At 41.0% G+C, this 243,232-nt stretch overlaps 8 protein-coding genes across 9 annotated transcripts in view; 4 read left to right on the forward strand and 4 right to left on the reverse strand.

Annotated features, from left to right (window-relative positions):
- kiaa0825 (KIAA0825 ortholog) overlaps window positions 1-17,367 on the reverse strand; it is a gene marked incomplete at both ends in the record, with an annotated part of 100,591 nt that extends 83,224 nt beyond the window's left edge. The window contains 6 exons of the mRNA XM_079222720.1: window positions 111-278; window positions 8,479-8,803; window positions 9,009-9,185; window positions 9,586-9,753; window positions 10,072-10,234; window positions 17,237-17,367. Of these exons, the coding sequence (XP_079078846.1) occupies window positions 111-278; window positions 8,479-8,803; window positions 9,009-9,185; window positions 9,586-9,753; window positions 10,072-10,234; window positions 17,237-17,367 (1,132 nt within the window). The remainder of the gene's footprint in view (window positions 1-110; window positions 279-8,478; window positions 8,804-9,008; window positions 9,186-9,585; window positions 9,754-10,071; window positions 10,235-17,236) is intronic.
- Window positions 17,368-22,448: 5,081 nt separating this feature from the next.
- Window positions 22,449-50,433, forward strand: slf1 (SMC5-SMC6 complex localization factor 1; the record flags this gene model as incomplete). Its single annotated transcript, XM_079222721.1, has 17 exons — window positions 22,449-22,559; window positions 23,358-23,436; window positions 23,574-23,799; window positions 23,892-24,045; window positions 24,280-24,408; window positions 25,584-25,649; window positions 26,156-26,302; window positions 26,501-26,670; window positions 26,870-27,004; window positions 27,480-27,633; window positions 27,781-27,949; window positions 28,245-28,390; window positions 29,089-29,198; window positions 32,542-32,621; window positions 36,753-36,845; window positions 37,969-38,151; window positions 49,443-50,433. The coding sequence occupies 17 exons, from the start codon at window positions 22,449-22,451 to the stop codon at window positions 49,940-49,942; spliced, it is 2,652 nt and encodes an 883-aa protein (XP_079078847.1). The 3' UTR covers window positions 49,943-50,433.
- A 3,480-nt stretch (window positions 50,434-53,913) lies between these two features.
- mctp1a (multiple C2 domains, transmembrane 1a) lies at window positions 53,914-173,171 on the reverse strand (the record flags this gene model as incomplete). The annotated part of the gene is made up of 21 exons (XM_079221681.1): window positions 53,914-54,049; window positions 61,600-61,697; window positions 62,007-62,116; window positions 62,731-62,840; window positions 76,936-76,992; window positions 87,061-87,177; window positions 95,205-95,324; window positions 97,693-97,767; window positions 98,298-98,399; window positions 98,993-99,095; window positions 99,820-99,922; window positions 104,438-104,531; window positions 110,729-110,906; window positions 111,683-111,813; window positions 112,080-112,244; window positions 115,094-115,132; window positions 116,338-116,449; window positions 118,116-118,195; window positions 118,409-118,551; window positions 133,796-133,916; window positions 172,647-173,171. The coding sequence occupies 21 exons, from the start codon at window positions 173,169-173,171 to the stop codon at window positions 53,978-53,980; spliced, it is 2,655 nt and encodes an 884-aa protein (XP_079077807.1). The 3' UTR covers window positions 53,914-53,977.
- A 3,426-nt stretch (window positions 173,172-176,597) lies between these two features.
- fam81b (family with sequence similarity 81 member B) lies at window positions 176,598-188,519 on the forward strand (the record flags this gene model as incomplete). Its single annotated transcript, XM_079222881.1, has 8 exons — window positions 176,598-176,602; window positions 176,854-177,064; window positions 178,328-178,446; window positions 180,599-180,728; window positions 182,369-182,475; window positions 185,729-185,861; window positions 187,281-187,482; window positions 188,398-188,519. The coding sequence occupies 8 exons, from the start codon at window positions 176,598-176,600 to the stop codon at window positions 188,517-188,519; spliced, it is 1,029 nt and encodes a 342-aa protein (XP_079079007.1).
- A 2,596-nt stretch (window positions 188,520-191,115) lies between these two features.
- LOC306740653 (uncharacterized protein) lies at window positions 191,116-194,681 on the forward strand (the record flags this gene model as incomplete). The annotated part of the gene is made up of 2 exons (XM_079222882.1): window positions 191,116-191,784; window positions 193,936-194,681. 2 exons carry the CDS (start codon window positions 191,116-191,118, stop codon window positions 194,620-194,622), a joined length of 1,356 nt encoding a protein of 451 aa, XP_079079008.1. The 3' UTR covers window positions 194,623-194,681.
- Window positions 194,682-195,123: 442 nt separating this feature from the next.
- On the reverse strand, window positions 195,124-210,274 carry skic3 (SKI3 subunit of superkiller complex). The gene is made up of 41 exons (XM_079222163.1): window positions 210,257-210,274; window positions 209,844-209,944; window positions 209,560-209,703; window positions 209,374-209,465; window positions 209,132-209,207; window positions 208,900-209,046; window positions 208,630-208,728; window positions 208,390-208,498; window positions 208,091-208,231; window positions 207,844-207,942; window positions 207,517-207,641; window positions 206,801-206,887; window positions 206,517-206,620; window positions 205,895-206,021; window positions 205,479-205,658; window positions 205,179-205,303; window positions 204,815-205,065; window positions 204,603-204,705; window positions 204,304-204,486; window positions 203,986-204,133; window positions 203,825-203,903; window positions 203,510-203,571; window positions 203,364-203,420; window positions 203,209-203,277; window positions 202,404-202,478; window positions 202,026-202,167; window positions 201,810-201,903; window positions 201,608-201,685; window positions 201,379-201,503; window positions 201,164-201,287; window positions 200,841-201,065; window positions 200,319-200,391; window positions 200,104-200,157; window positions 199,071-199,182; window positions 198,557-198,685; window positions 198,344-198,468; window positions 198,001-198,165; window positions 196,944-197,096; window positions 196,375-196,505; window positions 195,455-195,578; window positions 195,124-195,265 (listed from the first exon to the last, which is right to left on the reverse strand). The coding sequence occupies exons 2-41, from the start codon at window positions 209,931-209,933 to the stop codon at window positions 195,188-195,190; spliced, it is 4,704 nt and encodes a 1,567-aa protein (XP_079078289.1). The 5' UTR covers window positions 209,934-209,944; window positions 210,257-210,274; the 3' UTR covers window positions 195,124-195,187.
- A 197-nt stretch (window positions 210,275-210,471) lies between these two features.
- On the reverse strand, window positions 210,472-214,199 carry arsk (arylsulfatase family, member K). The gene is made up of 8 exons (XM_079222071.1): window positions 214,065-214,199; window positions 213,722-213,851; window positions 213,487-213,646; window positions 212,933-213,215; window positions 212,645-212,816; window positions 211,594-211,818; window positions 211,161-211,376; window positions 210,472-211,040 (listed from the first exon to the last, which is right to left on the reverse strand). Exons 1-8 carry the CDS (start codon window positions 214,170-214,172, stop codon window positions 210,766-210,768), a joined length of 1,569 nt encoding a protein of 522 aa, XP_079078197.1. The 5' UTR covers window positions 214,173-214,199; the 3' UTR covers window positions 210,472-210,765.
- A 1,602-nt stretch (window positions 214,200-215,801) lies between these two features.
- On the forward strand, window positions 215,802-223,544 carry LOC306739903 (arrestin domain-containing protein 3). Of its 2 annotated transcripts, none has more exons than XM_079221981.1 (8): window positions 215,802-216,295; window positions 218,292-218,373; window positions 218,505-218,652; window positions 218,885-218,987; window positions 219,182-219,438; window positions 220,050-220,206; window positions 220,310-220,452; window positions 220,545-223,544. In XM_079221981.1, exons 1-8 carry the CDS (start codon window positions 216,016-216,018, stop codon window positions 220,611-220,613), a joined length of 1,239 nt encoding a protein of 412 aa, XP_079078107.1. In that variant the 5' UTR covers window positions 215,802-216,015; the 3' UTR covers window positions 220,614-223,544. The 2 variants fall into 2 exon arrangements, with proteins under 2 accessions (XP_079078107.1, XP_079078108.1); XM_079221982.1 differs by having other exon boundaries at window positions 216,155-216,295; window positions 218,221-218,373.
- The last annotated feature ends 19,688 nt before the right edge of the window (window positions 223,545-243,232 follow it).

The following is a 243,232-nucleotide window of genomic DNA, read 5'->3' on the forward strand; positions in this document are numbered from 1 at the left end:
TTACTAAGACTACTCAATTCCCCAGGAAAAGTAAAGAGATCATGATACCGGAGGTAGCCACAGCCCTGGTTACATGTCTATTATGTATACACACATGCATGGAGTCGTACCTTTTACAGAGGGAGTCTCTCCTGTACAATCAATGATGGTCATATTAGTGACCAGCTCCTTCACAATCCTCTCAAACCCCAGCAGGGTGCAGGCTAGCTGGGTTAACGCCCTCAGCTGGTGTACAGTTAAACGGAAGCTTCTGTTTTTCATGGGGAGCTCCATTGGCGCTGTGAGGGGGGGGGGGAGAAAAATAATGTAAAATAGGAAAAAATAAACATCGCCTATGCTTGTGAATACATGATTGACGAAGATATAGAGTGAGAATTGCGCGACAGTTTACATTTCAGAAAAGAAATAAACAATTTCATGAAAATAGGTTTTCAACCCAACCTACATGCACTCATAAGAACCCCCCTCAAGTCTTGCCTGGCACGGCACCTCTTATAAAAATCGACCCATTCATGTTTTCCCAAAACACGGCATAAACAAAGAGACAGTGAAAAAATATGCAAAACTTTGCTCCCTGAGAAGTCACACATGCACATCCTTTTCTCTCGGCACAAACTTTTCTCCCCTAACCCGCCGATGACCCCCTCGGCAAATATGGATTTCCCATTTTGGAGGCTGCCAAAGCCATCACCCGGGGGATGTTCCGCATTAAGCTGGAGAATGGGCGGCTGGGAGATGCGTTGCCATACTCGCAGACACATGCACAAATACTTTTGTGTGTCCGCTTAAATGAGCTCCTCTACTGCAAAGGCATTTGGGAATGGATGAGCTCAGTATTAGCCTTGACTCTGAAAGCACAGAGATGATTGAGTGTTGGGAAGGAAAGAAAGAAGAGGGGGGCTCTTTTCCAATAATTGTAACATTATCGCCTCTGGATCCTAATGTAATTTTGCTATATTGTTAAACAAAATCTAACAATATGACAACACACTGTCCCCAAGGACGCCTGGTTTAATCATGCATGAGGCCTTGACTCTCTCTGTGTGTATGCATGTGTGTTTGTTTACATGAGAGTTTATGAGTGAGAGTCGATGACTGCTTGTGTCTGCCGGGTGTGCACATGTGTGTTTATGTGCATGTAATGCAGGTCTTTATGAATAACTTGATTTTGTAGAAGACACTTTCACACACATTTGCACATGTCAGTCTTGCAGGATAATTGCTACACTGCTACCAGACTCTGTGGAATATATTCTGACCTCAAGTTTGTTTGTGTTTGCAAATCGTAGTGTATACATGTATTTATGTGAAAGTGTGTGTGCATGCATCTCTGAAATCACATGTGAATACCTGTGTAATTATTTGGTGTGTGTTAGTGTGTGATTAAGCTGCATTGGTCCGCAGCTCGGCAGCTCCTCTGTAATGGGGTCCAGTGGGAGCCTGTGCTAGAGAGACTACCTCGTTGTGCATGTGTACATGCATGACCTGGCTGACACGCACGTGCCAGCCTCATTCTCCGGCTTGCACATTCACGCACGCACCAACAATCATGTCTATTTCTGAAGTCACCAGCAAATCAACATAGCCTTCCGTGACTCAATGTGGGGGCAACAACTCAAGAGTAAACAATCTAAATCTGATTATACGGGGACACATTAGAGAGAGCTAGTGGATTCTCTAAAAAGCTATCACTACGACCCGCAAACCCATCCACCTTCTGTTGGGCATTCATTTGAGCATAGCACCCATTAACCACCACTTCATCTGGAGAATCACCTTTTCCAGAGCATCATCTCCTTCTCTCCCCTTTGTGACCATTCATTCCTTCAACCTGTGACCCTGTGACTGTTTCACGTGCTCACTAACTCACACTTTAAGTCGTCACACATGACCTTGATGTTTAGCAATGTTCTACCACAGCCTCTTATTGAGCCCTGCCGCCCAGGCTATATAGGTATTTATAGTCGTCTCCCTAGCCAAATAGCCTTATAGCCATAGCAGTCTAGTACACAGCCATCTAAACCTCATTATACCTTTGTCACAACAGTGAGGCCAAATGGAGGCTCTCATAGCCGGTTGATGGAGAGGGTGTGCTTAAAAGCACCCAGGTGTGTCATATAGCGTAGTGCATGGCATGTCTCATAGAGTAGAATGAGGAAGGGCACTAGTAGGCAGAATGGTTCAACCAAAGGTCAATGTACTGAGAATCAATAAGGGAGGACAGGTGCTGGAAGCTGGTGCTGAAAGCAGGGACAAATTATATTGTTAAATATAAGCTCCCCCCTATGACATTAAAGTGTGAGGGTGTTCTTATGAACAAAAAGAAAATCAATTGTTACTGTGATAACCATAAAAGCAATATGCATCTCATCAGAAGCCCTCAAAGTAAGTCAGCATATGGCAAGCAATATGTCATTCAACAAAATGTGTGGAACAGACAAAAAGTGTCTGTGGAAAGTGGGCTTTATGTTTCATATGGAGGAGGAAGATTGCAAAAAATGTCTGAAAACACCAAACTCTGCAGGTCTACAGTGGCCAGTCTCAGTTTGTAGCTTTTAACAATGACAACAATGTAACACAAAAGGAGAAAACAAACAGAGCAGGTATTTTTGGCGAGCCATCAGTCTTCTCCTTGTCTGTCTCTCCTGTGGGATCCACCATCAGCTACACAGCACTCTCTCTCTCTCTCTCTCTCTCTCTCTCTCTCTCTCTCTCTCTCTCTCTCTCTCTCTCTCTCATATACACACACACACACTGCTTTTGACTGGCAGTGAACAGAGAGAAAGGGGAGAAAGGAGGAGAACTAGGGGAAGGAAAAGGGGTGGTGGTTAGGGATGAAAACATGTGGAAGAGAGGGAGGGGAAGAGAGGGAGGGGCGGGATAAGGGAATTCCCTTAGCAGTTGTTATTGATTCCGGTGTTTACGGGCGAATAGTTTAGTGCCGTTTACAAAACAGAACAGATGCAGCCAGTGAGCAAAAAGGTAAACAATTGCTGTGTGGCGGGCTGCCAAATCCCCAGTCTGATGTATTAAACTCGCGGTGAAGAGCATTTCCCCTTTGGCTGCACTTATTGCCACTTCATTTCCTCTTCGCTCACATACACACACTCTCCTTCTTGTGTCTCTCTTTCTCTCTTGTTCCCTCATTTATCTGAGAGAGAAAAAAAAAAAGGAGAAGGGCGCAAGGCTCTTTTTGCCGTCTGGTTATTTTCTGTCCTTCTCTGACCCAGGAGGCCCAGTTCTTCCAAACAGAGCCATTAGTAGGGGGAATTGCATGTGTCTGACATGGCCGAAAACCAATTATTAGACACTTTCTACCAAATGATGCCCAAGTCTTTGGGGAATGGGCAATCATGCAATAATTCAGCCACTGATTTAATTTCTCTCCAGCACAGTATCTCTCTCTCGCTCATCCCTTGTCCCTCATTTTCCTCTCTTTTGCTCATTCTGTCTGTCTAAATCAGACCATGAGCGGGCTGGTCTGCATCTCTTACCACACTACCAGACTGGCCTGCAGTCTCTTATCATGCGATCACAATATGTTAAGACCAGCTATCTGTGTTTGTGCTGATGTGTGTGTTGTACAACACCCCCTACAGGTGATGTCAGCATTTGGTTTCATTAAATATCGAGATAAAAACTGGGAATGTCAGAAGGCAATGCCAGCTTAGCACGACTTGAACAATGGGAATTAAACCTGCCTTACATATTTCATACAAACCATAAAACAGAATTATAAAGATTAAAAAAGTTTAGAAAGCGCTAGGATTTGTTTTTTAACCAAATCCTAGTGCTTACATTCGCACAATGACAAGAAATAGCCTAACCTTAAATGTAGGTTTTAGCCACAGAAGACAGTTGGTTCATTTGTAATCAACAAGGCAACACAAAGCGTTAAGGGTTTGTGCGCCTCTTCCTTCTCATTATGGGGCTTTGCTCTTGGGGTGTAACGCTATGGCTGTAGAGCACTTCTGTGTGTTTCTTTTTGTGCATGCTTTCTCTGTGTATCCTTGCCATCTTGTGTGTACATCTCGTGTCAAGCAGGGTCTTGTGGGTGCCTTGGGGTACGTCTGTGTGTGTATGTGTGTATGTGGGAAGGCTATGAGCCGCTGTGGACCGCCCGCTAGGCCCTGTGACAGCTGGGGTCTTCTTCGTCAGTTGCGGCCCACTGCTCACTCAGACAGCATTATTATGGGAAGCCTCCTGCTGCGATTCCCCAATACACACTATGACACATGCACGCACATACATGAACACACAAAACCACACAAGCCCTGGTCTCTTGTGGCCCTTTCCCTGGGTGCTGTCCAACCAGGCCACAGCAGGGGCCACCTGCCCTTCACAGAAGGGGAAAGTTGCAATATTTGATATCTCAATTAAGTTGCCTTAGAAAGAAGGAGGTGGAGTGGTGAAAGTGGTGTGTTTGTGGAGACAGAGAAGAAGGGCTTACTTTCTTCTATATTACATATATACTATATGTATGTTTATCTGTCCTCTTCTGTGGGTGTCTGTGTATCTGGTTCTCTTTGCAGTGGCAGTGAGATAGGGGTTAATATTTGTGTGGCTTCCTCAACGTACTTGTACCGGGCTGCCGGGATGAAGAGCAAGGAGAAATGTATTGTCTTGAAGGGAGCACTTCATTAAAACCAACTTGTTTGTACCCTTGTTTGCATTAATGTTTTCATGCCCTCGGCTAAACATACTGACTCTTCATCACAAAGTGCTGGCTGTTCTCAATAAGCAAGCCATTTTTGTATGTGCTTTCTCAATAGAAGGTGCCAGGAAAATGTTCATATCCTTGAGCTTTTCAAGAGTGATACACAAAAGCCATTGTGACCACTCGGAGGAAATGGGGAAAAAATAAATGGCATGCGTAATACACATTCTCAAGGGCCATGAAACATATTTTTCTGTGTGATTTCATTGGAGCCATGATTTAGAGAAAATTAACACTGACACACACTCACACATTACACGACCAGAGAGTAAAGACCCCGCTCTTCTCATTAAGATTAGTAAACAACAACTTGCTCTGTGTGGTAACTTTCTTAGACAAGGCCTTGTCATTGTCTGCAAGGACAATAAAAAGACAGCAGCATACAGTAAAAACTAATCATCCATAAATTGGAAGCATCACATATACACACATGCCTACTTGTACGCAGACACACACACAAAACCACCTACCAAGGCCATAATTACATGGCAGCATGCGAGTGCATGTCCCTGGCTGACAGTGTGTATAAACTCAGGCAGAGATATGATCTAGTGAGGAGCTGCTCTTAATAAATATTAACAAACGCCATTCCCAAGCAGCCTCAATCCCCACAAGCACCTCCAATGCCAGTCAGAGCCTCAGCCTCGCTATCTCGCGTCACTACAGAACCTCTCTCCCCACTGAATAGGCTGCTCTGCATTCTCTAAGAAAGAGTTCAAAGAGCCAGAAAGGGCGAGGAGGGTGGGGTGCGGTGGCAGTGAATGTGCTTCCTATGTATGTTCAAACTCAATCCTTTTTTTATCTATTGGGAGCTGCCGACGTCGTCATATGGGGAAATTAGTGAAAGTGGAATTCAAATCAGCGCTATCAGAATGGGGTTGCACAGTGTTTGAACAACCTCGACTTCACCCCTGTGGTCGACTGTTAGGGAATACATTGTATGTGTGTATGCAGACAAGCTGGAATGAAAGCTTTTGATGTCCTACAAAAACATGGATGTCCTATTCATATGTATGGAAATTACTGAAGCCATATGGTAATTTAATGATGTATTTTTAAAAGGGAGGTAATAAATGACTCTTGATCACACGTTTTCCTCAGTAAGGCTGCAATTAGTGCACACACACACACACACACACACACACACACACACACACACACACACACTAGCATCAACTCAAAAACAGATGGGCAGACAGTCATGTTCACATGACATATGCTAAAAGGTGATTGAAAACACAAATTAACACATGTATCTAACTTCATAGCCACACAAATACACATTCACACATCAGGGCAAAAATAAAAAGGAATAAGGAATAATTATAACTTTATCTAAAGGTTTCGCTAATTCTGGTCACGAATATTTGTATAAACATGAGCAATACCTAAGTGAAAAGTGTGTAATTGTCTTAGGACAAATATTATCTGTCTGCAACTTTTACTGTGGAAAATCATGACGGTAGAGACTTTACAGGATTGCTTAAAAGTATGAAAAAACTGTAACTGACGCACGCGCACACAAATATAGTGACATGCACATGTAGACTTGGCTCTCTTCCTCCCCTGCAGACTCAGTGAGGTGTGTTAGTAAGGTTTAAAGCCTGTATTGTTCCTGACCAGCCAACCTGTCTAGCACAAAGTCTCACTGCTCACCCGATTACACTGGGAAAACTGCAGGAAAATGGGAAAAGACAAGAGAAGAAAAAAGGACGGCTATTGGACACTGGAGAGATGGACTAAAGGAAAAGGGAAGAGAAAAGAAGAAAAGGGAGATCTGTCTGGGTACAATGTCAGAGCCTACCTTTGAGTCAGTGGGGTTAAAAGAGGAGGCAGATCTCGCCGTGAACGCTGTTAAATGGTTCAGTGGTTTGACAGTGGCTGATGCTACAGACAGCGCTGCTCCCCCGGGAGCCTACAGAGTCTCCCAGGCATGGCTCTTATCAAAATATACCTACCGCCTGCCTCTACTGCGGAAATAAACAATAACACAGCGGGGAAGGAGGAGGAGATCTAAGGAGTCACAGGATGCTTATGAAAATAGAATCACTTTTTTCCACCACTGTCATAATTGTCTTGACAATTATGGGCGTAGCATACAGTATAGACAGTAAAGTGTGAAAGCAGATTATGCATTAATGTTTAAGCTTTGGCTCTGAAGGAGCCACGGGCGTTAGGGTGGTGGATATGTGGGTTCTTGAGCTTTTTTTGGGAGGGCGGAGGGGGGGGGACTAAAACATGAACAACACAAAAATGTAATCCCAGTTGTAGCCCTTAAAGCGGTGTTGCAGCTGATAGTCAAACTCTCTCTCACACACACACACACACACACACACACACACACACACACACACACACACACACACACACACACACACACACACACACGTAAAACCAGCACAGGCAAAACTGCTCCATTTTACCATCATTACACAGCACGGGTCCCCCGCTCCCTTTGGAGCCGTGTTCTGCCTCCGGTGCTACATTTGACGGTTTGTTGAGCGGCACGTAGGTGTGTAGCCTCCGCCGCGTTACGTGATCAAACAGCCCAACTGACGCATGGCCAATTATCCTGGCTGCCTCCTCTCATCTCACATTTAAGGAGAGGGAAAGTAAAAACCAGAGAGGGAGATGGAAAGAGAGAGATGGAGGGAGGGAGAGAGGGAGAAAAAGACGCAAGGCTGCTGGTGTGTTTATCGAAGAATGGCAGATGTAAAAGCACTCTCCTCCTCGTTCCGCAGGGAAGTTGACATGTGCACCATATTTGAAAAAGTAAACAATGGCTCACACACTTTACTTTTTTTATTGTGAATCTTTACCCTCAGCAAGCCGTAAATAGGCCAATATAAAACAAACAGAGAGAATATGCAGGGAATTAAGTATCAAAAGTGACACAGCGCGTGAAGGTCTTTACTCTTCTCTTCGTCTCATAACATCACTGCCTGTTCCATGACGGTGACACATTCTGCCTTAGTGACAAATATCAAAACTACTTCACCATATTTTTTTCTCTCAAGTAAGAGGAAGGTTGAGATGAATCAATTCCCCTTCTTCACTGGGAGGTCATGAGATTGAATAAATGTGCTGCTGCTACTTTGCCCTTGTTATGTTTTAATTAACTTGAATTAGATTAATTTTTTTATGGCATTATTGTAAAGAGGACATCAGAGCTATGTTTTTAACGCAATTCAAACCTTCCTCTAAGATGAAACAGTGCATATTGCATGAGGCTCAAGGTGAAGGAGGGAATTAACTGCGCCTTAAAGATACTGTCGACAGACCTTGGATATAGCTCGGACCTCTCTTGGGATCAGGGCTCATCACAGTCATAGACAAACCGTGTGGTAAATAGTGTTGAGAAGTAGTTTCAAAAGAAGCCTTGGCCCTGGAAATGCTACTCTTCTCTTTTTGTTGGTTAAGAGGAAAGTGAGGCAGACGGGAGAGGGGGCAGTAAAAAGAAAGCAATTACAAGGGGAACAGCAGTTACTGACAATCACTTAAAGAGGCCTTGGATGTGGCTCAGATCACTACACAATACAGTTGGAAAGTAACAGAAAAGTAAAAATGGAGAGAGAAAATCGTTAGCCTTTATTGGGTAACAATAAGAAGCAGGAGGAGTGGAAAGAAGGCAGAAATGGAAGGACAAACTGCTGTAAGCTACATCTAACCACTTACCAAGGACTAGAAGAGAGAGGAAGGAATGAGCAGAAAGAGTCAAATAGCTATCAGATTAAAACAAATATTCACAAAGAGCCACTTACCAACAGTTGCCCGTGATCTGGCTGAATATTTCTTGATCTTGCTGCCAAGCGTGGTGTTGTCCCTCAGGGCCGTCTCACATTCTCTCTCCATCAGGGAGGCCAGTTCTCGGGCCACATTGTTGAGGTAGGCCATATTAAGGAAACCCAGGATGGTGTGTGGTTCTGCTAGTCTTGAAAGAACATGGAGCTCCTCTGTAAGGGCTTGGGTCAGAGCCGGGACCACGTGGTGGAAGCCTTTAGCCAGTCTGTCAAAGCCGGTCTCACCGCCTGGGCTTGAGCTCAGGGCAGAGAGCAGAAGAACCACCACGGATTGGCTTCTCAGACACTGGATCATTAAAATCAAAATAATACATCACTGTACAATCATTGGTATATACTTTATCATACTGGTACAGCAAGTTCACAATGTGGCTCTGGAAGAGACTAATACACACCCTATCGTATGTTTAAACACAAAATGGAAACAAATAGAAAATTATGGAATTTTCCCCATGATTTTTTATTACTGCATTTTCACAAATGTATCATACCTGGTAATGTGTGAGGGCCTCCGACTCAGGATAAAGAAAGAACAGCTGTTGCAGACAGTGGACCCGCTCAGGAACGGAAATATGTCTGGGTCCAGGATGATCTGGGCATCGGGAAGACAGCCGGTCCAGCAGGTGGCGGCGAAGCTGGAGACGCACGTCATCCCAGGCCTCTTGGATCTTAAGGAAATAATTAAATGAAGGGTAAGTGTAAAAAATAACTGATAATAAACAGCAACACATTGAGCGATTATACAAGTACAGCCTAAGCCGGTAAGTACGTCTTCATAAGCAGTCACTTATGCTGATTCACTTTAAACACTCACATGCTCAATTTTACTAACTCAGACTGCTATAAGCATCTGCTCAACTTCTGGATGCATTTTTATACAGAACAAGGGCTTTGTTTCACAGCAGAAACAATTAAAATGACCAATAACGCTTTAAATGTATATTAATATGGGGGTACTTTTTTAAGACGGACATTAAAAAGTCTAAATTAATTCTTTAAGAATTCCATGAACTAATTAAATATTGTATGATATAATCCCACTGAATTTCAAATTATACAGTATATTACCTCGAATGAAGCATCATCTCTGACTTGATGAACCAAGAGGATGGAGGAAGCAGTCAGAGAGGAGGGGGTGGACGAGGGAAAGCAGATACCACACTGGGCAGACACATTTAGCAGTAGTTGAAGTGTCACCTCCTCTCTCCCCGCCTCTTCAGATCTCAGGTACTGTTTCTGAGTGGAGCAGAGGGGGGGATGCAGATGTAAATAGCATTAAACTGATTAAGTCAGAACATTAATGTCCTCATACAAAAGTAATGAAAATATCCAGGCTTGTTTTCTTACAAAGGTCGTATTAATAAGAGAGAGGCGGATCAACGGATAGCTAAATGTTAACAACAGAATATGCAATTAATTGGGAAACTGGGGGATTCTCAGCAATATCAGCTTAGATTGATGAAATCCGTATGAGCAACCCAACCATTTGAATTATTATCTGTGAAATATTTTAAATAAATGTTATGATCAACACCACCAGTCAGTCTCTATTACCAGCGCTCTGAAGAAGTCCATGAGCTCTTGATGTCCTGTGGTAACCGGTCGTAAACTGTTATTCGCTTTGATGTTGAACCACTGCAGGCACTCTGAAGGGCTCAGCGGACGCTCCCGAGAGTCTCCCATTTCGGCCTGGAGCTCTTTTAGCTGCCGTTCAATGCTGCGGGAAAGAACATACACTGTATAAGTCTCAGAGCAAAGGACAGATCAGTATACATTATCGTACTCTGAGAAGAAAAGTGAGGAACTAATTCTGACAACAACAGAAAGGTGACATTTTAAACCAAATTTAGCCTAAACTTCAATCGCTTTCACTGGTTTGGATTAGAAGTGGTCCATCTGATGTTCTTCCCAACCAACACACAGCAAACATGTTTCATGTTAATTTAAACTCTTCCTTCACCCAGTTGTGATTGAACAAAGTGTTTGACTGTCAAGACCAGTACTTTATTTTGAAAGTAGAATTTCAAGAGATTAAGTGTACACCCCAGTCATACAAGCATAAAAGCTTCTGCACCACAGACACGCTGGAACAATACACTCACAAACTGCCACATTACAGTCATACAAACACACAATCACCATATCATCATGTTTGGCTCTCCCTCACTCTCATTCAGTGTCCGTGAGAAGACAGATACAGAAGCATCAACAGTAATGAACTCAGACATCGATATATCAGTGTGTGAGTGTGTGCTAAGCATCTGGTGTGAAGTGGTGTTACAGGCATCTGAGACAGACGCTTCTTGCCGCCTCACGTCTTACTCTTCGCCTTGACACACACGCACACACGCACACACACACACACACACACACACACACACACACACACACACACACACACACACCTCTCTTTTGATTTTACCAGGCTGCATCAGCTATTCCGTTTCCCCTTTAATATGACAGATTAGAAATGACATGTTTGGGCTCGACAAGTTTAGTCATTTCCATGCAAATCAATGCATATATTTTGGGGCATGTAAGAATGTGAATATGAGTATGTGGTATGTGTGTGTGCGTGTGTGTGTGTGTGTGTGTGTGTGTGTGTGTGTGTGTGTGTGTGTGTGTGTGATTGCGTCTACATAGTTGCAAAATTAAACATGTTGTTGTTGTGAAGGCTGCTATTGTGTGTATGTGTGACTGTGTTTGTTTGGCTGAATGTGTGTGTGCTTTCACTAAACTTAGGACTGAATTTATAAATCAGACAATTGTGACTAATCAAGAAAAACTGATTAAGAAAGAAAGACTACACATCTGATAATCAAATAATGGTAAATGGTTGGTTCTGTGAACTTGAAAAATGCACTTGTTCTTACATTGAATATGCTACATGATTAATGGAATGCTAAATAATAAATATATAATGATCATATTAATTAGCTGCAGAACTACATATATATTGTCCTCCACATTGTGTGTGTGTGTGTGTGTGTGTGTGTGTGTGTGTGTGTGTGTGTGTGTGTGTGTGTGTGTGTGTGTGTGTGTGTGTGTGTGTGTAAGCATACATGATTCTGAGCCAAAGTGCCATTTCAGATAGCTCATCCCCCACCGCAGGTCTATAAACTGCCTCCTGCCTGCTTCTGGGCCATGAACGCATCCAGATGTCTTACAATGGCAACACATTAAATAACCGTTCAATCTGACACACTTTCGTTTCAGAGGGGATAAACGCAAGGGGAATAAAATGTTATAGACTGTTACAAACCGCTATCCTCTAGGTTGAACACTGCCTAATGCTATCATTCTCTCTCTCACTTTCTCTTCTTCTTAAGGCAGGCCAGATGATGCATCTCACTTTACACTCTTGCCACCAACTTGCTGACTAACAGACACCTTGCCTACAAGGTGGGTGTGTTTTAGAGTGAACTTTCAAACCTCTCCTTAAAATAGGGCTTTTATCATGTGTTTTTTAAGTGTGTATGTGTGTGTTACTGTTCATGTTCCTGCTTCTTGCTCCTGTTTGCTTATGAACATTGTCCAGGAAAGATATTGCCTAAACTTGTGAAAGACTGTGATAGTGCAGAGACTGTTAGCTATGCTTGCCCAAAGCACACTAGGTGTAAAACACGGCTTCAACAAGGTCAAATCATAACCAGCATGGCTCAGGATTGCTGATGGCACTGTTTGTAAAATTCATAGACACCACTTTAAACAACACAAAAGACTGTTTAGATACCGGTTTGTTTGTGTGACCTCTGACTTTTCTTTAGGAGAATATAGCATTGCCTTTCATAGAAAATATACTTCTGGATACAGTTTACACAAAACAACAATTTCCATTTTTTTTCTATCACTCAGGGCAGGCCAAATACAAAGAGAAGAATATATACATTTAAGGAAAAAATGCAATAGTAAGAAATGTTCCAAATTAAATGTTTTGCATAGATTTCTGTCACATGCCATGTCTTGCAATGCAACCCTGCTGTAGATTAAATGACAGAACAAAGCATTGTATGTGTGTTTATAGTACGTCATAAACAAGGATGTTCGTTCTGGGCTCCACCCCAGGACTTCCCATAGACAGCAGGTTTCAAATAGGCTTCCATCTGTACAGCTCAGTTTTCACCTACTCTCTGAAGTTCATTAAAGCTAGGGTGGGTGATGTAATTTAGCAGCATTTTTGTGTCATGTTTGTTATAATTCAATCTATAAATCAAGTGCTCTGACAAAAAACAATCCAGTATATGTGGTTGTCGTAAGACTGAAATAAGACCATCCAATCATATCACACACACCTGCCTTCCTGCATGGCACACACTCTTCCAGTGCACATATGGCATGTCATCGTAGTCTTCCAAAAGGTGCTAGATTAGTTATGATTTCTGCAAGGTTACCTACCCATGCTTTAAAAGCAGAAAATGTAATTAGACTACACTATATGAACTGGGTGGATTTTATCTTTTTATTCAGCTTGATAACATAATTGAAGTTTTTTATTTAAAAATAAACTTCCTAGAGCATCCACCTTTATAGGGAGTGGGACTCCATGAGGCATTTAGATCAGTCTCTGACACTCAATTTGGCCAATTGTGGAGCTGAAAGATTGTTGACTTGAAAGCCATAGAAAGCCGTAGACTAAGACAGAAAGGAGGGAAGAATGAATGGCTTCTGGCTTCATTCTCTAGTTCCACTCACCATCATATCACTCTTGCCTTAAATCAAAAAAAACAATGTACTCTAATGGCTACAGCAACAACACTTGCCTCTGCAGAACCATTCTCAGGCCTTCCCTCCACAGTTTTTCTCTCTCTATTTCCCCTCTTTCTCTTCTCTTTCCCCAACACTCTTACTTTCCTAATTTCCTTTTCCTTACTCTCGCCTTTCAATTACCCCTCCTTAGGGCCTTGTGCTGTAAGTTATAAAGTCAATGTGGATGGTCTGTGTCAAGAAGTCCATCCAGCTCTCGACAATGTTGTGACCTTTTGCCCGCTGGTGTAAAAGCTACCTGCAGCCTAATCAACTTGGCAGGATTAGCTCCGAACCTGATGACTTCCACTGCCAGCAGCTCAGACACCAAGGAAAAAGACAGAAAGCGAATGAGAGAAGAGGCAGGTAAAATGGGTAAAAAACAGAGGAGTCACAGAAAATAAAACCATTCAACTATCTGAGTTAAGACGACAATGGACGAACCTGTAATGGCAAAAATGCCGCAACAGAACTCAACAAAGGACACGGAGAATGAGAAAAGTAGCAGAAGAAACTGGGAGGAAAGGATTCTTTAGGCCTCTTGACAAACATGTCAATCATTTCACCCTAACTGCAAACACACACACACACACACACACACACACACACACACACACACACACACACACACACACACACACACACACACACACACACACAGGCACTTTCACTACTGAATTGAAATCTAATTGTTTTTCAGACCGGTCTAGCTAGACAGTTGACACCACACCCGTGCTCCCTCCCAACCTTCACCACCGCTGAGCGAAAAAGGGAACAACCGGAGGTCTTTTATTAGATATGATGGCACATTTCACAGCTCCCTGACTTACAGAAACCCAATCCTGCGATTAGTCAGCGCTTTGACGTTATCTTAAGTTCCTTGTCAGAATTAATTTAGTGTGGGTGGGCTGCTGTGGGCCTGTCTGTCTGTCGTGCTCCACTCGCCTACAGAAGGTGGGGGGTTGGAGGCAACGGGGGCAGGGAGATCCCTTTCAAATAAACCCCAGCTGCAGTCAGTGCCAAACCAGCCGCTTGAGAACTAAATATCTCCTCCATCAAAGAGCCCCATTCTGCGTTGAGAAAAGCAGTGAATGGGCATGAATGAACAGGCTGTAAACAGATCCCGTCCTGGCCCAGCCTGTCGCCCACTTAGTGCCCTCAGCCCTCAACCTCCCAGCCACCCAGCACAGCCAATGTTACCGGAGAACCGATACAGCTGATATACTAACTTAACACACGTGTCACGCACAGCTAAACACTAAATCAGCTACATACTGCAAGGACTACAGATCAGTATTTGTGTTCATTGAGAAGGAACCTTGAAAGATATTTTACTGTCACAGGCTTTCAACTTCACCTGTTTGCGCACATACGCTAAATCCTGATTCTCAGAAGCGCACACACACACACACACACAATCAAATTTGAAAGTATTGATATTGTACCTTCATCAAGATTGGCAGGAGACTAGTGAGAGCTATTTGCCTTGCCAGTGTGAAACTAAAGGCCTGTCTGCAGTCTCTATGCCTGTACAGACACTTCATTAGAGGTCTACTCCTGGTAGCCCACGGCTCCCCGTCCCCACTCCCCACCCGACCCTGAACCGCGCCACTGTCGCATCTGATGAAAACTAATGGATTACAGCATTTCAATTTAGGGGAGTCAGCTCCGTTGTCAGCCTATCTTAATCTCCTTCAATTAGGGTGCAGCTCTTAGGCAAATCTCTGACATCTGAGAACTGGGAACAGGCCAGTCACTCCGACCCACAAACAGGTTGCAGTCCTTCCCGGGTGTGGGAAACTCTGTCTCCTACATCTTTCCTATCCTCCACTTCTGTAATTTGTTCCATACACTGATAAGTCAATTAGGCAGCAGGTGAGTGAGCTGTGAATGTGTCTGTGGCTCTATATATGGCTGCAGCCCACCCTGGATGAGGCAAAAAGAGGCCTTGCATGATTGTGTTTGACTGGATGTGTCCAGGCAGTAAAAGGGCTGTCTTGGAGTAGTCTGGTAAGAAGTTAGCTGCAGCCTGACAGACACTGACCAGTGGTCCCCCGCGGCGAGAAGAGGATTGCCTTATTTTTAGCCCCATTCTCCATTATCTGGATGCTTTGTTCTCATAATGGTTATCCCACTCCCATCTGCAGGAACACAAAATAACCCTTTAATGCTTAGAAAGCAGAAAAATGGCCCGGCCTTCTGTAATAAGCCTTGAATTACCTACCCAAGGGTTTTCGTTTCAAGATGTGGAATCTTCAATTATTATGTTCCCATTTAGAGGGAGGGAGAAAAGAAAGAGAGAGAGAGAAAGAGAGAGAGAGAGAGAGAGAGAGAGAGAGAGAGAGGGAGAGGGGGGGGGGAGGGGGTAGGGATGAGACCCAGACACTAATGGTACCAGAGTAAGGCTTTGTTCACTTGCCACATTTAGCCTGTCCTTCATCATCTGCCCTCAGCATCCCAACATCACAAACGATAAAAGACCTGAAATATAGATCTCCCACCCTCCCCATGTCTCTCTCTTTATCAGTCTATTTGTACTCTCCAACTATTCCCATCTGTTGCCATTGAGATTTGTCTATATTTCAGTTTTCAGTGATAGTGCACTGAGACACATGACTTGACACATGAAAAGTTTGTTCCATTTTAATTAATGAGATTGAAGTACCAAGAAAGATTTTTCAGTTTGTATTATTAAATACTTGGCCTTATTGTTTTTAGGAACATTGTAAGAGATTCTTAAAGTTTAATCATGGCCTCTTTTTAAATCATAATGCCTCAAATCAGCTCAACCCTTACAAACTACATTTACAGACACCGTTACATACCAGGTTATTATGAAAGATCAGGTTAGGGCTACAGTGCAATTAAGTGGTTAGTCTAAAATCACGTTACCTGTAACTAGCCATATTTCTCTGTATGTGCTACCATGTGTTAACACCGAGTGCTTGAATTATATACAGTATATCAAACATTCCTTTTTTTTATTCTGCAAACAATAGAAACAATTCAAACTGTGTTAGGAAATCAGATTTAGTTTTCTGCCATATTTCTAAAAGGTTGTGTTGGGCAGGTTTCCCTTTATCCTTTGACTCCAACTAAGGAAACCATCTGAAATTGGGGATTTATTTCAGTTGAAAACAAATCTCTTTATTTTCAATGAAAAGTGTTAATGTTATTTTAAGTAAATTCATTCAACATTCACTCCTGAGTCTGAAATATGTATTTTAAAAAAACATGATAAAGGCACATAATGTGGGATTGTTAATTGAACTTCTTCATTCACAAGATTGACATGATTGGACTTTGTGGATTGAAAAGGAAAAGGAAAACAGAATACGGATGAAGCTTTTCAGCTTTTAATCCTGATTTAATATTTCTACCTCTGCAACACTTTATCATATTGCTGCCAGTGAAACAATATTATTGGTGTTTTTTCTAAGTTTGTCATGGAGGTTTCTCCTGTCTTTATTATTATTTGGATTCCTTCAAGTATCTGCACACAGTCAGCAAAAGGAAATCTGAGTCCTTAATATCTGTCCAACAACAAAAAACAACAATTTTCCTGAGAATAATATAATCCATCAAAGTGAACATGAAGCTTTAATTATGTTTTGGCGGAGTAACTGTTGAACATTTATGCCATTTTGTGTATAAATTGCACATAAGTTAAATTGCTTCACTTCCTGTCATTTACCAGAGATTCACAGAAAGAAATGGAAGGCCCCATTCGGAAAGAAATCCTCAAAAATTCTCAAAAACTGCTTTGATAACGTTACTGTCTTGTACATGTTATTTTATTTGAGGTGTATTTGAGAGATGGGACTGTAGTTAATTTTAACTTGGCTTCGACATAATATAGTTTAAATTCTTAAATTTATTTAAAAGTCAAAGTCAAATAAAAGTAATACAACTCTGGGACAGAGCTATTCTAATTCAGGGTTCAAGATGGCATATTAATGCTTTTGCTACTACTGACCTGCTGGCATTGAGATTGAGTTTCTCCTCTGTGTCTTTTAGGAGTTGCTCAAAGTCCAGCTCACTGGAAACCCCTGGAACCGGCAGCTCCACAAAGGCATGGTCTTCAGGAAAATCCCCTGGCCACTCCATACTGCTCTGCAGGGAAAAGATGCAAAAGAGAGAGATGACCCTACTGTAAAACTTCACAAACACTCCACATGACATGTAACAGTTCATAAAGCAAAGATAATGAGAAAGACAGCACCGGTGTCATTAAATCAACAATTTAGGCTGACACCCAATAACAGAGATCTGGAGTATATTATCTCAGCTGTCTGTCAAGAAACTGAACATGCAAGCTTATTCTGCGCACACACACAGACACACACACACACACACACACACACACACACACACACACACACACACACACACACACACACACACACACAAGAATAATTTGAAATTTCCTCAAACAGGAGTCTTATTATGAGACACAAATCAATTGCACCTGAAACACCTGAAACAAAAAGGAAGCTTATCATCAACAACAATTGTTTGCTCCAGTTCCCCCACTCTTTCCTCAAACAATCATTTGCAGCAGGAGGACCCTTGATCAAAATGCATTGCCTCAGCCTCTAACCAGTTCCACCTACTGACACTACAGTGAGTTAACAAAGAAAAGAAAAAAATAGACTTAATAAATAAACAATGAGGTGAGATGCTATTCAGTTGAGCCTTTAAATAAACAACTCATCTCCTTACGTCTCTGCCACAACCCAAGGGCCACCCCCCTACCCTGTGGTGCTTAACGCTCATGCTAACAGCCAATCCCATGCCAGTGCCGTGTTGCCGGGTCTCATATCAACATTGTCATCAACGCGAGTCAAGTGGAAGGTAATGGAGAGTGTCTGTGTCAATTTGGCTTTCTCACACTCCGCCTCTCGCCCCTTCCTCGTCATCTGCTCTGATTTTAATAATCCCTGTCAAATTCCAAACAGCTCCCCATACTCCGCTCCGCTTCTTCGCTGCGGCATACAGTCTATGCCACTCTCCCTGACAGGGCAGACAGGAAGCTCAACATTCATTTAGCCTGCACAAAGGGAGGCCTGTCCAGCTGGACAAATATTATTTTCCTCCGCTGACAGCCTCACCAGTTAAGCTTGTCCTTTATTATTTCTCCCTCTCTTCTTCTCTCTTACTATTTCCCCTCATCATCATGCTCCCTCTGCGCCACTGTCTGAGCAGGGGTCCATATGCAACCATTGCTAAAAGGGAATAACATTTTAAATCCATGGATTAGGAACTCAACATTGTAATTATTTGGACTGAGCCAGACACAGTGTGTGTGTGTGTGTGTGTGTGTGTGTGTGTGTGTGTGTGTGTGTGTGTGTGTGTGTGTGTGTGTGTGTGTGTGATTTTTGAATACTGTCTGTTTGTGCATGTGCTGTCTACAAGACCATACTCCTCTTCAAATATATGAATGACAGACAGATGGACAGGAGGTCTGAATGTGGACACTGTGCTGTTTGTCTGCTGGGTGTCTACCTCCTGGTCTACTAACAAATCATCTGTTACCTTGAGCACAAGTGTGTACATGCAAGTGAGTGTGTGTCAGGATTCTCCAAGCAGCACACAGGGCCTCATTAGTACTATACTTTAAATCATCCAGTCTCCATTGTCTTGTCATTAGCGCTTTACAAAGCAGATGTTGGAGGAGCCCCTGTGTGTTTCACAGTGTTGCAACAGGGACAACTGGGCCAGGCGCTGAGACGCTGCCTTCCTGAGACATCCACTCCACAGCTATTAGAACAGGGGAAGAAACAGCCGCTTACACACACACACACACACACACACACACACACACACACACACACACACACACACACACACACACACACACACACACACACACACACACCACTGTCTTATCTCTCTTGCTGCTACCTGTCTACCCCAGCTAGGCTAACACACATGCCCATTTACAGTAATGAGTTTGTCCTGAAATATTTAGCAGTACGTCCCCCAGGCCGTCGCTTTAAAGCCACTTAGAGCATGTCAAGTTAAAGTCAACATTATTTTAAAGGGGGGCACCTAACAGTCTGCTGTAAAGGAAACATAATAAATTAAATAGGTGCATATTCTAAGATCACAATACTGCTGAGAACTACTCACTTCTCATGCATGCCCAGAGGGGAGCATGGCTTCACTGTTACAGTGCAACCTTGTGGTCCTGCTACACTGTACTGCCAATGAATGATGTTCTTTTTTACAATACGTCCTGTCTTCTTAGTGATGGGCTTTAATCTCATCATATTTAATACAGTGATAGTTCTGCTCAATTTAGGAGGCACAAATCTGGTTAAAATATATTGGACACTTTTTTTTCATTACTATAGGGTAATATGTGTCTATAATATCTTCTTAAAATATGTTGTGTAATAAGACATTGCGGTGCAACAGCTTTGCATCATCACAAATGCGCCTGTGATTAGCCTACACTAAGGGAATGAATAATACATGACTAAATCCTGATATGACTTGGCATTGCTGTGTTTGTGGAGTAATCATCATCATTCAACAGTATTAAAGTACCCTAAACAATGAGTCCATTACATTAACATTAATATTGAAATACAAGACAATGTTGTCATACTGGAGCAGCTTATATTGTGTAGTTTATAGCAACCCAACTATCATGATTTCAGAAAACTTAAATACTCCTGTCCTAAACATGCATTTATTCTAAAAGAATTGATATAAACCTAAGGTTTTATTGGTTGTATAACTGCACGGGTGACACAGAATCTGTAGAAAGTAAATCTACTCATGCATCACAAACTGCAAAACATAACAAGTATTCGTAATATCTTTACATTTCATAAGTGATCAATCATTTAGTTCGTAAAATGTCAGATTATACAAATCCAATTTACCAAACCCAATCGTCACACTTCTTGTCTTGTACTTAATACTTCATTGTATAACTTTTATGATTAATCAATGAATAAGTCATTGATTATCAAAATGGTTGTTGATTAAGTTTGTAAACTTGCTGACAAATGATTATTTCAATCATTTCATTTTTCAGGGCATTATATTATCATGTGATAATTTTATTTTGGTATTATAACTTTGGGGTCTTAACAATGTACAGTAAGTTGATAGGTGTAAGCAGCACGTCACAGAGTAGAGCTCTTGACTTACTTGCTTTTCATGGTGGTGTTTGATCATGTGACCAAACCTACTGAGAAACATCCAACCTTTTGGATCCTATTGTTGATTCACTGATTAATCAATTTATCCACAGAGCATCAAAAAACAGAAAAATAATAAACAGAAAAATAATTAAAAAAATAATGCCCATCATAATTTCTGTAACCACCAGTTAAAATGTAAATGTTCATGTTTTGTTCAAACAATAAAATACAAGTGAAATGTATTAAATTGACAATATTACTCAGAGAAAAGTGGCAGATCATCATATGAGAAAAGCTGGGCCCAGCAAATGTTTTGTGTTTTTGTTTCACTTGTGTTATAAATGTTTCATCAATTCATAAATATTAAAATAGAGTTGGACTAATAATCAAAAACATATGAACATTGCTCATAGTTTTATCCAATATATTATGGTGCTAAAAATAAACTGCTGTTGGTAGATGTAATTCAAATATCAGAGAGAGATACTTTTGAATGAGACGTGCAATGCATATCTGTTGACTTTGCATAGCTTGTTGTGGTATTTGGCCATGTGTGGCCAGATATGGGTCTCTGCATTACAAATGTGTGTCACTGTACTTGCTGGTTTAGCAGGTTATCTGTATATTTTATTAAATGTGGTAGATTCACATGGCACCTGTGTAACATAAACATCTGCATTGATTCAATACGTGTAGCTTACCTTTACACGCTCCTTTATATTCGCTCTCTTTTAAATGTCAATCCATTACATGCAACGTTAGGGGGAAACATTACTAGCTTAATTTACGGTCACTTATTATTGGTATTTGTCGAACCGTTACGCAATATGTCGCTCCAACAAAACGGTATACCAAGAAAACTGAACGGCAAACATGCCACAACGTAGGTTCACGTTGATATAATTGAATTACTGTGATGGGAAGCTTATCTTTCACTGTCACGGAACGTACCGTTTTTGCAAACAGCTATGCGGCTTCATAAGCAGCCTCTCTGTCAGAATCAAGTTATTGTTATCGATCGATCAAACATCCACGTTATTCAGCCAGTACTGTAGTATACATAGTTAGTTATGTTATCCCGTCATTGTCGTTATTTCCGGGGACAGAAAGCGTCCGTGACAACAACCTGGAAGTAGCTCCATGAAAACTTCCGCAAGATGGAATATTCCAACTGACAACCAAAATGGGGGTCGGAGTTTACTGTTTAGTGGCGGAAATATACGTACATTTTATACACAGTAGATATGATTTACTCATCACATAATACCTATATCATTATATTTCCTTTTATTCTAATATATAGTCGTTTTAACGTTGATAATTATTACAAACTATATTATATATGAGAAATCTCCCCTCTCCAAAATAGTTAGCTATACTCCCAGGCTGTCAACACATGACGGTTGAGCTGTGAGTTTGCCTCAGGATCTAGTATATGTATATATATTGCACTTTTATGAACACTACTGAGCAAAGTCGGAGTGAAGTTGGTCATATTTTTGGAAGAAGCAGCCAATCGCTGATACAAAACTCTGCTCACGACATTGGATGTCGGTATCAGAGTTTTGGCGCGCCTGTACATACTGGGAGTGATCATCAGTGGAATGAGGAAAGGTACCAACTGGTTTAGACAACTGCAATATGTATACTGGTGAATAAAGAAGAAACAACGCATATATTTGGTAATTTAGTTGACCCTGACACTGTGAAGGTACAAGACTATCAACAACAGTTCATATAGGAGAAATATTTAGATGACTCCTACTGTTTTGTTTGTGTGCAAGTAACTTTGTCTCGAGCCAGTAATTAACTGGCAAGGGAAATGCCAGACATATCACACCATGTGCCATTAATACATTCAATTCCCTTTCCTGTTTTTCCCAAAGGGTTAACTTGCAGGCAAATCCAAGTCAAACAAGAATTGCAGCATTATGTTCTCCAGCGAATGTGATGAGGTTACCTAATTTGTAATTTGCATATTATATCTAGACTTTAGCCTCATCTTGTCTCGTCTTCATTTTTGTCTTCAGCATGGCGAGCTGCACGCACGTTTTCCAGATTTCTGGGGTCAAGATCCGGGATAAGAAGAGAGTTTTGGTCAGGATAATCCAGCAGCTGGGTGGAAAATACATTGGCGGCTCAGTGAGTTCTGTGGAACTTTAACCAAGGCTATACAATAGTTTGGCAAAAGGCCTTCAATTTATGATTCATTTTCAGTTTTATTATTTATCTTAACTGAATCAAAATAATTTTCTGTCAATCCATTGACATAATTACTTGTCTCACCACACTCGGGCATTATGTCTTTCAGGTATTAGTCCGAGGTTGGTTGTCTCACCACAATATGTCTAATATTCTGTGTATTCGGATGGCAGTAGTTAATTGTATTACAGTAGCTAGAAGTAGGCAAGGCAAGTTGATTTGTATAGCACATATGTTATAAGAACATATTTTGTTCTTGGTAAGCATGCAGGAAAAAATGCCTCTGGCTCTTTCCTGTCAATGTTTGCAGCTCCTGTCAGTATGTGTGTGTTTAAATACAACTGATAAACTACTGTAGTTTTTTTTTTTTTTACAACATTTATGATAATTATGTGGGATTCAAATACCTACTGATGAATTACAGAGTATTAATCCATATATATTTATTTGTATTGTATACAGTTTTTTTTAATAATATATATATATATATATATATATATATATATATATATATATATATATATATATATATATATGTATGTATAAATTGCCCCTTCTCTGTTGTTTAATTCCTGAAATTGCTGTGTTATTCTCACAGGTGGAATTGGGAGACAGTTTGGTATTATTATTAATCCATTTATGTCATGATCATCACACTACATATTTTTAATCTTTTGCATATGAAAACATAGGTCTGATTGACTGCCATTTATTGTTGTCTGTTACATCATCTTCTAGGTCTATCAGCATGCCTCCACCCATCTCATAATCCCTCAGGTTTTGTCCAGCGAGAAGTTTTTGGCAGCCTGTGCTGCAGGTCAGTAACTATGATTGTTATTAATGCTGAAAAATAATTAATGTCTAAGTTAACTACTTCCAATGCTCTACTACAGCTCTCCCTTTTTGAAGTCTCAAGACTGACACAGCACCACTGTTCTCTTATTCCTCTACCAGGAAAGTGGGTTGTGACTCCAGAATATGTGCTGGACAGTTTTGAGAATGGTTCCTGGCTCACGGAGGGACCCTATGAAATTGCCATTTCCACAGGTGTCGAATCTTCCGTCTACCCTGTCAGGCAATGGAGGGAGAAGGTCGCTAGTGGGAGGCTAACCGGGGCCTTCCAAGGCTGGAGGGTTCTCCTGATGGTCCAAGAACCCGCCCGCAGGGCCATGTTTAAACGGTAGGGTGTTACACAAAAATACAATCTATCCATGTATGAATAAAAAGTTGCAGAGTATGATGCTCAACAAGTCCTACTTTAATATTTCCCAGGCTCCTAAAAGCAGGCCGGGCCAAAGTATACCACTGCCCTCCTCCCACTCATGCCTCTGTCACTCATGTCATGGCTAAACCTGTCACCGAGGACTCAAAATCTCACAATGCTCCATGCTACCCTGTAAGCCACATTGTCCAGCACCTCTTTGGGGTAAGTCAGACTAATTTATGTAAAATATAAGTTCTTCATTTATTCCATTTCATTTTACAATTCAATGTTTATATTAACGGTGGTCCTTGGTTATATTTGCAGTGAGTTTTTCTTTTTCTTTCTTTGGATTGGTTGCTCAGACCTGTTCCTTAAACAATTTTAAAATAAATATTTATTTAAATGAAAGAATATTGGCCTGATGATGTCTAAAACTGTTGTTTTTTTCTTTGGCAGAGCCATTATGTGGATATGAAGTTCAACATAATGAACGATGATCCAGAAGAGACAACAAACAACAGTTTTGTTAATGTGGACTTCTCCGAGCTGGAGAAAGAGCTCCGGGACTATATCATCAAACAGGAGGTGTGTATGTGTTTGTTTTGTGTTTGAAAGCATATTGGAGATACGTTTTTTGTTGGTCTACATCAGGGGTGTCCAAACTACGGCCCGCAGTTGGCCCATTTTTTATTGGCCCGCAGCAAGTTCTAAAAATATAATGGAGAGAAAGTCAATTAAATGGCAGCTAGCCTGCGAGCTCAACAATCGTATTTTTGCCGTCCAAACAAAACACGAGAAAATGCCACTCTAGCAGCTACGAGGTCGCTCAGCTCACAGTGCGACATGGGAAACCTTCTCAGACGGTGACTTCATAACACAGAGCCTCACTAAAGTCGCAGGAATATTGTGCCCGGAAAAGATGCCGGAATTCAAAAACGTGAGCAAGTCCAGAAACACGAAGACTTGTCAGCTAACTTAAGCATCAGGTGTCACATACAGCTTGTGCTTCTGATTTTTTTTTTTTACTCCATTGCGTGTGATGAGAGCTCAGACCACACAGACACCGCTCAGCTGTTCATTTTTTTGCGGGGAGTTGATGATAACTTTTGCATTACAGATTTCACTCTGAGGTGCGCTGGCTCAGTTGCGGCTCCGCGCTGCAGCAGATTTATTCCTTGAGGTCAGAAATTGACTAGTTTTTGAGCTGAGTGACCCTCTATGGTTGGCAGACCTGGCATTTCTAGTTGATCTTACTCATCATCACAACATACTGAACAAGAGCATGCTGTGCGAAGCTCCGTCTCTTTGAGACACAACTACAATGCTGCGCTCTTCCCCACGCTGTCTGAAATCAAAGTAGCTTTTCCAGAGGTCAACCTTTTTGCTAAAATGGGGAAATATGTGTGACAGAATTCATTCAGTCAGTGCTTCCAAGATTTTTCTGCCATTGAGAAAAAAATGAAGCTGTTTTCGACTCCATTCATGTGGATGCAGAAGAAGTGGAAGAGAGTCTGCAACTAGAACTATAATATATATATATATATATATATATATATATATATATATATATATATATATATATTTATTTTTTTAAGAAAATATACCTCACCTCTAGTGAGTGGCCCAGACTTTCGTATATTGTTCTGTTTGTGGCCCTGAAAAAAGTTTGGACACCTCTGGTCTACATTCTGCCCACCTGAATTACCTTTTGTCCCAAGTGTTGTCTGTCTTCTACATTGTTAATGGGTCTTTTCCTATAGGGCCGGCCGAGACTGTGCCTCCTGGAATTTCTGGGTTACCATGACCCGTACCGGCCACTCTTCCAGGTAGACAAGTGCACATACCCACCCGTCTCCCCCACCCTTGATCACTGCCATTCTTCTCTAGAATATATATGTGTTTCATCAAGAAGATCAGGTCATTCAATTTCCTTTATGTCATACATTTCAATGGAAAGTGACATTTAGAGCAAGGGCGCATCATACTCAGGTCACCAATTTAACCACCACTGTCAGCTGATCTGAGAGTTTTGATGGGCAGGCCTATTAACAATACTCGCCACTGTCCTGTCCATACATTACCCAAGTGGATCTCCGTCAGATTGCTATTATAAGTGCGTATGCGTTTCCATTCTGTACTTTCTGAATCCATATGCTATTTGCCAGTAACAGACAGTCAGAAATTACCTCCAGGAACTTTTGATGCCAATTACCCTTCTATTTCCATTACCCTTCTGCCCTCCTCTCTCTGCTGTCCGTCTCTTTGAGTGCAATGTTTTCTCCTCCTTTTCATATACCTCTTACGTTTAATCATTGTTCATTTATTCCTCCAGGCTACGGAAACAGACTTCAGCAATGTTGGTAGTATGATAGAGTGCGGCCTCTTCACTGAAGCCTTGGACTCGATCAGAAGTGCTATGTTCCCGGGCTTGCTGCCACCAGCGCCATACCTGGTCTCCCTTTTAGAATACGCACAGCAGGTAAGACCAGAATGGTCAGGAATTTCTCGCTGCTGCTGCATGAGCCTCAGGGGCTGCTGTTTCATTACATGTTTAGAAACTTGGTAGCAGCCTTTTGGGCTTTTGTATTACTGTCACTGAACTAAAGTGTAATTTGACGTTTTTATTGAATATCCAAAACACTCAATCTTCAATTGTTGTCTGTTCATTATGTCACAGGGTCACGCCACAACTGTCTTCCTGAGAAATTTCCAGCAGGTCATGTATAACCTGCTTGTCACCAACCCTCCCTGGCTGGCCCCAAGTACAGTGAAAAAATATTTTTCCAAGGTGTTGCAGTGTCCTCAATGTAAAACGGGCCCGTGGCCTTTTCTGGAGACAGCCATCAGGTAAAGCTCATTTCAGATGAGATTTCCTGTCAAATTATTATGTTTGTATTTTAAATGTTAGGAAACAGATACTCCAATCCTCTTTTCCAATAATATAACTCACATTAAGTAATAAATAAGTATTTGGGAGATTTTTTGAAAATGTAATCCAAATATTTTCTCATATTTTCATTTTCTCTATATTTGTGTATTCCTTCAGTTACTGTCTGTCTAGTGAGGTCACTTGTCACCCGCTCCCTGGACCTGCCCTGCCAACACTGTTGCATTTCCACAGTGACCTCCTGGCATTTTTCCTCAAGCTCTTCCAGGGGGAACTCCACTCTGTCACCACCGGGTAACTTGGATATATACAGTGTGGGAGATGGGGCAGGGCTTGTTCTCATGTCTGTTCACCAACAAAGCTTTTAATCATTCTTGCATGGACAGAGTCGTGAAGGGGTTTCCTCACAAATAGCATGTTAACATTAAGGTGGAAATTGACCTGGTAAATATACAGATACATCCTCAACTAATCATAGCTGATGTGTGCTGCATCACAGAGGAGATGGAACTCATTTTTAAGATTTAAGAACAGGACTTGAATGAGACCAGTTGTGTAATATTTTTCAGTTTGCACTTGCTTGCATTTATTTTGAAAAGTTTCAAATCCACAACTATTTGATGTCACTTACTAAACAAACTGCATGTTACATTGACCACACGTGGAGTAAAATGTTACTGCCACTGTTTTTATCTCAACAAATGATTGTTACATTTGACAGTCTATTCTTTCTTCATTCACCCGTGCCTTTCTCTGCCTTTCTGCTCAGGGATTGTTTGCTGCCTGAGGGAGCAGGAGTCTCCCAGGCTTCAGCATCCGGATCTTTGCTGTATGGAACCTTCTGGACTGTGTGGGAGCGCTCCACGCTGTTGTCCCGAGCTGTGAAACAACTAACCCAGCTCTTGGTACAGGCTGTCGTTGAGGTAAATATTGTGGAACTCATCCATCTCATTGGATGGTGTGTTACATCACCCAAGTGAATTGCCAGTTGGGTCAGATTTGTGATCGGACCAGAAAAGAAAAAAAACTCCTTCTCTTTAAGCTTGCTAACTTGTTGATCTTCTCTGAAGGACTACGCTGAGAGGGATGAGAGGCAGAAGCTGCATTTAGCTGACACTCTGCTGGACCTCCTGTCTGTGTTGGTGGAGTTCTGGTGTCAGCAGCACTTCCAGCTGAACCAGAACCTGGTGGAAAAGGGCCTTAAAGACCTAGCAGAGCACTTTGCTGTCATCAGCCAGGGTATGGAATAACAATAGAAAAAGCCTTACGTACATGTTCCTTTGTTTAATTTTCTTAATTGTCTGTATGTGACTAATTATGTAGTACAAATGTTCAAAATATTGCACCAGGAAAAAACATGTGCAATGAAATACAGTTTACAAGTAATTCAAACACAATATTTAACAGATCAATTACTATTACATCTTTTGGTTTAAAACAAAAAATACTGTACCAGTGCGACCCCCTTTTTCTTTCAATCAGTTCAGTAATCACTCAGTGTGGTATCTGATGTTCTTTCTATTTTGTCCTGTAGATGTGTCTCCGGAGGTTCTGGCAGAGCTGGTTGTCAGGATTCGCTCTACCAGACTTAAGTTGATGATAGCAGATGCCATATTTAGGAGTCTTTGCTGCAGAAGTGGATTCACAGTTGGAGATGAACCCCTCTCTTTTAAGAAAATGGTGTGTGTGTGTGTGTGTGTGTGTGTGTGTGTGTGTGTGTGTGTGTGTGTGTGTGTGTGTGTGTGTGTGTGTGTGTGTGTGTGTGTGTTTCACACTCAATTTCCCATTAACTACTCATTGGAAACCTTATTAGTCCTGTATTCATTTTGTCATTGACTGGATTTTTCATAATTTTAGGCATGCACCTCTTACTTGTGTCAATCATAACAGTCATGTGCTGCTTAGTTTAGTAAGTTAAAAAGACATTGAGTGTCGTTTTCGAAAATGATTTTTTGAAATGATTTTTTTAGAAACACATACCAATGTTTGTGCAACACAGAAAATACTAAAGTAACACCATTACTGATTAAAAAAAAAATAATTACATAAATATGCTGCTTTTAATTATTTAGATTTATTTTTCCACTTTGCTCTCGTGCTACCATAAAAAGGAACAAAACACAGATGTTCTGCATTAGTTAACTTGGCAGTGTGAACATTGATATATATGTTCTTATAACAGTTCTCTGTCACAGACAAAAAGATGGCTGATGTAGTCTACCCTTCGTATTACCTTGCAGTAGAACATCTGGCTTTTTCACTCATGGTTGATGTCTGTGTGCCTCCTCAGTCCCATAAAGACACACAAACATCCACTTGCAAAGTGGCACGGTCTAACCTTGTGTGTGTGTGTGTGTGTGTATGTGTGTCTCTGACAGGTGCTGTCCTACATACCTGCTCTGGAAAATTTAGCTCAGAGTCCCACCGGCGCTCGCCTCAGGACTGGACCCACATCCCACAGCTGCACCAGCCAGGGGACCGGCTGCAGGTCAGATACACACAGCTGTCCGTCTATATACCACTGTTCATCTCTCAGGGCACATTTTCATAAGAGCCTAAGGCAGAACATTGTGAAGACATACATGCAGAGGAGGGGGCTGCACACAGAATGTTTAGTCTAGATTGGACTTTAAAACAACTTAACTTATCTTTGACCCTGCAGGTGCTTTCTCATTTCGACTACATTTCAAACTACCGAACCCTAGATAAATTGACTTATGTTTACAGATCAGCCTGGGGATTTGAAATGGTAGTGTGTGCAGATCATTACAAGTCTATTGCTTTTCTCTCTTAGGCTAACTGCCTAAGATATAGTTAAGCAGTAAACACAGTGTGTGTTTGCACCTTACCGATTCCGTAACCTTTTGATACTGTGTCAAATGAAATACTTTCTCTATCATTGTGATTCGTTGCTTTCCCAAAAGTCTCTTAAAGGCATACTGCACATTAAGTGGATTTAAATTAGCTGCATCTGTCTTTCATTGTATCTTGTTTTTTAGCTTGTGTGTGTCTAAAATAGCAGAACTAGTCAACCAGCAGTCTATTGTGCCTTACATTTAGAGGCAAAACGGGTGAAAATGTACGGACCCGATGAGACATGTGAGTGAAAAGGAACAAAGGAACACCTGGAGTGTGTGTGTGTGTGTGTGTGTGTGTGTGTGTGTGTGTGTGTGTGTGTGTGTGTGTGTGTGTGTGTTGAGGGTGAGAATGCATGAATGGAGGGACTGAGGGAAAGCTGGAGAGAGGCAAATGGAGGTCAGACGGAGCGTGAGGAGTTGGCATGTGATGGGTCATGCCCAGGTCTGATCCTATCAGTGTGTGCTGGCTGAAAGGAGGGGTGCATAGGGAGGTTATACTCTCTCATCTCACACACACACACACACACACACACACACACACACACACACACACACACACACACACAGTCTGATTTGGACAGGAATCCGACAGATAGACAGACTAGGATATCCCATCAGGCCTTTGTGTCTTCCCTTACGACACCCAGCGCTCAGCCTTCACCCCCCTTCCTCACCTCTCTTGATCTACTTTCACATACTAAGTCCCTCTCTGAATGCAAACACACACACTCTCCATACTTGGTATCAGACATCTGCTGCTCCACCAGCAGGTAGTTGGCCTGGAGAAGGGGAGGAGCCACCAGGGAGCAAGTTCATGCGAAGGCTACTGGTTCATGTGTTGACCCGATCCCCTCTTCCCTCCATCACTGCTTTCTACTCTTTGTACTTTCCCCACAGTTTCAAGGGTTTATTTTGTTTTGACATATACATGAGAGGAACTGAATAAAGCAAGGAATACAATCTGTGCGGATGAGATAAAGAAATGCCAAAGGGCATGTAAAATCATTTGACCCTGAAAGAAAGAATGAAATCAAAATGACAAAGCCTGTGATGAATTGAGAACAGAAACCAAAAGGAAATCCTGTTTCCTCATTTTTCATGCTTGAATGTATGATATTATACATATTTCCAGTGATGTTGACACTCTTAATCAATTAACACATCTTCTGTTGAATCATTTATGAGCCTGGCACACTCCTCAATTTCTAAGCATTTACAACAATTGTCTATTTTGTTGGACCGGTTATGACTCAATAAAATAATTTAAATATGCTATATAAACACCTTAACTATATGTGTTGTTAGAACACTTGTCAGTAATGCATAGCCCTTTCCAGGATAAGACTTAAAAAACACATTTTAAAAAAACGAGGCTGATTTTAAATAATATGAATGTGACTGCGGTGTTTAAATATCAGTTGTATCTTTCTTTCCAAACTGCCGGTAGAACACAAGACAAAATCCTGGCAAGATGCTTGGTATTGGATTCATGAAAAGAGCTGGAGCAGGTCATAAAGGTTGAGAGCAGCCGCATGACCCCTTTATCTTTCATTTCTGTCTGTTAGAACGCATTAGGCTGTTTTACTGTGACTGGAGGCCACTGTAGTGTGTGAGATGGGAAGTGTGCTTCTTCTGCACCAGCAGGCTGGCATCAGAGCATACGTCCAAGCCAAACCAAGCGGACAGACCGACTTTTTAGAAGGCCGCAGTGAGTGCCTTTAGCAGAAGGGAAGTTGTAATTAAACTACATTTATCTCCTGCTGGCTTAATCAAGCTCTGCGTACTGCTGTTATCTTTTCAAAGCATTTAACTATGTCATTACTTTGCCTTTTTCTCTTCTGACCAGACCTGAATATAGTCAATATCAGCTAGATTCAAGAAAAGCCTGTAACTACATCGGCTCCACGGATACAAGGGACGTTTTTGTTTTCGCAATGACCTTTTGGGAGAATTATAGTGGAAAAGTGGAAAATGTAATGCATAGATTTCTCTGGCATTCGACATGCACTTCCCCATTACTTCCAGTATTCCTCACAAGTTTCTTGAGACTCTGCCTCCAAGGGCATGTGCTGCCCCAGGCCCAGAATTGATAGCTGGGCCACTGACAGCATGCTGGCCTCTTAAAGTAGACCATGAGGGAAGGAAAGATTGAGGCGTGTACTGTCAACCTCCACTGCTGCCAGCCTATATGGACAAGGGACACTTGGGTGAAGTGGTTTGAGATAAGAAGTGGTACCCCCTTACACCAGATACTCTTATGGACACACACACACACACACACACACACACACACACACACACACACATAGCTCGTCTCATCTCTTCTCAGCCTTGTCCCTGCTAATAACAAGCAACGTGACAGGACGTGTGTTTCCTCCTCACTGCTGGGAGCTCCTTCCTGGCTACTGAACAAGCCAATTACCAAGGAACAAGCCTCTTCCCTGTAATATGGATGGGACTCCGCTTCAATGCAACACACGCGCACGTGCACAGACGTATACACTCCAGACACCTGTCAGACTTCATGCAGGCAGATCTTCCATACCCACTCACAGGACTAGTGACAGCCCACAGCTATTAGCACGCCACTACTTTGAAGAGGCTTCACTTTCTTTTACTAGTTATTCCTCCTAATGTGCTTGCTCACATCGAATTCTCTGTCTCTGCGTTTGAGGCGTTAAGTGGGAGGAAAAGTGCTTTGGAGACGGGAATGGAGGATTGGGTGTGTGAAGTTTGTGTGGCCAACACAGAAGGGGTTTGACAGATATTGTCAGATTTCATATAAAATGATACAACGCCAAGAGCGATTCATTTGCTAATGGCACTTTTTACAGTACAGTAATTCCCGTTCCACTTTCTTTATCACTAGGTCTCCGCGCTGTCATGCTGTTCGGTCATTGAAACTTTGGACTTGTTTATGTAAATGTGTATTTTCTCATAACCCTTTTGACCATGTCCTTTGTCTCCACACAGTGCTCACAGCTCTTTGGTGAATGAAACAATCACGGAGAAAGAGAACATCCCCAGAGGTTTGAACAGAGTCAACGCAGCAGGTACGGCACATACATGCATACACACACACAACGCTGCTTGACAATATCGCTGCAGATTTGCAAGGAGCGGACTTTTAATGGACTGATGCACTGCACTAGGTCATCAGTAAAGAGGCACATGATAGCTCTGTCATCACTTTCAGTTTAATGAAGAGCACATAATGTATGGAGAGAGTGATTGATTTGCATCGGACCACGCTTCCATCTAGTCAGCTGTAAAGGAAACTCGGCTGCATAATTTGTGTGTATGTTCAGGGCAGAGTTTGGTCCGTAATACTCCTCCTCCTCCACTTGTTCTATTCGCATTGAAATTCATCGCTGCGCTTTTTGTTTTGCTTTTTTCCTCATGTCTTATTCATCTTTTAAAAAAAAAAGTAATAGATAAATAAATAAATGGCGCGGACAGAAATAATGGCTTCCTCATACAATAACACATATTAGTACGCACAATGCGCCTCAGATCTCAATTTTAGAGATATTAAATGCAGCAATTAGGGTAAAGCTACAGATATACAGTGGCTGCACTGGTGGAACTTCCTGCAATTAGAGACATAGCACTCTATGTGAACTCTTGAAGGTGTCAGAGCTCATATCTCCCCCCTCCACCTGATCAGAAAGGCCCTGTGCCGGTGCAAAGGAGGGGGAGTGTGTGTGTGTGTGTGTGTGTGTGTGTGTGTGTGTGTGTGTGTGTGTGTGTGTGTGTGTGTGTGTGTGTGTGTGTGTGTGTGTGGTGGGGGGGGGGGGGGGGGGGGGGGGGCTGCTGAGGCAGGAGACTCAAGGCTGTTGGCATGTGTTGTTTTTCCACTACGTGATCCCTATACCGATGCGGTCGGCATTAATTTTTGATGAACCATCGGCACAGCATCCTCCCCTCTCGCCCTCTCATCCCATTCTCTCTCTCTCCCCACCTCTCTTTCTCTCTCAGGCTTTTTCTCCCACATATGTAAGCTTGCTTTCTTATATGCTGCACTTCTTTGCTTTGGAGCATCTGTCTCGCCTCCTGGAACCTCAGTATCTTTGTCAAAGTAGCTGAAAGGGGTTGAGGGATTTGGGATGAACTTCTCTTTTTTTTTCGGTTCCTTATCTCCTTCTGGAGGCTCTGCCGAGATTTCATTCTAAATCAGTATGAATATACTGTATGTAGATCGTCAAACAAGAACTGCTGTGTGTTCTTTGCTCGCTTGAAATCTGTTTGCTTTTAGCTTCATGTCATCCTGAAACAAGCTATTATTAAACTAGTCAACATTCACGCAGCATAGTTCAAAAGTTAGGTTCTTTGTTCTTGGGAATGTGAAGGTACTCCAGGTTACCAGCAATCAGAAATGACTTTGTAAAAAGTTTCTGCTTTACAAAATGATCAAAGTGTAATTATTTTTCCATGCTCACAGTCAGGGTCTTCTGTTACTTTTGAAAAAGGTGCCAGCTGTCCCATACCTAACAGGTGCAACAACATTTTTCATGGAGTTTGGTGACTTTATGTCAGTCTCACCAAACACCTGAGAGGAGGTCTAATCATCCCAAGCATATTGTAACAAAACTACGTAACTCTCATTTTGGAGTCTGACGGTCCAGATTGGGCAGTAAAAGCTCATTGATGTAATTTAATTGCACAGTCTATTTTATGATCTGTTAATTCAGTTTTTCTAGCCAGTGATTTTGTAGTGAATATTGATTCCGATCTGTACATCGTCAGACGCAACATTCCTACTGCGTGTGTGTCTTTTTACTTCCTGTCGGCACAGAGGGGCTCTGTTGCTGGTTTTGATTTATTAAATGGAGGTATCCTATATTAAAATCTTCACCACTGGAATGGGAAATTATAGTCACTTACGTCAATGCAGGTAAAACATTTTGAGGCACTGCTGTAATCTCAATTTGGGGGAATTAGATCCAGCGACAGGAGTCTCCAAATAGTTTTAAATATATCCAATAACTAGCACTGAGTACCTTTTTTATAACACATTCCTCACAAATAGCATTGTTACTGGCTTCCAGCAGCTTTTTCGGTCCAGGGATCAGTGGGCCAAGTGACACCTTAGAGTGTAGCAAGCAGACTGAGGGATATAAAGAGCAACACATACATTTCACTTTTCTATTAAAGTGTGAATTGGGGGATTTATAGAAAAGAACAGGCGGATTTATCCTTTCCGTGCTTGTAAATGCTGAGCATGCAATTACCCCTATAATAGAGCCGTTGTGTCCAAATTGGAGCCATTAAAGTGATTTAACAGTGCGTGGATTGGCCCTGGCATTTGTGAGGATGTGTACACATGGGGTGTAGTGGAATGGATGTTTTATCACAGCGTTTTAGAGCGCGGTAATAGCAGAGCAGCCCATGTAGAACACTGATGTGCCACACTGTACAGCGTACTCATTAGGGACTGTAGTTTGGACTAGGCTCCACTCTCTGTATGGGGGTTTTTGGAAATATCAGTTTGCTTCATTCTTAGACCTATTTGTTGTTTCTGGTGCTGACACTGTACACAAGTGTCTACTTTCTGATGTTACACTTGCAAGCAACTGCACTTTTACATGAAAGTTAAAATTACTTTTACAGTGACATACTTGCAGAATGAAAATCAGAATACTACTAAGAATACTAAGTTATTTTCGCACGGGAAAATTACCCATATGTTCTTTTTGCTGAGTCCCTTATTTTAGTGACTTCAGTCATTTGTATTTTCTGGCGTTGCATTATCAAAATTAAATAGACACGATCGGACAAAGTGCTTTAAATAAGTTGCAGTCTCCTTCATCAGCCTGTTTGTGTTTCTGAACACCCTAAGTGTTCTTTACAGAAATGAAGTTACTTATTTTGTATCGATGTCTTTTCGAGGCTCTTCAGTTGACGTTGGCTTCAGCATTACTTTTAAACCTTGACCAGCCAATTCAATTAAATATTTTGAAATATTATATCATATAAAGCTGTTGCATCATGTTACTTGGGAGAACATAAATGTCACTTTTTTTGATAATCAGTCTGGCCATTTTCCATTTGTTTTCCCCCTCTCCACTCTTTAACCACTTTACTACCAGTGGATGACATTTAATGCGTCTTCTGCCTCCTCAAAGACACCTCCTGGAAGAAAGGAATTCCTCCGAATGAATAGGATCCAGGATTTCCAATATTTCCCCCATATGCTTTGAAATGCTGAAAACCCTTTTACTCTCTTCTTCACTGCTTCTTCTTTCTTGCCCCACTGTTTCCTCCCTCCCTCTCCTTTCTTCCCCAGTCTGTGCGCGCTGGAGTGGAGCCCCTGTACAGGCGAGGCGTCCTGGGGAGAGCTAGTAAAGCATTTATTATGGGCTTTTCAGTCCTGTATTATACTGGCAAGCACAGAGTCACTCATGCTTGGCCTTTAACTTCCCTCTGAAGTTCAGCCATACATGAAAAGAGGCGGCTATGGCCCGCTAATATATTCCTGGTTTAATATTGTATCGGGAAAAAGTGAGGGATGGGTAAAGATGAGAACGAGGAAAAAAAGGAAGATGGGAAAAGAAAATTGTGCTTAAAAAATGTAAATGGAATTCTTGATTTTATTTTCCACGCCTGTTCACTGGTAGTTTGCTGATTAAATATCACGTGGTGACACTCGCAATGCCCAGCGGAGCTTTTGAACCCTGGATCTGTGAAGAATCCTTTTCGAGGCTTTGTGCGTGGGCTGTCTACCATAACTTCCTCTCAAGTAACAATGTAGGGACGAGCGGACAGGAAGCAAGACTACATTCTCGCCACTACATTCATTTACTCGCCGACTGCCCCGATATTAACTTTGTTGGGCTCGGGGTGTTAGTGGATCTCTGTGTCTATGAAATAGAAAAAGAGCGGGGCAAATTAGTCTCTCCATCTTTAATTTCTTTTCCTCCCTTTTTTTTCCCTTGAAAGATCTCCCCCCCTTTTCTCATCACTCTTCTTAAATCGCATTCTCATTGGCGGGTCGTACTTTTTTAGGTCAGGTTTTTCCTTTGGTATTTGGGGACATTTCTGTGGCATTTTATTGGTTTGTTCACCATATGGAGAGGGACAATGGGCAGGACATCGGGGCACACCCTAATTTTGGATTGCTCTCATCTCTTCCGCCTCTTCTCTTTTTTGGGTGTGTTTGTCCGTTGCGTGTGTCCTGGTCGAAGGAGAGACCCTCCTCCACAGAGCTTGCAAGAGGAACCAAGTGGAAACACTGCTTCAGATCCTGTCGCTTCCTGGCACGGACGTCAACGTTAAAGGTAAGACTTTCACGCTTTCCCTTTTTCTCTGAAGTCTCACCGTCATCTGACTCCACTCCCACTGTTTGCTATAAGGTTTCGAAGAGCGATTAACATTGGGGGGTAAAAAGATGTGAGAAGAAATAGGAGTGCGTATGCGTCATCAGTGAGGGCAACCTTTAGCTAAAATGTAAAGGGTGTGTCTAGAAAGATCTGGAAAGGTTTGACGGCTCAGATTTATAGCTTTACGCGACTTTGCTAAGTGAATTGAATGCCTTTTGATATTTCAGAATGACTTTCTTTTGTCCTTTTTTAGGTCAAATAAAATGACTTCCCTTCCTTTTATTGAAATGTTGTGCTGTTTCAAAGGTTTCTCGGGTTTTGTAATAGCCCTTTAATAGCAGCCTAAATTGACTTGCATCTTATGCAGTAGGTGATGTCTAAAATGTGATCAGGCAGAACTATGTGCAAAATGGTAAAATTACCATTAGTAGACATATCTATCCGTGACTGTTTTTAAGTTTGGAACACACAGTGTAAATCAGGATGGACTCAAGTGTTTTAATATTTACTAAAAATACTGATATTCCTCGGCGAGATGTACATAAGTGGCGATTTGTATTTGTAACCTAAAGTCTAAAGTCACATTCAAAATGGTGATTCAATCTTTAGCAGCCTTTGTTGAGTAGTGTCAATGTCTTTTGTCTTAAAAAAAGACATATAAGTCATTAATGAAACTTTCCAAATCACTTCCAGTATTAGTTTTAATCACTTTCAAGGGTGTCTTGTCAATTCCTCCCAATTTTAGCACAGAGTTCTCCAGTTAGCCACGCTAGCTTATTTGCTGCTCGAGTTGTTAGCTCTGAGAGCTAACCAATAACTTAGCCACAAGAGTTGGGCCACTCATGCCACAAGTCTCTTTACTTTTTCATAATGACACTTCAGTCAGACTCCAAATTGTCTAATACTGAGAGATGTACATATCTGCTTGATCTACAAACTTCTTTACCAAACATCAATATCTTCCATGAAAATCCTGGACAGAAAGCAACGATTTGATCATGTATCTTTTACCTTTTTTAATCACAAAAGCTTTAAACAATAATAATGGGTTATGTGCTTGCTTGTGTTTCAAACCATGCAGATCATGCAGGCTGGACTCCTATGCATGAAGCGTGCAACCATGGCAGCACTGCGTGTGTGGAGGCTTTGCTACGTCACCGCCCCGCCCCTGTACTAAATAACCAGGTGGGTGGAGTCAGCCCACTTCACGATGCTGTACTAAATGGACACATGGACATCGCCAAAATGCTACTGGAACATGCAGGTGAGTGAACTTCACCAGTACACCCAGAGACTCAGTGATTTGGAGACGTAAAGAATGACAAAAATAATCAGTTTCATACGATGGAGCTAAAACTATTCAAAATAAATTACCCACATTTGATGTTTTTTATACCTAAATATTAGTGAAATGTTATATTACCAAGTAATATTGATCTTAAAAAATGGTTGCTAAGCGGCACATCAGTTAATTTACACCTTTGTGTATCCAGGTGTATATTGACTAGATTAGGCTGATGCGTTTAATGGGACTCGCCCAATCAGAATAGGAGAAAATGTATCTATAATTTCAGGTTAGTTAAAACTGTGACACTGATATTGGTCTTGGTGCTTTATTTTGTCTATATCATTACTCAGGCAGGTTAATTAAAAATTGCCACTCCAAATGTATGTTCCATGTATATATTTCCTAATGGGATGGGATACACTCAACTGTTTTTATAAGTCTTCATATAATAAATCTTCCTTGAAACGATTCATTAAACCAAATGGTCCCTGTCACATTGATGGAATCATATAATGTTAAAATAAAACACCTTCAACGTGTAAAGCCAGTTGGCTGCCAAGAAAGCTAATCTGTAGAATTAGCCATTTAGCTAATGATTTACTGCAGTGGTGGGCTGAATGTCACTGCTGCTGTATCCAAGACAAGCTTTCAATTTAATATAGCCAACAAATGCAGCGCCGCTTACTGACAGATTGAATGCTGCTTTCGACCTTATTAGCAAGGCCAGTTTTATCTTGACCGGCCTTGAGGGACCTGTTGTCGGTGGGGCTTTTACAGGGACTCTCGATTTTGCACATCAAGTTCAGTTCATTCATCACAAAGATGACTATTCAGCCTCTGATAGCAGTTGTATAATGATTTATGTGGTTCTAGAGGTGGCTTTCCCAAGTCCAATCCCCCCAAAAAACATGATTAAGTTATGAGGGTTAATTTGGTTTGGGCAAGGAGACAGCAATTTTTTCTTTGCAGAAAGTCTGTGTTAGAGTTAGAAGGACATCATTCAATTCAATTCCATTTATTTTATATAGCCCAACATCATAAATACAAATTTGCCTCGGAGGGCTTTACAATCTGTACACATAACATCCCTGTCCCGGGACCTCACAAAAACTCCCCCAAATAAAGATAGTAAAAAACCATTTCACAGGGAAAAAAGGGAAGAAACCTGAGGGAGAGCAACAGAGGAGGATCCCTCTCCCCAGATGGACAGAAGCAAAAGGATGTCATGTGACCAGAATGAATAACGTCATCCTTTGGATGATCAAACCAAAGATGGTATTCATTTTGCATTATGGGAAATGTAGGCTCGTTACTTTATTGGGCTTGATCCATACTTAGGATCGCTGGAATATCCCTTTTTAAAGCTACAATATGTGTCTGTTATCTGATGGTATATTATGGTTTCCTAAAAACAAAAAGCATTATGTGCTGCAGACGAGACAAAGCAAATTGGCTCTACACCCCAGAGGCCATAGCGGTTGTCTGCTTCTTCGCTGTATGATTTGTAGATCATCTATACCATCTATCCCTCTGCCCCCACTGCTTGTCTTCATAATCCTCATGCAATCCTGCACTGCAGTGTCTGTCCAAACAGATTACAGCATCACTTCATGAGATGTCTGTTAATGTCATTTTGACGAGATTAGAGGAGTCAGGATCCGCCGCTTGCAAAATTCACGCGCAGGTTTTTGTGGAAATGTGTCACAACACAACTAGTTTGTGTGTCGCATGTTTGCATGCCACATGCAGTCTGAGCTCAGGAGGGTTGAAGCGAGTGTGACGGGTGTCGGAGCTCAGGAGAGGGTGGCGTCGCTGGTTGTGTGCACCAGGTGTTTGTGTTTTTGGGGAGGGCGGGGAGGGGTGCCATTTGCCAGCATTGAACAAGTCTCTCATGTAACATACTGTACTTCTGCCTCTGCTCACCTCTGTTTGACTAATTATAGTTAATTTGATTCAACTTTCCCATTAACACATGTACATATCCTGTCCTCAAAAAATAAATTAGACTGGGATTGTTTAGTCCCGGAGAGGAAACAAGAGAGCGCTCCATTTGTTTTTCTTCCATCCTCAGTAGCAAGAGGGAGAGACAATTAAAAGAGGTCAGATGAAGAAGCAGCTATCTGTAAAATTAGAAGATAAAGCGAGAGCGCGTGTGTGTCTGCAGCAGACGTCTGGCCTGCTGTCTAGGCCAGGTCTCTTCACAGGGACCGAGCAGAACAACAGGAATGAGAATACTCCCAATTTGAAACACCTACAGGCTTGTGCATTATACTTCCTTTTCTCACTCGCTCTCTCCTGACTATTTGCTATTTCCTCACACCTTGATGGCGGGTTGTCTAAAGGCTACAGCAGGGAGCTGGTTAGGAGGTGGTCCTCTTGACTCCAGGCTACACTGTCTCTCTTGGTCTCTTGTCCATGATCTCCATCTGGTTGCCATGGACACCATCGATAGGCCTCGCATTTTTCTTTTCTCTTCTTTTTTCTTCTTCTTCAAGTCCTGGTTGTTGAATCTGGGAAGTTTTGGCTTTGGGGCTTTATTAGGGTTAGTTACCTTAAGCATCTTTATGTTGTTGTTCATTCCAGTTTTTACTCTAAACTCAAGCAGGACTTTTGTGCTTATGGCAGCATTTCTAACATCTATACATCAGAGTACTTTTCAAAATTTGGCCAGGGAGATGCGCAGCAACGTCCCATGGTAGGAAATCAGGCTAGTGGGCCAGATGCATTTCCATTCCTCTCTGTCTTTATTTCTTATATTCCTGTGTTGTATACTTCTTAGTGCCTGCTACACCTCCTGAAACTATATTTCCCATTGAGGCATTCACCCTGCTGTTTCCAACAGAAAGGCTGAACCTAGCTGCCAAGGTTCTGGTAGGCCAGAGAGGGCAACACTGACACTGGCACACCAACAAAGCCTTTATTTGGGAGTGATCTCACCCCTTTGTAAGCCTGTCTGCTGGGAGGCCCGGCCTCTCTGCGTGCTTACGTGCGTGCGTGCGTGTGCGTGCGTGCGTGTGTGTGTGTGTGTGTGTGTGTGCGCATTTTCAGGGGGGAATTGTAGGGGAGAAGAATGGATGGATCCCACCCCTACCCCCTCTACCTCAGTCCCTCCAGGCTCATGGAGCTGGCAAGGAAAGGATGCCATGGCTGAGGGCAAGGCTGACTCTGCTCTCCTCCCCTCCTCCTCCCATTGCCCAAGGCCGCCCCACATGACCCTGTGTGTGTGTGTGTTTGGCTCGTTTTTACACTGTATGGAAGTGTTCTTGGCTATATATTTTGGTGTATGTGCATGAGTGCACAAATATTTTCTTGAATCTCAAATGCTGTAATGAGCGTATGCTGGCTTGTAATTAAGTATTTTTAAGTATGTGTGTGTGTTCGCTGACACTTCCCTGTGCCCCTTCCTCAGCTGGTAGGAGTGTTTAAATTTTGCAGGGTGGCCAGGGCAGCCGGTACCCCTGATTGGAATGGAAAATAACCCGCAGCCTTTAGCTGTGCAGTTCAGACCTGGCACACATGCACACGCACACACACACGCATGCACACACGCACACACACACACACACACACACACACACACACACACACACACACACACACACACACACACAAAGTGGGGGCGTGTCAGTGAGCAAAGGGGGTGGAGTAATAAAGAAAAGAGCCTTTAAGCTGTCACCACTCGGCCCTGTGACCGTAATCGCTGATGGCATCCTCTCAATACAGCCCACCGTGTTAGTAAGCAAAGCAAGTCCACCTCGACTGGTAAACACATACACACACAGACTTATTTAGATGCTTGGAGGGAAAAGAATGTTTCAGGTATATGTAAAAGTGTTTTTTGTTTGTTTCTTGTTTGTCTAATTGTTTGGCTTGAGTTAAGCAAGTTCAGAGAGGGCAAGAGAGTTGCGACTTGACTGCCATTACATTTTCTCTTTGGATATTTGTGCATCTCTTGTACCCACACACAAAAACACACACACGGTCGGTTTATGCACAGCATCCCGCGGTCCCTGCAGATCTTAATGTGAACGAGTGTTTGTGGAGCAGAAAGATGTCATTTGCTCAGTGGCACGGGAAACGCACAGTCCCCAAGGACCGCTACCGACAGTCATGGTTTGTCTCTGTCAGTTTGTCTATCTCTGTCATAGATACACACACACACAGGTAGAGCTTTAGACACACTTGGGCTTCCTTGCTGTCAACACGCTAAAGAAAGTTCATTCTGCTCACTATTTATTTCCCTGTGGGTCCTGAACTGGCAACTGCGAGGAGCTGAGCACTCGTACCATTAGAGGTGAGGCTGTGTTTGGAGCCCTCGGCTTCACTCAGGTGTGTTGATGTTTCAACTGCTGGTTTCTCCAGGCTATATTTCAAGGACTTTCCTCGCTGGGAATTTGTGAATAGATTCTGTTTCTTTCTCCTCTCTTCCTGCCTCTCTCTCTCGGCGTCCACCCCCCAACCTTTCTTTCTGTGTTTTGGGGTGGTTGCCAGGATTAAGTCTCGAGCTCAATCCAACAGTCTCTTGGGTCGTTCTTCAACATGCTCCAAAAGGAGTGAGAGACTCCTTTTCAGATGAGGCCTGTGCTTTATACAGATGAGGACCATTGAGGATTAAAGGAAGGCTATGATTTTGCAATTCTTTTAACAATGCTTTTTTGCTGGCTTTTTATTCAGTTTTATAGTGTACATGTCTTGCCCTTTTTCTTCTTTTGAAACCGCTGCAGCATTTGTTGATCATGAAGGCCTCAGGGAGCTAGCTTCAGTGAGAAGGAAAGGGTAGAAGCCAAGGAACATTATTTTCATGTATTTTGCTGTCCGTTTTTGTCTACAAGGTTATTTATTTGGACCACATAACAATTGAGAGTGGTGAATTTGGTGTCAATAAGTTTAAAAAAAGAAATGTCATTCCATGCTCCTCCATTTGCAAAGCCAATTTCAAGGCTACATTCACTTCTTTTGTACAGGCCTTGGAAATCAAACAACAACATGGTCCCAAGACAGAGATGATTTTGTGTTGTTGGCCATGAAGATCTGTCTTTCTGTGTCTGCACTTTAGTTTTCAACTTAGCTCAGCATACACTCCAATGGTAGAACTCCCCTAGCAGAACTGTTTGCTTAAGTCATATTTTCAATGAGAAGCTAAACCCTGAAGCGTTTGTAGCCTGTTGTACTTTTAGTGTGGAGCAGCAGTAAGAATGGTGCGTATACTGTGGAAGCAGTTAGTTGTTCAACATGAATGTTAAGTGAGTCTGAAGTTCCAAAGTTGAACTTTGCCATCACAATGTCAAATGTATAGGCTTTATAAGAAATTGTCTCTATATAATATTTGACAATATTGTTACTGTGAGTAAAGCAAAAGCTTGTTCAGGACATTAATATAATTGAATCAGCGGACTATTATTCATGGTCAACCTGTTTAGAAAACTGATTAGTTTATGGGCCCATATTAGCAAATTCCTTTTTACATTTCGTTGTAATGTATTTGAGATCATTATTGCACATTTGTAGCAGTTTTTCGTTTCAATAAAAAGGAAAGCCCTTGAAGTCTAATTTAATAGCAAAATGTAGAGCAAAATTGGAAATTAATGGCTGCAAGTTTTTAAAAGAATTGACAGCTTAGGTTGTCATCCACTGGCTTCACTGGATCCCCAGAAGGTTATCTGTTGTCAGACCAGTAGCCGATGGGTTCCGATAATGCTTACTGACTGACTGACTCTCGTAAAGAGTTGTAAAAAAATCTTCTCTCCCTTTTCCTCTGTGTGTGTCTAAGCGCGGATATGTGTGTAAGAGAGAGATTGAAACAGTTGTCCTACAGTGAGCCGGCCTGTACATTTTGGTGATGCAATTTCTGTAAGATATAGCAACTATTTGCTGTGTAAAGGTTTGGCTATACGGTGGTGGTTAGCGCTGATAACCCCCTCCTGACCCACACAGCATTGTCCTCCACCCTCTGGTTCCCCCAGGTTAAACACTGTAAGCTCAGTCAGCACTTTTGCTGTTGTTTGCATCGTTCAGGTCGACAGGCTCAGCTGGCTGTGTGGAGGAAATCACTCAATCGTAGATATGCTCTGAATTTAGAATGTACTGCTAAGGTGGCTGTAAACTCTTAGTTTCGCTACTTAACGAACACCTCAGCTTGTCCTCTATCGTCTCACAAAACCCACGTCTTTGCGTCTTGCCTTTGCATAATGCCTGTTGCACAAAAAAGAGCTCTTTAAGTACAGGCAATGTCATCGCCTTTCCTAAACTAGTCATTGCCACAAAAATAAAACCCAGTGGATTACATGTGGATGAAGTTATGGTGCCCATAAAAGCCATGCAGTTGCTGAATTCCCAGTCATCATGTATTTGTTTATTCTGTCTTTCTCTAGCTCTAATTCTGTGTTGAAAAAGATGTTCAGACTACTTCTATCAATATAACTTCCAAATGGTTTGAATTCTTAAATTGGGTTGTGCGCATGATAATTGCATCATGGGAAACTGTTTACTTGCTTGCACATGATGATTCAGTGCATGACATATTATTAGAGCTAACAGCTGATGGCAGTGATTAGCCTTTTCTGATTGAGAAGAGCGGTTAAGAGTTCATTTAGGGCTGCACTCTGATTATTTAAGATGCTTATCACTCACTGGTGATCAGCATCCAGAAAATCTAAGTATAACTGATAGCCCTTCTCACTACAAGTGATGGAGTGGCAGGGGATTACACAAAGCTAGCAGTTGGTGCCCATGCTGTTACATCCTACATCCTATCCTTATCTACTCCACCTCTTTCGAAAGTCTATGATCCAACTGTGCCTTACCGGGCGTAAATCAGACACAACCTGTTAAGATGGCGCTCACCTGTGACTGAAAAGTCAGAGCCTGTCACTGGCTTTAATGCCATTAGTAGAATTAAAGCTCAATCTGAAAGGAGTTATAGCAGAGGCCACATGACCTATTATCATTATACAGAGAGATTGACACGACTGCTTCATCTGATGTAACCTCCACAGGCTTTTTCATCCCTGCTTTTTATACTCTGAATATCAAGGTAGAAAGGAAGAGAAATTTATCACTGAGCGTTCAGACACTGTTGCTAAAGCAGAGAGGATTTGTAGCATATTCACATGTCTGGCTGTTCTTTCTTTTTTCCTGCATCTGATGCCTCTCCGCTGGCTGCTTTGGTGCTTCACTTGGTTGGCCTTGTTGTTTTTGCTGTGGTTTCTAGTCGCTAGCTAGCAGCTCCCTGTGGATATGTGATGCCGTGCCCCTGGCTGCAGTTCACACACTCAGCCTGCCTCTCTTTTTCAGGCAGCGAGGGGAGAAAGAAAGAAAGAGAGAGAGAAAGAGAGAGAGGATGTTTACCATGCTGTGGAGCTGCTTGCTCCCCAGCTTGTCTTCCTCAGCCACAGCATCAGACCAGAGAGAGAGAGAGAGGGGAGGGAGGGATAGGGGGAGCACTGCATCTTTCTTTCCTTCCTCCCCTCCCACCTCTATTTGCGCCAATTTTCCCCTCCTCCACTCTCACTTTTATATTTCTTGTCTTCGCCTGCCCTCTAAAGGCCAAAGGGCTTTGCTTTGCACTGTGTGTGTGTGTGTGTGTGTGTGTGTGTGTGTGTGTGTGTGTGTGTGTGTGTGTGTGTGTGTGTGTGTGTGTGTGTGTGAGAGAGAGACTGCATCTGGCTGGTGCATCAGGCAGTCGCTTATGCTCGGCATGTGAATTTCCTCCCTCTGCTGTAGCTTCAGAGCTGAAGTCTTAGCAGGGCATTTTCACATCCGTGTACACACACACACACACACACACACACACACACACACACACACACACATAAAGGATGGTGTAATTACCCTGTGCTCCCATGTAATCCCCCAGGTGCTGTATTTATCTCTACTGCAGCATATCTGACACCAAGCGCCAATACCTGGATTCACTTCAGTCGCTGTCCCTGCACCAAAACCGTTCCCCAGCCACTCGTCTCATAACAGCATTATATTATAAACAGCACGCAATGCTATTCGTATGTCTTCTGTTCTGAAAATGTGTAATTTAGCACTGGCTATGATCGTTGATGTCTGTATTAAGTACAGTTGAGCTGTGTGGTGGAGCATTAAGCCGTCCCAGGATTGATAACGAGTGATTCTCCTGTTCAGAGGCTGAACCTTATAAGCAGAAATCCTGGAAAAGAAAAAGCACACAAGCTGAAACTTAATAGAAATAAAGGGAAAGTCAAGCAGGTAAATATACAAATGTGACAAACACACCGACACGCACTGTTCAGGCAGATCTACAATCAAACATGCAGCCGTACAGGCTTTCAGGCAAGCCGAGCCCAGGGCCGCGCTGCAGGGGCCCCCACACCAGTGTCATCCTTCTGGTAGGAGCCTGTCTGTCAGCCGGGTTTGACACTATGCCGTAGGGGAATGCTGGAAAACTGCACTTCTCGATCTTGCATTTCTTTCTCTTGTGCTGATGATGTGCATCTTGCGTGTGAGTGAACAGAGCTGTGGCTGAGACACAACAGAGGGACAGTGGTGTGTGGGATTGGACATAAAGGTACTGAAGCACATTGCTGATGCTTTATTTCTGGTGGAGTTTTTGTTGCGGACAGTTTTGAAGTAATTTCGAATATTCACAAGAGCAGAGTTTGTGGCTTAAAAAAAAAACTACCGAAAAATAGATGTCTACTACTGACGGTACAGGTGTAATCGGGGATGTGACTTGTAGTGTTGCTTTGTCTGGAGCTTTATGCTTATATGTACCCTATTTCTGTTAAACTTGCAAATCCTTTCTGCTGCAACAAGCTATTTTCTCATTGAAGAAGAACATATTCAGTTTCATCTTACTTAACAGAGAGACTGAGGGAAAGGAAATTTATAAATTGGGTTCACGCACATACAGTTGGAGAGTCAACCATGTTTTCCCCTTTTTCCCTTTTCTCCACATTTGGTTAAAGACTGCACAGGGTGCTTGGATTCGTATCCCAGGCTTAAAGGCCCCTTGCAGAGCTAAGTCTGAGGCCGGTCCTTTCAAATGAAGGCACAGAACATGATAAATTGTAAGGAAAAAGCCTCAGTCTTCAAAAGCCTTTTTTTTTTTTTTTTTTTTTAGCTCATCCGGAAAGGGACAAAGATGGATCCATTTTCCAGCAGACTTCATGTTGCATGTTCAAGTGTGTCTGCATGGGGTACTGTGGTAGTTTTAAAAATCCACATTCTGGTGGACCTGAAGCTTGCTGCTGTGTGTCACGCCATGGCTGGCTTCACATATTACAGTCTTTCCTACTGCATGAGTGTAATAGCAAAGACCGCGTGTTATAGAAACCTGGCGATTAGGACTTGCCATGAACAACCTCACTCTCTCACACGCCACGTCGCTCCGTCTCCCTCCCCTCTGCCTTTCTCTCGTGGCCACTTTGATCAAATCTGTGCTCCTACGTCCTTGACTGCTGCCCCCGATGCCTGACCCCTGCATTTGAAATTTCCCCGCTTATGTAAAAGTTTATGTAGATTAATGCCACAATTTATGCAGATTGAGTTTTTGCCACTCAGGCTTGAAGCACTAAAAGGTAGATGAGCGCTGACCTTCCCCGCTAACAGCTACGTGAGCTCTCACCGATTATCTCATAACTGCTACACACAGTGTTAGTTCAGTGGCAGACAGAGAGATGGAGAGCGATTTCAGAATTCATATTGTTCCATTTTTTACTTTTTGTTTTAACGATGTCATTTAAAACAAGGCTGTCTTTTTGTCTAAATGGCAATTGGAAAGTTAAGTTAAGGTTTATGTCACAATGGAACACATGCACACACACGGACACACACAATTGCCCCTTCTTTAAACGTAATGCTGCAGCCCCACAACGTCTGTCAAAAAGAAACAAGTGGCAGCAGTGGTATCAAGCAGCCCTCTGCGTGACATGCCGGGCCTCCACAGAGCCGTAAACTCATATGTGGCAGCAGCACTGCCAGGGTTGAACAGTCAAGTGCCATCAAGAGCAGCTTGCTATAGAAATGGATCTATCCGGAAGCAAACAAAGGGCTCACACTTGACTCGACCCGCTCCATGTAGGCTAAGTGCACAGGGGCCTGTCTGACAATGGAAAATGGCTTTCAGTCTAAACAGACAACGCTGAAGAGTAGACGGTAAATGTCACTGTTATAACTTTCCTGGCTTTGTAAGGGGGGAAGGGTAACATTTTACTGTCACTGGTATGTTCAGTTTGAATGTAGTTCAGCGCTGAAAGGGTACAAATTGAAGGGGTTTTGAATGGTATTTGTATTGTATGACTTTTAATATTGATTTGCCTTAACTGCCCTTTTCATTAAATCAATATTAAAAAACTTAATATGAAGTCAACATAGCATTTGTAATTCTCAATAAATAACTTTTAACCATTTTCTAATGTCACAGTTGAGGTCCGTTGTGAGTTTGTCACCCCGAGCAGCTCTCTGTGTTCGTGTTGCTGATGATAGCCATGAGCATTACAGCATTACATAAAAAGGCCAACAGGAGAGCGAAGCCACCATCAGGTCACCAATCGTCTGCGCTTTTAACACATAGTGACCCTCACTCACACAATTTGATCAGGATGCTGCAGCCTCCAGTAGCTTGGTTTCATGTCAGTGTGTCATGATGCAATTGCTGACGCCTCAACCGGCTGCACATTACACTCATTAACCTCATAGTCTCAGTCCACTTTAAAATACAATATTTAAAATAAAATCCTACTTCATCACATCTTCTCAAAACTACTGCTGGGTTCCCATTTTTAAGTCACATTGAAAGTCCATTAGCAGTACTTTATTTCCTAACTACTAAGTACTTTCAGGTGATGCCGCTCAAAACAAAGGGTCAAACAGTATTGAGTAGTGTTTGCATTTAGATCTTTTTTGTTTTGTCTTGGTATCTGTGAAGGTCACATGCATGCACCACTACAAGTGATGACAAGTTGCGTTCTTGTCCTTGCACTCTTATGTGCAGAGATGTCTTACTTGAATAGAGGCATTGACGGATCTTCTTAATGGCACTCTGTCATTGTACAATGTTGATGAAGTGTTCAGTGCTATCAGGACAAACTTTGAGTTTTGTTCTATAGCACAAAAAAATACTTCACCGTTAAAAATATTCAGTCACGCTTGTCAAAGGTGGTTTGATCCATCTTTTCAAGTGCAGTAACTGTCATAGTGGGAGCAACTTGTCTAGCCTTGAGTCGTGATAGAAATGACTGCAGTCAAAGTCTGTAAGGGTTGTGTGATCTGATCATGTATACCTCTGCCCTCTCCAGGCTCAGTTATCCTGCAGCAGAATGATGGCAACGGGCGGACTGCACTGGATCTGGTCTCTGCAACAAGTCAGAGGGAGGAGCTCCTCCACAGCGCGCATGTGGGAGACTCAGCCATGCGAAACAACTTGACTGAGCCTCGATTAAACCTACCCCTCATGGAGGCCGGATCCTCTCTGCTGGCCCACCTCATTTTCTCCTACCAGCAAGAGAGGGGCCTACCCGGCCATGCGCAGCCTGGCGACAAGTCCCAGAGCTTGGGCCACACGCTGCTCAGGGCCCTGGAGACGCACTCCCACCAAACAGTGACTCTGGGCTGGACAAACCAGCGGGCGGTGAAGCTGGTAGAGGATACAGAGACACTGCTGGAGATTGGCAGAGGGAGTTACCTGGGGCAGGTGTCTCTCGCAGTGAAAGAGTGCAAAGGAGAGAACACACAGTTCCTGATGGAGATACTGGAGGATCTTAAGTCTCGGGGGGGAGCACTAGTGGCTGATCTGTGACGCAGGATCAATGGACAACTCAGTGACAGTAGATTGAATGTGCAACCTTTGATTGAATGCTAAGAAATGGGCATCTGTGTGAGTTATATAAAATTGTTATTATATCATCATACAATTCATCAAGGCATTAAAATGTCTTCACAGGCAACACGCATCTGTGAATGTAGGCCTCCAAAATAATGTGGCCTTTGCCCATCATGCGATCCGTATTTGAGTTTAGCTGTATGTTCATTTCTACAGAGAAACCTTTATTGTGACATCATAGTTTGGATATATTTCGCTACCTTCTTTTATATTTCACAAATGGAAAAATGTATTTATTTTGAATTGCATGTTTGAGTTGCATGTTTTCATAGCAACACAGTAATTTTATTTAGACTGTTACTACCTCAAGTTATTGTTTTCTACAGCTACTTGTTGAATGTTTAAAGATAATGTTGTTGTTTCTTTTACATTAACTATTTATGATAAAATAAATAAAAATAACTACACTAGTACACTCCATGCCAAGTTGTTTATATATTCTGATGGCAATACATCTAAGAAAGAGTGGTAAAGAACGTTCCACCAATAAATCAGGGGGAAATGGCTACTGCAGTGTAAGGCTGAAAGGTTCTTTAACAAATAGAGTGGCTTCCTGTGGGGGCCAGAGTGGAAGAGAGTAAAACCAGTTCTTGCAGAAGTCATCCTGGTCTGAGATACTTGAGGCGCTGATGAGCACTCAGGGTCTCAGCCACACAGACAACAGTGAGGAATGAGCGGTATAAGCCTGCTTGTTGGGGTGGGTCGAGCGTGTGATGGAGCAACAGAGGTGAGGCGAGAAGGGGGGGCGGCGACCTAACATGTGAAAGTAGTCAGTACTGAGATGAATGGCCATTTATTTCCTTTGCTACTACCAGTAGGCTCGGGAATGAGATTGCTGAAGCTAAAAACACATTTTGCAATAATCCAGACACTCCAAAGATGCAAAAAAAATATTTAATCTTTTGTTTGTTTTCTTCTTTTTTCTTTCAAAATAAGCAACATACATCAGATGCATTTAATTTCTCAAACAGAAAATATACATCGGATTTTCTTTTACCCCTCCTAACCAATTTATGTCTCAGCTCCTTTCCCGTCCTGAAATGTCATTGGCCAGAACTGGCACATGAAGATGTGGCAGGCAATGTCGCAGGCAGAAAAAGACAGATTTTAGAAAATGAGGCAGGCATACACCTACTTTACAACATTATCACCAGACCATCAACAGGCATACTGTATAAAATACAAACATAAATTAAATAGCTATGTACAGTATTATTTAAAAAATAAATAGTCTCATTTCAACTTGGTGCAAATAAAAGTGTTTTTTTTTCCCTTTACAGCTGACAGTCTGATACATTCCTTTTATATAATTTATTTTCTCTATATCATACAAAATAAAAACACTTTGGTTTGCTTGCAAACAAAGCCGAAATCCAATAATATATGACAAAAAAGAAAACGGTATTTGAATGCAATACCACACAATAGTCAACACAATTTACTGAAAAATAACTACATACAGTAGTAGACACATACAGTACATATCAGATATTCAAACAGTCCCTTTAGGCATTATAAAAAGCCATCCTTCACGAACCACAGAGTGTGTTTGTTGAGGAGGCTATAATCAGTCTGCAACGCTGCTCTTAGGGGACAGTCTGTTATTGTCTTTCAAGTGGATTCCTCAAAACAACAAAACAAAATCAATGGCTCTCTGGAGTGACAGATCCAAGCCTGTTGATATTTAAGCATGGAGATGGATAGGTAAATAGGGGGGAGGGAAAGAGGTAAGGAGGGAGAGGGTACAGGCGAAGGCAAGGAGACAGTCGGGAAAAGAGGATGATGAAATGGCAGGAGAGAGCTCTCGCTGTGGTGGGGAGGGGGCTAGAGCGATAAAGACAGAGAGACAGACGACCAGACAGACAAAGGGGGGAGAGGGAACAAAAAGATGCAGAAGGGGGGGGGGAGATGGAGGCAGGGCTCGGTAGGATGAGAGGAGACCTCCTCAAATGTAGCCTGGGCTGTGATCTTTCAACAGATGCTCAGCAAGAAGCCCATGAGACCGTCCCTTCAGACAGGGTCGCAACCCCGCTCACTGACGAATGAGGGAACCGCAGAGAGCGCAAAGGGAGAGAAGCATGATGGGAAAGGGGATCTGAAATAGCATAAAACACACAAATCCCTGACATCTCAGGCCTAGGTCCCCTCAGAGCCTTGTCTTGTCACACAGCGACTTGCTGCTCATCTAGCTGACGGCCGCCTACACCAGCAAACTCCACACCAAATACCAGCTGGCACTTGTGCTGCGCCACACACGCCTTTACAGGCTGATCCACACACACACGACTGAATCTACGCATCCGTCTACAGCTGGAGGGGAGCTACAATTGTAACACACACCGACGCTGAGAAAAGCAACGCGTCTTTGATTCCATAAACGTGTATACGCAAACACTCTTACATATACAGTTCACATACACAAGCCTCTGTCTCTGGAAAGACGGATCAAAGTTGTGCTGTGGGCACAGGAGGTGGGGCAGATGGAGAGGGCGGCCAGCCTGGGGCACAACAGCACAGAGAGCATGTTTGTGTTTGTGTGTGCGTGTGTGTGCCTGAGAGGGAGAGAATGTGCCTGCTCAAATGGGATGTTATGCTTTCATCTGCGAGCAAGTAGGTAGTGTAGTGTGTACGCGAGATCTCTGAAAGAAGCAGCGTATTCACGTTAGAGGATATTTTAGTTTTGTTGTGTTTGCACGCATGCTTGTGCACGCGCGTGCGCGCGTGAATGCTTTCTTGTGTGGGCGCTGAGGCAAACACACAGGGAGATGAGAGGAAAGGAGACCAGCCTTTCAAACAAGATTAGGGCTGTGGCTGCCTAAAGGCCTGCATGCCTGGCGACACTCTGCATAGACTGGGTGACATCTATATTAACACTACGACAGCAGAGCGCTTGGTCTGCCGCGTCATTTGACAGGCAGAGACGGTGTCGCAGGGACTGACGGTGACTGACAGGGGGCTTTGACATGTTTTTAAGGGGTTAAACGACGCTACTATTAAATTATAAAAAACAATGCCAAATGTCTTATACTCAACAGTGTCTTTTTTTCCCTCCTAATATTATTTAATTATGATTATGTAATCACAATCTATTTAAGCACAGACTCACTGTTCTTTAAACTAATAGCCCTGTCTGCTGTGGATTCATTCTTTTGTTTAGGATTCATATCTTTTTTTGGGGCCATTGTATCAAAGCAGATACGACCACAAGCCTTCAGCCTGTTGGTCCAGGTTTGTGTTTGTGTAGAAGGACATATCTGGGGGCTACTACCATAATTGCTAATCAACTTGGGTGGCTGAGTTAAGTGGAAACAACAGAAATTACTGCCAGTGAACATGACATCATTACCACATCCAAGAGAGAAATAACACAAAAGATACTTCAGTACAAAAACAATTAGAAAATATGAACATATTACCAAAACCATTTGATAACTACTATATGCTCTAAAAAAGACTTAAAAGTTGACTGCAGAGTGACATTGCAAAATGTTGGTATAAGGCTTGTAATCTTGATAAACATGGATTGCAGTGAAAATGTCTTTTTTGGGACGGTGAGTATAAAAGTTAAAACTCATTTTACTCATTGTGTGACACTTGTCACTTGTGGCAAGCAGATGGACAAAGTCCTCCAAACTGTCAGAGTGATGGAGAGAAGAAAGGTGAGTGGCGCACACGGCTGAGAAAAAGGTCATTCCAGCCATCCTTCCTACTCGCCTTAAAAATCAATCAAAAGCTCTTTTTTTTAATACAAAAATTACACTTCAGGAAACTGTACTGTACGTCATGAGCAATTTAAGACAGAAAAAAAAGCATTTAGAAAAGAAAATTGGAAAAAAAAAGGAAGGATAGCTGAGCTGGTCCGGAGCCGTCTTCCTCTGCTCCTCTGAGTCCAGTAATAGACCACAAGAAGGAAAGTGAAGAAGAGAAGAGTTGGTGGGCGGACACAGTCATCTACCCGGGGTTGTTTTTCTTCCTTTTATTTGGACTGAAATTGGGATCCAGTTTCAGCTCTCGGTACTGCACCTGTTAAAACACACAGAAACACACACGCAGGCATGCACGCACACGTGCGTGCGCACACACACACACACACACACACACACACACACACACACACACACACACACACACACACACATACACACACCACCCGGTCAGGTGGAAAGAGCAAAGGATGCTTGAATAGCACAGAAACCCTCCAGAGGCTCTCTGAGTCCAGCTGTGTGGAACAGTGGCCTCAGGGAAGGGATTACACACTGATTACAACACACACACACACACACACACACACACACACACACACACACACACACACACACACACACACACACACACACAGACACAATCCATGTACACTGTTCAAACCTCCAAATACATTCATGCTTTCACTCGCACGCACACAAATATACACGTACACACATACTTGCACAGATGTGGGACAGTGGCCTAAGGGGAGGGATCACACAAACAAACAGAGAACAGGGAAAGGACTCATGGGAAAGCTTGGAGAGATAATAGAGTCATGACAGTATTGCAAGATGGTTAGGAGAAAAGGGGCAGAGAGATGGGAAGGAGACAGAAGTCAGAAAGACAATGTAACCCTTACAAAACCAAAGCTTAGCTGGGAGTTTTAGTTACTACAGTATTAACACATTGCTGATCACATGTAGCTTGATGGACACTGCGGTAGATCTCAGAAGCTTTATTTGGCTAAACCTGTAATTAGGGAAAAAAGTGTTAACTCTAAGTTCATGTACTGTTGAAGAAAAAACCTGTCTTCTCTTACAAAAACACAAATGTTCATTAGAAAATGTAGACTATCTATTGGCAAGAGAGATAAACAAACAAGCACCTTTTTGTTGTTTTTACATCATTCATTGTACAACTAGAATTAACGCCTCGCCCCGCCAACCAGTCATGTTGCAGTTTATATCATGTCTATCCAAAATGTCATATTTTTAGCCTATTAGACATTTTTGTAATTTTGACCACCAATTTCTAAATCAGAGTAGATTATTTGAAGACATTTTGGTTGTTGTTGGCGTTTCTAGTTTTCCCCAAAAACACTATACATATGATATTTCCCTAAAGACATGAGATGGGAACACCTCAACATTAACATGGTTTGGTCAGAATGTTTGATGGACACTTTAGTTCAAGGCATTATACAGCACTGTAGTGTCTATATACGTTTAACACCCCTCATAACCAGGAAGCCCCCCACAAAGATTTTAATGCCATGCTGTACCCGTTCAGCTATACAGTTTAGCTTTTAAAAGCAGCATTGTACTCCTTTAAAGCCTCATGTTAGGTTTGTTGTTCTCTTCACCAGTTATGTAAGTATAAGACTAAAACTCATGAATGTGCTGGATGTCTTCATCCAATGTGGCCCTACTTTAGCCTCAACTTAAATGAACTATTTAACATTTTGGGAAATACACTTATTTGCTTTCTGCCAAAGAGTTGGGTGAAAAAAGTGATACGTAAACTTTATTTAACAACCAAGACATTGAACAACCAATTACTTCTTTTGTATTAGTATACAATTACTATTGTAGTACTATTATACTACTATATAGTATTTACTATACTTAAATAAATTTAAGAGGCGCATCACAATCACTTCAGAAGAGGCTCTGCTATCACTGAGGGAGTGTCACCTACGTCTCCCAAAGAGAAGTGACTCTCACTTCATGTGATGCTTTGCAAAGATGGTGAGCAGAGCTTAGAAAGAAGCTGCTCTTAAGTGATGGACACTCAGACGTAACAGCATCACAGTGGCTGAGCCTCAGCAACCAGAGACTGTCACTCTGGCAGGCTCATTTTCAGATGTGTGTGCGTGCAGACACAAATACAGTCGCTAGCCTAGACAGATTCAAGACACTGACAAGCACTAGCCACTGAATCAGAATACTAATAGAGAAGAAAAAAAAAACAAGACTTAACAGTCACAGCACCAAAGAGCCAGTATCATCTGTGGGATCTTTCCTTGGCTGATGTACTGTAGGCTACTCTGCCTGTCTGACTGACTGACACCCTCTCTGATTCTCCAGGCAGACAACAAACTGACGTCAATATGGTTTCTCTGTTCTGTCTCATGGTGGGTCTGTCTGCTATGGACGAGAACAGCAGCGTCTCTCAGCACTGGCTGGGAACAAGCCTTTATCATCCATCTTCTACTGGTTCCCACTGTCGCTTCAATATCGCCTTCCAGTATCCTATCCCTGCATTGTACAAATCTGAAAGGCAAACAGGCGTGTGTGTGCTTACCAATGAAGACACATGCATACCAGCAATAAGAATGTATATACACCTCACACATCTCACACACACACACACAACACCCTGCCACTGTATCATTAAAATCCCATCCACACACTGTACACCCACATACGGTACAGTGGGGAATTTCAGTTCCTTCTGCATCACAGCGATAGACCCCCATGTCCAATGTTAGGGGGATACCAGATTGGTTAGGCCAGCATGTGTTGCTCTCTACGTCTCACTAGGCTGCCAGACTTCACTGATATAGATCTGGACACTCCTCACTGTCCAAGGCAAACTAACATCCTACTAAACAGCTGTACAAATAGAGCCAGTTAGTTAGATCAGTGAGAAAGAAGAGAGACTATGAGGTAAGTCTAGAAGACAACAAGGAAATAGGCCAGGTGGAGAAAACAAGGGAAGAAAGTAATGATGGGAAATGAGATAAAGAGGAGTCTGAAATAGAAAGAAAGGCGAGGGGCAGAGAGCGGGACAAACCAACAAAGGAAACAGGAGAGAAAACAATGAAGAAGAAGAAGAAACTGAGTGAGACAGAGGGAGATTTTTGGACAGTTGGGTGATGACAGATACTGTTCTCATGTGGGTGTGGATCCTTTTATAGCCCTGCCAACTAAAGCAGACAACGGAGCAAAAACCCAGGGGACAGAGAGGGTTTATATGGCCCCATCTGTGTGTGTGTGTGTGTGTGTGTGTGTGTGTGTGTGTGTGTGTGTGTGTGTGTGTGTGTGTGTGTGTGCGTGTGTGTGTGCAGTGGTAGTTTGGTAAGGGGACCATGACAGTCCTGGCACAGTGCCCACATTAACTGTGATCAATGGCAGTGGTGACAATGGATGGAAAAGTGAGTGAATGGTGGAATGATGTAATTCACTTATGATTGAAAGAGTAACAGCACATCCGCGTGTAGTGAAGTTGCGAGGACATGCCTTTTAATATAAAATAATGATAAGCAAATGCACAAAATAATCTGTTCCTACATGCAACTCCTTCTCACTCATCGTTGGCTGCAAGCGTGAAGGCATCTACCATGGATCCAAAAGTAGGACAGGTATTGTGCGGGATCACTGGCTGTTAGTGGTCCCATTACACGGCCACACGCCTACAGCAGCAAGAAGGAACACAGCGATTTAATTCTGCGCGTTGACATTTCTGTCCAAACAAAACTATTTGTGAGCGGCGCGCAGAAAAAACAAAGAAAAGTTTGCATGTCAGTAGAAAGTAGGATTTTGTTTCTCATGAAGAGTAGCGAAGGGGATCGACAAAAACAAAGGGTGCAGGAGAAAACAATATCTCAATCAAACAAGAGTTTTCCCTGTGAAGAGCTGCCAGCCAAGAGAAATAGAGCTCATGCGTCACAGGTTCAATTGCACCTTACAGGTGACAGGCCTGCCTGATGCTATACCCTTGGCTCCCCCGCTCACCTCACCTAATAACACACGCACACAGAAGCACACATACCCATGCAGACAACAAGAGCTAGTTAAAAAGAGAAGAAAAGGCAGAGTAGGCGAAGAGAAAGTGGGACGTTAGCAAAATAAAAGAAACCGGAATTGGGTGAAAGTAAAAAAGTGTGGTAATGCGGAGAGCACATAAGCAATTTGGTAGCGCGAGTGGGGAGCTTAAAGGGAACATCAACAGGAAAGGCAGTGGGTAAAGACCCAGCGCTGCTCAAAAGCTGCTCCACCCTCGCTCCTCTCCTCTCCTCTCCCAAATGTTGACAGTACAAGTGCAAAACAGGCTTTGAAGTGTGCTCTGCTGAAGGGGCGCCGTGTACCGTGCTTCGTTTAACGGTGTTACCCACAAAGCATCCTGGGACCTGCTCCTCTCTCCCTCTCTCACTGTCTCTCATTCCCTCTCACATTGAACCTTCGACTATGTTTTGATGATGCCAGTGTGGGCAGACAGACGAGGCAAAACCAAGGTGGGTGACAGTGAGCAAAAAGGCGAGTAAATAACTCAAGTCAAGAAAGGCAAGGGAGCAACATTTTAATGATACTATGTTATTCTGTTTTCCAGTCCTTTCCACAGAGCACAAAACTCAGCGGGTTTCATCTCATGTGACGCCTAATGGAGCATAAGGGTTATTAAATGTTTCCAGGGAAATACTATTGTGTATAGTTCACACATTTGCACATTGGAGGATTCAGCACTTGTGTCTATTGCTGGGAAAGAAAAGGCATGTCAAGGTGACATAAATCAGTGAGCAAGAAAAAAAAACTAAGTAAAGAAAGTTTTGCCTATTAGCTGCTGTGGCACGGCGCATACTGAATAGTGACTAAGAGGCCACTTGCAGTGAAATGTTTAAATTTGTCACAAAAGTGGGAAAGGACAAAGCGGCGGAGAGAGAGACCTCTGGTAGATTTAAGTGATGGCATCTGGCAACGCTTCAACCTCTAACTATCCTGCCTTTGACCCTCACGTCCAATGAGGTTTCATCCCCAACATAAATGTTTTCTAAAAATATTAACCTGACTCCCCACTGCTCATTAGGCGCTAAATTGGAGTGCATGCTTATTTTTGTACTGGGTGTTTGATCCAGCTCCTTTACACCATAAAGGGCCACTTGGCATGCTAATTGCCTTGGCCTTACTTACGCACTCCCTAGCTCACATTGCTAATGGTGTCGTAAAACATACTAGTGCACTGACACCTCCCAAACGCCAGGTAGGGAATACTCAGCACTATAAAGGTGCTCAGTTTTGCCTCGTTTAAGAGGACATGAAGGATTCCCTGATAATGACCGTAACGATAGCTAACGCTGGTAAAAGAGCCAAACCAGCTACAAGAAACTGTAACCCAGGGAGGGACAGACATCTCACGCAGACATGCGCTACATACCATGCCAGCCTTTAACATCGCTGCTCACAGAGACATAATGATTTAAGCAAACTGTTCAGGTGGTAAAAAGGTAACACTGCCTGTTGCAGCTCCCATGCACCACTGAGAGTTTAGTTTTTAAAGGGTGTTTGACAGTGCTGTTAGGGGCCCAGTGTCATTGATTTAAAGAGCTTGGTTTGCAAGACCTTCCGTTAACTGTACAACCAATGAGAAGTCGGTATTGTTGCAGCTAAATGCAAAGTTTATTTTTTTTTTTACACTATAATGAGAAATGAAAGATGAGAAAACTATGAGAGTCCTAAAGCTGTTCTGCAGTTACTGTGCTGCTGTTCAGCGACATACGTTATGATGGACTGTGGCCCAGTGTGGATGCCCTTTATATATAAAGTCATTAGGACCTCATCAGTTCTGGTTGCACTGAAGCACCTCCAAATGATGTGGAACACTGCACTGAAACACCCCCTACCCGCCTCACATGCACTTCTACTTGGAGAGCGTGTGTGTGTGTTTGTGTGTGTGTGTGTGTGTGTGTGTGTGTGTGTGTGTGATTATGTATGTGTGTTAGGTCACACTGGGTCCCTGAAATAGCACTTCATTAGTCATCCAGACTATCAGGCATAGTGGGCCCCAGCACCAATGCCAGTGGGTGCTATGGACACGTGCCCGTGAGGGGACGCTCCATTTGGACCCCAGCAACTCTCTGCATCATCCAACAGCCGAAAGGGCTTGATCCCCACAGGCGGCTTTGACCCAGTAAGGCGGGGGCAGGCAATGAGGTGAACCAACAACCGCAGGCAGCTGCGGGACGCATCACAGAGCAGAACGTTCTGGTCTGTTTTTAGCCAACGACTGCTGTGCGGGGTGTCGTCGCAGAAAATGTAACTTTGGATTCAGTGAGAAAGTGATCTGTGCAGGTCTCAGTTCTTCATCAGCTCACTGAGCAGTGAATCTAAATTGTATTGACCTTATGTTATTGATACAAAAAAAGCTACCCTGCTATAAATAATCAAACTAGTCATCTCCAATATTCAATCAACTCTACTTGTACTTTCTGTCCTAATTCCTCCCCCCGTTTCTCCATTTCCATCCTCATCTTTTCTCCCTGAAATCTATTCTTACCCCCTTCCCTCGGTCTTTCACCCTCATTACCTGGTAAGCCTCCGAACTGTCAGTTAAACCTGGCAACTATTACCATTCCGACAGCTGCAGCAATAACTCTAACAGTAGCACTTACAGTATAACTTATACAGTAGGCACAACTCCAGCAGCACGGGCACCAGACCAGGGCAGCATGTCTACCCCCACCTTCCCCAGCCAGCAGGCCCTCATTAGGGGCCTTGTAAAGACCTCATACCTGCCGGGCCTGGGCCCCTTCACTGCCCCGCTCCTCCTGTCTCCAGGTGTGTAAGGTGGCTGCACTTCACCAGAGGGGACAGCTTAGGCTCATTTAAGCCTGTGGCTACCTGCCTTGTGCCTACTGCTGCAGCAGGCCTCAGTAAACTATGAAACTGTAAAACTGCACGGGGGCCGAGCGGGGGAGAACACGGGGGGTTAGCGGGGGTGTGTAGGGGAGCAAGGATTATGACCCTGTAAAGATGAAAGAAGTTGCGGCAATAAGCGATCAAAAAGGAAGTGTGTCAGCACTGATGTGGCAGGGGATTGGTCGTATCAGAGGCCCCGGGTCAGCTTCGGCCTGCATGTGCGTTTATGTGTGCGTTCATGTGCGTGTGTATTGAACTCAGCACAGCAGGGCTTAACAGCCACAGCGGACACCATCGGTGCTGGATAACACAACGACTTTCACAAGCTGCCGCTTAATTGCAGTTTAAACTGCACTTTGTCCTGAGCAGCACAGCACGTTACTGTTAACACACACACAAACTACACACACCTACACACCTATATTTTCCCTAACGAAGCATCTGTAGTCTTCAGCCACAAAGTTAATCTGATCTCACGGTTAATGTAGAAGCAAAACCGCATGGGGCTGGTTAACTGTTGGTTTACACTCTGTTTCAATTACTAGCATAGCTGGGAAACAACAGCTAACTGTAATTGTGTGTGAGTGTATGTGTATGGAGTCAATCAACCTAGTTATATGCTGGGCACTAAACTCACTTAACCTCGTTATCTTGTTACACAGCTCCAGCTATGTATGTGGAAATTGAATTAGACTAGAAAGCTATTAATAGGAAAACACAGGAACGACTTTGAAACAATTAGATTAGATGTCTGCATGGCTTAAACAATGGATAGTCAGTTCACCCTGCATGAAAAGTACAACAGTGAGGCGCCAACGGCTGAGTAGAGGAAAAATAAAGAAAGGACACAGAGTTAGAGATAGAGGAGATAATAAAAGGAGCCCTAACCCTTGCCTGTGTCTGGGACTGACAGATGTGTTGTCACAAAGATATACAAGATGAGACAGAGATGAAGATGGAAAGTTCACCCACCACTTGTACATCTGAGGGCACTCTGGACAGAAAGTCTAGCAGCTCGTTGTTATCAATAGTGTACGGGTCTCGCAGCTTCTTGGTGAATTTATTCACACCTGTAGAGAGAGAAAAACGGTGGGGGCAAGTAGGGAAGAGATGGAAAAGAGAGGTTGACATCAGCACATACTGCATGATAAACCAGTTAATAAAGCCTTTGTGATTGTTGTACTGTTGAAAATGTGCATTACATTCACTGATTGTTCTTTTCCCCCCCAAAACAAAACATAAAAAGCAGTATGAAACATATAAATTGCATTGCTCTGCCACAGGTTTACTTGGATACAGTAATTACATTTAACTTTACATTCACACTTCCAGTACATACAAATACACTTTTTAAATCACATGTTTTTACATAGGCTCACCCCAGGCTAACACAATGTATCGTAGAGGGATGAAGTAGATGATGGTGGTGGCTGCTCCGAAAGCCACAATGGCCAACCAGCTTAAGAAAGGCACAGTCCAGTTAAATGTGCTGAAAGGAGAGGAAAAAAAAAAACTCTAAAAATGTTGAGACATGGCAAAGCTCAGTCTAGCCGAACAGGCCGAGAAAGAGTAGAGAGACTAGTCAGAGAGCACATTTTATTTCTTTTCAACTCAAACAAGGTGATCTGGATTCCCCTGCACAGAAAATTCATCACATTCACTGGAACTGTGCAGAGGGAAATAACTTCACCCCTACAGGTCAGCATTGCAGGGTGAAAATGGGCTATAACTCAATACATCTAATCAGATAAATGCTTTCAACTTTACAAAAACACAGGTCACAAATGTGTTGATTTGAAACGCTTTTATAAATAACCAAAGAAGGAACCTATAGCCTGACTCTTTTATTATTACGGATTTTAATCAAAACTAAAATCCCTTTGATTTGTCTGTAAAGTGAGATGTGATAAACACAAAGATAGACAGCCTGTGTATTTGCCTCTCAGGGGTGAGTGTCACGCTGGCAGTGTTTCCTGAGATCAGAACTGAGTTATACTCAGTTAGGCTGGCAAGGGGAAGCGGGGCAACCTGGCATTGCAGAAAAAACCCTGGGACATGCGGAGCGATGCGGGCCCGATGCCGAGGAGCGGGCTTACGACTCACTTCTTTATCCTCTCGCCATAGGAGGCCACTTCATCCAGCGCATTCTGCACACTGATGCACACGTCCTGAATGGCATAAAGCTTGTTCATGAAGCCCTTTCTCTCCGAGTCCTGTAAGAGGACAGATAGAGATGTAGGCGAGGGAGAAAAAAAGCAAGGGTGAGGGAGGAAGAGATGGAGAGAAACAGTGAAGAGAGGGGAGTAGAGAGAAAGAGGAGAGACACAACAGAGGCTGGGCACAGGCATCTTTGTGAGAACAATGCATTTTAAATAGCGTCAAAGATTTGGGGTGGGGAGCCAAATCACCGGATATCCTGCCCGAACTGACGGAGTGCTTTCATTCAAGGCAGTAATAGAGATATAAAGTCGGCAGAACAAATCAAAAATGCTCACACAGGAAAATTTGAATATGTGAATAGAGAGGCAGAATTAAACTGAAAGCCAATCTTTGGGCTCTCCCTCTCTCTCTCTTTCTCTGTTGCTGCTTCTGCCAAGACAGCCAGGAAGACCGGGCAGAGCCCTCTTTTTGTTCTGCTGGCTGGCACACTGTGATGATGTCACCAGCCGTAACATCATTAATGTCCTTATTAAATGTTGTCACCCACCATGAAGAGCTCTTCCTTTTCAACTTTTGATGGTCGTGAACTTGAGGATACGCGAGAAACCACAAACTAGGCAGACAATCTCAAATCTACAATTCCCCACCTCATACTGAAACAAAGTGAGGAATTGAAGAAGTCATGCAACAGTCAACGAGCCGCCTGCTGACTGAGTGACAGCAAAGGGACAGGACGGATCTGGACAGAATGAGGTGACACAGAGTGCTTAGGAGCCGTTGGCTGAGTGAGGACATCAACACGCAGACTTGTTGTAGCTGGATGTGATTGGCGGGCATGCTTGCTTGGGAGACAAAAGGGGCACATAACAAGAAGACGAAGACTATCTGTTGTCAGAAGAACGTCCAGTGGTACTAGTACCGGTGGGCAGTTTATAATATGCCGATGGTAGACTTATATTATTAGATTATCCAGTTCCAGTATGTTACCACTTACGCAAGTGGATAACTCTAAAAACTAAACTCAAATGTTTTACTGATATAGTGACAATACGTTCTGTTTTATTAGGGGGCGGGTGGAAGTTGTTGGTATTCAACTATTGTTGAGAGTACAAATGAAGACTTGCAAATCCTTAAAAGAAAAATCCTTCATAGTTCAGATAAGAAATACTTTGGATTTCATAAAGCTGGAAAAATAAGGATATTACACAGCTGTTTGAAGAACCGACAAATAAAAAGAAAGAAAAGTTAAAGAGAAACCAATACACGGCCAACAAATGTTTCTCTATGTGAGAGAAACAGCAATGGCTGTGTAATGAAGAAGATGGATGGACATTGTTAGATTAGAGAGGTAAAACCCTGAGTAATCCTCATCATTATACCCAAAGAAGACCGTAAAGTAGTCAAAGACATGAAACCTCCAGGACCCCAGAGGCCTTTACCACATTTCGCTCCTTGAGGTTCAGGCCCCCCACCTCACCACAACCATCCCATTGAGACCCAAAAAACCCTCCATTGTCCCGAAACCCTACCTCTTCTTTTTACTCTCCATCCAGGATCAGATAATGTGAAAAATGAACCATGGAGCAGTCAGGGAGACCACATGGCCTCCCCAGCAAAACCACACAAGACAAATAGATATAATTAGACAGCGTCCCTGGGTTATTTTTCTTCACAAATATTTTACAAGACTCCCTTTCTTTCATCCTTTCTCTCCTTCTCAGTCCTTTCCTGAGAGTCCATCTGTTTTTCATTGCTCGCTCAAACAAATCTCAGAATGCAGGGTCTATTGTGCTGGGCTGGGTTAGGCTGAGCCGAGCCAGGCTGGGCCCGGTCAGGTCGTTTTATTTTCGGGACAGTGTTTGAGGGCCAGGGGAGTGGTGTGAGAGAGCGGGCGGGGGTGGAGAGGAAAGGTCAGAGGTCAGAGGAGTATAAACCATTGCCACATGCACCTCGGACCGCGGTCTGACTCGTATTTCCTGTCTTCAAACACGGCTCAGGGAGGCGGGAGGTAGCAATAACACAGAGGGCCACGGAGAACCTTGTTTTCCCAGCTTCCCTGCACACTGCGCACATATGGAGCCAGGCAACCTGTTCTTATAATGGAACCTAATATGCACACGCACACACACGTACAGACACATACACACACATACACACACACACACACACACACACACACACACACACACACACACACACACACACACACCCTACAGCTATTAGATAAGGTTGATCTGCACACCTGGTCTTGCTGTGTAACTCTACAACCGATATTAAATCCTGACACAGATTATAGGATGAGGGCCCTTGACTTCTAAAAACAGTTTCTTTCTCTACTGAACAAGTTTGTTTTAGACTGCAATGTCATCACTGATTGAAAGGGAAGTGATACCGAAAGATAAGGAGAGAGACATTGCATTCACACATCAGTCAAGGTCAAAGAAGCTTTCTGTTGATTTAGATGTTTGACAAAAAACTGTGAACTATTTGAATCAGGGAGGTGAGCTCTCAGAGTCTTGTCATGCTTTCTGTGGCTTGTGAGGAATGTTTGCACATGGGTGTCAACCACCAGCTCACATTGTTTTTCAGTTCTGACTAGTTCCTAGTCTCGCCCAGGAAGATGAGCAGGGTCTGTGCAGGAGACTCAGGGCCTGTATTCCCATCGTCTCTTCCAGTGTCTGTCAGGAAGACTGAGTGGGTTTGTTTGGAGACCTGAAGGCATGGCTAATAAAATTAAATCTGCAAGGCCTCTCGCTTTGACTTGGCTACAGTTGCAAGTCATGTTAATGCTCAAAGTATGCTACAAATCCCAGCACCCCTGACAACAGTGTTCTGAAGGATGCTCCTGCATGGCTTGAATAATTCAGATAGATAGTGTAATAAGCTTGCCTAATGAGTTTATCATCATGCATTTTAATAGACTGCAATTTTAGGTTAATCTGTAATGTGCTACACTGATATGTTAGAGTAACTGCCTTGTCTACTACAAACGGTCATTGTAGTTCATTCTTGACAAGTTCTCATGAAAGATGGGTCTGCATTTATGTAGACATGTATACTTTTCTGTCAGGTGCACATATGTTTGTCTGTACAAGTATAGTACAGTACATTTACAATTAAGTGCAATGTGATTAACTGCACTTAGTAATAATAAAGCATATCTGGTTCTAATAATAATCTTTCTGCCAAAACTACAATGAACAAAAACCATATGCGTTATACAAATAATACAAATTGATTGCATATATAGTAGAGAGCCGTACGATTAAATGAAAACAACATATATATGCAAGAATATCGCAACACAGATTAGATTTTAGCATCCCCAGGTTTGGGTTGACAAAATAAAATAAGAGAATATACAGTACATACTGCTTTAAAATAATGTTCTGAATGTCCATGACTATCAGTAGTCTACTGATTTGCTCATTTAAAGCATCAGTAATTTGGTTCTCCAGAATGCATACTAGAGTACCTTTATATTATCGGAAAGACATTTTCAGGCCTTTACACACTTTTGTCATTAATATTAATTAACTTTGTCTTTACCTGTGTGATGGTTTCTCTCTCCTTCTGAAAAGCATTTGTTTTATAATATATTGTTTATATAAGGGCCAGGGCCACACAGATGTGAGTTCAGGGTAAAATCAGAACTCCATTGTGTGGAGTTAAATAAAAAACTCCATTGATTTATTTATTCCTTGAGTAAATTGTTTCTGTGTGCAGAAACTAATCTTGACATCAATTAACTCTCCTCAGGCTGCTAGAAGAAATATTCATTGAGTCGGTGTCCTTTGTTGGCATATAAATGTATCTTTAGTGGTTATGTCCAAAGTTTGCATCATTGTTTGGATGTGTGGATTGTGACATGAAATCTCAGCCAAGCACCTAGTTCAGCATTGAGCCACCCTGTTTACAAGTGTGTGGAGCAGGCTGCATCATGGGAGTGCTCCTATCAGTAAACACAGAGACGGGAAGGCTCGTTAAAGTGATGCGGGCTGTTTGCATGAGTTAAGGAGAAACAACCCTTAGTGACACCAGAGAGAGCCCAGGACACACACTCTCTCTCAAACACACACACACACACACACACACACACACACACACACACACACACACACACACACACACACACACAAACAGCCCAGTCAGGCTAACCACATTGCACTTGCTGGTAAATTGTGGTAAACAAATGTGGTAAACTCTTTGAAACACTTGATTAAATATTTAACAAAGGGAAGATGCTCACTGCCTCTGTGTATTCGACTGCTCCATTTCTCTTTCAGGGAGATAGCACATAGAGTATATCTATATGCAAAAGTGCAAAGTGAGCAGTTGTAAACTTTTACAAAGACAGTGTGTTCTTCACTGACCCAAGGCCTAGAGCTAAACAAGAGAGAGGTCACTGAGGACTTAGCCTATTACGATGGACTCAAATATCTGTCCTATATCTATTGGGTGGAAATAGAGAGAGCCATTTGAGACTGTTTTAACCTCCGATCACAATGTTCTCCCTGCTGGGTTACAACATAAAAATGATAAACCTAACCGTTATAATACAGCACCATACATCCCATCACACCACGAAATGAGTCTGAACCAGTGGCTGCTGCTCATTGCCGCTGTGCTAAAATTGCACCTGTTTTTCTTTGTTTTTCTTTTTGCCTCTCTCACTCAGCAGCACAGTAAAAATTGAAATGTCATATAAAACGTGACAGGATGCTAATATGTGGCTCCCAGAGGGCATCTGAAAGCGTTCTTGTTGATTTTGTAACTGCAGAGGGAGGCGGCATCCCTCCCATTTCCACCCCAGGAAAAAAGAAAAAAACATTGAAAAGTTGAGCAAGTTGAGGAATGCTTTAGGGGCGACACAAATTCAATTTCCAAAGCCTGTGCAAGAATTAGGAATGACAGAATAATAAATAGCGCATACAATTAGCATCTACTGTGTACTTAAAACTTGATATGTTGCAATCGCTCTGAAAAATCAAATATGGATACAAGAAAATCCTGATTCTATACCCATAAACAAGGTATTTGGCTGCTCTTGTCGACTTGTAGCAAATAAATAAATATAACAATAATTTAGTGATTGATGAAAGTGCAACACTGTTCACTGGTAGGAGGCTTTCATTTGCTGATTAATATTCACTGGTTGTATTCAGTTCAGTCTGGTCATATTTAGTTTGTTCTCTATAGAGGAGTAAATATTCTGAGTCACAGTGAAATGGGCAGATGTCCTTTCTCTTAAATGAAGCAAGCAAGAATATAATCTATATAGTTAGTACATTGCAAAAAGCTACAGAAAGTCAATTAGTCAATTAATCATGATCAAAAATAATCTGATAATCTGTTAATCACCAAAATGAGACACATTTGCTTTGCATATTTTCATGAAAATGTGAGCAACTGTTCTGTAAAGTTTCTGGCAGCAAGTCAAATGCAGTCAAGGAATACTTTCTGTCTCTCATGTTGACCACTTAAATTAAATAGTTCAGCTCCTAAACCAGTTATGTAAGCCAAAAATGTTACTAAAACTACTGTGTTTCATCTGCGTCTATTCCAAGTATTACCAGCTCCACTGGAGAGCGATGAGTCACAGATTTGACCCCCTGGGAGTTAAGAAAGTCCCTAAAGGGAAAAATAAATAAACTTGGCAACCCAGTGGCCTAGAAGAACAGATCCCCTCTGTCAGGAAATGACAACAAGACGAGACAAAAGGCCCTGCGACCGGCCTCAGATGCCACCATGCAACCTGGCACCTCGCCAGCGCCACATGAAAGAGGCAGATGTTCCCCCCGTTTTTTTAAGCAGCGGCTTTAATAAATAATGTATCTCTCATACAACAACTAATCCATGGGCGAATGTGGGGAATACATCTTTATTTCCCTCCCTCTCTTTTTATCATAAACACATAAATATCTGTTTAACTCGGGTGTTGAGATGTGCTGCACGTCCTCCCGGCCCTCATCAAGCGGCTCACACACACAAAGGCCACGTTAAAATCTGAAGGGGCATCACACTTCCATAGGCCCAATGTAAATTTGAGGAGTGTATGTCTGTGTGTATAGGATGAACACAGAGTTTTCTTTGAGAATATCTGTGTGTTCAGAGGGTTGCTCCCACAAAGCCAAAGTCAAACTCCAGTTTAGACTGTCAGCTGAAGGTGCACCAGCCAGACACAATGCTCTCTAGTACTAATTAGTCTCTTCACCCAGCCTAGTCCCATAGCGAGGATAAATATACGCATATGTAAAAGAGGGGGATGGAGGGACAGAAGGAATAAAAGAAAGGTGGTGGTGACTTATTTTCAGTTTGACCTCTTCTTCCTATCCTAAAGAGAAATGTTTCTGGTGTTATGTGTGTTTGTGACTCTGATGAGTCGGGTGGCAGGAGGCTGTTTGCCACTGATCATCTTTACCCATCTCCCCCTGGGGCCTCTCATCACCTCCACCACACCAACCACTCCATCAGACTCAAGGTCAGCGCACACACACACATAAATGACTACCATCCCACAACTTTTGTGCTTCCCCTCCTCGCCTCCTGCTGAACGCCACCCGACCCCCGCCCAACCTGCACCCCAAGCCCGCCCAATTCTCCCCCACTTTGCCTCACCTCTGCTCCCCCGCTCCGGCACTCTCCTTCTCCTGTCCTTCCCAGGATCCCGCCTGGCAGTGTGTGATGAATGGGACAACATTACTCTTGTCCTCTGTTGGCCTGGTTTAGCTGCTCCAGCCCATCTCCCCCATCTGTCTGTCTGTCAGTATGTCTATCGGTTTGTCTGTCTCAGTCTTTCTGTCTTGGTTGGCTTAAAACATATACTACTGCGCAATCTAAACTCTGGATTCATTTGTTTTTTACCAAGGCACAAATGGGATTTTACAGTCTTAAAATAAGGTACAGAAATGTGGTAATTAAATTAACAATTATATTTATTGTTAAGACACATTTAGGCTTTTTTGATTCTGTTAAGTGGATGTCTATTCTATATTCAACTAATTAAGATTTTAAACTACATTATAACATATTTTATCAAGTAAATCATGTTTTACTCTTGTTCTGGTAAAATCCGATCTGATTCATCGCCTCGGTGTGTAAATTTCTTGCGAACTTTTGTGTACCTTTAATTATATATTCATGTTTAGAGACATACAAAAGAAACAGCTGTAACATCCACTGTTTTAAACTTTGTTTTGGAAGGAGGAGAAAAAAACCGACAGAGCGAGAGTGCATCGCTATGAAGTGTAGAGATCACGTCTTCAAAAAAGTAAATAAAATATGCATCCTCTCTGTGCTCATTACAGATTTATGATTCTTTTTAAAAGAAAAGGTGGCGGCTGCCTTCTTACATGTCTGACTTTCAAATTCAGACGACAATACTGTCAAGTGTTGTGCTCCACATTCTGTCCAATGAGAGACTGGGAGGGCTGAGTATGTGCCATCTTCAACATCCTATTTGGTGAGAGTCGCAAAGAGACTAACTTTGAGTGGATTAGAGCACACAAGAACTCCTCACCTACAGTGCAACGAGTACTCGCCGGAATCCTTTGATGCATAGTTCATCAGTCGAAAAGTTCAGTTGTTTCAGCCGCTTGTGTGTATGTGATTCAGAACAATAACAGTTGGGGGAGTAGACATTGCTGCATTAGGCATAATGAGCATTGGGATTTGCTCCAGCAATATGAAATAGTTTTGCTTTTTCTGTAGCAACTTTTTTTTCTTTACTCACAAGCGCATTAAAATCACCCTACAACCGCACACACATGCACACACGTATACACACCAGGGTTCTAAAAATCATGAGAAATGGTTCGGGCTTATTATCAGTTAGGGGTCATAAGGTGTGAAAACAATAATTATTTGTGAGATGTAAAAAAAATAATCCAAAAGGTTTGTTAAATTTTTTTGGGAGAGTGAAAAAAAAATATATCACACAATGAGGGGAATTGTATTCCCTTATGGCCCCTCTCACTGCACAGAATATACCCCAAATAGGTAAGAATTAACATTAGTACCCCAGAACAAAAAAAACTTGCAGTGCTACAGGGAAGTCACACAAAAAGACGAGAGCAGCCTTCCATGCTGGAGCCCCATTAGTTCCCCCTCACCTAAAAGAGCAGGCAAATGCCTTGAGGTCGGGTTGCGGGCCAAACGTGCAGTGTGTGGGTGTTGATTGAGACGTGGACAGGGGACAAGTACTGTACATAAACCCTGACAGGACAGCAGACAGAGGCCGTCGGACAGACGATGAGCTCAATAGGAAACCGGAAGACAGCGACACACACCATCGGGAGTCAGTGCCAGAGCCACACACATGCCCACTTACCACCATTGCTCGTATCCACTCAAAGTGCCAGGAAGCCAACATATCCTCGAGGATATGGTTTTTATCACGGCTGTCCTCCCAGGGGCCTGGTTTAGGGTCCTTGTGGATAGATTACAATGAGATTTTCTCTTTACAACCCGGAGAAATGAGGGTGAAAGGGTTAAAGAAAAAAATGTGGATGTTTTACAACTTGGTCTTAAAGTTGATGTTTTCGCCAATATAACAAGGACGGAGACTAAAGTTAAGAATAACATTGTTCTCACCAAATGAGTCACGATATATTTTTTTTTTTTCTTCTAGTACTCACCTTTATACAGACCTAGAACAATGTGATAGTTGGGCCAAATAAAATGAGGCTTTTAATTCCTTAAAGATATACTGTCCATAAGTACAAAAAAAGACCCACAGTGCAAAAACTACACCATTTAATTTAAATAACAAAGGCCAACGTTAAAGTAAAAGTGTTAAGAAGATGGCAGAGTCAGAGATTGAAGGAGAAACGAGTGAAAGCAAAAGACAAAGCATAAGATATGTATCTGGGGGGAATAGAGATAGAGAGAGATGATCCACCTGATGTTTGTTTGTGACAAAGAGGAAAAACCAACAATGCAGTGCATTTTGCAAAGAGAGACAATACCCCTCCATGCCTCTTTCACCCTCCTTTTTGTTTTCATTCCTCCCTCTATTAGCAAAACATGATTAAAATGCAATTCTTACCAGCGTCTCTGCTCAACAATGAGAGAAAAAAACCTGAGATGGAAAGAAAAATGAAGCGGAAAAGTCAAAAGCATCTTTTATGGCGTGACGCTTTTCATCCTTCACAGGCGGCGAGAAGAAAAGAACACATACATTCAAACTTTTTTCTCTTCCTCCCTTTCCCATTCTCCTCAGCAGTTGAAAACCCCCATGATACCCGAGGACAACCCGCTGCATTACAAGCTCAATAGCCTCCCCAGAACAACATTTCAGTCACACTTTTTTTTTGTCAAAGAATTGATATAATTCCCTGTGCTCTCTTTAGTCCAATTACATTATGCCATGTCGCTATCTCAGCAATCTGCACAGTGCCGTGACTGGGACTGAGAGAGGAGTGCTGGGGCCTTGGAAGGTGCCTCAGAGCTCTTTATGCTATCTGGAGATAAGTCAAAAAACTTGCACTGTTTTAAACTATATTCACACCGGGACAATGTGTGTGCCAGTTTTAACATTATATTGGAGCAGAGAGACTTAATGCTATACAGAAGAAGAGACACTATCTGAAACAGCGATGGGGAGAGAAAGAGACAGGTACATACAAACAGAGGGGTTGAGAGATATTGCATGAAATGGATGTGAGGCCTGCAGGATGAGAGCTGGATATGTGTGCTGATACAAGTCGTTCGCCAGGAGTTACATATACATACAACCAATGTTGTGTGTGCCTACAGGGATTATGAGTAGACGGCTGAATGGTGGTAAAAGCACACTAGATGACCAGGATAAAGAGCTAATGTGGTGTAGGAAGATGGCTGTTTGGCAAGAGAGATGAAGAAACAGAGGATCGGGTATGCTCAGCATTAAATACAAATTGGACTCATCAAGAACTCCAAAAATAAATAAACTAAATAGCACTCATAAAGCTGATGACACCAGACATGCATTCCAACTTGCTCTAACCTTTTTGGTTATGTGGAAAATACCATATCAAGTCTATTCATTGTGTGTTATTCAAGTTTTGCACGAGTCAACAGTCCTATATAATTCAAAACTGTATTTTCATCCATTTAAGGTACAATTATAATCAGCTGGTTCCTTAATAGCTCAACAATGAAAAGCCATTTCATTGCTGGTTATAAGTACGGTATAGAATACCTTGGGGAATTGGTCCATAGAAATGCTCAAGAAATTACTTTTCATTTCAGTTCATATTTTAAAGATCAAGGTGCTGAAGCTAATGAATGGTCAACTCTATATTTACCATCAACTTTGCACATGTGGGAGGGAAAGAGAAACGGGGGAAAGTTCATGAGGTATATGTGTGTGTGTGTGTGTGTGTGTGTGTGTGTGTGTGTGTGTGTGTGTGTGTGTGTGTGTGTGTGTGTGTGTGTGTGTGTGTGTGTGTGTGTGCTATAGATAGACATGGAGAGAGAAAGGGAGAAGGAGTGCACAGAGCAGTAAGCCCGTGAGCAGGACATGATTGCAGCGTGTATCTTATCTGTGTCAGGTCCTCCTGAGGCTAGTGGAGCCTAGCTGAGCGGAGCACGAGCGCTTCAGTGACCAGTCAACCGTGTAAAGGTAATCCTCTCTCTCTCTCTCTCTCTCTCTCTCTCTCTCTCTCTCCAGTAAGCCAGCCGGCCGCCCAGCTGAGCTACACTAAGCGAGATGCTCAGAAACAAACCCATTTATGCACACAAACACTCACAGCGATGCAAAGCCTTTAGGTGATTGCCTCATGACAGCTCTGGACAGTGAGCCCACAGGTGAGAGGAGACATCCCAGGCTACATTGTGCACTGAAGCCCCTGCAGTCAGTAGCTTGTAAATATAAGGATTCTATCGCACACTGTCTACATCTTGTAATGTAACTTCAAGCTGTATTGGGAGATAGTGAAAATGTCCATAGCAAGGTACTAGCAAGGTATTTTTTTATATCAGTAAGATATAATTATTTATAGTCTTTGGGCGAGTAGAGATGGTTTAGGTGACAAGAAGTTGCAGATACTTAGATGTGAGTACATGTCTATGTTATTTAAAATATGGCAGATGTTTTGACATTATAGCAGAAAATCACAGGTGTAACTAATAACATTGATAATTGCTGCTCTAGGGTCCCGGTGTTATGCATTCTGCTCAGCCGCGTGGCTTCCTTTGGAACTTTGAATGGAGCCATTGTTAATCTTCCAGTAAAATGAAAGTGCTACCAGGAAGGTGACAAGAGCCTAATGGGTGGCTAAGTAGCTTATGTGTCAGAAAATATGATAATTTCAAGCATAATATATATATAATACAGGTAATGTTTAAGTATACAATTTCTAAAGCTTTGTGTCTTACATCCATGTATTGGATCACTAATGTACTTTGAAGGAGAAAAAATGCATTTGCAAGTTGCCACTATGTTTAAAATGAGTTTAGTTTAAAATAAAGGTTAAAAGCTGGGGCAGTACACTGCTAACATATTTTATGTGGATGTGCAGGCAATAAGAATCAAGCAACATTCCATGTTGAAGGTCAACGCTCACACACACAAACACACAGTGAAGAGGAGGAGAAGGAGGAGGAGGAGGAGGAGGAGGAGGAGGAGGAGGAGGAGGAGGAGGAAGAAGAGGAAGAAAAAAAACGAGTTTGTGTCTAACATTCTTTCACCCTTCATGTGCTGTCCTGCTTAGCGTTAACAACTGAGCCGCCCCCATCAATTAATCTAGATGCTGGACTTTCATTGGGATTAAGTGACTAATATCAGTGCTTGCTCACAAGAAAGACACTTTTCACGTCTGCCCAACAATCTGTTAAGTCAAAACACATGCGGTGATCCAAGGCAAAAAAAGCCTGCAAGGGGTCCTCCATGCAATGAAAAACAGGTGCTCTACTTTTTGGCCATGTAATACCCCATTTAGCCTCTGGAGCAAAGGTTATCCAGCTAATAGCTGCCTTGTGGTGCACTGGGAAGAGCCGTGCACATGGCCAGAGTAAACATCTGGGACGGATTGTACATACTTGCAACATATGCTTCAAGTTCAATTAAAATGAGGCTGTGGCATATTTATTAATCTTTTTTTCCCCTCTCCTCTCGCTCTCTTTTCTTCGATATCTCCCTTATAGGTCTGTGCCATAAAAGAGGCCTCCTTCGACATGTCCTTCATAATTACTTATACAATTTAAAGCTGTACCCCATATCCAATGTAAAATAACTCATATCAATGTAAAAAAAAAACAAATGTGTTAAGCCTTGAAAGTACATTTGTTCTGCACTTAAACAGGTTGGGGGTAGGGAGAGAGAGAGAGATAGAGGGAGAAAGAGAGAGAGATAATTAAATAAAAAAGGCAGGGAAGAGGATGATTAAGGGACGGGTAGAAGGAGAGTGGGAGGGCAAAGACATGTAGGCGAAGAAAAAAGGAAAACGCTCCCCTTTCAACTTCCCTTCAGCTCAAATGAAATGCTAACAGTTGAGGGGAGCAATAGATCAAAATGTATGAAGCCAGAGTTGGTAAATTGTAGCCTTTGTGGCGGCTGCGCTATCCAGCATCCCAGCCCTGTGTGAGCACAGAGAGCAAGGCCCTCTTATGTGGAATAATCAGTTTAGAACCAAATCTGACAGAGGCCGCAAAAGCTGCTGCTGCTGCACCTCATTTCAATATGAAAGTCCAAAAATGTATTTCATATAATCTTCCGCTTTTCAAATGCCTGTATTTTTTTCCCTGAGAGTAGGTGGGAAATGCAATGATGGAGGACAAACGTAAAGAAGGGGTAAAAAAGGAAGGTTCAAGGTTGCTTGGTGCATATCTTCAGTCAGTGCCCCCCTGTACATTTCAGCCTTGGAACTTCACAGCTATCAAACTTTGGTTCTGCATCACTGTGGGAGAGGATGTAATGCTCACGTATCTTTGTGTGCTCATCGCCCAACTGGCCGCCCGGCTGATTGCCTGACTCACTAGTGGGATGACTATTTGACCATCTGCACCATAAATTTGTTTTTCTAACCCTTTTGTTGCGGGCTTGCACTTGCAGCCCTTTAAAGCAGGAAAAAATTGTAGCAAGGTTGCATTTGTATAAGTAAATTCTGCATACAGAGTCCTCAGGCAAAAATATTTTTCACATATCCAATTGCCATGTCAAAGGCTTTTACAATTACCATTGCAAACATTGTTTTCCTCCACAAAGATCACCAAACCAGACCATGCAATTTACCACATCTTAGCCTACTAACCTTTATATTACACAAGTGTGGCTGTAAGGCATCAAGTATCAGCTCAAGTAATTTCAGATTCCAGACTGTTCAGTAAAGCTATTTCACTCTTTTCACAGTAAAAGATTTGTAATTCCCTTAAAAGTTTGAGTTATAATTTTGACACTGCCTGAGTATCAAACAGCACATTGTTTTATGTGCCACACCAAACTAAACCAAACAGTGGTTGGATAAAGAGCTGTACCCTTTCAATTACCATTCCCAAGTGGAACATTGACAAGGGGCCTTATCCTATCCAGTGGCATTTGTTTCAGTAGCTGTTCCTACAGTGTAAACGAGCGGAGGCAGTAAAGCAGCCACCTGTTGTTACCTGATAGTGTCTGGACAAGCCCAGATGCTGTTTTACTGGGACATAAAGGAGCAGTGAGTGGACCTAAATAGCTAACTAAGCACTTTATGTGGGCGCATGTTCTCAGGAAGCAGGGCTGAAGCACAAGCATAACTGAAATTCAACAGTGTTATGTGAAGCAAAACATAAGGATATAGTGTACCAAACTGCAGTAGCAGACCAATGCAAACCACAAAGAGGAAAGGTGAGAAATGTGTTGTGTATATATCTACAGAGAAAACTTTTCAAAAGGTTAAAAGGCTGTACAATCTTTGTACATGTGTTTGTGCCTCAGGCAGTGAGAATACCTCAACAGGGAAGGAGATGGAGGGAAAGATGGAGTCATTTCTTTCTTCTGTTTGTGTTTCCGGTGTATAGAGCAGTGTCAACCTCTCCTGAGGCAGTGTGAGTATACGCACATGTGTGTGTGTGTGTGTGTGTGTGTGTGTGTGTGTGTGTGTGTGTGTGTGTGTGTGTGTGTGTGTGTGTGTGTGTGTGTGTGCGTGTGTGTGTGTGTGCGTATCCATCCCAGATACAAGACATAATTACCTTGTCATCTTTGTCAAAATCCTCATCCTCATCCTCCAGCAGGTCCTCCACTGCTTGCTGACAGTTGCAACAGAGGAAAGAGAAAAAGAAGAAAGATAAATAGGAACGTTTATGCAACAGCTATAGAACAAATAAACATCAGATAGCACAGGGTTAACATCATTAGAAAAGCCAAAGAGGCATACTAAAGCTGATTGGTTATGCTTATGTCTGGCAGGAGATTGTTAATGAGAGTGGAAAGCATGCAGACAGAACAACTACTGGATTGGTGTGTGCTATTATGTATCAAGCTTCAGAAATGTTTAGAATTTAATTTTAGAAACATTCTGTTGTTCAAATGTGTTGACACTTCTGTAAATGTAAGCAAATGCTCTGGCTTTGAATTTTAACAGGCTGAGGATTAAAGTCTATTCATCCACTCAAATTGCATTGCACAAAAGCATTCGGATTTCATTCCATTCAGTGGGACCAGACCAAGAACTCTTCTTCTTATTTTGCTTCTGCTTGGTCTCATCCGACCTCTTTAACCTTTGACTCGTCTCTCCCCTCTACCGCCAGCCTTCCTACCACTATACATTCATCTACCTATCGTTTCACATCCTCTCATAGAATGATGCTCCATGAGAGAAGAAAGAAGAAAGCCTGCAGCACACAGAGCAAGTCACAAAGAACAGCAACTACGTGCTTCAGTGGTCCACAACCGATGAAACTGGAGCTGGTGTAGCTCTGAAGCCCCCAAATACCATGATACACACTGTACAACACAGCACATATGAGATACATTGACTATATGATACAACAATGGTACATGCAAGTTGTACTTTTTTCTAATCAATAATGTGATTTGTCCATAAACATTAAGATACATTGAAATGTAGTGGGGAATTGGCTATACTGAAAATGCAGCCCTTTACATGCAGTTAAGGCCTCTGTCTGTATGTGAAAAGCGAGCCAGTAAACAAATGGCTTGGCAGATATGGAAAGCCCTGAACCAACAAGAGCAGCTTGGGCCACTTTGTTTAGTGATACTGTGACTGATTATTTAATGTTACAGTACTTTAATTGTTTGGGTGTCTTTGTGATCATACACAAGTTCCCGTGCCTAGACTGATGCCAATGAAGCAAAAACCACAGATCCCTGCTGTATCTCTTATCTACCCTCTTTCTGTCAATCACATATCAAAGCTACAAGGTCATATTGTTGCTCCAAAATGAAATAAACAAACACCCATATCATAAGCCCTACAGCTGTCAACCTCAGTATTCATCCCTTCTCATTGTTGTGCTGCGTTACCGACCCCAACCCCCCAAAAGGAACGTCACCACAACCCCCTAACCACCTCCAGAACAGCACAAACTGGTTTGGAGAAATCCAAAAATCATTACTTAACAAGACAATAGCTTTTGTCCTTTTTGTTTTTCATCGAAAATAAGAGGGGAAACTATGTGGCGGCTGACATAAGCCTCTTATGTAAATGCAGCTTCCCACACAAACAAAGAGGAGTTCAGAACAGCAGAGTTGAGAGGGTAGAGTCAATAGTGAGTGTGTGCGTTTGTGTGTTCTATCAATAGCTCAGAGTCTCTCGTGCAAAGTGTCGTGCATCAATGTGTGCAGGACACCTCGAATTTTAAATGTCTAACTGTACAGCAACTGGTCATTCACGGTTCACTGAGACTCCATCAGTGTCAAGACTAATAAGCTACTACTACAGTATACAAAAGCCAGAGAGGGGATTCTTTCACTTCGTGCGGCAAAAGATGTAGACGTGATGCTGTAAAATGAAAGCCTTCTGGCGACGCCAAACAAATGAGCTATAACTGTTTATAAAGTAATCATGGTTCATCCCAAATCCTTTCACCCGTGCCAAAACACAAACATAATGGATTCCACCACACAGAGGCTTTACCAGGGCATGCCTGGCACACGCTCTAAACTTTAAACAAAGGGAATGAGCATGAGCTAGCTGGAGAAGCATGACCTAGAGAGACAGAGAGAATGATAGAGTCGTTTGTCTCCCTCTGCTCTCTCTCCTCTATCGCCTCTGGTTACAGAGAGAAGTCATGTTTCCTGCAATGAGACACAGTGTAAAATTAATAAATAAAACGACATGGAACATGTCATCTGCCCTGAAGATTGCCACGGCTAAATGTGTGCACTGAAGCTACTGTCTCAGTAAGGGAGGATATAAATTACCTCAGTGCAGCCGATGAATTCCAAACATCTTTCTTTCTCTCCCTCTACCTCTCTCTCTATTTGTCTCATTCTTTCACTCTTTCTAAGACCTGTTTGGTGTGTGATATCATTTGTCTGCTTATCCCTCCATTATCATGTTGTTTGAATTACTATCATTACAGCACGGCAGCATCAAAGCCTTGCTGTTGACAGGATCGCGGAGCGCTCACGTTGCCTGCAGAGCTGCTTCAGTCAATTCAATATCTACTGAGGTGGGGATTAACATATTCAGACCTATTCAAATGATACTGGGATGATGCAGGCTACTCTTACAGATTACACTGTGCCCCATAAATACATACAAAGATGGTGATAATATAAAATACACACAAAGAATATAACGGAGTACAATGACATTGAGAGTTCAAATGGCTGTGAAAGTATGAATACATCGCTTTGCCCTTAGTGGCTTATACCTAAAAAGCTGATTTGCAAAAATGAAGTATACATTGTTTTGGTTCAGATGCCAGCATAAACTCTGCTACATCACTCTGATTTTCCTCTCTAACTGTACTGCATACTGGGAAGTATGTCTGTGAAGAATTAACTACTGTCCATTAAAATGAACTGTAAAAAGAATTGTGCATTCTATGTTTTTACTCTGAAAAGAATGCCATTTACTTTGTATGTAGAGGTTTTGACTGTGACTTCATTTTGAATGACATACCAGTCCAAACAGCCAAACCACATAAGAGGTGGTGTAATATCCTCCATTTGGTGATTTGACAAAGCTGCAACTGTGACTCTTTAATGTTTTGTATTGGCCTGTTAGCACTAATTTACATTCAGCCTTACTGTTTCTCTGTTCTTCTCTGCTTCATGGTAAATCTTTCTGGACTGAATTTTGAATAATGTCTGGTAAAAATAGAGATATTTAAGGGAGACGGAAAAAAGCCCAGTGTGTGTTTGAATCAGATGTTTTGCTCCACAACCTACTGTTTACAGGACAGTCCCATGGTTCTGTAGTGTTCTGTGAATGTACTAGTACAAGTGATCCTCAGCCCCTTAACTCAAATTAAGGCAGCATTTGTAGCTGTGCATTAACCGGACCGCAGTGTCTTCAATTTAAAAAAGGCCAATCTCTATTCAGGTAAACTCCTTACTCCCCTAACTCGAGCGAAGTTAACTCTAACTTTGATGTTGGAGGATCAGAAGTGTGGTTGTACCTTATCCAGGTAATACAACGTAATTAGAGCCAAAACAAACTGAGGCTATAGGAAAGAATGAACCTTGTTTAAAATGGAAAATATATTCTAAGTTTTAAGTAAAAAAAAAGAAAGAAATGTGAACTAGCTAATCAACAAGAAATAGTTATCCATAGTTGTATAATTACATTTGAAGATCCTTATAAGAGGGTCTAAATTTAACTTGATATGTCAGGAATAAAACAAACTCTCTTTGCATAGATGGATGCTACTTTCATGGAAGTTTAAGAGATAGATCCTGACTTGATCAATGAAACAAGTGTGCGCACACAGACACCCACACTCCACAGAAGGAAAGTAAAAATCTACTACCTGAAATAGTAGCCACATCATTTTCACCCCTTCACTGAAATGCCTTTAAACTCAACCCGCTCTCTCCCTGACCAGGCTGACTTCCCCCAGATCCTCTCCTAACCTTCCCAATGACAGCCGCAGTGGGAATTGACGGCGAGGCAGACATCTCAGTGAACATGAAGATATATTTTCTCCTCCTTTTTTCTCCCATTCCTCTATCCCTTCCTCCTTCTACCCTCCTGCTGCTCTTCCTCTTTGATACGTGAGGGGGTTTTAACCTCTCCAGCTGCTGAGGTTTGGCCGACTGCTGGCTGGGGGATCTCAAGGCCCTATTTGGTATGCACTGTCCATGAGTGTATGTGTGTGTGTGTGTGTGCATATTGCCTGCGCCACAGTTTCTTCAGACTGGGGGAGGGCTATGCGTCTGATAAGGGCTGCTGGCTGGGTCTGGCTGACCCACGCGGGCCCTTCACAAGCTGTCAGAGCCGTGGCCCTCAGAGGGGGGCCCTTCCATCTGCACTGCCCCAGCCAGGGCTCACCCAGCAGGGGGCAAGAGAGGGGTGAGGCCGGGGTGCTACCAGAGATGGAGGCTGGGGGTGGGCGTGAGAAAGCCGGCTCCATATTCATGAAAACAACACCAAATCTGAGAGCGATGGAGAATATTGAGTTTCAGGATAGTATTGTAAGCATGGCTAACACAATGCATATGTCTCATTGCTTATTTGCTGACAAAACGAGGATGTCTAGTCAGGGATTCAGCAGCTATCAAGAGGAAAGCACAATTTTACATGATCTACAAGCACTGTTGAGATAGTGAGTAAATACAGTGATAAGATGTTTGTCCTTCTCAGACGGATGATGCTGTCTTGTCTCATTGTTTCTTCTACTCACTTGTGGAAAAGAAGGCTAGAGGTGGTACAATCTATTCCACACAAACATACTCACATCTGTACCCTTAAGCTCAAGGTTTAAACTGAAAAAAAACAGCTACAGCGGGGGTACTGTATAGACAAAACAACAACAAGCAGTGAGGCAGACACCCCTAGCTGCTGACGTTGTTCGCAAAGAGCACAGACAGTTACAAAGGTTCAGTGTGATGAAGGGAGTTAGACAAATGGAGGGAAAGGAAGAGAAAGAGAGACAACATGATGAAAAGGGAGGCTGGGAGGATTCTGCAGTGGCATTCCTGATGCTCCCGATGCTCCCGTCCCGCTTCAAACTCTGCCCGTCGCCTGTCTTTCTGCCTGCCAGCCTGCCATCCTATCTGCCAGTTTAGCAGCGACAGAGAGGCAGCAAGAGGAGCAGAGACGACTGCGGTGATGCCGGGGCGGCACGGGGGAAATCAGTGGGGCACAGGCGCTCCCAGTTAAAAGTGACATGACCTTTTGATTTTGTCACCTGTCACCAACTGCCATGTCTGACTCTGCACTGAGGAGTGCCTGCCATCCACCGCTGTTTTCCTCTGCCTCCGTCTCTCTGAATCCCTCTCTGTCTTTTTCTGTCTCCTGCTCCCACTCCATCTCCTTTTCTTTCCAGAGTTGTGGCTTTATAGGGAAAAAGTGGAGGTGTTACTTTTTGGGAGAGTTGAGGTATAATAGGCAATGTTTCCTCTTTTCCTTCTAGCTTTCCTAATATCTCCTCCTCTCTACCTGTGTTGTGTGTGGCTCTTAATGAGGGCAGATGTCAAGGCACAGAATGTTTTTAAGATGCAGAATTATTTTATTTTTTTGTCGATGCAAAATCAGGGAGAAAATAGAATAGATAAAAATGGCAATGAAGTCATGTTACAATAAAATCAGACATTATTACTGTCTTGGAGATAAACCAGATTCTTTTTTCTTTTTTTTCTGAATAATATACTGCAGACACACTGAGTGCTTCACAGACAGGAAAGTAAATATAAAGTAATATCAAGTAGAACAACATGGATTCAAACAAATATAAAATAACAATATTTGTTGAAAACCTAGTCAATTATTTTATTCTAAATTAAGAAATGTTCATGTTTTTCTGGTAATGCTATCAGGATGTAGAGAAAGTTGTTTGCTCAATGTCACACTTGGAGCATGTCTGCAAGTGCGAGGCCATTAAAGTCTTCTCTTCTGTAATGGGTTGGTGAATCTATGAAATGGTCTAAAGCATGGGATAAAGATGATGGTCCTCCAGTGTGACAAGGCCTAACTGCCCATCATCCCGTGGTAGAGAGAGATATCACCATGTTCCGTATGTGCCCTCTACTACAGCTTGCACTAAAATTAACACCTTCACAACATCTGGTAAGGACCTTTGGAATGATTTCTATTGGGATGTGTCTCTGCTCCTTCATTTAATTGTGCATCATGCAAGCAGGCACACACATGAATATGACACACTGCTCTGAAAACATGCACATATTCATCCACAAATGCCTTGCAGCTCTTTTCTTTTCCTGCAGAGCTGCGTGTCCTGTGGTTGACCGAGCTCAGCCTACTGGCAGCGTCCTTTGCAACAAACAGGCTTGGGACAGATCTAAGCCCCACATTGTTCCAGGTTTCAAAACAAGATAGAGATGGAGGGGTCATGTCATTAAAGTGCTCCTCCACCTCCCAACAATAGGGGACTCAATACAAATGCAGAAAGATGGGAAGGACCTTCCAGCATGGCAGCATCATACTCCACATAAGCAGTATCATACTCCGCATATATTCAAAAGCATAAAAGGTTCTCTTTGTTTGTTTGCTTCAGTGAGCATGGTACAGTATGAGGCACAGGTCAGCTAACAGCGTTGAAGAGTCAGTGTTCACAGGTCAGAGTGCTACATGATGAGAGAGGAGGTCGGCGACCTTGCTGGTGCATCGCCTCCTTTAATCGCTGTTCTGAGGATGCTCCGACTGCTTAGCAGGTACTGGTCAAGGTTGGGGCGAGGGTAAGGAGCGCTGATCCGAGATCTGTTTGCAAAGCAGCATGTAACCACAACAATCAGTGACCCTGAGTGGTGAATTACAGCGTGTAGAGAACACTGTGTTTGTGTATTTGCTATAGACGGAGCTATGGACTGTGGTTGCGGTGTAAAATCAGAGAAGGGTCCTCACATTGAACCCATCAGATGAAGCAAGGCCCCTCAGTTCATTAGGAAGTCTGTACTCAAGCGTATACTTTTTTTTGTTGCACTTCTTTCCCCCACCCTATCCTTCTCTCTCTCTCTCTCACCCTTCAGAGTGAGTTCAGCAGAGATTCCTTTGGCATTACCCTCACCCCAGACTGCTGGAAAACCGCAGCGCTCCGGATGCTGACCCTTGCTCGGCACAGCACAATGCTTTAATTTGGTGTGTTGTTTAAAGTAATTAGAAAGCCTTTTTCCCTTGTTTTCTTTTCTATTCTTCTCTGTTTTCTGCCAAGAGCAAGAGGGAAACAGTGAGTCGTTCATGACTTCAGCTTGAAAAAGACTCGGAAGAGGAATCCAGGGGACCGGGAGAGGAAGCAAAGAACGCAGATACTCTCTGTACCCACTTCCCCCCTGCACTGATGCAGATTGGAAAACTCTGAAAACAAACAGGGACAGGACTCGGGGGATACTTGCATCTGAATGTGTGTGTGTGTGTGTGTGTGTGTGTGTGTGTGTGTGTGTGTGTGTGTGTGTGTGTTTGTACAGCAAACAAATGCCTTCAAAAAATGAATGCTTACACCAATCGCAAGTTACTTTATCTATATGTGTTCAAACTTGACTTAAGATAGTAATATCACAACTGAGAGAGGCAGAAAGATGATGTCGGAGCAAGGAGAGAGGTTTCATCACATTCACCAATCCTGCAACGCCAAGACGACGACTGTCAGAGAATTTTCTTTGTGTCGCCCATGCTGCTCGGTCTCAGCAGAGAGAAAGCATCAATAGTGCTAATCATTTACAATTAATCCCACTTTCATCGGCTATATTGCTGCAAATAATATCTGCACACACTCATGCATATGCACGCATACTTGCATACACACAGTAGATGGCCGTACATGCAAATATTTTTTCACACAGAGACCTTTACTCTCTATGCACACACAATATTTTCCCACACACATGGAAATATAATGCAAACACACACCTGGAGTGACACACACATGCAGCTGTGTTTCTACACTTTGGTTGTGCCTGAATCATAACCTTGTTATAAAAGCGAACATATCAGACTACACCAGGCAGCAGAAGACCACCATAATGACACACAAAATATTCAGTATTAATGCATCATGCACACAGCTGTGCATTCACTTACGCAGTGCAAGAGATCAGGATAGTACTATACATTGCATATTTCCTTCTTTCTATCTCACCACCAGCCCAAACTCTTCACTAGTAGCTCTAAACCTCCACTCCACACATATCAAGGCTGTCCAAATGTAAGAAGTACACACAACACTCACTTAAAGCAATTGCCGACTGTGCTCGTACAAGAAACTGGAGACATTTAACTAAAAGAAGGTCAGATATTAAACGTTGCAGGAGTGCTCTCATGGCTTGAAAATATGCCTGGCCTTGGTGATCTATTCAGCCCAGTGTCCCAAGCAGATACTTCCTTTGAATTCAACCAAACACTCTCAAACCAAACTTTGAAGATAATGATAATGTTGAAACAACCTTCAGAAGAAAAAATGCCCTTCAGCTAGGAAGTGTGTAGAAGAACATTTCAATCAAAATGACAGCGGTGTGATGTTACGAAGACATTAAAAACAGTTAAACTAAAAGATCCTGTCCGCACAGCAATCAGTGTCCATATCTTCTCTCGTCCCTGAGCACAGGGAAACTTCGTAGAGCATAGCAGAACAGCATTGCTGTTTTAAAAGACACTTGCCATATGAATATCAACACTATCAACATGTCTTAATGTTCCAACCAATTCCTGAGCTACTTGAGACACAATAGCCCCTTTCAAGGAGGAGAAAAAAGCAATTCTCCATGAAGTGGGAGTTACATGTACATACTCATATGTGAAGTGAGTGGCACATTAAGAGAATATGTAACCTTTGTTACCTCATTTTAATTAGGAAGTGCATGGGAAAAGAATATCATTAGGTCTGGATAAATACAAGCAGCAGGTGGAGGGACAAATCATCATGCTGGGTTTTGTCTTAAGGCATGTGTGATTTTTTGTCAAGCAATGTCGCCATCTACAGGTGACGAAAGATATCCTCTGAAATTCATGTCTTATTCACAAATTAAGAAAATTATTTATTTTGTCTAGCAACTTACTTGCAATTGCAATCATTTAATTATGGACTCATCTGATTATATCCAGTTAAAATACTTTAAATTCCAGTATGTACCGCAAACTACAGTATATATACCAGCAGGTTATTGAGACTCAAGTAAGAGACGGCTTGTATCTGTCTCACAGGGCTGTCTTTTGCTGATTTTATTGTCAACTTTTCAAATTAACAAATATGGAGACAGAGGCATATAAATAGAGAAGCTTAGCTTTGGAGACTTAGCGAATAAATCTGGGTTGTAAGTTATGTGCAGTTCAAATCTAATCCCATTTTTATGTGTAATATTACAATGACACAAAGCAATGAGATTTGGTTCATCATAATGACTGAATATCTCTTCCAAATCCAATCCAACCCAAAGAATCCTTATGAAGAGATAAATATACACATATATAAGGCAAGATACTGCAAGAAAATCTGAGGTCTGTTAACTGGTTATTTCCAACTGAGACTTGGAAAAAGGCACTTATTAAAATTAATCACTTCATTGTTCACGCTCACACCATAGTCCAGCTCTCTCTCTCGTTTTCACTCTCTACTCTCCAAATGTGCCTGGCCATGATTAAAACATATCTGTTTCTCCATGACATTGCTTTGACATCATTTAATTGGTATAAGAGATAAAAAATAAATGAATTAAATAAATATACTACCTGGTAAGTGGCGTAACGTAGCTCAAGGTGACAGCCTATTATTTCTGCCTCTTCCTCAAAGAAGGCAAAGTGAGAAATGTGAGATTGTACTGAGAATGCAGCTGCTCAAGGGGCAAATGGAGGTGTGTTTTTTTATCTTAAAAAATTCACCAGAGATTTTTTTACATTAAATTCTAATTTTGACCAAAGTTTGTGCAATTTAATCAAAAGATACATTTTAAATGAGTTGGTATTATGCTCATTTCGATGCTTTATCACACACCTGTATATCTATACTGATCATAATCACCTGTCACATCTTTAACAGCACAAATATGAATTGCATGTATTCATTCTAGTATCGAAGGAATGAAATGCATGGAAATGTGAATAATGTTGTCAATAAAAAGAGCGTAATGGCTCTATAAAAACGATGGTTTTAACGCGCCATTGTGTGTGGAAAGCGGCTTTTACAGTGAAATGAAAGAATGGCGGAGGGATATCAAGAAGCTGTTGGGTTACTCACCACATCTTGCCTGGTATCCTTCCCCGATGCAATGAGGACGTAGTTCCAGACCAAAGGCAGAAGCAAAGCCAGAGGAATCATATAGAGTTCAAAGTTCCAAACAACGATGACAAAAAACTGAAGAAAGAGAAAAAGACAAAACCATTAGCAAAAGAAAAGTGAGAACAAAAAGTGAAAACAGTGTGGGTTAAGGGTGTATACATTCAAGACCCCATATTGTCCCCCGTGAGGCAAACTCCTGAGAACGTACGCCGACCATGTGTGCGATTGGAAATGATGCATTTAAACGCATTCATATGCAGAATCATAACCACCGTGGAACAAAGCGTAAAAATAAGACTGGGCTTTAACAAAGGTACAGGCCTGGTGTCGGTAAGCCTAGGTTCAACACCCTGACCCTCAAAGCATTCTGGGCCTCCAGCTGAGGAGGAGGATGATGAGGAGGATGAGTACGAGCCGTCAGAGCTTCTTTCCTCCATGCCAATCATCCCAGAGGCCGCAGCCCGTCAAAGCTGACCCTTCCATACTCAACCCCAAACTGCAGTATCTGACCTCACACACCCCACACCCCCGGTCCCTAACCCTGTCACTCCAGCCCTAATACCCTCTCCTCTACCCCAAAAGACTTCTATGCCCCATCTCTAACCTTCTCTGCACCCATCTGCCAATTCCATAACCTCTATACCTCCTCTCTCATCACCAAACAAGAAAAGTACCATCTGAAAATTAACCTTTCCTAAAACCTTGTATTTTGGTTTTGGTAGAGCTCCTTAACCTCTGACAACAGATTATTGCGGTGCTGGGGACAAGATATATGTGGGAAAGTGACATTGCTAATGACGGAAGCGTGTTATTTTATGACAGCATTGTGTTAATTGTGAGAGTGCATTGTGTCAACGGTTTCAAAAAGTTAAGCTGGAGGAAAAAGGTTATTTTGTGGGAATAAAATGGAGAGAAATGGAAGAAATGTGTTTTCTTTTCTAATAATTTTATTTATATGTATACAGAGAATTTTCATGATTAATAAGACTTCAACAGCAATTCTAACAAATGCTGAGAAATGCAAACTATGACGAATAATTTTCTAGCAAAATATCTTTATCAAATTCAAGTACCAGAAATCCATTACTTCAAATAAGAGCAAAGACGATTTAAATTACTCTCCGTATGAAAATGCATCCATGTTTAACAGTCAGTTTTGATGGGACACTTTTAAGAGAGGTGAAATGGAGACTATTACTGTATATAACAGATTTATTGGTCTGTGTACCAATTATGATCTATCTTGTTTTGCTTAACAAGCGAAGGAAAACTTGTAAACAATCAAATTGTTATATTTCTGTGTGTGTGTGTGTGTGTGTGTGTGTGTGTGTGTGTGTGTGTGTGTGTGTGCGTGTGCGTGTGTGTGTGTGTGTGTGTGTGTGGAAATAGACAGAAAGAGAGAATGAAAAACAAGCTCTCTTCATTGTGTTGACAATCCAAGGTTACTGTGAATATGAGGTTCAACAGACACACAAGAGTGTGTATGCAGTTCTGCGGTTACTGTAGTAGAGCTAGTCGGACACTAAACTGCAGACACACACGCTCACACTGTGCGGTCTGTGTTTCCATTTCCTTTCTCACACACACACACACACAGACACACACACACACACACACACACGCACACACAGACACACCCACGCACACACACATCTGAATAGCAACGAAAACAACTCTTCCCAATCGCACAAATAAACATTTTCTCAACTTTTCCACATTTCACATAAAAAAGTTTGAAACTTTTGAATAGAGCTACAACTTAATCTAAAATGAAATAACAGTGTATACGAAGTAAAAACAGGCATAAATTAAACATTCGATATGTCCAACACATTTGCATTATGCTCAAAGCATAATGTGTTTTTCAAATAAACCTGAGTGGCCTTGGTGCAACAACCAAATCTCCCAAAAGGATTGAAATCTTTCTCCGTCTCTCTCAGGCTCAACTTCCCTTTCTCACATCCAAAGAGCCTCTCTGATACAACTGTATAGGAGAATTGGCAAGAAACTATTCAATAATTCATATTTGTATACTAATAAGCAAAACAACCATTTCCCTTCATACAGAAGAAAAAGATGTTAGGACCGTGAAAGCTCAACAACAGAAACTTTCATACAGACTAAAAAAAAAATCCATCTTCCTACAAATTAGTGTAATTCACAAATCTGTAACACTGATAAACACTGGAATAATATGTAACTAAACAATGTGCAAAGAGGAACAAACATGTCTTCAGTCAAACAAACAAAGGAGCTCACTAGTCTTAAACCTATTCTGGTAGAAGCTATAAATACCTGCATACTTACAAAAAGAACTTCACGCAGATACACACCATGCTCCTGCTATAAATATACTATACAGTAGGCATATATTGTACGGTAAATAGTTTTCGTGCCTGGTTCTCTAATCGCTCACTGTATCATTATAACACAACAAATACATTACTCCTCTCTGTCCTGATGCTTATATGAAACCTTAATACCCTCTTTTATGTTTAAAAAAAATATTGCTTTCTTCTCCATTTGCCTGAGGTTGTTTAACCTGCCGTCCCCCTTCATTCCTCCTCTATTTGGTTATAGTAGCTGGGGGCGAAGTTTTGACTGGCAGCTAGAGGAACCGGACACCCAGGCTCAGCAGTGGCCGGCCCTGCCCCGTCTCTGTGCCCCCCGGCTGGGTAATAGGGGCCCTGCAGTGCCTGGACCTTTCCACCAGGACTAGGCGACCCTCCCCCCCCCATTGCTTGCAACACCAGATAGCGAGCTCTTCGCCTGGGGAAGAGAGAGTGGGAAGTTGCCTGCTGTGGATGTCAGCGACCAGAAACAGGCAGGGGGGAAACACAACGCGATAAAAACGTGGTGGACCGAAGGAAAAAAAGACGGGGGGAATGCGAAATGAAGCTCCAGATGTAGTCTACGGGAACAATTTGTAGATGACTCTGTGTGTAGACACATGTATGTAGTGGCCGGTGATGGATCATGGTATCTGGACATGCACCATGTTCTGTTCTTGCTTCATACTGCTGAATTCTTACCTGTGTGTTAATGTTAAAATATTTACAAGAACACGTTGTGTTATCTTTCTCTATATAGGTACTTCTATGTTATTCAAATAATGCAAAGTCTCTAATTTAGTTTTGAGAGCATGTAAATAAGTTAAAATTATATTTGTGACTGAACCAAAATATTTTTCCATATGTTTCCTTCTCACACTACTATTGTATTAAATAGCAGCTGTAATTATCTGAACTACTAAAGAACAGTCGGGGTAAATATGCATTATTTTCTAGAACAGACATTTGGTTTTGACACCAAAACCACTTTCAGCAATTTACCCTTTAAACAGCAAATCTATTTTGTCATAGAAACCTATCATCGTTTCTTTTTAAATGACTTGTGCTTTAACAAGTCTTTAGTGAAATGCACTGACATTTCTAAGAACATAACTATTTAATTGTCATAAAACACAGTAAAACAATATTTCCCACTGACAAATCTGTTAAACCATTTCAAATATATTTAAAAGCTGCATTTGAACTGGGCAAACTTCACATCTAAGCACAAGCTGATTTTCAAATGAGATGTTTAATTAAAATAGACAATCAAAAAGTTTAACAAAGTAAAACCATGGCAGTAAAATTTGTAATGTGTTGGCTAAAACACAAATACACAGAAGCAGCACACTAATTTATTCTGACAAGTCTCTTGTAGTTGAATTTCAGCACGGTTATTATCTTTTATGCTTTCTCTTAATATTAAGAAATCCCCTGAACACATGAAAATATATTTAAAAATGTTAACAAAATAGAGAAGTCCAAATGATTTATTCAAGCACTCATTGCGGCGGCTTGAGAGTTGTATCTTGCATTATTAGTTTCAAAACACAGCCCGCGTCCTTACGGCTCTGAGCCGCGGCACTGTGGGAGGGTAATATTCAGTACTTTGGCTTACATTAACCACACACCAGGCTAACTTTCCCCCTGCTCTGTCTCAGTGGAGTGAAACTGAAGTTTGGATTTCAGAGTTCCCCTTTATCTCTCTTACATCAATTTCCATGCTGGCACTAAGTGTTGCCAGATAGCAACTAGAAGTCCTGTTAAGTTCGAGGCAACGAGAGAGGGAGGGAGTCTGTGTCCTGTTTGTGAACAGCCGACCCATCATTCAGTGGTGCTAGACTGCCCCCTGCTGTACTCCTGCAGAACGTAGATCTGCAGCACAATTAATGCTGTTCATCCAGATAAAAAAGCAGCCTGAATGACTAAGCCTAATGTGTCAAAGCCAATCATTTTGTAATAACATGAAAAAATTAAAACAAAGCATCCACCATTTTATGGCCACGGGAATGAAACTGCACACGGGTACCTATGAGAAGAAAGGATGCTGAGTCCCTTACGTCTCAACAAAAGGCCTCGCGCGTTTTCTGTTGAGTCTTTATCTCTGGTGATTAAACTCTGACTTGGTATTCTCTGTTAGTCATGCCACTATATTTCAACTATCATTCATTTTGCAAATCAGGAGAGCAGTAACATGTAAAAGTATATCTTTCAAAGCTGTCCCTTGCTGTGGGCAAAGACGAACTCCCGACTTTAAAACTTTTAAAAGTTAGACAGGTTCTTTGAAGAGGAGTCAAAGGAGCAATTTAAAGAGACCTGGAGTGGTGTGTACCACTGACTGCTATGGCGTCTCTGCACTGTGTGTGCGTGTATGTGTATCAAACTGCCAGCCAGGCATGTGCAAACACACACACACACACACACACACACACACACACACACACACACACACACACACACACACACACACACACACACACACTCCAATAGTTGCTTCTGTACCTGTCTTTGCTTTTTTTTCCCTTTTTTATTTCAGCAGGGTGAATTTTTATCTAAATGCAAAGCAGGTGATAGGTGCTCCAGTTTCCTCTAGAAGTAGCTCCCTTGTCTGGGCTCTCTTCCTGATAAGAGTCCTACTTTGCCTGACATAAAAGAGCCCAGTATCATTTCCCCTGCCTCCCCAACAACCCCCAGCTCGCTGCCCTCGCCCTTCCCCGAGCTTCACAAAGCTGCCTCTATTTGCTCCCAATTCAGAGCCCAATTGCAGATAAAGTTACAGCAAATTTGTTTGGAGGAAGAGCTGCTGAGGCCTGCGGTCCCTGGGGCAATAACAGCCTTGTCTTGCAGAGGCCGTGGGGATAGCTGGCAGCAGCAGCAGAACAGAACCCAACACCGCTCAGCCCCACAATGGCCTGAACTCTTTGGGAGAGAAGGGAGAGGGAGAGGAGGGGAGTGAGAGATAAAGAGGAACAGGGATGGATGGAGAGATAGAAGGGAGAGACACTCAGCTTGCAGGTGTGGAGAGAGGAAGCAGACGCTTAACCCCGAGACAAGGAGACAGAGACACCTAGAGCGACACACACACACACACACACACACACACACACACACACACCACCCATCATGCAGGACAGGAGGTAACTCCAGTCCCGTCCATTGTGCCAACGCCTCAGGCAAAGCTGCCATGGTGGCTGATTCACTGTCGGGATGGGTGGGTGACAGCAGTGTGGGTGTGAGAGAGAGAAAAGCTGCATGTGAGACTATGCGCTATCTCTCTCTCTCTCTCTCTCACATGCGCACAAAACACACACAACATACACACTACACAGCTGGCACTAATGGGCAATGTGTACATCCGGCTGGCATTTCGAAATTGGGCAGAAGACAGAGTAAGAGACCATGCAGAACATTTTTTGCGTTTTAAGGGAGGGAATGTTTTGAAGTGACACGTTATGACCACTGTATTTTGATGTACTATTGCATTCACAAAATACTAAACAAATATGAACACACTTAAACCCCTCTCAGGCTTACTTAACAGTTAAGAAGTTCACACATTTGTAAGTTTGTAAGTAGGTTGAATTGCCCACAACTTCACCTCCCGTAGCTACAGCCGTGTTGGAGAGTTTAAGTTTAACATCTGTCTAAAAAGACAGCAAGAAAGAAACACAAGTGCACATGTGAACAGATACACATGCCCATAATCACACACAGCCGTACACCTTCATGAACACACCACCTTGGCCAGATGGCCCCCCATAAAAACCCACTTAAAGAGATGAGTGAAGTGATTAAGAGGCCTCTCAAAGTGAGGCAGAAATGAGAGAGGGATGAAGAAATGTATGGGGAGGGAGGGAGTACCTGTGTAGAGAGAGAGGCCCTAAATACTCTGATGCTTTTAGCTAAGTGCACACTCCTACGATAACAGACTCCCAAAAGAGCGAGAGGCGGGGCACAATGACACCTAAATTTCAGACTTTCTATAAACTATAAAATGCTACGTCCTTGGCCCAGATACATTCTTTATCGTCATCTGAATACTCTGAATTGAAAAGAGTACAATGAGAATATGAATAGTTGGCACTGTTACTTAGAAATGGGTGTGCTATACACTATGTTCAAAAAGGGCTTTACAAGACATGTGCATGTGTGTGTGTTGCGTGTGTTGACACGGAGGCTGCGCTACCCAAGGCTGCATCCACCTCTATTCAGTATGTAGATTGGCAATTCTGAGGTGACCTTGTTTTCGGTGAATTCCTTGACATTTTTTTTTTGTCTGACATTTTCATTTATTTTTAAAAGATAAGGGGGGTATAAGCCCAGTTCAACCTTACATGAGAGAAAATTCACAACGTACACGCACGCGCCAGGCTCAGACATGAGCGCGCTTGTGCACACACAGTGGGAAAATGTTAACTGATCAATACTATGTCTCTTCTGACCCATGTCTTGTGATGACACTGTGACCTGCTGTACAAACACACACACACACACGCACGCACGCACGCACGCACGCACGCACGCACGCACGCACACACACACACACACACACACACACACACACACACACACACACACACACACACACACACACACACACACACACACACACACACACACACACACACACACACACACACACTTCCAGTCTCTGCAGAGATGAAACTGGTGTCAGACAGCCAAATGCTGCTAATGTCTAATGCTGCTGTGGAGACACTTAGTGCCCTCATGGTAAAGGGCTGGGGCGAGGCGGGTCCACCTGTCCTGCAGCTACTTAAGTCAGGACACTAAACCAGACAGGATTAAATGCCTGCTCTGTCATCTTTAGGGTAGGGAACTCCATACAGCCACTCACCGTCCTGCAGGAGAATGTCTCTTACTGATAGCTCTGCTGTCCAATTACACTTCACCTTTTAATACCAGACACAGATGACAGGAGGGGAAGAGGGAAAAGGAAAGAGGGAAAAGGAGAGAAAGAGAGAGAGAGAGAGAGTGAGAGAGAGAGAGAGAGAGAGAGAGAGAGGGGGGGGGGATGAAGAGGATGGGGGCGGGGGGCGTCTGACGTGCAAAGAAAGAAAGAAGCTGCCATTTCCACTGTCTGCCGAAACAGCTTGTCACACTTCAATAGATTATAGCTGCATTTTCAAAGTATTTCAACGTCTGTGGATTCTCATTTAAAATAGTGTTTAATCTACAACACCAACTCATTCCCAGCAAATAAGTGTCAAAACAGACACTTGCTATGTATATACCATGTGTGCGTCCACATTAACACAAAGCTAGAAAAGGGATTTAATCGAGACGATCATATCAAGATATTTCAGTGTGTGAGTAACAGGCTGTAGTGGAGGAAACAGTGTGGAAATGTACTTAACTGTGCTTGAGACGTCAACAACCCCTCATGTTAGAGTGTGAAATTACCAGTAAAGGATCCATACTTTGTTAGCTAAAATGGTCCTACAGCCTGTGAACATGCTCCTCTCCGGTTGCGTATTTGCAGATGTTAAAAGTGTAAATCGGTAAAATATAAGACTTGTGTTAGTCCATTTAGAATGGTACTGATTAATTAATATGAGTTGGGCATACTATTTAGTGAAAGTTTTGTCTGCATACTCAGTACACCAAATTTATCATAACCGCATAATAATCACTGCGGCTATAGTGTTTCACAAAAAGATACAAAATGTTGTCCTGTTTTTAGTTTATGTGCAAATGTGTATGTGATGTCATTTATGGTACTGTACATGTACATGTAAGTGCATCTCTACATACTACAAAAGCACAGATGCTCCTCTGTGGAGAGTCCCATTCGAAGCAGCTGTTGATGTAGCAGCCGATGTTGATCAGGAACATGATGCAGCGTCTAACTCTGTTGAAGTTGCGCAACAGCAGCTAAAAAGGAGACCAAAACAAAATAGCAAACATTTAAAACGTATGAATGCTTAAGGTCAGGAATGTGCTGTAGCAAGGAAAACATATGTGTGTGATAAACATTGTATAGCACTGCTTTGTAAAATTGGTAGATACAGTATGTCAACATATGGACTTTCAGTAAAAAAAAAAAAAAATATATTAACATGCTGTACTTAGTTACATGTCACAAAGTCTCATCAATTGTATATGAGTACAATTGGAAAAAACACATGAATGTTGTTTGACTTCATCACATATGTTGCATGTTTAGTGTTCAGTGGAAGACAAAGTAAACAGGAGCAAAATTATGATTGCAAACATAAGCACAGCTGTTAAAACCCATCACTGATCTGATTTGGAATGACATACAGGTCAATGTTCCTTCTTTCATGTTTAGTTATGGTGTGAATTAAGTAAATTAGTTAAATCATATAAGCATCACCTTAGTTAAGATGACATAAGTCTTAATATGGTAGGTACATACCCCATTCTGTCTCATTCTGCTGTCACTTTTGAAAGTCTACTGTTGCATTACTTTTTACAACTTGAGATATGCAGGTTTGACCTCACTTTGGCTACAATATTACAGCTCTGAGAACACCATGAGGACATTAGTGTGCTTTCCTTCTGTGGATAGCTATACACAGTGTGGATGTGGATTACCATACAGGACAAACGGACGCTTTAAGTGTGACAAGCTGACTCATGTTTCTTTAAGTCTACTCTACCAGTGATAAAGTTAAGTACAATAATACCAATTTCCAACTGAGTCCCTGGATTCTCCTCCGAGGGTTCTCCGTGCATCTTGGCCAGATATGAGAGGGAACTGGCTAACTGCTGTCCTCCCCACGGGTTGCCAACCATTCAGGGAATAGCATAACAGCAGCGCAGAATGCCAACCACCCAATCAGGTCAGCACCAGGAGAAAGTGCTCCCAAAGGACAAACTGTCTCTGCAGATCACGGTTAAAAAAAAATCTAGGCCATTATTTTACTCTCTGGTAAATAGTCTGCGTGTGTGTGCGTGTGCGTGTGCGTGTGCGTGCGTGTGTGTGTGTACTGTATGTGTTTGTAGCACTACAGGAAAGTCTATTGTCTGCATGAATGTGTGTTTCCGGGTAGATTTGCATGTGGTTAGGGGTGGCTTGGCTGCTTTGATGCAAGATGAGAGGTGGATTCCTCCTTCTCTTTGTATAATTATGTGAATCTTTTTGTTGCCAAACTGAGGATGACTGTATGGTGTCCTGCTGGGGACACACAGACCCTAAGGACAAGAAGACTGTGAATCATCCATTTCCACGTTCCTTAGCGCATGCACTTGATGTACATGCTGTACTCTTCTGGGCTCATTATTGCCTTGATAAGAATGCTTAGTTTTTCATAAATTATTTAAAGAGTGCCTTGAGTTATTCCTTAAAAACATTTAGAAAAGTGGAAACGTCATTTATTCATTTAAATGTCATAATTACAATAAAATGCTTTTGTTTGGCAGGCAGCTTATGTGTTTTTGGTTTTGTTTACTGTGTGTGTCTCTGTGTGTGTGCGTGTGTGTGTGTTTGTGTGTCTGCACGCTAAGCAGCAAGCAACAGCAGGGGAGCTGCTACCACACAAAAGAGCTCTCACGGGGCAATCCCTCCAAAGCAGCCAGTGACATCATCATTGCGAGACGTTGACATGGGTCATCTCTGTGAGTCAGAGGTGAAATGGAGATGCTGCACTTGGGAGAAAAGTGTGGAGTGGGCCGAGACAGAGAGCAACAGAGAAGGCAGAAGCAGTGAGGAAAGAAGGGAAGAGATGGAAGGCTGACAAAGGCGTGGTATGGGAGCTGGTGCGTGTGCTGTGCTGTGCTGTGCTGTGCTGTGCTGAGCTGCGCTCGGCTATGCATGGCGCAGTATTGACTACTGAGCCCAAACGGTCACTCATATGACATGTCTGATGTGGGCCAGCCCCTACTATTCAGCCCTTTGTGGTGCCGACACACTGAGCAGCGTGACAATGAAGTGCAAAGCAGCAGTGGCAAAGAGGGCCAACTATAAGGATGGCCAATCTACTTATGCACCCCAGAGCTGACAGCTTGACATTTCTATTCACCACTCAGAGTGGATGCAAGGCGGGGTAGAGATGAGAGAAGGGAGAGAGGAGTGAAGGAAAAAAAAGAACCGAAATGCTGTTTTTCCTTCGATCATCCTGTTTGTATCTTGCCCACACAGTTGTTGCGGTTTACAAGATGCCACTCTCCAGGCTTGTTGGTTTTGCTTCAGACAGTTAAGTAGAATAGGGGGTACAGTGGTGGACACAGATAAAGACGAGGCGGAGTGGTAGAAGATAAGTGTTGGCTACTGATGTACCTGTTTGGACACTCTGGGTTCCTCCTCGATATACTTCTGCTCAATGGGAATCAACGTCCTGAGACCAGCCTTCACCTGGCGGATGCAATGGAGTGGACACACACAGCCTCATAAACAGCAAACGGTGAGAGTTAAAGGACACTCATTTTAAATAATACAGAAATTAAGTCACCGATAACGACAATGGATTAGCAAGGAACTATATTTTTCCATATTTAAGGTTTTTCTAACACATTGTGTAGTGATACTGGTAGCACATGCGTAGAGCGTGCCGTGCCCCATGTCAGAGGCTAGAGAGAGAGCGAGAGAGAAAGCCGTAAGATGGCCGCTATAGGACACACACAGCGATGGTGAATGGGCGAACAAAGGCCGTTGAGAGGGAGTCTTCGATAATTAAAGCCAAAACGAGGACGAGGGGCAAGGGACGAGGGATGAGATGGAAGCGAGGCGGGTGGGGGAGACAAACAGAATAAAGACAACAGCAGCATGGGGGGGGGATGCTAGAGAGAACGAGAGGAGGATGGAGAGAGAGGATAATGGGGGGTGGGGGGAAAAATGAAAAAAAAATCAGGGAGGAGAATCAAAAAAGCTAAAGAAAGACTTACAGCATTAAAAATCACGTCTATTTCGAGAAAGATGACCCCTTTTGTTGGCCCTGTCAGCTCCTTGCTTTTCAAGGCGTAGGCTTTGCGTTCTCCATTTTGGATCTGTGGGAGAGGGACATGACAGGCGTCTGTCTGGCAATACCCGGCTGAATCGGCTCCCCGGGCCACCTTTGAACCCCAGCTGCTGGCGCTGACAGGGAACCCAAAACAACTGTGGCAACTCTGACAAGTACCTGTTCATTACCCACTGCAGCTCGGCTCTGTCAAACAGAAATTAACTATCCTGGGGAATCATACTGTACAGCGGAGCATGGATATATTAGACACACAGTACTTTCACAGGCTATCTATATTTTTTTCAAATATAAGAGTCGATCTTTCGTCTTTTTTCTTCTTCTATAAATCGCATCGTCTCTCGATCAATGTCATTTTCATATCGTCTCTCATCCAGTCACTCTCTTTCTTCTCAACCTATCAATCTATTCTTTTTTCTTAGCCTCTCTTCCATTTTTATTCCTTCCTGTCATCTCTTTCTCTTTGTGAAATAACAGTCTCATCTGTGGAGCTGCAAAAATAACCTCTGCTTTTTATATCTTCCACTGTGTATTTTCATTCTTTCCGTTCCTCTATGTTATCTCTATTATCCCCAAAGGAAAAAGAAAAGGAACACACAGAAAAATCTGCCTTTGACTTACATTTAGTAGAGGAATAGCCACTTTCCCCAGGAAGTCCGCACTTCTGTCTCGGTCCTCGTCGTAAACAGTGACCTCAAGCACCGAGTGGATGTCCTTCACGTTGCTGGACCACACACAAAGACAACACAGATGACATACATACTGAAATAGCGGTGACAGACTGAAACGGTGTGAAAGATATCACACCTTGCAAGAGCTTCTCTAAAAGCTTAAGATTCACAAAACAATTTATAATCTGAAACGCTGTATGTGGCAGAGCAAATTCCTCATTTTTGAATACCATCTATTACATTTACATAGATGTTTAAAAATCACCATTAACATGCTCTATGTGATTTTGCACTACATTACTACCTGAGGTAAGCAGAACTTAAGTGTGAAGCTAAGACGTGTCATCTTTTGATAACCAGGCTAACAAAAATATAGCTGATGTTATGTTTAGAAAGGAGGCTATGAGAAAAATGTGCACTCAAAGAATGACTAAATTAAACTCTGGAATAAAATATCTAAGAAATGATACAGAGTTCAATCAAAAGAGTAACTTTATTTGGAAAATAATATTTTTTTTGTATGAAGAAAAATAGGATAGGCCTTAATTATATCTTATGTTCATGTTATCCTGGATTGTAGGCATACAGTGCATTTAAAACACTTCTCAATAAGCAGTTGTATTAACAATGATTGTGAATACTTTTTATGTTCAAAGTTCATTAGTAAAAAAGACATTATAAATTGTGATAAATGTTATTATAAAATATTATTTTATTTTCATTACTGCAGTGAGTGCAAACTGTGTGTGTGATGTGGGTGTTGTAAAAGCCACTCACAAAGTGAAGACCTTGTTCCATTCTGGGTTGAGGTTTTTGTAGACAGTGTGCGTCTGCAGTCGATCGTTACTCAGCTCCACCACACAGAATGGGTCACTCTTACCTGCCGAGAAAAAAAGATTAACAAGCATATGAGAAAGGAGAGACATACATACAGTAAACACGAAAGTTTTGTTGGCTTGAGGTTTCAAGGAAATCGAGAATCTGAAGCAATTCCATCAGTTTTTTAATCTCTGATATTATTAAGACAGATAGTGTAAAGCATCTTCCCTTTATACCACATTACAGCTCCAATACCTTGGACTTATCAGAACGGTACTTTTCATTTTCAGCCCTAATGCCACAAATATTATAAAACAGTAAATCAGTGGTACAGTTGCGGAAACATGCACAACTAGAAGATAAGCTCCAGGACAACTATGCAAGGAAGGGGGCGGAGAGTGAAAAGGGAAAAAAGACTTTGAGAATAGATGGTGTGGAGAACACAGATAATGTGGCTCTGAAGGCCAGAGAAGTTCAAAGTGGAAGATAAAGACAGCCGAGCAGGGGTGTGTGAAACATAGCTGGTCCATGATTGGCGATTCCAAGCAAGCGATGAGATACAGCAGCAACGATGTGGTGCAAAAGAATGAGGAAAAGCAACATAAGAATAACGTTTCTACCTCATCAATTCTGATTTGTTATATTGACAGCAATTTAAATTCATAAAAATTGAAAATAATTTTTAGACACTGCTGGTGTCGTCAATAAAACACAAGTTACATGTTACAGTAATTATTATAGAAACAAAGCAACATACATCCAAATGTAAATTTACCCTACAGAAAAAAAATCTATGAAATAATTTTAGTGGCCCGTCACTCCCACAAGATAACATTTTAACGACCCTCAGATGTTAAAAAACACAGATATGATATACGGTTTCAATATAAATCATATTCATTCATGCTAATTTATTCCAACAAAACTTTCAATTCAGAATTTACTACAGTTATGTAACTGTGGGGAGAGAAAGTGAAGGAGACCGAGTGGAGAAATAGAAATAATCGCAGTTATTTCCTCCTCCTGAGAATAGCGTACTGTACTATAATAATCCAAACCAGTAATGTCCTATATATTCTCTATTTGTTTACTAATGTCTCACATTTCAATTTCTTTGTACACAGAAAGGAGTGAGACCAGCTCCCCATGCCTGCCAGCCCACCTCCCTTGCATTGCCTCAAAATGAACTAAAAACAACAAAACTCTTAATTCTGTCTTTGATCATTATTTTCTATTAAAACTGTTGGGAGCCGTTGTGCTGTTTGTTCAAGCTTATAATTTGAAAAGACTGGGTCAGGAAGTTAAAAAAATATGTCCCTCGCGCATTCCCATGGAAAATAGTGAGAATATTGAAATATTAGTAATGCGGCAATATTGCATAACAAAACTCAATAAAGTTGGAATTGAGTTCAAAGCCCCTCTCCACATTTGTGTATGTAACTGTGTGTGTGAGTGTGTGTGTGTGTGTGTGTGTGAGTGTGTGTGTGTGTGTGTGTGTGTGTCTGTCTGTCTGAGTGTCATTGATTGGTGTGATTTTCTTCAAATGTTGTGACAAGGGCAGGACATTTAGTGGGTGTTCAAAGTAAATGTCACCGTGATCAATGTTGAGCCGTAGGTGTTGCCTTTCATATCGGTTTGTGGGGCTCTATTGATGGAGAGTGCTTGAAGTGGATATTGACAGCTATGACTCCTTCGATAGAAAACAAGATACATTAAAATAGACAAAAGACATTGGACTCAAGAGCCTACTTCATAATGCATCTCTGCATACTTCGTTAGCCATATAAATAGCTTGCATAGCACATAAGGCATTGTACTAACATTCAAATACTTCCCTCGACCAATAATAAATACACACCAAAATGTATTTAAAAATTTTAAACAAATACAAATAATATATTTTGGCATATTTTTACAGCAATGAATATTTGATATATCCTTCTTAATAATCCCAGAGCCTCCATAGAATAAACGGTTATACTGTTGTCCTCCCAAATCATGTCTGATTAAATTTAAATGCAATCATCCAAATTAAGAGCTGGAAATTAAGAGCTGGAAATTATTTCTGCGGAACCTCGACCCTCCCCCATTTCTCTCTAATATTCGTTTTTTAATGACATGGCAGGCTGTGTTGCCGCAGAGAGCCAGTTGTCATTGGTGATGAACTCTCACCTTATTGGCCGCTAGCACCAGAGGCGGCTGTCTTAACCAATTACACGCTCAGGTTTGAGCACCACTCAGAGATCATCCAGGTAATGTCCAAGCAAAGCCCCTCCCCCCTCTGGGTCCCGTCTCTGTGGCGCTGGCAGAGGGTTTGCATCAGGGAGCGGGCTCAAACTAATTTCAGTGTGCCCTAAGATAAGTGTGGAGGATGAATACAGTACAGAGACGAGGGAGTGCGCTGTAATTGCCTTGCAGGAAACTCAGAGTTAGTGAGGAGTTTGGGGTTGGAGAGGGAGAGAGAGCGCACGCTCTCATGTTCCCGTATAATCACAATTAATTATGATTCAGACTTTAAAATGTAAATCAATCTCATTTTTGTTGATTTTTTTCAGCACATTTAATAGGCTTAAATAGAATACCTGCAGTATTACTGTGAAAACTGTGTCAAGTGATGCAGTCGAAAATCTTCTCTTATACTGACGTGATATTGAGTGAAAAAAATGTCCAAGAAGTCTTAGGTGACAACACACAAACACATAGGTGTTGCTGCTGGAAGAGCATGTGTGTGCTGTGTGTGTTACTATTGAAATGTTCTTACGGTGTAGCATCCACTCAGAGCGACAAGAGCTGGCAGACAAAAGGGATTGTTGGTTTTAGAGACTATTTTCAGTTATCCTACTCGGTCTGGAGAGGAGCTACTCCACAAAAACACTTCAATTAGAGAGCGAGATGGCCAGAGAGGAGAGAGAGAGGAGGAGGGAAAAAGACAAGAGGGGAGACGGGCAGCATGAATGGGAGAGAGATGGTGAACTCTTTTTCTTTCACTGACCTCCTCTCTAACTGTCTGTCTGTTTGTCTGTCTGTCTGCTTCTCTCTCACCTTGCTCCTGACCCTCTCTTGGTCTGGGTTGTTAAAATAGGGTGTTCATGTGGTGAGGGCTCTTATGTGGCTCTTACAGAGCTATTGTTTCTGCCAGTGACACACACACACACACACACACACACACACACACACACACACACACACACACACACACACACACACACACACACACACAACTCAAAACAGGAATAAGCCATCTAGAAACAACCCCTTTGCCTACAACAGTGTAGGGTGAGACTGGCTGAAACTAAAGCCCTTGTTTTGTTTTGTGTGAATAAATAAAGTGTCCTATGTGGAAACATCTTCACGTTTGGGCATTTGAAACCAAGGTTTTCCACATATGGCAAACATTTTTGCTGTGGGTTTCAAACTTAATTCTTTTCACTTTTCTCCCCCATTGATGGATTCAGTCTCAGTACCGGTAGTTACTATGTAAAATAGTATCCCTGGTTGGCCCCACAAGACAAGCTGCACCTTTAACTGTGAAGTAAGCCTTTAGCAATAATTTAAAATAACCACAGGCTGTAGAGGCACTGCTCGAAAACCAAACATGTTCTTTATGACTACGTCAAACAGGCAGAGACAAAGTGAAAGGCAAACAAACAGCCACTAGACATTATATTTCCACAGCTTCACAGGTTTTTTGTGGAGGGATCCATGATGCTCAGACTGAATGATGAGCTCCACAACGAGGTCATGGAGAAAATTTCTGCTCCGAGAGAAATAAAAGAGCCGGAGAGCCATTAGCCCTGCACTCCGACTGCTCCGGTCGCTCCACGCAATAACCCAAATCAACCAGCTCTGCTCTCTATTGGCTAATGGGACTGTGGCGGTTTCAAATGGAAAAAAAAACTCTCTCTTTCTCACTCACACACTCACACACACACACACACACACACAAAGACAGACAAACCGACAGACACACACACACACATTTCCTTCTCTCTCTCTACTAGATAATACAGAGTGAAAAACTAGGCCTGTCCACTGTAGACCTAATTAAAAGTAAGAATTAATGGAGAATGGAGAATTCAGAGAGAGCAAGCAGAGAAAGAGCGGGAGGAGGGAGGAGGAGGGAGAGAGATTTGTTGGTTCAAATATGTACTTTTTCTCTATTATTCAAATGAGCAGCCTGCATCTTTTCTAAAAATGCAGAGACAAATTTAGTGTCCAGCCCAAAGTAGACTTTAACTCTCTCTGAGGATGCTTGCAGAGGATCATTCCTTAAACCAAAATTACACCCTGACTGTATCTTTGGCTAGATTTATGGCAGATGGCTGGTGCGGGAAAATGTGCTAAAGACATTGTTCAATGTCGAAATGCAAAACTCAAGCAAAAGTTAAGTATCAACAGAAACTGCAAAACAACAGCAAAAGCGGAAGACTATTTGTCAGATTTGTCTAATAAGTATATGCATATATGGGAATGAATACAAGAGTGGGAAATGAAGTGATAAAATGTTAACAATGTACGTAATTGAGAACTGCAGAGGTTATAGTCCTGTTCTTTGGACTTACGGTAATGGTCTTACCTGTGACATCTGCTGCCATCAGTCCTTCAGCCCTGATGACCTTCACCTGCACCACACCGACATCTTTCAGGTTGTGGAATGACCTCCACAGACTCTGAAACATCACAGGAACAAGGGTGAAAGGTCATAGAGGATACCAAATTAGCATTGAAGAGAAAGGCAGGTCAATTTCATGACATTTCATTAAGAGAGGAAAGGGTAGAATATGTCCTTTAACAGTCCTCTTATTTAAAAAATGTAGAGCTGACATTTACAGTCCATTCTAACAGAGGATAAATGGTAGATTTAATTTCACAGAGTAGCTGTTCTTGCCTGTTTGAAATGTTTCTTAACTTTGTGCTTCTCGAAAATGGAACTTCGCTGATTTTGATAGAGAAGATGAGCCATGCAGAAATTGCAAAAGGTTACAGCGAATAAATACAGTACACAGATAAAAGGAGAACAAATCGTGGCCATCGTAGACAATAGGAAAGTTCAACACTGTAACATGCTGAGTAGAAGAAGACATTTCAGCGTTATATCTATTCCTATTATACAATGAGAAGGCTAACTCAAAGCGAGAATGCATGAAGAACTATCTTATAAACTATACACTTCCTTCTGTTGCATTTAGAGTAAGAGTTTTTTTACTTTTCCAGTAGCTGTTTCACTTAAAGACTGAGTTAGTCAATGAGTCACTTACAGAGGAAAGAGTTTCCCACTGTGTTCTAGTGAAATAGAGGTGCTGAGAGAGAGAGAGAGATAGATAGATAGATAGAGAGAGAGAGAGTGTGAGTGTGCGAGTGTGTGAGAGTGAGTGAGTGAGTGAGTGAGTGAGTGAGTGAGCGAGTGAGTGAGTGTGTGTGTGTGTGTGTGTGTGTGTGTGTGTGTGTGTGTGTGTGTGTGTGTGTGTGTGTAATATATAGCAAAGAGAAAATATGCACAAACTGCATGCAATGTGGTCTTCTTGATGTCAATGTATTCATTGTATACTACCTACATGTCTGCTTGTGTGTTTGTTTGCTGTACTGAGAGACGCACAGAGAACGCGGGAGAGAGTATTAGGCTGATAATATTATAAAATGTATAATATAGTGCGTAGACACATCCAGCGAAGCTTGACTGGCGGTGATATCATAGTTATGAGGCAAACGCACACTGGCACACTAACCTCACACACTGTCCAGTTTACACCACATCCCAAAAAAACAGGGGAAAACACTAACAACAGATAGTAAAGCATACAAGCTGACTCACATAAATCCACACAACCCCCCACCCCCTGAAATTGTTCTCCTTCTTGCATGCTCACACACCATAAAGACACACTTACATACACAGTAACGCTACGCTATGTGGCCTTGTGATAGACTGAAGTGAGAAGGGAAATGCAAAGTTTTGATTACCAGGAGAAGGAATGATGACTGTGTAAAAACTAATCTGTAAATCTGTGGAATAAAGGGATACCTGTGTAAATCAACAGCTGGGCTGTGAGGCTTGAGAACACACTGAGAGACACACGCACAATCATAAACTTCTGCTTTTGTTCAAACCCAAATATTCAGGTATAAACACAGACATAGAAAACCTATACTGAGGCCAAATTGAGTAGCATGTCGGTGTGTCTTAAAAGCAAAGTGGGAATGCACTTCACTTCAATTTATTTCTCTCTCTCTGGCAATAACCCCTTCCATCCCCACAGGAGTAATTATAATTTAAATTTCAGAGTCAGGGCCAGGCTACAGACTTAATTCATTATTACCAACTCTGTCAGACTCTGCCTGTTTCCAGCGATATCATTGTCCAAAAGCTCTCTAAAGGAGATGAGAGGGGAGAGTGTGTGAAAGGAAGAGGGGAAAAGGGAGTATGTGAAATAGAGAGAAAGAAAGAGAGAGAGAGAAAGAGAGAGAGAGAGAGAGAGAGAGAGAGAGAGAGAACGAAAGAGAGGAGACAATTCTCAATTTTAAGACACGATTTCTCAGAAGATACGGCTGCTTGTTTTGATTATTGGGGAGCAGCGAGGAAGAGAGACAGAGGGAGAAAAAGAGTGAGAGAAAGGGCATGAGGGAGTCAACAGAGGAAGACACAAGGGCAAAATAATGGCAAACTGGTTAATGGTTCAACAGGAGTTCGCTCAGAATTGAATGTCAATACATTTTTGGTCTGTACCAAAATGTATATGTTTCAAAAATGTTATTGTTAAGATTTGTAATCCTGTTTAATTGTTTGATAGTTTTTCATTTACATCCCAATTTGGTCTTGTTTAGGCAAAGGTCTTGTACAGCTGCTTGTGCTTGGACATTCAACATTTGATAAACGTGGCTTCTAGCACAAAAAAAAGGATTTTATTTAAAAACACTACTATATTTTGGTACAGTCACAATCATTTTAGTATTGTTCCAAAAATACGACCATAATTTCAAACAATACCACAGCAGTGGTTTCTTTATTGAGAAAAATGGCAGAATTACTTCTTTAATGTATGGATGCAGAGCAATTTTTTTATCCACACTTCCTCCCTTCCTCCCACCAAACAGACATTTAGGGTTCAACCTCAATCCATGACTGGTAGAGAGAATAAACCCATCCAGAAAGCTGAACAGCAAAAGATGGAGCAGAAGGACAGACAGACAGGTAGAGAGGGAGGGAGATGAAGGGAGGCCATGACCGACCCTCACCCCCTCATTTACGTCTCCCCACACCCTCATCAGCACGCAGGGAGATTGACGGGGATAAGGGGAAGATGAAAAGAAGGGATGAACAGAGGAGAAAAGAGAAAAATGGAAGGACAGAGTTTGCTTTCATAAAACAAACCCCCACCCTGCCTGTGATTGACATCTTGTCACTGTGACATCTTCTTTCCCGTCGCTGTCACACTCAACAGACACACAAACACAGATGAATCAGCCGCAGCATAGGCTTATGACTGACTGTCATCTTTGCATCGTGTCACCTTTCATCAGAGCTCCATATAACATTTCACACACAGACACACACAAAGCGCCTGCCCAGCAGCTGTGCAGTTCAGGAGACATTAAATCAAAAGCACGTGAAATGCTCAAACGCAAACCAAATACTTCCGCCCTATTCCCACTGGTCATCAACTCAGCAGCAGTCTGTCAAGATTCTCTCTCAAGGTTTGCTCTCTGACCGTCTAAAGCTAAACTGCAGACCCTTATCTCACTTCCTGTCCAGGATGTGTCCTTTCTCGTCACCTTAGAGAGGTGCACTGGAGTGGGTGGGAGAGGAACTGCAGGTGTGTGCATGCGTGTGTGAGTCTGCACCTACATGTGGGTGGGTAGTGAAGTGCCACCACTTCAGTGGAGGTCGCCATGTCCTCCTTCTCTCATCCACCCATCTTGCGGCCACCTCAGGCCCATTAAAAGCCATTAGTGTGTGTACTCCTTTGCCATCATAATGCATAAATCTCTTTCTCTCCTTTTCCCTCTCTCCCTATGTCCCTCTCTACTTCTGCGAAACAGTAATTAGGGATGAAGGAAAGGTTACGGTGAGAAATAGTACATCTAAGGCAGTTGACACTAAGTGTATTGCACCGTGTTGCATATAGCTCTGCCTCAGCTGCATTCAAAGTAGTTTGCAAAAGAGAATCATGTGTGCTCATTCACACGCATACATGCGGTACATTCAAGAATACAGAGGCACTCAGAAACCTGGCAGATAAACACACACACACAAAGCAGTCACTATGCAGAACAGCTAGAATGAGAGAGACATTAATGAGCTCGGCACTAGCATCAGATCCCAGCACTCAGGTGTCCATTATCGCCTGTCTTCAATGGCCACAGATTGGGATGAGGAAAAACACCTGCTCTTCTGTGCATGCATGTAGGTGTTTTTTCTTTTTACAATATACACATTTTGCAATCCAATGTTACACACTGCCTTAAAGAAAACTTGTGTGTTTTCATGAGAAGCAGAATCTAGGAAGGTACCTGCTCTTTAAAGCTTTGATGATGGAAGCATGGTACTTGTTATTAGATAGCTGACGCAGGAAGGTATTGTTTTTGCATGTATCTGAATGTGTGTAACTGTTTGTGATTAGCAATAGTCGATGCTTCATGCATGCTGCACAGATAATACCAGTCAGTAAAAATGTGCCAAAGCATAATAACACACACACACACACACACACACACACACACACACACACACACACACACACACACACACACACACACACACACACACACACACATACACACGGAAGATTAGTGGGCTTTGAGCAGCACCATTATGTATTAGTGGTGGTACTTGGTCTTATCAGTGCTCTTTGATAAGGTACATCTTTATTAAATTCTCTAACTGAAAGACGGCCAGTCTGGGGAAAAGGAATATGTTAATAGGTAGCGACCATTCAAGTCTTTAAACCGACCTCAGTGTGCCCCTCCATCGGCAACCCCCCACCTTCCTCCACCCTCTATCTCTCCATCCCTTCATCTGACAGGAGGGCCACAGTGGCAACAGACAAAGAGTTGAGGCTGCCGGGAGAGCGGGACAGAGATGGAGAGTGCTGGAGAGGGAAGGAGGCAGGAAAAGAGGCAGGCGAAGGAAAGAAAATGTCTCGCCTTCAGCCGAGCAGAAAAAACGGGGTCTGCACGAGTTGTGAGAGAGGTGAAATAGCTTTTTCTTTTCATTTTACACGCCTTCCCTCCCCGGTGCAACCCTCATCCTTTACCTCTCGCCCCCTATTACACACATTCACACAAACATACACACACACTCTCTCTCTCTCTCCGTCCTTATTTTGTGGCTTTGAGGAAGGCACAGCGTGTGCATGTCCCAGTCCTAGAGCTCCCCCCTCTGATCTTGGGTGGTTGCTGCAGCGTGGAGCAGAGTGGTCAACCTCCTGTGGCTGGCCAATGAGGCACCGCCACAGTTATGTAGGTCGCTGCCCCCGTGTTTGGCCTTTGGAGCCTCGCCGCTGGTGCCTATGCCCACACCGTGAAACGCAAACACACACCAGCTGGGACGTAACGTTAACCGAAATCAGAGACATTCTACAATCCCATAAAAGCAGACAGCTACTTACTGTTCTGTACACTACAGTAAATGAACACACCTGTGCAAGACAACCTGCACATAAAAGCACACGTAACTAAGTGGTACTCATGGGAAAATGTGCTTCGACAACTCTTCTAGACACAACATTGTACTAATGATTACACCAATCTTGTACGAGTTTTTTTTTGTGATTAAAGTTAATGTATGTAAATTAAATTAAAAGCATAAAGTTAACAAATATATTTGAAAAGTCGTGACTGAAAGCAGATATGGCTGCGACATTCCGTGATAAGAGCTGATTCTGTTGATGTGTTGAGAAATGTCCCATGTCAAGGTTGTCAGTGAATGAAACCTATTGAAAGTGTGTGTGACCAAGCATGTGTGTGAGTTTCTCTTTGTAGCAAGGAGTGAAGATGACAGGGAGTGAGGGGTTAACTAGGCTAAGACAAAGACATAGGCTGAAACTATTGTTTTGAGTGGAGGGCCTCTGGGGCAGATGGGGCCGTAGAGCTCTCTCTCTTTCTCACTCTCTCTCCACTCATGGAGACTCAAATCAATGACAACTGGCTAACAAGCCAAGACGTTTTACACACAAATAAATGATCCGACATGCATGAATCATAAATGCACAACTCACTGAAGAATGCTGATGCAAATACCGATCAATACTCGTGCCTTGAATCATAGCAGCAGAAACAAACCAGCAATGTGAGCCTCCATCATTTCCAAACACAACCTGGTCACAACCTAACAACCCCTGTGTTTCTTCCTTCCATTGTTGATCTCGTCATCTCCCTCTGCTCTTCACTTCTTCTAACTTCAAAATGCAGCTTGTTGGATTTTATTTTTAAATCTCAATAGCTTGTAAAAGACTCTTCTTGATGAATTAGTTCAATTCGTCATTAAATGTGAAACAATTGTGGCTTTACAATATTCAGATAATAAATGTGTGATGGAGTTGTTGTTTAATGTGACACACGTAACATCACCACCAATTAATGGAAGCCACAATATCAGGTATATGATCAATCAGCAATACAAGAGTTACTGCATGAAATTTGTTCTAGCTATGTGATAATATGACGTATGACATAGATATGAGGATGAACAATTAGAGAAACCTTGGCATACTAGTTACTGTGTAGTACTGTGTGTCTCTAATATTTTCAGTATTTTGATAAAATCGTTGTCATACATTGTGTAGTTCCCTTTCAAAAGTATTGAAAGAACATAATCTTTTTCGAACTCAAAACACAACACAAAGCCGATCTTACAATAAAACAAACTCACATATCTCTGCGTGATGCGGTGTCTCTCGTCCAGCATGTTGACTGACAGGTCTGAGATTGAAACGGCGGCAGAAGCAGTGAGTGTAACCAACAGCACCAGCACACCTTCACCTTCCTCCAGTGGCAGGTCCAGCTTGTGTGTGTGTTCTTTTGGGAGGTGCGACAGGTTGATGGTACACCTAAAGTGCAGAGTATTGAACCTTATGTGGGGAAGCTGACGATGCTGAAACACATACCAATTGTAAAAGAGGAAGCTAAGCAAAGCTATCGAGGACTAAACTTAAAAAACGTTAAAAAGAAATGCTATTGTTGCCATTTTGGGGGGCTGAAGTTTGTAGAAAAATGTCACAGAACGTTTGTAAAGTAAACAAAAGAAGTCCCACAGAAAGACATCTCCCATTTTCCTTTTGAAAATAAAGTGTCTACTAGTTTTCATCTCAATAGAATCACCTCATACATTGCATGCTTTTCTGGAGAATGGCAACAACCTAGTAACAGTATAGCAAGCGTCATTTGTGTTGTAAATAAGCAACTGCAGACAACTTACCAAAAGCTGAAACAATTAATACCTTCAAGTAGGCACTCAAGAGCATCTTCTCTTGACTGAATTGATTTTATGGCATGGCCTTAATGTATCTCCAGTTAATACCAAGGCCTGCAAAAGTAATTACCGGCCTTGGGTACAGAGTTCAAAGCAAAGGCTTCCTCAAGTGCCTCCATGCCGCTATGCTATAAATGCGAGGTAAATCCATGCAAAGCCACAGACATGGCCGTTTGAACTCAAATGTTGAATGATGGACATACTGTCATTGAGCAACCTCAGTGAGGCCTGTCTGAATAAGTCTTAAATGTAAAATATATGCATGTTTTTGGTAAGCTACGTCTACTCTAGCTATCCAGCCTGACAGAAGACAGATAGCCACATGTCCAGAAAGACTGATGAGGATCACTCTACCTTCCCATGAAGTCATCCTTCTTGCCGGCATCTTTGTCCCAGACCGTAATGTCCACATAGCCTCCCTGTTCCTCGTACAGGTGGAAGTCAAACTGCTCTCTCCACTGGGGGTTCAGCGTTTTGGGAATTGTCTGAGTAAACGACAGAGGGAAATACATGGTTTGACCATATGTGCTTGTACATATATTGTTAAAGGTTTGCAAAACTAAGTTAGTCTTTAATACAAATTGTATAAGTAAAAAGATATTTCTCAATAGCTCAGAGTGTGTACTGAATATTGAAATTAATCAAATCTTCCTATGTAACTTTGATCAGAGGGCCACATCTAAAGAGCCTTGTTTGGAATTACATGGAGGTAACCCTAAAATGTAATATTCTCAAACAGGAGAGTGTTTACCTTGCTCTTGTACTTCTGGTGCCCCATCTTGAATTTGACGTAGGGGTCGCTGAGGCCGTTGGCATCCATAGGCTGGAGGCTGCGACCTTCTATCAGACTGATGCTGACTATACCTCGCCACAGCTGGGCTTTTCTGTGCACATCTGCCAGACGCATACTCTGATACTGCAGCAGGCACACACACACACACACACACACACACACACACACACACACACACACACACACACACACACACACACACACACACACACACACACACACACACATATATTCAAAGAAGTATTTACACAAACACGTGTGCATTTATATATAAAGAAGCATGAAGGAATGAATAAATTAGACCCAAGCTAGAAGTATGGGTTGTGCACACTTGGTCAAGAGGAAAATAAGCGATCCCAAACACATTGAGACAACAAAGAGAGGAGCAGGCAAAACACACAAGACTTAGACACAAAATAAGATAATTATAAACACAATTCATCCCTGATGTGTGAACTAACCTCACATGCCAGAACATCACTAAATTACAAAACATAGTATCCCACTATTCTATTTAATCAAAATCACAAACATGTCCTTTGGAATGCTGAGAAACTGAAACCAATGCACTGTATCCTGTGAATGATTACTAAGAATCTACTGTAGACAAAATAGCTTACAGTCTGCATAAGAGTTGCATGAATCTGGCATTGTCTGTGCAATAAAAATACGTGAATGAAATAAAAATAAAAAGTGAGTGATTTTTATATTGTCTTATCCAGAACGGCCAGACCACTGAAATGCTGTTCCAGTAACTCTGTGAATTTCTTATCCCATCTGGCTGTACTGTAAGCTGACAGCCCTGCAAATTCAGATTGATGATTCTCCATATTTTAAGTCTGTTTTTTCCAAACAGTTTTCTCAGCACTTACAGGCCTATTTAACCTCTCTTTGAATCATGTCAGTATCCTTCACTAAAACAAAGAGCAGGGTATTTATTTGTCAAACAAACACACCCCTCTCTCTCTCTCCCTCTTTCTGCCTTTCCCTCTCCTCCTTCCTCGTTAGGGAGAATTTATTAGCATAGCTTTTGTTTTGCGGGCGAATTTCATTAAACTCTGAACAAACCCTGCCTCTCGAGCGCAGGCCTTTGATCTGGAGATGGAGCCTCTTAATTTCCATTCTCCAGACATTAAACAATGCGAATGGCTCCCTGCAATACAGGCAACCTCCCATACTGCAACTCCCACATCTTTCATTTCTCCTGTTCACTTGCTGCACTGTATGCTAATGAAGAGAGGTCGTTGTTATGTCCTACTCAAGCAAAATCCTGATTGTTTCCCTCTTTTGTTTCTACATATTTCTTGTTAAAGAAAACCACGGGGTATTTGGATTGGAAATCCACATCTCTCTGCCAGAGCACAGCATAAGAGATACTAACATTCAGTTTAAGAACTAACGCAGCCTTGCTGACAACTTCTGTCAGCCCTTTGGAAAAATAAAAACATCTGAAGTACCGAAATAAGCATTTTTGCCTTGTGGTAAAGTTAGAGAGACCTGGATTTAATATGCATCCGACTCATCATCATTATCTCAAGATACTTCTTGAATAGCATCTTCTGCTGTGGGTTAAACACTCATAGATACTTAATTAAAAAGAAGTGGTTGTGTAAAAATAACTGTGTACTTGTAGGCAGTCGAGCACGGAGGCAGGGAGGCACTCAGGAGCAGCGCCTTTTTTGGAGCGGTAACACAGTAGATAGTTAGTTAGTGTTTGAGCTAATTCCTGAGTCACAGGCGGAGTGGCCCAGTTTGGAAGCTTCAAAGGCTCGGTTTGGGACATCGCGATACAGCAGGACGTCTGCCCGGCTCTGACCAATACATTTCAAATATGTATCCGTCTCTTGGTAGGAAATCATACTTTTCACTGTCAGGAAGGACACATTCAGTGCCTCTAGCTGCTATTTAGGATATCAACCTAAGTAAAATTGAGTTTCCAGATTTAGCCTGTTTCCTTCTTAATGACACTTTTAAGAACTTAATAAAAGTGACACATGAGCAAACAAAGGTGCAAATAACACAAGTGTGTTCCCAAAATCGCCCCTAATACTAATAATACTGTATTTGACCAAAACATAAGGTAAGTGCTTCATGCATTGAGTCAATTAAAAAAAAGCGGAACTTCGACCAGCATGCTTTCTTTTATGACATTTTCAGCCAATGAGAATCACAAAAAAATAAACCAGAAAGGTCGCAGTCATATGTGTGGCAAGATGATAACTCAAAATACAACAAAGATTTCAACTTAATGCAGGGGGGTGTAAGAGTGTCCTTTAATCAGTCCACGCAGTCATCAACAAACGTTCACGTTTCATAGTTGATTTGCTGAACAGGACTCTTTTAAACCCCTAAAGACAAATAAAGTGCTTCATTTTCTCACAAAGCAGCTGCAATACACTGTGCAGATCAAAGGTGGAAAAAACATGGATATATCACTGCATAATTAATCAGCATTTAAAGGACAAAGTTTCAGGAAACATACACAATGACTCTACTTTATATTCCTGCAGTTTTAGCCAGATTGTTCAAACACTAAATTTGTAAACATAATCCAAAAAGTTAAATAAAACAATGGGAGTAATTGTAGTGCATTGTTTCCACCCTTGGTGTATATTTATATGACTTTTGTCTTGCTTTCACACATATAAAAAATAATTCACCTTTAGGCTAAATTGCAAATGCATTCCAAAAAAGAATTAGCTTGCATCCCCTCAGGTGAAATAGCAGGTGGTATATTGCAGCATGTGGAAAATAAGCTAGTGACAATGAGAACTAAAGAACTTAAAAAGGGCTAATACCACTGTGGACGGAGGAAAAGGAGGGAGGAAGATAAAGGGCCAGGGAGACTCCATCCATGTACCAGGACACAAGTAAAGAGTGCAGGATAGGTGAGGTGTAGGGCGGTCGGTAGTGGGGTCACAGTACAGTTGGATGTTGTGTGGGTGGGGAAGTTACATGCTGTTTTAGTTTACCTTACTAGATCCTTTCCAGTTCTTTCTCAAAAGCATGGTCTGTAAATGAGACAAAGCTGTTACAGAGCGCCCCCTATTGCCTCCCCCTCAAGGCTGCAGGGTCAGAGGTTAAAGGGAATAGGTAACGTGAAGATGTTAGCGCTGGCCTGGTGCAGGGGGGTTGTATAAAAGACAAGTGCAGCAAAGAAACACACATACACACACACACACACACACACACACACACACACACACACACACACACACACACACACACACACACACACAAACACACACACACACACACACAATTCCCTCATGTCAACCCAACTTCAAAACACATATACACAGGTCATATACAGAAACACTGTTGATGCTTCATGACCACTAATAATCACCATATATTGTCTGTTCAGTTAATAATTTAATGTAGATTATAGCTCTGCATTTTCCCTTCCCCTTTAAAACCAGTAGATGGCAACAGAGAGAGGCATCCAGAATGGACTAGTGTAACCTTGTACTCATTTTCTTCACAGTTGGAGAAATCCAAAATGATGCTTAACCTAAATAGAATTTATTTGTTCTGTCAAATGTGGACTCTCTGAACTACAGTACTAAATAAGCAGCAGAATTAAGACATCAGATCAAAAGGAATAAAATATTTCCCCCATGACTGCCTTGTTCCGGATCGAGCATGCAGGGGTCCAATTAACCAAACAAATAATTGAACAGAAATAAATGCAAGTCTGAAATATTGAGCACGTCCGCAGAGGCACGAGCTGACATAATTAGGAAAGAGAATCCAGTGCTCTTTGAACATAGAACTTTTCCATAGAACATATTAATTACACTTGTGTTTATGCATATGCATTTGCTGAGTTGAAGAGTTTCCAGTAACTGCTACTGAATGAAGCCAGCACATTCCAGTTCAACACAGCTTGCCTTCTGATCACTGTCTCTGATGTACGGAGGAAAGTATATGATAAAACTTGTATTGACTTCTTTGTTGTTGTTGTTTTTACTAAGGTCACCAGGAGTTCCTTTTGGCTACAGTACATTAGGCATATTATTTCTTATCTTGGTGTGATGCATCAAAGATAACGTGCAGAGGGAAAATATGAAGGTATTATTTCCCTGACTGAGGAGGACATGTAGAGAGGGAGGGAGGGAGAGAGAGAGAAAGAGAGAGAGAGAGAGAGAGAGAGAGAGAGAGAGAGAGAGATATGAAGGAGTAATCTGGTTTAAAGTTTATATTTTTTTCTTACAGCATCTTTCATGTCTCCCTCCTTTGGTGACAGAGTGACCGCCAGTTCCAGGCTGCCCAGGCTATGTTCAGGATACTGTGGGTCCTTCAGGTCCAGTGTCATATCCAGTGTCCTACAGGGAAGCACAGTAAACCTGTGCTGACATAAATACTGCACATCCACATGCATTAAGTGCATGGATTTCACGTATTTGTACATAAACGAATGCATGCATTACGTGCACAGCCCATTCATCCAACATAGAGTGGAGACACATATTTAAATCACTTCTAGTCTAACTCTACAGATGTGGCGACATTCTGCTTCCTCCCTCTTCACATACTCGCTGCCCTTCTTGCAGTTTTCAGTGAGATACAAAGACCACAAGCGGTCAAGCTAGCTAACAATCTTGAATTATGCATAAGGAAGGTAATTAGTACTATTAGGTAATCAGCATGGCAGGTGATCACTAGTAAAAGATAACATGATATTTCCCAACAGTATGAAGCAAAAATTATTTTGACTTTGGGAGAAACAATATTAGTCACAATTTTGATTTTGATGAAAATACATTAAGCTGACCCATTGAGCCCAGTTAATATATTAGCCTCCTCACACCCATCCTACATCCACACAGGTGTTTTCACTTAAGCTATCAATTAAGTTATTACAGTTTTACATGTTGTAGTATGAAACAAACATAAAATAAAAGATTGCTAAATTGCATTGAGATGTTTTAGTTTTTCATGGCCTGGTATTGTGTATGCTGGCTCACTGTCACACAGTTATGGCTTACTGTGCTGGAATGCTGGAATAGATTGGAGCCATTGTTGCAGGAACATTTTTACATACACAAGTATGTAAACATTTTCCTGCTTTTTCAAGTCTAAATGTCTGCTATGCAAAATGTATATTACCAGCATGGCTGACCTAACTTATGCTTGACAGGGGGTGTAATCAGATAGTAATAAGTAAGAAAACACCTGCGTGAGTGTGTAAAATAAAACTAAGTCCAAAGTGATCGATGGAAAAAAGAGATTGCACACATGACGTTTACAGATAATACAATAACTACACGTGAAGAGATGGCAGTATTTCTAAAGAAAGTTAGCCATTAAAGTTACTACTTTGGCGGTTCCTGTGGACAAAAGCAATATTGTTTTTTCTCTTTAGAAAACCTCTCATTTTACTGTAGAGGGATCTGCCCACTCTGCCCTGCTCAGTCCTGGTTCTGGTTCTCCCATGCCACCCGTTTGGTTGCTGAAAAGGGTCGAACAAATTTTGCAAATGTGAAAGCCACAACGCAAAAGCTGCAATGTCAATGCGAAAGCCACAATGCACATGAAAAAGCTCAAATGCAAATGAAAAAGCCCAAACACAAATGCATAAGCCACAATACAAATTCAATAGCCACAACACAAATGTATAAGCTAAAATGCAAATGAAAAAGCCACAACATCAATTCAAAAGCACACAACGCAAATGCCACAATGCACAACGTGGATTTGCCATTTGTGTTGTGGTTCTGCATTTGTTCAGTTTTGTGCATTTGAAGTTTGAGATGAGTTACAAAAAACTGACACTAGAGGGAGACAACAGGCTATACAATAACCACGCGAAGCAGCATGGACAGACGCTTAAAGGTTCTACAAGTCAGACTCCTTAACTAATAACTTCACCATCATTTCAACTTAATTTGTTGTCTCTTAACACATACGCCTCACTGCAAATGCCCGTTACTGGAGGAATTAATAGTTAAGGAAATAATAAAAAAAAGAGACGAGAAAGGACAAAGAGACCTCAGGTGTTCCAGTGACTCCAGATGGAGGTATGCTGAGCCCATGAAATCATCCTGAAGTCCAAAGTCATAGTCAAAAACCTACAAAGAGACAATATACAGTTGAATAGTTGTACTGTCAAAAAATGGCCCAATCGACCACATTGCAAATGTTATTAGTCACATTGAATCACAATTTTTGGCAAAGAAAGGAAGCTTGCATGGTGGGTCCATCGCGACTTAATGATCATCCAAAATACAACTATTATTTATATTGAAGCAGGAACACTTTTGAAGTCCAGGATGTATCTGTACCTTGACGTAGAGCGGGTCCTTCAGGTTTTCCACCAGAAGGCTTACTCTATCATCCCACACCGGGTTGAGGTTCTTATGAATGGTCTTACTCCTGAACACCTCCTTCCCTGCAATCTTAAACTTCACATATGGGTCGCTGGTCCCTACAAAAAAAGACGCAAACACAGAGAAATACTGTTAAATCACAGGATTAAGAATAGTACTAACAGTACTAAAAATTCAAATCAACCATACATGATGATAATGTATTTGTCCCAAGCACACAACACATATGTTTGCATAGTTTATGTATATATTTCATACCATGAAGGTATTCGAGTGTAACTTTTCTTGTACTGTCATAAGAAAATACATATTTTGATCACAGAGACTGAAGGACTAAGGACTAAGGAGAAAATCAGGCATATCATGTGACTTATGCTCTATTGTGGATCATATGATTACAAGTAATTAAAGCTGAAGCTGGGCGCTTGGATATACAAATCCCATTCAGTGCCTCTATATGACCACAAGGTGGTGCCACTGATTTACATATATTTTGACTTGTAAAGGTGCCAGAAAATGTTGGTGGAACCAGTAAATACGGAAAAATGTGTCTTTTTTTATATCTAATAATAAATATGAATGTTGCGTGTGTACTCTGTAATACATGTTATGTATTATCTCTATGTATACACCATTCCTCATGATGACCAATGGGGAAAAAAGAAGATATATCATTCTAAATCTACATATTACCCCCCTGATAAATGGACATTGATCCTCTTTCTGCTTTATTCTAACATCATATTAGCCAAGGTCAATACATTTCAAATTAGTTTGACAGACAGAAAAACAATATTAAAGCAACGTATCAATCAGACATACAAGTTCACATGTTAACTGCATCTGTAAGAAAATCAAAGCAACAACACAGACTTAGAGACACTGGGGGAGTATTCAAAATGCAGTGTTTGTATTCAGAGTTTGTGTTTGTGTAGGAGATAATCAGGTTTACGGATTTGGCAGTCTGTTCACATCAAGATAAAAGTGGCCAAAAGGGACATGATCAGGACTAATCACAGGCACTTCATATTCAAATAAACTAAGAAATATATACACACACACACACACACACACACACACACACACACACACACACACACACACACACACACACACACACACACACACACACACACATATATGCATATAATTACATATAAACATTAACATTAATACAGAAACAGAGGGTTCCACTGTAACCAAAGTGATTGCCAGCAAATCACAAGGGAGATAATGGAGTTCTATAAATATACAATGTTCTCTCTGTGCCTGTGGTTTATCATTTCTACCAGAATCTCTTCAATAAAACAGCAATCTAAGAACATACAAAATGCATTGTACATTACATGGTACATGTAAAAAAACACAACCCTTATTTATATCGTTCATCTTTTATGATAATCTGCCCTGTTTTCTGTAGTCAGCCACAACAAGGCTATGTCAAAGACAAGGCTGACAGCAAGGATATGAGATGATAAAAGGCTGTGCTCTCGCTCAGTATTTACACACGTTTCATCAGATCAAGGTGGAGTCATGTTTTATCATTAGCAAGAGAACAAGTTCAAATATGTGACCCAATGATTTTGCTGATTCTTATTAGAGGCAGTGAAGAAATGGATTATTGTATAGAGCTTTTCTTTATTTCTCTATTCAAAAGCATGGTCTTTCTCATTATTCAACTCTTTGAGTGTCAGTGGTATTCCTGTTGACTTTGCAGTAGTATGCGACAGCTGACATAAACCACATAAAACTTTGCCAGTCAGTTCTGCACTGACTGGCAATAGCTTACAACCAGCATTAGCCATCTCTCATGGGCATATGCAGCTACCTGTTGCATTAAGCATAAAGAAAGTCAGAGAAGTACTTATAATAAAGCCTTGGACGGTGGAGGTGGATGAACCTGGTTATAGAGAAACCACCCAACAGGGACGCTCTAAGAAGTAAAGCCAATGCACCTGCAACTATAGGCAGACATAATTCAACATGATACCTGGCATTCTATTGGTTGGGAAATTTTGACAGGGTTATTGCGCAAAACATCTCGGAGCAGAGGAGAAATCCGATAGCAAGATGTTTCCTCAGGAACGATGCATCCTGAGTGTGAGGAAAGGGTTTGAAGTGCAGGAAATCCATACGAGCAACACTATATCTGAGTGCAAGCAAACACTTTGAGCAAAGACGGGGCAAATAAAAAGGCAAACACGAGCTATTTCTAAAGGTGAAATCAATCTCATGCCCTCAAATTGAAAGACCACGCACTTGAATAAAGATAGGAAAAAATATGCATATTATTTTGTCAATACAAGAGAATTGACATATGGTTGTGATGATCAAGAATAAGTTAATACATTCTAGAAAATAATAATATTATACTGTGCATAGAATACATTACAATACATCCAATGATCAAAAGTCATTTGAATTTGACAAAAGTGTGTCATTAATAACAATAAAGTTGCGAAATTCGTGTCTCTCATGCGGCTCTCAACACGGCTTACAGCTAACAGCGAAATATCTTACAAATAGTTGTTTGACGCTTTATTAATGATCTGAATATTGTTTTGAGAACCTTTACAGATGAGTATAAAATCAGCTTTGTCTGAGTAAACAACGGCCTGCTGGGAAAAGATCCACGTCTTCGCATTTAAGCACCTTCATATGCACGCCAGGAGAGATATTAAAATCCCAGTACACACACCCATACCGCTTTACACACCGTTACCCGTGATTTATCACTGCAGGAGAGCTGTAGCGGGAGGGCATGGGTGACAGGATAATATATATACATATATATATATAAAATAAAAAAGGTGAAAAAGAGATACAGCTAGAAACATCTGAGAAGGCATTAATGTGTAACATAACTGACAGTCAATGCAAAAGACAATGAAGAATTATACACTCACCTAAAGGATTATTAGGAACACCTGTTTAATTTCTCATTAATGCAATTATCTAATCAACCAATCACATGGCAGTTGCTTCAATGCATTTAGGGGTGTGGTCCTGGTCAAGACAATCTCCTGAACTCCAAACTGAATGTCAGAATGGGAAAGAAAGGTGATTTAAGCAATTTTGAGCGTGGCATGGTTGTTGGTGCCAGACGGGCCGGTCTGAGTATTTCACAATCTGCTCAGTTACTGGGATTTTCATGCACAACCATTTCTAGGGTTTATAAAGAATGGTGTGAAAAGGGAAAAACATCCAGTATGCGGCAGTCCTGTGGGCGAAAATGCCTTGTTGATGCTAGAGGTCAGAGGAGAATGGGCCGACTGATTCAAGGTGATAGAAGAGCAACTTTGACTGAAATAACCACTCGTTACAACCAAGGTATGCAGCAAAGCATTTGTGAAGCCACAACACGCACAACCTTGAGGCGTATGGGCTACAACAGCAGAAGACCCCACCGGGTACCACTCATCTCCACTACAAATAGGAAAAAGAGGCTACAATTTGCAAGAGCTCACCAAAATTGTTGCCGGTCTGATGAGTCTCGATTTCTGTTGAGACATTCAGATGGTAGAGTCAGAATTTGGCGTAAACAGTATGAGAACATGGATCCATCATGCCTTGTTACCACTGTGCAGGCTGGTGGTGGTGGTGTAATGGTGTGGGGGATGTTTTCTTGGCACACTTTAGGCCCCTTAGTGCCAATTGGGCATCGTTTAAATGCCACGGCCTACCTGAGCATTGTTTCTGATCATGTCCATCCCTTTATGGCCACCATGTACCCATCCTCTGATGGCTACTTCCAGCAGGATAATGCACCATGTCACAAAGCTCGAATCATTTCAAATTGGTTTCTTGAACATAACAATGAGTTCACTGTACTAAAATGGCCCCCACAGTCACCAGATCTCAACCCAATAGAGCATCTTTGGGATGTGGTGGAACGGGAGCTCCGTGCCCTGGATGTGCATCCCACAAATCTCCATCAACTGCAAGATGCTATCCTATCAATATGGGCCAACATTTCTAAAGAATGCTTTCAGCACCTTGTTGAATGAATGCCACATAGAATTAAGGCAGTTCTGAAGGCGAAAGGGGGTCAAACACAGTATTAGTATGGTGTTCCTAATAATCCTTTAGGTGAGTGTATAAATACAAGCATGAAATAAATAAGAAGGAATCTATTCTAATCAATTGCTGTATTGTGTTCATGGCGTGATACTTCATGAACTAACTAATGACAAGACTGAAGCGAAATGTTCACATACGGCATTATGGAGGCAAAGCCACTTATCTCTACAATTGCAGAAACTCTATTTCTCTGTCTATTTATCTCTCTTTCTGTGTCACACTGGGTCGATATTCCCAAGACACACATCACTGGCTCAGAATGCTACAGTGCCAGCTTTATGGAGCCATAAACATACACAGGCTGAGAAGTATGAAATGGAAAAGGTTTGTTCTGTGGGTGGGTGGTGCCTCACTATGAGGGCGCGTGGGTCGAGCACAGAGGAGCGATTGCAGTGGTGCTTTCTTGGAAATCAACCTCCATATATACGTATATATATATATATATATATATATATATATATATATATATATATATATATATATACATATATATATATATATTTATATATATATATATATGTATATATATATATGTGTATATATATAGTTTTTTTTCCCACAGTTGGATTAAGTCCATAAAGAAGGAAAGAAAGAAAGTTATTGAATGTGCCTGCACACAGGGCTAGTGGATGGATAGGCATGACGATGACAATCAATAAGCAATAGGTAGTATAATATCAATAAGCTTTCGAAGAATTAATAATGGTTGACAAGAATGCCTTTAACCATGTGGAGTTAAAGAGACTAGGTCTGATAGATTGGTGCCCCCTGGATGTTTGTCCACCTTGCAGGCAGAAGGCTGTGAAATGGAAGTGCTAGGTAAGGGGAGGCTGGTAAAAGGAGTCGATGTGTCAAACACTGATGAACTGGCGAAGCTCGGCGCCGTAGGAGCTGAAGAGCAGCCGTGGAGAGCACAATGTGATTTTCTATCTTTCTGCACTTGCGAGGCATTACTGGTGAGGCGTGGGGGCTGAATGTAGGAGGCACATTTGAAAAGCTTGTAAGTAGTTTTTTTCTTATAATAAAATAGAAATGGAATAGTAACAAGCGGCAGTTTGATGTTTTTAATGTTAATGTTAATGTTACAGAAATTAGGAGTTTCCAAATGCACCGTGCTGGAAATCAGCACTCAGCTTTCAAAGAGTCAACATACTTTGTTCAGCAATACACACTTTCTGAACCTGTCTTGGAAAACACAAGTCATAGCAGGTCAAAACACCCTTAACCAGCTAATGGGAGGAAACAATCAAGTGAACTCCAATAAGATACATCTTATTGTTTAGTAAACTTCCAACTAAACATGTTTTTATTGGTCAGACATCACACACACACACACACACACACAAGCACAAGACAACTTTTGAGGAGTGGGGGATACGATACGGTGAGGAGAAGGTACCAAGTTAGTTTCAGGGCATAGATTACCATAGTAACAGACACGGACGTAGTGACCCCTGTATCTGTAACAAGATTGTATGACATAAAAGACATGGTTAACTCCTGGATCCTCCTTTCTGGAGTCACCCCCAGTCCCTGGCATAGACTGGTGGGTGAGTGGGAAAGTGAGTGAATGACAAGCCAGAGTACAAAAAGAGATACTGAGTTCATATCAAGCTGTTGATCTCTTCATCTTTTATGAAGCTATTAAACCAACTGCTATCACTATAATAGTAGCTTGAAGGAGAAATAAATGTGTTGGTGAGAGGACCCAGTGGCGCACACAGCAGGTAATTTTGGCTTGGGTGTGGCCTAGCTTTTGCCTAGCTGCTCTCTGTTCTCCTGTCAGGCCGTTGAAAACATAATCCACCACATATATATCTCTACTAAGCACCTATTGGCCAGCGGCCATTAAAATACTGCTTAGTGTCTCTGTCTGCCAATAAGCCAGGCTTCCCTGCCAGACACCTGAGTACAATCTGTGATCCAAATGTAAACAACAGCCAGTTATATATTACAAGGATTAACACTAACACACTATTTGTCAGCATTTGAGCAAACACACATTTTAAATTGTGAATCTTCAATCTATAGTTTGAATACTTTAGTTCAAGTGAAATATATATCGTCAAGATATCATTCTTGCTTTTACACATACAAATCCAGTCTCTAGCTTTCTGACTTGATTATGACATTCCACTGCATCTCTCTCCAATTGTTGGATTTTAGTGCCTATAAAGCCGATGCACACATTTTCACATCGATTGTTATACAATATATGTTATCACCTACAGGTATTATGTTCTAACAGTTTGAAAGCAACCTATTTTATTACATTTTAACCTGTTCAGATCCCCCAGAACATTGCAAAGGACATTACTTTTGATGTCTAGATCTATGAATACTGTCATCCGAATCCACCGGAATGCACAAACTCATTCGATTGGATATCTATAAGTTCAATACAGTGTTCCACGTCATCTGAAGTGGACGGCTGCTCTTTAGTTTCCAGAACACAAACAGTGCATTCTCACATTGCAAATTGTAGCAATATGCATAACCATATTTTACAGAAGCAAGTGCAGACACTTCTGTCCCATTCATAACATACCAGGCTTCACCAATAGGAGGCAGTGTGTATCAATACACACCAAACACTCACACTCAAGGGGCATGAAGCTATTCCTACTCCTTATGTTTAGTTATGTTCTTACAATGTTTTGCTTTTATCTGCAGTATGTGTATTGATACAAACCAATAGTGCCATTTATATTCCAAATTTGGTTTGTTCTTCAAAAACACATGTTTTTTGTTGTCAAATCAACTTATTTTGCTGTTCTCTACTTTCCGCTCTCTCTTTTTCTCCTTAATACCTTCCTTCCTTTCCCTGTCTCATTATATTCTGTTTCTCTTTCAATCCCCTCCAGCAGTCAAAAGTGAATTACATTACTTTGTCTCATCCACTAACTTCCAGTTGAATTATTTCCTGCCATACTTAATGCAAGTTATGGCATTGGCATATTCTCATCGTATCATCCAACAGCCTGCTAACGCTTCAGGAAGCACAATTTGCGTCTTGGTAAAATCAAAAATAAGATTTTCAACATTAACCTGGCAAAAATGATGGAGCGTCTATAGTGCACAATTATACAGCCGCCTCAGCTTGTTTTTGGTATGCAGAGTAAATGTAATAGACAGATTAGATAACATGAATGTAAATGTGACGAAGAAAGTCCAATGCTTTCATTTAAATGCCAGTGATGCTCTAGTAGTAAGCAGCAACCTAAAGGCCTGCCAGTGTGGTATTATCACTTTCAGTCACACAAACAGATACACACATGCAAGGCCAAACACCGGCCTAGTTTATTGTTTTTAAAGTTTGCAGGGCAAGAAGACAACTCAACAGTAGATCTCGACCTTGTATTAAAAATTCTAAAGAAATAAAAAGGGGACTCCTCTCTGTCTAAAACAGTGGGAGGGAGAGCAGACAGTGGCTGGGCAGAAGAGGTTTCTGCTGCAGTTAAAATGGCATATTATGAAGTTATGGTCATGTTCAAACAAACTTGAAACCACATAACAGCTATCTTGGTCAAAGCCTTTTCCTAAGCTTATGAAAGGTGCAGGGGTGAGAGATGATAATGATTATACAGGCTTGTGATTAGCTGTACATTTCTAAAATAAAAAGCTCTTTTCCGTCATAATGGCCTTAACTGATGTGTGTGTAATTAGTAATTATTCAGCTTCCTTATTTTAATCATGAATCTGTAGCTGCTCATCACACATTCATGATCAATAGCGGTCTGTGTCAGTACAGGGAAGACGAACGGTCCTGAATTATTAACTGATAATATATGAGCAGGTAATTACATTTCTACAGGGGACAGTGTGATGTCCTAAAAATAAGTATGATACTCCAGGAAAAAAAGATAAACTACTTTGGGGGTTACAGTAGGTCACTGCAGTAAAACATTCCCAAGTTGGTATATTTGTGGGTGTAAAATTACTCTAATAATGGTCAGAAACAAAACAACAACACGGCGCCTTTTTCTAAATAAATAAAAAAACACCTCAGCAAAAATCAAACACATCATTAAACTTTTATGAAATATATCATTAACCTTCAGAAAAAAATATCTATTATTTGGAACTCATTTTATCGTCATGGCTTCATGCATGAAGAGTAAATGTATTATGTTTAATATTAGCCAGCAAACTGACTTGTGAAGGGGTTTTGCTGGCTAATATTAAATATAATACATTTACTCTTCATGCATGAAGCCATGACGATAAAACAAGTTCCAAATAATATATATTTTTCACTGCAGACATTGGGGATTATACATTTTGAATATCTGTATTTTCAAGGAGCTGCTTATAGTATGATCCCATAGACATTCAGTGATTGAGCAAGTTAAGTTAATCTAAAAAACAACAACATATAAACCTATTTAACTACTCACTGAGACATACAAAAAGGATCTCACCCTGAGAATGAAGGAAGAAAGAAATTGACCATGGCTATCACTTAAAAGAAGAAACTGAATTCCATCATAAGTAAAAAAAAGTGGCACCATATTAACCCTCCGTACTAACTAATCAAGTGGTCATTCTGATCTTTTCCTTCCTCTTGGCGCTCACTGCTTCACTGATAAAGGATTGTTGGCCACCACACATTGCCTGTCAAAACGGCAGCTATTAAGAACCACACCATGAAAAAGGTTCACTGATGCGTGTCATGAGAAGTGAGAACAGGAGAGGAGAAAAAAGTGGTGGAGCTGCCCATAAAACCCTCAGTCATGCTTGAGCTGCAGACCTGGAACAGCCTCATGCTCAGATTGCGGGCACTGTGTGTGGTTGCGAAGGTGAGTGTGTGCATAGTGTGGGAGCTGTTGGCCTGTGCACAGTGTCTGGATTGACTGATGGTTGCAATGCTGGGGTTTCCCATTACCCAGAATGCAATCTGCTCAAGAGGATGTATTGGCAGTAAAAGCCTGCAAAGACAAGAAACTCCATCATGCGATGGAGGCAGATGGACTGAGAGCCTGTCTCATTAAAATTGCACAGAGCCACACACATGCATGCCTTTGCCTCTTGCTGCTTTATGCTGAGAGGAGTTTACTTCGCTGTCCTCCATTGACATTAACCTAAAATTAACCTTCATTAATGTGCAACCTGATCTTGCTACAATTAAAATGCAACGCTTGTGATACCGTAACAGTACAATCGCGTGCTTAATACAAGCTGAGCAGAATGAGCATAAACAAAAATAAAGCAGAAAACTGGACAGCATGTGGCGGAATAACATCAGGAGGTGAGAAAACAATGAAGGGGACTAGAAATAAAACAAGAGACAACATGCCAACTCTGGTGTCAAGCTCTGGCTCTCTCACTGCTTTGTTAAGGAAGTGTTGTGCGGCAGACAAGATAATTAGGCTCGCTATAGACTCATCGGTCTCTACACTAATATTAGGCCTTTAAATATGCACACACAGCACACGTGTAGTGTCTAACAAACAAGTGCCAGCACACTCTAGTAGCAATGTGTAAGGACTAGGAATCAGGATATTGCTGCACATAACCCACTGTAGCTAGTGCAACCAACAGTTATATACAAATTACATTTAGGCTTAATTTAACCATTCACATAATTTTATTAAATATTAAGTCTGCCGAAATATTCTGTGTGGAGCTTCTTTCACATCAGTGATTGGCAGACTCCGGCTACAGTAAATGTATCTGAATGGAGGATGGGAGACAGCCGCTTGTCCGTACTTCCAAAAGTGATACAAACAAAAATGTGCCCATTGAAAAGGTACATAATTGGTACCTAATGATGTATATACCAAGTGACGTTACCTAAAGGATCTCCAGAACCACAACATTGATTAACTTAATTTAAATTCTTGAAAAACAGTAAAGCCTTGTGGGAAGAGTTCTATCGGCTCAGAAAAAAATTAACTTACCGTTAAGTTTATGTAATTACATAAACCCCGTAACTTTACCGTCACTTTCACTCGATCGTAAATAAGTACACTTTACAAAGTCGGATTTCAATAAAAGACACCTCTTCGTAACCCTACAAGCTTGTAGGAGTTCAATAAAGCATTAAGAATCATTATGTGTAGTATATTAGTACCTGAATAGTACCTCCCTTCGACGTTTTTGACTGCGTCGGCTTCCGTGGTCGGGGGAGGTTTCTTAGATCGCGCCACACGTCTTAAGCGGAAGCTTCTGAACAGTTGGGTACCCAGCATGCCCCAATCCGACCATGTTTTGGCATAAAGGTTATAACTCTTCCATTTTTGAACCTAACAACACAGCTTTTTGACTAAAACTCCTTCCTAACATGCCAATGCTTTGTTTAATTGTGATTTTTCTTGGAGATTCCGATTCTTTAGGTCATTGTCTTTACAAAGAGGGGTCTTACAACTCTGTAGGCCTTGAAGCATACATCTGGAAAAACTCTGCTCGAGGATGCATTTTTGGGGAATCTTGCCTAAATCATGCTCAGACTTGGGGTGCAAAAGGAGTCATCAACATCTGATGGAAATAAAGTCATTGTTAGAACTGTAATGGCATTATTAAGTATATGCAAGTACCTGTATCTGAAAAACAGTGGTATTGGTGCATCCCTAAGCCCTATCATCAAAGTGGACAACAACTTTGACATTGTATCCTCTCCGACTGCTGGAAAGGCATTTCTTGATTTTGGAGTAGAGCCTGGGGAGACCTTGAACACGCTTCAGCAGACAGCAGCAAATGTCTCCACTATGAGCAGATATTATATTTTCTCTGTGTTAATGTGCTTTGAGTTTGGGTTGTAGACTGTACTAAATTCCCACTTATTTAAGTGAACACATCAGTCAAAAGACTGAACAAAATACATGCATTATATAAATATGCATCCTCCACACCCTCTCAGTCACACACACACACACACACACACACACACACACACACACACACACACACACACACACACACAATGTATTGCAAGATGGGACGTGAGACAATCATGTCGTGGGCTATGGAAAGGCTTCACCTTGTGTGACCTCAGCTAGATGGAACTAGAAATAAAGACTAGAAAGAGAGGGCAGTGTGTTTTTATCTGAGGTCATCTTCAAAGCTGGAGAACGTTCCATTGGCTGCTCAGATATGACAGCTAAATCAAGGTTAGGGCCCTATAGACACAACATGGTCTTTCCAATACAGGATAAGTAAAAGTAAAATTCAAAGCAAGATTATTTGACAGGTAGAATTTGCTGGGCTGGAACATTACACCAGAAAAGACTATCATTATGTGGCTATCCCTCCTGCACCCTCTTATTCACTCCTTTTGATGTCTTTCTTCCTGCAGTTTAAATCCAATACAATGTCATTGAAAGCACATCATTATGGTAAATATTCATGCTGTACCAGTTGTTCCTTGTTAAAACAACTGTGAACTGCAAACTTCATTCATCCAATGCTTATTTTTCTTATATCGTCATAATGTTAAAACCATGTCATGTGTTGACTGGTTCTCCTGGCAAGAGATTGTGAAATGGGTTGTGCAGGCTGGAGAGAGACTCATGACAATGCCAGCCAGTTATTATGGTTGTATCAAAAAAAGCACCCAAATGGCTCTTTTTTTGTTGGACACCAGACAAGAGAGCGAGTGATATCTCCTTACTCGTATAAAGCTGTGATGGCTCAGCTAGATAAGAACCAACTTCCAAGCACCACAAGAACAACAGATAATAAAAGTAAAGAAAGTAAATGGCTATCCTGAATATAGATATACATATACTGTACAGCCTATAAAGTAAACAAATCACAAAAAGGCAACTTGAACTCAAAGATAACAGGTTTAATTACTGCAGAGATAGTGTCACAAGTGACGATCACTGTTCTCACTCAGTAAAAGGGTGGAATACAGTATAATACCATCATAAGTTGATATAGTACAGATATTAGTATGGTACACTCGTCTTTCAATATGTGAGCACTGAACATTCACAGACTGACAGTTGACAGCACTTGCATGCTCAGCTCAAAATACTTTGAGGGGCAAGGCCCCGATCACACAGAGATGCAGCACAAGAAACGCAGCGCACCTGGCGTGCACTCCTCTCCTGCGCTGCACATAACGCAACGTAACAGTTTTTAAGTCGCATATAAAAGTAAAAAAATGAAGCAACCTCGTCTCGATGGCATAGGGGCCCGAGACTACTCTTGACATCTAGGCTTTTCTTTTGCCAGTAAAGACCGGCTTGTATTTCATCCAAAATTTAATTAGTTGGAGTGCTTTAAATTTAAACCCATTTCTAAGCAAAATATGTAACAATTCCTAATTAAATCTAATTTAAAACATATTTGGAAAATGTTACTGTGTTGACAACAATTACATACAGTACTTGCAGGTGAGCTACTACATGTACATACAAATGTTATGCACTAACCTTTGGGCTTTATGGTAATATAAACTGAACATAAAGGGCTAAAAGAGTCTGAGAAAACAGCTGAGAGCGGTTGGACACAATTTTATTTTCAAAACTTTCCAATATTTTGCTGCCATTGCTGATTCTCCACTGTCTGGCACATCATTTGTATTCACTTACAGGGATTCCATAATATTGTATGTCAGCAACAGATTGTTTTATTAGCTGTGAGAGCTGTCCATTTCACTGTGCTCTTGTTCTCTCAGGGAGGCACAAAAAGGTTCCTTTTATGACAAAGAGACATCATCGGAACATGACAATGTGCTTATGTGGAACCAGCTGCGCTTCATCACTGAGGCCCCCTCTCTCTTTTGTTTCTGACTAGTCAACCTTGCCCCTGGGTGCATTCATCACTGTAATGCATGGACCAGGCTGCTGTGTCAGTCTACCTGGAGTCCAGCAATCCGAGCACGCAGTATATTTTACAGTGATATTGCACTTTAACTGATCCGACTTCAGCCACCCAGTTTGATGCCACACTAGTCCAGGTGATTGAAATGAAGTGATGAGCTTGTCAGTCTGCATGTTGAGGTCTTACTTGGTTTCAGCTCTGTTATATTTGGTTTCACTTCCAGGTTCACTGGATCTGAATATTTGAAATTCCACTGTCAGATCTTGAAAAAACACAACATGTTCAGCTTTGAGAGTTTATTCAAGTTATTCAAGATTAAAGCTTATTTTGCCTACATGGCAATGCTCCTTCCCTCCTCAATGAATTTAATAAAAGACACCAGCACATCAATCAAGTTAACACACGGGCCTCAGTGAATGGGAACTGCCGGGTTGCTATGCGCAGAACCTATAAGCCTTCTCTGTCCGAGGAGCAGAGCAATGGAACGTCTCCCAAAAGTACAACACAATTTTAATGTTTTTAATAAAAGGTCTTACATGATGGTTAATTTAATTTAAGAGAAAAACAACATTGTTCACACACTTGTAACACATACTTTTACTTTGTGTATGTATCTATGTATGTATCTGTGGATGTATTCTCTTTTTAATTCTATTTTATCACATTTTATCATGTAAAAAAAGCCTCCTGTGGCCAGGTGTTGGAAATTAGCGTTTCGCCATAGACACTCAACACAGTGCATCTGTTTTTTTGTGCATCAATGTATGTTATGAATTCTAAAGTCACTGTGATGTCCACATCAAATAAATAAAGTCATAATGTAAAGGCATGGTCTGGAAAAACGTTTCCTCAAAATAATTTGTAGACAAAACTGGAAACCATCTGTGTCATTTATAATTCATGTTCGGATTTTGGTGAAACAATATAAACCACAATGGCTTCTCGCAGAAAGCTTCTTTTATTCAAGAACCCGGCTTTTCTCTGACAAGGGAGCCTAGACTGATTGGTTGAAGGAAAATCCCACCAGTCCTGTCTGTCTTCTACGATTTATTCTTCTCCTGCTGTGTGACAGCAGCAACATGTGAATATCCTGATAGTACAACGTGTAAAGACTTGGCATAAACTGTGGTATATATTAATATTTAGAAAAAGTCATATTGAAACTGTTCATCTAAACATGCGTTACAACACTGGTTATTACGTGAATTATTATTATTGTGAATATAAAATCCAATCCACTGTATTTCTCCTTATTTGAAAGTTTCTCCCTCATTATAATGAGCTATCTTGACGGACTCAGGACAGGACAGGTGAGCTCTGCGCCTCAATGCTCATTATTCCAGGCGGACAGGTAGTCAGGCAAAATGTACAGGATGGAGCAGGGCAGCTTATTTGGATCGGTCGTCATTTTTGGATCGGTCGTCTTCTACAACCACAAATGAGCACCCTAAATCTGTCACGATCCAAACCACTGTCTGAGAGAGTTTATAAGAGAATCTCTGGCATTGCTTATTTTTGCCATAACTGAGTGCTAACAAACAGTATGAGAGCTGTGTTCTTCCAGGCTATCTGTCCTGCACTTAAAATCATAATCACTCCAGAGCGGAATGACACCGTTTAGCAGAGGAGTTTAATATGAGTTAATATATATAAACTGGTGCAAAGAGTAGATAAACTCGATTTCTTCCCATAAAGGGAGAAATAGTAATGTGCAACGAATTGAACGACTCAAGATAGCACTATTAAAACATGCCTACTTAGCACTATTAAAACATGCCTACTCCTGCTACACTGACCCCTTTCAAACATTATAAAGTGCCACTCAACCTTTAGTTGACTCTCTAACTTTGGTTCTTTAATGCTACTAAATAAAATATGTATCGCAAAATGTAGAAACATGTGAGAGAGTATGAGCCGCATTGAAAAATATACAAGTCTCTATATTCTTTACTTACACTAAAAGCCTTGATCACACCACCCATAATACTGGGATAGAAAAGTTACTGATTTAGTCATATTATACAAAAGTAAGCAGGAGATCGTAGTATCGTCTCCAAATGTGAGAATGTTGTAACACAAGCCACAGCTGAATTATTTTCACGCCTAGATGCACGGGAAATGCACCGCATCATTCCTAGTAATTCCATCTCATTTCACACATTGAAAACGGAGTGAGCTGTGAGAACGAGATGTGTGACATAATGTAACCCAACATGGGGAGAGAGATAGAGAGAAGAAACAGAGTGAAATATGAGGGAAAAAAAGGTGAAAAGAGAGTAGGGGGTTAGTGCCAAAAGAGGCATATATAAAGATAAGAGGGGATGGTTCAGTTATTTGATAATGCATCCTGTGTGCTGGACTGCCTGTGCCAGTGACAAAGCAATTGCTTTCATTTGGTAGACTAAATAGAGGCTTGATACAGCTGTCCACGCCGTCTCCCCACATAAAACTCAAAGCTGTTGAGGTAACAGGGAGAATAAGCAGAGCTCCTACCTGTTCGATCTCGGATGGCCAGGTTGTTCCCTTTCTTCAGAATGATATCCAGCTGGTACATGACTGGACTGGGAGGTTGAGGTGGGGGCTCTGCATTACTGGGTCCCACTATGTTGATCCCCTGTAGAGAGAAGAAAGTAAACAGGTTTACCAGTGCAGTCCAATTTATTCTAGCATTTTGACTTCAGAGAAAGAAAAAAAAAGAACAAGATACCTCTGTTTGAGGAAAGGAGAGAAGACTGAAAGTACATACTTCATGGAAACATCGGTGTGAAACGTATGAACACAAACTAGATTATTTTTCAGGGATTAGCACTAGTTGACTTGCCAATGTTTATGTCCATTGTGTGCAAACAGCAAGCACAAATAAGGCATTGGACTTCAAAAATATATTCATAGATGCCATTTAAAATGAGTTAATATCTTGATCCATCTTTGAAGACCGACTGCTTGAAACAGTTATTCATATATTAAAAAGGCAGGTGACTATTCTACTGAGAACTATGGATGTTAAACTTAAGCTAATGGCCTCTTGAATGTTTGACTGTTTGTGTAAAACATGTCTAAGAGACTGAAAAGGTCTGAAAAAAGAGATGCGTCGCACTTTGGAAAGTCAATACATTACATAAAATGTGTACTCATAGCAAGCATGCAACCTCCTTGGGAAGCTTCTGAGTGTCAGGCTCTTGGAAGGGGTCATCTATGTGGCTCTACATGTCACACTGTAGCCCTGAGGTCAGTGCTGAACTCCACTTTGACAGGAAGCCCGATGGTTCTTATCATGGTTTCCCTTGGAGCTTGAGGGCACATAAGCAATCCACATGATGAACCAGGCTATGCCCTGAGATTCACTACAAATTTCTTTCTTTCTCTATCTCATCTTATTTTTATTCTTCGACCCTCATTTCTCTCTCTCTCTCTCTCCCCCATTAGACAACCCGTGCGTGGGCAGTCCTGTCATGTCAACCCAGCTATCGTACTCTGAGATGGGGCTAAGAATAACTGTAAACAATCACAAATATGATAGGCCACTGAGAGGCTACTAACAGAATACCAAGGCTACTGTCGTATATAATGTAGCATTCCCTCTAAAAAGCTCAAATCAGGGTCAGAATGCAAATGGAAAAAAAAGAGAAAGAAGACCCACGAAGAGGCTCCCCAATAACTCATTAAAATGTGCTCTTACTTATAATGCTGTCATAGCATTTCATGCAATTTCCCCTCCAGAATAATCTGACTGACCTAAAACATAAACTGAGCGTGGACTATTGTCAAAGGAAATCCTTGTAATAACAGCGAAGGAAGGATAACTCCACCCAGTCTGTATTTCTGTGTGTATGATGGTGGTATGATGAAATACTGTGGTGCAGCTCTGTTCTTCCATTCTTAGGGACAGCCCTACGCTGAGGCTACCGGTTACTAATAGTGAGACTATACTTACACTGCAGTCCCAATGTATTAAAACAATTATCTTCAGGAATTCCTAATGTGATAATCTATACATGAATGTTATGGTGTACTATCATTTGAGACACACACTACCTCAAACAAGTTAACATTTGTAGCAAAGATTCTAGAAAACATTTGTATCAATATGCATTATGAAACAGATACACAAAAGGAAATCCCAAAAACTAAGTAATATTAAATTATACTATGAGGAATATCAATATAGAAAATGGCCTCAAAATATTACTACTACTACTAGCCCATTAACCCAGGGTATTATTACCACTGTTTCAACATTAAGAATGCTTAATAATTCAACATACCAATGATTATGGATATCAAAATGTTTATGTTTGGAGAGTAGCAGAGACGACACAGCAGCATGTAAAACCACAGCAGCTGAGTGAGAAATGTGGTGCTGTGTATAGCTTGGAGCTCCCAAACCTCCATGAAAAAGTCAGACCAAAACAATGTTGCTGTCAAACAAGCAAATAAAAACAGAGGGAGGGGGTAATAGAGTGGATCTTTTGGGGAAAAAGAAAATCTCTTCAGCTCAACAAATATCTGGAGAAATTCAATGCGAACATTCAGGGACAGAAAGAGTGTGTTCTGATAGATTAAACCTTGGGTTGAATAGAAGTCACTGTAATTGATCCGTGAGTGGATACAACCAATAGGATTGGACAGTTGATGAGGTCAGAACACAACATTAAGCTGTTTTGTCTAGAACGCAACTAAATAACAGTGACGCAGATCAACTCAATGTCAAGTCGGGTCACTTCATAACCCACAGCGATTAAGAAAAAGAGGGTAATCCGAGGACACACTGCCAACAGAAAAATGTCAGTGCACATGTTTTTTCTTCTCTGTTGCACATGTATGACATCTTCAGTACAATTCAAAAGTATTGATTGTGTGTATGCTGTGCAGTACCGCTTACAGACACACAAGCTAAAAGCATATACACCGACAGATGCACACAAACATTATAGGGAGCAGAAGATTTGAAATGTGTTTGCAGAAAGTGCAAGCTCTTTGAGTGAGCGACAGTACAAATGATAGGATCAATGAAGTCTTCGCTAAAACAAACAGGCTGCCTAGTAACAACTGTTAAAAATACTTTAAGACTGTTAAGACTAGGGTTACTTTACATTGCATATACAAACTCATGGGTATTGGGAAGGAGGGCATCAGCAGTGGGGCTATACAAACAATAGCAAATATGTAGTAGAATATTAGTACGCTACATCTTTTATGTTTTTTGACCCATCAAAAAAGCTATACATAGAACGGGTGTGGTTAGGACTGAGAAGCAGTACGACATTGAGCAAGCTTTATTCCAGGCAGACAGTCTCAATTCAGCTCTTGCGGAGAAACCCACCCGTTGGAACGCCAAGCCGTCAAGGGAGAAGGCAGACAGAACCAGAGGAAGCAGAAGCTATTCTTGTGTTCGGGGACAGAAGCCTATGGCGAATTACCGGGGCAGAGGCAAGGCGGAGAAGAACAACGAGAAAATAGTCTGAGAGTAAAGTAAAGTCTGGCATACTGTGGAGAACGATCTGGCTGAGTGTGTGTGAAGCTGGGGCTTAAATACTAAAGGGAGTAGACGCAGCAGAGTGGACAGGTGAGAGTGATAGAGCTGAAGAGGTGGGTGCAACTAACAGTGACACTACATTGCTAACTCTACTTTGGATTAAATATGTATTATTCTCCGTCACAATTCTTAACCACCACAGAGTAAAAATTGACCAAGCAGAAGTAAAGTAAAAATAAGTTAAAGCTATTATTGACAGAGACATATTGACAACTACACACTCACACTCTGGATCTTAGACTAGTGCCCGAGTCCGTCCTTTAGGACAGACTCTGCCCAGAGGATTCGTCTCCTGTCCTCTGAATCCAGACAGGCCAGACAGAGGGTGCCACACATGCACAGTGACAGAAAACAAAAGGAAGGAAAGAAAGGACAGCCCAAGGTCCATCCCACTCCACCCGCTCTGTGTTTCCCTTTGTGATTCCTTGAAGCTGACAGAAAACTAAACCATTTCTACCACAACCTAATTTTCAGTCTCTCTCCAGTCCCATAGGGCAATAAACATTCTGGTGACCTTAAAGATCAACAGACTGCAATGCAGTGTGGTGACAAATAAGCACAGACATAAACAATGTATTTGCAATTAAAGTATTCAGCTGTGACACACACACGATATACCTCAAAAAGCCAGGTTACAAGATTGTATTTAAGTTTTCGGAGCACAAATGCATAATTATTATTATTATTATTATTATTATGTAATCCCAACTGAATCCATAAGAAAAAGCAATCAATATCAATTTCCTTTTACATTAACTTAATATTACTTTGAAACAAAGTTTAAGATTGCCTTGAAAATAGTGATGCATCAAAACGTTGCATCCTTCCATCATCACTAGGGGGGCGTTTGCATGCATACGTGATGGCATCTACAATGAATTCATGATATTCATACACACAATGAATATGAGACCGGAAAGCTGATCCTTAATCAATAACTAAGGCAGATGATGTGTCACACTTCTGAAATGATGAGAGTAAATATTCAATAGGATATTCCACACCAACAGACTCCAGCCAGACACAATCTGCTGCTAACAGTCCAAAAGGAAGGGCTGTAAAAGGTTTACGAGTAGATTATCTGGATATATTGCAACAGTCTCCGTTCAGCGCCGAGCCACGTTATGAAGCCATACAAAGTACTTAGTCAAACAGCCTCGCTATTATTAACTCCATTCCACTGAACGTAATAACATTACTCTGTACAGTAGAACTCACAAAGACCCAAAACACAATGCCACAGTTTTAGTTGTAACAAAAGAAAGGTTAACCCTACAAAGGATACTGTGGTTGTGAAAAAAGGTAATAAAATTGTACAAAAAAATTGAAAAAAAAGAAACTTCTGGATGTAATTTATTTATTTATTTATCAAAACAGACTAAACTGGTGTTGGTGATGGCTATTGTGACATAATTGTTTAAGTTGTTTTACATTACCATTTCTTCCATTAAAATAAGTGTGTTTATGCGGTTTTAAACACAGGAAAGAAAAAGCTATTGCCAATAGACCATGTATAGTCAGTTTTTTTTATGTCTGTACACATCCCCTCTCTTTCAATTTCCAATGAGAAGACTGACAAATATGATTAATAGGGAAAAGTTATGTTCCTGTCAATGGAGTCTTGGAGCTTCAATTAGGGATTTATTTTTGACCAAACCGGTGATTGTTGGGACAGTAGAAAGATCACCAAAGACGTTTTTTAGAAAGAGAAAGAGTTTTATTTTGTACTACTTGGAGATTTTTCTGAAAGTTCACACCAGGCAAACAGGTAAATATCAGCTGCTTAGTAAACTTTCTTTTTAGGATAAACCAGATTCATATATTTCTTATCCTGGATTACATGCCATGACAGTGGTGGTGTCTTTATGAAGGAGGAAGCCTGTTGGCCCTGGGCACTGTGTGGAGCCAGACACTAATTTCTCAAAGAGATGGCATGTAATTTCCAGGCTCTGCAACTCCAGGGATAACAATAACCTGATCCTGGATTGCTCATTAATGAGGCTTTGTGACAGTTATCCTTCTGTTAAGAGATGCCACTTGCAGCAACCGAACAGAAAACCTATGTTTTGTCATACCCGCTTTGACCATACACTTGTATGTCCAAGACTATGTCATCTTTAGTTCTTTTCATTTACTGTTATCTTTCTGTGGGTCCAAAAACTTTGGAGGAATAACGTGTTGTCTTTAAATGGCAAGCGATTGCTAGTTTGCTTTGAGTGTCAAGTACTGTCCATAAGGTTGGACCAGAACAACCCATGCACATCACGTCAGGCAGTGAGGCTCCAAAGCATCTTTTTAGAAAATAAATGAATTTATATTATATACTCCATTAAGGAATCATTTAATTCAATTAATTAAGGATAATTTGCACAAGACATTAATAATGTATTTTAGCCAGTTGAAATGCAACTTACCCCTGGGCTTCATTTTTTTTGTGTAGAACTAATCTCATAGACAGTCCATTTCATTCAATATCATGTTATTCTCTAAAAACCAAGACCTTCTAAAATGCCTAACCTAATCAGTTTAGCAATGATCTGATACCTGATTTCCCTGCACTAGGTGTGCTGCTGTACATTAATCAAATCACATTATGAGGCGCTCTAAGTAAATGTAGCTCTTTAATATAACTAAAATGAATCTCATAATGGGAGCTGGGTAATTTAATCGATTTAACAATTTCAGTGATTCCACACAAGGCAAAAATAATAATTTAAACATACACAAAGATGCCTTTTGGTAAAGCACATTGTGTTCAGTGTGGCTTGAGGTGAGTAAAACAAAAAGGGGTTTCTTTCCTTATTTATTTGTTCTCACATGTTCTCTGTATGTGCCACACTGAGGCCGACCTTCCAAAGCTAAGCACGTGCATCAACAGTTTATCACATATCAGTCAATAATCTCACAGCGGTGGTAAACAACCTGGTGTCTTATTTAAAGATCCAATACTTGACAGGTGGCTGTTGATAGATGATTATGGTCTTGCTAACCACTGCATCATGCACAACACTGCACATTGGCAGGACAATGCAGTTTCCTGTCTCAGGGTTATGTGTTTAAAATAAAATCAATGTGCTTTTTTAATTACTCTGTCCGCTAACTTGTGATAAGTGTCTTCTTTAATGTCTGAATTAAAATGTGAAAGGAAATTTAAATATGCTTCAATAAATGCAACTGAGTCTGCAAACAGGAAAGCCCACAAGTAGGTCATTATTAATTAATAATGAAAACAAGGAAACTGAAATTGAAATGTCGTTCATAGAGCAGATGTCTATCCTGGGAGGTGAGAAGAACTGGCATACTGCTGTCTGTATATCTTAGCTAATCTTTGTGAGTTTGTTTCCTCGATGGCAGAGATCTAGTCTAGATGTTACGGGCAAAAACACAAGATACTGAATGAGTGTTGCTACGCAACCACAAAAAAAAAAAAAAACGTCACATATAGAGATAAAACATATCCCCTATTTTCCGTAGTAAAAACAGAAATAGTTTATAATGCGTTCAGAAAAAGGGATGTGTGTAACATCAAGGTAGGCTAAACCTAATACAGAGATCTCATTATTTCTCTTCATGGATTCTTTTTCAGCCACAGAGCCTCTTCCCAAGCTTTCGTTGATGGATACCAGCATACCCTGTGCAGGCAGAGAGTTTAAGGTTTTGAAGATAAAAGCATAGCACCATGCACATATGGAACACCTACACACAGATACATTCACACATGTGGCATATGCACAGGGAAACACAAATTGACTTGAAATGTCATTACTCGTTAAAAGAACACAATTTGTAATGAACACCAACCATGTACCAAAGAATGTAGAAGAAAAGAGGCAAGATTCTGGTGCTTTTTTTGACAATGGCTGCTAGTTGGCGCTACGGTAGTGCTGCCACCATTTTTAACTGAATACGGCAATGAGCCTGTGGCCATGGACGTACAAAGAGGTAAATCAACTTCCCAGTACAAACCCTTTAACAGACCTGATGTCCTAAAAGTTATAAAATTCACTAATGCTAGTAGCACAACATAATAAGAATTTAACAGAGTATTAGCTGTTGGCTATTTATTAACACGCAAGACAAAAGCACAGGACACAACCTCTTATTATACATCTACTGTCTGTGGTCCATTGCACATCTATTTTGGAGGTCCTTGACATCAAACATTTGAGATTGCTCTCAAAATCCCAATTGTGCTTGATATTTCTAACTTCCATTTAACTACATTAACAAAAGTTAAATAAATAGTTATAATAGTATGCATATCATATTTTGTCATTATTCAACACAGGCCGTGTTGTTAGAGGCATTGCCCATATGACACAGACGCATAAGGATAGGAAGGCTGTTGAGGTCTGTCAGTGAGGCCTATTGAATTGGTAGAAATAGCTTTGATGTAGCCGATCTAATTATAGGATATATGGGGGAGGCGAATAGTGAGGAAGAAGAGATTCAGGTTAGGGTTATTTACAGCTGTATGTTATAGTACACTACTACAGTATATTTCTCCCTCAAGACCCTCCAAAAAAAAAGTGAAGTGACAGTGTGATGTCATTGTATATTATGACAGTCATACAGTGTCTTTCAGTTCTTTTAGGGCACTTTCACAAGCAAACATTTTGTCCGTTTTAATCAAACTCTGGTGCTTAATTTATTGAGATGGACACATCATGTAAACATCAGGCTGACATTAACTTGTCAGGTTGACATCTTGGCTGAAAAGAACACACAGAATGTGCTAAATGAAGACTTTTTATTAAGTCAGTCAGTCAAGATAAACTGGAGGGGAAGGGATCCACAAATATTTGTTTTTATTTGGGCTGCTTTAATTTGTGCACTGTGAAATGGAACCAGACAAAATAGAAAACGAACCGAAAGTATCCATTTCACTCTGATTCGAACCATTGTGCCTTTTATTTTAAATAAGACAGCCAACAAAACCAGCTAAGACAGAATGCTTCAACATTGCCTAAATGCAGTACTGGGGGAACACCATCTTTAGTTTCTGTGACTTTGTGTTCCATAGAAATATTCATATAATCCTTCGGTAAAACATTAATGAAATTAAATAAATAAATCAAAACGTTGAAAGTATCATGTGCTAGAGAATTTAAGCATCACATTAAATAGTATTGAAACTTTTTTCAACGTGCCATCAAACAGTAAACTGACTGAGCCATATTTTCATATTTATTCACAGATGGTAAAGGAGTTTGTCAGCAGCTTAATAAAGTAGTCAGTCCATCACTGAATCACCTTTATTTTATTTTTTTTTATCAGAATAGTCTTCTCTCTCCTGCTCTTTAACTTTATTTTTCTCTTCCTCACTAAGACCATGTGACAGTATTACGATAAAAAAAAACGTTTCCACTGCCAAGAATCAGACTAAATATCTGATTAATTTAAAGTTTGCACAATGTAAAAAATTTGCGCAAACCACTGATATAGATAAATATGCACAGTTATCTTTCTCGTCACACATTCAGGAGTCAAAGCCTTGAACAATGTTCTCCATTAAACCTTTCCTGCCAAATAAGTAAGTGCAACCTCGTAAGGTACAATGTGACACAACAAAGACCCAGTTCAAGGCTCGGGCAGGGAGACAACAGCTACTTGGCTAGATAATTAGCTATCTTTGGTCTGTTCTTTTCCTGTACAAAAAGCAGGCTTCTTCACTGTCCCTTATTATGGCCTCTAGGTCACTTGATCACTGCTGCATCACTTGAGAGAGACAGAGACACAGAGATGAAGTGATTAAAAAGCACAGACATTGTGAATGAAAAATAAATAAAAATAGTTCATTTGTTATTTTTTTCAATGGCTGCTATCAAAAGCTAAAAGAATAAGTTGTTCAATGGCAGTAAGTGTATCAGTCTAAACATCAACATCAAATTCTTCCCATGAAAATGTTTCTCAGCTTTATGTACATAGAAAGAGACAGTTTTGTATTCTGAGCAAGCAGAATATAAATCAAACCATGTCCCAATCAAATGCATACAGTATGTATCAAATTACTGCATTTCAGGAAAACTATGCCACGTTAAATGTGAAAGTTGGATGGATTTCCACAGTTAAAACTTGCAGGTGTTCACTAAGGGAAGTGAACCTCAAAACATTTTGGTACAAACTAAAATGTGTCTACAGCACAGAATATCAAAAGCTGTCAAGTAACAAAATCTAGCAATGAATACTTGCTCAGATGTATGATCCATTTTAGTAGAGCCGCTTGTGTTCAGAGAACATTTCAGAAGTTTCACTTGTTTAGTTGAGTAAAAAAAGGTACAAAAGGTAAACTGAGGACAGAAGCCTCCTATCTGCCTCCTTTGACATCCAGTTCAGAGCAGCAGGAGTGCTGCATACATTCCTGTCAAAGCACATTATGACATCCGCAGAGTTTTCCAACACAGAGGACAATGTTGAGCCTGGGAAACAATGAGCTTTGTATTGCCTTATAAAAAAATGCCAGTAAAAATAATAATGGTGGTGATAGTTCAATCCTTGTTTGTTGTGTTATTGTATGTTACATTTGCAGTAATTGCATTCAAGTAAACAAGGAGAGGAAAACAACATCAAATAAAAGACTGACACAATATATATGTGTCACTTGGCAACTTGTCTGAATTCATTAAAATTATGAAAGTGAACCTAAGGCTTGAGTGTGCTGACAGTGAATGCAACGTGCAACCTGCGTGGATTTCCATTAGGTAACATATGTTCTTTACATTGCAACAATGCTATGGGGAACAGGGGGGCATAGTGTAGTCCGAGGCCTGGTTCATGTCCAACATGTACATGTCTAGCCTTACATTAAAAAGAGAAGGAGGAGAGAGAAGGAGAGAGAGTGGGGAATGAAGAGATACATAAAGATATAACAAATATAGCAGTTGGAATTGGAAACATATCTTTGGTACAGTTCTTTTCTCTGGACCACAGTGAGTTAGTTACACTCATGACAAAGGAGCACCCTTATGCGCTGCTGCTCTTTCTAACATCCATGACATCACCATCATAATACTCATCATGAACTCTCTTAGTGTTATCCCAGCTGCCCTCTATGTGTGAGTCTCATCTATATCTCCATACCCAGGATTGAAACCCACTTTCTATCCTTCCTGCAAGTTGTGTCAAGACTCTCCCTCCTAGTTGCACCAGGTGTCAAGGCTTGGCCTACTTTGGTTGATGGTGTAATGGGTGGTTGACCGATACACTTATATGGGAGGAGACCAGAGGCGAGTAAATCCCATGGAGAGTGATATGAAGATATAGTGTGTGTGTGTGTGTGTGTGTGTGTGTGTGTGTGTGTGTGTGTGTGTGTGTGTGTGTGCCTGTGTGTGCTATCTCACACTATCCACGATAAGCTGTTGTTTCCTTGTTTCCTTCCTATTTTGTTCACAGGACGTTTCCCTGCTATTCATCTACTACCTACTGCTATAACATAGCTGAATAAGGCATTACTTAAATCAAATATTGTTTATGTGTGTTATCACATATTTCTGATGCAATTGCATTTCCCTTTGCGACCGTTCTGGTAAAAGGTAACGCTCCAGAGTTGTGACAAGTTGCGATACTTTCAAAACATATGAGACACAAATTGGCCTGGAATTCAGTGCAGGGTAAAAGATCTCTCTAGTCTGCTGCATCTGACTTCTACACAACACAGCCAATCTCCATAAATAATATAGAGGAAAGATCTTCCAGGAAGAATAAAAGACAGAAGAAAAGAAGAAGGCGTATAAGACTAAGCGCTGCGGGAATGAGCCAGGAAAGCTGGGCAGTTGAGAAGGAGGAAGAATGGCCGGTTGAAAGAGAAATTCAATGTGTATATTGATGAACACAGCACACAGTTGAAACAATGAGTGTGGAGAACTAGACGGGGAGGTTATGACAGCATGAAAGATAAACAGAGGAAAGAGTAGGAGTTGTGAGGAGGTAAAATGACGTCAGACAGCTCGACCAACAAACACACAATAAACCTTTTTGCTACGCAGACAAACCCAATGAGATCAAAACATAGGAAATGTCTCTCACACAACAAACATATTGGCTGCAGATCATTAGCAGGTTTTTGTGTGTGTTTGTCACCACTGAGAATTCAGTGCAGTGACAAACTGAGCAGAGGGCGTCAAGTGTTGCTGACATCAGAGACAGAAAAGCCGGTCGCCCTGCTGACAACCCAACCTGTCAGCCGACCAGAACCGAGTCAATGCCATTCTGAGATCACGCTGACACGCCTCGACAGAGCACAGTGCAGACAGGAACATGTTGATCCAGGCCTCTGTTTGCTGGCTCAGCAACTTCACAGCAGAGCAGAACTAGTCCAAAAATATTGCTGATGTGCTCTTTTGAAGCATCGCCATCTCCCACCCACCAAACACAACATATATATATTTCGGCTTCCAGTGATCAAAAGATTAAAGCATTACTTTTTGTTGAATGCCATCTCTTATTAATCGTACATTGGATCTCTTAAATAATGCATGAAAGAGCGGCAACAATCAGTTCATGACTCAAACCACTAAGCACAGGTTTGATTTGTGAAAAAGAGGCCTACAATCTACACTCATGCCATTTTTATACTCAATATGTACATACTAAAACTAGCAATGTGGGGAAGTTAGTAATATGAGTAAAGTATGCCCTCACTCTTAACATAACTATTACTACTCCTTAGTGCTTTTTATTATTGTCCGCTTCTGTAAAATCAACATTATCCATCGTTAAGACACCAATGTGACACTTCTCATGATGAAACTTAACTAGACATTTGGTTATTTTTAATAAGCCTAATACCAGTCCCATAGTTCAACAAGCTACTGCTGTGATTTATTTTGTTCCAGTATTCTGAATGTATTTAACTGGACAACTTAAATCGAATGCGCTCCAATGCAGCTCAGTTTTATGAAAATGAACCTGTGCCATTAGGCCAAATATGCATATTGCTCCATGACATATATGTATTGACTAAACGATGAGAATATCAGAGAATATTTTGGGTTAGGTAAAATAATACCAACAAATCTTCATTTTCTAAAAAAAAGCAGGTTGTACTTCATGTATCTTGCTTCAATCTGGCTTGTTTAGTTCATGTGGATGCCAGTAGGATTCAACCCAATGTGCCTTGTTTGCTGTATATGATTAATAATTGTTTTATGCCACTTCTTGCATAGTGAGATAAATACATTTAAATATATAGCATATTTGTTTAAAGAAACACCAGTACCAGCAACACCTACGAGTATTTTCTTTCTTGTTATTCCTACTCGTATCACTACTTTTTACTATAAGTAACCCTTTCTGACTTAAGATGGTCTTGTCAAGTCAAAAGTGAACGTAAAAATAGGCTCTTATCTCATTTCAAATGCACACTTGTGTGTTGCAGTTCCCCTGTAACCCATAAAACTATTAATATACTGAAAAAAAAGCTTGCAGAGCCAGAAGAAGTATTAGCCTTTTTTGTCTTCTAGTACGCTGTACCTTCTCCTACATACTAATGAGACGTAGGCGAGATTCTCTCAATAATTTTTCTCATTTATTACTTTTTTGAGAGAGATATTCCCCTTTTTTCCTAGCAATGTGTAGTTACCTGGGTTGGACTGTATGCTGCCATGTGTTATGAGATCCCCCCTTGTAATTGCATCCACAGCATTATATTGACGATGTGTGACAAGGCATGTCTCTCATCCGTAGCACTGCAGCTAGGAAGGAAGCCCCCGCTGTCTTGAGTATCTAGTCTGAACAGCATCTTTTCTGTTACTACACAGTGCATTGCATGAATTACAGTTATTACTTTTGCAATTTTGATTTTTTATTAATCTGCATCAGCTCCTACAATGAATTTCTGTGAGAGAATAGCAAGCTTAGCTGACGCACAACAGAATCAGTGGGATCTGCAGTACTCGGGACAATGAATAGTGCTTAAAACACAGCCTGCTCTGTAAAAGGTTCGGAGAAGAAACACTGACCAGATGGGCTGGCATCACTGCGGTTGTCTACCAAAGATTTACAGAAAACATTTCTTTGTGAATTGATGAACCTAAGCACACAATACATGTCAACAATATGCAAATTGCAAATCCAACCTGTAGCGGTTTGTCTCTGGGCCAAGTAGTGCCATCCTTACACATTGTGAGGAAAAACTGCTGAGATTCCGAGATTAGAGGAATTGTATGAGTAAATAGTATCATTGCAATGAGCGGGTGATGAAAAGAGACAGAAACACAGAAATTGTGAAAGGAAAGAAAGAAAGTTTATCTTCATCTGACAAATGCATGGGAGTTGTTTGCCACTGTATGAAAAGTGTATGAGTATGAATATCCTAGGTATCAGAAAGCTCCTGAGCAATAGCGACTTGCATAACAACTCCCCAAATAGTTATACAAAAGGAGGGGGTTGCAGCTATTCTTCACCCCCAAGGTAATACTGATTCTGCCACTTTATTCAACACAAAGACATGAGGAAGTTAAAAAAGGGAGCATCTTTTACAAAGCTCAATTGACTGGCAATTCACTGTCTTAATGGGAGGAAGCATTCGGTTTATTTTCACTTTGAGCTACTATGAAACCAGCCACCAACTAGCCAACGTGGGCATTAGGGGTGATGCGATGGACTAGTACCGTTAAACAATGTAATATTGATACCATGATAATATTACATGTATGTTGTGTAGAAAATACAGTGCCTCGTGAATTATTTCATACAGTAATGGTTACAGAGTCTATCTTCCTACACTCATATTTTGAGTTTAAATCGTGTCGTCGTGTGAAGTGCAGTGAAAATCTGATATTGTGACAGCATAGTGTGCAGCCGTAACTAATTCATCACATCAGCAAAGAGAAAGGCCTCTGTGGGTCTCCTGTGTGTGTCTGAGGAGTATAGTAGTATAGAAGCCTAAACTAGTTGGCAAAAAACATAGTTTGTTTTCCAGCTTAAGTGTTTTATTAAATGAATGAAAGACTCCAATAAAGTATTTCATAAACCCTACACCCTGTGGATGATGCCAATACAAACACTTGAATCTATACTGATAAAGTCACCTGTTAGGTAGGGATGCACCGATTGCAATGTGCTTGGCCAGTTCCAATTTTTTCTTTACGTCAAATGTTACAGGACCATTTCTCGATAAACAAATCTCAACATAAAAGTGCTCCAGGTTACTGAACAAATAAAAATCCAACGTAAATTTAATGAAAATGTCTCAATCACGCTGAAGAACGATAAATGCATCTCTACTGGTAGATGTTATAGGATATCCCAGCAATGTATGTAATGAGTTCCTTCCCAAAGTTATCTTCATCCTTCTGTTTTCGAGTGCTGCAGGCATGATGTATTTTTTTAGGCCAACCATGGAAGATAACAGCACTCGTTCCCTCTACAAAAAACATTGGAATTCTTTCACTGGATTATTGCAGAAAATAAGCTTGCATGACTGGGAGTATAGCGAAGGAGGGTGTAAAGGCAGACTAGTCGGCATGATGACTAATTTAACCACATGTCAGCAACTGCCTTTTTAAAGATACACAAGAGTTTCAAAGTTTACATGAGGTGTATTTACTGAAATGTTATATCGTAGAACAAAACTTTAAAGACTTGTGTTTAGCACATACTTCATTTCAGGCATTTAACCAAAAACACATTCAAAATAACTCATTGACTTTAAGTCGAGAGAACCAGAAGTGCAACAATCCTAACTCCTTTACGGGTTATAGGACTCATTCTTGCTGCACTCAATTGGCTTTTATGTGGACTCATTTATGTATTAAAGTAAAAGCATGCACAATATTTGTAATACAGTACACATTACAAAATAAATGGTGCAGTCCCATCTCAGAAACACAACACTCCCACTCAGTTGAGGATGGTGCACTTACTTCTAAAAACACATTAGTCCCTCCCAGGAGAACCTCATAGTGTGCATTATGCATGTACTCTAGCGGGTATTCAAGGAGTAACAATAAATACTTTTCAGGAATTCAGAGATACATTTCTACTTTTCTTGTAGGCTTTCTTGGAATTAAGTGAAAATAGTTTAATATTTTGTGTGATGTTTCTTATTCCATGAACCGATTTTCATTGATTGATCAAAATGATCCAAGGGTGCCTGAAGCAACTGTCAATTGATTCAGCATTTGTCTAATGAGATAATATCAGTGAATAGCCACTCATATATTCTCATCAGATCATTCCTCTTCGCTCTCCTCAGGCTATCCCCTCTATTTGTAATCTGTAGTCTTTTCTTTCTCTTTTCTCAAATCCTTGCTATGTCTTATCTGTTACCTTGCCTTTATCTTAAGTGCTTCCTCTCACTTCTGACTATTTTCCTCATCTATCTCTTTCTTTTCTGTCCCCCCTCTCCTCTAGTCAGGCTTTTTTGCTCTCATTCTGAGCACGTTCAGCACCAAGCCCACGAAAGAGGAATTAAGGGAACAAGACTGCGGCTGGAGAGACGGAGAGACAGGCAGAGGGGACATAGGTCTTCTCTGCTCACCCATGGGAATGCACTCGTGCAAATTTAGCCGCTTCTTAATTATCATCCAGTCTAAATGGAAGCACAAGCAGGAATATATCTGTCTTCAACTGCATCCACTCGTACAATTCTAAATCCTGAGTCCTTTCCATTCTGATTTCTGTCCTCATACAAATGTTTTAAATTCATTCCTCTCCCTCTCCCTCTTCGAAGAGTCTGACAGTCCCATGTAATGTCATACTAGTAGCCAGCTTAAGTTCCACACTAATGGAAACTGGACACGACACTCCCACTGCACCTCCGCCCTGCCATTCCTCGGGCACCACACTCACAAGCCAAAACAACATGACACCTGCACCTGTTAAAATGACTAGTACCTGCATGTACAAAAGGCAGGTGCTAAGGTTTATGGAAATCATTTTGAAAATATGAAAATATGTTCCGCATGCAAATGTGTGAACGTGCTGAAGGGATGGAAACGTTGTGCTCATAAGCGGCACAGTTTCATCTCTTCATCATTCACCTCACTCAACTGTCTCAAATCCTGCTCTGGACTGAAATACTCTGAAAAGGCAAGAACGCTCTGATACAGGACACTTTGTCTTGGCACTAAACACAGAAATATAAGAAGCAATAAACGTCAGCCACCAGACATGAGTAGCCTAAAAAGGAAATACGACAGATAGACAGTCAAACAGTCAGAGTGTGTGTGTGTGTGTTTACCTACAGTAAGGCTTCGTCCCACAGCTGAGAGAGGCAGCGCTAACATCCAGACACTGAACACGCTCCACTGTACTACTGCTGCTTCTGCTGGCTTACTCTGCCATATGAGAGAGAGAGACACACACACACATCGGCTCGCTCCTTACCTTGCTTCCCCCCCTCTGTTTCTCTCTCTCTCTCTCTCTCACACACACACACACACGCACACACACACACACACACACACACACACACACACACACACACACACACACACACACACACACACACACACACACACACACACAGCAAAGGATAACCAGCTAGGAGTTTCTTGCATACCCCTATAGGCAGTCACTCAGCATCACAACTCTACAGATTTTGTTCTCTCTATTCCTTCCTCTCTTTTGTATCATTCACACAAACACAACTGTGCAGAGATTCCCACTGTCCACTGATTAATCCTACGGGATGGAGCAATATCACAAGAAGTTAACGGGCACAAACATTCGTGACAAACTCCTGTCTCAAATGTCCGCATATATTTAGCCCGTGAGGGAGCTGGTCTTTATATCCGCCACTCATCTCAGGTGGATATCTGATTACATATCAGTTTTATTGGAAAATAAACCAAAGCGACGGTGACATAAAGAGAGGCAGCAAGATAATGAGGGTAGTGCTTTACATCGGGCCTTTTGTTCATTTTGTATAAATTACATTTAGAAAATCACAATGACAAAAAGTTAATTTTTTGTAAGATGATCTCGTAAATTAGGAGGATAGGCATTCAAAGCTTCATTCAAAAAACCTCATTAGAAGCTTTGGATGTAAAAGGAAATGGCATTCAGTATAGCTTTACCTGATATACTGTATATACATATAGATATACAAGTAGAAGTACATTTAAATCAGCTGAATCGATAAATTGCCGTTACTGAATATGAATGAAATATACTATAAAGGCAAAAAAGAAACACTTTGTCAACACTTCCTGTATTTCTTGTTATTATTATACTCTACTTATCCTTCTTGTCGTTCTTGAAAAAATATATTTGCGCTCCCTTCCTGCAGCCATATGTAAAAGTTGGAAATGCTGTAAAAGCAATTTAACTTTAGCTGTGGTGGTGTCACTTTCGACACCAAGCAGGTGAGGCGAGGACCAAGTAAAACTAATTACCATCAAAATGGAATGCTGAGTTTCTTTTCTTGCTGAGTGGGTCCCCTTTAGGACACCGAAGTAGTTCAGGTTTTTTCACTTAGGTGGCAAATCAATGTTCAAGAAACAAGGAATTTACCTTAAATAAATTTGCGAGAAGATAAAATGACCTTAAATAAATTTGCAATAATGAGGATACTTATGTATTTACTGCAGCACACTGCCAAACAGTAAACCGTCAATGAACTCAAAAGTCACGGGGGATATCATACAAGATAGATATGCGTAATTTGTGTGTGCATGCTTCATGTTTGAAAATATCATTTATTCTCCTCATGAGCATGAGTAAGCTGTTAATAATGTAAAGGCCAATCTCTTCCTCTCTGTCGTCCTATCCACCATGATGTTCTGCCTGCTATAGCTATAAAGGTTCACTGCACAAGTCAGAAAAATAGGCAGAAAATGTAGATGTCGTAGTGTAGATGACTGAAAGCAGTATGGGGAAAGAGGAGGATGATGGAAACATTTGACAGGAAAACATTTTGACATTTTGTGTTACTGTACTGAAAAGCCGCAAATCTGAAGTAGACAAAAAAAAGCAATAGGGATTAAAATTAGACTGAAAAAGCAGGATGGAAATACAAAGAAATAAATAACACCTTCACAATGCTGTGAAGCTTACATCACAGGAAGCATATACATGTCTTGCTCTTTTTTGTAACATATTTCTGATCTCTATGTATTTAGGAAGCATTTTGGACAGACATGGGACAGGGCACAACAGCAGGGAGGTGCCACCCTGCTTCCTGGCACAGACAGCACTGTGTGTGTGTGTGTGTGTGTGTGTGTGTGTGTGTGTGTGTGTGTGTGTGTGTGTGTGTGTGTGTGTGTGTGTTCTTATATTACAATAGTCAGACCCCAGGACACGACAGCTGTCCCTTTCATGTGTGCTGTTTTATGAGGCTTGTTCAGCATTGATGCTCAGCAAGTCATAAGACCTGCTGACAGGTCTTATGACTTGCTGAGCTCAATCCAGCACAACACGCCTCATCCTCACAGCCTAGGGCATGACAGAATAAAAGATCAAACCTAGATATTTCTCAAAAAGAAAAAGAAACAAAGTAATTTCTGATGACTCAGTAAAAAAAAGCACATTTCCTTAAACCAAGTTTCGTAATGACAAAGCCACGCCACTGGGGTCTAGTGAAAAATGACTGCATGTACAGTACCGTCTGTGTGCATGTGTAAATGCACTAGTGAAGAGTTCAGCCTCATGCTTGTGTTAACACCAAACCTCCTGGCACTGCCCTTGAGATAACAAACAACTGTTTTTACACATACAATTGTGCAGTATATGCCTTTGCACTAATAAAATGTGTTTTCTACACACTCATGCTCATGCATGCACACACACATATGCGGTAAACCGTCATGTGATGCCTCCATCCGGGCCCGAATCTCCTGAACCCTGGAGTGTGCGCCATCTGTCTGCTCATTACTCACAGTGCATAAACATACATACACACACACACACACACACACACACGTAAACACTCACAGCATGGCATCATAATAAATAAATGTACACTTGATGTTTCAGCCATAGATGCAGCATAACAAGCTCCTCAAAGTCTCTGCAAGCATTTCCTACCATTATCAGTGGAGTAAACAAAAAGGGTTACAGGCTTTATCAGTGCTAGAAGTAGCACCTCGAATCAAGCGTGTGACATTTGCTATAGAATACAAATCAATAATCATTTAAACAAATATAATGCAACCACAGGGAGTAGACTCTGCATACAAAATACAGGGACCAACCAATCTGTATCCCAGCAGGAAGCCAATGAGCTCACCACAAGTTGCTTGGTACAGGTGGCACACACCCAACTACTGCCCCTTTTTCTGGTTATTGTTCCTCTCACTCGTCAAATTTCTGTATTTTTCCTCTACTTTATTTGAACCTGAATCCTATTCGGTGCATATGAGGTCTCAATTTGATGGCTCAGAATCACAGGGGCATCAAAAAGTTAGCTTCACCTTATTTGGCTTAGTGTGTGTGTGTGTGTGTGTGTGTGTGTGTGTGTGTGTGTGTGTGTGTGTGTGTGTGTGTGTGTGTGCGTGTGCGTATGTGTCAGACAGAGAGAGAGAGAGAGAGAGAGAGAGAGAGAGAGAGAGAAAGAGAGAGAGAGAGATACTGCCTAGAGCCCTTGGTATGTTCACCCACGCACTCATCAGGTATGATACATCTCTTTGTTCTAGATGACTGGTTGAATATTGATTACTGAAATAGGAGTTTTGCAAAATAATGTGATTGCCAGCATTTTAGAGATTAAGTTATTATTGTTCAATAGGGATGCCCAGTCAATTTCTCTCTCTGGATACTAATTCCATAATCTCAAATCAGGCTCTGCCAATACTGAGGATCCATCATACCAGTAATCTTTTTATCCCAAGTTTAAGATCTGTTTACCCCACAGTATATTAGGTAACATGAAGCCATGTATTGTGTGACAGAATAATTGTTATTTTAACAAATTTGACTGGGGTTAAAAGTCTATTTGTGAGATCTAAGATGTGTCCTCTTATTCATGACAATAACTAGGTTGAGACAGCTGTGATACAATAAGCACAGCAGAAAGGCCTTTGTGGTGCTGAAAAAAAAGTCCCACTGCCATGAATTAGAGCACAAGCAGTACTAATACAGACAAACATATAGCCAAACAGAAATTTTAATAGAAAAATATAAATGAAGGTAGTAGAACAAGGACATTCGACAATAATTCAAATAAAACAAGGAAAGGAGAAATAACCACAGGGGTAGTGATGAAAAGAAAAAGGGACAGAGGGAGATGATGAGAGCTTTAGGTTAGGTCAGAGAAAGAACAAAGAGATGTACAAAGGTACATAGTTAGGGATTCCCCCTGAAACTCGGTTCAAAATATAGATCTGGAGTAAACGGTTCTGCTATCGGTACTTTAGAAGTTAAGGAGTGAGATCTCGGTGGAAAAAAGCAGCATCTCAAAACCCCTCTCTCTGTCTGTCTCTGTGCCTGTCTTTGCATGAGGGGTGGAGTTGTGCTTTACTCTTTCACACACATTGACTCCGGCTCAGTGCAGCATGAGACATATATCATGGCAGTGAGAACAAAAAGTTCAGAACTCTTGTTGTCTCAAATGCAATAAAACTCTTCCAAGTAAGGGAGGTAATACCAGCAATGTATCAAAACATTTGGCAAACACGCAGAACATAAATGTGCAGAAAGTTCTCGACTTTTTGGCGAGCCCCCATCCATCCTCGTTCACTGCAGGAAACGCTACCGGATGCCATATGGTAATAAAAACAGGCTAATAAATGAAAGATAATCACTCAGATAATTATTGAGCTGCGTACCTTGGAACATTTTGTAGATTGTCGGGCTGAGGCTGCAGCCATGAGCAGCCCATCCCCCCTCCCTCTACCAAGCCCAAATCTCATCACCCTAACAGCTCCAGGGAAGATGACACAGGAGAGTGAACGAGTGTCGTAGGGCTTTGTTGCAAAAGACCTGCGCCCCTTCTCAATAGTGAAGAGAAAGGGATTTAGGGAACAACTAGTAAGTCAGTCATTCATAAGAGGAGCAGCTGTGTCGATGCCTTTCTAATTAATTGTCTTTTCTTCCTCAAAAAAAATAACCAGCTAAGAGTATCAATAACTGAACCGATAAGCAGTATCGATAGAAGTAACGATACCACCTCTTGTCATAGTCTAGTTAAAAGCTGAGCAGCCAACAGAGGAGGCACACACACACATTTGGAACCAGGCCAGACTCTGCAATACCCCCTTCTGGGAGAATCACTGCTAACCCTGGATCCAGAGATGGATTCATTTCACTGCAATGTTTACTTTTGTCTCTTTCCATGTCTGTCACCCTCTGCCATACTCTCTTTCTCTTTGAATGTGCTTGCTACATCACTTGCTTCTTGTACGACTGTGTCTATTAGGACAAATGTGAAGACAAATTTAAGTAATTGGTAACCCAAATAAGAGGACACGAGGAGGAACCTGATTCTTCTGCATCAAGTCATTTGAAACTGTGTTACTGAATATAAACACAACATGCAGTATACAGAACAAAACATGTTGTTAGAGTTGCTGCCGCTACACCCAAACAATGATTTCATAAAATGTCTTTCATCAATCTATCAGAAAAAATGAAGCCAGTTGCCATATTTTCCCAGCATATTGGGATCCACTACAGCACTTGTTACTCGAAATTGAAACCTTTGTGACTTCGTAGTTGTTGTTTTTTTAAACTACAGCTCCGATGAAAAACCTACAATCACAGCCGGGTGGGTACATACTGTATGTCTTGGTTTCTTCCATATGCATAAACAAACACTCTTTTAAAATCCTTTTTTTTTTTTTTTTACTTTCTAGCTGTAATCTCTGCAGTCTAAAATCCTTTACAGTGTTTGGTCATCTTTGACCTGCTGTTATTACAGATTGCATGAACTCTCTGTGACCTTTTGACTTGCCCATGGACTTCAGCTCGCCACATCTCCCCCGCCTCCAGGAACGCTCTTTTACACTCAATCCCTTTATTGTTTGGACTTTAATCCTTCCACTGAATGCCAGATATATATTTTTTTATCTTGATCATTCACTTCATACCCTTTTGTTGGACGCTATAGCTTCTGCCATATACCTGCTGTAATGGTTGCTCCCCTATCCTGCCTGTCAAGGTATTGGGTAACACAGATAGACTCATTCAATCACAGAGCAAGAATAAGCAGCTACGCTTTGAAGAACTGAGCGAGGTTGGTCGACAGCCCGGTGCTGCACATGTAAGGACGTTGTTGTGTGAAGTAATAAACTACTTGTTTATTACATTCCTGCAGTGAGAACATCAGAAAAATCTGCCTTCTTCTGATGTTCTCACAGCAGGAGTGTGGCACAGACACAACAACTCCAATATACTGAGAAAATAAAGAGATCTTTCAAAATACTGTATTTTAACAAGGAGATTTTTTATAAATGATCATCAGTAATGTGGATATAATGCCAAAGTGGGTAAGGGCAAATGATAGAACCGCTAGAATAGTCTGATACATTTTACTGTAATGCCGCCTTTAAAAACTGGAAAAGACAACACTTATGGCATATTAGGATTTTAAAATATCTTCAATTGAAGTCTTGTCACGATATCAACATTATATATCAGTTGTAATAGTAACGGTTTCCATAGTACAGTTGAGAAGACGACAATATGTATAAATGATGGCAACTGCTACCTAAGCTTATATTGAAGTGAATCTATACCTGTTGATTCATTAGAACAAACATGAGATGCTGAGCAGAACGATTTCAGGTTAATTTATTGAAAATGTAAAACTACTCGTATCTCTGAGTTCTTTTTTATGATTGTTGAACAATGGTGCAAAACAATGAGCTAAGAATGAAGCACTCCTCACTCTTTGAATATTTGTGACAGACGTTCATCATCGTTTTCTGCTATGACAGTCCACTGGAAATAACTCAGCTTGACATCACATGTATTGTAATAGAAAAAAAATATCTAAATTTGCACAGTGAACAAAAACAGAGATACACACAGACAGAGATAGGCCCAGAAATGGAATATGCATCACAGGAGACACTTTTTAGGATAGGTTTTCCCCCCACACAATGCGTCATCACAGCAACCTACACTCCAGACCTAGAATAAAGCCCACATTCAGACCTGAGCAAACGTAGTAGAAAACCTTGCACATTTCACCCAGTGATTCATCCTCTTTCATTACAACACCCACAAGCATACGCATACTGCTGCATGGTTATATTCTAACCCATGAGAGCCCCCCCGCCCCAGTAAATTCTTATTAAAAAAGACTTGTTCTATAAAAGCCTTCATTATGTTCTTAAAGTTTGAGGATGTCTTTCTGAGAGATGCACGAGTAATACTTTTTTTTCAAACAAGTACTTACATTTGAGTAATTGCCGATATCAAGAACGATATGAGTATTTCATAACATTATAGTTTTAACAATTACTTTGAAAACATGTTTTATTCTTATCAGATGCTCCTCACTTTCTGACTGAAACAACATAACATTCAACATGATGCAGTTGCTGACATTTTAACATTCAACGTGGTCAATGGGCTTGTATAGCGCCTTTCTAGTCTTTCTAGACCACCGTAAGCGCTTTAACACTGTATGTCATTCACCCATTCACAACCATTCATACACTGCCATATCGGTTAAAAGGTTAAATCCATTGAACCAGTTTGTGCATCAGGTTATCGTTGCAGCTGGATGGCTTATTAGGCTCAACTTTCAAGAGGTTAACCTCATGTCGTAATAGTGGTATTGTGTGTTGTTGTATTGGACTAGTTATATAGGTAGATGCACACAGTCTAAGACCAGATACTGGTATCGGTGCATCCCTAGTCTTTCTCATCTCATCCAAAACACATTTTACATTAGCTCTGAAGTGACTTTACAAAGCAGTGCTGTCCTTCTCAACTAATCAGTCAGTAGGGTCGTATCATGATCACTTCATACTGTCATACAGTTCAACACAATTAAAGGCTGGGACAAATGTTTGAACAATTGCACCATTGAAGTTGAATATTGCAATCCATTCATCTTCCACATGCACAACACTGAGCTTGCAGCTGCAGCTCTGTTACCATGTATTGTTTGTATCTAAATTTAAATAATATGAAGCGAGATGATCTCTGCCAAATGGAAAACTGGATAGTGCTTATATTTTAGGTTGTTTAAGTTCAACCCCTTTGTCCACTGTACAGGCTATAGGTTTTAAGACTAGTGTGGGGTATTATGAATTAAACATTCATTTTCGGAGAATAAGTCATAATTGATGTAAATCACTGGATTGCTATAGATGTATAACATATGTTTTTAGAAAACTTTCTACTTGAATCAATACTGTACTCGCTGGTCTGCAAAGAGAATAAATGAGTGTGAGCAGCAGGATAACTTGATGATTAAAGCAGATGAAAGACAGGAATGAACAGATGGCTATGAATTGCCTTCATAGATAGCTGATAAAGAATATCATTCCCAGTTTCCACACGATGACTGACACTTCAGTTCAGTAATAATAAAAAAGCTAAATTAAGTTCCTCTCCATCTCAGTCCCCTCACAATAGTAAATTATCACATATTTCAGTCACAGAAATGTCTAATGGGCACGACTGTCTTGCCACTGTATGCTCCGGTATTGACATATACTGGTTTGATCAGTCTACTTGGCTGCATATGCTTATATTCATATATATTTTAATAACCTAGAGAATGTTTCTCTTGATAATAATGAAATGATATGCATGAGCATTCCACACACTCAACACATTCTGTTTTCCTTTTGCAGGGACTCTAGCGCATAAGATGTTTTGCCACACAAACAATACCATCTGTTACGCAAACACACAAACATTTAACTCCTTTTGTGCTGCATGACCTCTTGAAGGGTCACTTCCCTCCATGTTGTATTTCTGAGATGTAAAGGTGCATAACTTTACACAGAAGTACATAAAAGGAGCACTGAGCTGGGAGTGTGCCGTGTCTGTGGTGAGTCACTGCGGTCATGTCATTAAGCCAAGTAATAATAAACATATCCCATACGCAGAAATACCATACTCATTTGCAAGGCTGTCGACTGTGTAATTGGCAAAAGAAAGAATGTATTTAACTAGGCTAAATGTCAAATTGTTATCCAACAAAAAAAATATGAATACAAATGTAATTATTTCTTAGAGAAGTTGAGAAGTTACATGGCAAAATATAGAACAAGACATACAATCAAAAGAAAAGTATAGTGTTGTATAACACATTTTAATGCTGTTAACTGGCTTATAATTATTTAACTAAAAAGTCTGTCAGTCTGAGCGAGGTGCTATGAAACTCACCCCCGATTCTTTGGAGTTCATGGATGAGAGACAGAGTGCGAACAGTTTGATGTCTCTCACAGCAACGTTATACAGTCAGAGGACTGAGGTACAGAAAGTTAATGGGTATTATGTGTGCCCATAAGTAATATGTCAGCTGGTGTGTTAACAGTGGATACACACCGATGGGAACGGCAATCCTTTCCTAAGCCCACAGCTTCGGAGGTCAAACCAATGACTTAACACATTTGTGGATGAACATGTCTCCCTCCGAGAGCCTGCCGAGTTGAACAGGAATAGGGCCCTCCTCACACTTGTAAGTATAGAATTACAAGGCAGCAACATTCCTCAACATCTCTGCTATTTGTCCTTGAGATGGAGAATTAAGAGATGAAGAGACGGACAGAAAGAGTGACAAAGTGACAAATGAGAAGCAAGCATTCAAATAGAAGTATAATGAAAGTGACTGGGGGCACAGTAGGAAAAGAAATGAAGTGAAATGGAAAGTAACTCTGTGACATGTAAGCCTGTTTATAGAGACCACTATGGCCTTTGGTCATAATCATGACTTAAATAGCTGCCACCTGTTGGAGTTTGTAGACTCCAGTGCAACTCACAGTGGCTGGCAGGCCTCTGGTGGGAATTAGAAACAAGCCTGATTTACCAACATGCATTTAGTTTGATATGATGAAAAGAAAATCTTAGTATGGTCCACATTTTTTATTTAAAAATATGTGTTAAAATCAGTAAGGATCTGAGAATAATATATTATAATTATGCAACACAGAGTTTTCAAATCAAAAGAGAAGAAGAAATGTCCGTAATTGCTCTAAATGTCAACAATAAGAGAATAGGACTGCTTCCTGCTACACATTATTATAGAATTGTTTAATTTAAGAGCCTATTTAGAGTTTGCATTAATTTAAGTGGCGAAATAGTAGAAATGTCAAAATGTTTTGAGGCGACAAATATATATTTTTTAAGTTATCTTCCGGTCTACTTTTAAAAAAATCTTATCTTAATACAAATCATTAGATCATTAGATGAGACAAACAACAATCAACAATCAACGACAACAACAGTGCAATGGGTATTAAATTAAGTATAAGATAAAATGCTCAGACAAACAGATGACAGATGGGGACTAAAAAGGTGGAAAAGCAAATTGCAGAGCTACGTTCAGAATTTCTTCTCATGCATCATGCCCTGAGAGAGGAGATGGCGGCTGAGCTTCAGCAGCAGCTAAGAGAGCTGCTGGTGGAAGACGCAGGGGAGAGATCCCTACATTACATCAGGCTGGAGCTGGAGCAGAGGGTCACATCACAGTGGCCAAGGAAAATGGAGGAAAATAAGGAGGAAAAAGATTAAGCAAATTCCCTCGACTTGAAGACATTAAGCTTAAACTTTTCATCTTTAACCCACTGACACTGACCACATATTGTCAATGAGCACCAACATATAACCAAAGCTTGAAGTTTTTGTGAGATATCTCCAGCGCTGGTGACACCAGGAATGACTGTAATGATGCTGACACCAGCTCGCAGCCAGCTACATGTGAGGAAGAGCAAAAACAACAGATGTAATCAGATTTTGTCACCGATGCTGACACCAGCCCCTTGATGAATAAATCACAGAAGGAAAACTCAAGGAATCCTTTTTCTGTAGACTCCAGCTTCATGAGCGTGGAACTAAAATGTGAGAAGAAAAGGGTCCAATTATATAGAACCAATGAAGAGGAGGCTTTGCTGACAGAGAGACAATGGAATGAATGGATGGACAAACAGGAAATGAGACGAAACCATGAAGTAAAGCTAGTCGACCAACAGAATACTGAAAAACAGGGATGGGCATCACCTCCTCCACCACATGAACAGTTGAAGCGAAAAGTCAAAAAAGTGGACGGTGACAAAAATTAAGACATATTTCTGTGACCTTTTAAATCCTTCTACATCTTCTAAATGGGGGAGATCAGAAGATAAGGACTGACAGACACATCTCAATAAAACATTTTCATTCATCTGTTTCCCATGCTTTATAAATCTCACACTAATTGGCATATTAAGTGCAATATTTAGTAACTAAAACATTGCAATAAGTACAATCTCCAAGGGCGTGTTGGTGCTGCAGTGTTGGTCAGTGTAAAAATAGTGGAGCAATTTGGTAAGAGTCTATGCATTGCAGAAATGTGCCTTTTCCCAAATTACCTCATATACTTCCACTTAAAAAACTAATTGGTAAACTGAGGTCTTCAGTTCTTCAAAAAGACATCTTAAATTGAGAGATATATTCAATAGTTCACAAGAGAGGATAGTTCTGTTGCTAAAAATGTTTACAGATGCCTACATTTATTTTCATCTATTAGGGCAATAGAATCTGAACACACATCCATCTGATAGCATCCCAGCATCATTAAACTTTTCGAAAATGTCAGTCCTAAATCAGTGAGGTTAGAGTTACAGAGTTGCATCACATCTCAGTCCAAAAGCAAGCAAAGAGTCCTGATAGAGGTTTCATATTTGATCAATCTAAAAAAGATCAGATTCCTTTAACAAGGAAATAACACTTTTGTTACCAAGAATATTGTGTGAAACATTAATGCCCAGTGGAAACAACTGACATCATTTCATCTGAGGTGACTTCAATCAAATGATAAAAACAAGTCCTCAGTTAAAGGACTTCTTAAGAGGAAGGATTTTCTACTGGGTGCTTGAAAGATGAAAAAAAAAGCAATTGGCAAGCTAATTACACAGGCTCTTTATAGTGCTGAAGAAATGCAGCAGGGAAACTGCCTGGCTTCTGTATATTCAGGATACAGTCCAAGATATGGGATTAGCACCACATTGAGAATGGACTATGGTGTGAATAAGAACATGCTTACTTGAGCAAACATACACAAATCCTACTGTGTGTGTAACCAACAATTGTAAGCTACATGTTTGCAAAGCGCCTGCGGACATACACAAATGCATTCGGAATTTATATTCTCATTCAAAATAAACCTGCAAAATCCTTCATTCGTTGTGCACCACGTTCTCAAAACATCCATCTCCGCAAGGAAACAAATACAATTATAAAATGTTATATTTGATTGTACATGAAATATAAGGAACGTCTCATCCCACCAGTCTATTAATGAAATTGTGCACTGAAGAAATAATGTATATTATGAGAAACTCGCTTAGAATATCTTTTTCAACATGAACAGAGCAAAATAACAGTAAAACATAAATGGCTCACAAAGACCATGTTAACCATTTCCACTCATCTAGGAGGTGTAACTTGTGTAACTCCTGACCTTAAAGCCTGTTTGACGGTGAGCTGGCTCAGAATAGTAATATTAGGTTACATCCACATTTCAGGGAGGAAAAAAACATAACCATGATTTCATTTTCATCAGTCTAACTTTCCTCTGTGTAGAGAGAATATGATTTATGCATGAATGAAGTTCTCTAATTAAACTTTTTCAAAGTTATTAGACAAGTGCCTTTTAATCTAAGAGACGGATAGTGCAGAGTGTGCAGAAAGTGGAAGGCTTAATGGAAGGCTAAGCATCCCATCCAGCCAAAAGCCACTCTAATCACGACCTGCCAGTTTCCTCTCCTCTTCCCAGAGATCCACATCAGCACCAGTAGGTGGCACTAAGAACCTTCCAAGCGCCAGCCAACTTCTGCAGCAATATCAGCAGCCTGCCTGAGTATAGAGCAGTTCACATTGATTACAGACCATCACCTCTCTCTCTTAAGTATGATAGACACTGATTTCATCCTGTCAGTTTCAGCCTGAGCTGACCACCAGCTGATCTCCAGCCTGCGTGTAGAGACAGAATGAAAAGCACAGAAATACTGGAGGGATGTCGATGTCTGTTATTTTCTCTGATCTGGATAACACTTTGCTAATGTGATGATTGTAGGCCAAAATGGTGTTGCTCTCAAACAGCCAGAGCCCTGAGTAAAAACATTCCCAGGAAAGATGACAGCTTCCTAGAGAGCCCCACTGAAACAAAATGATTGAACTGATGGGCTTTCAGGGACTGAATGACTCTAAAGACCTGAATTAAGAGTGTTGTGCGAATTAAGAGTGTTGTGCGATATGAATTAAGAGTGGCTGTGCGATATGTTGGCAAGCCAACAGGCAAATACTCTGACAGCTGTTTTGAGGTAGCCTGAATCTTAATCACCTTTGTAAGAAAATGTAATTTGCTACATTATCTTATGTGTTGTGTTTGACCAGTATGTTTCATGTCATTAATAAAATGACATGGGCTTGAAGTTCGTCAAATCTCATGGTTGATCATATCGTACTTTCCCGTGCTCTTATCTCAAACCTAACCTCACTTTTCTTCTAGTGGTGTTCCAATAAGTGCTTCTGTTTGACCCTGAGCTTCGCACTTACTACTGTCTGCAAGTCATTTTGACAATTTAGGAATCTCCCCTTAATCCACAGTTTTACGCAGATTGCTGTAGGCATCAGTTAAGTGCTTCACATGAACATGTTGTGAATCACTAAAGTATACTCTTTTTGCTAAAATATAATCAATAAACTCAGTGGAGCAAGTCCCTCAGCTATAGCAGAGCCCCTAGCTGTTAGTTAGAGAGACATTTATGTTTGCCTTGAGCAAACTGAACTTCACTTGGCATCAAACACACTTTAACATAAGCCCTGTTAAGTGGTGAAATTATGGATGTCTAACAGTCAATCAACTCAGGATTTCTTAACCAAACACCCAGAGACATACACCTTTAAACATGCACACAGAAGTCAAAGGTATGAACACCCCATTCCTTGAGTTAGCCTCTGACTCACAGAATGTCACTTGGAATATTTAAACTATAAAAAACTGAAAGAGAAAGAAAAAAAGAAGGATTTAAGAAATACTGTCATTTTGCCATCATCCATTAAACAATTATTTTATTTTTTTTACTAATGTTGTCGAGTTTGGTACTTCTCACATTCACGTTGAAGGAAAATTTTAAAAACTAAAAGCAGTACAGCCACATCTTAAGGTGCCTATTTGTATTGGTACATTCCTATTTGGCAGTTTTTCAATACAAGTGGCAATGCAGTAAAAATTGGCAGGCATAAAAGTTCTACTCTAAATCAGTCTTATAGCCGGTCGGATCCACTTTCTTATGTAACTACCAAATTCACTGAATATGAGGCTTTATTGAAAAGAAATCCAGTGGAAACTTGTGAGGTGGAAATTGATAAATGATTCCCCGTTGCAAATATTTCCACAACTCACACTGCACAATACCCGAGTATCAATAACCCTCGTTCAATCTTTGCCTCTGTTGCTCTCTCTCTCTGGATCAATACCGTGGCTTTTAACTGATTACAATGACTGCCCAAGAAGCCTTGAAACATTGACACATAAAGAGCTTCCCTTGAGTTCAAAAGGCTAACATCTACTAAGCTTTTGTCAAAATGGAAGATTGTGATCTGCTAACAGGAGTCCAAGAATTCATGAGTCATGAAATATTAAAGCACTCAAGCCTTAATTAACTCATCAGTAAGCATCATACAAATACAATTTGACTGCCCTTTTCATGTTATTTGTGTGTGGCCTCATAACGCATAGCACATATTTACAACTTCAGTTTCAGTTAGAGATGCACCAATACCGATATCAGATATTGGGCCGATACTGACTCACATGGCTGGATCGGGTATCGACATATAATATACTATACACCTTATATACAGGAATTTTACTTCTAAATCTGTTGCTGCATTAAAAACGTTTATACCTGAATTGTAATTTGTTATTTTAAAAGTTTTTTTTTACAAAGTTACGGATGTACAATATATTATTTTAATGATAAATAACAATTCAGTAAATATATATCCATTAACTTATTTGTTACATATTGTTTTACAAAGGCCTGACTTAAAAATGAAAGCAATATTTAAGTTAGGCCTGTTGTTGCCTTGCATGATTATTGTATTAGGTGTGATGCCATTATTGAGGGGAAATCCACGCTATAGAGAGGACAAAAGTTATATAATCTGTACAGAGCTGCAAAACACTCTCAGGATATTTTGTTTTGTAACAGTTTGAGTTCGGTTAACTAGGCTAATGTGAAAACTAAATGAGGTATAATTTTAAAGGCTTGAGAGTGTTTTAGCTACAATGGGTCACATTCATAATCCAACAAAATGGATATTTATTGTGCAGCATATATTGCACATGAAACACAAAACCCCAATTCGTAAGTGGGATAATAGGAAGCACACATGACTACATCTTAATATGCAGTGCATTCAATGCACAGCCATGCTCCCATATTGATCTTAATGGACTGCAGCAACACTTATGACTCACACTTTTGTGACAGCTTCATCCATGCTACAGAGAATTGCATTTGCAAATATGCATATCCACTCACCACTGAGGAAGTGGGCTCTACATTGAGTTGCAAATGATCTATTTGATTAGCATGAGAAGTAGGAAAAATATCCCTTTGGTCACATTGGTCACCATGTGTTTTAGATGGAAAGAATGGCCACAGCCCACCTGTGCCGCATTACTGCTGTCCGTCTGTCTCTGTTTGCCTGGGTTTGTCCTTGCTTTCATCTTGTGCATTGGATCCATTTACAAAAACTGCCATAACTCATTTGCTAGGTTATTACATTTCATGAGTGTCTGGGTTGAAGGTTTGAGAAAGATAGCTGACACAGACAATTTGCTTGGCTTATCCTTTTACTCAAATGATACAAACTATCCGTCTCTTGAGGATCAACAATAGCCATTGTTGGATGTCATCTGTAATTTGACCACCCTCCCTACACATATACATAAACACACATAGCCTCTCCTATGCTGGACCACCCGCTTTGGTCTCACTTGACTCAGGAATGATTGATCTATTTGGAGGGCATACTTAATTAGAGTTAGAAAGCTGATTCCCTGCCTCCATCTATTTATTTAAGGGTTGATCCAACTACCTGCTCTCTTTAATCTTGTTAATCTGACTGACAATCATGTCTGCCACAACTTTTGGCCCTTGTTTTATATACATATATATATATATATATATATATATATACAGATATATATATATGTATATATATATAGATATATATAGATATATATATATATATCTATATATGAATTATACATGTGCATGTGCTTGAGAATGTGTGTATGTGACTGTAATGAGACTAGCTAAGACTGTAGAGAACAACGCTAGAGGGTAATACAATGTCACAGTGCAGAGTTCCCATCCTGCAATGCACAGGCTGTTCCTCGAATAGGCAGGAACAAATTTGGAATTATTAAGGAAATTATCATAGAGGCTAAGACTGTGATAAGGGGATGGAATATGTGATAAATCAAGTAGAAAGAGACAATGCAGATAAGGTTATCCCTCAAGGATAAAAAAAAAGGGGACCCATTTGTTTGGTCATTGAGGGTGATGACTCACAAAAACACATGGTTGTGACCTTGCTGAAGAAAAAACTAGTAACAATAACAAGAATTATAATAATTATAATAATAAGCATACTCTACAGGAAAGTTCACTTTAAGATTTATACATGTATTTAATCAGAATTGTTATAACATAATAACATCATAAATCTCAAGTGGTGGCTACTGAAGCAGCAAACCAGCTTTTGAATTTAAATAAAGTTTCTGTTTTCTGTTTACAACCACCCGTCTCTGCCTTGTGCTTTGCTTTTCTCTTTCCTCCACTTTTAACTCATGCAGTCACACTATCTGCTCTTAATTAACATCCATGGATTTGTTTACTGCATGGCTCCATGGTTCCATAGCTAAAACAAAGCATTGAGGTCGGCTATTTGAATCAAACACTTCCTCTAGTTCTTAAAAAGTAGAAATAATTTGATAAGGCACTGAAATGCCCTGAGGCACAAACATATATTGAATGACCCATAACAACAAAAAAGGCTATGTTATTCAATGTTCAATCTTTTTCCAGGGTAATGAGCCGATATCAACCAAACAATGTGCTGTCAATGTGCTAACAGATCAATAATACAAAGTGTATACAAATCTGAAGCAATGGGGTTGAGCACACACCTCAGCGCCCAGGCTCTTAGGAAACAGCAACTGAGCCACTACGCCATCTCCTTAAACTTAAATTGAATCTAAATTAGCTGCTAACATTTTACACTTGTGAATCCACTGGAATACTGCATCACAGGTCGCATACAGATTTCCATGGCAGAGAAACAGGCACACTCAGTTGTGTGGGAGGCAGACACGAGGCACTACAAGAAACCTAATCACAAAGTGAGAGCAAAAACCCATCAACAACCCCAAATGGTGTCAGTCTTACTTTCACCAGTGTGAAGATGTTTTTTTTCTTCATCAAAGCAGCTTCGAGGTCAGCATCAATCATGTGTCTGTCGGTGTGTGTAAGCTTGCCAGTGTTACAACCATCCCCTGGGCTGTAATGAATCTTAATTTAAGTTGCCATCAGGACACTTCCAGAACGAGGCCACAGGCTGTTTCCAAGTGGCCATGATGCTGTTCTCACCACCCAAAAACAGCCACAAGCGAGACACATATTCCTACAGGACATACAAACATGGCTAATGTCACAGTCACTGTATTATCAAAAGAGGAAAATATCTCAAATCAAAGTTCCAGCAATTGTTCACAAGGTTTGGGATCTCAGTACATGTTGCATTCTAGCAACATGTACTGAGATCCCAAACCTTGTGAACAATTGTATTTAAATAAGGCATTGAAGATAGACAAACCATGATTTTACAGTGTCAAAATATATGCCGGGTTACTGACCAATTATGTATTCAGACACTGCAGTATTTAGAAATGTTTTACCAACAATGTACTAATTCAGTGGTTTAAAAGGGATGAATTAATTAAGCATTTGTCCAGGCCATGTTGTTCCAAAAACAGGTGTATTATCCACATTACCATTCACCCTGACCGATTGACATGAATAAAATACTCACTCAGCGTATATTACATCAGATATATTTAGCATTAAGCTTTGAGTGTATAGTCTCTGTGACACAAAAACCTACTTCCCTGGTTCACAAGCATTAACATATTGTAAAGTAGCAGAGCAGAACAGAAGAAAGAAAGGAGGGTTAGAGCTGCACCTCGCCTGGCGCAGGCGGGAGCAGCAAGAGGCGTTCACAATAAACTGCGATCAAGTCGGACAGTTTTCAGCTGACTGTGATATACACAGGAAGTCACAGAAAAATGACTTCCTGTTAGTTCCGATCTTTAGGCTACTTGTAGTTTACAGATCACGTTTGGATTTATTCATGTGTTTATAAATATATATTTATGAATAAATGTGTGTGTAGCTGCATCCTTTGTGTCATGTTATGTCTGCCTGTGAAATACATTACTACTGGTTTTGATATGTGTTGGATAAATAAGATTTTGTATTATCAACCACACAAGATATGTTTTTAGATTAAACTTGAGACTAATAGTCAACAATCCAGCGTTAAGTATTACAACTACACATAAAATAAAGATTTTCTACAACACGTGGTGTTTGCTGTCAGAAGAGCCAATCAAACAGCTCTCTGATGTGGTGACAGCCATGCGTTTCCCATCATGCACTGGGCCACGCAGTTGATGGAGAGCTACTGCGGCTCCTGGCTCTAAAATTGACGGCTGTCTTGATCTCGTGAGAATGTCGTTGGCCAGAGCAAGTCGGGACCAAGTCGGACATAAATCTAACCGGCATGCATTGCGCGCCGATTGCTGCCGATCGATTCTGCGCAGAACTGGCTCATCTCGAACGAGCCTATTGATTGAGAACTGGAAGCGGCGTACTGAATCTCAGAGTAACAGCACGAAATACTGAGACAGAGAACATTTCTCAATTAGCATGTTTTGTTGAGCAAAATCATTTATCTTTCTTGGAAAAAAAGAGATATGAAAATACACTACAAATTAATTAATTGCTAACTAATTGCATAAGCAGGGTGAGTAAACATAGGAAAGCAGGCCGATAAATGGGAAGACAATGAATAAATTCTTGCAACCGGTCCCGACAGTTGTTATCTGCACAATCAGTGGGAAAGAAGGAAGGCTGGCCGTGGATGGTAAAATGATGCTAACAGATGGCCGCTAACATACAGCGAAATTTCCTTCACCTCTGAAGATCACTGATTTCCCTCGCTTAGTTGACCCATGTATCTATGTGCGTATTTCTTCAGGTGCAGTAACGTTGTTACCTGGCCTCCATAAAGGTAGTTTAGACGTGAGGTCACGAGTCACGAGACGTAGCCGCTGGCTAATTAAGCCAGGTGCACACATTAGTTTGTCTAACGTTAACGTTACCTTACTTCCTTGTCACAAGAATTATGCAGTGGACAAAATGGCTGTGCAATTTCAGTTTCAAACACATTTCATTTTAGAATGTTGTTGTTTTCATTGATTGTTTATCATTATAAACTGTTACATTTTTTTTTTCAGGAGTTTTATTTAGTTTATTTATATTCTTCAGTTCAGCAAGCAACAGGAATGATTGGGAAGGTGTAGAAGTTTGGAACCGGGAGATGGCAGTAATGCAACATAAAGGATGCAAGCTGCTGTTAAAAACCACCAAAGAAGAAGAAGACTGCCAGATCGTTCTCCTTGTTCTGCCAGACCATCCAGCCCTTCTTCCCCCCCAGTACGACCCTGCCTGCTTGGACTTCTCCACCTTGTCTCTGTACCAGGACAGAGGCAAGATGGAGACCCCAAGATTCCTGCCTTCTTCCTTGTCTGTTTCCCTTGTGTGTCCTGCCTGAATAAATCTCTGCTTTCAACCCACCATTCCATCGTATTGCATTTGGGTCCTTCCACCAACTGTTACAATCAAGATGGGAAGTAGAAGCCTGCTCTACTCTTTGCTTTGTTTGTTTTTTGTTGCAAGAACAGGGTGAAATAAAGCAGTCCCCGGATCAGTCAATATTATTTTACGCGACACTGGGTTTCTACCAGGTCTCTCAGATAATGATAGAATAGGTTAGAAAAGGTTAGAAACCGAACAACACCGGAGAAGGAGAGAAGAGAGTGTAATCAGAACACTTTAGCTCAACTGACACAAGCACTGGAGACCACCTCATCCATCAATACGTTGTATGCATTTAGTGGAGTTGACACCAGACTTGAATAATGAACCACTTTGCTTCAGTGCCAATACGCATATATGAAAAACCAATTGAAACCTTTGTAGATCAAATAAAACCTAGCCTAAAGTGGAAGAAGAGACTAAAAAGGGATAATTCCTATAAAATATAACATGTTCAATTAGAGAGATAGAATGAGGAAGAACATGATTAATACCTCTTCTCCATGTGGAAAAACAGATGGTAGGACACAATATAGACCTATTTGTCTATTGCTTCAAAATGTATAAAATGTTGAGACAAGTAAAATATGGAGTGTGGAAAGGAGACCGAAACATTATATCTGTAAAATCACTAATAATTGTCCATTGCATCAGGTGCTTCCCTGTAGCCTTCACACTAGGCTACAGAAATGCACACACATTAAAATTTAACATCCCTGCATTGCAAGGAAAAGTTAAATGTGTTTATTGTTTTTCTTGAGTCAATAAAGAAAATGACTTACATAATTTGGCATTATTCCCTTCCACCACTTACTTTCCAAATCAAACTGCAAAATGGTATGTTTCATATATTCTTATCTGATTTATGAAATGGTGGCTTGGAGCATTTTAGTAATGAGAAATTGTATATATGAACCTAATGCTGGATTTGTGGATGACTGTAAAAGTGTGTGACTTTGATTTACAATCCTTGTTGGGTTAGGCAGCACATAAATGCATCGTCAATTCTGTATGTGCAAACAAATGCAATACATTTGCATGCCCAAAAATGCACACACATCAACGGTAGACCTTTTTAGCTAGATTACCTGTCTTTGTGTTGTGATGTTGAGTGTTTTTTTCACTGACTTCTTAATACTTGATTTCCCCCAATGTATTAAAAAAAGCATGCATAATCTCATCCGTTCTAATCTCCCCTCTCATCTTAATCTTATTTTATCACAAATCATATCATTATCTCTCGTCTTATCTCAGTTGACCTCATCTCATCCCTCATCGCCCCACATTACATTCAACCCTGTCTGATCTGTCTCTTAATTTATTTCCTCTAGTCACCCATCATATTGTGCCATCTTTTCCAAATTATTCTATACCTCTAACTTCATTTCATACTAGACTAAGATCATACTGTATATCTTACATCTGTGATTGTACATGCATACAGTCGTGCCAACAACAAACGTCTATCACTGACAAAAACTCGAGAAGATGATGCTGTCGCTGTCCGTCGTGTTTACCCCTACTCTCCTCTGGAATGGAAAATCAAACAAATGACGAACAGAACCTTGGATAAACATGGCAACAACAGGACGTAACTAATGTCTCTCACTGAATGTCAGACTTTATTTGGCAAAGTGAGATCCTGTGTATTATATAACTGAAGTGCTGTGATGAAGCTCGCAGGATCCGTTTCAATTAAGTCATTAATAGATGCTTTCTTTACCTCTTCAGCTAAGTGCACTGCACTATATGTAATGGATAAGACATCTTTGGCTATAACTTCAGTGGGGAGAAGTGTATGCTACTCATATGCTAAATCAATTTGAGACAGCGTTCTGGATGATGCTCAGAAAAGCAGGTCTGGAACACTTCAAGAGTGGTGAGATGAAAAGCTTTGCAATAACAGCTGCCACTGAAACCGAATGCACTGTCGACAGCACTGTTAAATATCAGAATAGCCCATCTGAAATGACATGGTACTATTGATTTGGACTACTACTGTCTAGTGGACAAGTCATGGGACCAGACATGACCTTAGAGACAGTTTACTTGTATTACTCATCAGACAACATTCTTCATATGATTTTAAAGGTTTTCTTTCAGACCTTTAAGGCTCTATGTCATTTTTGTGAATGAAGCATACCCTACTCACTAACACATCCCTTTGATATGATACTGTTCCCCCTAGAGCACCCTGACTCAGCATGTTGAGTTGTGTGAAAAGATATCCCCCATCAATCTCCAACTCTGCTAGTGGCATGCCTGCAAATTGGCCACTTTTCATGAAAGGGAAACATAAAATGAGCAAGCATAGCCCGGTTGCAGCTTCTGTTTACTGGCAAGAACAGCTGGACTGTGAAGCTAGGAGACAGAACCTATAGCCTACTGGAAGAAAAGCATGTGATCAGGCAAAAGGATGCAGATCAGAGCATAGATAAGAAATGCTATCAAGGAGTCTATCATTTGCACAGCCAAGATAATAACATGGGGTGACTGTGATGGTGACATGATAACAAAACAAGCAGATTGTGATGTAAGCTTGTTGTGGTGATGATCACAGAGGCACACACTGTCTGGTATTGGTTGTAGTCATATGGCCCATACAGTCCTATAAGGAAAGCATTGGACCAGCAAATTGATGAGTGCATCACATGACACAAGTCGTGAGCACGTCGCAGCACCACCATCACGAAACTTGTCTTCTTTATTTAATTTGCAGGGCAATGTAGCCCGTCTTTTTGCGAGAGATGCTTGCTAGAAACAGATAATCTACCAGATGCATGTTTTTACTACATGGGTCTTTACTCACAGAATCACTTGCGTTTTCACTCAGCTGCTCCTCCTCTCCCACCAGCGCGGCCGGGTCCACCACCAGTTTCTCGAAGCACGCCGAACCGAGCGAGGAGCTCTTCTGCTGGTACATGATCAGATGGGACACGAGGAGTTTTGGGCTCTCATGTGCCATCAACTCTGGTTTGCTCCCTGTGGCTCCAGAAGCTGCGCCCAGACGGTGTCCGTCGCTGCTGGGGCCCGGGACCTCGTCGCCCCCATGGGACTTCTTGTCCCCTTCAAAAGGCGCCGTTGGAGAGGAGCACAGATTTGGCTGAGACGATGAAAACACCCGGTCCAAGTGTTTCTTTTTCCTCTTAAACATCCATAACCCCGATTCCTTTTTGCTGCCCTGCGCGCCCCCGGCACCACGACGTTCCGACCCCAGTTTAGGACTCAGCCAAGGCTTGGTTTTCTCCTGGAAATTCTTCCACATCCTCCGCTGGTATGACAGAGACTCTTGTCCTTTGGCGGTGCCCTCATCCTTAGGTGATTTCTGCTCCATGGTGCCTGTGCAGCAGCCAACCAGCCTGAGCACACACTGAATAGTGGAAGAATGACAGTTACGCTGCTTCAGCTCGGGAGCACTTTCACTGATGATCCGTTTAGAGCGCCAAGAAGGAGACGCACGGTGAGATGAGGAAGGGGGTGTTAGTCTCCAACTAACCTTGCAGCAGCACTGTGGGTTCTGTGTGACACGCTGTGCAGCACGCTTGTTAGACGGCAAGCATTAGTCTGTTGAAGGTATGTGTCAGCTAAGTGGTGAAGTTAGGACATACGCAGCGGCTTCTGCAGGACTACCTGGAAATGCTTCGGTAAGCGCTCCGCTTGGTTGTTGGTGGCTCTTGTGCCTCCGCTCTGCCCAGTGTGCTTTACAAAGGTTTAGTCAACTTGAACTTCCCAATTAATTGTTGTATTCAAATGAATGACGAAGGCTGCACCGCGCCTCCCTCTGGCCAACCATGTCACTCGACTGAATAATCTGGAGGCTGGCGATTGCATAACGCAACCCCAAAATGCCTCGTGGAGATATTTAGAATTCAACTGTGGATCCTCTGTCACCCACATGTGATGGCGCCTGGTGATTTTCAGCCTCTAGAGTCACTTACAAAACCGTGACCTTGGTCAATATTGTGTTTAGTGTGGATGTTCTTGCACCGTAGCTATATATTTGTATATCTTCTCTGTCAAAGAGGTCAGGCTGCAGTAAATGTTATCACCCACACGCAGCAGCGAGCAGGCAGCGCTCAACAACCATCTCTCTTTTTGGATGCTGTGCTGCTGCTATGCATAACTCATTATGTCTCCCCCTCTGGCCCTTGCTTCATCGCTGGCCTGTTCCGTCCCCCTGGTTAACATTGTGCCCACTATCCTGTAAACAAACACCCAGACAGTAACTACAAGAGTGAATACCTCTCTCATCTAACTCCACAGAATGACCTTTTATTTGCAAACAGGGCTGCTGAAAATTTACTTTTTAGGGGAATGTTAGAACTGGATGAACTGAGAGTCCAAGGACTTGCATGCTGCTGGCATGGACATGTATTCATGTGAGACACTTGTGGTGATATATAACCTGGTGTCACTTGTGATAGAAGTGATGTTGAAGGTGTGAGTGGCACTGACAAAGCTTTCTGTTTCGAGCTCTTGACCTCGACCCTCGAATAATGATAAAATGATAATCAGCCTTTAGTGTTGTGTGGTAATATATGGCAACACTGACCTTAATAGAAGAATACTTAATTTAACTTTTAACTTTTTTTTCTGACACATGGACACATCTGTGAGTAATTCGGATGTACATCAAACATGAGATGACAAGCCAATGACAAGTTTTGTTGTAGGGATCACTTGGTTGATATTGCATCCATCGTACATACAACACGTTTATGACAACCAGGGGGCACTGGCAGCAACATAGGGCACAGCCCTGAACCCCTCTCAGTTAAATAGATGGTAATGTGAGCCAAACAATTCCTTTCAGCTACCATCAGCTTTTCTGGATAACTGATGAGTCTGCAGCGAGCAGGCCTTTTCTCTTAATGATCCTTGAATGTGCACACACACCTACACAGACAGACAATTAAAAACTCATAATCCGTTCCACTGACTGAAACTGCAAGTAATTCAATGGCTTGAATATTACTAGAATACCCCGCTGTATGATAATGTAGGTCAGGTCCTGGTTAAATGAAACACAATAAGGCCATTTTCACTGAGTCATGCCTCTCGTAATACATTCAGTCAGAGAAAAGCTCAGTGTTCAATGGATAGCTAGTTATATTGTGTGAGATGAAACAGCCGATGGAAAGAATACGGAGCTCAATTGGCCAATATTCCCTTACCGCCTGTGCCCAGTTCATATATTCACGTATTCTCTTTTCTAGCTTCAGCCACAGTTGCCTATATGACCTCTTAGTGCTGGCCAATTAACAGGCCAACTTTGATCTGAATATTAGAATTGAATGTGAAGATGCTATAATTTATGTTCATTATCTGTAATAAACTACGTTCACATAATGAAAACTTTAAACCATTCATGATGAAGGTATTTACTTCCACCCTTATTAAGCTCTAGTAAAAGGATGTGCAATGTAAAAATTAAATAAATAAATACATCTAAGTAAAGTGATACCAATAAAGTGAAGAACTAACTTATGATTACATTACAAAACATTTTTTACTAAACAGATTTCTGTATTATAAAGTAATTAACCATCCAGGTCATAGAATATCTAGGAACTATCTCAAAGGCATCTGGACAGTCTAGGTGCCTTTGACAAACAAATGTTTTGAGAGCATTTGATATTTGACGTGGACTGATCAATCAATCAGCTACATTTATTAGAGTTTAACCCTCCTGTTGTCTTGGATTCAAAATGACCAATCAACACACATACATACACTCATACACGGGTCATTTTGACCCCAAGACAACGGGAGGGTTAAGTCATGTTCACACTCAGCATTCTAGTTTGCCGAGTTAAGCTGCTTCACCAAGTATACTCAGCAGTATTCTCGCATTACTGTGTTGACAAATTCACACTGGTAGGCCGGCACACCCCACTCAAGGAGACCACAGTTACTATGTGACAACAAAAACACATGAACTCAAGAGCCGGCCGCCAGAAGAATAGCTCAGGCCTGTGAGTATTCTAAACTTTAAAACATAAAAAGAGGTGCTTCATATGTTGTTGTTAAAGAAGAGAACATATTATATTGCCTTATATTGTTCTCATTGTGCCCAGATAGGACTAACACATGTTTGTATTGATTTTAACAATTAACAATAATACAATAATAATACATTTAACACTGCAGTAAGGTTGACAACGCAGATTATAAATCATTTGAGTAAAAACTATTGTATATCTTACCACAATATGTAATATGTTTTTTTTTCTCCTTTTTTTTAGACAAGAAGAATGTCACACAGGTTAAAGTTACAGCCCTATCAGAACCCCACCAGGTGACTCTTTGAATTGATTGATTGATTGAATTACTCTGTTGTAGATGTATTTCTTTTCTTTTTTCTATTTTATTTCTATTTCATTATTCTTATCATTTGAATGTATTCCTTCTAATGCTATTGTGATGTCCCTTTTGGCTGTCGGTCTGACCCCTCTGGGTTATCGAGATTTATATCAGATAAACAACATTTTATTAATGTAAAAAATGTAATTCTATTTTAACCATTACAACTATTACATTTCATTCATATTTTCACCTTCTTAGTTCCTGTGGGTCACTAATTTAGTTATAAAATTAATCTGTGTCCAAGAGGTAGATAAGTTGTATTTCCCCTCACTGATGGGATGGAACTACAGTTGGGACCCACGAGCGACCTTTGTAACACCGCTGTGAACCACATTGATCAAATTAATCCTTAATCCACAATAGCTTCAGACAAGGTGACAGAAAGCACAGGGACATGAAGTGAGTGAGAGCTCTAATATGGGGATGACCTGAGGGTATGAAAACTAATGCACATCATCTCATTCCGTCTTCATTATTCTTCTGGGTGGATGAATGCTGAACATTACTTTTTATTCCTGAACATATTGCCTCCAGTGATAGAAAATGCCAACTTTTCATGATCCCTCATTTACCAAAATCAATAAGAAAGAGCTGATAAACTTTAAGAACTCACAGCTTGTTTATCTGTCTCTGTTTACTTCCTCACTAAGGCCTGACCAGGTCTTGGAGGGCGGTCTCAGCAGTCAGGAGAGGACACTGGCTGTGCTGCTGGAACAGGCCTGCAGGATCAAACAGGAGGTGGCAGCAGGTCTGCAGTCCGCCCAGGGCTCCGTCCAGGTTGAGGCATTGTCCCGCAAGCTGCTAGAGAATCACATACTGATCATCACACGCATTGTCAAGCAGCTTAGCATGGACATACAGGTATACAAGTGGGTTGATGGAGTGCCGTTCTATGGAAATGTACGAATGCATTTATTTGTATTGTTGCCATGAGTTCTGTAGCCTCTTTTGTCTAAAATATCTTCTCATTATGTGGAGCAAGTCATATACTTTGTGTGGACTCCCTTTTCTCTCTACCCGTCTAGTTGTTCTTACTCCTTCTTTTATCTGCTTTTCTCTCCTCTCCTCTCTTTTGATGTGCAGCAGCACATGCCCGGACACACACTCTCTTGTGCCCGCAAACTCACATCTGATTTGATTACACCTGATAGAATGGTGCAGCGCCTGAGCAACGCCTGCCCGACTCCTCGTCAACATCAGCTGTGGTTATTTTGTCTGTATAAGCAGAACATTAATGATGTACACAGTATCTGGTAAAATACATACTGCCACGTTACACACTAACAAATGAGTGCTTGGAGTCATCTTTGGCTGAGCAGAAGATCAAGCCACATTATGATAACTGCCTTATAGAAACATAGAACAAAATTAAATACATTACTTCATTGGAGCATACCAAATAGGCCATTAACATGATTAGAGACTGTCATTATCTGAAATATTACATGAATGCCTGTGTAGTGACTGATCTCCGTGACTAGCCACTTGGCTGGGTGCGGAAGAAGATCCTGTTCCTTACTTGCTTTTTCAGAAAGAGTCCAGGCCGTTCGTATATATTTGGGTGAGGTTCCCGTTTAATTCATTATATTTCACTGCTGATAATACAAGTTGTTGTATTGGTTTCCTGGTCTCCCTCTGAAGTGTCTTGGTAGCAGTAAAAACCGTGTGATCTCCCCATCACCCATGCGTCATTACCCCATGTCAGTTGCACCTGTGCCCCATATATAAACTACCAGTATACTACCATAATAAAATACACAGACATAACTAATGGCTCCTACAGCCTAAAAGCTCATTAATTCAGCACACGAAGAAGTAAAAGGCTAAGGCTTGACATGAATATACTGGTAAATCCAATGATGGTGGGGACATTTCTGGCAGTCTTAAAGGATCTTTTTCAGCAAAGGACATAATGAAGTATTTGGTTATTTGTCCTCATTAAAAGGAGGGGCAGAAAGGGAATTGACACATTATTTTCTATTGTCATCTTTCATTTTCTGCCAGATTCCAAACCAACTATATTATAGATATAATAAATGCTTTGTTTGTACATTTTGTTTCATCTGTATTTTACTGCTGATTGACATACACCTGAAATAGACAGGCTGTCTTTGTTCTGAGCAGGCCCTGAAGAGACAGATCGCCCAGCGGGACTCCATCACCTCTGAAACCACAATGGCTGTTCAAAGCCTGGACCAGAAGAACGTGGCTGGCATTGGAGACCTGAGAGGCAGAGTAGCCAGGTATGCACACCAGGTCAGATAATGTCTGCAAACACCGAGGTACAAACTGTTTAGAGTGTTAACAAATACAGCAATGTAACTACTGCCAAGCTAGTGCTACTGCTACTGCTAACACATTAAAACTTTCCTCCAAAGCATTATTTGGAGGGATTGTATAATTATTTAGACCCAGGTCTGGTACACAAGTGATTTGACGGATTCTCTGGTTTTTGCTTTTATCCTACTTATTTTCTCTTCCTCTAATGAAGTGCAATTGTATAGCCTGCATCCTGTCTGGCAGATCTTCACAGTCTCACAACTTCTAATCGTCATGGCATCGTCTCTGACACTCACACACACACACACACACACACACACACACACACACACACACACACACACACACACACACACATACACACACACACACACACACACACACACACACACACACACACACACATGCACACATTCATTATTTCCTTCTCACCACAGTGAAGGAAGGTACAGTATAGGCTTGAACACACTCTAGCTGCTGGTGATCACTTGTTCATTAGCTTGTTAGGATTGTGTTTCTTTGCAGTGTGGTGACCTAGGCTAAATTATTTTAAACATCCCTGGCAATAATGTGTGTTTTCATCAGACAGTAGATGGATGTTGTGAACATCTTATTTCACAGCTGGCCTGCTTCCTCCATGGTGTTTAAGAGATCAGTGGTAAGAGGGGATATTGCTTATTACTTAACAAACAGCTGATTTATGATCCAATAAAAGCTGTAGAAAAACCTCAGGCCAAATGACCTATGGTGCATTAGTCATAAATAATCAAGCAAGTTAATGATGAGCCCCAGTGCCCACAAACCTGGGGACAGAATTCTTCATCAGGAGCTTCTCCTCACTCTCCTCGTACTAAGTCCTCGTACTCTCATGAATCCATACCAGAGACGGCAAAAAAAAATTCACAGCCTGGCCTTACAAGAGCATATAAGTCAATGTTACATGATTATAATACAATTCAACCATAAATATTAACATAAACCATGAATATGACTTGAGAGGACTTAATTAAAGTAAAATTTTGCAGACATACTGTTAACTCATAGTGCTATTTTATAGTAGAAAAAGGCAATGATATGCATAATTAAAAAGAGTAAATACATTTATTTTTTTCGGATTTTCCTTCCTTATCAACCAATAAATCAGTAACACATATACTGCTATATGAACCTCCTCACAAGTGTTTTCTGCATATTGGACATTTTGAAATTATTCAAATAACCCTTGTGGTTGAGGAGATATTCTGTATTTAGTATGGGTAAATCCTTCCAAATCTTTTTGAAAAATGCCTGGGGCTTAACCGGGGTTAAAAAGGGGGCAAGTGGTTTTTGATAAGTTATATTGTTCTGTGAAACCCTTTATGGAAGCACTGTAATGGTCTAAAGGGAAATAACCCTCATTTCACACTGGGCATCTTTATAATTAGTTGTTAACTTTTTGTTGTTGACCTAGCGTTTTACAAATATTATATTGATATGAACACAGTAACCCTGATAGAGAAGGGGAGGGAGAGTTTTTACTGGTTTAGTGATAGCATCTTCAATTTAGCACAGGAAGAAAGAGAGCTGCATAACAACGCTGACAATAAGGATCATCATATTACATAAACTGAACAGAGAACATGTTGACGTAAGCTGTGGCATGAGAGGATGTGAAGTATTTTTTCACAACCTGCTGGTTGTTTTTGGTGATACATTTATTATTTATTTATTTTTTATTTAGAAACTACTTTACTCATTAGATTGTTTGTCATGTTTTGCCTGTGTTTCCACCAGTAATTCATCAATAGATTCAAACGTATCCACTGTCTCATTCAAATGTGTTAAGTGAGCATTCAAAGGATAAAAGAGTACTGCTTAGGATTCAGCAGAGCCTTCTTCTGGCTGCCATTAGCTCGCCTTGGAAATTACTCATAAGGGCATCTGTCTGATTTCTTTCCAATCTGCCTGTTTGTCTACCGTCTGAACTGAGTGTGCTTCAGAAAGCGCCTTCTCCCTGTTCTTAGTCTTTCGCTCATCTCCCTGATTTAACTTTTTCATTTTTCCCGCTTAACTTTTCTCAACTCCCTCCCATTCAACTATCCTCATTCAGTGTTCCCTCTCTGCTTCCCATGTCAGGTGTGATGCCAGCATCGCCACGCTGAGCGCTGACATGAGCAATGCGGAGCGGCAAGGGATTAGACTGCAGCAGGAGGTGGCAGAGCTCAGGTCAGCCGCAGATGCACGGCTCAAAGAGCTGCAAGTCAAGGTGAGCGGTGGTGCGCAAATGCTGACAAGAGTAAAGCAGCACTTTAAACCACACTATATACAAAGTATCTAAACACCAGTGTCAAAAAGAATCTTCATACGTCTTTAAAAGTTAATTATTTGATAAATACTTGGACATCAAATCATTCTTCATCTGTGTAAAGCTCAAGACATTAAAACTTGTCGGAATTGCCCAGGAGGAAACATTCAAATATCTGCAATATTGCAAAGCTTAAATGGTACATTGCATATTTGTAACCATAATAATGTCCCATGGATTGCTATGACGTTAGTTTTTCAGACATTTATGATCCACAGAAAATTAACCTAATGAAGTTGGTCATCCCGGCTGTTCCTCTAGCGCCACCAGCAGGTTGACAATTCAACTATAGGATGGATTACCATGAAATTTGAGACAGACGTTCATGGTTCCCAGAGGGTGATTTCTAATGACTTAATGATCTCCTGACTTTTCCATGACGTTGACATTTGTGGTTTTGAGTGAAATGTCTCAACAACTGATGGATTGCCATCAAAACTTTGGTCTGACTTCATCGATTGCTTCACTTTTCATCATTCACTCATTCAATTTGCCCAATAGTTTAGATTATGTCCAAATATCTGCACAACCTTTACTTGGGTTTATTGCTAATTAGAAAGTGTTAGCATGCTAACACACTTAACTAAGATGATAAACACGTTAGAACATTATACCTGTTAAACATCAGCATGTTAGCATTATAATTGTGAGTATTCTGGCATAGCATTTAGCGCAAAGCCCCACTTTACCTAAATACAGATTTAAAGACCCATCTACATTGCTTAATGGTTAATGTTCTTCTCATATTTCTTAAATTATGCCGTATTGCAAAGTCTACAACCCAAACCTAGTCCTTACCTTACTACTATGAGATAGTGTTGAGCCTGAGGTTCATTTGAATACTCAATTCTCAAATTTAAGGAATTTATTTAGGTATAAAAGGGGCTATTACATTTATTTAAATGCAGCTTGCATAAAGGACATAATAATCTGGCAGTATACAGGGTTGTTTGCTGTTTACCCTCAAGAGGATGGCTGGCTGTTTGGCAGGTGAGTTGGAGCTTACTGCCGCTTAGTGAGACTGGCCTTATCAATTAAAGTCAGGGGGCGCAACCACAGACTCTAAAATGAGAAATATGATGAGAAATTAATTCAAACAGGGATTTACAGCTTTTAGTGCACTTTCGGGTCACATTTTCTTTACAAGCTAAATATAATACAAAGTACAACAACACTGGATCAGGACAAATGTTACAATACTCTCCATCACTTTACTAAATCCAAAGCCTACCACAACTGCCCTCAACCACACTCACCTCACATTGAGCCTGCACTCACTCATGTTGGTGGCACAAAATCATTGTGATGGCAGCACATTAGCTGTGGAGCAGTGGTCAAGCATGTGCCATAAAGATAATTGAAAAAGCAAAGAAAGTGGGTCACCGCTGTTACTCCCAGTCCTTACTGGCCACAGGAGTTGTGCAGCAGCTCAATCAGCTCGACTCAGCAGAAACCACAGAGGATAAGGATCATGGAGCCGGCACCACAAGATGCGCCAAATGTCACATAACAGCATGTGTTTGTGTGTTTTCTTTTTCCAGCTTTATCACGACCTGTGGAGGCTGGAGGCCTCAATGGCGGAACATTCCCAGGATCAAAAGATCTCTATGGCGGATCTGCATACAAAAGTTAAACTACTAGAAACCAGGTAATTAGGTCATTAGTTCAAGAGGAAGCACAATCAAAAAACACCTGGGTTACTTGTTTAAATGCTATGTAATGTTTTAGTTTGATTTATTATTTTTGTTTCCTCTCAAGGGCTGACCTCGGTGCACAGTGGTGCTTCTGTACATTAACAGCATATAGTTAACAGTTATTACGGGTAGCTTGGACAACAAAAATGGCTCGCAAGTGATACTGCACAGCAACACATCCTATCTTGTAATTCTCATGATTTCTGCAGGCATTCAGGATTCATCTGATTATCAAACATATATGTTGCAAAGTTGTATTATAATATAAACATTAACATGAGGATATATTTTTTTCTGCAATAATTGGCTTAGTGTTCTTGTAAAAATGCTGATACGTATGTGGACGTAAATTATAATTTAACATGTCTTTAAACATGAGTTTGCAATGTTGTTGTTTTTTGTTTTATCTATCTTCTCCAGACTTTACTTTCTTGAAGACTATACTGTTTTTCAGTTTGCTGTTTGTGATTGGGAAATATGGAAACTTGCCTAAACTTGCTAACTTGCCTTTCAGCAGCGCTCTGCAAGAAATAATTGATGTTCCCTTTTTCATTCTGCCCAGACTCAAATATAATAATCTATGAATTACTAATTAACTGATCAAATACTATCCCAGTCAGTCCTAACTCTCTATAGCTGGGCATTTCAGAGTCATGACCATCTCAACTTTTGTTCCTAGAGGACGAGAAAAGCTGCTCGTTATGTTGATTTACTAAACCATTTGACAAATGTACTCAATTGGCAACAAAATGCAAAATTAACCCTATAGTTTTACTATGGTGGATATAGTACATATATAGTATATCTGTAATGGAAACAGGGTTACTGATCATGTAAAAATAGATGAAAAGCAACATTGTCTGTGTGTTTCTGAACCATGTAGAACAAGGGTGTCAAACTCATTTTTACCACGGGCCACATCAGCATCATGGTCGTCCTCAAAGGGCCGGTTGTACCTGTAACACTATATACATTTAACTCCTCCCGAACATAATGTTAACTGTCTTTGTATTAGATTATTGTTTATTCAAGTGTAAAAATATTGTACATGCATTTATATAAATGTAAAAATATATGGAAGCAAATTTCTCTGTTACTATGATAGAAGTCCATTTAATTTAGGGTTAAGAAACCCACATTGCTAAAGATCAAATTTAAAACAGAAGAAAATAACAAAGACAAAGATCAAACGCACGTTGTTATATTAACTTTCTTCAAAGCTTTTTTGTCACAGTTGAGAAGGACATAACTGGTCCAACAAATAATTGTGAACAAATAAAGACATGCATGTGGTCTGGGGCAGTGGTTCAATTGGTCTGGGGCAGTGGTTCTGAACTGATCTGGGGCAGTAGTTCTGAACTGGTCTGGCTGCAGAACCCGCCTTGACCCCTTAATGACAAGCTGAGATCCAATGCGAGGAACATTTTCAACTTCTCAAATTGATTTAATGATATGGTTCAGTTTAAACCTGAGAAAGTACACAATATCAGTATGCCAACACAATTTTTTTTTTAATATTCCCTTTTACACTCAATTAAAAACCCAAAAGTGCATCTTAAGGACATGAGGTAACACAACACACATAATATTTTTATAACTTCAACCTTTTTTAACAGACTCAGTGTTTTCATGCACAAACATGGAATAAAAAAGTCGGTAATGAAGCTTAACCATCACAAGTAGTCCAACGTGTAAACTCATGCAAGTAAAGCGTGTTGTGAACGCAGCATTGAGGAGTGTGATTAGATGGCGCTCCGCTGCATAACAAATCTCCTTCAAAATAAAAGCCCATGCAAAGGTCCGCAATTCACTGAAAACGGGTCCGTGAAGCCGTCGCGGGCCACATAAAATGACGCAGATTTTGCGTCCTCCTGGCTTTTTGTACAACGTCAAAGTGAAACCTTATCAGCTCTCTTACCACCTATTTAAGAATGAGTCACAACTAAAACTACCAATTTTGTTAAAGGAAACTTAAGCACAGTGTGCACTGTCTCAAAACCACATCAACTTGAAAACCCTCCTCTGTGATGCCTCCACACACTACGTCCAGTTGCCCACAGTTACTTCTCACAGTTAGTGCCACTGACAAACAAATCACACATGCTTGAAGATTCAGATAGGCTCAAGAACACAACAACCGCAATCACATGTCGGTACACTGACCATTTTACAATAGGGAAATGATTAACCTCCTTGGAGACAAGCAGATTCTGAAAGCTCATCTAACACTATCTAATCAGCTGTCCTGTTGTCTACTAGGCCTGGCCAAACAATTGTCAACATTAGCCAGATTAGCCTGCCAGCGCAGAGTTATAAATGAGGTATCTCTGTTGCAGCATTCTGAATAGATACATGACTTTGTAGCAGGAGTCAGATTTGTATTGCAGGCAAACAGACACACACATAGTCCTGGCATTTGCCTCATTGATTTCCTTAGGACAAATCCCTTGAATTGGAGGAAAGAAAGTCAATTGAATTGAGCTTCCAATATGTTTAATATATAAAAGAAAATGTTGATGAGACACTGCCTATCGTGTGTTATGTTACAATACAGCCCACATAATATTTCACTCAGTGTGTCTAGGTTGCAGCTTTCATCTGAGACATTTTAACATTGTTGTCCCAATGGGCTTATGTGAGTAATGTGAGATACATAAAGTTATATAAATGGCAACCCAGTCCAATATTACAGGGAGCGGGAGATTTGTTTTGCTCCACCAAACAAACAGTGTTCAGAGCTACAAAAAGGTCATAAGATCAACCTCAAGTGTTTCTTAAGTGTTCATGCAGCATCCTTCCACCACAAGAATGTGGGTTTGTGTGTCCTTATGCCGAAATAGCAACAGCACTCAACCTCAAAGTAACCGTGCTCTGCTGTGGCTGGCATCAACCACCATCAACAAGGGGGGGGCTAAAGTATTGGTTATGGAAACAGATAAATTCTTATTCCCGAGCCAAGCACCAAGTAGTGCCAAGTAGGAGCTGTATATAATGGGCCTAAATTTACAGTAAGGCTTCCAGCTAGCTATCCAGCTATAGTCTGTATACATTTTAGAAACATTTATAAACTAAACTAATCTACTAATGGCATTTTCAGTGTCTAGTTTTAAAAGAAAAATGCAATTCAAGGAATTTTCATCTGTGTCTGCATTTTCAAACGTAAAGCCGGCAGCATTTGTCTTCTTTCTATTGCTGATGGCTTTGCAGGATGTCAGGTGACCTGAAGGAAGCCAAGGAGCAGACGGATTCGCTGAGGAAGCGGACAGAACAGTTCAACAGCTTGGCCCAGACTCATGCGGAAAGCAGCCAGCAGCACCGCACACAACTGCAGGACAAAATGGTACCGTAGCGTCAGATAGTTATCAGTTTGACCAACAGCTCATGCAATTATGTTCACAATATCACCATTCAGGTAATACGCAGGCCATATTCAGATATGGTATGTCTGTATTCTGTATCTTTGCCTCTTTTGCCTTTTCATGCCTCTACATAAAAAAATTAAATGATGCCTGCGATATGATTACACACGTACAGTTACAGTAATCAAAAGTAATATGGTTATGACTTTGGAAAGCTTTTGTAACTCCTTCAGACTGCAAATTATCTTTTAGTGAAGCAGTGCAGATAATTACAAAGCTCTGCTTAGGTTAAGAGCATGCAAAAATACTGATGCAGAACATATTGACCGATTTTTTAAATCTGTCGACATTTAGGTCACATTTTAACCAAACCTTTTTAACAAGCATGATTCCAGCTTTGTGGTAAAGATACTTAGTAGTACTTTTACACAGAAGTGGGGATGTCTCCGATTTCAACGACAGTCACATATCTATCATAGTTGAATTACTTTAATAATAAGCTGGTTATGCTATCGTTAAGTGCACACAAACTACCTTGCCAAAACCAGGGACTTTCAGATGGTCAGTCTAACACTCTGCCAACTGAGCTATTTCAGCTTGTCCACTAGGATGTTGTCAACAAAAAAAAAAACATTAACTCAAACCAATATCGAAATATTAAACATATATGTGTGTATATATATGTATATACACATATTTATACACACACTTAAATTAAATACTGTAACTTCAGCAGGACATAAACACAATATGTTGTCTATTGTTGAAACCATTTTACTCGTAGGTCTAGAGACAGTGTTAAGAATTTTATATAGTGGACTGTTCATATTCAACATTTGACTCAAAAATAAAAAGTAAAAACTAGGCTTCTTGTATAGAATTAAATGATGTCTGCCTTCTTCAAAGCATAGAACTATTTTGCAGTCAACATTCTTGTCTTGACTGGAGATATTCGGTACTGTGAAGCAGCCTCATCAACACACACTGTTAAACCCAGAGTATCATCGTGCATTACGCTTTATCACTAAGGACACATCTTAGACTCATCATTGTTCTCTGTATCACACGGTTGGATGGATTTCCTCACATCTCTTCTTTCATTTAGATTTAGAGTACAACATCCAGTAAATACTTAACCTTATAGATATCCTTTGTGGGTTCAAGTACTATGATCATTTAAACTATATATACTTTTTATTTATATTACTTGTGTTTTATTTAACTATGTGTCTCTTGTGGGCACTTTACCCATCTGCTGCTGTAATCCTGCAGTTTCCCCACTGCGGGACTAATAAAGGAATATCTAATTTTATCTTTTTACTAAATTAAAGGACTGGTCACGTAAAAACTCTCACACAGTGCTGCGCGTTTGAAATCTTTGTTGTGTGTTTTGTATTCAGTTAGAGGCAGAGTCTAGATCAGCTGTCCGACTACGTGCTCTGGAGGCCCGTGTGGAGCAGTTTGAGGCCCAGCGGGGTCAGACCGACCGCAGTCGGGCCGATCAGTTGAAGCGCTCTGAAACCATACTCCGTAAAAGAGAGACCTCAGTGGAGAGCAGCCTTCGTTGTGAGCTGCAGCTGCTCAAACAGGAATACCACAAAGGTGGGTGATCACTGTCTATAACGTGCTGTCATTAGAGAGTAAACACACACACACATAGTGTACATATGCACGTCAAGGAGAAATGCACATGCAGAAAAGCTTCACAAGAGTCAGCAAAAGATACTGTTCATAAGTAGTCATAAGTTGAAGTGACATGACTACTCCCTTAATATTTACTAATATATATTTACTGTATATATGAGGAATATTAGCTCCTAGTCTTAAATGCAAATACAGCAGGACTTTTAGCCAGATTAAATTAGACAGATGTGAGCAACAGCTGCTTCAAGCGACCAGAAAGCTAATAGGTCATACATAGGCAGCCCGGTACCGCAGCTCCGCTCGGCATCAAGCTGCTGTTGACATCCATCCCCATCTCACTGCCAATTGGAATCTCATTTACTGGGAGCTCTGGCAAAAGATGTCAAAACCGTCCCCACTTTGCAGTCTCCAGTGCTTATTAAAGTGTAGACAAATAGAAAAGGGGCAGAGGCTTCCTCCATCAAATAAAAGCAGGAGTGAACTGCCCTATGAATCATCGCTCATCCACCGCTCTGTGTAAGAGAGCCATCCATCCATTGCTCTATTTTAAGTATAGGATGGAACGATGGCAGGAGTTGGTATTAGAGGGGAGAAGAGCAATACATATTTGATGAATGTCGTAAATATTCGTGGCAAGACAGGCGTGGAGTCAGAAAAAGAAGAGATTTAATATCCCAACATTGTAGAAGAACGTTTATTCCTGCACCTCAGACACCGGCATGCATCATGTAAAAATATTTCCAGTATGCTCTTAACTACCAATGAAGTCATGATAACTGATTGTTAAATAACTTTAACCAGAGATCAGAAATAGAGATCGGTAGGGCATTAGTAATGTGTATCTTCTGCACACCCTGCTTCTCTTTGGAACAGGGTTCCTGGCTGTGCATGACGCAATTGACTCCCTGAGGCAGATAGGTGACATCAAATCCCGCCTTGACAAGGAGAAGCTTCAGAAGGATATCAGGGATGTCTGCAGCAAGCTGGCTCAATGACTTGTGACATAATTAACTGGAGAGGAGCTCCTTGTTACTGTCACACCTATAATGAAGCAATAGCTTGAATCCAACTTTTTTCAAAACAAAAAGCATACCAGTCAGTTTGAGTTTCTGTTTCATCACTGGCTTTATTCATATCATATTCTATGAGCCCACAACTATATTTAACTCAATCACTCTTTGAAAATCAGAGACATTATCTTGTGCTTTGAAGTACAATCCCATTTGTGAAATGTTCATGAACTTGATTACACACAGACCTCACAATGACATTATGTGCAATTTAAAAAGGCAAGACCATTTCACTTTATCTCACTCATCTTTGTTCCCAGATTTGTCACTATGTGTTAAGATTGTGAGAATGTAAGTGCTTTTTTATTTTAACAAATAAAAATGTAATAATATATATGAAATGTTATTGTGTCATGTTATTATTCATTAATGTATTCATTATATATGCACGTGCACACACAATGTGATTATAAAAGAAGATAGGAATGAACTGTCTGTATCATCGCATACACCATGAAATACCATTTGGAAATCAATGTGGCACTATTTGTGAATCTAAAGGTGTTGAATTACTTTAATAATAAGCAGGTTGTGCCATCATTAAGTGCACACAAAACACCCTGCCGAAACCAGGGATCGAACCAGGGACCTTTAGATCTTCAGTCTAACGCTCTCCCAACTGAGCTATTTCGGCTTGTCTATTAAAAGGTTGTCAAAAAACAAAAAAAAATCAAACCAATATCAAAATATTATACACACATGTATACACACACGCTTAAATTAAATAAAATACTGTAACAAGGCTATATATATATATATATATATATATATATATATATATATATATATATATAGAGAGAGAGCGAGAGAGAGATATGTATATATATATATATATATATATATATATATATATATATATATATATATATATATATAGAGAGAGAGAGAGAGAGAGAGATGTATAAACAAATATACCATAATCACACACTTTACAGGAATGTGATGTGTTTAGACTAATACACAGTATGTTTGAATAAATAATTCATACTGTCTAATATAAGTAAATGACATACAGGCAATTCGTAACCCTCCTGCTGTGTTCGACCACTTTTGAACCCACCAATTTTTAGAAAGTGCATTTTTTTTTAAGAAAAGAGGATATTTTTCAACATCCTCGTTTGTCTTGTTTTTTAAAGAAGGCCTTTTTCATGCATGCTTTCTGAATAAATGCGTATGTACAATAACATGCATTACTCCCGCAATTATTTTCTGTCATTATCAATCTTTATTGCCGTGTTTATCAATTCAGTTATTTAGTGACACGTCCTGTATATACAATAGTCTACGACAGCGTAGATGTGAAAAGTGAAGTTTGGCCAGTAGGGGGATCATCTTGGTAAATGAAACTTACGGAACAGAAAGTAAAACTTACTGAGCTGACAGAGAAAGCGACGGCTCACTGACGGTGAGGTCTCAATGTTTTTCCGTTTAAATGCGCTCTATTTGTCTTGTTTTATAAAAAAAAGAATGTAAATGAAATAGCCACAGTCATGATAACGTGTAAGATAGACTCATAGCGTTTAGGCTGGTGTATAATCATCCTGTGTTTTATTTTATTGATATGTACTTTTCGGACACACACGCAACTGTATGATTATGTAAGTTATGACATGTAAGCCAGTGCACTGGGGTTGGGCCTCACCAGGAGAACCATAACGTTGAAATAAAGTGAAATGGATCTTGTGAAAAAAAGGAACAGTAACCGAATAAGAGTGCACTGAAACTAGCAAGGCTACAATATTCAAGTTAGCAACAAAAGCATCAATAGACAACAACGCATCAATGTACAAGATGAACAGACAAAAATGTCACTCAAATCCGTAGCCTATAAGTTTAAAGCAAAGAAAATATTGAAGGCAAGGCAAGTTCATTTGCAAAGCACCTCTCAACAAGTGCTTTAAATAAATGCTTTAAATAAAACATGAATAGGCATGAAGACAACTTAACCCTCCAGCTGTGTTCGGGTCAAATCTGACCCTTTTTAAACATCATATTTTTTTTCAAAAGGCATTTTTCTGAATGCTTAAATTCAGAAAACAGATGTATCCAGCAGATTAAGTGCTTTTAGAACCTGCAATATGAAACAACGTCTACTATTACAGAGCCTGTGTTTATTGTAATGAAGGAACATGTTATTCAGTGCAACATTGGGGCTATTTGATGGCTCCAAAAATGACTATGTCAATTAAAATATAAAAATAATTCCGTAATGATGATCTTAGGTTTAACGACCTCTCAATGAATTATTTGTGTATTCACAGCAGTTATTCATGTAAACCACCAGTCTGATACCTTGTATACATCTTAAAAAGGTGTTAAATAAAATTTGGTGATGATTAATGTTTTTTGTGTTAATGTACAGCGGCTTTACTTGTCTCTGTTAAGTAAAAGTTACATGGTGATTCGTTGCTCTTAATTATGTCCCAACATGACGCCACATTTCTGTATTTGTTTCTCTCCAAACTCTAGAACCTTTTGGGACTTGGACAACATCCTTTATCAGCCACATTTTCTAAGCAGGATGTCAGTGCAGTTCTCTGGCTGGGAGGTGGTTGACGATGGTGCTTCGTTTCCAGGTGTGGAGCTGGATGCATCCCAGAAACCACAAAACCAGGGCATATACACCATGTACCATGGGACCAATATTGCCAGTGCAAGGCTCATCCTTGCCAATGGTTTTAAACAGTCTTCAGTTGGCATGCTGGGAAAGGGCGTATATGTCAGTCGTGAAAAGAAAAAGGCTGCTAATTATCCATTGAACAGTACCCACACAGACCGCGTGATCTTTGAGTTGAGTGTGCGTGTTGGCCGTGTCAAGCGTATTGACCAGGACAACCATCCCATGCAGTACACCTGGCACACAAATGGCTACGACACTGCCTGGGTGCCCCCTAAATGTGGCCTCAAGGCTGTGCGCAGTGGCCTAGAGGAGGATTGTGTGTTTGACCCCAAGAGAGTAAAGGTGGTGGGCATTGCAAATGCACCAAACCCCACCGTACAGAAAGAACTTCAACAGCTTCTTTCAAAAAGATCCAGAAAACCGGGACGAGGGGACGATGGTGCTGCACATGTGTGTTCGATTTGTAAGAGAAAGACACAGCAGGGTTCTCCACACATCAAGCAACAGTGCTGGCAGTGTGGGCAAAACATCTGCATTCTTATGGCCAAGCATGTCTGTCCGGCCAAACCCTGACGTGGGTGAGGCACAATGATGTAGATTAGAAAGACAATTCTAAATTCAGGACGTTATCATATTTTGGTTTCCTTACGTAAAACAATAGCTGTAAGAGGTGCAACATGTTTAATGCTACTGGAGATGTTTTGGGGACCTTTGTCAATTATCTACAATAATCTTTTTAGTGAGCCAAAGCTCTTATTTATACTACACAGTCTTTATATACTCTGATCAGCATGCATTATGGTCACGTGCGATGCAAAAAAAAATGTTTTCACTGTCTGACAATGGACATTCGTTATTTCAATTTTGAAATATGTAACTGAAGTGACAGAACTAAAGCCAATAAATGTCATTGCTATTATCAGACCCATGATGTATTTGTGTTTGGTAATATGATTCCATATTTAGTGAATAGTCTTTCAGATGAAGTCCTAGTTTCACAATTACATACTTTTGCTGTTACAAAACACTATATGCAAGACTAGTAAACAGTTGAAAGGAATGAAACATGCATTTTTATAAATCTTAAATGAACATGCAATACAGATGAGAGAATATATTGTAAATCAAAGCTGTGGTGAAAGCAGTTAGTAACAAGTGGGACTGTATTTAGTTTCTTAATCATGACAGACATGAAGGTGCAGTATGAAGTCTAACTTTTTTTTCAGGCTGAAACTAAAATAGACTGTTTTACACTTTACATGGCACAAACGTGTGTGTGATTTAATTTCCAAGTGCTAAGCGATAGGAGTTACACAATGTAAAGGCCTTGTTTGGACACAACTACTCTAAGAAGGCCAAAGGAGAACAGCTTCTCACAGCACACACATTAGGGTTTTCACTTGGCCTTGTTCCCCATCACCATGACCAAATATTGAAGTGAAATTCATGTGAACTCAAAAAAAGCTAAATACCATGGCCAGTACGGGGGTCGAACCCGCGACCTTGGCGTTATTAGCACCACGCTCTAACCAACTGAGCTAACCGGCCAATGGGCATCGCGCTCTATTTTTCCAATACAATGCAGATAAGGGGGCGTGTTAATCATGTACAGAATAGAAAGTGAAAGTTATTGAAGCCATACAGAAAAGACGACTCGTCGCTGACGGTAAATTAAAGCTTCAACGACATTATAACTCATAATGACATGATTTGACGTTAACGTTGAACATGTACAGTACGATACTTTAAACTCTAATACTATTAAAATGTTAATTCAGAAGTCAGTCAACGTCCGTCGGTTTACGACATGCTTAAAAATTTTAACATATATGTTGAAAATGTCTCGCTACATAATAACGTAAATACGCAAATTAGCTAAATAAGAATTTGGTGGGATTTCTGCAAATAAACTGATATTCGTTTAGGTAAAGTTAACAGTTAATAGTTGGCCTTATTAAGCCTTAAACCATATTAGTATAGAAAAACGTTTTATTAGAATTAGCAATAGCCTACATAACGTAAAGAGTTAACTCGTACTAGGTTAAGAAAATGGCATCCTATAGTATTTAGATAAGGTAACGAATGTTGGTACCTGTGACGATAGAGTATCAAACATGAAAGTCGTCTGACAGGTGCCGTTAGTATTGGACCAATTTATAGATACTACAATTTCTGCTGTCACAGCTATCCAAAAGTGTGACCCTGTGTCTAATGATGGAGGTAATTTTCGGTAACAGCTGCTTTCAAAATATATACGTGCCCTGCTATAGGCGGCATGTCCGGGGTGGAGCTGCCTTCGCCCAATGTCAGCTGGGACCGGCTCCAGCGCCCCGCGACCTAAATAGCATTAGCGGTTCGGATAATGGAATGGTTCGGTTAATATTATAGAATTGAATGATTCGGATAATATTATAGAATGGAATGGAATGGTTCGGATAATATAGAATGGAATGGCTCGGTGAATATTATAGAATGGAATGTTTATCGCAGAAATGTCGCAAAATTGTGCAAAGAATGTGATGGGTCACATAATTTAGTGCAGCACTGTCCACCCATCACACATTAACGTTGCAATGTCCCCTAAAAAAATTAAAGCTACATCCCTTAAGTTTTTAAATACTGGTTATGAAAAGAGAACCCCAATCACTCTTAGATCTGTTATAACGTGATGATATTTCTGTATGAATTCCTCACAGGAACATCATCCCTTGATCAATCAAGATGTCACTGCCATTCTTTGGCTGGGAGGTGACCTATGATGACGCCTCTCCTCGGGTGGAGCTGGGGGCGTCTCAGGAGCCCAAAGACAGTGGCGTCTACACTATGTACCATGGGACCTGCGTTGCCAATGCACGGCTCATCATTGCCAATGGCTTTCAGCAGTCACCAGGTGGCATGTTGGGAAAGGGAGTGTATGTCAGTCGTGATAAGAAAAAAGCGGAACGTTATCCATTGCAAAGGGACCCTTCAGACCGCGTGGTCTTTGAGTTGCGTGTGCGTGTTGGTCGTGTCAAGCGCATTGACAAGGACAACCATCCCATGCAGTACACCTGGAGCACACAGGGCTATGACACTGCCTGGGTGCCCCCCAACTGTGGCATGAAAGCCGTGCCCAGTGGCCTAGAGGAGGATTGTGTGTTTGATCCCACAAAAGTGAAGGTGGTGGGCATTGCGAAGGCACCAAACACCATACTGACCGAGCTTCAGCAGCTTGTAGCTAATGCTCTAAGAAATCCTGGCAGAGGAGATGGGGGTGCAACATCACATCTTGGTGGTGCTGTGGATGTGTGTTCACTGTGCAGAAGGAAGACACGGCAGGGTTCTCCACACATCAAGCAACCGTGTTGGGGCTGTGGGGAAAACATCTGTACTCTCATGACCAAGCATGTCTGCCATGTTAGCATCTGAGAATGGAGTAAGGGCCTGAAAAGCAGTGCTGTTGAGAAACAGAATAAGGATCCACGCCTGTATGGCCTTCTAAAGAGGTGGAGGAGGAATGGATTGAAAATGAAAGCTGATCAAAGAGTAAAACTTCACAACTCAGGGTGTAATCATACTTTTGAAAAAAATATCACATGTTCTACTTGTCCTTCTGTTACTTTATTATCCTTTTCACAAATGAACTATCAATAATTCACTGTAATTGGTGCAATCAAAATGAAACAATATTTGTGTATTGCTCAAGATGTCTTTATTTCAGCCTGAATGTGGACATTGGACACTTTATTTGAATTTCATTTGACAAATGTGAATGATTTTGATTCGCTAAATTGATTTAACTTCCTTTAACCTGTATAATGTAAAACCAAATAATGATCTAACCTTAATAAATATCAAGATATGAGACCAAAGTTGTCGAGTTTGATATGATTTCTTATGTGGTTAAGAGACACAGAAATGTAATTATTTCAGTCCAAAATAACATTGTTAAGATGCAGGACTTCATAGTGATGCATTTGTAGACTTTCAAAACTCAGGTTGAAGAGGCAAGGAGTGAATGAAACTCCAGCAGTCTTTTATCTCCCTTCATTTTGGCATTCTGCAAAAGGACCTGCAAAAGACGAAAATATGGTCACTATCACAGCTGTGTTGAAAGTAAAAAAAAAAAAAAGGTATGACTTTAGAATGAGGCAGATTAGTTTCAGTCATGTTGGGAAAAAGGCATTTCAAATTCATAAATATTTCCACAAAAGGGATTTGTTTTGGTGCCAGTGTAGCTACGAGGCAGCTGTGTGCTCACATTCATTAGATCCTGGTCGTTTTTCGCATGCAGGTGTCTGAGGAGGTACCAGCTGGACACTTGCACCACTGTCACTGGGAAGTCTTGAGCGTAAGCCAGCCTCTCCAACAAACGTCTTGTTTCCCTGCAGAAAGCACAGGCAGAAATGGGCAATGGTATAACATGAGCCTTGTTACTTGTGAACAAAAATCACTTAAATTTCATTCTCTGGATGTCTCATACACGCCGACCCAACATTTAGAAGTGGAATGTGTGAATTAAATGAGCAGGAAACATATATTGCTAATTGTGCTGCATGTGTTGCTGTAAATGACACTTGTGCTAATTTGCTCTTAAAAGCGAATGGGAGGGCTGCTGCTCTGGTTTATTGTCTTGCTGAAATGAGTTGGCACCCATGTCCTTCTGCTGGTCTGGATTCAAAAACCCGTCTGAATCTATAACCATTTTCTCTGTTTAATATACAGTATGATACAATTAAACATGCCTCTGGTATGAAAGGGCCTTTAATATGGCAATTATGCTTGGCACAGGGGAGTTTGTGCAGCATCTCTCAAAGAAATGATCCAGTTCATGATTGGCACAGTTGTTCTCCTCAGCTCTCTGATGAATGTAACATTCTAATGAAGCCTCCTGGCCGGCCTGTGAGGTACTGACAGACGGCTATTGTGTCAGGGCAAGAACATGTTGCTTTGTAAATTGCTCTGCATTTTCAAAAGTACCAACATCTTGAAAAGGCAGATGGGGCATACATCTGAGGTTTCAGGTATGTTTTGATGTATTTAATGACTTTAAATGATATATTTCACTTACAAGCCAATGGGATGAAATCATTGTCATATATACGCAGGACAACACACTTGAAACATGCATGTGAATACTAGCTGATGCAGTTGAAACAGAACACAGTGAGAATCACTGACCTGGCACCCATCTTGGTCACATAGTGGAGCAGGGCCTGGAAGAGGAGGGCCATAGGAGATGAACCCAGCTTCAAGACTTCAGTGGTGGCTTCTAGTATCATGTCCGCCCATTCATTTCCTGGAACACCCGCCTGAGAAGTCAGACCACACAAGGTTAAGAATAAAAGTAGTAATGAGAAGCATTATTCATGTACTAAACTTGTAATGTGTATAACCATATTGTTGCTAACAATATGGTTAAACACATAACAATATGGCCTACTGTGTTAGTTATGAAAATGTCAATTAAAAAAAAGAATTGTATTGGGAGTTGCTGTCCTTCTCCACATCTCCTGAGATAAATCACAAAGGAAGCGTATGGTCTTGTTTGTATTTCCACTTGGCCCTGGCTGCTGATTCTATGATTCTGCAGGACATTCACCCATCTTTCATTTCCCCAACCTTGTTTCCGCCCACTGACAGGAGATGTCAATGTCTCAGATAGTTGTGCTGTATCAGCAGTACCTCTCACCTTAAAACTAAGAATATTCCGGATCTAGAGTCATGTTACAGCTTATACAGGAACTCACCATAAAGTTTCCTAGAGCTAGCAGCGCTAGTCGAAGCAGGCTGGCAACCTGGCTGCTGTGCAGGCCGAGCTGTGAGGCTAGCTGCAGACTCTGCCTGTAAGCCATGACTGCCTGAACCAGCAGGCCCTGGCTACGAAACACCTCAGCCAGCCACTGGGAGCAGGAGAATAGGGTGGCGATTGGAAATCAAGAATGAGTGGGAGCAGAGGTGAGAATGAGAGATTTAGAGCAGGATGAGTGGCAGAGGAAATATGAGAGGTGAAGGAAGAGATTGTTTGAGGCAATGTGAGATAAAGATTTGAAGAGAGATTAGAAGAAGAGACGAAAAAAGAAAGAGGTAAAAATGAACTTAAATAACTTAAGAGTATACATCTGATAATCTCTGAAAATTAATACTCTGCAGCATGAAGATGAAGCAAATATAAAACTATGGGTAAAAACATGCTAGTATGGTCAGCTAGTAATATGATACAATTACAATATTCTTATAATAACTTTGAAGCTAAATATTCTTTTTCATCCACAAATATAAGGACTAAGAGAAATATCATGGACAATTTATTTGCAATCAGTTCCTAAAATGCTTGACTACATATTGATGCTCTATGTTTGTACAGAACAGACTATGACATTGTGATATAGCTACACATTTGAACACCACATTTATGCTGCTATCTGCCAATATGTTCACACTTCTACAGAATGACCCTGGCTGCTTCCCCCATGCTGGTAGCAGCTTTTGATGATAAGTGCAGCAATACGAGGTCTTAAATAAGACACATAAATGGTCTTCATTCGGCCAATGGAAGCAAGACAGTTTGTGGTGAGGAGAAAAAAAGATATCATCATTTCACTGACCTCAACACTTGAACTAGTAACCACCGAAAGACTAGAACCATCAATATTTTCAAGCCTTTTAAGAGTTTAGTGTCTGTTTAGCGCTGTTTAAAATGTTGTACTATTAAACAACTAATGCTTGAAATGACTAAAAGCTTGTCACTAAGTTACTGTAATCAAATACTGGTATGGTATTGAAATGATTTGAGTGTCCACTCACATGCCACGCCCCAAGGTTTTTGGGGTTCAGCATCACGGTGTTGTGGAGTTGCTCCAGCACAGAGTCTGGGAGCACAGTACCACCCCCGGCCAGTAAGAGGCGCTGACACTGCACCTGTCTCAGTGACAGCATCACTGCCGGGTGTTCTGGAGAAACATTCAGCACCTGGACAAAGCAGGCAGAGCATGAAGAACCCAGCAGTGGAAAGAGGAGGCCCACATATAACTTGTAATATGTCACCTGCGTTAATAATTTATGTCTGAAGCAAGTCTAACTTTTTCTATATTGAAATAAATCAGATAACGATATTGAAGTTGTGTATGAACGTGTGTTTGAATCCCACCTGTGAGCAGAGGGCTTCAGCCTGCTCCAGCTGTCCCCACAACATGAGACCAGTCACTGCCTGTTTTAGTACCCAGCCTTCTAGAGCCTGGGCTAGGGGGCGCTCTATCTCCTCCACGTTATGCACTAGGATACAGAAAAGTGTCTGTTATACACAAACATGCGCAAGCACACACACACACACACGTGCACGCACACACACCAACGCACACACCTTTCTCAGAAACCACTGACATGAGTGTTTGCTCCAGTCCTCGTCTGCTAGGAGCAGAACCTGAAAGATAACAGGAAGTATTTTCTGTGTGACAGGCGGCCATTAATCCTGCCCATGTTGCTGGATCATCTGAAAGTAGAGAGAAAAGTAGAGACTCAGATCACTCTATTGATTTGGTAGGTGTAAGGTAGCTTTACATTTAGAGAATAGCGATCAACATGCTGATTTTCTGTTCCCTAAAGCCGTTAACATGAATTTAATGTATATAGCAACATCATTGTCTAAAAGACACAATTGTCTAAAAGACAGTTCTCACAGTAGTTTAATATACACAGTAGTTCACTAGAATTAATATGAATAAGATCATTTAGACAAATGTATTTCCTAATACTGACTTTTGTCCCACTTCTTCAAGACATCAATTTTCTTCAATTTCCAATGATAAGTGTGGTTGTTTGTGAGGTAGTTTTTAAGGCCTTCGTATGTGTGTGTTTGTGTGTGTGTGTGTGTGTACCTGGACAGAGCAGCACAGCTCTCTGCATAGTCTTCAGTGCATTTCTGTGACCGTCCTCTCCAGAGTGTCTCCCACTAGCCAGCTGGTTCACTCCACTGTACAACAACGCCCTCTGCAGGAGACAAAAGTTACAACAGATCAATTTCATATACAAGCACGGGCAACTATACCAACTTCAGCATATGATTACTCATGATTTTGTCGAGTAATTGAGTAGGTGATTTAATGGACAGATCTGTAAAACCACAAATAATCAAAAGCACAATCTTATGTTTACCAAATATGTGTTTATACATTTCTTAATTGGCATGAAAAAATCCTATCAAACGACTAATCGATTTAAGAAGTCAACTAAGATCAAAAAGAGTGATTATACAACTAACAGTCTAAGAGGGGGCAGCCCTAGAGCCCTAGTTTGGATGCTGACTTAACCACAGTGTAAAATAGATGTAACACTATATACTATACCAGTGGTTCCCAAAGTGGGGGTCGCAACCCCTAGGGGGGGCGCGGTGGTACTACAGGGGGGTCGCGGCTTCATCACCAACCCACACACACAGACGCACACATACACCGGTAAAACAATATAAAATAACCGACGTGACATGCACTGTGTTCCAACCACGCCACCAGAGCGGCTCATGTCACAGACCGACTGTGGCAAAACCAGCGAGAGCGAGCGCGCGCCCGAGCGAGAGAGCGCGAACGAGCGAGGGAGAGAGAGAGTGAGGGAGCGCGAACGAGAGAGACACACAGCGACACAGAGCGAGAAAGATACGGAGCGACAGAGAAAGATAAAGATAAGAGAAGGAAGTATGTACAAAGATGGACAGATTTGTGACTGGTCTAAAGCGCAAATCCGATAAAGTTCATGCATTATAATGCAATTCATTAAAAACCAAAAAAATTTGGGGTCGGGTTGCGCGGGGTTCTTGACAGAAAAAGTTTGGGAACCACTGTACTATACAATGCATAGTTCAAACTGACAGAGAATTTTAGCCATTTTAAGGCATAAATATACAGTCACTCTCACCTTTCCTTGGGTCATACTGGAGAGACAGGCAATATGACCAGCCATCGCGCCGCCCTGGAATACACAGCAGACAAAACCATGAACCTTTCCACTTTAAACGTCCAGCAGCAGCACTACGGCAAAATGTTGATGAGGCTGCTCAATTAAATTAGTAAAATAGATTTCCTATTTGTGCTTTGGATATGTGTAATGTTTCTATATATATGCAGCCTTACATTAGCCTTCTTGGGGTAGTATTGTGGTACCAGCCTGGACAGCAGGGCCCATAGAGATGGGTTTCCAGGATTGCTGTAAAGAAGACAGACATGATGATATTGATATATTGTTTCCCTGTCTGGGGGTAGTGTTCTACCTGTTGATAATTCTTCAAGGTACGTATCAGTAGGTAAGTTAGATAGGTGTGCCAGCTGTCATTGAGATTTCAATAGAATACACTCAGTTAATTCTTCAACCACATAATTATTTTAAGATTCCTGATATTTCAATCCAGAACTGACCCCAAACTCAAAATAGTAAATGTAGTGATACATGCAATAAAAAACACTTTGTGCAATCCTCCACAAAATAAATGTATGTAGAACAAGGTGCAAAAGGCTCCCTAAATATATCCTTCAGTGTCAAAAGTACAGTTTGATCAGACTGATCAATTGGTCTTTTTAAAAGTAAAATTAGGGCATTGTAGAGCACAGCACTGAAGTAGGGTACACTAAACAATTTAAACAAGCTGTTTATTTTACCTGTGTACAGCTCTAGAAGCCTCTCTTTGCACTGCGCTGTAGTTGCCCTGCAGGGCGAGCAAGGTGCAGGTGAGGAGACATCTCTGCTCTATAACATTCACAGAGGCTGAACCTTGCTTTAGCAACTCAGTCAGGGCAGCAGCAGCTAGTGTAGCGTCACCGTGGACCAACCCCAGGGCACATAAACACAGCAGGGACTCTGCGATTGGCTCCTTTAACATTGAGCTGTTGGGGCAGAAAGCAGAGAGAAACATACTTTTAGCTTTTACAAGTACTATCATCACAGAACCACTGGTATGGTCCATCCAACAATGTGGACTCACCATTTAAACAGCAGAGTCTTGGCTGAGTCTAGGTTACCCTGCCGGTGCTGAAGCAGAGCCAGAGCCGTCAAGATGTAAGCCTTCTCCTTCTCAGTGGAAGCCACAGCCAAGGCAAGTTCATAGGCTACAACATACACAAAATAATTTAGTCACATTCACTCTGGCATGTAAACACGTATATAACATCTGACTTAAGTGTGTCTCCCAGTCCTCACCGTTAATGCTCTCTGGGATGAGTCCTGCCCTGCAGTAGGCAAGTGCCAGTCCAGCCAGATCACTGAGCTCCTGCAGTGGAGTGGAATTATAGACACGCACTGCCTCCTCTGACTGACCGAGGGTGCTGCAAAAGACACAGTGGGTCATACAAAGAATGGATTTTGGTGTATTTAAGAAGTATTATAAATGATGCTTTAAGTACATGGTAATAAGAAAGCTGGTTGTTACCACAAAGCACGTCCATAGCTGCCCAGAGCAAAGGCCAGCTCTTCGGTCAAGGACATGGACTTAAGCAGTTCAACAGCTCTGAGGAAAGAGAGTTAAGAGTAAGAACGGTGATTTAAATACAAATACTTTGTCTCATTTCGTTCTTGGTACACTGCCTCAACTGTGAGCCTTCAGAGTCAGTCAGAGTAATTCAGGCAAACACCTTTTGTAAGCCTTTAAGGCCTGCCTCTTCAGCTGCAGATGCTCATTTAGGTAACCAAGCATAATGAAGGCATCAGGGTCAGACTGGATCCTCTCTGGGAGGGAGGCAGAAGAAACTTCATGTCACAAAACATCAGGCTCTAAATGCATATGACCCAAATGCAACCAAGTGATCTGTGGATTCTGCATGCACATCAACACACATAATATGCTGTACCTGTGTACTTGCTGAGAGCCACCTGAGCAGCAGAGATGGCATTCATCTGGACTATGTTGTAGCGGTACAGTTCAGAGTCTCTGTTGCTCTTATCCAGCAGGGTGGAACATACCCAGTAGGCATAACCTTTCACTCCCTCCATCTGATGGGGAAAGAGGAGAGGTATAAAGATGTAGAGAGGAACAAAAGCAGAGGAAGACATAATACACATTGTTTAATTATGGTATTACTCTTAATCACTAGCTTGTAGTAGTAAAAGGCTTATAGCTGAACATTTAGCAGTCACAAAGAAAGTTGAAACAAAGATTAAACTGTTATATGCCAGCTAATGAGTGAGGAATACAAAAACAACCCCAATGGTTTTGGGAGGTCACGCACATGTGTGCTGAGTTCAGTGGTGTGCCTGAAAAGATCCATGGCGTCATAGCTTCCCACTTTCTCTGCTATCAGCGCCTGGCAAGAGGACAAGAATCACAATAATCAAATTACAGTTGATATTAGAACGTAGAATTTCTTACCTACCACTGAACTTGAAATCCTTGCATTGCTAATTGAAGTTTCTATATAACTTAAGAAATAAAAGAAATAGCTTCTTCTCTGTACTAATTTGAAATTTTATCAAAAACATCATGAGAACTCACACCCAGCTTACACGTCTTTCATATTCCTTAACCTTGCAAATACACAAATAAAACATACATTTTCTTCTCCTTGTTAGATATACCATGAAATTTAGCTTAATGTTGTGTCTCATATGTATGCTTTCGCAGTACAGGAAAGTGTACTTTTAGTGGATTTGGCAGCATCTAGAGGTGAGGTTGCAACCAACTGAAACTCACGTGTGCCAGGCGTGTAGGAGAACTACGATTCTTAAAGCGAAAATACAAATGGCCAATCTCGAGCAAGTGTTTGAAACATGGTGATGCAACATAGTAAACTCTATGAAGAGATCCGCCCCATATGGAGAGATAAACGGCTCATTCTAAAGGTAACGAAAACACGAGTCTTATCGTTAGGGATTTATACCCTTAAGAAAATATACTTATTAATAAAATGTTCCATTATGCCATCAGATTCCCCTAAATGCTACACACTCTTCCTTTAACGCTTGGACACAAGTATTTCCAAGCGTCCATTTCCTTGACATGATCAAGTGAAAGATTGTCATAAGATGTCTTTGTACCTGTCCAATCCAGCAGTTGACATAGAGCGGCTCCAGCGACTGTGCAATCTTGAAGGCCTTGTGTGCAAGCTAAAAATAATAAGACCAAACTTTAACAGAGAAAATGTCAGCCAACACTGTAAACATATATCAATAAATGTATCTCACACACAAACCTCAATATTGCCGTTCTTAAAATACAGGGTACCAAGGTTGGTCCAAGCAACAACATTCTGTAACAAAATATTAAAACGTCCCATAAGAACATCAGAATAGTTTCTGAAAATATTATTAATCACCTGAACAAATGTGCATTACATACATTTGGTTCAACCTGTATGGACTTGATGAAGCAATGTTGAGCCAGAGCAAAGTCCTCAAGACCTGAACAGAAAGAAAGCAACAAGTTATATTTGCAAATATAATTAGATGAGGGCCTGATCATTGCTACTGTATGTCTGCAAGATTACAGCTTTTGAGATTAGTGTACAAACATATGTTGATACTGCACTTATTTTTGACCAATGAAATATTGATCGGTCAAGTACACGTTGACCAGCCAATCAATATATCCACCCAAAGGGATATATTAATATGATGGAGGTGGCACTATATTCATTTATTAATATATTATTACCTTTGCTCATGGAAATCACACCCAGGGCATTCCAGTAGCTATAGTTTTCACTGTCCATCATGATAGCTTTTTTTAAACACTGAAAAGAGACCAAAAAAAATTCTTCAAAATACCACCTCTCGGAGGAAAACAATGCAAAACAGCAGGATTGTGTGAAATACCTGCTGAGCCTTCTCCATGAGCAGCGATGGAGAGTTCTGGTCGTCCTGTGTGACGCTGGATAGACTGGACTGACGATAATAGTTGAGTCCTAGGTCATTCCAAAGGCTGGGAACCTCAGACATCAGCTTCAAAGCGCGAGCATAACACCTGCAGACAAAAACATGCACTTAGTGTTCAGATTCTATGCTTGGCCAACAGGGACAACACTGTACCAACGGGCAACAAAAAGACCATTAAGTCATTATAAATGGCTCATTTGACAGAGTAGCAATGGTATATGCAGCTTGGAAAACATCTATGCTCGTTTGTGGTCTTACCTCTCACCAACTTTGAGTGTCTGGGCCTGGTTCAGTGTGTGGCTCTGGGTGTTTGGGTCAAAACCAGCTAGTGGGGCTGGAACTAAAACTTGAGCACTGTTTGGTGCCACAGAAACGACTGCGGTGCAAGCATCTCCCAGCAGCTTCCACAAACAGGACATGTCTGGACGTATCTCTACAGCTCTGAAGAGAGAGGAAATGTGAACTGATAAATCAATAAAATTCTGACAAAGAGTGTGTGTGATACTGAAATGTAATTGTAAGATTTATTACAGATTAAACTAATGTTTAGTCATTACCGGAAGAGGTTCTGTATGGCTTGCTGAATAAGGTCAATGGCTCCTCTATCTCTGCAGTCTTCCATTAAACCTTTTGCCAAAGACAGCTGGCACTCCCCAAGACCTGAACAGATCATAACAATCTGATCAAATGTCCATAAATCAGATATATGACTGAGAGCATACCATTAAAACAAAGATACGGTCTTGGATACATTGATGCAAACACCCACCTTTAAGGGCAGGCACATAATCCTGCTGCACTGTGATCTGCAAGTACTCTGCAACAGCCTCTTTGAACTTGCCCAGGGTCTGTTTGATAGCAGCAGCCTGGTAGACACTGTAAATGGAGGAGGGTTGAAGCTGATGGGCCTTACCAAAGGCCTTCAGGGCGGCTGTGAAACTCCGGCGGTTTAAGTAGGCCTCACCTAAACACTCCCAACACACCCAGTCCTCTGGATCTGCTCTCAGAGCTGCCTGCAGACTTTACAAATAAATGAAAGTGTCAATGCTCATATTCTAATAATACCTATGATGATGGAGAATATGATAAAGATCTAGGTCAAATAATCATTGACTGAGATTTGAAACTCTTACTCAGCTACAGCTTGTTGATGCTCTCCGATCTTTAGGTAGTACAGCCCCCGCCTCATCCAAGCCCATTTAGCAGAGCCTGGTGTGGCTTTCTCAATCACTGACTGAAGTATTGCTAAAGCAGTGTCCTATTGCATGGGAAAGAGGATTGGAGAATAAAAAAGGAGGATAGGGAAAAGAGGAGCATGAGTAGGGTCTAGACAAAAGAGATGCACCTGTAAGGAAACACCACAACAAAGTGCCAACCCCACATTATGACAATTTGAACACTGAGTGTGTCTCGTCGCCAACAGATCCACTTACCATGTCGTCCTGCTCCATACTGAGATCCACTGAGGCAGCTCCAGACTCAGCATCATCATTGTCCATCTCAAAGGCCTTCTTATAGCATCCTCGTGAGCGGCTGTGATCGTTTGCCACCTGGCGGTAGTAATGTCCAAGGTAGCGGAATACACAACCAAGGTGTGGGTCTAACTTTGCAGCCTAAAATAGACAAATTAAACATTCAAACTAAGATGATATTCAGCACTACACTTGACTTCTGTCAATAATAACCATATTGTGACATTTCACAAGTCAAGCCCTTTAACACAAATCTTTCACAGACCCGAACCATCAATATTTGAGAGAGTACATTTGTTTTTTTTAATGAATATATATAATAAAAAATACCCCTCCCCTACCAAAAACAAAACAATTTAAATAATAATTGTACTAACCTTGAGCAAATGTGTATGGGCTTTGCTTCTGTCTTTTCGGGTCTCTTCTCCCATGTCCCAGTAGAGTCGTCCCAGCAAGAAATAATACTCTCCACAGTCTGGGCTCTGGCTAGTCGCCTTCAGGAAACTAAACAACAGAGGATCAATAGAGAGAGAATTCACTTTTTTGAGCCACACAAGTTTATTGTTTGGTTTTAGCTAGGTTTAAAAAAAAAGGGACAGTGTGCAGGACTTGGTGGTATTTATCTCGCAGTGTGGTTGCAGATTGCAACCAACTGAACACCCCTCTGCTCACCCACTACGATGACCTTCAGGTCAACAGAAAACCTCTTGCTAAAGCCAGTGTTTAGTTTGTCAGTTCTGGGCTTCTGTAGAAACACTGCGGTGCAACACAGCAGACTCTGTGAAGAGGATCCACTCACTATGTAGATATGATGAGCTTATTCTAAGCTAAACACAACCATTCCTAGTTTCAGGTCTTTATACACTTGTGAAAACATAGATATTTATATTATATTCCATTTATGCCTATAGATAAACCTATAATGCTCAAAACTTTCCCTTTAGGAGAATGCATAGCCACAGATTAAAATCTCACATCCACACAAAAAGCAGTGTTTACCTCTCCTCTGCCAGCTGCTGCTTGCCCTGAGCCATTTGTGCCAGTCCTCTCAGTACAAACCCATGGGCCAGATTAGGGTTAGAGGCTACCAGCTCTGATGACACCTACAGAAGACACATTAGTGTAATATGTATCAATATATCTTGTGTATAATACAATAATTCATTTTCGTCTGTTTCTTATATTAAAAGAGAGGACATCATTTTATCTCAAGTGATCCAATTCTTTAAATTGCCCAAATGTATTATAGTATCATATAATAAAGTAGGTGAAAGGTTTTCAACCTTGAGTGCTTCATCAACTTGTCCCTTGTTAAGGTATGCTCGTCCTTTAAGAGCTCCTAAAACTGGGTCTTTTTCAGCATCTGGGATCTAAAAAAGAAAAAGAAAAACAATAAACACAGTAATTTACTTTGATGTAGTGCGACTCATGCATGTCCGAGGTTACAACTGCAAAATATGTTAATACTGAACCCAAAATAAGAAAATAATACTTTTAACTGCTGAATTACTTCATACCCAAAAAAGAAAATTCAAAATTACAATACATGCTGATGGAACAGAGTATTAGTCAATCACATTACCTGTAGGGCTGTGTATTGGCAAGACACCAGCAATACTATGCTTATCATGATTCAGGGGTTACAATGAAATGCAATATATTGCAATTCTGTAAGCAAGGTAATATATTGAAATGTTTTTAAAATATAATTTTCGGAAAAAAAATCATTGTACATAACACATAGTTATGCCTAAAATCGGAGTAAAAATGTTGTCCATCAGAAACGCAAGGATCAGCATTTGCATTTATCACAGTCCCTGTAACATCCGACATCTTAGCTCTACTAGACGGCATGTACACCATGTATGATTGACTGACTTCCTCTTTGTATGTAAACTATCAATCAAAAATCAACAGCGTTTTTGAGTATCAATACAGTATCACAAAACATAATTTCACTTTAATCATATTTTCTATATTTTGTTACACCCCTAATTACCTGTGAGAATATATCCAAAGCCTGTTCTGCAGCCGTGTCTCCCCCACTCCTGACTAAAGCCTCTAGCTGCAGCTTCAGCAGTTTGAGCCTCAGCTCCTTGTCTCCGGACACACATACTGTCAGACCTAATAGAAACCAGACAGAGAAGTTCACCTGCTGCTCCAGAGACTGCATATAGCTGTCCTTTGAAGACGGTGGAAAACATCTTTATTTCATTCACAAATGTTGTTTTTTTTTCAACAAACTATGGATGAAGTCTGATTGGCCATATTAATGTCCACCAGCATTACATCTGGATAACATAGTGATACAGCAGACTAAACCAACCTTGGGAGCATGACATAGCACAGTCTGAGTATCTCTGCATTTTAAACTGAGCTTCAGCCAGACTGCACCATCCGGTACTGGAGCTCATTCTCTTCAACCCTAATAAAACAGAGGAGATACATTGTGTGTAGTTAACAAAAACATACTAAAATACAAAGATGTAACAAAGTGCATGTCTCAGTATGAAATGTTTAGGTGCTGTTTACATTAAGTCCAGAATCTATTCTGTGTTGATGCACAAACTAACCTTGTGCAAGGTCCTTAATGGCATCTTTAAACCTCCCTTCTTGCAGTGCTTTGGTGCCCAGACCCAAGTGACCTAATCCGCTGTTAGGGGCCAGATCGAGGAGTCGGGAGAAACAGCTGACTGCATCCTCATTCTGAACACCTTCAAACAAAACACGAGTACTCAGAGTGATACTGAGTGGAAGAGCCAAAGATTCCCCTCAATGCTTGAATATGACTACAGTATAAGGTAATACGAATATCTGTAAATCATTGCATTCTAGGATTTCAGATTTAATGAGCAAGATAACAGTATGTTACCTGTTTTGAGGTAGTGAGAACAAAGGGTTTCCAGAGGATAACTTTGGTTGGGGTAGAGGGACAGCATGGACTCACATGCCGCTATCATTTTGGGTTCTTCTTTAGGCAGCTACAGTAAGGGAGGATTCATAATGAGCATGTGATTAAGGACATGACTGTACAGGGTTAAGTATAAGGTGGCCTATTTTGTTTTACATAAACACACTGGGGTGAGATAGGCATCAGATAAGGTGCACTTACTTTAGAAAGACATTTGACATAATCAGCTGAGACCTTCTTGTGTTGCTCTCCTGGTACAGGATCCATGAGAACCATGGACTTCTCAAATGCTGTGATTAACTGATGATCACAAACAAAACAGTTACCAAAAGGCTGATGCGGTAGAAATATCTGCACTAAGAGCAGCATTAATAAATATATGATCTAACTAGTAGAACAAAGGTGGTGAACTCTAATGTGTAACAAAGTGTTTCATACACAAGATTAAGTCAACATTTGGAGAAATCGTACATGCTGTTGAGTTGCAGTGTCCCGCTCTTCATCATTAAGGCAATCTGAGAGGAGTTGGGTCATCTGTTGCCATAGCTGCAGTAACTCTTTTTTGTCCACAGCCTCTTCCTCCTTCACCTGAATGAGTTGCAGCCAAACCTTTGCCAACTATGTGGAAACATAAAAGTGTATTTAATGTGTAAAAAGCAGTGTATTATTTCCAATTGAACCAATATGCTTTTAAATGACATACCTTTAAATATTCTTTGTCAGACTGATAGATATCCGACAGCTTACTGATGATCTCAAAACATTTATTTTTGTCTGAGCTGTTAATAATGGAGAACATAAAAATAATCAATAACACTGAAAAATAAATGTTAAACCAGTCAAAACGACAGCACGTTGCAAGAGTTAACTTGGGAGGAAGCAAATACATCACAACTTCCTTTGTAGTTTTAAAAAACATCCTGAAGACGTTTTTCTGTAAGTTACCTTGCGTACAGGTCAACAAGCCTCTGGTAGATGTTGGGTAGCTCAACTTTAAAATCCCACTGATCAGTCTTCTCATAAAGATTTGCCAAACCCTTAAAAGAAAAAAGAAAAAAATGCAGTTCATAATTAATACTATGGCCCAGAAGTACAGGTGCTAGCATCAACCACTACATCTTCCCACCTTACCTGCCATGCCAGCTGCTGCTCAGGCTCCAGCTCCACAGCTTTTTTATAGGCTGTCTGTGCCTGGTCTGGTTGCTCCAGTTCACTGGCTGCCAAGCCGATGAATACCCATGCATTATAATTGTCCTTCTCAAGTTTCAAAACAGCCTAAACCCCACATGGAAAAGAGCAAAGTCAGCTAACTTATACAATTCTTGGAGCAGATGCACAACAGCAGGCAGCACCTCACGTGCTTAACCTCCTTTTACGTGTGACGCAAGTGTGTGAATCGGAGAAGCTTTATTTACCTTGCAGTGTTTTAGAGCGTCTTTGTACTCTTTGTTTTTAATGGCCTCTCTGGCACTTTTCAGTGCCGCTTTCACTTCTTTATTAGACATCTTGCAATTATCTGAGTGAAACAAAGATACATGTAAAAACAAACATTTGGGCATCACTACCCCAAAATAACATGTTTAACTCAGGTTGACCGTTATGGGTGGCTGGTTATGTTGCCAGCTGACTTGACAGTAAACTCTTAAATTAGCCAGCTGGGGTTGAACTGCTAGCAGTGTTGGATAGCTACATATAAAGCTAAGTAGCACTAGCTGTGAGCTTCTCAGAGCCTCTAAACTACGTCACTACCTCATAATGACAACTGGTTTCAAACCTTCATTGATACATAACAGGTTAACGTTATTTGTCAAATTGGTTCAGCTGTTACCCTCGCAAGTATTGCAGATGTTGGGAAAACCCACTGTTTACGTCGTCAAGTTACTCTGCTCCTGTTGGGTGACACGGAAGTGAAAGAAAGGTGACTACACCGTCCCTGGATTTTCAAAATAAAATGACCTGCACTTCTGGTCCACTTGAGTGTGCAGATATATACAAAAACAACAAAACGAGACAAAAGTGAACTAAATATGAATTTATTTGAGTAAAGAAAATAATTTAGCAATGGAAACAATTGAATATAGTCACATCGTGGTTATGTTATATTTAAGTCCCTCTGGAAGTTTGTGCGAAATGATCAGACAGATTGAGTCAAAGTGTGAACCTAGTACATTGAAAGGGTTACTAAATATAAATATTATAAATAGCCATAGAGCTATTCATCAATGTCTCTCACATAGTCAAAGATGTAATAATCCACGTTTAATCAAAGTTAGAGTCCAGCTCATAAAAAAAAAGACACATTAAAGGTGACCATCATTATAAAAGTAAAAAACAATATCACAAAGAGTCTGAGAGCCAGTTGTCAATAGCTCTCTCATTGGCTAATGAATCTTTTTGCCAATCCACATGCCACCTGAGGTTAGCAATTACTTGGTTGTAGTTTCTCCCCAAACTATGGCGCCAGGCAACAAATGACTTTTTATTGTAGAGATGCACAGTTGTAGAGACTTTTGGATAGTCTACAATACTACGCAATAGCTTGTCCAGATGTGCCTCCACATCTAGGAATTTGAGAGCTACATTATGAAGTTCTTCCTTGTCCCGTGTTATGTCTGTAAACACAGAAAGTACAGAAAAATCAAAGGGTGCCAGTGTTTTATTATTGCTTTTCTTCTTCTTGAAAGTATAGGGATTGAGTGAATAAAGTTTAGTTTCTGAAGTTAGGAACTCACCAAAAAGCTGTGGGGGGACACTCAGGCCATCTGCATAGGCAATGTATTTCCACCTGCCACTTCTCAGCATGTATGTAGAGGCATTGACATTACAACCATGATATTCACTCAGAACCCAGTCTGGATGTTGCTTCTTGGAAAAAGCACTGGCCTTGGATAGCAGAGGAAGGAGCGTGTGGCCACTAAGAATACCTACTGCTGGAATACCAGCAATGTCTGCAAAAAAAACAGAAGTGTGTTACATCAAGTTAAAATACTAAAATCCAAATCTACTGCTTTTATTATGTTGCTTTTACAAACACTATAGCAGACAATTCAAATCCCTCCACATCTTGACAAGTATAACACTTTGATTCTACCTTTCAACAGGCATTTTAATGATTTAAAATCTTTAATAGGCACTTTAATCCTATGTTTTGGTCTACTTCCTTACCCAGCACAGTGGGATAGAGATCAACCAAGGACACAAGCTTGTTGACCTGCAGGCCGGACATCAGCCCAGGCCCCATGACCAGCAGGGGAACATGGGAGCTGCCTTCAAACATTGACATCTTGTAGAACTGCCGGTGCTCCATGGCAAGCTCTCCGTGGTCAGCCGTAAAGATCACAACAGTGTTGTCCAGCAGGCCGGTCTCTCTCAGAGCTGAAATCACTTGGCCTGGTGAGACAGAGAAACCATTAAGCTGCTGCTTTATTTTTACTTAATTCAAAGACTTTATTCAAACATTAAGTGGCGATAGAGATGTACTCCAGAGAGAAAAATATTAGCTGTAGCTCATGGGGATGAGTGGTCGTCCTGCAACCACAGGGTCGCCGGCTCGATCCCCAGCCTCCCCATGGGTCACATGTCGAAGTGTCCCTGAGCAAGACACCCAACCCTAAATTGCTCCCCGGGCGCCGATCAGGGCTGCCCACTGCTCCCTAATACTAAGGATGGGTCAAATGCAGAGAATACATTTCATGTATGTATGTACTATGACAATAATTGAATCTAATATCCATATATAAATATACTTACCATCCCATTCTGCCTTTAAAAGTCAGTTACTACCTTTTTGGTGTATATTTATTTAGGGAAGTTTCCCTGAGATTTATTCAAGTAAAGTAGCCAAATGTTCCAACAGGCTGCACAGAATCAAATTTGATATATTAGTATTACTGATACGAACAAAAAATCTAGCTACCTGCTGTTGCCAGTTATGTTACGCACCTGTTTAATAGCTAGAGTGGTGTGTTGGTTGTGCTGCAAACGCGGTCACAGAAAGTCTCAGTACTTTTTTTCCTACAGTTCATGTTTGGATCTGTGAAACTGCGCTAAAAACTGCTCCTTGCAGGTTTGGTGCCATTTCATTAGTTATCACGGCAACAGAGTTTGGTTTGAACTCGAGCCATCTTCATGAGTTTAAAAGACATGAGTTAAGCTCTAAGTTAGCTGTCAAACCTACTACCTGAAAGCATAGGATGAATTACTTCGGTCAACTAACCCAGCATGGCATCTGCTTCAGCACACATGGCATAATAGAAGGCCCTTATGCTTTTGACTTCGTCCTCAGTGAAAACACCGCTGCAGTTTTTGGTGGAGGTGGAGTAGTAGTCGACAGGGTGCATGGCAGCAATAGGCAGCCATTTAGGAACAGTGATGAGCTCAGAAGACACCTGTATGTGTGTAAAATAAGAACAGGAGACTTTATAGTGATTTATATAAAAACATACAATGTGATTCTTCAATAATGGAGAGAAAACATTCAAAAGCGGGGAAAGAAGCAGCATGCCTTCTTCAGCCAGTATGGTGAGGTAAGGAAGGTGGATCCTCCTGCGGTGGGCCCCAGGGAATCTGTTTTATAGGGGTGAGGTAAATTGAGGCCAAGATAAAGTGCGAAGGGCTGGTGTGAGGACGCAGCTCTCTGGTGGATCCACTGTGTTGCCTTGTCTGTGTTTTCCCAGTCTTTTCTCATGATCCTTACTGTTGACATGTTCCCAACAAGTTGCGTAACAGGCCGGCCTTCTTGGCGCAGGAGGAATTGAACATCTCGTGTCCAGGCCTCGACTCGATTACTGCAGAAGTTGCAAAACAAAATAGCAAACAAGATGCAGCCGGCGACACAAAGAAAATGGGAAGTGGAAAGAAACACAAGAGGACAAGTCCCAAAAAAAATGATTCACACTGTTCTGAAGAATAGCTGCCCACATACACAGTATGTGATTTGGTTATTACTAATACGGTTAGTCACTAACCTTTGAGTGTATGTGTTATTATTGAATAGGGATGAGACGAGGTTAGTGAAGCTGTTTTCTTGTCTGAGATACAGTGACAGTGGCTGCCTACCTAACAGAGTGACTCCCTGAGGTGTAGTCCAGCTTGCCCATCGACTTGGTAAGATATCCATTTGCCTCCAGCAAATCCATCCATGTTGTTGCATTAGCATCAAGGCATTTGTAGTTGTTCCACGACTGAGTAAGGTGAACAAACTGACCGCTCCACATTGCTGTGAAACAAATATTAAACAGCTGAAATATATGTATTATTCCACCTTTAATAATTGCCAGTGCCTTTAGTTTACCTGCTCTTGAGGGGCAGCAGATGGGTGAGTTGGTGTAAGCGTTGAGGAAAGTAGTACCAAGCTCCCTGAGGTAGTTTACATATGGCAGCTGCACAACTTTACTGCCAGGGTCAAAGGTCAAGCGCCCATCCTGCAGAAAGTGGAACACTAGCATGTAGACCCAACGCCACAGAGGTACACAGTCAAAACAAGGATTACATTTTAAAAGATAAACATCTCTGTATGGCGTTTAAACTTCTCGAGCTATAAGTCTATCCTTGCATAGTGCTGAGGACTAAAATAAACAAAAGTTGCTATTATTGAGGCAGTTACTGTAAAGCACTGTAACATAATTCATACTCACAAATGCATCACTCATCACCATCACGATGTTGGGTCTGGTTTCATTTTGGCACAAACTTTGTCCATACATTTGACAAAGGAACATCAAAGCAAACGTTTCTATTTTCATTACAGCGTTTCGCAACCTTTCGATTTGGTGATTTTCTGTCGTAAAAGACCGGGTGAGATTTTTCAGAGGTGACTTTTCTACAGTGTTCGTTTTTGACTGTAAGTGACGGTAGCTCTCGAGTCTGGACTCGCGTAAACATCCCGGTTACGCTTTCAAAATAAGAGTTTTCTAGTTTAATTTAAAATAAAGATGATTAACATGTAATGATGAACTGGGAACTATAGAGGGCAGCATTCATCTTGTAATACTTGCTGCACAGTTTTGTTGAGTTGTCTATGATGTCATGACCACAACTTCAACTACTATTGGCAATTCGTGTATCACAAATATGTAGCCTATGTCTATTGGTTTGTGAGAAACTAAATATGTGGTTATAATACTTGCTAATAAATTATGAAATCAGATAGAAACTCATATGACTGTGCACTTTTTAAATTATAGGAGGTAGAATGGAATATGATTGGGTTTTTAATTATTTTCATTAAGGGTTTAATCAATCGCCATCCAATTTGAATCATACATTGCTGCTTGATGTGGATCTTGTAAACTTTTATCTCCATAGCTCCAGCTACCACAACGCACGTCCTGTAAATCTTTATCTCATCATCGTTAAATTGTGTTGCTAAATTGATGTGGTGTCTTGTAAATTAAACAATCAAAATAAATTAGAATTGAAATGGTCGTTTTTCAGTCATAATGTGTTTGATGACAGCAATAAGCAATGAGTTACCGAGCTGTTCAACAGGTGACGCTGCAGTTCATTTTAGAAGCCGTGATGGTCCACCAGATGGCGTTTTGAGCCTCGGAGTTGTTTTTCTGTAAACTGTGAGTTCAACACAATGAGAAATCCCAACCCCCCATATGTGCATGGACCATTTTAATCTTAACACAGAAACAATATATGCTAGATGAATAAATAGGAATCTTTTCTAAAAGTCTGTTCCCCCTAAAATCGCAGGAATACATAGTATCCAGCAATTCTACATGGCCTATGCTGCACGAGGCATGCACATTTCAGCAGTTGTTTTTTGTTGATTGCACATTGATGTAGAGGCTGCAGTGTGCCTGGATATATGTGAGATTAGATATTCCTTTATTAGTCCCGCACTGGGAAATTTGCAGATGATTCCATATGTGTGAATTATATCACAGATAACTGTGTGACATAATGATATCCCTAGATATAAAGCTGGAAGCCGTAGGCATATACAATATTCAGAGATGATGCACCGTGTATGAATGGTTATCATATAATCATATATAATGAAGAGTAGAATTGTGTCTTTGTTGTTTCCTACGCCATCAGCTAAACATACTCCTAACATCAATCTTTGAATAAAAAGCCTGTAAATCACTCGAAATTAGACTTTTATGGTACATTCTAATACAACAAATGACTCGTGAAGGCTCACCTCTAAAACTATTGTGGTGAACATTTCTTCGTGCAGTCTTTCAGCTGTTTGACCAAACTTGTCATCTGGCTCAGAGCCACACTTCTCTGCCTTGTTCCAGGAGGCGGAAGGAGGGGGCAGCGGAGCCCTGCGCATGCGCCCAAGGTTGTTTTTCACACAGCCTGTCGCTTAAAGTGAGCTGTGCTACGGGGGTTTCCTTGTCTTTGACTGGAGACCGACGAGCAGAGAGGCGGACGATAACAGCATCCTTTGCTGTTATTCAGCCATCACACATCTCAATGAACTGCTCGCAAAGAAACCACTGATCGTGCCTCCTGCTTTTTGCAGGGCAGAGATACTGATCAGTGTCTAAAGACTGCATCCCTTTTTTCTTATGAAATTCTTTTTTCATAGCCTTTTTTTATTTCAAGGTCTCTGTATCTCTTTCCACTATGGTGCTAGGAAAGGTAAAGAGCTTCACAGTAAGCTACGACTGTCTCAATGACAGCAATGTTCCCGTCTTCTCCAGCGGGGACTGCGTCTCAGGGAGGGTGATCATCGAAGTCACCGGAGAAATCCGCGTGAAATCGCTTAAAATCCACGCAAAAGGATTTGCGAAAGTTCGTTGGACTGAATCTAGAAATGCTGGATCCAACACTGCCTACACGCAAAACTACACAGAAGAAGTGGAATATCTAAATCACAAAGATATCTTAATTGGGCACGAGAGAGGTAAGAGACTGGTTTTTTTTTATATAACAGAAGTTTGAGAGAAACTGACAGTAAGATGCTCTTTGTGCTGGTTGAGGATCAGGTTAATTGGAGGATGCTGTAGCCTTGAATGTCAGAAACGGTGTTAATAACGTAATAATAAACACTGTTGGATTTGGTTATCTTTCATCGTGTAAAGTCTTTTATGTGGTGGTGTTGGTACAATAGACTTTAGTGGCATCGGTTTCAGAGAGCTCCATCGTTACTTGATTGTGTCAAGGTGTCAATGAATGACAGCAGCTCGGGCATCAGTATTTTTCACAGTATTTCAAGTGTAAAAGCACATTATTGAGCCACAGAGTTATAGAGTAATGGTTTGCAATGATGCACTTGCTGCCTTGTAAAACATTTTCAATGGAAAAATGCATCATATTTGGTGTTTCTTTGTAGCTTTTCTTAAGTTTCCACCCATTGTTCAAAGCGGTTCAATCCTGTTCAGAAAACTGGACCAGGGGAGGGCGGAGCAAAGCGCATGACCCTCCCTCACCCGTGAGTTATTGGCTGAGGTGCTCATGTGTGGCCAATGACATCACCCTCTTGCATAGAGTGACAGAAGACTCTGCAACTTTTTAATTAAGAAAACACCTGCAGAATAGAATAAATCCATAGGAGTACCTGTAGTATGATTTGTAAATGTGTTAAAAAGCTACGGTGGAGCTGCACAGATAATAGTTTCCGTTATTCGTCCATGTGTTTCCTCTGCACGTATCTGTGTTTTGCTGGATTATGACGATGCATTGCTCTATTGTCAGCAGCTTTGTGCTTCAGACATATTTGCGTAACTTTATCCGCAGAATGGTTGATGTTTTCGATGGTAGAGAGCACCCATTGTGAGCGCCCGTATAGGTATATGTGTGCCTTTTCTTGGTTTGGGTTTAGCCTGGTGCGTTTCTTTTTTCTCCCATCTGCAGCATCTTTACTTATTTAATAGACATCCAGTTTCTGGTCAACTCTGCAGCAGCCGTCATACGTGTAGCAGACTAGCTGCCATGAAGCTAGACTGTCGGGCCTATTGCACGTCAAGGTGAATTGTAACATTAGCCTACATCAAATATGTCATTATCAGAAGAGCTGAGGTTTAAATTGAGGAGATACATTGTTGCAGATAAACGACATACAACGTCGTTCACCAACAATGCTACTTGAATCAAAGCTTAATTTCGCCACAAGCGAATAAATCATCATAAAACATGTTCTGTGATGCTGAGGTGGATAAACCGCTCGACAGCTGCTGCAGTTGGTGTTCGGACCAGTCTCGTTAGTGACTGCGGTGTCGCACAGTGAATGCGTAATGAGAGCAGAGCGGCTGTGGGAAGCTGCTCACACCGGTTTAGGCCGGTCTCCTCCTGCTGGAGTCTGCCGTTTGACTGACAGCTCCGTACTTGTTTACCACACGGCTGCTGCTAGGGGGAGGGAGTGCTGAGCTGGCAGAAGCACACAAGGCCTCTCGACCCAGCTCTTCAGAATACACTCTTGTTGTTTCAAATTATAAATAAGGATAATTTGCAACATTTTATGAGCATTTTCGATGCGAAAAGGTCCTCTCCTCCCTTCAGAAAAAAAGATGGTCTCTTGTTAGTTTTTTTTTTTAGAGATGAATAGAAAACAACTTGGTCCTTGTTAGCCAGATAGATTCATCTACCGATTAGGATTTCATTGTAGCCCCATAGAGCCCAGTTTCCTCCATAGGAACCTATGTATCTCCATCATGCCACAATGGGATTTCTGGGAGCACTATCTTGCACGTTTCTGGTACCTTAAACAATCAACTTATTTGGTCTGCTGCTCATCTCTCAATACATCATTTTTTTACAGACCGATATGATAGTAAAATCCGCTTATTCTCTTTTGTCTCCCCCACCCTGTGTTTTTGGTATGACTTTCAGATGCCTTCGTAGAGCATTTTACCCAGGTATGGTATACATGTGTTTGGAATATTGTCCTCCTTGTTTTTCAGACGATGACAACTCTGAGGAAGGACTCACCACTATCCATTCAGGAAGACATGAGTATGCATTCAGCCTCGAGCTTCCACAGACGTAAGTGTTTTAAGACTACACTTGAGTCAGATTAAATAACAATATCATCATTATTCAGCTGTAGACTATATGACATTTCGACAGTTAATACAACCTTTCTATTCCTTTTCCTCCCGTCTTCTTTCCTGTAGACCTCTGGCTACCTCTTTCGAAGGGAAGCATGGCAGTGTGCGCTATTGGGTAAAGGCAGAACTCCACAGGCCGTGGCTCCTGCCCATGAAAACCAAGAAGGAATTCACAGTCTTTGAGCACATTGACATCAACACTCCATTATTGCTGGTAAGTTATTTTGAAAAATCCCCTAACTTTTTAATATTTCAATTGGGAGAGGCATTGTACTAAGGGCATCGGACTATGGTAAGGCTCGGTGTCAAAGTTAATCTGTTATTTTGTTTTGACTGATTACCCAATGGATAGCCGGAACACCCTTTTTTTCCAATATTGATGGGCAATATTTAAGAGAAACCTCCAGATATTTTCTAATACATCTGTTTGTTCTTTTCTTTTTCAGTCACCACAGGCCGGCACGAAAGACAAGACGCTTTGCTGTTGGTTCTGCACCTCAGGTCCTATTTCCCTAAGTGCCAAAATAGAAAGGAAGGGATACACCCCTGGTGAGGATAAGTAAATTATTCATAATGCAACTGATAACATTGTTAGTCATGTAGATAAGTTGATGAAATTATTACACTGTCTGAATCACTGCATTTATTGGTAATGACACACTAGGTAAAAAGACGTTTTTAATGTTTTTAGAAATGTAATACAACATCAATTAACCTCACCTCTGCTCTCTCTGACTCTGTAGGAGAGTCGATCCAGATCTTTGCCGAGATTGAGAACTGCTCATCCCGCATGGTGGTGCCAAAGGCAGCCATCTACCAGACCCAGACCTTCTATGCCAAAGGGAAGATGAAGGAGGTCAAGCAGCTGGTGGCCAACCTGCGGGGAGAGTCTCTGTCCTCGGGCAAAACTGAGACCTGGAGCGGCAAGATGCTGAAGATCCCACCTGTTTCACCCTCCATCTTGGACTGCAGCATTATTCGAGTGGAGTACTCTCTTATGGTGAGTACAGTCTTACTGTATTTGGGCTACTCTCACACCCCATTCAGCATAACCCCCTTTTCTGTTTGTTGGCCACCGAGCCTCCATCCAGAGATCACTGGCATAGACGAAGAGGTGTTTCTGTCCTTATAACAGTTTCCTCTTGACCTTTTATTATCACCATTACTCAGCACCATTGTCAGTACAGAATCAACATTTCCCAGTAAGCCAACAACTCTCTCCTATTAAAGGACTTGGCTGACTCAGCCACCATTTCCAAATCTGGGCCTTGGATGGCACCAGGTGTTATCTCCACATGCTGCTAAGAGCATTATCCCAGGATATCTTTGGTAACACCTGCCTTGAGGGTGCTTATAACCTCTTTACCTCGCGAACAGACAGCCACCAGACGCGGGATCTACCTGCATAAGCAACCAACCTCAAGTTGTTGACCCACATATTAACTGCACAACCCATTTAGCCCAGACTAGCATGTTTTTTTATTTATGTTTTATCTTATAGAGGATACAAAAAAGGTGTTTCATTTCATGCAGAATGCTCAGCTCATTGCAGCACAATTATTATACCTCAGAATGACTTGCATATTCTAACCTGCTGTGGGGATTACTCAGGTTTACGTGGACATACCTGGGGCAATAAACCTGTCCCTGAACCTGCCCCTGGTCATCGGGACAATCCCTCTCCACCCCTTCGGCTCCCGTACCTCCAGTGTCAGCAGCCAGTGCAGCATGAGCTGGCTGGGCATGGGTCTACCTGAGAGGCCTGAAGGTATGTTGGATCTCACGCTCATGATTCAGATATATAGAACTTAAGTCTGAATACCGTATACTGATCGAGAATGCTAATATGTGGCTTGCGTGTTCCTCTGCAGCTCCTCCAAGCTATGCAGAAATTGTGACAGAAGAACAGAGGCAGAGCAGTCTTGATGTCCCAGCAGCCCGCGAGGATCTGGACGGACCTCTCTTCGCCTACATTCACGAGTTCCGCTTCCAGCCTCCTCCTCTGTACTCTGAGGTAAGCACCGAATAACATAAAGCAAAGTAGACCAAATTAAATCTGCTCTGTGTTTCAATAAATAAACCCTCTTTTTCTTGTCTCCTCTCCAGATCGATCCTAATCCAGATCATGCGAGACGTACAGAGGAGCACAGGCTTGACGCCTGTCCATCACGCTGAAGGGTTTTCCTGAAAGGCCCCAGACTGACTTGGGGATCTCTAAAGAAACCTGCTTGCAAGGCTCAACTTTGTTTATTTTTCTCCAACAACAAGGGTCACACAACGCTGTTGACATCAAGAAAAATGCAAAGTATCCAACCAACCAACAACGACTTGGACAAATACCTACAGTTGCGTTGGGTTGGACAAATCTGTTCCTGCCTTCCCTCAGCGAGAGAATCAGGAGCCACTAGTTTGGGGCATTGCTTCCTTCCTGTGACGGCCTGCTGAGGGTGGGAGGCATACAGATGAACACATATTCAGTCTGTATGAAAAACCCCACTGGTAGTGAGAGCCCGGTGATAGTATCGACAATGACAATGAAGAATCAGTAAGGCTTGGCGTCCCAAGCTTCTCTTTAACTCTTGATTCTTCTGTACTCGTGGCACATATGGACATGGCTCCTCACACAAAGGAGGACCGATCATGTCCCGGCTTCAGCAGAATCAGCTAAACTCGACAAAAAGAGAAAAATAATGTTCGAACCACCACAGTCTGTATGAATGAGAGCATTCAGCAGTCAACAACAGAGCAAAGACTAGGTCCTCCTGCCTCGTTTCGTTTTTTTTTGTTTTGCACACTTTATTCTTTACTTGATTTTGTGTTGCTCTGTTTAATGAGAAATGAAAAAGAAAAAGAAATATGATGCGCCAGACTACGAATATGAGACTGCAGGCTTAACTGTCAAGACTTTCATCTGCATAACATTGAGCAATGCTGAGAACAGGATTTGAATTTGGGGAAAAAAAAGATTGACAAGGACAAGAACACTGCACTGATTTTGGAAAATATGTTTCTCCTTATGACATTTCCTCAGTGACTTAAATAACTAGACTGGACTTTTGCAGCACACTATCTTCATCTTAAAGCTCTTTAAGATGTTGCCTCCTCAGCTTCCAAGTGTGGCTTTTCTCCTTTTTTAGTTTAGTTCTGTTATTCTGTTTTTGTATTTAGCTCCAATCATAGAATAACTTTTAGCCTTTCTTGTTTTGAGGTTGCTCTGGATTCGGACTAGGAGGGTTGCAGACCTGCATTTGCCGCTCAAATTGTAGCTAAGGAGCAAAGTGTGAGCCTGTGTCGTGTGTGTGTGTGTGTGTGTGTGTGTGTGTGTGTGTGTGTGTGTGTGTGTGTGTGTGTGTGTGTGTGTGTGTGTGTGTGTGTGTGTGTGTGTGTGAAACAGAGAGGGTGGTACATTGTGGAGGGACTCGCCTCACCTGAATTACCTGCAGCCCCTCTTCTCCCAATCTCAGGGCAAGCCAGGCTTGCAAAACTGCCCAAAAAGCACTGTCTCAGGTGGTCGTCTCACTTGCCAAACAGTTGGGGGGGAAAAGAGAAAAAAAGTTTTTTGTTTTAACTTGCACTGTTAAAAATAATGATTATTTTGTTTTAACTACCAAAACAAGAGAATAGACCTGCATAGAAGCAAGGCAGCTTTCTGAGATTAATAACATTCCCTTTTTGTCCTGCTGCACTTGCCCAGTTCATCCAACCAACAATTTTACCAGACCAGTGAAGTCAGAACGCTAGCTATAAAAAAGGGTGGAAAAAGAGTAGTGCTTCTTTATTAAAGGAGCAAACCCAGCACAAATGAAAAGCTGGGGACGTTGCTAAACCTCTGTTCAGACTGCTCAGAACAAGTAGTGGTAGGTTGACATGAGTAATACATTGGTTTTCTAACTCATTCAACACAAAAGACCAGCTGTAACAGAGGTTTGACATAGTCAAGAGAAAAAAAAAGAAAAGCAGCACTTTTTTAATAAGAAAATAATAATTCATAAAAAGTGTTTAATGGAGAAGGTCTGGATAAAAACCTTTGGTACTAACCATGTTATTCTCGAGGATTTTTCAGTTAAGCAGTGTTGTGTAGGACATTGGTGCATTATTCAATTTTTTTTTTTTAAAGATTAGTGACTTTTTTTCTAAAGTTTACATTTTTAAAAGTAGCTGACAAAAGTTTGTATGTGTTGTGTATGTATGTGTGTATGTGTGCACGCTCTTATCGGGATCCAGCTGGCGACTAACTATACTGCTTTTGACAGAAATCGACAAACTGCAGATTATTAAAGTGATCTTATCTTAGTGGCCTTGACAAAGAAAAGACCTGATCATGAGTCTTCATTTTTCAATGTCCATGTTAACTCTTATTATGTTTGTCTGTATGTTTTAGACCTTTCCATGTTTATTCAAAAGGACAAAAAGGGAAGAGGAAAAAAAAAGTCCTTTTTTTAGAAGTAAGTGTTTAAGTCTCAACTGCGCTATTTTTCTGAAGCTGATTAGGGTTGACTATTTCTTTTTTTCCCCATGTATTTCTGGGCATTGATATAGTTTACTTCCTAGTTTAACAAGCAACCTTCCTGACCAGTCTGATCCCCTTCAGGCCTGGGGAGGGGGGCAGCTGTGGATCAGCAGCCTCCCCCCCCTGACAAACACTTAGGTAACATGGGGATAGCAGCCATGCGGCTTCTTCCTCTATCCTAATATATTTTTTGCAGTTCTTTGTTTGGATTTTATTTTAGGGAAATTGAATCAAGCTACACAATAATGAATAAGCTTACATATTTGTTTCAGGTTGGTCAATTCCATAGTCCATTTGCTTGGGCCGCAGTAGTCCAGTGTCAAAACTAAGCTAAACTCCTGACTTAATAAAGGCAGGAACTGAAATGTTCACAGATGAAGAACCTGGGAAATGGGATCTGAAACATTTTAGAAACAAAGTGCAATATCACTCACTGAATTTTCTTCATTCTCCATTTGTATGTTTGTTTTTATGCTTTTTTTTGGTCTGTCAATCATCAAAATGTATAGATATTCTATGAATATTCTATGTTCTGAATGGTTTAACCTTATGTCTAGTTCTTCCTTTTGATTTGAATAAACGTTTTGTTCAAAATTACAATGAACTATGATGTGAATTTCTGCACAGAATTTAACACCATTATACAAGTGCACCCTATACAGTACACACTTAAATATATTGATAGATTAGTGAAGATAAAGTTTCCTCTTTGTTTTGTCTGAGCACCAGTCTATTGACAGAATTACAACAAAACATCGCTTCAACTGAAAAGCAGCATTCAAATCAAGCTGAAAATGATTAATCATTACCCATTGCTTTACCCCAAATCAATTTTATTTGGGTCATGACAGTTTTAGATTAGAAGCAAACAGGTTGCCACTCCGCCGGGCCCAGATTATCCTGTAAAAATAAGTACCATGCTGCCCCTGGAGGTGGTTTTTAGACTGCATCTGGCCTTGCATGACAGTAAAGTGAAATACTTTTACTGAATAAGTCTTACTTCATCATAAGCAGCCAATCATTGCCACTTCATTGAAAAATGCACCTTACTTATATTTTAAGCTTAAGGGCATGTGTCAGTTTTTCATCCCCACTGGATACAAATATTTGTTATCAACAAATCTGAGACAAACGTGGCACAGGACACAATTCCTTGTTTGTACATGTCCACACTGAGTTTCATGTGGTTTACTGTGGGGATCCCTCAGACAAGGAGGGGCAAAGCCCGTAAGAAGAGCAGAATACCACCGGTCGGAATGATTCAAACAAATAAGTGCCAAATAATATAATGGTCACGTCCCTCAAATGTCTCTTGTATATGAAAAGAGCTGTTTTTTAAAATCTTTTAATGACGACAAGCCAGCATCCACTATTGAAATCATACTTGTCTGACACATTTGAGATCAATCAAATGCTTAATATATATGTCAAAATAATAATTATAATAAAGTTGAATTATAATTTAGCTGTTGAACAGAAACATGGATGAGTCACAAAGCACCCCTCTCTAGGAAACTCTCAATGAAACCTGATAGAAGTCGATGGCTCCAGGCCAAGTGAGCCACAGTCACCGGTCCACATATAACAAAACACATGATTTATTGATCACTGCTGAAAGATGCATATACAAGAAAGGACATGTTGGTGTGCTGCAGAGTAATGATGGAGAAGGTATCAGCATGAGATTAAAAATTGTTTTTAATCCACAATTCAGCGTTTAAGCATCATAATCAAACTCTTTTATTGAGTTATATTTGCATTAAGTGTTTTGCCTTTGTGAAGTATTTTTTGTGCTGGAAAGTAATTATTTTACTGTTATTGTAGAAGTTGTACTTAACACTTATTGCCAATCCCGGAATTGTTTTAAAAAGTCAATGTTTAACATGGTCTATCTTTAAACAGGACTGCTGTCATTCTGGGACCAGTTTGTCTCCACATAACCTATTCATAGCAGTCTGTTTTGTGAGCAGTCAATCCATTTTACTCGTAGTGTATCGACTTGTGTACTACGTCTACGATATTTTAACTAATTGATTTAGATGAAAAAGACGAGCATGGATGCTCGAATGAGCTCTGCAAAATAGATCATGCCGGATGTTTATGAATACATTGTGCTGCACTGATGTCTCGTCGGTCAAGCTGGAACTAAATGATCTCTGAAAATGCATGAATGTCATTGCTATTGCATAAGTGAACCTGGCAGTTTTTAAAATATAAATGTCCTCTAAATGTCCTCACATGATGCTGCAGTTGCTATATCATTAAGAAAATAAACATTTAGCCAAAACTGACATGTTAAATACAAAGTGACAGCTCATCAACTTTATTGGGGATCTTTTGCAAATGATCAGTTTAACCCAGGGATGACTCAGCAGCCCTGTCAGCTTTGACCAAGCACTTCAGTGTGCCTTTGTCCCCCCCGGCTCCCTTTGGCTTTTGTGGGCCCAGGCCTTTGTGGGTGTCTGACCCCTGCTGAAAAAGAAGGTGGGGATTTTTTTAGGGAGAGCATAGATTGGTGCAGTGTGCATATATGTGTGTGTGGTAGGAGTGTTGATTAGCAAGTGCTGACGCTACACAGGCCTCAGCTGTTTCCTCTCACCAGCTAATCCCACTACCCAGAAGCCCTTGTGAACCAGAGGTTCTCAGCAGCTTTCTGTGACCAGGCACGTTCAGCATGGATGGGGAGGGGGTGTTGGACTGAGGCCCCCGTACGCCTGCTTGCCAGTGCTACATCATCACTGTGACATAATAGAACTACTCACACACACATGTCTGCCCTGAGGCATGGAGAGCAGCATCGATGCAAGCCCACACATTCCTCGAAACAATGGAACAACCAATAGTACTACAGGTCTGAAAATGTAATGCAGGAATGGATCCACAGGGATATGACTTATTAAATGTATCTGAAAAGATAATATAATATGTAATATAATAACACTAAAATAATATCATCTATTGAAAGTCCCATAAAATCTTTCTTGAAATGAATACGTTAGTGATTTAGTTGCTTTGTACACACATCCAGGTCATACAGTCTGACCTTTGCAGCTGATAACTTGAATCATTAACAGAACTGAGCTACTGTTTTTAAAAAAATAATTAACACACACACACTTCTCTGTAAATTGCACTGCTTTAATATTTCACTGTCAAACATAAATTTTACTAAATGAAGGCCACTACATCCCAGTTTACACACACACCATATTTCTCTAAGAATCCAATTAATTTATTCACCTTTCTTTCTATGCTTTTTCCTGAACCAATTGTTAGATATCCAATAATTGTTTAATGTTATAGTTCCATGTAACCATTCAGTACAATTCTTCTTTTCCAATGGACAAAATAATTTAACCAATCTGTTATTTTCCTTCTGTTCCAGAAGACAGTTTGAGCCAAACTGTAACTTTCCTGCCCTATAACACTCAATAAGCTATCCTCATTGTCTCATCATAGCCTTTTTATGGTCCTCCTTTCCAGCACCCCCAACAGCATCCTCAGCTTCGATTGGCTGAGCCTCAAGTTCATCATATCACCCATGCAAATTCATCAGCAACATTGCTTTCTTAATATTATTAAAGGAGCAACAGACAACATTCAGAGAAACAACTTATAAAGATATAGTGGAGTTTGTCTCTCCCTCTATGCCTAGTAATGCCAGCTTCTCCTTGCTGTATTGACTCGTCCAGTAGATGAATGTGTAAATAGCCTTCTAGACTTCACTGAAATAATGATGCGCAGTAAAGATCAGACATACAACTGGAGTAACAAAAAGACAAAGGAGTGGACAGGGACTTCACAGAATGAGGAATGATACAGAATCACTTTTAAAAGATCTGCATTTGCAGGCATGTAGTTAACACATCCTGTAGGTAAGTACATCAAAGAACATCAGTAAGTGAACCTTTTTATAAGGCATGCCTAACATAAACTATCTCTCTCTCTCTCTGTCTCTCTCTCTCTCTCTCTCTCTCTCTCTCTCTCACACACACACACACACACACACACACACACACACACACACACACACACACACACACACACACACACACACACACAGCACTGCAGTCAGTTTGCCATCTGTCCTGAGTACAGACTCACTCTGTTTTTCTCTATAGGCACAAAGACAGGAACAGAGATAGAGCCACCGATAGACTGAGCGTGGAGGCGGAGAGCAATGTTTTTTTTTTTAAGGGCTTTTCTTCATGATCTTCCTCAGCAGCTGGTTCATTCCAGTTTGAAGCACTTCTGCAAGAGGAGGCGGACAACAGAGGCTGCTGCTTTTTCATAACTGAAAGCTGGACTGTTTTGTGACCTTGCCAGGAACAAGTTGTTTACCTTCACTGAATGCACCACAATGCACAGCTGAAAGGGGAGAATACCTTACCATGACACAAAGCAAGACATTTTACTGTAATTTTACTTTTGAGAACATTAAGAACAACCAGGGACCTTGTGTCCCTAGATCGTCTCTCTCTGACACTCAAAATTACATTCTACTGCAAAAACATTAAAAATGAATATTGATGCAGTGCATGCATGTCAACAGCAGCTGCTGCAAGTAAACAGTATCTGTCAGTTGTCAGTCTTTAGACTGCTTGACTCTAAGCTAGGTTCACACTAGCTGTAGTGGATCCAGTGAAAGTTGAAAATGATGTCATCACAGGTTACGCATTGAGCGCAAAGGCTCTGCAAGTGGCGCACCTTTGAATTTTGTTAAATAAGCGTCATCGGCACACTCTAAGCTTTTCAGAGACATGACTGTCACAAATAGTTCACTAATAAAAGCATTATTAATATATCTAAGGAATAAAAAATGCCAATTTGCTTTTAGATGCTTTAGAAACCGGAGGTCTTAAAAATCTATATTTAGGTTGATATTTTGCAGTCAAATCAATTTTTTTTTCCAGGATATTCAACCTTTGTTTCTTTATTATGCATTCAATTCCTCTTCGGGTTATGACGTTTTGCAGGGTACATTCGCTGTCTTCTTGCTTCTTCACAATACATTATTTGTAAGCCCTCTAGCGCTTTAGAGAATACTATAACGAACAGCGCACTGAGCATAAACGCCTTGTGCACGCTCAAAGCTTGTGCGCCATCAGTGGAGGCTGCACCACAGTACCATGTGCAAGTATAAACAAAGTCTTAGTTAGTCCGTCCATGAGAGACAGATGCCTCACCTCACTAATGTTTATTTTAGTAAAAAATACTATTGTTCTCTAAAGAAAGAGGGAGAGTTTGCAATAGCTAACAGTTGCAATAGCACAACGGCCTTGAATAAGTGGACGGAGCATGATTTCAGATGAATTGAAAATCCTTTTAAATATCCTCAGTGGAGCTCATGGGCTGTTGTGGCCCTCCACATTTAGTATGGACAGGGAACCTGATAGCCAGAGTGTGTGCTATATTCCCAAGCCAGGACTCCCATCCCTGCCATGCCAAAGTCCCAGCATGGTCAGCATTCCACCTCCAACCATCCTTCACACACAAACGCTGCACTCCTATGGCATGTTTGCAGCTCTTATGCAGCACCACAAGTTCAAGACCTTGCCGCCACCATGGTTGGGAAAAGTCCTGCACAGTTTGCACCTATTTTTTGCAACTGCAAAAATAGACGTAGTAAGATGAAGGGGTCAGGTTCCAAGGACTGAAGATGATGTTATATGTCATTTTAATTGTCCAAAGAGAAATACTGCACATACAAAACTGAGCCATCTTAATGTCTAAATGCACTAAATCTGGCCCTAAGCTCACAGAGGCATGAAAAAACAAGCTCAGTGCACAGTGGAGAATGACGTCAATTTGACTTCTGTTATCCAGGCTGCAGAGGGATTAGAAAGCCTACAGCTGTAGCGTAGGTTGTGAGCCATTGCTTATAACGTCATACCAGCCAGCAGAGGTAAACAGAATGCTTTTTATGGCTTGATTACAATACTTTGAAATTTGTGTCGATGGCTATGGCAACACTACATGAGCTTTTATTTCTTATCATAATCATGCGAGAGAGGCCCATGGCTCTGCATGACATCAGCAACACACCTTTATGTTCATAAAGTGAAGCTATGCAACTCAGATTACTGCATTTCCTCAACGGTGGGTGCTGTGCTCTATTCTGAGAGCTCAAGAGGAGGAATGTGAGATATTTTCACCAGTGACACACACTATCTCTCTCTCTCTCTCTCTCTCTCTCTCTCTCTCTCTCTCTCTCTCTCTCTCTCTCTCTCTCTTTCTCTCTCTCTCTCTCTCATCAGTTATGTCATAGAGGATTCGGCTCCAGAACATAGAGTGGGTGAAATTCTGCTGTAGCCCTAAAAAATATTCTGAAATGCCACCATATTATGTGGTGAATTGATTATATGTCTACTCTACATAAATTGCTGTCTTCGTATAGTGTCAAACTCACTTCTTTATCAAATAATATTATATCTGTAAAACAGATGCAGAGGGGTCATCAAAAGGATGTGAACACTTCTTGGAAATTGAGATCACAGTGAGTCCCTTTTCATGATTGTTATCAAGAGCTATATTTATGGCATATAAAATATGATATGTACTTGCAAGCCACCAGACGAAGCATGATTATACAAGGTGAAATCTAATTTGCTTTTCATGCAACTCCTTCTGTAAAGTCCTTGGTCACCTTATCTTCTGTTCCAAGGGGGGCCGGGCTGAGGAGTGCTGTTTCACCACTTGTCTTATTTTATCCTGCTGGTTCCCTGTGGAAGTCGCAGAGTTTCCTTTTTTAGCAACGGCTGACTCACAGCATAGCTCCCACCTCCCCCTTCAGCTCCCTCGCAATGTCCCTGCTTAGCTTTAACTCTCCCTCTCTATGCCTGCTCAGATTCTCCTGAGTCACAGGGAGCAAAAGACCCCCCCCCCCAGACATTCACCCCCCTTGGTGCATCTCGTTCCTGAAAAACAACAGGTGCAGCGGGGCCTGCAGAGGGCGGGCTGTCTGGTTGGCAGAGTGCACAAGCCTCCCCTTCACTTCTCACTGTTATTTCACCCCCTCTGCCTCTACCCCATCCTTCACCCAATCTATCTAAATCCTTTCATCCCTGCCCGCCCATCCCTCCACCTCTATCTCCACACTTTACCACCTCTGCCACTACTCTTCGACTCTAATCTAAAACTCCTGCCTCTCTCCCCTCGACTGAATACACATTCTCTCCAGGAAAATTATACTTTGTCCACTACAATCTACAATCTTCCCTACACAGCATTGCATACACAATGTAGATGTCTCACTGTTTCAAAATGTGCTTTTCCTACAATTTCTGTTCCTGTCATACCAACGCCATACCCCTTTTCTTGCTCTGTCCCTCATACATTTCTCTCCATAAGAAATATTGCTGGGTCCTCATTGCTGTGTAATGGAGACATTTCTACAAAAAACATGTTTTTTTTGTTGTGTCACATTTTCAAACTCCTACAACAGTCGTTTATTTTGTGGGTCAACAATGTGCTCTCTATGGGCAGCCCATACAGTTTCCATCACTGGGGTTATGTAGTTTCCAAACATCCCATGATTTTTCTCCTGTTACCTAGATCCCTCTGTTTAACACCCTCCAAGTGATAGCCCACTGACTCCCAAAATAGCATGGTGGCATTATCAACACAGTAATATGGGGCGAGTTGAACAATACAACTTCAGAGGGGAAAGTACACGTTTCCAAGTCTGAGAGGGGTTTTGTTTGTGGATTAATTGTGGAAAACCTTGATATATCAACTTTGGAGCTGATGTTAAATCTGCACCAAATGCTGTGTTTACTTCTTATATTCTTTTATCATGTCAGTTTTCATCATAAAACATATTTAAAAACACACTGTTGATGTCCATACCTTTCAATATGTTAATGGAAACAAGGAACTTTGCTCCCTTACTATTGTGGGTTTATACTAGTGTGTAGCCTTTAGATCTGCTGTTGCACTGTCAAGACATAAACCTTCTTTACGGTCAGGGGAGAACTCATAAAAAAACGCTCTTTGGCCTTGCTCAAAATAGGACGGGACACTTGTTGTTGATTAGTCTATATATGAGCTGACATTAAAAATGACCCAGCAGCGGTGGCAGCAGCAGCAGCAGCAGCAGCAGCAGCAGCAGCGTGGTAGTGAGCTGAGATCAGTGATGATTTCTACTCTAATTTAAAAGCATCTACAGTATGAACAACCTTTTCAGAGACTACTTGTTTTGTTATTTCTGATAGATCAGTTATTTATTAACCTCAAGCTAGAGGTTGTTGGATGGTTTCATGACCTCTGAGAAGTCTTTTGCAAGACCAAAGAAGCTATGTTTCGCAATGTAATACTGTTTTAAAGACATCAGCTATTAATGGAGCAAATATGAAAAAAACACTCAACCAATCCAACATTTAATCAACGTCTCAGGTGTAGCATGGCTCACTGCTGACGCCTCTTAAATTTCCCGCTCCTAAATGTGTGCAGATATGTCTGGACTTCAGCTCATGTTCCCAAAGCTTCCATCCATCCGTCTGGTCTGGTCCGGACTGGACCGGTGGGCATTTCCCTGAGCCTGTTGCTCGTTGGGTTAGAGACTGACATGTAAACAACACAGTCGATCACCCTAGCTGGTGCCTGTAAAGCTGAATCCAGCAGAATGGACAGGAATGACCGGGTGGCTAAACATGATGCAAGGACACATAGACAGTTACACAGACCCACACGGTCGTGTCTAAGAGCCACACACACGCACACACATGCACACGCACACGCATTATTAACAAAGCTGAGCTGTGTTGCCAAATTGTCCCCTGGCAAGACTCTAGTTGCGTCAAAATGGCAATTTGATGAAAGCCTCAAAAGATATTAACGATAGCAAAAGTGGGAGCTGCTGAAATGTTGATGGGATTTGTGTTGGCTCTGTGACAACAGAGCAGTGTTACACAACACATAAATGACCTACAAATTATGACATTATATTTTCCCATAGTTGTTGTTGCACAAAAACATTATGCTTCTTCTGCATTGCCTTTGAAATGAATTGAGCGCGGTCAGTTGGGACACTTTTGTATCACAAAATAATATTTCATAAATCACAGTCTACTTGAGCAGTAATGGCAATATTTCCCCCCCTGAATAGATACAGGTGCCTGCTCACAATTGAACAAGTTTTTTAGAGCCCAAACCAATTGTGAAAGGCACAATTTTGTTAAATGCATACAAATGTATTTGTCACAAGGACCGATTCAGGAGAACATTCCTGCCCACTGCAATAAGACTGCATAATAAATCACCCCTGGCCAGATCCTCCGTCAATTGAATCATCATCATCAACATCAATACCCCTAGCACCGCTTTCACTGTATATACTATATTTATTTAAACACTTCATATACTTTTCTTAAATGTCTTATATGTAACTCTGCTGCTGCCACAACCAAATTTCCACTTGGGGATTGTGGTGTATTAACCAAGCGGACGCACAAATAAAGTATATCCTATCCTCCTCCTATCCAATGTACAATGTAAATGTGCAATGTGGGTATTGTCGGTTGAGACACACACTTTGGACTCATGCTCTGCCAACACAAATCGAGACAGCTAACACTAGAATCAGCTGTAAGGCCAGAAAATAAGCTACTTTTTTTTTTATTATGTATAACTAAAAACAGTGACGGAAGAATAAAATGTAAGTAATAGTCAGAAGGTCTCCACCTTGAGGTGAAGAGGGTGTGGCTGAGTCTCAGCATGGTGAATAGCAAAGGCATATTTGCTTTCTATCTTGCCATAAAGACACTGTCCCAACTGTCCCCCTGTCCCAACTTTCTCCACAAGCTACTGTACATCAGTGACAGGCAGATAGCAAGTCAAAATGTTCTATAAAACGTGTGCTTTAATCTCGTGGTAATTATTTGAGATGACATGAGAAGATTGAGGCTCTGTCTTCTATTAGCCCTGTAAGTTTTGATAAACATCGCTGAGCAGTGGAGACAGAGGACGTGTGAGGTGGTGGTATTGCTCAAGAGGCTGAGCTATTTGCTGGAACTGAAACATTAGGAGACAGACATAGTGGTGCTCAGTCACTCACTCATGAAAACATGCACACACCCGACGGATCGCATGCTCCTCCGTCTCTCAACAGGCTGGTTTTGCTTGTCAGTCCACAGCTATTTTCCATAAGTGACTAACAAAGAGTCGATTAAGGACAAGGGCTTGCCAGTTCGGCTTGCTCCAGTTCTGTGACTCATTTTAATCTTTTGGAACGGTTGCACGATGAAAAAGAGAAACTAAAAGGCCTTTCTCATTTAATCTGAGTCAGTTTTGGCCGGTCTGTTTTCCCTCCAAATGAGCTGCAGCAGTGAGGGCTGCAAAGGGCTGCGTTCATTATGACTGTGAGATGAGCAGACAGAGAGAAATGTGTGACACATATCAGTGCATTCGTCTTCTGACCAGTTCATTCTCTGTTCACCATGTGCTCGACTGCTTCCTGCGCAGAGCTCCTCATATATGATATGGATTGTTTATGATTATCTTAGCATTTAATATTCTGTTTTTTATCCAAATTTTTAAACAACCTGTTACAGTAAGATGCGTTTTACATCTTGTTAATTCACTGAAAAAGTTTTAATACAAGACTACGGGGGGAAAGGTTGTCGAACTATCTCGATTTCTTAGTGGTGAGAGGTATGAACTGATGTCGTTCCTGGTTTACAGTTATTTTGTTGCATATTTACAAAGTCATGTTCAGTTGTGATTCAGGTTGGAGGATAAATGGTTCTTGCCGAACAACTTAAACCTTTGATAAATATGACAGAATGACATCATAATGAAAAAGGAGATGTATGAATTTGTCATTGTATGTTGTTATGTAGTTAATGAAGTGCAATTTACCCCAAAATGACACATTTTAGGTTCACTTTTTGGTCAGCTGAAATACCAGAAATTACACACAGCTAAGTGTAATGCTGCTAAGACCACACTCTGCATGTGGTTCCTGCTAGTGTTCTCAACCCCTGCCATCATGTACCAACAGGTGGGCGACTGCAAATAATATGACCTACGAAGCATGCCGCATATAAAAAGATCACATTAACTCTAAATAAATGCTTCCTGGTAAAGATGTACAAGGTACTATCAAGGGTGTAAGATCAAAAGGAGAGCTCTTCCTTGAAGGAATGGATACACTGGAGTACACATCTTAAGGTTAAATTAATTTTACCTGCTTTTTAACCTAATTTTTAAACATTCTGCCACAATGTCTTTGATGTAGATCTTGGACTGAGAGCATGTGGCTGAGGGAAAGTCATGAGGATGGTGGAAATTCATGTCTGACGTCTTTTCCCCCCTCATCACAGTAACTCTATTGTTGGGTGGGTCAGTCTGGTTCCCCACCACCAACCCTCAGGTCCTGCTCTGTCTGCTTTGTACTTGAAATTTAATCACAGAGTCACAACAATAACTGATATTGTTCTTGCATACAGTCAGAGCCTGATTGGGCCGGTTAGCTCTGCCTCATGCCGGGTTGCTGTTGCTGTTGATGGAGAAGAACTGCTGGATCAGACCAACTATGCCTGGCTGAATGCACATAGAGGAACCAGGATGGCATGAAGACTTGCTCTCTCTGATGTGTCGCTTCCTTTGGTTTAGAAAGGTCACGTCCCTCCACCGAGGTCATCATTGGTTTGCCTCTGTGTCGCTTCAGTCCAGCAATTTTTTCCCTACTTCCTTGCTCTTTTGAGTTGTTGTTGTCCTATTCTGTTAGGTAAGCCCGTAGATGCTAATAGAAGTGCTCTAAGTGATCACGGCAAACATGATTTTCACTTATTGTGCTTAGATTGTGGTATCTATAGAGTGCTTCCACACCTCTAAAGTCAGAAAGTGCTCTTTCTCTCCAGGCAAATAACATTTACTCATTTTAGTAGCAAGGCAAGTCACACTGATTTACTTTGAATTAAAGCAAACAAGACAACGAGTTACGAGATTAGAAAGTTGATAATAGTGACTAATGTGGCTGGTAACAATGTGCTCTTTTAAAATAATTGTTTAATGTTCAGTTGTATAAATAAAAATGGAATTTGCTACAATGATTAGAGTGGGGCAGTTGCTGATCATGCTGATGATTATAAAGATGATACTGATGATGACGTTGCTAATCATGGCAGTGAACGTGGTGGTCACAGTAAATAGCCATGAGAGGGTGACAGGAGGGCATCATGTCCTTCACATGTATTGAGCTGTCACAGCGAAAGCGCCTGGTGGGTGATAAGCAAAAACTGGTCTCAGCCTGCTTGACTGAGCAATGCAAGAGAGAGAGAGCGAGCGAGCGAGAGAGAGAGAGGGAGAGAGAGAGAGAGAGATAGAGAGGAAAGGAGGGAGGGAGGGAGGGGAGGGGTCAGTTAGAGAAAATGTAACCAACTTTACGCCACAGATAGCTGTCAACTCTGAAATACTTTATCAAGGCTCAGCTTGTAATCTGCATCCCTGCATACACACAATAGAGTGCACACAGTGTACAGACACACACAAACTGACTTTGAGCACGTGTGTACACTCATGCACAAGGTGCGGTGGTGGTGACAGCACAGCTTGCAGAGACCAGTCCATGGACTTGACCTGCACTGGAAAATAGATTTGCTTACGACAAGCCAACAAAACGCAATGACAGCTTAGATGCTTTTTGTGTGAGATCTGTGCTTCTAGCCAAACAACTTATTTGTCCAAATGTGATGGATATTTCAGGCTGCTCGGCGATATATAGATATACACATACATATGGCAGTCAGCAGGCTTTAGCTCCACTGTCAACTTTCAGGCACACAAAAGCATATATGCCGTACCAACGCTCACACACAGGCATGCACTGAGGGCGATATCGTGAGACATATTTTGACTTACATATTCATGTGCATAAACACATGCCCCTCATAAACTATGTGCTTCATTTGCAGACATGATGTATCTATTCCCCTTGGTTACATACAGCATTTGCAACCCTCGGTCAGCCATGTTGGCAAGGCCACAACGGACAGCGTTGCCTTTCACTCTGCAGAATCACATTTCGTAGAGCAGCTACAGCTTGTATTTACAACATACTGTTTCCTGTAATGTGGCAGAGAAACAATGAAAGGCTTAAAAAAAAGAGAAGATGACCAAAGTCTGTCTTAGTGTGTTTTCTTTCTCTTTTCTTCACTACAATTGCATTTGCCATTGAAGTCTGCACTGCTCCACCCTGCTGTCAACTACTATCAATGGACCTGCACATTTCAGTGAATATGCTGCACTGATCTGTTTGCTTTGGTACTCCGGGCTACTCCTCCACAAAGCTCTCTTTTAATGTGCTTGACCTTTAGAGTCAGTGGACGGAAAGAATCAAAAGGTCAAGTTACCTGCATGTCAACAGCTTCAAATAAAAATAGAGCCAATGTCCAACTCCTCGAAAATTCAGCAGCTCATGTGCAACTCATTTATTGTAATTAAGTTAATACAGAGTCAGAGCCACTGAAATAAATGTTAAGTAGAATGTGTTTTTGCAAACATGTGAATCTGATGACGTTGTTCATTTACAACTTTCACTGCAAAGCAGTTTGGATCTCTTTATGTATGACGAGTGCTCAACAAAATAGCTCCTGAGTTTTAGAGAGCGTGCCAAACTAGAAACAGAAAGAAACTGTGACTCTAAACCTTGAAGCCCCCGAACGTTGGCCAACGTTGAGCCGTCAGTGAGCATCTATGGCCCAGCTGTGCTGGGCACACGCTGGCACTAGAAGGCGGCTTTTGGGCTGATTGAGCATGTTGAATAAGAGCCGGAGCATGTCAGTGAGAGAAATCCCTCTGATTGGCTGTTCAGCTAAAGCGAATCATGCACGAGAAGAGAATCGGAAGTGAGGAAAGCAGGAAAACTAATAAAGTCCAGAGGTCACACACAACATTTTTCATTGTTATCTGATCTGATTATTCCAATACACGACTATATTCACAATTACATATACGTATTCTTACAACTGCTTATATCTGTAGTGATAGTGTTTCAGGTTTCCTATTTTGCATTAAGAATGTATTTATTTATTAAGAATACTGACTACCGACAGCTGCTGGTATGGAGAGTTATTATATCTCACGCAGGCACAGAACACACATGCTAGTGTGTTCAAGTGCCACTTTTTGATGACGTGAGGCACCGCAACCGTCAGCCTTATTCGCTACTAGTTCTTTGATATCAGTTTGGTGTATCTGAACCTTTAAACAGACAGATATTATGTAATGCCCTTACACTGGCCTCTCATCTCACGTAATCTATTTTCACTGTAGGTCTGTGCCGCCCCACTGTGTTCTGTCATTTCTATATACGATATTTTCATAGACTACTTCAAGAGTTACTCTCCTGGCAGGTGGTAAAAACTACATCTTGGTTGTTGTTTTTTACGCATATATTTGGTCACTAAAACAGTGCCATTGTTAACAACGTACACATCTATAATAACGTATGGTATGTCTTTTAATACAGTGGTAGGTTACTTTAAAACCTTTATATTTGGCTGTAGAAGGCCAACGTTTTCATCTAATCATCTACAAATAAACATACACTGTTAAAGCAGTATGACATCACTGGCACTGCGGAAGCCACCGGATACCCTCCAGGAGTTGTTGGTGATGTCGGCTACAGCGACATCACAGACGGTGATGAGTGTGATGTAATTGACTGTTGATGACAAGATGTTCTAAGTCACTTTGGCTTGTGGAAGTGTATTAAGAGAAGCACGCTCAGGTCTCATTATAGAAAGGTTAACATTTGCCATCTTAATGAGGGGCAATTTATTACACACACACACACACACACACACACACACACACACACACACACACACACACACACACGCATCATGTCCTCAAAGTGCGTATTGTTTGTTAAAGATGGGAAGATAGTATTAAAGAACACTCCTCATTTTACTTTAAAGCTACTCTTTTTTCACATTATGCAACTTAATGAGGGGCAATTTAATGTGCACACACACACACACACACACACACACACACACACACACACACACACACACACACACACACTCTCTCACACACACACACTCACACACACCACACACAACTTAGCATAGTGTGTGGGAATTACACTTCTGCTGACTTGGCGTCCTACCTTTTTGTTGTCTGTGGTGTTTTTCAGGGAAGGCAGACAGCAGCATGGGGAATGTAACAGGAGTACATGTGCGTAATACACAGATTCCCAATTGCTTACTAGCGTAATTGATTTGTACTCGAACTTGACCGAATTCTCAGGTCGTGAATGCGACACAGTAGTATCTCTTGCATGCTCCCTTAGTATGGAAAGAAAAGTACTGTTAGACAAGATCTCGTCAGGCCTGTCAGGCTTGCATTCCTCGCTAAAGTAAGGTATGCATGCGTGACAGTGTGTTATGTACCATCAGTCTGCATCTGAGGCATTACTACTTCTCAACTAGATTTTATAGTAATCTCTATAGTGAGATACACTTCTAAAATCTTCTTCCACACCCTTCAATTTACCTGCAAACAAGTAAAATATTATCCAACAGACGTCACAGCTGGCTGATTGGTCAATCAAATTAAGCCAACACTAATGAGATACTTCTAATGAGGTAAGTTTACAGTGATTATAAACAATCTGCTACAGTTTGAGAGTACAAGATGTACATGCAATGCAATAACCTTCTTCAAGAATAATGAATTATATGCAGCACAGAGCATTTAAAGAATGTAAAGACAGAAAGAAATGGATGTTAACCAAAGCAACAGGTCATTTTGCTTGTTGGTTACTCCCCTGCCTTCTTCTTTTACCCATCCCTCAGCACCACCGAAACCTCTGAGTCACTGTCTTGGTTGTGTTGATTTAAGTGATGAAGACTTTATGTGTGGAACTGGGTGACTCCTTTGTAGTCTGAGACGAGGTGTTGCGTGTTCCTTCTATATGCTTCCTAGTTCGTATTCACCTAAACTATATACTTATTCAGAGCCGTTTAGAACATTTATTAGCTGGACTGGATGTTCTTGATTGATATCTGCAACATCATGCCTTAATTTAAGAGATCTGTTATTACATTTTGACGTACGGTTCATATTACTTTTGGCATTCCTTTGCATGGGGATTCTCATTAGAGAAATCTACAATTCAGTTGCACCAGTAAGTGAATTCTGACTAGTTGTATTTCCAGCTTCAGATCATTTAATTCTGACTAATTATAATTCAAGTTCGAAACATCTTTAATTCCTCTCAATTCAAGATACTCTTTTTTGTCTATAGACATCTTATATTAAGTTTTAACTGGTCAAAATGTGGCCAAAATGAGTTTCCTCCGTCGGGCTCAGCCTTAGAGATAGGGTAAGGAGCTCGGACACCAGGAGAGAACTTGGAGTTGAGCCGCTACTCCTTCGTGTCGAAAGGAGTCAGCTGACCTGGAGGCCTCCCATTAGAGGTTTTCCGGGCACGCCCAACTGGTAGGAGACCCCGGGGAAGACCCAGGACACGGTGGGATGAGCTGGAAAATGTTGCAGTTGAGAGGGGAGCCTGGGTCGAGCCACCGCGACCCGACTCCGGATAAGCGGCTGATAATGGATGGATAGTCAAAATTATGTTGTAGATTTCTCAAACTGAATTAAGAAATAGTCATACTTTAGGTGTTGATATCTCAATCAAGTTTAAACCTTGAAATGAAGTTTGATTATTAGAGATATCTCATTTCAATTTATCTTTAACTTTTATTCTGCCAAGTCAGAATTTAAATACAGATATCTTGCATTAGAGTTTCGACTGGATGACGTTGCAGATAACTAATTATTTCTGAAGCAGAAACAAGTGTGGGGCTGTAGCGGCTTGCTATTCACCCTACGGCTATACTGTTTTAAGACAGTATACACAATGACAATATAGACTCTATATAGACTCTTATATAGACAGTATACTGCTTTCGGCTCCATAAACTAACTGCGTCTTGTCCAAACTACAGTATGTCTTATTATGACAATAAAGCCATACAAATATGACCGTGTAAATATTAGACCAAGTCAGTTAACAGTAACATGTTCGTTAGCGCTAGAAGAAAAAAAAAATCCAAGCTTTCTGAAGCAACTACGAGCTACTAAGATACGAAACACATAGTGTCAGCTATGGAAGGGGAAACGAGGCAGTCAGACTACACAGTCACACTGACATATTTGCCAAACTATTTCACCAAGGTACATGTTATTTTCACCAAAATGGCAGATTGAAGTTACTTATAGTTCTGAAGTAAAGCCTGGGCCGACAGGAAGTAGCAGCCATCTTGGTCAGGTTTGACTGATTTGTGCGATAGTTGAAACGGTTGTTATCTCAAAGAGCCTTGTGGGCCCTGGTATCTTCATGTGCCTATGCCTATGTAGCCTGGAGAGATTCAGGCATAACGTGATATGAATCAGTATTCGTTTTGTTGATTAGTATTTCAATGTTTTTTGGAGATTTACTGTGTATTATTTGTAACAACACCCAGGTATCCGACAACATATAAACAGCAGTATTTTTTTTAATCAAATTTCATTATGGTTATATTGGTGGTATTGCCTTTGAAATTTAGATAATATACTGGGTGAGGATAAGAATCTTATTTTTTCCTTCACCATGTCTCCATGAACTCTATTGTAATAGAAATAGCTTTACCTGTGGATTCATATTCCTCAGCTTTTTAACTTTCAAAGGAGATAAGTTCATAAGCTATTCCTAACCCATTTTGGGCATGCTATCTTAGGTGTTTTTTCCTATAGGGCTAGGGCTTATGAGGGTTAAAGGATAATACAACCATTGGAGATTGCTGTTGTAATACTAAATGAATGTTGAGTTTTATTTAAATATATAAATAAACCTGATGTAATTATTTATGAATTGATGGTGTAGCATCATCTCCCGCATCTGTTCTGAAAAGACCGTGAAACACAGCCCCCCAAAACATCCTTACCAAACAAGGCCAAGCAAGGTAAGAGAGAGATATCACTTTTAGTTGCTAAAATAAGACAAGCGTGATTCAAAATCCGGGGTCTTTCCATCAACAGGCGTTCGCTGTTTCCTTTACTTTGTCAGACAACCTTGCTTCTTTGGTTATTTTGCTTCACTGAGAGCTAGAAGTGCAGAGTCATCATCTGAGTATCCACACAGACAAATGTGTGAGAATCAGCTGTTGCCTGGTTGTCTGCTGTCTTATCTCTATTGTTCCCTCGAGGCACAAACCGATAGACAGGGCACACAGGCCAGAAGAGACCAAGGACTTTACCATAGACATGTTTGCCTGCAGTCTGGTGTCTCTGGGACAGAGGCTGGTGGGTTGGGACAATAAACAGTTTGCTGTGGCGGTTTAATTGCTTTTAAACGAGAGATGGTAGATAATTGGAACATTTTTACAGAAGCTCTGAACAGCTCATCTGTGACTCTGTGAAGTGCAGTAAACTTTCATTACTTTCATATCAGCCACCAAATCAGTGCCTCACAAATCTTAATATGTCTCTTTGAGGCATCCTCCACTCAGGAAGAACCAATTCCACTATGGTGTGTTCCACATTTTCTCATACAAAATCATTGAGAAGGTCCATTCTTGACCGTGGGAATTAAAGGTTAACAAGAAATTCTCATTATAAAAAACAAGAAATAGCTGTTTTACACTGACGTTTTTGTAAGGATCAAACAAACGATGTGTGAAGTCCTTATGAGGGAGGTTTAGAGGTGCTGGTAGGTGGTCCCATCTTCCCCATACACAAGCATGTTAACATGTAAACAATTACATCTCTTTATTAGCATAAGTCATTCTTTTCTTAACACTTTTTTGAAAACTTAATAGATCTATTTCTCTGATCTAAACCTGGCACCACGTCAACCACTTGACCTCCAGCATGAAGGATTGTGTACACTGTAGTTAATTCCGTAACTAAATTACGTTATAAGTCATGTCATGTGCATCAAGTTCACCAGTAGTAAGCAGTTTTTGCGCAGCAGTTAATTTAGCAGGCCTGACCAAAGGTCTGGAGGCCTTGGTGTTTCTCTTGGGGAGATACATTTTCATTGTACTATGGTTGCCCAGAAATTACTAATGTTGGTTTCACCATGTATTATTACCTTCGATGACAGAATACGGTCTACAGTCAATGCAGTTTTCTCTCATGGATACATAATGAAAATATGTCTGTGCTCTGATGTCACCATTATGGCAGTCTGCAATAATGCATGGAAATGAATTATTGTGTCCTAACAGCTTTTCTAATAGGTCCCTTGAAAACGCTAGATCACTATCAGACGTTCTTACTGCATAATTGCAGGCTCATTGGCTGCTGGAGAAAACACACCCAGAAGTGTTATCTTGTTTCATAGTGTAATGGTGCCTTGCTCTCCTTTGCTCATTAAAGCTTTGTTTTTCCTTCAAATGCCTGAGGAAAAACTCCTACTGAGGATGGGCCTCAAAAGTGATGTAATCATGCAGGAAACAGAGTAGACACGCACACCAAACATTGTTGTGTTCTGGGAAGTGATATGATTACACTGAAGTGATATGATTACACTGAACTCTTTTAAGACTGGCCTAAGGATAGGGTAAGGAGCCTAAAAACCTTTTTATTCAGGAAGGCATTTTTACCTTGAGTTAATTTATTGGCAGCTATTACATTCTTATTTTTTTTTATGGGTTGCTTCATCTATGTTTTAATCGGTTTTATTTGTTTTTACTATATGTGTGGCACTCTGGGATTCTTTGAAGAAAGAGTGCAATAAAAATGCATTAATATTATTATTATTAGTATGCTTAAGGAGAGTGGGGTTTCAGAAACGTCTCCACCTTTTGTGGATAAAGATTGCTCACTGCTGTTGCCTCAGGGGTAAAAAATTGCCACAGAGGTGAGGTGGACCGGAAAACAAAAGAAGGGAAAAAGACGCCTGCACCTTCAGACAGTTTGTCTTTCCCACTTACAGTGAGTTTTATAGATTTGAGCCAGGAAACACATTTTTTCTTCCCTTCTTTTATTCAGCTGTCTACAGTCTCGCCCTCATTTGGTTGCAGGAGGGAGAATGAAGTCATTAGCCAGTGGGAGGGAGGTCTGTCAAGACACAACCTTTTCTAGCTGGTTCCTGAGTGTCAACATATCTTCAAGTAGCACATTCATCTCCTCCTGCTGCAGTTTTCTCATTATCTGTTGGGATCTCGACCTCAACCGTCCCCAATGCACCTGGGAGGGTAGCTGTGACGATCAAGCAATCGTGTCAGTGGCAACAAATGGATGAGTCTCCTTCTTTTACTTGGTTTTCTCTGGCAAAAAGTCTTGG

This window comes from Taurulus bubalis (assembly GCF_910589615.1).
Source record: "Taurulus bubalis genome assembly, chromosome: 8".
In the NCBI taxonomy this organism is placed as follows: Eukaryota; Metazoa; Chordata; class Actinopteri; order Perciformes; family Cottidae; genus Taurulus; species Taurulus bubalis.

Coding starts and splice junctions, on each gene's coding strand:
- skic3 (XM_079222163.1), bottom strand. CDS start 209,933: ATGTCTAATAAAGAAGTGAAAGCGGCACTGAAAAGTGCCAGAGAGGCC. Junction 203,278..203,363: donor TTAAGAACGGCAATATTGAG/GTTTGTGTGTGA, acceptor TATTATTTTTAG/CTTGCACACAAGGCCTTCAA. Junction 198,686..199,070: donor AGCTGTGCTGCTCTGTCCAG/GTACACACACAC, acceptor CTCTACTTTCAG/ATGATCCAGCAACATGGGCA.
- arsk (XM_079222071.1), bottom strand. CDS start 214,172: ATGAAAATAGAAACGTTTGCTTTGATGTTCCTTTGTCAAATGTATGGA. Junction 211,377..211,593: donor TCTCTATCCCACTGTGCTGG/GTAAGGAAGTAG, acceptor TTTTTTTTGCAG/ACATTGCTGGTATTCCAGCA. Junction 211,041..211,160: donor TGTCCCCCCACAGCTTTTTG/GTGAGTTCCTAA, acceptor CTGTGTTTACAG/ACATAACACGGGACAAGGAA.
- LOC306739903 (XM_079221981.1), top strand. CDS start 216,016: ATGGTGCTAGGAAAGGTAAAGAGCTTCACAGTAAGCTACGACTGTCTC. Junction 218,374..218,504: donor AGCCTCGAGCTTCCACAGAC/GTAAGTGTTTTA, acceptor TCTTTCCTGTAG/ACCTCTGGCTACCTCTTTCG. Junction 220,453..220,544: donor CTCCTCCTCTGTACTCTGAG/GTAAGCACCGAA, acceptor TCTCCTCTCCAG/ATCGATCCTAATCCAGATCA.